The sequence below is a fragment of the Acartia tonsa genome, chromosome 13, assembly GCF_053477335.1.
Source record: "Acartia tonsa isolate MP-2025a chromosome 13, ASM5347733v1, whole genome shotgun sequence".
Taxonomy (NCBI): domain Eukaryota; kingdom Metazoa; phylum Arthropoda; class Copepoda; order Calanoida; family Acartiidae; genus Acartia; species Acartia tonsa.
Window position 1 is genome coordinate 46,626,589 of NC_137272.1, and position 247,759 is coordinate 46,874,347.

General features: G+C 32.7%; 4 protein-coding genes across 13 annotated transcripts; 3 read left to right on the forward strand and 1 right to left on the reverse strand.

Moving 5' to 3' along the window:
• Positions 1 to 11,189: 11,189 nt before the first annotated feature.
• LOC145304735 (MFS-type transporter SLC18B1-like) lies at positions 11,190 to 54,233 on the forward strand. Of its 8 annotated transcripts, none has more exons than XM_080146699.1 (24): positions 11,190 to 11,276; positions 18,785 to 18,966; positions 19,297 to 19,695; positions 21,100 to 21,183; positions 21,607 to 21,746; positions 22,380 to 22,446; positions 23,164 to 23,274; positions 23,922 to 24,032; positions 31,337 to 31,396; positions 32,234 to 32,324; positions 32,914 to 32,933; positions 33,198 to 33,269; positions 37,015 to 37,074; positions 38,111 to 38,203; positions 38,439 to 38,548; positions 38,838 to 38,880; positions 39,709 to 39,782; positions 42,135 to 42,223; positions 42,920 to 43,010; positions 45,158 to 45,209; positions 46,518 to 46,582; positions 47,242 to 47,399; positions 48,678 to 48,714; positions 52,241 to 54,233. In XM_080146699.1, the coding sequence occupies exons 3-24, from the start codon at positions 19,323 to 19,325 to the stop codon at positions 52,310 to 52,312; spliced, it is 2,073 nt and encodes a 690-aa protein (XP_080002825.1). In that variant the 5' UTR covers positions 11,190 to 11,276; positions 18,785 to 18,966; positions 19,297 to 19,322; the 3' UTR covers positions 52,313 to 54,233. The 8 variants fall into 8 exon arrangements, with proteins under 8 accessions (XP_080002825.1, XP_080002822.1, XP_080002821.1 ...); XM_080146696.1 differs by lacking the exons at positions 32,914 to 32,933; positions 33,198 to 33,269 and adding exons at positions 33,040 to 33,143; positions 43,193 to 43,244 and having other exon boundaries at positions 42,920 to 42,958; XM_080146695.1 differs by lacking the exons at positions 32,914 to 32,933; positions 33,198 to 33,269 and adding exons at positions 33,040 to 33,143; positions 43,429 to 43,480 and having other exon boundaries at positions 42,920 to 42,958.
• Positions 54,234 to 57,148: 2,915 nt separating this feature from the next.
• LOC145335349 (NACHT and WD repeat domain-containing protein 2) lies at positions 57,149 to 163,885 on the reverse strand. The gene is made up of 63 exons (XM_080181084.1): positions 163,790 to 163,885; positions 163,143 to 163,240; positions 139,580 to 139,636; positions 138,100 to 138,219; positions 136,944 to 136,988; positions 135,960 to 136,029; positions 135,181 to 135,258; positions 134,665 to 134,733; positions 131,732 to 131,799; positions 121,804 to 121,872; positions 120,284 to 120,391; positions 119,198 to 119,248; positions 117,564 to 117,674; positions 114,990 to 115,110; positions 114,393 to 114,425; positions 113,564 to 113,638; positions 113,087 to 113,161; positions 110,300 to 110,356; positions 108,860 to 108,902; positions 108,590 to 108,666; positions 108,014 to 108,112; positions 107,282 to 107,416; positions 106,740 to 106,816; positions 106,044 to 106,134; positions 104,881 to 104,982; positions 104,451 to 104,538; positions 103,848 to 103,929; positions 103,396 to 103,491; positions 102,795 to 102,854; positions 96,148 to 96,201; positions 94,459 to 94,552; positions 92,511 to 92,579; positions 91,142 to 91,186; positions 89,472 to 89,547; positions 88,888 to 88,990; positions 88,439 to 88,530; positions 87,875 to 88,002; positions 87,160 to 87,260; positions 86,434 to 86,524; positions 85,710 to 85,792; positions 84,091 to 84,105; positions 82,276 to 82,338; positions 81,453 to 81,560; positions 80,966 to 81,032; positions 80,683 to 80,721; positions 79,081 to 79,152; positions 76,696 to 76,803; positions 75,404 to 75,544; positions 74,900 to 75,023; positions 73,828 to 73,947; positions 73,365 to 73,411; positions 72,780 to 72,861; positions 72,274 to 72,359; positions 71,820 to 71,886; positions 70,461 to 70,543; positions 69,625 to 69,696; positions 67,180 to 67,231; positions 66,260 to 66,300; positions 65,227 to 65,315; positions 60,589 to 60,675; positions 59,486 to 59,619; positions 58,408 to 58,487; positions 57,149 to 57,774 (listed from the first exon to the last, which is right to left on the reverse strand). The coding sequence occupies exons 1-63, from the start codon at positions 163,862 to 163,864 to the stop codon at positions 57,700 to 57,702; spliced, it is 5,118 nt and encodes a 1,705-aa protein (XP_080037210.1). The 5' UTR covers positions 163,865 to 163,885; the 3' UTR covers positions 57,149 to 57,699.
• A 54,019-nt stretch (positions 163,886 to 217,904) lies between these two features.
• LOC145335350 (acetylcholine receptor subunit gamma-like) lies at positions 217,905 to 247,235 on the forward strand. The gene is made up of 5 exons (XM_080181085.1): positions 217,905 to 217,959; positions 222,471 to 222,553; positions 245,703 to 245,754; positions 246,104 to 246,168; positions 247,095 to 247,235. Exons 1-5 carry the CDS (start codon positions 217,923 to 217,925, stop codon positions 247,233 to 247,235), a joined length of 378 nt encoding a protein of 125 aa, XP_080037211.1. The 5' UTR covers positions 217,905 to 217,922.
• Positions 237,579 to 243,813, forward strand: LOC145304728 (uncharacterized). 3 transcript variants are annotated; one of them, XM_080146682.1, is made up of 3 exons: positions 237,579 to 240,013; positions 240,199 to 240,251; positions 240,418 to 243,813. In XM_080146682.1, exon 3 carries the CDS (start codon positions 241,038 to 241,040, stop codon positions 241,518 to 241,520), a length of 483 nt encoding a protein of 160 aa, XP_080002808.1. In that variant the 5' UTR covers positions 237,579 to 240,013; positions 240,199 to 240,251; positions 240,418 to 241,037; the 3' UTR covers positions 241,521 to 243,813. The 3 variants fall into 3 exon arrangements, with proteins under 3 accessions (XP_080002808.1, XP_080002810.1, XP_080002809.1); XM_080146684.1 differs by having other exon boundaries at positions 237,579 to 239,907; XM_080146683.1 differs by having other exon boundaries at positions 237,579 to 239,907; positions 240,199 to 243,813.
• Positions 247,236 to 247,759: the final 524 nt, after the last annotated feature.

The following is a 247,759-nucleotide window of genomic DNA, read 5'->3' on the forward strand; positions in this document are numbered from 1 at the left end:
GGCTGCTGGGAGGCCCTATTTCCTTTGGAACGTGAGTAACCGCAGGATCCAAATTTACCCAACTTTAACGCTATCCTTTGACACGAAGGCTCTTATTTGGACCACAGTTTAGCTGGAACGACGTTCTATACCTTTTTGGAAATGTCATGAAAATTCAGCTAGGGTTGTCAGCGCAATTCATAGTCTAAAATGGGTTTTTAAGTTCCATATGGGTCTCTAACGTCGAGAACCGAGAAATTTTCACGATTTCACACAATTTTTGACATCTTAAAATCTGCCACGTTTCACTTTGCTGGAGTATTTCAGCCAAGCCACTTTAGATAGAGAGCTCTAGTCTTTTCTAGTGTCTTATTTATGTATCTAACAGTATCCCCAGCAAGTTGCATAACTCTACCTCATCTACAGATGGGATGAGATCCGATTTAGTGGGCCCTAGTCGAGAATCCAGATTATTCCACCGGCGCATTTCGAATCTGCCTTATTGAACATAAGCGCGGCCAGCTCGGAGTAAGAGCCCATCTTCGTCCAAAGATTTTTTTGTGCTTAAAGGTAATTACCTAAGCTTTTTATAGTGGGGTCAAACGTCCTGATTAGTCAAGTAGTTTTGGCGCTATGGCCGTTTAAAGTTTGTCCGGTCTTATTTGCCCCACCCTGTATGTAATTCTCTTAAGTTTCCACAAGGATAAGGTCCCCCTTAGGAGATAGTGGCCTAGGGAATTCCAAGGGAACCACTTGAAATCCGCTGGATTAGAATTGGTTTTCAGCTATACTGAAAAATCATGAGCATCAGATTAACCCTTACAGATCGGGGGGGGGGGGGTCATATTGACCCCCCCCCTCTAGTTTTTTCAATGTCATTTTTTTTGTAGGTAAGATGGAGAGCTGTGACTTCATGACTTTTTAAGTTTAGTAATTATGCGTCGGCAGGAGTTGATCTTATTAAGATATCTGGTCTGTGTTGGTCGTGGTGTCCGGTCAAAGTCGGTTGGGTAGCACCAAAATTTAAAAAAAATTCTAAATAAATCTTAATTTCTACATTATGACTTTTGTGTATAAGGTAGAAACCTAAAATTTTTTTGGTGAATACTGAGATATCAATTGCCCAGTTCACAAACAACATTTAGAGGTCGACCGATTTATTCTGTAGGTCAACCTAAACAAGTAAAACTAACAAATGCCTTTATAAATTGGTCAACCTAAATCTTCTTTAGGTCGACCTAAAATTTCCAGAGGTCAACCTATGTCTTTTGTGAACTAGGCTAATGACCTTATGAGAAAAGTGGTGTTATGACCGTTTGACCGACTTTATGACCGATTTTTGTCCGGCTTTTACTACAGACATGAATATCGTGGCTTCTATTACAGCTAGAGACCTAAAATTTTTTTTGGTAAATTTTTGAGCAACAATAAACAGATAAAAATATTAATTGGCACCGCCAACTGCCGTTTTACCGCCGTAACCGCCGAAAATGGCGGTTTACGTTATTTGCCGTTTTTCGGCAATGATCAGAAAAAGTAATTTTTTTGTTATGAAAAATAAAAGTTCGTCCTAAAATCTGGTCATCCTAGCTGCAAAATTGGCCGCTCTACAGCTGTTTTAAAATTTGGCGGCTGGCCGCTAAAAAGCGGCTAAGGAGCGGCCTGGCCGCTATCACTAGAAAAAGTAATTTTCTCTAAAAATACACATGAACCACCAGAAAAAAATTTTACGTCTTTATCTGTAACAGAAGCCGAGATAGAGGGGGGGGTCAATATGACCCCCCCCCCGATCTATTAAGGTGGGAATTGGGGCCCGATTTGTAAGGGTTAAAGACAATTATCCACTGATAGTAAAATGAAAAATTATAAGATAAAAAATCCCGGTTTTACACCCCTGAGGACCCGAAGTCCTGGGCTAACAATGCTGGTATTAATTTTATAATTTTTATTTTAATATTACTGAAAAGTTGTCTTTACCACAAATATCAAAAAGTGTACAAATATTTGACAGTAACATTAGAACACTAATCAAATTTGGCTAAAAGTCTTAATTATTTCATTTATTTATATTTTTTTATATGGAAAAAACACAGTGCGATCCAGTGGGACAACCAAAAAATTTAAAATCGACTTTTATTTATACTAGGAATTAATAATTGTTGTAAGTAGACAGCTAGAAATTTTTTTTTTTTTAAATATTAATTTTTGGCGGATTTATGCCATTTTTAAAAAAGGTAGTGAAAAACTTTTTTCCAGTTTTGGTGATTTTCCAGATTTTTTTACCCAATTTTTTCAAAGCAACAAAAAATGCATTTAAGTGCAGCTTATGCAAATAATTTTTGATTGAGTTACTTTTCAGATACCTGTATTAATGTCTAATAAAGAAAATTAAAAAAAAAATACTTTTTGGGGGTGTAAAATTACATTTTGGGAGAAAATTTCACCAAAAATATTAAGATTTTTAACCCCAAAAAATCAGTTTTCTCTATTTTACCAAAAAAATGGCGAGGAGGCCTGGGTTTTGCAATAATAATATCAATATGCAACATGTATTGTGTATAAAACATTTTTCACAATCTGGGGCCTCCAAGCCGTTTTTGAGTAATTGAGCATTTTACATTGCATGGTTTGAACAATTTTGTTCTTGTTAATTTCAAAAGGAGTCATTTTAGAGCCCAAAGTCATCTTTGCAATGTTTTGAAACTTTTTGAACCGTTTCACATTTATTTGCCGCCGATGGCATGATTTTTAACGATTTTTGCCGTTCTTGCGGTTTTAATGGACATTTAAGGGTTAAAGGAGTCGTTAAATAAAGATAACTTATATTTACTTTTGTTTTAGCAATTAAATTTGCAAAATTTTATGTTATCTAAAAAAATCGTATTTCTAACTGGTTTTGTTCCAGCAGAAAATCAAATTTGGGTATTTTTATAATTTTTGCAAAAACCTTATATATATGTGAGAGAGAGAGAAAACAATATGCGTTTGAGAGAGAAAATAATATAAGTAATTATATTCTTATACAAACTTTAAATGAAGATAGCAGGACTTAGAGTATAGGTATGAACACAAAATCAAAAGTTTTAATAAAATTATGCTATTGTTGTTTATATCTGTAAAAAAATATTTCGAAACATGCCTTATAAGTGTCCTTTTTTACTTATACTGGACCTACCAAAAAATTCCGGGACTCGAACTGGGTGCACCTGACGCTATATTCTTGAACACAAACTTTGTTTGCATTGAAGAAATATTCACATAGATGTTTATTTTGCTAAAATATTATGTCTTAACCTCTTTTCGAGAAAGCTTTGTGTTTATCAAGATCTAAATTAATTTCCTTATTCCATAATTCCAGCCCAGAAAAAATGTCGTTTTTGTTTAACTTTCCTAAAGAGTCGCGGCATTTGAATATTGTTTATGTTTTGGTCTCTCCACGTTACTTCTGATTATATGTGTGTGGATAAAGACATTCGGAGAATTGAGTCGGGCCTATCATTGGTCTCAGAGTGCGTGAATAACCCTAGTATGCCAGGTGCTTAAACCATAAGAACTTCAGGTAGTTTTTTCTTCAATTTATATAAATTTATTAAGTTTTATGTCTTTATCTGTAACAGAAGCCGAGATAGAGGGGGGGGTCCCCCCGATCTATTAAGGTGGGAATTGGGGCCTGATCTGTAAGGGTTAAAGGTCAAAAACTAATTCATCAGTTTTTGTCTGCAAATCATTTCATGATTTGTCTATAAAATATGTTTTTTAGGGATCTAAAGGGATAAGAAAATGAATAAATTGATATACATTCCCAATTATGATACACAAAATTATCCCTTCTGTAGAGTGAAATAATTGGTTGAAACTTAAAATTATTAAACCAATAATTTAATAAACCAACCAATCACAATTCACTAAAGTTCCCAAATTTTTGTTAAGCCAACAATTAAGAAAACAAACAGCTCTTTTCCCCCTATATTTCTGTTTTTTTTGTATAAAATTTACATGGCGACGCTGTTATCAGTTGAAAATTCGTAGTAATAGTTCTCTCCCCTTCACTCTTTCTCTCTCCCTCATTCGCTCTCTCTCTCTCTCTCTCTCTCTCTCTCTCTCTCTCTCTTTTTCTCTATTCAACTTTAGGCATTGACTATTACTGCTAGAGTTAGTAGAGTCTGTACAATCATACAGACTTGTCAAACAAACGGCCATACACCGCACCTACCAAAAAGTGATTGTGTTTTTATTTCTTGCTAAGGTAACTTTTTGCGGATTTTCTTAGTTATTATTTGCATATTTTTTTGCTATGTGACTTTCTAAAATTAGAATATTCTAGATTAGTAAACTTTTTTTTGTTAAACCATATGTACTATTAGAAAACAAGGATGACAACATCCATAAATCTACAGAAGGGATTATTTTGTGCATGATCACTTGGGATGTACATCAATTTATAGGTCAATTGTCTTATCCCTTTACATCCTTGATTATCACCATTCTAACTTGAAATTACCCCTCCCCTCTATTTGTTTCGCTCACAGGGAGGGAGGGGACATTGGATAGTAAATATAATACATGATAATTCATATTGGTTAACTGAAAAACTTTGGGTGCTTAAATCTTGATTATCTAGTGAAGAATTTGTGTGTCAAAACATTTTCACCGGTGATTTTAATCTACAGAAGGGGTAATTATGATTATTATAATTGGAGGTGTTCACAAATTTATCGCCAAATGTCTTATCCCTCGTTGCTCATCCATTTTCCTCCTATCTTTTCAGGGATCTAAAGGGATAAGACAATGGCCCAAAAATGTATGTACATTCCCAATGATGATACACAAAATTACAACTTTATAGATTACAATTAGTGGTTGAAACGTTTAGACATTAAATTAAATAAACGAACCAATCAGAATTCAATAAATGTCCCCAAAATTGTTAAGCTAATGAAAAAGTAAACGTTATTATTAGGGTTGGGCCGGATATCCGGTGTGGCCGGATATCCGGCCATTTTCAATATCCGGCCGGATTCCGGATATTGAAACTATCCGGCCGGATATCCGGCTCTATAATTTTTTATACTTTACACCAAAAATCTCTGCTTTTTAAAATCTTAAATGGCTACAATTTTCTTATTATTGAAGCTAGAAGAACATTTTTTCTGAATAAGTTTAACTTTATGTAAATTTATATAAGATTTCTAAAGAAATTTTTTTTTTACTACTTTAATATCTGGTAATTTGGCCGGTTATCCGGCCAAATATCCGGTAATTTGGCCGGATAACCGGATATTTGCCGGATATCCGGCGTTGGCCGGATATCCGGCCGGTTACCGGATATCCGGCATTTGAAATCAGCCGGATATCCGGCCGGTTACCGGATATCCGGCATTTGAAATCAGCCGGATATCCGGTATCCGGCCAAAAAAGTATCCGGCCCAACCCTAGTATTATATAACTTTGGGGACTAGTGTAATAAGCAGCCCAATGACCACTCCCTCCCATTTATCACTAAAAAAGCTTCAAACTTCCAACAAAAAAAAATAAAAATTGAAAATTAAAGTTTTTAATAATTGGATTCATGGGTTAATGGATAGATAACTGTAGTTTATTATTAGTGCCGTTATTGCAAGAGAGAGAGAGAGAGGGGGGGGGGGACAATATGCTGTTTATTACACTAGTCCCCAAAGTTTTATAATAACCTATATCATCAATTATTAGCCTAACAACTTTGAGAATTATATTTAATTTTGGTTGGACCTTCTAATTTTAATCTACATAAGGGTTAATTTTGTGTATCATCATTGGGGATGTACATAAATATATTAGCCATTGTCCCTTTAGATCTCTGCGTTATTGTAATATGTACTAGTTGCTTCGCCGTTATCCTCTAGGAAAGGGCGGGGGAGGCCAGGAAAACAGCCTAGAACCAACCCCGCAGACATTTATAGAGCTTCCCGAACATTCTACACTCTCTGAAAATAGCCTTAAACCTAACCAGAACCAATATAAAGCTCCACTTTTAACTTTTATAAGTTTCTATATGTTTAATGGAGAATATACACACTAAAACTGCTCAAGCTACTTTTTTTCTCCTATACGGCTATACCTGCGATGCTTTAACCCAGCGGGGCTAGCCGCTACCCAGTACCCAATATAACCTAACCCAACCAGACTATTTTTAAAGGGGGATATATCAATTCTTGATAAAATACTTTTTTTATTAGTGTTCTTATCTTTTATTTCCATTAGATGAATGGTTTTCCGAATGACGTGTGTGGGTGTGTGTGTGTGTGTGCGTGTATGTGAGTGTTTTATGTGTTTGCGTGTGTGTGTGTATTTTTATGTGTAAATGTATGAGTATTTTTGTGTGTGTATTTTTAAGAGAAATTGTACTTTTGCGTGTTAATTAAAGAGAAAAAAGACGTTTTTCTAGTAGAATTATAAATGTAACTAATTTTATTACACTATAATCAAATAGCTGCTTCGCCCAGAGCCATAAGGGGAGGGCGGGTAGGGCTTCGAAGGTCATAAAAATGGTCTAAAACCACTTATTAATTAATCTTTCCTAAACAGTACAACTAATTAAAACCATTTAATTTTATACATATCTTTTTAATTGTTTTACATTAGAATTTAAAAAAATGTATTTTGATAATTTATTTGAGCTTCTTTTATTTTCAGGGATCTAAAGGGATAACACAATGGCCAATAAATTGATGTAAATGCTCCTTGATGACACACAAAATTACCCCTTTTATGTAGATTACAATTATTGGTTGAAACTAATTAAACCAACCAATAAAGATTTAAAAATGCTTAAATGTTGATAAGCCAATGCACAAGAAAGCGCTATTATAAGACTTTGGGAACTATTGTAATAAACAGCCCAATGTCTCCTCCCTCTCTAGATAGCATTAGTTACAAAAAGTTAAAGTATAAAATTTAAGTAAAAGCATATTTAATTGTTTTTGATTGGAATAAATAAAAAAGTCTTTTGATAATTTACTTAAGCTTTGATTTTCATTTCAAATCTAAACTCAAACATATCTACAATACAAAGTAGAACGATGTCTGTTTGTTTTTACTGAAGGATCTCACTAACTGAGCCGATCTGGTTTCTCATTAACTGGGTAGCTTCTTATTGGTCCCGGATAAGACTATAACTAATTTGGGGGAGGGTACCACAAGCCTCCCAGGAAATATCGCCTCTAGAAAAAAATTACTCCCCTAAATTTTTTTTAAAATCTAAATTAAAAAAAAATTGTTTTTGGGATTCAACTACCCCCTCCTCAAGTGCCCCTAAAGGCCTCTAGGGGCGAAGCCGCTAGTCTATAATACAAAGTAGCTTGATGTCTGTCCGTCTGTCCGTCTGTCTGTCTGTCCGTCTGTCCGTCTGTCTGTCCCTTAAGATCTCGGTAACCACTGAACCGATTGGATTCTACTCTTCAGGGTATATACCTATTGGTCCTGTGGTGGTTTTAAGCTATTTTCTTGGGGGGTGGTACACCCCCTACCCCCCCAAAAACAAAAAAAATCCCCCCCCCCCATTTTTTTTTTTTTTTTTTTTTTTTTTTTGTAGAAGAATTCTTTTGTAGAAATATTCTTTTGTAGAAGAATTCTTTTGTAGAAGATTTCTTTTGTAGAAAATTTCTTTTGTAGAAGATTTCTTTAGTTCTTCTTATATTTTTTTTGAATTTTTTTTGTTGTCATCTCTTGGGACAAAGCCCCTAGAGGCTAGGGGCGAAGCCGCTAGTGATAAAATAAAGTATGACTGAAATAAATTGTTTTGATATTTAGTAAAAAAAAAGAATAAAAGTAATAGAAATTTACACTTGTTATTTTGTTTAATTGGAATTTTAATATTTTAATAAGAGAATGGTAGGTATTATATAGGGGCAATTGATTTTGCATTTGCTTTTGGTTTTCTTAAACCTTGGATAATATAACGTTAAATATTTTTTTCTAGTAGACAATACGTAGAATTTTATACAGGCTGCTCTTTTGTATAGGGAATACTCACAAAAAGTTTCAGCCGTTTATCTTAAAAAGCAGCTGAGGTGTTCCCCCAATCTGTTTCTTACAGACAGACAAATATTTCGTATTTTAGAGTGGAATCACTACTAAACACGAAAATTAGTTAAAATTGGAATATTGCATTAGTATATACAGGGGACATTGGGCTGTTTATTACACTAGTCCCCAAAGTTTTATATTAATATTTTCTTATTGGTTGACTTAATAACTTTTAGGACTGAATATTGATTGGTTGGTTCAATTAGGTAGGTGTCCAATCGTTGCAACCATCAATTTATATCTACAGGAGGGTTAGTTTTTTGTATCATCATTGGGGATATGCATAAATTAATCGGCCACTGTCTTATCCCTTTAGATCCCTGATTTAAAATATACATAGAATAGGATTTCAATATCATATTTCTAATTCAACAAACAATTGTAATCTACAGAAGGGGTAGTTTTGTGTATCATCATTTGGGATATACATAAATTAATTGGCCACTGTCTTATCCCTTTAGATCCCTGATTTAAAATATACATAAAATAGGATTTCAATTTGATATTTCTAATTCAACAAACAATTGTAATCTACAGCAGGGGTAGTTTTGTGTATCATCATTGGGGATATACATCAATCAATTGGCCATTGTCTTATCCCTTTAGATACCTAATATACATAGAATAGGATTTCAATATCATGTTTCAAATTCATTATTTACGTACTACCTAATATGTCTGTTTTCATAAGCGAAGCTTTTCTATAATTAGGGTCGGTCATAACGTCATGAACAGTTAGCTTTTTTTGTAGAACGGTTAGCTCTTTTAGTTAACATAGGCATGTTAGAATTTTCCTATCGATTCCAAACTTTGCATGATGATTTTGGTAACGATTGTAGAATGGCTACTCCTTTCAAATCGTAACTCAATGTTATAGGAATCATCATGCAAAGTTTGAAATAGGTAGGACTTTTCGAACATGTCTAAATTAACTAACAGAGGTAACCGTTCCGGACGAACAGTCGTACGAACGGACCGACCCTAATTATAGAAAAGCTTCGCTTTTAAAAAGAAATTACCAATGTTTTTACCACAATCTAGCTATGTAACACATATTTTAATTAAAAATATTTACTATTATTGAAAAGATATAAATGAAATTTATTGATAACATTTTGACAATCAAGTTATATCTGGTTTTTAAAACAACAAGGATGACAACATCCATAAAAGCAAAGCACTTAAACGGTAGAACAAACGGACAGGAACACTTAAAAATCTCAGACCTGTAACTCTTTTTTTAGTTGAGTTCCTTTGTTGACTTTTAGTTTTGGTTTCAAAAAGTGTCACTTTCGCACCCCCCCCTTTGTTGAAAAATTGCTTTATACAGGATAATGTTTATGGACATACTTACATATTTAGGACTTGATTATAGAGTTGCTTCGCTTATAACATTATAATTTGTTGTCCCAGAAATCAATATACCAAAAATCAGATCAATCGGATGATTAGATCACATAAAAATTTGTTGTTCAGAAAGTAAAAAAATCAACATGTTTAAAATAGACGTACGGACATTTTGGTAATGATTATAGAGTTGCTACGCTTTCTAAATCGTACCTAACTACTAAAGGAATCACCATGCAAAATTTGAAATCGATAGGACAATTCTAACATGCCTAAATTAACGAAAAAAGCTATCCGTTACGGACGGACGGACGGACGGACCGACCCTAATTATAGAAAAGCTTCGCTTTTAAAAAGTGTATAGAATACAGGGATCTAAGGGGATAAGACAATAGCTGGTAAATTATTGTATAACCCCAATGATGACAAACAAATTTACACATATTAGTGGTTGAAACGTTTGGACACTCAACTTGATAAACCAACCAATCAAAATTCAATAGTCCCCAAAGTTGTAACTCCAACGATTAAGAAAACTTTATTATAAAACTTTGGGGACAAGTGAAATAAACAGCCCAATGTCCCCTCCCTTCCTGTTTTTTTTAAAGAAAAGTTTATAGAATACATGGATCTAAAGGGATAAGACAATGGCCGGTATTTTATGTACTTCCCCAATGATGACAAACAAATTTACACCTTACAATTATTGGTTTCAACGTTTGGACACTCAACTTGATTAACCAACCAATCAAAATTTAATAATACCAACGAATAAGAAAACGTTATTATAATACTTTTGGGACTAGTGAAATAAACAGCCCAAAGTCCCCTCCCTCCCTCTGTTTTTGAAAGAAAAGTTTATCAATAATACAAAGTAGAACGATGTCTGTCTGTTTGTTTGTAGCGAAGGATCTCGCTAACCGCTGAACCGATCTGCTTCTCCTTTACAGGGTAGCTTCTCATAGGTCCCGGGAAGGTTTGTAACTATTTTCTTAGGGGGTGGAACACCCCCCAACCCCCCTAAAAAATAAAAAATACCCCCCCCCCCAAAAAAAAAAAACCTAAAATTAAAATAGTGGGGTCGACTAGCCCCCCCCCCCCCCAAAAAAAAAAAAAATCCCCCTCTCCTAAAGAATTTTTACTTATATTTCATAGCAGGGGAATTTGCTTTTAGTTTTTCAAATTTTTTTAGTATTTGACATAGAATAATAGAACATAAAAATATTCTCTGTTTAATCTATCTTCTAATGGCTTCGCCACTAGGCGCCTCTAGGGGCAATTTTAGGAAAAGAACAACACAAAAAAATAAGTAAATGATGAAACATTCTAATTTGTTTATTTATTTTCAGATTTCCGATGGGAGCTTCCTAGCACCTTTATACATTTATACAGGAAACCTAAACCTTGAATAATTTCAACAACAATAAAGAGAAAGGGGACAAAATGACTCAAAAATCAGCCATGTGACGTCATAAAAATGAGGGATTATTCATCTATTTTTTATGGATTTTCTTTCCAACTTCTCCTCTCATCTCCTTCATCTTTATGACGTCACATGGATTGAACTATAAATACAAAAATTTTCTAAAAAGAATGAATAATTTATACCTCTGTTTTAATTCTCTAAAAGCTTTAACTTTCCATGAAATATTTAAGTACTGGTCTCTATGGAGTGTTGAGCGGATTACAAATGCAAAGCCCCTGACTTAATATATTTTGAGGTGGTATTTATGGAAACTAACAAACATTTTTTTAAGGATTGAACTGTAAATATAAATATTTAAGTATTGGTCTGTGTGTAGAGTGTTGACCGGATTACAAATGCACAGCCCCAACATTGCCATCACTATTCTTCTCTTTTGTTACGGAGTCGTCTGCTCTGTCAGGTTTGAGTCCCGGCCATCCATAACTAGTGAAAATAGCCTAAAACCGTCCCAACACATATAGAAAAACACTATATTAATATCTAAAACAGAACATTATAGTAGGCAATCTACTCTATATGTCCGTCAGAATAACGCATCGTATTATATACAGCTTTCCGCGGATATTTAAATGGCTGTATGGCTAAGAACAGGTTCTAATCTATTAATTAGTCCTCAAATATTGGTCAATATGTTCCAGAAAGGGAGGCGGCGTTTCGTTATATTGGCCAGCTAAGAAAAACATTTATTTTATCAGGGTATGAAAAAATCTTTTACAATATTCATATATTCTATATTTATTGTCAAAACCGTTTATGAAATAGGGAGAGTTAATTTTTCGCCTATAAAAGTTAGAAATCTTACATTTAAAAATTCTTTTTTTTGGGACGTTGTAGTTAGCACCCAATTAATTTTAAATAATTTGGACTTTATATGTGTTTTTATATACAGTGTTTTTTTTTATGAGAACTTTTTTGAAAGCAATTTTACCCCACTTATAGTTATCAGAATTTAATGATTAATTGCTTATTTTCTTCGTTTTTTAAGGCAATTAATAGAACAACAAAAAAAATATTTCAGTTTTTATTTAAAAAGTACAGTAAAATCTAAATTTCAAAACTTAGGTGTCAACATATAAAAATGGTTTTAGCGCATTTTTCTTTAAAAAAATGGATTTTCTGTAGTCGACTTTGAGGGGCCAGTACTCCCTCCCTGGTTGAGATATGACCTTCAAACTTTGATATGTTCTAGTACATGTCCCTAATAGTATCTGTATACATTTTTAGCTCTATATCTCAACTTTGAAGTGTTTAGCAGCCATTCTTGCAAAAGGTTGATTATTTGAGCATAAGAAAAATGCGCTAAAACCATTTTTAGATGTTGACACCTAAGTTTTGAATTTTAGATTTTACTGTACTTTTTAAATAAAAACTGAAATATTTTTTGTTGTTGTTCTATTAATTGCCTTAAAAAATGAAGAAAATAAGCCATTAATCATTAAATTCTGATAACTATAAGTGGGGTAAAATTGCTTTCAAAAAAGTTCTCATAAAAAAAAACACACTGTATTTATGAAAAATCATATGTTTTTTGTTTGTTTTACATTTAAAGATGCACGGAAAATTTTAAATTCATTTAATTTGTAGAAGCCGTTCTAAAAACGCAATTTGTTGTGAATAAATGTGCACGTGTGTTGCATTATCAAATCATCAGAACTTAACAATTTTTTTTATAAAAGTACCCCCCCCCCCTTTCCTTTGTATTATCTAAATTTATTATATATAACCGCTATACCGATTTTATCATAGACAGAGTTGGGATCCAACCCTTACATCCCTCTACAAGGTTTCCACTCCCTCTTTTTAGGCTTGGCACAACCCCTGGAAAAAACTCTGTGCCCATTTGATGTGATCTATTGCGGTGGGAATGGCACACCAATTTTTAGACCTCAGTAAACTAACAATGGATTTAGAATAAGTGGATATTGTGAGAGATTCTCGCATACCCTGATAAAATATAACTCCTAGCTGGATAATACAATTATAACCCCTCCTCCTTATGACTTTACCACATCTCCCCATCTTCTTACAATGGAGGAACGTTTTGACCAATGTCTGAGGACTTTGTTAGCAACCTAAGTTGACGATAAAAATTCCTCTGCCACAATATCCACGTATTCTATATCCATTAATTCCAGCCTTGTTTGGAAACAACTTAAATGAAAGATTTGTTTCACATTTGTCATTATCATAAGGAGGGATAGTTTATAGCAATGAAATTTATTTTAAACTTTTATAATTGTACAAAACGTTGAATACGCCATTTATAAATATTTTGACTGGCCAAAATGTTGGGGGGAAAAACATAGTATCCTTATAATAAAGTAACAGAATGTCTGTCTGTTTGTTTGTACCGAAGGATCTCTCTAACCGCTGAACCGATATGGTTCTCCTTTACAGTGTAGCTTCCCATAGCTTCTGGGAAGGTTTGTTACTATTTTGGGGTGTAAAAATCCTCCCCCCCTCCCCCAATTTTATTTAAAATCTGGAACAAAAAATTGAGTAATAGAATTTAACTCCCCCCTCTTCAAGTGCTCCTAGAGGCGTATCCGCTAGTGTTAAATACACTAAGACCAAGAAAATTAATTATAGCATAATAGTTTTTTTTCTGAAGAAATATCACTCTTTGGTGTATTTATCTTAATATTTCATTTAACACATTTATATTTTGATGATTTTAATCATGTGATTCTCAAATCTTTACATTTAATCACGAATTATTAGATAAATAAGTGCTTTTAAAGGTTTAAAGTTACTCTAACTTTATGACTAGAAAGATTGGGTATAGTCTCTAACGTGGCAACACCCCTTAAGGGGCGTTTCATTGTATTTTTACAGTGCTTTCCCCCTATTTCTAGCCTTTCAGGGCCAATAAACTAACCCTGTGGGGCAATCACCTAACCCAATTTAAACTAACTTAAAAAAAACCTATCAAAAGCTAATGTGAAAAGACGACAAAACGCCCCTTAAGAGGCGTTGTCACGAAAGGGACTATACCCGAAAGTTTTACTAAAGTAACAGGATGTCTTTGTGTCTATCTCATATCTGTACCGAAGGGTCTTGCTAACAGCTGAACTGATATGGTTTTCCGTTATAATAAAGCTTCTCAAGGTCCTGGAAAGGTTTATAACTATTTTGAGGAAGGGTATTACCATTCACCACCCCCAAAACAAAATTTTTTTTACATAAAACTTAAAGTTAAAGTGGGGGCGGGGCGACTTTCAAGTGCCCCCAGATGCCTTTAGGGGGCGTAGCAGATAAAATAATTCCTCGAATTAGGATTTTTATATAAAGTAAAGTATCTATGATATCTAATTTTCAAAACAAATATTTTTCTTTTTTCCCTGTAATATTTTGTATATTGATGTCAGTTTAACCAGGGATCTAAAGGGATAAGACAATGGCCGATAAATTGATATAAATCCCCAATGATAATACATTAAATTACATTCTTTAGATTACAATTTGTGGTTGAAATATTTGGACACTAAACTTAATAAACCAACTTATCAAAATTCAATTTCAGTCCTCAAAGTTTTTAAGCCAACGAATAAGAAAAGGGTATTATAAAACTTTGGGGACTAGTACAATAAACAGCCCATTGTCCCCTCCCTCCCTGAAGTGTCACAGTTAGGAAACATTTTAAGATCATGACCTACTACTCATGAACTTAAATGTACTATTTCACAAACAAATCAAAAATCTTTAATCCAAAATAGATAATAAAGCTAAGATCATATGTCATTAGAATTTCCCAAAACTGGGATTTTTTATCTGAACAAAAAGTTTATTGTCTCCTACTTTTTTTTTGCTAGTTTCTCTTAGGAAGGGGTGTGGTACACCCCCTCAAAATAGTTTTAAATCTACTCAGGACATATCAGAAGCTACACTGTAAACGAGAACCTTATCGGTTCAGCGGTTATTAAGATCCTTCGGTACATACAAACAGACAGGTATCCTATTACTGTAATAGCAGCTACGCCACTAGAGGTCTCTAGGGGTATTTGAAATGGTGGAGTCTAAATTTGATCCCTCACCCCCTCAAATTTTTATTTTATTTTCAAAAGAAAGTTTTAAAAAAAGCCTGATTAAAGAAATTTTCTTATTTATAGAACTAGAGATTATATGTCCCTCTCTCTCACTTCCCTTTCCTTCCATCTTTTTTAAATTTCATTATTTTTATTTAAAACCGTATTTATAATTTTGTCTCTCTTTCTTTAAAATATTTTAGGATCCTAGAATTTTTTTGTTTCAAATTATCATCCTCAAAGGGTTAAAATACTTAGTTAAATGTTAAATTTTAGCTTAATATCTGAACACATTACAGACGCAGCGCTAGTATCTAATTATTTTAAAACTAAGTTTTCTTTAATTTACTATTCTATAAATTTAAATTTTCTATTTTATGAATAGAAATTTAATACTTTAGTATAATTCAAATAGCAACATGAAATTTAAAAAAAGAATTTATTCTTTATAGAGTAAAATAATGGGTCTTAAATTCTGGTCAATGAGAGTTTATTATGGATTTTTGGAGAACTATGAGTATTAAACACTCTACTATTGGAAGACTCGAGCTCATATATAGACGTTTATTTCCTATATAGATCTGTCATAGATCTTGATGCAATAAAGCAAGCCGTTTTATAAAAAATCTGTCGAAAATAATTCATAAGGTAAAAAACAGAAAAAGTAATCGCTCATATAGGTATAGAATAAGGATTTTTACAGAAATTTTATAGCTTGAAAGAAAAAGAATAATCATGATGTTATATAATGAAAAATAGTTGAATAAGGAAATGCAAAAATTCTAAGAAACTGCTTTGGAAAAATATATTCTTTAAACTTGTTTAATTAAATCTTCAAAAATTGTTGCATCAGCTGTTTTATTTGCTTACTTTTCCTACTTTGGTGGCATTTCCCCTAAAAATGCCTTGTTCAGCACAGAAACCCCCTTTATCATTTTTGAAATGAAATAGAAATAAGGGTGAGGTAAGTGGTACACAGAGAGAGAGGAGACTATGGGTTGTTTATTACACTAGTCGCTAAAGTATTATAATAATGTTTTCTTATTCGTTGACTTAAAAACTTTGGGGTCTTTAGTGAATTTTGATTTTTTGTCGCATTAAGTTGAGTGTTTAAACGTTCCAACCACTGATTATAATCTACAGAAGGGGAAATTTTGTGTATTATCATTGGAGATGTACATCAATTTATTGGCTATTGTCTTATCCATTTAGATCCCTGAAATAGGTTGGGTTATTTTGGGTACTGGGTCCTTCCACAAGGATTGGGTACCACTATTATCCCTTGTTTTCAATTCATTTTATTAATAAGGGAGGGAGTTTTCTGTGCCCGACTGTCATTTATGGGGAAAGTACCGTTTATCTTTATCATACATAATAACTCCTATTATATAAAGTACTTTTTTGTCTGTTGCGAAGGCTCTCGCTAACCGCTGAACCGGTATGGTACAGTGAAGCTTCTTATAGGTCCGGGGAAGGGTTTTAACTATTTTAGGGGAGGGTATCTCCACCCACCCTCCTAAGTGCATAGCCCCCAGAAAATGTCTCGCCCCCCCAAAAAAAAACACCATAAAGAAATAAAGCTACATATATTTCCCCAACCCATCAATACCTCCATAGTGTCCCCAGAAGCCTCTAGGGGCGTAACCGCTAGTGCATCCTAAAGCATTAAAGACAATTTAAGGACAATTTTGATATCATATAGAAGTTCTTAACTTATGAAAAATAAGTAAATATAAGATTTAAAAATATTTCCTAACAAAGGGAGAGGTAGGTTTCTAGTAAAATCCGAAGAGGTGTGTGTTTTAAGGCATAAAAATAGTAGTAGAACGATAATATTCACTAAATATGTGTATTTCTTATTGGAAGGAACTATAGACTAAATTTTTTTTAAAAGTTAACTTAAATATTTATCGTTCTACTACTGTTTTTAACTTATAATACATAACCTTTACAGATTTTACCAGAAACCTACCTCTCCCTTGTTAAAAATTCTGCCTTTTTTAGCTTTAAAACATTATATGTGTAATATTGATAAAATGTAGTTTTTCAGTTATATTTTTTTAGGCTGGCGTCAACAAAAATCCGCAACTCTTAATTAAAAAATTGCGTAAAAAAACTGATTGTTGAAAGAATTATAACAATTTAATAAGCAATTTATTAGTATTTATTGACATATCACATGATGTTTGTTGTTTATTTTTACAAAATAAATAATAAAATGCGTTTTCAATATTATTATTGAAAAATTGCGTAATTTTGAAATAAAAATTTTACATTTTTATCAAAAAGAATTTAGAACTTAAATTTTTCCACTAAATAAAAAAAATTATTGAAAGTATTCTATTATCTAAACCATTTAAAGCTAGTTTTACAAATAGATTATTGTTGGTTATTCCTGTAAAAATTAGGTATAAACTGGAAAGAGATTTAACCTAATTTAGGTGTAGCTTCTTATTATTTGCTAAGCCCAAATCTAGTTCTAACCAGTTTTGTAAAGAAACTATTGGTTAATCACTAATAGTAATCTAAGAAGGGTTAATTTTGTGTATCATTATTAGGGATATACATCAATTTATCGGCCATTGTCTTATCCCTTTAGACCCCTGGGTTAATGAACCTAAACTTTGTAGAAATATAAAGAATTACATTTTCAGGATGTTATATACCATTCAAAACTAGATTCACAAATAGATTGTTGTAGATTATTCCTGTAAAAATTCGGTATAATCTAGATATGTAAAGAAACTATTGGTTAATGAACCAAAACTTTGTAGAAATATAAAGAATTACATTTACAGGATGTTACATACCATTTAAAACTAGATTCACAAATATATTGTTGTTGATTATTCCTGTAAAAATTCGGTATAATCTAGATATGTAAAGACACTATTGGTTAATGAAGCTAAACTTTGTAGAAATATAAAGAATTACATTTACAGGATGTTACATACCATTTAAAACTAGATTCAAAAATAGATTGTTGTTGATTATTCCTGTAAAAATTAGGTATAATCTGGAAAGAGATTTAACTTTATTTAGGTGTTATTAATTGTTAATGCTAAATCTAGTTCTAAGAAGGTGTGTAAAGAAACTATTGGTTAATCACTAATTGTAATCTAAGAAGGGTTAATTTTGTGTATCATTATTAGGGATATACATCAATTTATCGGCCATTGTCTTATCCCTTTAGACCCCTGGGTTAATGAACCTAACCTTTCTAGAATTATAAAGAATTACATTTCTCGTATTCATTCGAATCCGGTGGATAGGAACCGGTTCTCATCCATACGAAAAAACTATGTCTAGCATCGTATTATATCCAGCTTTCTACGAATATAGAAATTTACAATCATAAGATAAAAACTAGTTTTTTTAGTCCGTGCCTTCGGCATCTCGGGGCTAAAAAAACTAGTTTTAATCTTATATTGTACATTCTATATCCTCGGAAAGCGGTTTATAATACGATGAAAGAAATAACTATTACAGGTTGTTACATACCATTTAAAACTAGAATCACAAATAGAGTGTTGTTGATTATTCCTGTTAAAATTAGGTATAATCTGGAAAGAGATTTAACTTTATTTAGGTGTTATTAGTTGTTAATGCTAAATTTAGTTTTAAGCAGTTGTATAAAGAATCTATTGGAAAATAAACCTAAACTTTTTAGAAATACATACATACATTGTGTTAAATACCATTTAAAACTTTGTATTATTTGGGATTACTCAGAATTTTTTTTACAAATTAAGATCTTTACCACAATACAACAATCATATCTTGTACCTAACTATTATAGTATCATACTCGTGGATTTTTTTTCTTAAATTGTCCAATCTCTTGTAAAATGTTATGGATGGCCAAACTGTGAACCAAAATTTAGGAAACCCAAAAAATCTAAAATTTCAAGTAATCAGTTAGAGAGTGATTTAGTTTCTATTTGTAAACTTTAATTTGTGATTATTTTGTGACACCAGTGAAAAAAAACATTTATATTATTATAAATAATTATTATATCACACACCTAAATTATATCAACTGAGCAAGAAACCAATTTTTATAAAGGTAATTTTATCAACTTTTACATTAATATCTTTTTATGTCTGTCTCTAGCTTAAGATCTCAGAAACCGCTGAACCGATTGGGCTCTACTTTTCATTGAATATACCTACTGGTCCTGTAGTGATTTTAGGCTATTTTCTTAGGGGGATCGGACACCCCTACCCCCCCCAAAAAAAAAAGAAAGAAAATACCCCCACCAATTTTTTAAAACTAAAATGAAAAATGTATTTCAAAAACCCAATAACCTATACGCTCATTTAACAAAGCCAATTAAGAGATATTTTGCTAAGTTTATATAATTTTTAAAAAGTTGATAAAATGTTTTGTTAAAAGGTGGTGTAATCAGTGATAATACAATAATGGCTTCACAAAACAACAATAACATGAATTATATCAACATTGAAAATGGCGGAGATATTATTCCCAAAAATGGCGCCAATTTTATTAAAAATGGCGAAGATTATGTTCCTACAAGTACACAGCAACAAAATGGCGGACATTCTGTTCCCTCCTCAGCAGCAGTAACTGTACAGGAACAGTACATTATCAATTGTGCAGACCTGATAAGCCTGAATGAAGTGCTTACAACTATAGTCAGTGACAGTAAGGCTATACCAACAAACTGCACCACAGAGGTTGTGGAAAAGGTTGGAGTAAGTGATGTTGTTGGACAAGGGAGTGGCAAAGACTCTGGGTTCTCAATCTCCCCCGAAAGCGTTTCAGGTCTTCAAGGTACTGTATTCTATTTTTCTTCTTCCTTTTTCTCTATCTCTGTCTCCTTCTCCTTCTCCTCTCTCTCTCTCTCTCTCTCTCTCTCTCTATTTTTCTTTCTCCTCTCTTTCTCCTTCTCCTTTTCCTTCTCCTTCTTTTCTCTCTCTCTCTCGCTCTCTCTCTCTCTCTCTCTCTCTCTCTCACTCTCTCTCTCTCTCTTTCTCTCTCTCTCTCTCTCTCTCTCTCTCTCTCTCTCGCTCTCTCTGTCTTAATATTGGTTGATATAATGATTCATAATAAACAAGGAAAAGTTATAGAGAGACTTTCCACCTCTATCTATCAATCTATCTATTTATCTATGTATCTATCTATCCATCTATCTATTATAGTATTGGTTGATATAATGGTTCATAATGAGCAAGGCAAAGTGATTGAAAGACTCTCCACCTCTCTATCTATCTATCTATCTATCTATCTATCTATCTATCTATCTATCTATTTATCTATCCATCTATCTATTATAGTATTGGTTGATATAATGGTTCATAATGAGCAAGGGTAGGTTATAGAGAGACTCTCCACCTCTATATATCTATCTATCTATCTATCTATCTATCTATCTATCTATCTATCTATCTATCTATTTATCTATCTACTTATCTATCTATCTATTTTAGTATTGGTTGATATAATGGTTCATAATAAGCAAGGAAAATTATAGAGAGACTCTCCACCTCTTTTTATCTATCTTTATCTTTCTATATATCTATCTATTTTAGTATTGGTTGATATAATGGTTCATAATGAGCAAGGAAAAGTGATTGAACGACTCTCCACCTCTATCTATCTATCTATCTAACTATCTCTCTATCTATCTATTTATCTATCTATCTATCTATTTTAGTATTGGTTGATATAATGGTTCATAATGAGCAAGGCAAAGTGATTGAACGACTCTCCACCTCTATCTATCTATCTATCTAACTATATATCTATATATTTTAGTATTGGTTGATATAATGGTTCATAATGAGCAGGGTAAAGTTGTAGAAAGACTTTTCACCTCTATCTATCTATCTATCTATTTATTTATCTATTTTAGTATTGGTTGATATAATGGTTCATAATGAGCAAGGAAAAGTGATTGAACGACTCTCCACCTCTATCTATCTATCTATCTAACTATCTCTCTATCTATCTATTTATCTATCTATCTATCTATTTTAGTATTGGTTGATATAATGGTTCATAATGAGCAAGGCAAAGTGATTGAACGACTCTCCACCTCTATCTATCTATCTATCTAACTATATATCTATATATTTTAGTATTGGTTGATATAATGGTTCATAATGAGCAGGGTAAAGTTGTAGAAAGACTTTTCACCTCTATCTATCTATCTATCTATTTATTTATCTATTTTAGTATTGGTTGATATAATGGTTCATAATGAGCAAGGAAAAGTGATTGAACGGCTCTCCACCTCTAAGTCCAAACTCAGCCTTATATCAGGAATTCATATCTATATTCAGTTTTGTAAAAGGGTGGTTTTAACCTAGGGATCTAAAGGGATAAGACAATGGCTGATAAATAGATAAACACCCCCAATGATGATACATAAAATTACCCTTTCTGTAAATTACAATTATGGGTTGAAACGTTAAGACACTTAACTAAATGAACAAACCAATTAAAATTAAATGAAGTTCCCAAGGTTGTTAAGCCAACGAATAAGTTAACGTCCTTTGGGTACCAGTGTAAATTACAGTCCAATGTCCCCTTCTTTCACTGATAAATATGGTCATGGGTAGCAATTTCGTAGGGATAGAAATTTCGTGGGGATAGATTTTTCGTCAAAATCAATTCATATCAGTTTAACTATTATGCTACTCAAAATGATCAAAGATAAATATAAATGAATAATTATCTCTACAGAGAGTACAGCCTCCATAGTTCATTCCGAAGATTTTCTCAGCTCCGACAGTGACAACTCTTCTGATGATGATAGTGAAGATGAAAATGATCATGATCATATCAACAACTTCAGCAATGTTGTTGATCATAATGCTAACAGGGATGATGTAAAAAAGTTAAAAATCAACATGATTTAAATCAATATAGAGACATTTTGGTAACGATCACAGTTTTGCGACGCTTTCTAAGTCATATCTAACAGTTATAAATATCATCATGCAAAGTTTGAAATCGAAAGGACAATTCTATCATGTCTAAATAAACAAAAAGAGCTTACAGTTTTCTAACCGTTACGGAAAGAAAATGCTAAGAAATGATGTAAATCAGTTGATTATCATTGGGTTCATGGAAAGAAAATAAAGTAGCAGATTTCATCCTATTTTCACAGTAGCTTTTGATTTTAGGTTAGGTATATGTTAATGATTGCCCCACAGGAGAAAAGCTACGACAAATCCCGCTACTTCGTTTTCTTTCCATGATCCAATCATTCTAGTATGGCTTCGATTAACCGATTAATATCCGCTGGATTAGAACTATTTTCTAAACAATGCTGAAAAATCATGTATAGCATCATATTAAAGAAAACTTTCTAAGAATATTAAACTAAAATCTGAAAATAATAACCCTCTTAGCCAGCAAAACTAATTTTAAACTTCTAATTTCTCATTTTAATATCCGCGGAAAGCTGTATATAATTACTAAACCTGTAGAAATTTCTACATTAAATGACAAGGGATCATATTGGAGTGGCTTTTGAAGGAACTAAGGGTTCCCAACAATCAAACAAATTTAAGTCAGGTAGGGTTTGTTTTCAGATATCTAAAGGTATAAGACAATGGCTGATAAATTGATGTACTTTCCCAATGATGATACACAAAATTACCCCTTATCTTGATTTCAATTAAGTGGTTGAAATTTTTGGACACTTAACCTTATCCAACCAATCAAAATGTGATAAAAGTTCTCAAAACGAATAAGAAAACGTTTTTATAAAACTTTGGGGACTAGTGTAATTAACAATCCAATGTCTCCTCCCATCCTGCATTATTCTCAAATTTCAAGCAAGCAAGAATATACAAAGGTTTTAAATCATAGACTTGACTTATTCCGGAAATAGCTTGATATTTGTAAATTCTCTAAGATAAAGGTATAACTAATCTACAAATCTTTCTCCCCCCTCCCCTTCTGATATTTACAAGATACTAAAGGCTTCATTAATTTATTGTTTACTAGCGGCTACGCCCCTAGAGGACTCTACCTTTCCAAAACAGAACTCCTAGATGCTAGGAGTGCAGCCGCTAGTATTATACAACACATTATGTTCGTCAGTCTTTTATTTATACAGTTGGCTGCGCCCCTAGCAATTAGGGGCTTTAAGAGAGAAAAATAGCTTAAAACCTTACCCAGATACCCTAAAACAAAAAATATAAGAAGTTTCACTGGTTCAGTGGTTAGGAGATCCTTTGCTACAGACAAAAAAAGCTTACTACTTTATATAGTTTGTAATTTTTTCAGCAAAAATTTTCTTGGTTTTCCTGCTCGGGCTGTTGGAGTTCTTAAGTGGGTCGGCAATGTCCGTTTTGGCTCCATTCTATACCACAGAGGCGCAGGAACATGGACTTTCAGGTGAGATGGATGGATAGAAAGATAGATAAATAGATAAATCCTGTGCACACCCTTTTTATATTATAAGCAGCTTTCCACGGATATTAAAAAAATATATTTTATATTTTCAGTGAAGCTAAGCAGCGTGGTGTTTGCCTTGGTGTTTCTTATCCAAATCCTGTGCACACCTCAGTCTTTGGAGGATATATTATAGACAGCTTTCCGCGGATATAAAAATATATATGTTATATTTTCAGTGAAGCTGAGCAGTGTTGTGTTTGCCTCGGTGTTTCTTCTCCAAATCCTGTGCACACCCGTCTTTGGAGGATATATTACAGACAGCTTTCCGCGGATATTAAAATATATTTTATATTTTTCAGTGAAGCTAAGCAGTGTGGTGTTTGCCTCGGTTTTTCTGTTACAAATCCTGTGCACGCCCCAGTCTTTGGATGATATATTGTAGACAGATATCCGCGAATAATAATAGCCGGTGACTTCGTCACCTCGGGGCTAAAAAAACTAGTTTTAATCTTATGATTGTACATTTCTATATTCGTAGAAAGCTGGATATAATACGATGCTAGACATAGTTTTTTCGTATGGATGAGAACCGGTTCCTATCCACCGGATTCGAATGAATACGAGAAAATATATTTTAATGTTTTCAGTTAAGCTGAGCAGTGTGGTGTTTGCCTCGGTGTTTCTGCTCCAAATCCTGTGCACGCCCGTCTTTGGACGATACATTGCTACTTTAGGCTCCATCAGACTACTGTTTCTAGGTAAATAGTTATCATGTACCTAATTGTTATAGGAATCGTCAATCATGCAAAGTTTAAAATTGAAATGATAATTATAACATGTCTATTTTAATAATTATAAAATATAAAAAATTAGCATGTTTTAAATGGACGTACGGACGTTCTGGTAACAATTATAGAGTTGCTACGCTGTCTAACTGTTTAAGGAATTATCATGGACAGTTTGAATTATATAGGACAATTCTAACATACCTATATTAATAATATATAAATGATAATCATTTTCTAAATAATGTTCGATCTTTCTTGAAACCATTCACAGGTCTCCTTAACAAAACCTTGGATTAAAAAAAATCTCCAAAGAAACGGACAACAGGGCCTTCAAATAGGGTACAGCGGTGGTCAGAATCCGTTGGAGATTAAATCTTAGCTGCTCCTTCTTGCCAGATATTGCAATTTAAAGTTTTGTGGTAAAAATGCCTAAAATTACAAGAATTCCAAGGATATATGCATAAGTAAACACCTTAATTCATCAAATAAAAAGGGTGAGTTTAACATTTGAGGAGTTTATATATCCCTTCATATGTAAACTAAACACTATATCCACATTTAGAACAATTTTTACTACTATAAGTGATGTTTTTAACTTCAATAAGTGTAATAAATAAGGTACTATAAGAGGTTTGCACAATTTACAACATAATCCTAAAGGCTGTTACCCTGGAACCAGTAGAAAAAACATCAGTTCAAGTTTACATATGGCCCAAGTTACTTTTAGTAATTCTGCCCCCCTCCCCCCAATACTCTCACAACCTACAAACATTAGGGTGGAGGGGGGGGGGGAGCATAGTAATACTATTATGTGTTTCTAAAATACTAATGGAAGTAAGTAGGAAAAATTTTTCTATAAGGTTTTTAGGCAAAATTTTGTAGAAATTATGTTGACCTTCTTCTCTCCCCCTTGTCTTGACATAATTGGGGGGGGGGGGGGGTGGTGGCAGAAGATCATTCCAATGTGTTTTAAGAAACTATTAGAGATATATAAGCTTTTGGATTTGTATTGTTTTAAGACTCAAAGCACTTTTACATATATTGCTGACCTATTCCCCTCCCCTCATAAATCAAAAACATAACATTTTGTAAAGATAGAAAGAGGGGGGGGGGCATTGCAGTTGAAAGGGTACTACTATGGTGTGCTACTAAGAAACCACTAGAACTATAGCAGCAAAGCAAACCTTTGAGATATGCTTTGGTAGGTCAAAAGTAACTTTTATAAATTTTGCTGAAACCTCCCTCCAAGCCCCCTTTCCCTCCCTATTTCTTTACAATCTCCCCCCCCCCCCTCCCTCCAATTAAGTAATAGAAGGGAGTATAGCAATACCCTTGTGATTTACTTTGAGATTACTCAAGATATAGAGGGCTTTTAGATTTAAACTTTAGTAGGTCCATAATTACTTCATACTTGAACAAATATTGCTGACCTTTCCCCAACCTCAACCAACCCCATCCAGAAAAATTATATTGCTTGCTGCTCAATTTTCTCCACCCCCATAAAAAAGTATTAAAATATTGCTTGCCCTCCCCCTCCCTCTCAAGCTACCCTCCATACAATAAAGCTTTTAGATTTCTAAATTGCTTAGCCTTAATATGAATTACCTATTCAATGTTTCGGGATGGAGCAATGGGTTGACAATATTTCTTTTATTAGTCCAATAGGTTAGAGGAGATTATACAGCAAAATAATTGTACTAGATTGAGGGGTTGTAGTTGGAATACTAGATATTTATAAAAGTAAATATGGGCCTACATGAGATAAAATATTAACCCTGAATATCCCCACAGGTTTCTGAATAATATGAAATATTATTTACCTATGCCACTTGCCACTATTTCCAACAGATGGAGGGGGGGGGGGGGGGATCAGCAATATTTGTAAAAGTAACTAATATCCTAAAAAAGCTTAAATCCAAAGCTTGCTTAATATAATTCAGTTATTTCAAAGTAACACAAGGGTATTTTCCACATCCACTGCCCCCCTCCTAATAATTTGTGGTCTAAGAAGGGGGGAGGGGTTGGTTGCAGCAATATTTGTAAGAGATTTTGATGCCTACTAAAGTTAAAGTACTAAAGCTAAATAACTCTTCTGGATCTTAACCCCCTTCCAATTAGATTTCATTAGGAGGGGGGAAGGGGGGGGGGTAGTCAACAATATTTCCAGAAGCTTTGGGCCTAAGAATCTTATATATAATTTTTTCTTACAATACTTCAAATTGTTTTGAGTAAAACATAATACTATTTCTTGTATTCTTTCAAATCCAGTGGATAGGAACCGATTCTCATCCATACAAAAAAACTATATCCAGCTTTCTACAAATATAAAAATGTACAATCATAAGATTAAAACCAGTTTTTTTAGCCAGTGCCTTCGGCACCTAAGGGGTAACAAAATGGTTTCAATCTTATAATTGTACATTCTATATCTGCCAAAAGCTGTTTACAATATGATGCGAGAAATAACTATACTTTGCCCAACCCCTTCCCTATAAAATTTATGGGTAGCAAGGGAGGGTTGAAGGGGGGGGGGGGGGGTGAGAGTATTTTAAAAATTAATTTTAGCTATATGTAAACTTAAACTGAGGTATTCTCTACTGCTTACAGGGTAACAGTTTCTAGCTTAAAGTTGTAAAATTGACAATGTACCTTTTTCATTAAATAATTTCATTAAAGTATTAAAATTTTCTAAATGGGGAGGGACTGTGTAGCTTACATATGCAGAGACATATAAACTCCTCAAATGTTAAACTCACCCTTTTTATTTGATGAATTAAGGTGTTTACTTATGCATATATCCTTGGAATTCTTGTAATTTTAAGCATTTTTACCACTAAACTTCAAATTGCAATATCTAGCAAGAAGGAGCAGCTAAGATTTAATCTCCGACGGATTCTGACCACCACTGTACCCTATTTGAAGGCCCTGTTGTCCGTTTCTTTGGAGATTTTTTTAAATCTAAGGTTTTGTTAAGGAGACCTGATTATAGAGTTGCTACGCTGTCTAAATTGTACCTGACTGTTATAGGAATTATCATGCAAAATTTTAATTATATTATTTTAACATGCCTAAATTTTAAAATTTATAGTTATTTAAATACTAGCAAAGAGTTCAATTTTAAGTAATTTTTGTCCTTCAAGTTTTATATCCAAATCCTGTTTATCATTTTTTCTCTCAAATTTGGAAGCTTTTTAGATGTATATCTATTTCATTAGAAATCTTTAAAAATAGAAAAACCTTCAGAAACTCTTAATCAATTTATATAGGGATTCATTTAATGAGAAAACCTTTAGAGAAATAGAAAAAAAAAATATATCTTTTAGTTACAAAAAGACTGCTCAATATTATTTAAAGGAATTTATTACAGCTTGGATCTTACACCAGGTTATAATGTACTCTGAGAAAGTAAAATTGGCAGCTGGCCAAAATAATGATCCACCCCCCCCTCCTACTGTACGAACGACCTGACCAATAAGTGATGTCCATGTTAGCAACCTAAATTGACGATAATATTCACCAATATTCTATATCAATTTATCTTTAAATGACTTAGACATACATAACTTTTAAAAAGGGAAAAAATAGGACTTTTACAAGTAAAAACCGGTAAAAATTTGCAAAACTTATTTTTTTCTATTTTTACTTTATTTGTCATAAAACTTTTTAATGGAGGGGAATTTTGTGTCTGTATGCAGGGATCTAAAGGGATAAGACAATGGTCGATTTATGGATGCACATTTCAAATGATGATACACAAAGTTACACCTTCTTTATTATTATTAGTGGTTGAAATGTTTGGAAACTCAACTAAATAAACCAACCAATTAAAATTCAATAAAATTCCCCAAAGTTGTTAATGATTAAGAATTCGTTGTTTATAACACAATGGGGGACTAATGTGATAAATAACCTTATGTCCCTTACCTCCCTGGTCTGTATGTCTCTATAATTTTTGGATTATAAATAACCTAATTACTATAAATATCTTGATAATTCTAGTATAACCAGTTAAATACCGGTTGGGAGGGGACATTGGGCTGTTTATTACACTAGTCCCCAAAGTCTTCCTATGCGTTGGCTTAATCACTTGGGGGACTTAAATTTAATTTTGATTGTTTGGTTCATTAAGTTGAGTGTCCAAATTTTTCATTCTCTAATTGTAATCTACAAAATTGGTAATTTTGTGTATCATCATTGGGGGAGGTACATCAATTTATCAGCCATTTGTAACATTAAAAAGACCGACAACATCAATAAAAGCGAAGCTCTGAAATCAAACCAACATGAACACTTACAAACTTTTAGATTGTCAAAATTTAATAATCAGAATATGCATATAAGTATAATAAAAGTATAAGCATAATCCAAAGTCTTAAATTAATAAGACAATTATAACATGCCTCAATCAACGAAAAGAGCTATCTGTGGCGAAATGACAGACTTACTACATACTCTTATTTATAGAAAAGCTTCGCTTTTTACATTTTCTTATTCGTTTGCTTAACAACTTTGAGGACCTTTACTGACTTATCATTTGCTGGTTCATTAAGTTGAGTGCCAAACTTTTCAATCACTTATTATAATCTACGTAAGGGGTAATTTAGTGTATCATCTTTGGTGATGTACATAAATTTATCGGCCATTGTCTTATCCCTTTAGATTCCTGCTATAAAGATGTCAATATTTCAATCATAACTAGTTGAAAAGAAATTCTTTTGATTTGTGGATTAATTTAATCGATATAGTATTACTTGGATGTTGCATCAGATTTTCATGTACTCTGATAAAGTGACGCTCGCAGCTGGCTAAAATAAAGACATCCCCCATCCTCTCCTCCTACTGGTTTAAGGAACTGACTAATAAATGGAATGCATATTAGCTAGCTAAATAGATGAGAAATTTTACCCTGGCAATGCTATATTATAGATGTATATACAGATAATTGCCTTCCTCCCTTTTCCAATGACCTTTTTCGTCTGCTAGCAAATTGTTTTCTGCTACTTGGCTGTGTTAATATAACCGACACCATTGGTTGATTTCCAATTACCCAATTGAGAGTATGCACAAGGACAACACTGCAATGTCGAGATACAGTTATTTAACCCTTTCCCCCTCTAGTGTTTTACTCTAATAATATATCCATTTATATCATATATCCATTAATTAATTAATTGGATCACTAAAAAAATCATATGATTATATTATTATGAGTAATAGCTATCATAACAAATGTTAAAAATATGAAAAATAAAAACATATAGTACATTCGCAGGTATCTAAAGGGATAAGACATAGGCCGATAAATGGATATATGTTCCCAATGATGGTACACAAAATTACCTATTTTGTAGAGTAGTTGAAACTTTTGAACACTCAATTTAATTAAAGTCCTCAAAGGTGTTAAGACAACAAGGGAAAACGTTATTATAAAACTTTGGGGACTAGTGTAATAAACAGCCCATTGTCCTCTCTCTCTCTCTCTCTCTCTATTGTACATTCATGTGTTATAAAGCGAAGCTTCTCTACAACTTTATGTAGGTTATGTCTGTACGTCCCACCGTCAATATAACTCGATTGTAGCCTACAGTATATGCGCAGTTTCTTTTTACGGAGAGGGGGGACATTTGGCTGTTTGTTACACTAGTCCCCAAAGTCTAATAATGTTTCCTTATTTGTTGCCTTAACAACCTTAAGGACTTTAATTAAAATTTAATTGGTTGCTTCATTAGTTGAGTGTCCAAAGTTTCGACCGCTAACAATAATCTACAGAGGGGGTAATTTTGTTTATGATCATTTTGGATGTACATCAATTTTAGGCCATTGTCTTATCCCTTTATATCACTGTGTAAAAAGATACAATTTTTATTGAAAAGAAATTTTAGTTATTCAGAATAGTTATTTCTCGCATCGTATTATAGACCGCTTTCCGCGGATATAGAATGTATAAGATTAAAACCAGATTTTTTAGCCCCGAGGTGCCGAAGGCACGGGCTAAAAAAACTGGTTTTAATCTTATGATTGTACATTTTTATATTCGTAGAATGCGATCTATAATACAATGCAAGACATAGTTTTTTCGTATGGATGAGAACCGGTTCCTATCCACCGGATTCGAATGAATACGAGAAATTCTATTTATTTCTAAACTAGATCTCATAATTATCAAAAAAAATTTAAAATATCTTAGACAGATGAGAGTTTTGTAGTTTATTGTACGAAAGAGCAAAAAAATTATATAATTCTTAAACAAAACATTAGTTCCAAAATTCAGACGGTAGGACAAACGAACATTAACACACTTGTAGATTGTCAAAACTTAATAGCCAGACGGACGGACCGATTCTGATTATAGAAATTTTGCTTTTAATTACTAAAAAATCTACATTAAAAATTACTACGTATAAAAAAACAGATAAAATAATTTTTTTTTCTTGATAATTCTGTATAAAAATATCAAATTCATTTCCATTATCTGATTGTGTCTAAAATGCATTGAACTTATTTAAAAGGTTAGCTTTCATTAAAAAAAAAAAAACATTTTACCTAATGAGATACACTTTTATTTAGTAGCGAAGCTTTTTTTTGCTCGTCTGTCAGTCTAGCTGTAATGCCATAATTGGTTTAGTTTTTTACTTTAAGCAGCATAAAGTATTTCTGTTTGAAGGCTCGGGGTAAAGAACATTGGTCTGTTCATTACATTAGTCCACAAAGTTTTAAAATGACGTTTTGTTTACTCGTTGGCATTACAACTTTGGGGACTTTGATTGGTTGGTTCAAGAAGTTGAGTGTCCAAACGTTTCAACTACTAATTGTAATCTACATAAGGAGTAATTTTGTGTATCACCATTGGGGATTACATCAATTTATCGCCCATTGTATTATCCCTTTAGATACTTGGGTTACAAAAAACTCAAAAATATTCAACAAAGTGATCATAAACATATTAGAGTAAGAAAGTAAGGATCTAAAAGGATAAGACAAAATGGCAGAAAAATTAATGAATGGCTAAAAAGATGATAAACAAAATTACCCTTCTATAGACTACAATTATTTGTTTAAACATTTGGACACTCAACTTCATGAACTAACTAATCAAAACTCAATAAAAGTCACCAAAGTTGTTAAGCCAACGAATAAGAAACCCTTTTATAAAACTTTGTGGACTAGGTGTAATAAACAGCCCTATTCACCTCTACCTCCATGTCAAGAAAGGATTAGCTTTGTAGAATATGAGTTTGAATTAAAAATGTATTAACATATTATTACTTTTTTAGGATGTCTTTTGTCAGGACTGGCTAACATTGGATTTGGATTTGTTCAAAATATTAAAACAGGTTAAAAATTTTATAAAAATTTTATTTACCAGTAATTTAAACGTATTTCCCGAATCGCTTCGAAACAGATTAATATCCGCTGGATTGGAACCAGTTCTCAGCCATATGGCAAAATTATGTCTATCATCGTATTATACCCAGTTTTCTTCGGCATCTCAAGGCTAAAAAACTAGTTTCAATCTTATAATTGTACATTTTATATCCGCGGAAAGCTGTTTATAATACGATGCGAGATATAACCAACAATTTAAATGTAATTATAATATAATTACTTGGATGTTGCACTATATTTTCATGTACACTAATAAAATGATACTCGCAGTTGGCTGAAAAATGATACCCACCAACCACTTCCTTTACCCGATCCCCTCCACTTATATTAGATAAACGAACTTACCAATACATGAGGTCCCTATTAGCATCACTATATCCACATATTCTATATCCATTTCTAAGTCATATTTAAAATTAAATAAAAACATTAAACACCTGTCAATTTTTTGTTTTTTGCTTAATTATCATGGATCTAAAGGGAAAAGACAATGGCTGAATAATTGATGTACACTCCTAATGTTTTTACACAAAATCAAACCTTCTGTTGATGTCAATTAGTGGTTGAAACGTTTGGACACTTAACTTTGTCAACCATCCAAACAAAATTCGTTGAAAGTCTCCTAAGTTGATCAGTCAACGAATAAGAAAACGTTATTATATAACATTGGGGACTAGTGTAATAAATAGCCCATTGTCCCCTCTCTCTCTGTTTTTGATAACAAATTAAAATATTTCAAATATCGATACTTCTTTCGAAAACTAATATTATTTTTTTTATTTCAGTTGAGCTGTTTTTCATAGCCAGTATCGTAATGCGTTGTATAACAGCTGTCGGAGAGTCGGCTATGAATGTAGCTGTTTATCCGCTAGCCAGGTATAATAGATAGATAGATATATAGATAGATACATAGATAGATTCGTTTGTACATTTTTATATTCGTAGAAAACTGGATATATTACTATACGATACATGATTTTTCAGCGTGACTGAGAACAAGTTCTGAAGCCATACTGTATAAATATAAATATTTGGTACTTTTCCACAAAATTTCTGACGAGCACTAAACGTCCACCCCTCTCGCCTCCTTTACTTTAAAACAAATTGATAGGACAATTCTACTATGTCTATATTAACGAAAAGAGAAAACCGTTACACGAAAAAAAGCTAATGGTTACGGACGGACGGACCGATCCTAATTATAGAAATATTATGGGGATAACCTAATATAAAATTAAAATCTGACACGAATATTATTGCACTTAGCAATATGTTAAGGCGTCTGTCATTGGAGGATTACAGTCTGTCTGTCTATCCGTCTATCTATCTATCTATCTATTTAACACGAATATTATTGCACTTAGTAATATGTTAAGGCGTCTGTCTATCTGTCTGTCTATCTATCCGTCTATCTATCTATCTATCTATTTAACACGAATATTATTGCACTTAGCAATAAGTTAAGGCGTCTGTCGCTGGAGGAATATAGCCTGTCTATCTGTCTATCTGTCTGTCTATCTGTCTGTCTATCTGTCTGTCTATCCGTCTATCTATCTATCTATCTAACTAACACGAATATTATTGCACTTAGCAATATGTTAAGGCGTCTGTCGCTGGAGGAATATAGAACCACTGTGCTCAGTTGCATGGAGACTTCATTTGGGTTGGGTACCATGTCTGGGCCTTTCCTTGGAGGTAGTATATCTTAGATAGATAGATAGATAGATAGATAGATAGATAAATAGATAGATAGAACCACTGTGCTCAGTTGTATGGAGACTTCATTTGGTTTGGGTACCATGTCTGGGTCTTTCCTTGGAGGTAGTATATCTTGGATAGATAGATAGATAGATAGATAGATAGATAGATAGAACCACTGTGCTCAGTTGTATGGAGACTTCATTTGATTTGGGTACCATGTCTGGACCTTTCCTTGGAGGTAGTATACCTTGGATAGATAGCTAGATAGATAGATAGATAGATAGCACCACTGTCCTATCTTGTATGGAGACTTGATTTGGGTTGGGTACCATGTCTGGGCCTTTCCTTGGAGGTATAGTATACCTTAGATAGATAGGTAGATCAGAGAGAGAGAGGGAACCATGGGCTGTTTATTACACTAGTCCCCAATGTTTTATAAATAAATTGAGTGTTCAAAAGTTTCATCGACTAATTTTAATCTACAGAAAGGGTAATTTTGTGTATCATTATTAAGGTTATGCATCAATTTATCGGCCATTGTCTTATCCTTTTAGATCCCTTTAAAAAGAGAGATATATAGATAGATAGATACAATGATATTATTTCTATCATAAAGCTTTATCACTAAAAACCTATATCTTCATTGCTGTGTTGTTATCAGAGAGAGAGGGGACAATGGGCTGTTTATTACACTAGTCCCCAAAGTTATATTATTTTTCTTTTCGTTGGCAGATTAACTTGGGGACTTCAGTGAATTTTGATTGGTTAATTCATTAAGTTGAGTGTTTAAACGCTTCAACCACTAATTTTTATCAATGGGGATGTACATAAATTTCTCGGCCTTTGTCTTATCCCTTTAGATCCCTCCTTATTAAAAACATGACATTTGTCAAAAGTATTTTCTTAAAGTATAAAAATGTATTTTAAAAAGTGTATTTTTTTATTGCAATATAAATTGACCTTATGCATTTAAAAATATTATTACGTATAATGTAATATATTAATTTTCATTAAACAAGGATGGTAACATCCATAAAAAGGTTAAGCCCTAGAGAGAAAGAGGGAACAATGGGCTGTTTATTACACTATTCCCTAAATTTTACAATAACGTTTTTAATTTGTTGGATTAACAACTTTGGGAACTTTAGTGAATTATAATTAATTTGTTTATTAAGTTTCAACAACAAATTTTAATCCAAAGATGTGGTAATTTTGTGTATCATCATTAGGGATCTAGATCAATTTGTCAAGCATTGTCTTATTCCTTTAGATCCCTAGCTAGCCCAAGTAACTATACAAAAATATCTCAACCAACCTATTGCTAACTTAGGTCCAAAAACAAAACAAATATAGTGAATAAATCAATATGAACAGACAGACGGTTGTACGTACAAAGTAAATTATAGAATAGTTTCTCCTTCTGAACAAATTTAATGACAATTTTCCGACTTTGAAGTTTCGCTTATCTTTTTATTACATATTTATTAATATCTTTGTTCCGTAATTGTGCATTGAAATTTAATCCTTAGAAGCGAAGCTGCCTTATAAAAATAACGCGTTGGTATGTCGGACTCTTGTGTTGTAATACACTTCTTTATTTTTCAGGGAGGGAGGGTACATTTGGCTGTTTTTTACACTTTCCCCGAAAGTTTTATAATAACGTTTCTTTATTGTTGGCTTAATAACTTTGGGGACCTCAATTGAATTTTGATTGGTTGGTTTATTTAGCTGAATGTTCAAACATTTTAACCACTAATTGTAATCTACAGAAGAGTAGTGTTAATTTGATGTATTATGATTTTGATATACATCAATTTATCGGCCATTGTCTTATCCTTTTAGATCCCTGGGACATAAGACTGTTCATAACACTAGTTTTATTTTATAATAACATTTTTTTATTCGTTGGCTTAATAACTTTGGGGACTTATAAAATTTAAGGTTAATTAAGTTGAGTGTCTGTCTGTTCAACCACTAATTATAAGCTTAAGAAGGGGTGGTTTTTGTGTATCATAATGTGGGAAATGCATTAATTTATCGGTCATTGTCTTATCTCTTTAAATTCTATCTTTACATTTCTTTTAAAGCATTTCTGGGAAGATCTATTAATTCAAAGAACTTCGTTTCTAATGGATGATAGATTGATGTACATTCCCAATAATGACACACAAAATTACCCTTACTGTACATTATAATTAGTGGTTGAAATGTTTGGACACTCAACTTAATGAACCAACCAATCAAATACATTAAAACTCCCCTAAGTTGTTAAGCCAACGAATAAGAAAACCTCATTGTAAAACTATTGGGACTAGTGTAATAAACAGCCCATTGTCCCCCCTCTCTCTCTGGCTTGTTTCGCTATCTTTGAAATGTTATATGCTTGTTATATATATTGGCACGCAACAATTAAAAAAAGAAATTCTTATCACCACAAAAATAATAAATGCATACAAGATTGACATTCAATCAGGAAGGGAGGGGACATTCGGCTGTTTATTACACTAGTCCCAAAAGTTTTATGATAATGTTTTCTTATTCAGTAGCTTAATAACTTTGGGGACTTAAATTAATATGATTGGTTAGTTTATTAAGTTGAGTGACTAATTATAATTTTCAGAAGGTGTAATTTTGTGTATTATCATTGAGGATATACACCAATTTATCGGCTATTGTCTTATCCCTTTAGATCCATGCATTTAAACAAGGCAAAGTTTAGCTAAAGCAAATAATGTTTTTTGTTCATTTTTGTACTGAGATTATACAAAGTACTTTTCCAGAAAAGCTTCGAAATTAATAAATATCCGTATGATTAGAACCGGTATTCGGTCATACTAAAGAATTATTATAGCATCGTATTACAGACAATTTTCCACAAATATTACAATAAAAATCATAGAATTAATTCCAGTTTTGTTAGCCCGAGCCTTTGGCCCCTCTGTTTTAACAAAACTGGTTTTAAACTTATATTTTTTCATTTTAATATCCGTGGAAAGCTGTCTATAAAACGATGCAAAAAATAACTATTCTAAATTTTTAATTTAGTTTCAAATGATGGACGTATTAACGATGTAGATTTTATGCAAATTATCTCTTTCAAAGACATGTTCATTACATGTCAGCTATTATAACTTTTCAAAATTTCTTTCCTGTCAATTACCTCATACGGGCGCGGCGAAGCTTTTGTTCATGACACTCTTACGTTAGTTTCAACAACCAAGGATACTTAAGGGGCGATATATCTATTCTATTCTGTCCAAACAGTCAATAGAAAAACAATTCCTATCTGCACGACCTTTGTCTAAAAGTCCTAACTTTGCACGGCAATGAGTTGCGCCTGTATTGGGCCAAGACATTACCCCTACTAGAAGTATGAATGTCGCGCATCTGACAAAGAAGCAGTAGGAACCGTTTTTGACGTCTTAAGTTATGACTGAGTGTCGATACAAGTTTTAAACCCGCCACCTCCCCGACGACAAGCGGATGCGGGTTACTTCTTATAGTGTAAATTAAACCATTTTAACTCGAAACATGCTAGACTTTATATTAATTGATTTTGAATGACTAAGGGTTAATTTACGAGTATGGAGGATTTACCCTGCCTTTTTTTGTTACACTAGTCCCCAAAGTTTTATGATAACTTAGTTTATTCGTTGGCTTAACAAATTTGGGGACTTTTACTGAATTTTAGCTTCATTAAGTTGAGTTCCTATTTGTTTCAACCACTAATTGTAATCCATTAAAGGGATAATTTTGTGTACCATCATTGCGGTTTTACATCAATTTATCGCCCATTGGAATTGTATTGGGTTTAACTCGAATAGGCTTGAAATATAGTTGATATTAATTTATTTTAATAATTTAGGTTTGATGTACGAGTATGGAGGTTTCACCCTGCCTTTTCTGGTGTGTGGCATACTTTTGGGTAAGTTTGTGTGTGTGTGTTTGTGTGTGCGTGTGTGTGTTTGTGTGAGTGTGTGTATGTGTATGATTCACCCTGCCTTTTCTGGTGTGTGGCATAGTTTTGGGTAAGTTTGTGTGTATGTGTTTGTGTGTATGTGTGTGTGTGTATGTGTATGATTCACCCTGCCTTTTCTAGTATGTGGCATACTTTTGGGTAAGTTTGTGTGTGTGTGTGTGTATATGTGTATGATTCACCTTGCCTTTTCTAGTATGTGGCATACTTTTGGGTAAGTTTGTGTGTGTGGGTGTGTGGGTGTGTGTATGTGTATGAATCACCCTGCCTTTTCTAGTATGTGGCATACTTTTGGGTAAATTGTGTGTGTGTGTGTGTGTGTGTGTGTATGTGTATGTGAATGATTAACCCTGCCTTTTCTAGTATGTAGCATACTTTTAGGTAAATTTTTTTTTTGTGTGTGTGTGTATGATTCACCCTGCTTTTTCTGGTGTGTTGCATACTTTTGGGTAAGTTTGTGTGTGTGTGTGTGTATGTGTATGTGTATGATTCACCCTTCCTTTTCTTGTGTGTGGCATACTTTAGGGTAAGTTTGTGTGTGTGTGTGTATGTGTATTATTCACCCTGCCTTTTCTAGTATGTGGCATACTTTTGGGTAAGTTTGTGTGTGTATGTGTGTGTGCGTGTGTGTGTTTGTGTGTGTTTGTGTGTGTTTGTGTGTGTATGTGTATGATTCACCCTGCCTTTTCTGGTTTGTGGCATACTTTTGGGTAAGTTTGTGTGTGTGTGTGTGATTCACCCTGCCTTTTCTAGTATGTGGCATACTTTTGGGTAAGTTTTAAAAGGTGATTTGGACGTATACAAACCTATTACTATATAAAAAATACCACAAAGTGTTGTTTTGCCTTTAAAAAGACGTTTAAAATTAGTAAAATTAAATTCAAATACACCCAAAACTGGTGCAGACAAACAAACACATAGACAGACATTTGGTTACTTTTCAACATTTTCATTAAAATTTTCATGAATTTTGTTTTATTTGTAGGAGTAACGGGAACCCTAGCTTCAATATTGATTGTCCTATTAGACAAAGCAGAATTTGCTTCACTCGCCAGAGAACAAATAGCTGAAGACAACACCACAGGAATAGATATACAATCAATTTATCAACCATTGTCTTATCCCTCAACATTATCCAATTATACCCATTTTGCAGATTTTAAAAACTTTGCAGTGTTTGTGTGGTCACAATTTTTGTGTTACAGAAAATATATTTAGCATGGGTCATTTTTTTCATAATCAACCACATTTTGGCTGGGGGCAAAAATTTTATAAAAATTTTTCCAAGACTGGACAATTTAATATCCATATTGCTACAGGACCCCGAGTGGGGGGTGCAACCACTGGACAAAATGGACCCACTGAGAATGATGAACATGGTGATAATGATGTCCCTCAACTTAGACTCAGAAAAGTTTTACAGGTTTGCGCTTCAGGGATCTAAAGGGATAGGACAAATGGCCGATAAATTTATGTACATCACCAACAATGATACACAAAATTACAACTTCTCTAGATTACAATTAGTTGTTGAAACGTTTGGACACTCAATTAAATGAACCAACCAATCAAATTTAATAAAAGTCTTATAAGTTTCTGAGCCAAAGAATAAAAAAAATTTGCAGAGAAAGAGGGTACAATGAGCTGTTTATTACAGTCCCCAAAGTCTTATAATAACGTTTTCTTATTCGTTAAATATATCTATGTTTTAGGTTCCTGGTGTTTTAATGCCTTTGATGATTGTCGTCTTAACAGGTAATACTTTTAATATTTCATACTATTTTTGAAAGCGAAGCTTTTCTATAATTAAGATCGGTACGTCCGTCCGTCTAGAATAAATTGCTTTTTTCATTAATTTAGCATGTTAGAATTGTCATTTCGATTTCTAACTTTGCATGGTGATTCCTGTAGTAGTTAGGTACGATTTAGAAAGCATAGCAACTCTGTAATAAACATGTTCATTTTAATTTTTTTAACAACAAATTTTTATGTGACATAATAATCCGATTAATCTGATTTGGAATACTGATTCCTAGCCGCTAGGAAAATAAAGTTCTGGCATTTTACAAATATTGATGTTTGTTTGTTTCAGACCTTCGGTTTTATGGATGTTGTCTTCCTTGCTTGTAAAAATTTATTATGATACTTTTTCTAGCCTATCTTAGAAATTTTTGTTATTTAACTATCTATCTTTCTATCTTTTTTTCATTCCATCTTTCTAAAATTAATTATCATATAATACAATATTTCTATCTAACTACCTATATATATAAATATCTATCTATCTATCTATCTATCTATCTATCTATCTATCTATCTATCTATCTATCTAGGGATGTCTTGTCAATGGTATCAGCCTATACTAGAGCCCTATCTATCTATCTAACTAACCATATTGATATCTAAATATCTCTCTATCTAACTATCTAACTATCTATCTAGATATTTAATTATCTATCTATCTATCTAGGGATGTCTTGTCAATGGTATCAGCCTATACTAGAGCCCTATCTATCATCCAACTACAATAACTATCTATTTAGATATCTAGATATCTATCTATCTTTCTTTCTATCTATCTAGGGATGTCTTGTCAATGGTATCAGCCCATACTAGAGCCCTATCTATCATCCAACTACAATATATCTGGATTTAAGGTGATTATGGTTTTTAGTATTAGAGTAAAACACTAGAGGGGATAAATTATTAAAAAAAACTGTATTTCCCTATCGCAATGGCCTTATGCCGACTCTCAATTGGGTCTTTGAAAATCAACCATTGGTAAAGGGAAATTTAACACAGCTAAGTAGCAGAAAGCAGTTTGCTGGCAGACGAAAAAGGTCTTTGAAAAAGGGGCTGAGGTATTTATCTGTATATACATTTATACATTTATCTCTTATTTTTCGTAGCACAGCTATTCTATGAATAGGTTAGGTCTGTTCGTCTGTAAAGCAGATTATGTTGGCATATGTATGTAATCGATTTCTCAGGGATCTAAAGGGATAAGACAATGGCCAATACATTGATGTTCATCCCCAGTGATGATACACTAAATTATACCTTCTGTATAGTACAGTTAGTAGTTGAAATGTTTGGACACTCAATTTAATTAACTAACCAATCAAAATTCAATAAAAGTCCCCAAAGTTGATAAGCCAACAAAAAAGAAAATATTATTGTAAAACTCTGGGGACCAATTACATTTTTATTTAGGCGTCCCTTTTCCTAATTATTGACGGCGCAGTCTATGCTATTTTGTCCCCAATGATTCACCTCCCCCTTCCTCAAGTGCCCCTAGAGGCCTCTACGGGGGGGAAGGGGTAGATGCAGTGGTCTATAAATGATTATTTTTGTTCAGGCGTCCCTGTTCTTAATTATTGACGGCGCAGTCTACGCTATTTTGTCGCCCATGATTCACCTCCCCCCTCCTCAAGTGCCCCTAGAGGCCTCTAGAAGGGCGTAGATGAAGTGTTCTATAAATGATTATTTTTGTTCAGGCGTCCCTGTTTTTAATTATTGACGGCGCAGTCTACGCTATTTTGTCGCCCATGATTCACCCCCCCCCCCCTCCTCAAGTGCCCCTAGAGGCCTCTAGAAGGGCGTAGATGAAGTGTTCTATAAATGATTATTTTTTGTTCAGGCGTCCCTGTTCCTAATTATTGACGGCGCAGTCTATGCTATTTTGTCGCCCATGATTCACCTCCCCCCCCCCCTCCTCAAGTGCCCCTAGAGGCCTCTAGGGATCGTAGATGCAGTGTTCTATTATTTTTTGTTCAGGCGTCCCTGTTCCTAATTATTGACGGCGCAGTCTACGCTATTTTGTCTCCCATGCTCACCTCCCCCCTCCTTAAGTGCCCCTAGAGGCCTCTAGGGAGCGTAGATGCAGTGGTCTATAAATGATTATTTTTGTTCAGGCATCCCTGTTCCTAATTATTGACGGCGCAGTCTATTCTACTTTGTCTCCCATGACTCACCACCCCCCCCTCCTCAAGTGCCCCTAGAAGCCTCTAGATGCAGTGTTCTATAAATGATAATTTTTGTTCCGGCGTCCCTGTACCTAATTATTGACGGCGCAGATTATGCTATTTTGTCGCCCATGATTCACCTCCCCCCTCCTTAAGTGCCCCTAGAGGCCTCTAGGGAGCGTAGATGCAGTGTTCTATAAATGATTATTTTTGTTCAGGCGTCCCTGTTCCTAATTATTGACGGCGCAGTCTATGCTATTTTGTCGCCCATGACTCACCTCCCCCCTCCTCAAGTGCCCCTAGAGGCCTCTAGGGAGCGTAGATGCAGTTTTCTATAAATGATTATTTTTGTTCAGGCGTCCCTGTTCTTAATTATTGACGGCGCAGTATACGCTATTTTATCTCCCATGATTCACCTCCCCCCTCCTCAAGTGCCCCTAGAGGCCTCTAGATGCAGTGTTCTATAAATGATTATTTTTGTTCGGGCGTCCCTGTTCCTAATTATTGACGGCGCAGTCTACGCTATTTTGTCGCCCATGATTCACTTCCCCCCTCCTCAAGTGCCCCTAGAGGCCTCTAGGGAGCGTAGATGCTGTGTTTTATAAATGATTATTTTTGTTTAGGCGTCCCTGTTCCTAATTATTGACGGCGCAGTCTATGCTATTTTGTCTCCCATGATTCACCTCCCCCCTCCTCAAGTGCCCCTAGAGGCCTCTAGATGCAGTGTTTTACAAATGATTTTTTTTGTTCAGGCTTCCCTGTTCCTAATTATTGACGGCGGAGTCTATGCTATTTTGTCCCCCATGATTGGTCTATTCGTTCCCCCTCCTCAAGTACCCCTAGAGGCCTCTAGGGGGAGGGGGAGGGGGGTAGATGCAGTGTTATATAAATGATTATTTTTGTTCAGGCGTCCCTGTTCCTAATTATTGACGGCGCAGTCTATGCTATTTTGTCACCCATGATTCACCTCCCCCCTCCTCAAGTGCCCCTAGTGGCCTCTAGGAAGCGTAGATGCAGTGTTCTATAATGATTATTTTTGTTCAGGCGTCCCTGTTCCTAATTATTGACGGCGCGGTCTATGCTATTTTGTCGCCCATGATTGGTCTTTTCCTGGATAAAACTGTTAGCCCCAGGTAAAAGTTATTTAGACAGCTTTCCGCGGATATATGTAAAATGTACTATTAAAAGATTAAACCCATGTTTTAACCCGAGATGCCGAAGGCCTTGGTTAACAAAACTGGTATTTTATTTATGATTTTGTTTTTTTATTCGTGGTAATTTGCTTGTAATTATACATAATTTTTCAGTATGGCTGATAACTGGTTCGAATTCAGCAGATATTAATCGGTTTCGAAGCCATACTGAAAAATATATTAAGTTGAATCATGCTAATTTGATTGGCCTAGGTAAATTTATTAGGTTGAATGTAGATTCGTGCAGGAAGGGGGAGTTTACGGAGTGTATCAACCCCCCTGGATAAATTAAGGATGGTGGATACACCCCCTACAACCCTCTACACGGCGTTGCTACAAATGATTTAATTTACAAAAGATCTAATGCTACATATGGTCTAATATACAAAAGGTTTAATCCTACAAATGATCTAATGTTACAAAAGATCAAATCTACACTATAGTTCACTTTTTCTGACCGTCAGTATGTCATTTTTAACTAGGGGGTCTATATACACCCCCCAGATACATTTTCCTGAAACAGCTAAGGGGGGTTCCAAGGTTGAATATTGAAAAGTTGGAAAAGTTTAAGAATGTATACCTTGTTTTTCTCAAAAAGTCATAAGGCTAGCTTGAATTGATACTGTTTTGTTTTAGATTGTTTCTGATTTTTGGCTGCAGTACCATTTCTCTTGCCTTCTTTGTTCTGGGTCCATTTTACCTAGCTGGTACCCCTGACCTTATACAGGTAAATACTATAGTAGTACCATCTCTCTTATTTGTACTGGGACCTTTCTATCTAGCTGGTACCCCTGATCTTATACAGGTAAATACTATAGTAGTACCATCTCTCTTCTTTGTCCTGGGACCTTTCTATCTAGCTGGTACCCCTGACCTTATACAGGTAAATACTATAGTAGTACCATCTCTCTTCTTTGTACTGGGACCTTTCTATCTAGCTGGTACCCCTGACCTTATACAGGTAAATACTATAGTAGTACCATCTCTCTTCTTTGTACTGGGACCTTTCTATCTAGCTGGTACCCCTGACCTTATACAGGTAAATACTATAGTAGTACCATCTCTCTTCTTTGTCCTGGGTCCTTTCTATCTAGCTGGTACCCCTGATCTTATACAGGTAAATACTATAGAGTAATACCATCTCTCTTCTTTGTCCTGGGACCTTTCTATCTAGCTGGTACCCCTGATCTTATACAGGTAAATACTATAGAGTAATACCATCTCTCTTCTTTGTCCTGGGACCTTTCTATCTAGCTGGTACCCCTGATCTTATACAGGTAAATACTATAGAGTAATACCATCTCTCTTCTTTGTCCTGGGTCCTTTCTATCTAGCTGGTACCCCTGATCTTATACAGGTAAATACTATAGAGTAATACCATCTCTCTTCTTTGTCCTGGGACCTTTCTATCTAGCTTGTACCCCTGACCTTATACAGGTAAATACTATAGTAGTACCATCTCGCTTCTTTGTCCTGGGTCCTTTCTATCTAGCTGGTACCCCTGACCTTATACAGGTAAATACTATAGTAGTACCATCTCTCTTCTTTGTCCTGGGACCTTTCTATCTAGCTGGTACCCCTGACCTTATACAGGTAAATACTATAGTAGTACCATCTCTCTTCTTTGTCCTGGGACCTTTCTATCTAGCTTGTACCCCTGACCTTATACAGGTAAATACTATAGTAGTACCATCTCTCTTCTTTGTACTGGGTCCTTTCTATCTAGCTGGTGCCCCTGACCTTATACAGGCAAATACTATAGTAGTACCATCTCTCTTATTTGTACTGTGACCTTTCTATCTAGCTGGTACCCCTGATTTTATACAGGTAAATACTATAGTAGTACCATCTCTCTTATTTGTACTGTGACCTTTCTATCTAGCTGGTACCCCTGATTTTATACAGGTAAATACTATAGTAGTACCATCTCTCTTATTTGTACTGTGACCTTTCTATCTAGCTGGTACCCCTGACCTTATACAGGTAAATACTATAGAGTAATACCATCTCTCTTCTTTGTCCTGGGTCCTTTCTATCTAGCTGGTACCCCTGATCTTATACAGGTAAATACTATAGAGTAATACCATCTCTCTTCTTTGTCCTGGGACCTTTCTATCTAGCTTGTACCCCTGACCTTATACAGGTAAATACTATAGTAGTACCATCTCTCTTCTTTGTCCTGGGACCTTTCTATCTAGCTGGTACCCCTGACCTTATACAGGTAAATACTATAGTAGTACCATCTCTCTTCTTTGTCCTGGGACCTTTCTATCTAGCTTGTACCCCTGACCTTATACAGGTAAATACTATAGTAGTACCATCTCTCTTCTTTGTACTGGGTCCTTTCTATCTAGCTGGTGCCCCTGACCTTATACAGGCAAATACTATAGTAGTACCATCTCTCTTATTTGTACTGTGACCTTTCTATCTAGCTGGTACCCCTGATTTTATACAGGTAAATACTATAGTAGTACCATCTCTCTTATTTGTACTGTGACCTTTCTATCTAGCTGGTACCCCTGATTTTATACAGGTAAATACTATAGTAGTACCATCTCTCTTATTTGTACTGTGACCTTTCTATCTAGCTGGTACCCCTGACCTTATACAGGTAAAAGAATCGTTGTTTAACTTCTTTGTCGTTGTACTGAATTCAGTGGCCTTATGGCAGGGTTCGGCTCCTAATATTTGTTTTTACATGAAGGTTTTCAAATGTTTAAAGGGAAGTAATAATTTTTTTTCTTCATCCGGGTAAAATTAGGTATTATTGTTTGAGGGGGTGTACACCCCTTTACCCCCACCTTAGAGTATATAGGGAAGGGGGGAGTTAATAAGAGCTCGCTATTTCATAAGAAAATCCTATTTCTAATCTAGATTGGCATTGGCTTGGGCCTGCATGGAGTTGGTTTGTCTGCAAATTTCATAGGTAAATATTTACACTTTATCTCATTCGTTGGGTATAAACCTATTCTCGAACAGTATTGGGCCAAATCTCTAAAATTTCATGCTTAATTATATCTATGTAAGGCTAGCCTACGAAATTTTATAGGTTTTGACCTAATATTAATTTACAGAAGGGTTAACTTTGTTTGTATTAATTAGATAAACTTAAACACATAGAAACATCGTATAAATCCAATAAAAAATGACGTCATACAATACAAATCACCAATGATAGGCTAGTATACATAGTAATTGACCAATGGTAAATTGTATACTGGCCTATAATTGTTCATTTGTATTGTATGACGTCATTTTTATTTGACACTAAACGCTGTTTCATGCACACAAAGCTAATAACATATTGAATATCTATATAATTTTCGCCAAATAAAGAATATCATTTTTGAGTCGAAATGCAAAGAAAAATATTGACTTTTAAAGTACCTTATACTGATTTAGTGACTGACGCAGAGATATAGAGAAACCAGAGATCCAATTATAATACACAAAATTAGCCCTTCTACAGATTAGTATTAGATGTTGAAACGCTTGAACACTCCACTTAATGAACCAATTAATCCAAATTTAATACAAGTCTCCAAAGTTGTTAACCCAAAGCATAAGAATACGTTATTAAAACTTTGGGGACTAGTGTAATAAAACAGCTCCTAACCCCTCCCTCCTTCTAAAGTAGCTGTGCTAAAATTCTTTTTGATTAATTTAATTAAATTTTAGGCATTGTCATTGTTGACCCTTGAAATGGAGAAAATTAACATTGCATCTGTTGAAAAAGGGGATGTACATCAATTTATTGGCCATTGTCTTATCCCTTTAGATCCCTGATTTGCACAATTAATTTAATTATCTTCAGGCACCCTATCATTGTTGACCCTAGAAATGGAGAAAATTAACTGTGCATTTGTTGAAGAAGGGGATGTACATCAATTTATTGGCCATTGTCTTATCCCTTTAGATCCTTAAGTTACACAATTAATTTAATTTTTTTTCAGGCACCCTATCATTGTTGACCCTTGAAATGGAGAAAATTAACAGTGCATCTGCTGAAAGAGGGGATGTACATCAATTTATTGGCCATTGTCTTATCCCTTTAGATCCTTAAGTTACACAATTAATTTAATTTTTTTTCAGGCACCCTATCATTGTTGACCCTTGAAATGGAGAAAATTAACAGTGCATCTGCTGAAAGAGGGGATGTACATCAATTTATTGGCCATTGTCTTATCCCTTTAGATCCCTAAGTTACACAATTAATTTGATTTATTATATTCAGGCACCCTATCATTGTTGACCCTAGAAATGGAGAAAATTAACAGTGCATCTGTTGAAAAAGCAACCGTAAGTTTTTCTTTCTTTTTTTTAGCAGCGAAGCTTCTCTATGATTCACTTTGTCTGTCTGTCTGTCCGTCTGTAGGTCCGTAAGTGAGTCTAGAAATGGAGAAAATCTGTCGAAAAAGCAACCGTAAGTTTTTTTCTTTTTTTTTAGTAGCGAAGCTTCTCTATGATTCACTTTGTCTGTCTGTCCGTCCGTAGGTCCGTCTGTGAGTCTAGAAATGGAGAAAATTAGCAGTGCATCTGTGGAAAAAGCAACCGTAAGTTATTTCATTTTTTTGTCACTTTTTGGGGATAAAAATCAAATCTTAGGTGGGTGTTTACATACCTTTACACCCCCCTAATGCACGCCTAGGTTCTAAAGACTTAAAAAAAAAACTAACGGATTAGCTCATAGTACCTACGAGATTTCTATTGGAAGGGATAGAGAGGAATTAGAAAAATAGCTTTAAATCTTCCAATGCTTAAAATCTGAAAATAGAATAGCATAAAACCATTACTGGACCTATTTGAAGCTTAACTAAAATACGTAAATCCAATTGGCTCATTAGTTATTTAAAGCTTCAGACTAAAAACCTTTACTATTTTATTTATTGTATGATACTTTAGGCGGCGACATCAGCTTGCTAAAAGATAGATAAATTAAATGATTTAACTTACTTCAGGCCATGGCGACCTGTCTTTGGATGACCGCCGAATCAGTGGGAAGCTTTTTCGGCAGCTTAGCCGGCGGCAGCAGCTACGAAGTGTGGGGCTGGGACCTGAGCTGTCTGCTGAATGCTTCGCTGCAGTGTCTTGGTATCGTTCTTGTTATTTCTTACAGGTATGTTTTTGAATTTTTATTTATTTCTAACTTTACAAAGTGTCTCAAAAATCAGCCATGTGACGTCATAAAAATGAAGGAGATTAGAGTAGAAGTGGTAAAGAAAACCCTTAAACAAGAGATGGATAATCCCTCATTTGTATGACGTCACATGGCTGATTTTTGAGACAGTTCGTATAGTTACATTTATTTTAATTATAATTTGTGGTTTCCCCCTAAGGTGCCAAGTTGAGCATGTAAACCCCTATCTAGTTTGAATTAAATGAAGCTCTATATTATGCCCATAAAAATATGACGTCATTCAATACAAATGACCAATAATAGGCAAATAAATAGACTAAATTACCAATTGCATGCCAGCATACATTTTAATTGACCAATGGTAGACCAGTATGGGGTCATAGTTTTTGCTCTATAAAAAGCTTCAAATAAATTGAAAATGATAAATGGGGGGTATTTTGTTTGAAGGATCCGGCAGGGTTAGGTCCCCTGCAGGCCTTAGGCATAGGAGAAAAACTAAATCACTCCTCATATTTTTAATTTACTTTAAAAGTAAGGGGGGTTTCTATGCTCGATAGACACTTTACGGTAAAGCACCATAAATTATTATGAATGAAAATCGAGAAAATAAACAAAGATAAATATATTCAATAGTAGAGAAGGTTTTGAAGCAAACTAGATTTATACAGGGAAGGAGGGGACAATGGCTTGTTTATTACACTTGTCCCCAAAATTTACCAATAACGTTTTCTTATTCGTAGGCTCAACAACTTTGGGGACTATTATTAAATTTTGATTGGTTGTTCAAACGTTTCAAATTCTAATTACATACTGCAGAAGGGGAAATTTATCAATTATCATTGGGGATGTACATCAATTTATCGGCCATTGTCTTATCCCATAAAGATCCTTAAGATTTATATCACGTATACACTTTGAGCGCTATATATTGACCGATAGTCAAGACTGTAGAGTTGCTTTTCTACCGTAATAGTAATTTATAAATTAATTTTTTGTCTATTTCCAATTTTAAATATTTTATCGCTGTTTCGATCGTTCATAAGATTTTTATCAATTTATAATAAAGCTTTTTATAATGCATATATAAAATAACGTCATACAATACAAATGACCAATGATAGGCCAGTAAACATAGACTAAATTACCAATAGCAGGCCAGTAGGACATCATTTTATAGTTTTAATATTAAAAAAATCTATGAAAAAAGTGTTTATTTTTTATGAAATTAATTATTAAATATTATGCTTTTTAAAAAAGGCTTTGTGGATCTCTACGGAGCTCACCCTGCATGAAGGTTTGAAACCTAGCAGCCTACAAGGTTTTCATTCTTATTGGTTGAAAAATAAAGCATCAAACCCAAATATATAACAGAAAAATATATTTATAAGTACAGGTTTAGAAATTATTTTTACTAATTACCCAAAAAATCATAAGCAACTCATATTAAGTTATAGTTTGCTATTTTACAACAAAAAAAATAATGGTTACGAAACCATCTAATAATTTCTAGCCATAATGAAAAATTCGTGTAGCGTATAGTATTGTAGGCTATTTTCTACGAATAGTAAAATTAATAATCATAATATTTATACAACTTTTGTTCCGCGGAAATCTATAATACGATGCCATAAATATAACTATTTATTAAAAAAAATTAAAGTAATATGTTTTCATTATTAAACTATAACCTGTGCTTACTAAAATGATTCTGTTATTTCATAATTTTTTAAATCCCCCCCCCCTCCCCTCCAAAAAAATAGTCCTATTTCTTTTTAATTTGCTTTATTTTTTAATCTATGAGTGAAACCTTGAGGCCTAGAGTAACATTTAGCTTTTAGATGTAGTTTTTTCTTCCATTGTCTTGTCCATCTTCTAAAAATCTATCAATAAAACTCTTTGTAGTGCCTAGAAAAAAAGGATAAATTTAAAAAAAAACGTTGCAGCTATAAAATTGACGTCATACAATACAAACGATGGGCCAGTATATATTTTAGCATTGGTCAATACAAACATATACTGGCCTATTATTGGTCATTTATATTGTATAACGTCATTTTTATATAGGCATTTTATGCTGCTTCTTTTTAATTTATCCACTTTTTTTAAGGCACTTTATAGAGCTTCTCTATTCATGTGCTTAATTTTCTTTTTAGATGCATTAAATAGTTAGAAACATATAGACAATTGTTTCCAAAAATAGCGCAGCAAAGTTTTGTAACAAAGTTACCTATCATATTCGTTGGCTTAAAAACTTAGGGTACTCATATTGAATTTTTAGTAGTTGGTTGTTCAAAAATAGTAGTGACTAAACTTTTTGACCAATAATCTTTATTTCTATTTTATCATTAATATGGATGTAAATCAGTTAATAGTCCATTGTCTTATTCTTAAGTTCACTGACTAGTCTATCAAAATTGTAAGTTAATTTGTTGAAAAACTGCCTAAATACAGGATAATGTTTAAGGACATACTTACAGTTTTAGGACTTAATAATAGAGTTTCTTCGCTTATAACATTATAATTTAGCGTCTTAAGAATCAGTAATTCAAATATCAGATCAATCGGATTAATTTGTTTGTTTGTTAAAATAATTACTTAGGAATTATTGAGAGTATGTTATTATCTTGTTAAAGAGTAGCTGCGCTAATAATTATGACGTAAATAGTGGAACAATCAATTTAAATAGTTAAAATCACAAATATCTAACAAATAAACACATAATATTAAATACTTTAATCAATAAACATGATAAATATATGTATTATTTTTAGTTCAGCTAATATAGTTCTGTTATTTTAATGGTTACTTTTCTTAAACTTTCTGTTTTTTAATTTGATGTTCTTTTTTCTAACTTTCATTTTATTTTTGGATGCATTTTTCTTTAAAACACAGACACGATTAATTTTGTTAATGAAAACCTTTCTTTGCTTTTTTATTTTAATTTCTAATTGTTAAAGGGGGGGGGGGGGAGAAATGTGGTGACTCGTGTCACGACATACCAGCAATTTTATTTTGGGTGCTACTCCCTTAGTTTTAGAGATAATTGGGTGAAATCTTTTGGGCTGGGTCACTAATTACCCCAAGTTTTGGTATCTTTCAAAAAAACGGCGGCGGGTCTACCGCTCCCGCCGTTCGCCGCCATTTTCCGCCGCCGCCAAAAAAATTTTTTTTTTGCATTTCTCGCCGAATTAGGCAATTTGGAATCATTTGAGACCATGTTATTTTTTTCAAATTCTCGTTTTGGTATCTTTCAAAAAAAACAGCGGCGGGTCCCGCCGTCCACCGCCGTTTTCCGCCGCCGCCGCCAAAAATTTTTTTATTGCATTTCTCGCCGAATTAGGCAATTTGGAATCATTTGAGACCATTTTTATTGAAACAAAATCTTTTGAGGTAGATCAGTAAAAAAATATTTGAATAAAAAATGGCGGCGGTACCGCCGCTCCCGCCTTCCACCGCCATTTTCCGCCGCCGCCAAAAAATTTTTTTTTTGCATTTCTCGCCGAATTAGGCAATTTGGAATCATTTGAGACTATATTATTTTTTTCAAAAATTTTCCCCTTACAAGCCGTCCTCTGGGCGGCGGAAAATGGCGGTGGACGGCGGGAGCGGTGGTACCGCCGCCATTTTTTATTCAAATATTTTTTTGCTGATCTACCTCAAAAGATTTTGTTTCAATATCTTTAAAAGCACAGGAGAATCACTGAATTTAAGATATATTTTGATAAACGAGAATTTGAAAAAAGTCCCCCCGCAGGGTTGGTTATAAGGCGAAAAATTTTTGAAAAAAATAACATGGTCTCAAATGATTCCAAATTGCCTAATTCGGTGAGAAATGCAATAAAAAAAATTTTGGTGGCGGTGGTGGAAAACGGCGGTGGAAGGCGGGAGCAGCGGTACCGCCGCCATTTTTTATTCAAATATTTTTTTACTGATCTACCTCAAAAGATTTTGTTTCAATAAAAATGGTCTCAAATGATTCCAAATTGCCTAATTCGGCGAGAAATGCAATAAAAAATTTTTTGGCGGCGGCGGCGGAAAACGGCGGTGGACGGCGGGACCCGCCGCTGTTTTTTTTTAAAGATACCAAAACTTGGGGTAATTAGTGACCCAGCCCAAAAGATTTCACCCAATTATCTCTAAAACTAAGGGAGTAGCACCCAAAATAAAATTGCTGGTATGTCGTGGCACGAGTCACCACATTCCCCCCCCCCCCCTTTATATAAAATAATATATATGTAGTAGAAACACTAATTGCAAACATTTAACCATATTCTATGTTTTTATTTCTTAATTGAATTTCAATCCTTAGCTTTGGTAGTAAAGTAATGTTGTGGGGAGATTGGGGTTGGGTTGAGGACGTCCAAGCTTTTTTATTCAGGGGGCGGGGGTAGGTGGTAAAAAATTGAAAATGAAAAATTACAGGGAACAAATTCATTAAAGGGGTAATCTTTAAATCAAATAGCCTATTTATTTTGGATGGGTAAAATATTTTTTTTTTTTTTTTTTTGGGGGGGGGGTAAATCATCCCTTTACCCACCACCTGATGATCAGAATTTTTTAAATCTATCGTTCAAAACGAATCCCCTTTGTTAATCATACAGGGGGGGCCCGGGGGGGGGGGGGGGCTGGTGGCTGAGATATTAAACCCTAGGGGGAGATGGGGGTAGATTAGTAAAAAATCTATATTATTTATGTATATACAGATAACTACCTGCCCCCCATTCAAATGACCTTTTTCGTCTGCTAGCAAATTGTTTTCTGCTACTTACGACACCATTATGAAATGTTGTGCTATAAATAATCTACCAATTTTATTTCAGTATGGTTGTATATGCCGGACAGAAGACCCGGAAAATGGCGGGAGAGGGAGAGAGGAAACCGCTTCTCAGTAACAACAATAATACCACCACCTATCAATCAGTTTAAGCATTAAAAAAGAGACATTTTCCAGTATGGCGTCGAAACTGATTAATGCAAGCTGGATTAGAACCGGTTCTAGGAAAATGGCGGGAGAGGGAGAGCGGAAACCACTTCTCAGTAACAACAATAATACTGCCACCTATCAATCAGTTTAAGCATTGAAAAACAGACAATTTTCAGTATGGCTTCGAAACTGATTAATACACGATGGATTAGAACCGGTTCTAGGAAAATGGCGGGAGAGAGGGAGAGAGGAAACCACTTCTCAGTAACAACAATAATACCACCACCTATCAGTCAGTTTAAGCATTAAAAAAGAGACAATTTCGAGTATGGCGTCAAAACCGAATAATACACGCTGGATTAGAAGAGGTTCTAAGAAAATGGCGGGAGAAGGGGAGAGGAAACTACTTCTCAGTAACAACAATAATACCACCACCTATCAATCAGTTTAAGCATTAAAAAAGAGACAATTTACAGTATGGCGTCGAAACTGATTAATATCCGCTGGATTAGAACCGGTTTAAGCATTAAAAAAGAGACAATTTCCAGTATGGCTTCGAAACAGGTTAATATCCGCTGGATTAGAACCGGTTCTAAGAAAATGGCGGGAGAAGGGGAGATTAAACCACTTCTTAGTAACGACACTACTGTCACCTATCAATCAGTTTAAACATTAAAAAAAGAGACATTTTCCAGTATGGCGTCGAAACTGTTTAATATCCGCTAGATTAGAACAGGTTCTAAGAAAATGGCGGGAGAGGGAGAGAGGAAACCACTTCTCAATAACAACAACACTAACGCCACCTATCAATCAATTTAAGCATTAAAAAATAGACAATTTCCAGTATGGCTTCGAAACCGATTAATACAATCTGGATTAGAACCGGTTATAGAAATATGGCACAAGAGGGGGAGAGGAAACCACTTCTCCGTAATAACACTAACGCCACCTATCAATCAGTTTAGGCATTAAAAAAAGACATGCTTAAAACTTGTAAAAAAAAACACCTAAAAATGACAAAAACTAATGTAAAATAACTCAGGAAGGAAGAGACAATGGACTGTTTATTACACTAGTCTCCAAAGTTTATAATGACGTTTTCTTATTCGTTGGCTTTTCAACTTTGGGGACTTTAATGAATTTTAGTTGGTTGATTCAAGCGTGTCCAAACGTTTCAACCACCAATTGTAATCTACAGAAGGGATAATTTTGTGTATCATCATTGGATATGTACATCAATTCATCGGTCATTGTCTTATCCCTTTAACTTTCTGATTGAAAAGAGACATTTTCAAACTGTGAAAACCCACCCAAAAATTATGCCTAAAACTACTGTATAAAATAATTATAATACAACCATCTACCAATATATAATGTTGTCATTATTGTATTTTTGACTTTAACAAAGCCTTAGACGGATTTTTTTGCTTTTTGACTTTATTTGAGCCTAAAACGTTAAAACAGCGTATAATGTCCAATAAAAGATGACATCATACAATACAAATAACCAATGATAGGACAGTATACAATTTACCATTGGTCAATTACAATGTATACTGGGCTATCATTGGTCATTTGTAATGTATGGCGTCATTTTTTATTGGGCACTATACGCTGTTTCTAAAACGTATTCTTGCATTTTTAGAATATTTAAAATTGGCATTTCATTATATTATTAAGTGCAGCTTAGCATATTAAAAAGGCAAATTAAAGTATTTATTTATTAGCTTTTTTTTAAAAAGGGTGATTTTTTTGGGCATTATCCGTTAGTTTTTTGTTAGCGTATAGTCAAATGCGCTTATTAAGTCAAACTGTTCTTAATTATGAACATTTCATAAATATGAATTTGGTCAAAATTATTAATAGTTTGACTTAAAAAGCGCATTTGACACACAACTTTACGGAAAATGCGCCAAAAAATTCCCCCCTTTTTACTTAAGTTGTGATTATACTATTGTATTATTACTGATTATACCAATATTCATCATATTTCAAAATTTTTAAACTGTTGGACTTATACTGTGTGTTTTTTTTGTTTATTACAATATCCTATTATATTAAGTAGTAAGTTTTTTGTGTCTGAAGCATAAAATTTTAACAACAACCTTATTGATTGGGTATTTTTACTTTTTGGTCCCTAGATGGCTTTAGACTATTTCATTGTAAATAAGAAAATATTAGTTCCAAGGGCCTGAAATTGAAAAATGGCATTAATCAATCACATGTCTTAAATCTACAAATTAAATTGCTTAAGATCAACTCTTGACACATGTAAAGCTTTTCTTGAAGGTCAACTCAATCAATTATTTAAATATTGAAATCTTAAGCTTTTTAAAAAAAACTTACTACTTTATATAATAGGATAGGATTATTATAATACAGAGTGTTTATTTTATAAATTGTCCTAAATTATCTAAAACAATAAATCATTTGAACAATTTATGGCATAAAATCCTGGAAATCTAAATATGTAAAACTTAATGTAATATTTAATAAGTTTTAAAAAATGTCTAAAAAATCAGCCATGTGACATTATAAAAAAAACTAAAATAGAGATGGATAATACCTCATTTTTATGACGTCACATGGCTGATTTTTAGAGACACTTGTAGAGCTTCAATATTTAATCTATCATGACGTATTTGTGTATCTGTGATTTTGTACATATGGATTAATAAAAACTTTGAAAAAGATTTTTAATTTTATTATTTACAAGTGCCTATGCCCCTAGAGGCCTCTAGAAGAACTTGAGGGGTGATATCTTTGAGGGGTAAAGGAAAAATAGTTACAAACCTTACCAGAACCTATGAGAAGCTACATTGTAAAGGAAAACCATATCGGTTAATCATGATTCTTTGTACAGACATATAGAAATCCTGTTTTTATGTTGTTTTTTTATTATTTACTAGCGGCTATGCTCCTAGAGGCAAAGGGGGAGATCCTTATTTTTTTAGGGGGGGGGGGGGTGAGTTATCTCTTAGATGGTGGTACCCTACTCCAAAATAGTTATAAACCTTCCTAGAACCTATGGATGAAAGCTACTTGAGAGCCCTATCAGTCCAGCGGCTAGAGTGATCCTTTGGTATAGACAGACATCCTGTTACTTTTGTATAAGTTTTGTACATATAAATTAATAAAAACATTTAAAAAAGATATATATTTATTTAATTATTTATAGAGGGTATATAATTTTATATTTGATTGTATATATTTGATTAAAATAGAGTACTGTTGACAATTAGAATAGAATAGTTACATTTAGAGAACAATGAAAATTTGTATTATGGATGGATAATACATTTTTATTACGAAGCTATTTATAGTGCCAAGACAAAAAATGACGTCATACAATACAAATGACCAATGATAGTCCAATACATGGACTAAATTACCAATGACAGACCAGTATACATTTTAATTGAACAATGGTATGCCAGTTTGACGTCATTTTTATTGGCAATATAAAAAGCTTCTTTTATAAAAGATTGATTAAAAATAACAATGAAATTAATTTTGAAAAAAAATGGTTATTTAACAAATCTATTTACAAGATATGTACGTTCGTATGTCTGTCCTTTACTCTTCTTACAAAATGGTCTTTATTTATAATTTTTTATAGAACTAAAAATAAAAATATAATCTATGAGCATTTCAAGTTATATGAGCAAAAATATTTCATGGTAGCTAAGTTTAAAAAGTGAGATACACAAAAACAAGGATGACAACATCCATAAAAGCGAAGCGCTGAAACGGTAGGACAAACGGACGCTTGTATAGTGTCAGAACTTAATAATCAGAATATAAATGTATAAGAGTCGATGCAAAATTGTAAGTAAATTTGTTGAAAAACTGCTTGATTCATAATAATTTTTAAGGACATACTTAAATTTTTAGGACTTAAATATAGTGTTGCTTCGCTTATAATATTGTACTTTGTTGTCCCAAAAATCAGTATACACAAAATCAGATCAATCGGATGATTAGATCATATAAAAATTTGTTGTTAAAAAAGTAAAAAAAAATCAAAATGTTTAAAATGGACGTACGGACATTTTGGTAATGATGTAATGATTATAGAGTTGCTACGCTTTACAAATCGTACCTAGCTACTTAAGGAATCACCATGCAAAGTTTGAAATCGATAGGACAATTCTAACATGCCTAAATTAATGAAAAAAGCTATCCGTTACGGACGGACGTACGGACGGACCGACCCTAATTATAGAAAGCTTTGCTTTTAAAAAGTGAGATACACAAAAACAATTAAGTGTTTTTAGAGGTTTGGCAGCCGCGCATAAGTCGCCAACTTAGATTTAATGAATAATTTTCTGTTCATATTATATTATTGAACATTGGGATATTTATTAGAATGATCCCCAAAATTTTATATAAAAAACGTTTTCTTATTCGTTGGCTTAACACCTTTGATGACTTTCATAGGTTGATTTATTAGTTGAGTATCAAACGTTTCAACAACTAATTGTAATCTAGAGAAAGGGTAATTTTATGTATCATCATTGGTGAGGTATATAAATTTATCAGCTATTGTCACATACCTTTAGATCCCTCTATTAAGTTATTCAGCTGATTTTTAAAGTTTGGCCTATGCACGGTAGTCGAACTAACATTTTTTTCATTCTATATTTTTTTTCTAAGAATATTTTTTTTCTATAATAAACATTATTATGATATAGAATTTAAAACGTCCCGCCCTGGCAAAATTTTGTTAAAATTTTTACCCCCAGCCAAAATGTGGTTGATTTATGCAAATAAATGACCCACAAGCACTTCAAAGTTTTTAAAATCTGCAAAAAGACCTGCTTTTAAAGCTTTTGTGTGATCTCAATTTTAAAAATTTTTACAAAATTTCAATTCTAGTGTGTCGAAACCTGAAATTTACCAAAACAAATGGGGGCCGTCCCAATTTTAACACACGAGTGTAGCAAGTAATCTTCCAAAGTCAAAATTGTCAAAATTGCATACATATATGTAATAGTGTTGGGCCGAATACTTTTATGGCTGGATACCAGATATCTGGCTGATTTATAATGCCAGTATTCAGCTAAATTACTGAAATTACTGGATATCCGGTCGAATATCAGGATATTTGCCGGATACTGGATTTCCGGCATTATTAATCAGCCGGATATCTAGTATCCCTTCAAAAAAGTATTCGGCTCAACCCTATTATATATGTATGCAATTTTGACAGTTTCGATTCTGAATTGGAAGGTTAAATTTTTTTTTGCATGAATTAACCATATTTTGGGTGGGGGCAAAAATTTTTACAAAATTTTGCCAGGGCCGGACGATTTCATAGAGATATGTAAATATGATTATAAGATTATAGTAAGATTATTGTTTATCTGGGAGATGTTTATCTAAGGCACTATATTCAGATGAGGGCGGTGGAATACACTGCTGTAATGCCTGAAATAAAATAATCAATTATTATTTACAAAATTAAAGGTAAAAAAGTTTTCTTAACTTGGTAACTTTACAAAGAGTCTTAAAAATTAGCCATGTGACGTCATAAGAATAAAGGATTATCCATGGCTGAATTTTGAGACACTTTGTAAAGTTACCTTTAATGCTATGATTGAGTTATGTTATAGCTTTTATTGGCTTTAAAAATATATTTTGCAATGAGTAAGTTAATCCCTTAAAAAAAGTTATTTTTTCTAAACTGAATTCCTAAAGCTACTTTTTAAAGAACTGTTTCTGTTTAAATTTTTCTTGAATAACTTTGTTGTTTGGGGACGGTGTGTATTTCTTTATTTTTCTTTCATTTTCTTTATTTACGTTTTAAGCAAAGCTTTTTAATAGATAGGTCTATCCGTCTTTGACTTCATAACAGACGTTGTATTTGTTTTCTTAATATTAAACTTGGTATAATTTAGAAATGTAGAAACTCTATAATCATTACCATAAAATCAGTAGATCCATTTATAATGAGTTGATTTTAAATCATATTAATACATTTTTTTGTAGTAATGATTTCTAGGACAAACTGGCACTATGTTCCAAGCAAAGATCTCTGGAAAATTATTATTAAATATTTACCTTTAAATAATCAGTATAGATAGAATAATCATATGGGGAGGGGTACTCTACCCCATTCTGTAGATAAGATCCATCTTTACCTAAATATAATTATAATTCATATTTTAGCTTTTTTTTGGTACTTTTCTGCTTGTCAGAATAGGATGACATAACAGAATAATTATAAGTGGAGGGGAACTCTACCCCATTCTGTAGATAAGATCCATCTTTACCTAAATATAATTATAATTCATATTTTAGCATTTTTCTAGCTACTTTTCTGTCTGTCAGAATAGGATGATCTAATAGAATAATCATAAGAGGAAGGATACTCTACACCATTCTGTAAATAGGAATCATCTTTACCTAAATATAATCATAATTCATATTTTAGCATTTTTCTTGGTACTTTTCTGTCTGTCAGAATAGTATAAACTAATAGAATAATCATAGTGGGAGGGATACTCTACACCATTCTGTAGATAAGATCCATCTTTACATAAATATAATTATAATTCATATTTTAGCATTGTTCTAGCTACTTTTCTGCCTGTTAGAATAGTATAATCTAATAGAATAATTATAAGGGGAGGGGTATTCAACTCCATTCTGTAGATAAGATCCATCTTTACCTAAATATAATTATAATTCATATTTTAGCATTTTTCTAGGTACTTTTCTGCTTGTCAGAATAGGATAATCTAATAGAATAATCATAAGGGGAGGGGTATTTAACTCCATTCTGTAGATAAGATCCATCTTTACCTATGAATTAATTATGTGTATATTAGGATAATTTAAAGTCAGTAGAACACTCCAGGTAGTTCTGGTGCTAGGTATACCTGTCAAAGGTCTTTCTGAGGTCAAACATTGACTTTAGTTAGCTTAATATAAATGTCACTTTGTGTTTGGAGCACATTTAAAAATATGGATTTTGGGTGGTCACCGTGAATAAGGGATCAAAAACATATATGGATATTTGTGCCATTTGAAAAGTCAGAAACTAAAATAAGAGGCAAAAAACTGGTGGGGGGCTTTTAACTTAACCTTCACCCCCCCCCCCCCCCACCAAAGTAGGGTTAATAAATAAATATCTTACCGCCTCCATTAGCGCCTGCGCCCTCTGGATTTCTTGAGGGCAGGGACTTGAGATAATCTCGTATCCCCTCTTTTTCGGGGTCAGCTATGGTTAGCGTTGTCATACTTCCATCTCCCATACCAAGTACTACAGACCTAAAATTATGAGACAGCGTAAAATGACCAATAAGAGGCCAGTATAGATTTTACTATTGGTCAATTACAATGTATACTGGCCTATCATTGGTCATTTTATTGTATGTTGTCATTTTGTTTTTGGAGGCAGTGTTTCTAGAATAATGGATAAAGAATAGGTGGATATTGTGACATGGGGGTTTTTGTCGTCAATTTAGATTGCTAATATAGCTTTGATAAGTAATAAGAGGGGATGGGGTGTATCGTAATTTTAGCCAGCTGGGGAAAACAATTTATCAGGGTTTGTGATAATCTCTCAAAATATCCACCACGTATTTAATATCTATTCACCTAATACTCTTATTATATTGACATAAGACTACTCATTTTTTGTATCTATTTTGATTAGAGGATCTTAGGTTTGGTTCATGTTCGAGAATAGAAACATGATCCTAAACTATGATATTCATGATAATTAGACTTTACCATCAGGGATAAGACAATGGCCGATAAATTAATGTACATCCCCAATGATAATAAACAAAATTACCCCTTCTGTGGATAAAATTAGTGGTTGATTTGTTTGAACACTCCCTAAAATCTCTGAAGTTGTTGAGCCAACCAATAAGTAAAGGTTATAGTAAAACTGTGGGGACTAGTGTAATAAACAGCCCATTATCCCATCCCTACCGGACTGTTGTAGTTTCCATGCCTTTTAGATACGTTTCATTTTTCCATTCTTTGAATGTCCAAATGTTTCAACCACTTATTGAAATCTACAGAGGGTAATTGTCTTATCCCTTTTAATCCATGATTTTTAAGACATTACCTTCCATCTGTTGTAGTTTCCATACCCTTAAGATCCGCCTGTACACGGAAATTTGCAAGCGTTTTTCCATTCTTTGAATGTCCAAATGTTTCAACCACTTATTGTAATCTACAGAGGGTAATTGTCTTATCCCTTTTAACCCATGATTTTTAAGACATTACCTTCCATCTGTTGTAGTTTCCATGCCCTTGAGATCTGCCTGTACACGGAAATTTGCAATCATTTCTCCATTCTTGCGTCTGAAGGCCCTGCAAAAAATTAAATATTAAATAAAAAATCACAAAACCTCTAATAAAAATATTAAATAAAAAATCACGAAAACTTTTATTTTTTTAATGAAAATTCTGCTTTTAAAGCTTTTTTTTGCGAAGGATCTATATGGCTCTACTTTACAGAGAAGCTTTTTATATGTCTTAGGAAAGTTTATAACTATTTTGAAGGAAGGCATCTCCACCCTCCCAATAGAAATCCCCCCCAAACCTTTAGTGGCTTGTAGGCTGCTAGTTCATAATACAAATTAGAACGATGTCTGTCAGTCAAAAGCTTAATATCTCGGTAACCGTTTATTGCACTCTTTCCAAAGTTTTACAATAAAGTTTCCTTAACTTTGGGGACTTTTGTTAGATTTTAATTGGTTGGTTTATTAAGTTAAGTGTTCAAATGTTTCAACCCCTTATTGTTACCTATAGAAGGGGTAATTTTGGGTGTCATCATTGGGGATGTACATCAATTTAACGGCCATTGTCTTATCCCTTTAGATCCCTGAATAATCTCCAACCTTATAGTTTTCTTTCCGCTGTGATAGTAGAGAACATATTCCTTTGTAGCATCATTAAGTTGAGTGTCCAAACGTTTCAACCACTAATTTTTACCTTATAGTTTTCTTTCCGCTATGATAATAGAGAACATACTCATTTGTAGCATCATTAAGTTGAGTGTCCAAACGTTTCAACCACTAATTTTTACCTTATAGTTTTCTTTCCACTGTGATAATAGAGAACATACTCATTTGTAGCATCATTAAGTTGAGTGTCCAAACGTTTCAACCACTAATTTTTACCTTATAGTTTTCTTTCCGCTATGATAATAGCACTGTGGGCTACAATTGAATCAAGACAAAAGTAAGTGCCAAGCCCTGGGACCTATGTAGGGTGAAAATATACATAAATCCTTGATGATTCCATGTGGAGACAAAATATTTTAGCGGGGTCTTTTGGTTTTTTTTCAATTTAAAGTTCTGAAAAAAAATTGAAAAAAATATGAAAATCTTTAATAAAAAACAAACAAAAAATAATTTTTAATATTTTTTTTTATTTAAAGATACAAACAACTTATATAAATACTATAAGCTTTAAAAAAATCACAATTTTCAAATTTAGACTTTCAATATAAAGATTTGTAGAAAAAACCTAACAACAAATTCTAACATATTTCTGATCAACATAGCAATAAAACGTCTTTTGCAAAATCTTTATCATCAAAAATAAATAGCACTTACTAAAGACTTTTTTTCATTTAAACTTATACTTTTCACATTATTTAACTTTAAAGATTGATTTTTTTTAAAAGAAAGGTTGCGTGATTTTTTATTCATAATTAATTGCCTAATTTTGAGATTCAGATAAAAAACTTTACTACTTTATATTAATGGATAATCTTCTAGCAGCGGCTACGCCTCTAGAGGCATATAGGGACCCTTAGGTTGGGGGGGAAGTCGAACCCCCCTTACAATTACAGTTTTTTTTAATGAATAAGTCAAAAACATTTATTTTGGAGAGTTAATTCTCTTGGGATAGTGATGGTACCCTTCCCCAAAATAGTAATAAACCTTACCATGACATATAAGAAGCTACCATGTAAAGGAGAACCATATTGGTTCAGTGGTTAGTGAGATCCCTTGGTGCACAAAGACTCACATAGAACGTGTTACTTTATTATAAAGATACATATACACACAGAAACTCTACAATCAGAGTATGTCTGTTTGTTCATCCGTCTGTATAAAAACATTACAGAATATATTTATTTTGCTATAGCGGCTACACCCTTAGAGGCCTTTATTGGCACTTAAGAGGTGAAGAAGGGGTTGAATTCAACAACTATATTTTTATTTTAAGCTTAAAAAGAAAAAGTTTTTTTTGTGTGTTGTGGTCCTTTTTTAAGGGGCGATTTCTCTTCTCTTTCTCAAAAAAAGTTATAAACCTTCCAAGGACCAATGAGAAGCTACATAGTAAAGTAAAAAAAGAACCATATCAGTTCTTAAGCATCAGAAAGATGGACAAACAGACATCAATCTATTTTGTATCATAAATAGTGCTTTAAAGCAGGGAGAGAAATATCATCTGGAAAAAAAAAATTTTTCCTATCGTTTAAAAGTTATATCCCTGTATAAAAAAGATAGGATGTCCGTGTGTTTTTTCTGTCTGTGCCTGAAGTTCTTGCTAACCGCTGGACCAATTTGGTTCTTCTTTATTGACCTATCTTTTAGACTGATATAGGATCAACATATTAAGGAGTAGTTTAGTGTCTATTAATCCTTATATAAAAGTAACAGTTTCTGTGTCTGTCTGTTTGTGTGTGTGTGTGTGTGTGTGTGAGGGTGTCTGTCAGTACCGAAGATTCTTTGTAATCGCTTAACTGATTTTGAGTTTAGAAAAAATTAGTTCCTACCCAACATTTAAAAAAAAAACTTTTTCTTTTACATACTAAAACTAAAAGTAGGGGAGGGGACGGGGTCAACTTCCCCCCACTTATCAAGGGCCCCTAGATGCCTCTAGGGGCAAAACCGCTAGTGATAAAATAATTCTTATCTTGAATTATGATTAAATTGTTCTTTTTCCATTTAATAAAATATAATTGTAATTATCAACCTCAAAGATTATACGGAATTAGGTAATTGGATTTTTGCCCCCCCCTAAAGCAAAGTGCCCCGTTAACAAGGGAAAAAGACAACATCCATAATTAGTGAAGCTCTTAGGTTTAAAAGAATACAAATAAAGAAAATAGCAAGTGTAACATACAGATACAAAAATATATTAATCAGAGCGAGATGGGACAATGAGCTGTTTATTAGACTAGTCCCCATAGTTTAATATAGGAATTTGTTATTCGTTGGCTTAACTACTTAGGGGACCTGTTGCGATTTTTGTTTGGTTGGATTATTAAATTAAGTGCCCAACATTTCAACCATTAACTGAAACATACAGAAGGGTTATCCATGTATCATATTATGGAATGTAAATCAATTTAGCGGTCATTGTCTTATCCGTTTAGTTCCCTGAATAGTAATTAACAATGATCAATTGGTTCTTTTTTTTCTATGTAGCTTCTCATTGGTTCTTGGAAGGTTTATAACTTATTTTGGGAGGGTACCTCCACCATCCTAGGAGAAATCAACCCCTAAAAAAGGACCCCATTTCACACACAAAAAATAACTTTTTCTTTTTAAGTCTAAAATAAAAATCTAGTTGTAGAATTCAACCACTTCTTCCCCTCTCAAGTGCCCCTAAAGGCCTCTAGGGGCGTAGCCGCTAGTACCAAATAAATATATTCTGTTATGTTTTTATACAGACGGATGAACAAACAGACATACTCTGATTGTAGAGTTTCTGTGTATATAAAAATCTAGTTGTAGAATTCAACCACTTCTTCCCCTCTCAAGTGCCCCTAAAGGCCTCTAGGGGCGTAGCCGCTAGTACCAAATAAATATATTCTGTAATGTTTTTATACAGACGGATGAACAAACAGACATACTCTGATTGTAGAGTTTCTGTGTATATATGTATCTTTATAATAAAGTAACACGTTCTATGTGAGTCTTTGTGCACCAAGGGATCTCACTAACTTCTAAACCAATATGGTTCTCCTTTACATGGTAGCTTCTTATATGTCCTGGTAAGGTTTATTACTATTTTGGGGAAGGGTACCATCACTATCCCAAGAGAATCAACTCTCCAAAATAAATGTTTTTAACTTTTTCATTAAAAAAAACTGTAATTGGAGGGAGGGGTTCGTCTTCCCCCCCCACCTAAGGGTCCCTATATGCCTCTAGTGGCGTAGCCGCTGCTAGTAGAGTATCCAATGATATAAAGCAGTAAGGTTTTTTATCTGAATCTCAAAATTAGGCAATTAATTATGAATAAAAAATCACGCAACCTTTCTTTTTAAAAAAATCAATCTTTAAAGTTAATTAATGTGAAAAGTTTAAGTTTAAATGAAAAAAGTCTTTAGTAAGTGCTATTTATTTTTGATGATAAAGATTTTGCAAAAGACGTTTTATTGCTATGTTGATCAGAAATATGTTAGAATTTGTTGTTAGGTTTTTTCTACAAATCTTTATATTGAAAGTCTAAATTTGAAAATTGTGATTTTTTTAAAGCTTATAGTATTTATATAAGTTGTTTGTATCTTTAAATAAAAAAAATATTAAAAATTATTTTTTGTTTGTTTTTTATTAAAGATTTTCATATTTTTTTCAATTTTTTTTCAGAACTTTAAATTGAAAAAAAACCAAAAGACCCCGCTAAAATATTTTGTCTCCACCTGGAATCATCAAGGATTTATGTATATTTTCACCCTACATAGGTCCCAGGGCTCGGCACTTACTTTTGTCTTGATTCAATTGTAGCCCACAGTGAATAGAGAACATACTCATTTGTAGCATCATTAAGTTGAGTGTCCAAACGTTTCAACCACTAATTTTTACCTTATAGTTTTCTTTCCACTGTGATAATAGAGAACATACTCATTTGTAGCATCATTAAGTTGAGTGTCCAAACGTTTCAACCACTAATTTTTACCTTATAGTTTTCTTTCCGCTGTGATAATAGAGAACATACTCATTTGTAGCATTGAACACGGCCACAACATCAAATATACCCTCAGCCACCTGAAATATGTTTATCCTTGTATAAAAGAAACAGGAACTCTGTCTGTCTGTCTATACTTCTAACCGCTGAACCGATATGGTTATTCTTTAATTGAACACGGCCACAACATCAAATATACCCTCAGCCACCTGAAATATGTTTATCCTTGTATAAAAGAAACAGGAACTCTGTCTGTCTGTCTATACTTCTAACCGCTGAACCGATATGGTTATTCTTTAATTGAACACGGCCACAACATCAAATATACCCTCGGCCACCTAAAATATGTTTATCCTTGTATAAAAGTAACATGAACTCTGTCTGTCTGTCTGTACTTCTAACCGCTGAACCGATATGGTTATTCTTTAATTGAACACGGCTAGAACATCAAATATACCCTCAGCCACCTATAATATTTTTTATCCTTGTATAAAAGTAACAGGGTATCTGTCAATCTGTCTGTACTTCTAACCGCTGAACCGATATGGTTATTCTTTAATTGAACACGGGCACAACATCAAATATACCCTCAGCCACCTAAAATATATTTATTCTTGTATAAAAGTAACAGGAACTCTGTCTATCAGTCTATACTTCTAACCGCTGAACCGATATGGTTCTCCTTTACAGGGTAGCTTCTCTTAGGTCCTGATAAGTTTTGCTTTTTCTTAAAATCTAAAATTAAATATTGGGTTGTCGAATTCAACACCACCTCTCAATAAGTTCTATAATATAAAACAGTAAGGTTTTTTTGTCTGTAGCTTAAGATCTCAATCACTACTGAACTGATTAGGTTCTCTATTTTTTAAATAAGCTTCACATAGGTCCTGTGATGGTTCTAGGCTACTTTATTTTTTGTTCCAAGTTGTTTTTGTGTTCTTCCCTATACCTTTAGTCTATCTCAGAACCGGTTCTAATTCAGCGGATATTAATATTTGTTTCGAAATAAATTAAAATAACTTGCCTTTGGAATCAGAGTCTTACATACTTTTCCAGTTCTAAGATCTAAAAAAAAAGATTAATATATAAATTACAATCATTCTGTTCGTCAAAATTTCATATACCCCACATTCGTTAGATAAAAAATCAGGGAAATCTAATGAATATTGATTGGGTTACACAAACTAAAGGGTGTGGAAAAAAAATGTGGACATTTTAAAAATTGAAATTGCGCGGCTTGTGTTAATGACAGAAAAATGTTACACATACCGTTACAACCGCTATGAACTGTATTTTTTTTTGGAAATACGAGAACGGTTCCTGTGCTACAAATAATCTAGGAGCTAGGTGGTAAAATGTCCCAAAATTTACTCGCAAGTCAAGTTTTAAGTCAGTTGGGACATATTAACACGTAGCTCTCTAAATATAAGAAGCACAGAAATCGTTCTTATATTTCCAAAAACTAGACTTCTTTTTCTTCTATTAACACAAGCCACACAATTTCAATTTTAAAAATGTCCGCATTTTTTTGCACACCCTTTAGCTTAAAGGCTAAATTAATTTATACCACTTTTCTTACTATTTCACTTATAAAACCTAACATATCCATACCACCAGTAGCTGGCGCATACAGACCATATTTATAAATATTTACCTAACATATCCATACCACTAGTAGCTGGCGCATACAGACCATATTTATAAATATTTACCTAACATATCCATACCACCAGTATCTGGCGCATACATACCATATTTATAAATATTTACCTAACATATCCATACCACCAGTATCTGGCGCATACATACCATATTTATAAATATTTACCTAACATATCCATACCACCAGTAGCTGGCGCATACAGACCATAATTATAAATATTTACCTAACATATCCATACCACCAGTAGCCTGCGCATACAAACCATATTTATAAATATTTACCTAACATATCCATACCACCAGTAGCTGGCGCATACAAGCCATATTTGCCATCCTAGAAAGAAATAAAGATAAAATATATCAATAGTCTGGTTTTTTTTCGAAGCTTAATCCGTAACGGTCGGAGGGTGCATGCCAACCTCCCCCCCCCCCCCATCTGTTTTGTTCTATTAATGTAATATTTTGATGTTATATAGTACATAATTTAGCCGCTAGATATCCTTATCTTTTATTTACTTTTGTCATTATTATCAGTTAATATTTTTTTATAAGTTTTTTAATTGTTTCTGCTAAAAGTGAACAAAGTTTGCATATTATATTAAGTAAAAACTAAAATATTGGGCATTCAAAATTTAAAAAAAGAAAAGTATTCTTATATATATTGTAAACTCGATTATCTAACAATTCTATTATGACAGTCAGGCATTTTCATCTCACATTCATAATTTTGTTGGATGCTAGACATCATATTACTTTTTGTCTGTAGCTTAAGATTTGGTTACTATTGAAGCGATTCATTTCTTCCTTTCGGGTAACTTCACATAGGTCCCAGATAGTTTAAGGCTATTTTATCTACAGATTTATGTCTAAGCATGGTTTTAGACTATTTTATTACTCTTCTATCACATCTATAAAAGGACCTAAAATCCAAAAATTTTATATGAAAAACTGTTAAAAGAAGAAAAATATGACTCTAAATATGTCACAATCAGAAATTTTTATCAATAAAATATTTTCATGTTATGTAGTACAGAATTTAGCCGCTAGATATCCTTATCTTTTATTTACTTTTGTCATTATTATCAGTTAATTTTTTATTATTAGTTATTTAATTGTTTCTGCTAAAAGTCAACAAAGGTTGCATATCATTTTAATTATAAAAACTAATTTATTGGGCATTCAAAATTTAAAAAAAGAAAAGTATTATTATACATATTGTAAACTCGATTATCTAACCATTCTAATTATTACAGTCAGACATTTTCATATCACATTCAACATTTTGTCGGATGCCAACCATCTTATTATTGTTTATCTGTTGCTTAAGATTTGGTTACTATTGAAGCGATTTATTTTCCCCTTTTGAGGAAGCTTCATTAAAGGTCCTGGGATTGTTTTAGACTATTTTCCTTCCATTCCTTATCCCCTCTACTATAGATGGCTCCTAGATGCAAGGGACGCAATCCCTAAATTAAATTTCAAAAGAAATTGCAGTCGTAAAATGATCTAAAATCCCAAAATTTAATAAGAAAAAGTGTTCAAGGAATCTAAATGTGATTCTAAATTTTTAAAAGTTGACATACTTTCATGTTATTTAGTACAGAATTTCCCCGTTAAGTGTGCTTATTTTTTATTTACTTTTGTCATTATTATCATTTCATTTTTTAAATGAGTTATATTTATGTTTTTGCTAAAAGACAGCAAAGTTGCATAGTATTTTAGTTATAAAAGCCAACATTCTAAGTAAGTATTTAAATACAAGAGAGAAAAATTTACTATATTTTAAATATGATTTTTGATTATCTCCAATCATTGAAATTAGAAAAAGGCCATAGTTCAATAAACATTTTGTCGGATGCTAGACATCTCTATCAGAGAGATAGAGGGGGTTTTCTTATATGCTGGCTTAACAACTTTGGTTAATTTTGATTGATTCATGATTGCTCAATTAAGCTTCTACAGAAATTGTAATTTTGTGTATCATCAGTAGGAATGTTCATGATTTTCGGTTAATAAATGATTTGATCAATTTATAGGCCATTGTCTAATCTCTTTAGAAGCTTATCTATTAACCTTCATATTATGTAGTACATAATTTAACCGCTATGTGTCCTTATCTTTTATTTACTTTTATCATTATTATCATTTCAATTTTGTGACATGTTATATATTTGTTTTTTTACAAAAAGACAACAAAATTTGCATAATATTCTAACTAAAATATTAAAAAATTTAAGTATAAAGTTTAATAAAAGAAAAATACTATTTTATATATTTTAAAATAGATTAATTGAATTCTAACTGTTGCAGTCAGGCAAAAACATTGTACATTCTACTATCAACTTTTTGTCAGATGTTAGACATCTCTATCCTAAAACTTAAGATAACTGGTTCTAATCCTTTTATTATTACTTGGATGTTGCACCAGACTTTCAAGTAATCTGTTAAAGTGATGCTCGCAGCTGGCTAAAATAACAATAACCCTCCATCCACTGTTCACGTTACCTTTGTACAAGTTCCGTCCCAGAATGGAATACTTTTCAAAATCTCTTCTGTATTATGTCAATCAGATTTTAGCTAAGTGTCCAAACATTTCAACCACTAATTGTAAGTTACCTTTGTACAAGTTCCATCCCAGAATGGAATACTTTTCAAAATCTCTTCTGTATTATGTCAATCAGATTTTAGCTAAGTGTCCAAACATTTCAACCACTAATTGTAAGTTACCTTTGTACAAGTTCCATCCCAGAATGGAATACTTTTCAAAAATCTCTTCTGTATTATGTCAATCAGATTTCCCTAAAACAAGAATGTATAACATTTTGTTACTGCACTACTACCCAGGGAGGAAGGCCAGGGTACATTGGGCTGTTTATTATACAGATTTGGGGACTTTTATCATATTTTGATTTGTTTGTTCATAAACTTGGACGTAAACTTTTAAACCACTTATTGTAATCTACAGAAGGGGTAATTTTGTGTATCATTATTGGGGATGTACATTGTACGTCAATTAATCAACCATTGTCTTATCCCTTTAGGTCCCTACAACAACCCCCTCAAAATTTAAAGTTTGTAGGCCTTCCTTCCCCTTTTTCTGAATGTACATGAATCGGCCATTGTCATATTCTTTTAAATCCTTGACTGATACCTAAAGTGCTAAAAACAGTTTATCTTATTCGTTGGCTCAATACTTTGGATTCAAAACTTGAAATATTTTCAACCATTGACTTTTGTGTTCAAAGAAAAAATATATTTGTTTATCATCATTTGGAATGTGTATCAATTTATCCTACATTGTCTTATTCCTTAAGATCCCTGAGAAAAACCAATAGTTTCTTTTCGTTTAAAAAGAAATGTATTTTTCAAAAACAGAATGTCAGTATGTCTGAAGCAAAATATCTCTAAATCTGCTAGACCTACAAATACTAAAACCTACCTTCTCAACATCAATAAGAGCAATGACACTTGGTTTATCTGGTAAAGCAACCATCTTAGTTACATCCTGTTCAGCATTTGTACCCAAATTAATACTGGTACCCAAAATAAATGCTAAAGCATACCTTTTCAACATCAATAAGAGCAATAACACTTGGTTTATCCGGTAGAGCAACCATTTTGGTTACATCCTGTAGATTATTTAATTCTATCATTATTTAATACCTATATTTGCGACACTTTTTTTTACACAGAAACTTGCAATTTTCACCATTTACAAATGCGCTTAGTATATTACATAAAGATCTATGACAGATCTATATAGGAAATACATGTTTATGGTTAAGCTCGAGTTATCCAATTAAAATATAAATATATGGCTACTCTAAAATGCACTTTGTATGTCTGTTTGTACGTCAGCCTGTAATGCAATTGGGGGGGGGGGGGAGGGGGGGGGTGTATTAGGTAGGGCAACCATCCTAGTTACAGCCTGTGCAGTACATTTAATTTTACCCTTTTTTAAATACCTATATTTGCGACAACTTTTTGTTACACAGAAACTTATAATTTTTAACGTCTGTGGTTGAGCTCGAGTTCTCCAATTAAACTATATATATAAGGCTACTCTAAAATTTACTTTGTCTGTCCGTACGTATGTCTGTTCGTAATGCTATGGGGGAAATGTGATTTAACAGGTAAAGCAACCATCTTGGTTACGTCCTGTTTAATAGATTAAGTTTTACCATTATCCTTATATAAAAGTTAAAGGATCTCTGTCTGTCTGTTTATTGTGTGTACCGTAGGATTTTGCTTACAACCTTACAGGGTATATTCTCATTGGTCCTGGGAAAGTTCATAACTATTTTGCATTTTCAGAGATATCGCAACTAGAAAAAATTCTCCCCCCCCCCCCCAAAAAAAAAATGTTCTGGACAACTTTTCTATTGCTTTCCTATTTTATACTTATTTAAATGATAAATGTTCCTTGAAAGCAGGATATTTGACCAGGATCTTGTGTAGAAATTCTCCATTCTTTGCTGCGTGCACATAGATGTGATTCTACAAGTTTTATCAAGTCTCAATAAGATATCAAGGCATCTACTTTAAGTAAGTCTGAACATAGCAAAAATGATAACGTGCCTGCTTGCTGTTTGGGGTCTAGGGTTCATGTATGGTCTACACCCCATCATACAAGAGACTACTGTTATATTAATATCTAGAGTAGCTTTGTTCACCCTTCTAAATTTGTATTAAAGACTAAATCAAGAACAAAAATAATGCTTTTCCAAAACCTTATTAGATATATTATGTTTTCATACAATCAAATATTTTAGACAGGCTATGATCATGATTTATAATATTTAATCATTTTAAATTTTTATCATTGTTAAATGTTAGTACAGAAAAGCTAATGTTTGTCTTCAAAAAACTACAATATTTTTAATGATGCCATGCTAAGAGTTTTTAAATTCAATTTTATTGACTTGATTCCTTGAGTTTTTCATACCCATAGCAGATAACATAACATTCATCAGGAGACATCACTATATTCTAAAAAAACACATTATAATATTTAAAACAATAATCTATTTATTTTTATTTCATAAATCCAATGGAACAATACACAGTGCTAGTGTTTAAAAGAAGCAATATGTTTAAATGAGACTATCCAAGAAAAAACTTCTAAAATGTAGGAATATGTTTCTATCAGTTACATATAACTAATGTCACCCTTCTATCCCAGGACATCCAAGAGGGTATAAAGGTGTGTTATAGCCCCTCCCAGTTTAAAAGTGTCATAACGTTGGAAATATAAACACAGCTGAGTCCCAATAAAAGAGCGCAAAGAAAATGCCAACAGAGGAAAAAGGATTCCACTGGATGGGCCAGGTAGTTGTCTGGATTATACATCTATACCTTTATATCTACTGTATTTACCTTGAATTCTGTGAAAGGATATTCAAACTCCCATTGTTTAACGCCTTCAGGTACACTTCGTGACATACAGATTCCCATGAAATTTCCTGCGGTTAAAAAAATAGTTATTTATGGCATTGTATTATTGACAGCCTTCTGCAGATATTAAAAGGAATACTTCAAAGATTAAAACCAGGCTCTGGCTAACAAAACTAGTATTAACTTATGATTTTTATTTTCATATTCCTGGAAAATGTCTGTAATACATTACTGTACATGATATTTCAGTATAGCTGAGAACCGGTTTTAATCAAGCTAATATTAATCAGTTTGAAGTCATACTGATAGAAAGAGGGTTAGACAGGATGACAAATTTAAACTATTCTGCATATCTTAGGTAGAAATCAAATGCTAGTTTTCATATAGGTATCATGCCAAAAAATAATACCTTCACATCCAATGTTGGTATTTCGTTCCTATACATGAGAACAAAAAGTCAAAGTCAACACTAAAAAATGTGATTTTACCTCTCTCTCCCTTCTTAGAAACTACAACACATCTGGTTTCATTTTTGTAGTAAAATATCTGCTGAATATTCTCTTGTTTCTCCTAAAATTGGATAATAGTTGTTTATTGCATCGTATTAAAGTTTGGAAGCCGTAAATGAATAAAATATTGTATTTTTATTTATTAATTTTTTTTAAAGTTTAATTAAATTTTAGGATTATGAATTTTACCTCCTCAAATGGACGTTTTTTTTATTTATTATACATTAGATAATGTAAAATATCTAAGCTTATAAACAGGGGTAACTCATGTAAAGACTTTGATGATATAATTTCATACTAGACAGACAATCAGACTTTATGATAGATTCAACTTCAAAATATACAAGAAGGAATTTCTAGCAGACGAAGCGTTTTTTCTAGGGTAGATATCTTTTGAAAGGATGCTGGTGAATCCCCCAAAATAGTAGTTATAAACCTTTCCAGGACATATGAAAAGCTAAATAGCTACATTGCAAAGGTATAAACATATTGGTTCAGCAGTTACCAAGATCCTTTGGAACAAACACAGATAGACATCCAGTTACTTTTATTTAAGGAACATACCTGGAAAATCACTTTCTTAGTTTCCAACTCCCAGTACAACACATCACCTGATAATGGATATATTAAAACACATGGATATTGTGACAGTGGAATATTAGTTGCTAATTTAGTTCTCAGATATTGGTTAATACATGCCACCATGGTTGGTCAGGGAAGGGGATGGGTTAAAGGTATAAGATGGAGTGTAATGATATATTAGCCAGCTGGGAGACACATGTTATGCAAAAATGATGAAAACACCATCAAGAATGATTGTTCATAAATCAAGGTTATATTTATTACATAAAAGTTATGAAACTTTTCACAAATTAAAATTACCTACAAAACATATTTAATGGATGCTCATTGGTATAGGAAATATTTACAATCTACAGAAGGGGTAATTTTGTGTATTATCATTGTTGATGTTCATCAATTTATCGGCCATTGTCTTAGTCCCTTTAGATCACTGAGTTAACGTTACCTGACTCTGAAGCGACAATATAAGTTCCATCACTATTAACAAGAGCATGTGTTACAATAGCACCCAGCGCAGCATTGGCAAGCTTAAACTTCTGCTTCCCAGTCATAAAGTCCCATACACCTAAAATAATTATATTTTTTAGATATTGTAATTCTAAAATTTTAAGTTGGACGTTGGTATATGAAATTATATGATAATAGCAACTTTGCTTCTTGAGGCCTCTAAAGGCCAATTTTCTAGGGGGTTGAAAGTATCTTCTCCCAAAATTTGAACGACCTAAAACTATAAGAAGCTACATTGTAAAGTGGAGCCATATTGATTCATCTCCTGGCTAGATCCTTACATAGAGAAAAAAAAACATAAACAAAGAGATAGACAAACATATATCCAGTTACTTTTAGGATATATTGGGTACTGAGGATCCCCGCAGGGTTTAGGCATAAAAAACTACCTAATTTTGAAAAATATACCTTGAGGGTAGTCACCAGAAGTTTTACAAATAAAATATTACACAAGCAACTTATTGTAACTAAGACAGCTATACCAGCTTGGGTAATCTAGATTGGTCCTAAAATGCTACCTTGAGGCACACCACTACCCACTCATAGAAAAAAATGGCAGATGAAATACAAAAGATTACCTATACAACTTCTTGTAACCACTACAGCTATGCCAGCTTTACTAGAGATACTAAGTGAATTACGCTTGGTCCTAAAATGCTACCTTGAGGCACACCACTATCCACTCATAGAAAGAAATGGCAGTAAGCAAAACTAAATATTACCTATACAACTTCTTGTAACAACCACAGCTATACCAGCTTGAGTAGTAAAACTCATGTAATTAAGATTGGTTTTAAAAAGCTACCTTGATGCACATCACTATTCATTTATAAAAAGAAATGGCAGTAAGCAAAACTAAAGATTACCTATGTAACTTCTTGTAACAACCACAGCTATACAGGCTTGAGTAGTAAAACTCATGTAATTAAGATTGGTTCTAAAATGCTACCTTGAGGCACACCACTATCCACTCATAGAAAAAAATGGCAGTATGAAATACAAAAGATTACCTATACAACTTCTTGTAACCACAACAGCTATACCAGCTTGTGTAGAAATACTCAGGGAATCAATGGTCAGCTCGTGTTTATCTATATGATGCTCTTTCTCAAATATATAGTTGAGATTCCATACCTATAATAGCAATAAAAAAGCAAAAATATTGTTTCCTAACATCATGACTATTAATAATTGTATTTAAACAATAACTTTATATTGTTGGGGTATTCTAAATTATTTGAGATATTAATATAAAAAATGTAAAACCATTTAATGATAATAATGATAAAAAACCTTGTTACTCAATTTCATGGTGTTGAAATAGATCAATATTCCAACAAACAGCAAAGATAATATCCTATATGTAAGTGAAGCAATATTTTAGTTAAACATCAAAATAATTTTAAAAACTGTTTATATATAGGTAGAACCATTTAGATGCACAAATAATCGAAAAAACTGACATACAAATGTAGTTACCCTAGTTAAAGAGTAGCTGCGCAACTTTACATTACCTTTATACTCCTATCAATAGATGATGTGAGAACAGAATTTTCAGATCCAACAACCAGACTTTTAATTTCCACAATGCGCTGGAAATGCGCGTTCAGCCGTTTGACAAGCACACCAGAACTCATACTCCATACTAATAGTTCCTACAATGGATATAGAAAGTTTGACAAGCACACCAGAACTCATACTCCATACTAATAGTTCCTACAATGGATATAGAAAGTTTGACAAGCACACCAGAACTCATACTCCATACCAATAGTTCCTGATTACAAGGAGAAAATAATTTTCAGTATAGTTTCGATAACGATTAATATCCGCTGGATTAGAACTGATTTCCAGCCATACTGAAAAATCATGTATAGCATCATATTACGGACAATTTTTCATGAATATTAAACTAAAAATTGTAAAATTAATGGCAGTCTTGTTAGACCAGAGGTGGATTCTTAAAAAAAATTTGCCCAACTAATCGATTAGTGGGGCAAAATTGTATCCGTGAAAAATCCTCCAAAATCACATAAAAAAATCTACAAAAATTAAATAAAATCTTATGTTCATAACCCTTCTATGATTTTGTTTAATTTTTGTAGATTTGTAATGCGATTTTGGTGGATTTTTCACAAAAACAATTTTGCCCCATTAAGCGATTAGTGGGGCAAATGTTTTTTAAGAATCCACCTCAGTATTCGGTCCCCTCTGGGTTAATAAAACTTAAATAAATTTTATAATTTTTCAATTTAATATTCGCAAAAAGCTCCCTATAATACGATAGGATAAATAACTATTATAGAGTTGCTACACTCTTGTTTCTTGACTTCCTACAATAATGGATATAGAATAATTGGACATTTTGGCAGGGGAAAATTTATATTAAGGTTGCTAATTAGGACATCATTTATTGGCCAGTTTGTTTATCTAATAAGAGGGGAGGGGGTTAATCTTTATTTTATCCAGCTGGTAGTATGACTCTATTAGAGTACTTGAAAATCTGGTGCAACATCCAGGTAATCATGCCAGTGCCCTATGAGAAGCTATACTGTAAAGGAAAATCGGTTAACAAGATCCTTCAGTACACACAGACAGACATACTGTTTCTTTTATATAAGGAGCTATATATAAGTATTATATAAGGAATCACCACATGTAACCAAATTATACTGGTACCCAAAGTTTCATACCTGTCTAATTCCAGCAACTGCCAGCCTGTCTCCAGATGAGAGTATCAGGTTGTTGGATTCATTACTTTGTCAACACAGGTATCCAAATTATACTAGTACCCAAAGTTTCATACCTGTCTAATTCCAGCCACTGCCAGCCTGTCTCCAGATGAGAGTATCAGATTGTTGGATTCATTAAATTTCTTGCTGATGTTGCGTACTCCATTGGGTAGCAATAGCTCCTGAAATATATTGTTTATGCATAATTTTATTTATATAGCTCATTAAGCATATTAAATGTGTACATATTTGTACATGAAACAATATGATATGCCAAAAAAATCATATTTAACAATTTGTGAGTTAGAAATTAAATTAAATATATCTATTAATTTTTTTTAAAAATCAGTTACAATAATTTTTATGATAACCATGTACTTCAGCAGTAAGTGAGCCCTTCGCTACAGAACACCCTGTTACTTTTATAAAATGATATTGCAGTTTTATGACAATTAAATAGGATAAATATGGATCAATAGAAAAAATGTGACATAGAAAAGACTAGAAATATAAACGTTATGAAACACTGATGATCTGCCAAAATGACATACAAACCAAAAATTATCAAAAAATTAATGGGGCTGTATATTGCACTGGTATTCACCCAAGCTTACAACCACGTTACTTTATTGCTTTTAACGTCCATTAAACTAAATTACACTGATACCCAAAGTTTTATACCTGATGTTCTTCTGATTCCACATTCCAAAGTTTAAACTCTGTCTACACAGGTACCCAAATTGCACTGGTACCCAAGGTTTTATACCTGATGTTCTTCCGATTCTATGTTCCAAAATTTAAAATCCGTCAGCACAGGTACCCAAATTACACTAGTACCCAAAGTTTTATAACTAATATTCTTCTGATTCCACATTCCATAGATTAAATCCTGTCAGCACAGGTATCCAAACTACACTGGTAGCCAAAGTTTCCTACCTGATGTTCTTCTGATTCCATATTCCAAAGTTTAAAACCCGTAAGCACAGGTACCCAAATTACACTGGTGCCCAAAGTTTAATACCTGATGTTCTTCTGATTCCATATTCCAAAGTTTAAATCCTGTTAACACAGATACCCAAATTTCTTTGGTACCCAAAGTTTTATACCTGATATACATCTGATTCCATGTTCCAAAGTTTAAATCCTGTCAACACAGGTACCCAAACTACACTGGTACCCAAAGTTTTATACCTGATGTTCTTCTGATTCCACATTCCAAAGTTTAAATCCTGTCAACACATGTACCCAAATTACACTGGGACCCAAAGTTTCATAACTGATGTTCTTATAATTCCACGTTCCAAAGTTTAGATCCTGTTAACATAAGTACCCAAATTGCACCGGTAACCAAAGTTTTATACCTGATGTTCTTCTGATTCCACATTCCAAAGTTTAAATCCTGTCAACACAGGTACCCAAATTATACTAGTACCCAAAGTTTTATACCTGATGTTCTTCTGATTCCACATTCCAAAGTTTAAATCCTGTCAACACAGGTACGCAAACTGCACTGGTACCCAAAGTTTCTTACCTGATGTACATCTAATTCCACATTCCATAAACATAAACATAAAGTTTGAATCCAATTGAATATCACTGGTACCCAAAGCTTCATACCTGATGCTCTTCTGATTCCACATTCCAAAGTTTAAACCCTGTCAAAACAGGTCCTTAAATTACACTTGTACCCAAAGTTCTATACCTGATGTACATCTGATTCGAAATTCCATAGTTTAAATCCTGCCAACACAGGTACTCAAATTACACTGGTACCCAAAGTATCATAACTAATGTACATATATCTGATTCAACGTTCCAAAGTTTAAATCCTGTCAAAACATACATAAATTACACCGGTACCCAAAGTTTTATACCTGATGTTCTTCTGATTCCACATTCCAAAGTTTAAAACTCGTCAGCAAAGGTACCCAAATTAGACAGGTACCCAAAGTATCATAACTAATGTATATCTGATTCCATGTTCCAAATACCTGATGTTCTTCTGATTCCACATTCCAAAGTTTAAAACCCGTCAGCCCAGGTACCCAAATTACACTGGTACCCAAAGTTTTATACCTGATGAACATCTGATTCCATGTTCCAAATACCTGATGTTCTTCTGATTCCACATTCCAAAGTTTAAAACCCGTCAGCACAGGTACACAAATTAGACAGGTACCCAAAGTTTTATACCTGGTGAACATCTGATTCCATGTTCCAAATACCTGATGTTCTTCTGATTCCACATTCCAAAGTTTAAAACCCGTCAGCACAGGTACACAAATTAGACAGGTACCCAAAGTTTTATACCTGGTGAACATCTGATTCCATGTTCCAAATACCTGATGTTCTTCTGATTCCACATTCCAAAGTTTAAATCCCGTCAGCACAGGTACACAAATTAGACAGGTACCCAAAGTTTTATACCTGGTGAACATCTGATTCCATGTTCCAAATACCTGATGTTCTTCTGATTCCACATTCCAAAGTTTAAATCCCGTCAAGACAGTAGCGTAGCACCAGTTCTCATTCTAAATATTACATGCATTTATACATCCTTGTTTATCACATGATATAAAGCAGTAAGATTTATTGTCCATAGCTAAATATTTCGTTAACTACCAAGCAGATCAAGTTCTCCCGTTTGCATTCCTTCAAATACATAGCTTCTAGATGCTAGGAGCGCAGCCGCTAGTTTAGTATAAAAATTATTAAGTATTGAAACACTAAAAATAATAGATGGAAATTGATTTTAAGAGCAGATGTTTAGTGGATAAAGATTTTAATGATTTTTAGAAAAATCATGAATTCTTTACTTAGTTTCCCTACAAAGTTGAACACATACACAAACAGACAGATTTAAAACTTCTTTTTCATTGACGCATATCTTTAAGCAATAGAATTATGAGATAAAGAAGACTAATGTATAGTAAAGAAATTGGTCATAATGAAAAAGGAACTATTAGATGGTTTCTTAATTACGAAATTGTAACAGTTCAAACCTCATTAGACTCAGCTAAAATCTTTCTGTTAGAAAAGAATAAAAAAACAAATAAGGTAGTAGTATCTTAAATGGTTTTAAAAATTAAAATTTTTTTAAGTTTTAAATGCCGCACGTTTATTCAGAACCAAAACTAGTTTAATAGATTTTTTTAGTTATTAAAGCATTTTATAAACATTACAAATAATATTGCACATAACAATTTATTTTTTTGTACTCTGCATATGAGAAAATTATTTTAGATTCTAACATTATCTTTTAAAAATAGTAATCAAATATTTGTTTAATAAGAACTTACATGTAATATTTTAATAAGTATACGCTAACCAGATTCTTTAATTAAAAGAAGATATTAAAGAAAATTAAATAGGTTTGTGCATGGTATGTCTTTTAAGATCTTGTCAACATATAGAATAATAATTTATGATCAATTTTCAGGATGTGTTAATATCGGCTTGAAGTTTTTTTCATATTGGAAGATATCAGTGCGTAAATATACAATAAACTGACAAAAGAAAAAAGAAAAGAAAAAACACCTAATTATCATATGCCATATTTTTTCAATCTTTCATATTAGGGTTACTTTCATCCACCTTTTTAGCGAATCCTCTAAAAACTTGGACTAAAGTTATTAGCTTTTAAAAAATGCATTGTGACAATAAATTTCAAAATTAAAATTGCACTTATAAAAAATGGAAAGGGATTAGACTTGTTTTTTATATTTTAAGTTTGATGGCTTTTTCCCAATTTTTTTCTATTTCATATAAAAATCTATAAAAAACTAAGAAGTAGTATTACTAACATCAATCGCTCACTAAATTTGAAAACTATTGATACAAATTGATCTATGGGTTTTAATTAAGAAATTAGATCGTTTATAGCCGACTTTTTTATTGGGAAGAAATAAAAAGAATAAGGCCTTTCATACCAAAATGTGTACAGTTTCTACCCAATAGCAGGTCTGCCTAGTTCTCACAGGGAATTTCTATTGGCGGAGCCTGATTACCTCTCTTTCTTTGTACCATTATTCTTTAAGCTTGATAGAAGCAATAATATTTACCTTTGACATATTCAACATCAATATAGGCTCTTTGTTTTCCTAAATAAAAAATATCATTTAAATTTCATTTGTGGTAAAGAAAAAAATTAATATGTCTAACACATAGATGGAAAAAAGCAAATTTATTATTTTGGGATTAATAATTTTCTATTAAAATCATATCTTTCCATTATAGCCTCGAATCAGATTGGAACCGTACTAAAATTAATCTTTAATTTTTTTTTATATATTATCCACGAAAAACTGTTTATAATCCAATATGATTAATTGTTTATCAACTTACCGCTAATTCTCTTTTCTTTTTCCAGGCCCCATCTTTCAAATCATATTCTGCTACTGTATATGTGTTCCTAACATAAATTATCATATTAAAAATATTGGTGCTTTCCCTCAAAGTGCCTGTCAAGCACTGTACCCCCCGTTTTTTAAATTAAGAATAAGAGGGAGTATTTTTATGTCCTATACCTAACTTTAAAGGGCTCTTTTTTCAGAAACAAGGATGATAAACTTTTTTTAATGTTGAGGGGGGGGGGGGGTTGTGTGAAACATCTCACTAGAAGGGAATTAATTCATTTTAAAAGAGAAAGGCGATGTAGTGTTTTCAAATATATTAAGGAATATGATTGATTTCTATGTAATTAGAATTTAGATTACAAATTTAAATATATCTTTTTTTTTGCAAATTACCTTTCCTTAAATTTTTATTTAATCTGAGAAACAGAAAAAATGAGCTATAAAACCTGGTTAAAAATCTAATTTGAAAAACTTACATTGCCTCACAAATAAAGCATTTGGTTTGTTTCTTATTGACAGCAATTCCGGTCCAGGCTATTAGAAAATCTGCTTCTTTCTTATTCTTTACTGTTTGTAAACAAATCCTTAATGTAAAAATATTTATTAATATTTCTGTCCAGGCTATTAGAAAATCTGCTTCTTTCTTATTCTTTACTGTTTGTAAACAAATCCTTAATGTAAAAATATTTATTGATATTTCTGTACAGGCTATTAAAAAATCCAGATTATATAAATAAAATGGAGTTGATCCTGAAAAGAGCAGAAAGTGCCTTTAAAGTAAGGAACAAAATTATCAAAATTTTTATCAGATAAGTAAAAATGGACAAAACTAACATTTTTTCGCTTACTTTACTGAGAAAGGGACATAAATCATCTTTAACCTCACAAATTCTTCCTTCTAGCTTATCGTCACAAAATCTAGCTTATCTTCACAAATTCTTCCTAATTCTAACAAAATCTAGCTAAAACCAATTTTTTTTCCCTACTTTACTGAGAAGGAGGACATAAATCACCTTCTTTAACCTCACAAAATCTTCTATATCCTCACAAAGTATCCCTTATCCTAACAAAATCTAGCTTATACTCACAAAATCTATCTTTTCCTAACAAATTCCTAATAATTCTAACAAAATCTAGCTTAAACTCACAAAATCTAGCTTATTCTCCAAAATTCTATCTTGAAAGTGCACCTAGAATCTACTTAACAGTGTAAGACATGTGTATGGAGAAATGCATGTTCAAACAAAAGTACAGACATAACCTGATTATAAAACAGCTCTGCTTAAAAAAAATTAATACTTAGGATTTGTTTTTTGTCCTGTCCATGAAGTTATAGAGTAACTGTCCAGGGTGTCCAACATTCTAAATAATTTTTCATACAAATAATCATAAAATGACACTTCTTTAGGTAGAAAAAAAACTAAGAAAGGTATTTTGTTGGTAACCTAATAACTGAAAGCTTAATGGCTGGTGTACTTAATTATGCTTTTAAAATTCATTTAAAGGCTAGTTTTATCCTGTTGTGTGCTATCTATGAATGAATGGAAATTATGTATCACAGATTTTTATAGAATAGGTTGTGCTCTTTCTAATATTGATTGCTCACAGCCAACCATTTAGCTTCAGTTAAAGTTACAAAAACTAACTACTCAAAGAATATCAACTTAATCTAAATATTTTACTTTGTTAACAAGAGACACTCTTTAATTTCTAAACATGTTTATATTAACTTATTTTTCTTGCACACAAATAGAAGTTTCCTAAAACTCTATTTTACTTCTACATACATGCATATTGATGTTTTGTAATTGTAATCAAAGCTTCATCACAGCAGCCATTTCATTTTTTTCAGAATAGATTAAAATTATCAGTCATGCAATCATGGGCAGTCCATCCATCTGACAAAGTTAACAAACATTTAATTTCTCATTTGCTATAAACGATAGTTTTCAGGTTTTTCTTATTTAGATTCCTTTGTCTTTAAGACATGTTTAATTATTCAAAACAGGCTGCTCTATGACTACTTATATTTGTAAACTTACATAAAAGAAAGCATCCTTTTTATTGTAAGTTCTCTATATTTCACTTTCATCACTGTACTACTTATGGGCATTTTTTACATTATATTAATCATGCTTACCATTTAAAACATACATTGAAAATTACTATACTTTACTAAAACAATGTTAAAATCAAAGAGTGTACCTTGAACAGAGTTGATATTTAATTGGGTGTAAATAACAATGTTAACAACATTATGACACTTTTTGCATAATAGATTTAATTTTCAAAAAGACAGTATTATGAAAAACAGTTGTAGTTCATTCTAAGAGACAAATAATTTGAAATTAAGTCATTTCAAGTTAGCAGTAATAATGATGTCTCATCAAATGTTCTTTTTAAAAACTGAACAATAATTAAATATTTAGCATAACAGGACAAGTAACAATGTGTAAATACAGTGTGTATATTTTTAATGGAACAAAAATAATGCTTTGTTTTATCCACTTACGGTTGTCAGAATTTAATTATTAGTATCTAATTTTATTTGTATCAGAAAAAAAACAGCAAAATTGCTAAACATTTTTTTCTGATACAAATTACCCCAAACCAATGTGGAAAATCAGGCATTTATTTTTTATTTCTGTCAATCCCAAGGTGGTTAAATCAATCAATATTTTTGTTTTATTAAAAAAAAACACTGTATAACTAGCTATCTAAGTGTGTCCATTTATATTCTATTCTTACCAGGGCTCGTCAACCCCACGTCAGCCATGACTAAGCCTCAAATCGAAACCTGTTTGAATGCTTTGAAAATTGACTTCAAAAGACTTATTAACATATTTGGGTCATGTTTAAACTTCCAGCTGATTTTTAAATGGTGGTCAGTTTTTGTGTATTATCTGTAAAGTTTAGAGTAGACTTTTATTCAAATGCTCTTGACTTAATAAGCGCATTTGACTATAAGGTTACAAGCAACTTTATGGAAAACACGCGAAAAAATGAGCCCCATTGTATAAGTTTGATTTTCCCTATGAGGCTATCATGCAGCTGATGAGCTGCTGCCAAACCCTGATTCCAACTTGTTATTGATGATCATATGTGATAACCCACCTGAGATCCAAGGTTCTAAATCAAAGATAACTTAACATTGTTAGGTTTTTAGATATTAGCTTAGACTTTATAGGATTGTACCTACTTTTCTTATTTTATATATAGGCTACAGAATCAATTTCTTACAGTTATTCTATAAACAACTTGGATGGGACAATGAACCAACCAAATTAAACTTGTTTTCAATTCTATTGTTTGCTAGTACTTTTGTCTGCTAGGAGAAATAATTCTTTTAATGGTATTCTATATGCTATTCCCAAAATTTTCAACAATTAGCCATTTTAATTAAAATTGCATTAGTTCAAGTCCAAAACAGCCAAAATACGGTATTTTAGATCAATTGCCCAATCCCTAGATCACTCCATAAAAGTTGTTAGTAAAATTGTAGAATTATTATTGAAGGATTTAACATTTTAACCCTATATCTGGAATTTTTTTTTGTAAAATACTAAAGACACAACAATGTAAAGTTATCTCATTTATAAAAATAGCAAATTTATATGTTCAAAAATAGTTGATACAAACAAAAACTTTTTTATTTATAAATTTACAACACATGCTAAATGAAATTGTTTTGACCTGTAGGTCCTTACACAAAACTTGATGAATAATGAATTAATAAATAAGAGAAGGAAAGAACTTTGAAAGAATATTTGTAATTAGAAAATAAAAAAATATGTAATAAATAAGAAAGGAATAAGAAGGAGGAAAATATATTTCTCGTATTCATTAGAATCCGGTGGATAGGAACCGGTTCTCATCCATACGAAAAAACTAGCATCGTATTATATCCAGTTTTCTACGAATATAGAAATGTACAATCATAAGATTACAACTAGTTTTTTAGCCGGTGCCTTCGGCACCACGGGGCTAAAAAAACTAGTTTTATCTTATAATTGTACATTCTATATCCGCGGAAAGCCGTTTATAATACGATACGAGAAATAACTATTATCGTATTATATTATAGACAGACTGAATAAGTAATTTGAAATATTTGAAGATAAATTCCATTTTATTTTTAACCTAAGCCAACAAGATTAGTAGATATTTTAAAATTCTAATTTTATTATTTGCGAAAAATTGTCTACATTACGATACGATACATTATTTTTTAGTATGGCCCAGAACGTCGTTTATTAATCGGTTTTGAAGCTGTACTGTAAAAATAATTTAAAAAGTTAAAAAAAAGGGAAGAAGAAAGGTAAAAAGCTAAACTGGAACAGAATAAAAAGTCTAAAAACCGAGTACTTGACATATCAACACAGTAGAGTAGTTTTGCTACTAAAAGAAAGCTAGTTTATGATAATAATCAAAACTATATGAACACAAGACTGGTATGTATCAAAAGTTTTAAAAAGCACCATGATATGTGTCAAAAGGCGACAAAACAGAAAACTAAATGAATATAGAATACATGTGGATATTGTGTAACTTGAAAATATAGTCCTCAGATATTGGTCAGTACGTTCTTTGTCAGGTGAAGGGATGGGGGGGGGGGGGGAGGAGTGCTATTGTAATATTAGCCAGCTGGGAGAAACATTTAATCAGGGTATGCAAGAATCTCTCATAATATCCATATATTCTATATCCACGAATAAAATAATTGAAAAAGTTACTTTAGGTTGAGAATTTCTCCTTCCACATCAAGCTTGTGGGTATCCAGAGGTTTTCCTTTCAAGTCAAACACACACCATGTATGCTAAATATAAAGAATTAATTAGAACTGGTTCTCAGCCATACTGAAAAATCATGTATTGTATAATATATATTCAACATCAAGCTTGTGAGTATCCAGAGGTTTATACTTTCAAGTCAAACACACACCATGTATGCTTGAAACAAAATATGGTTAAATACGTTTTCCAGAATTGCTTAAAATCAACTAATATCTAGATACTAGATTAGAACCGTTTCTAAGCTAGACTGAGAAATCATGTATCGTATCATAATATATCTATATCTTTCGTAAACTAAGAAAAACCGTATCGGTCAAGCAGTTACAGATATTATTTAGACATTGTAAACAGAGGTAGACATCCTGTTACTTTTGAATAAAGTTTTTACCTGGCCATAAATAACCAGATGTGTATCAAGAAGAACCAATCCCAGCTCTGTTTCCCCCTGTCCAAGTTGATTGTTAATCACTCCCCTCAAGTGCCCCTAGAGGCCTCTAGGGGGCACTTATACGGTAATAGTGTTTACCTGTCCATAAATAACCAGATGTGTATCAAGAAGAACCAAACCCAGCACTGTTTCCCCCTCTCCAAGTGGATTGTCAATCACCCCCCTCAAGTGCCCCTAGGGGCCTCTAGGGGGCATATATAAGGTAATAGTGTTTACCTGTCCGTAAATAACCAGATGTGTATCAAGAAGAACCAATCCCAACACTGTTTCCCCCTCTCCAAGTGGATTGTCAATGATAAAGAACTCACTAAAAATAATATTTTTTTGTGTTGGAAGTTTCATAAGACGACATTTACAAGATTTTCTCTAGCAATACTTCCAAGATAGTTAGGTAGAACATTTTTAATGAAAAATAAAATTAAACATTATAATTAGGAGTAGGAACTCACTAAACTTTCAGGCGCATTGATGACCTCTATACAGTGAAAAATGGATATTTTTGAGGCGTAGTGTTGGCTTGAAACTTTGTATCTGAAGGGAAATATGAAATAGGAAGGAGAGAGAAATATGAAAAGCTTACATAAAAGGATAATTATGTAGTTTTAGCGGTTAGTAAAATCTTTTGCTACACATAGACACTCATCCTTTTACTTTTATCTAAAGATTAAAAAATAATAGTTATTTATCACATCGTATTATAAACAGCTTTTCGCAGATATAAAAATGTACAATTTTAAGATTAGAACCAATTTGCCAGCCCTAAGATCCCAAAGGCAGGGGGTAATAAAACTGGTTTTAATGTTATGATTGTACATTTTTTATATTCGTAGAAAACTGGATACAATACAATACGATACATGATTTTTCAGTGTGGCTGAGAACTGGTTTTTTCCATCGGATATTAATTAGTTTCAAAGCCATATTGGAAAACTAATATCTAACCTGATTAAAGTGTTAAGAAGAATAGTTTGATTGTTATTGGTATAAGCAGCAGCAAATTTGTTATCAGGAGATAACTCCAACCCAATCATCAGTCCTTCAACCTAATAATATAAATAATAATTTATTTTATTTATTTATAAATATTAAATAAAAGTCCCTAAAGTTGTTAACACAACACATAAGTAAGAAAACAGTCCAATGTCTCCTCTCTCCTGTTTTTTATATAGCAAACCTTTCTATAAGTAGGGTCGTTCTGTAAAGGCTAGCTCTTACGTATGTTAGAATTGTCCTATTCATTGAAATCTTTGCATTATGATTTCTGTAGGAGTTACGTACAATTTAGAAAACGTAGCAACTGTATAATCATAACTAAAAAGTATGTAATTACACTTTAAACACATAACATAATCATTTTTTTCAATTATTTTACATATAGATTTGAAGGGCCATTAGTTAGATAAAGGAAGCATCTTTATCATCAATTGATCATATAAATGTAAGTAAAAGCTTTACATGGTGCCTATAAAAAATGGCGCCATTCTGGCCTTTCATTAGTCAATTAAAATATATACTGGTAACTTAGTATGTGTATTGGCCTATCATTGGTCATTTTTTATAGGCATAAAAAACAGTTTCATGAAGTATATCATACTCTTGAAAAGCTTTATAGAGCAGCTTTAGTTCAAATAAAATATTGATTGGAAAACAATTTTACCTTTGGATAAACCTGTCTAGCCAGATCTGAGGTGACCACATCAAAAGTCAAGAATTTGTTGGACACAGAAATGATGTATCTGTTGTCTGAAGTCAGCTTCATGGCAAAGATAGCAAACTGATGGCCCTCTAGAAAATCAACAAGTTAAGCTAATTTTAAAAAAAAGTTTATAGGTATGTTTCTTTATTAATATATAAATTATGAATATTGAATTCTTAACAGCACTTTTTTTGATGCAATGAAAATAATCAAATATTACCTAGAGAATATTTCAAAGGACCACCCGGGGTATGCATACAGTGGTATGTTGACATACTTACCTATGGAATATTTCAATGGACCACCAGGGGCATGCATATAATGGTATGTTTGCATACTTACCTAGGGAATATTTCAATGGACCACCCGGGGTATGCAAACAGTGGTATGTTGGCATACTTACCTAGGGAATATTTCAATGGACCACTCTGGGAATGCATACAGTGGTATATTGGTATAGTTACCTAGGGAATATTTCAATGGACCACCAGGGGCATGCATACAGTGGTATGTTGGTATACTTACCTAAGGAATATTTTAATGGACCACCCGGGGTATGCATGCAATGGTAAGTTGGCACCAGGGCATTCTGCTTGATTCCCTCCTCATCACATTGTCTAAGCAAAAATAATTTGGTTTATAATTATTGTATATTTGACTTTAACAAGGTATTTAATAATTCAATGTTTTGTTTTATTTGATTATTAGGTAAAGTAACACCATTGAGACAACCAACCCTTAGATTGCACAACCTTTGTCTAGAAGTATGACTGCAATGTGGTGACTTGCGGAGTGTTATTAGCCAAGGCGTTCAAGATACTCTTACTGAAAATGTCTTGCACATTTCACAGCAATAGGATGTTTCAATGTATAGTTAACTAGATAAATAAGTAACTTTTGGTTAATGTCCATAATTTTATGGTTTTATGTCTTACTTTTTCAATTTAAATTATGAAGAAAATTTTTTTATTCACCTGAGCAAATTTCTAATGTTATCACTGGTTTCAATTTCTGGTAGCAGACGTCCCACCAACTGGGCTGACAACATGCCAGGGTAATACTTCAGGATAGCACCACCTAGGTGTTAAATAATGAACTAATGTATTAATATGAAGTCCCAACAACTGGGCTGACAACAAACCGGGGTAATACTTCAGTATAGCACCACCTAGGTGTTAAATAATGAACTAATGTATTAATATGAAGTCCCACCAACTGGGCTGACAACATATATTAGGATAATACTTCAGTATAGCACCACCTAGGTGTTAAATAATAAACTAATATAATAATATGAAGGTCCAACAACGGTGCTAATAACATACCAGGATAGCACCACCTTGGGGTTAAATAATGAACTAATATAATAATAAGTTCAACCAACTAGGAAGACAGCATTCCAGGATAATACTTCAGAATAGCACCACCTCTTCATTAATCATAACTTTTTTAAAGGGTTGAAGCCACAATACAAAAACAGGCACAACATTTAAAGACTTGGGAGAAGGAGGATTGTTAGAGTAACAGACATAATTTACAATTTAAAAAAAAAACTCACCAAGCCTGAGAGAATCAGCCACCAAACTTATTTCCTTGTGAATAGTATCTGTCTTGTGGGGATCAATTCTAATATTCTAAAAAGATTAAACTTAACAACAAATTAGATTTAATAATACAAATATATATTTTTTCCAGTACAACTTTCAAACAGATTAATATCCGCTGGATTAGAACCAGTTCAGACAAGTTTCCACATACATTGAAATCAAAATCATGAAATTAATACCAATTATGTTAGTCCTGGCCTTCATCCCCTCGAAGCTTACAAAATTGGTTTTATTGTTTTAATCTAAGATTTCAATATCCGCAGAAAGCTGTCTAAAATACAATATGTTAAATAACTATAATACATATAGAGCCAGTTTTTGGACTTAAAGTGGTGAAAAAATCTTAATTACAATAACATTAATTTGAGTTGTGATATTAATGGCAATATACAAAAGAATCTTGTAATAAACAATTGAAAAAGACGAGTTTTTGAAAACTTTTTTAAAGGACAAAAACATTAATAAAAATCTAAAAATCTTTAGGTCTTAAATTACTACAATAATCAACTCTCAACTGACAACTATGATATAATAATGAGAGTTTGTCTTTAAAAAAAAAAAACTCTTAAGAGTCCTTTTAAGGCTAACAATACATTATTAAAGTATAATCTAAATTACATTATAAATATAAATCTACATGATAACTTTTAAATACATACTCATAATAATGATATAAAAATGTACAAAAGTCTGGAGTGATCTAGAAACAACCACAATTAATAAGCACACAAAGTCCTAGTGCTGTGTGTAGGGATTTTTCTAGTATGGCTTTGAAACCGATTAATATCCGGTGGATTAGAACCGGTTCTCAGCCATACTGAAAAATCATGTATCATATTGTATTATAGACATATCATAGACAAGCTGCCTATGATACAATGGGATAAATAACTTTTCTACACACTATGACAAACTGTGGAAATAGTAAAAGATAAATATTTTAGAATTAACAAAATTACTTTGTAGTTTGAAAAATTATGAGACATTATCCTTTTTAATATTGATTTTATTCTCACTTTGAAGTTGCAGAAGAAAAGGCATTAAATCAAAATAAACTTAAAAAAAGAAAATTAAATATTCCAATTGATATTTGTTTACTTAGATATTTTTTTGTCATTTCAGGTGGCTAATATGGACCTCATTTTTTTGGTTAGTTCATCCCTTCTGTAGGAAGGAAGTGATTGGGTAAAAGGAGCAGTTGGTGGGTATCATTATTTTAGCCAGCTGGAAGTATTACTTTATTAGAGTACATAAAAATCTGGTGCCACATCTAAGTAATCATATACAGAATATTATTTCTGAAAGAATTACATCCCAATTTTTTCTCAATAACAAAGTTCTTGTCAATGGAAATAATGGATATAGAATACATGGATATTGTGAGAGATTCTTGCATACCCTTATAAAAAGTTTGTCCCAGCTGGCTAATAAATTATACCCTCAATCCTCCACTCATTATGGCTTTACCCTATCCCCTTCCCTGACCATTAGCATATTAGCAACCTAAATTGACCATAAAAATTTCCCTGTCACAATATCCAGTTATTCTATATCAATTATTATAATCTATAAACCTTTTACTTAGTCCACATATTTGGTATCGTGTATGTCCTAACCTAACCTTAGAGGAAACAATAGGAATCTTGTGACGGTCTAAGCGAATATTCTGAAAATTATTAAAAATCAAAAGCCAGCGGTCCATAAAATTAAAATAGCTTAAAACTATATTTATACATGTTTTTTTTCTAAATATGTTTTTAGGGTATTATATTAAGCATTATAATGTTTTTTTTGTTATATATGTGTAGCTTGTTGTTTATATATTTTTTTCTCAAAAAACCACTATATTTTTACAAATTATGTACTACTTAATAATTTTTAAAGATATTTTTACAATCTTGTTGTTTTTTTATCATGTTTTTACTTTTGATTACAAATCCATGTTTTCAAAATAATGCATTAAATATTATGCAAGCAATTTAACAGTTATCAGTATGGCTTTGAAACTGAATAATATCCCTGGATTAGAACCAGTTCTCAGCGCACCACATTGAAAATCATGCATAGGATCGTATTACAAACAAATTTCCACAAATATTTAAATAAAAATCATAAAATTAAAACCAGCACCGGCCTTTGGCTTCACGGGTCTAACAAAATTGGTTTTAATATTACAATTTTTCATTTTAATATCTGCGGAAAACTGTTTATCATACTAGGCAATAAATAACTATTACAGCAACTTTATCATTAACTAGCGGCTACGTCCCTAGCATATAGAGACTCTGTTTTTAAAGGGGTATAAGGCAAACAATTTCCAAAAACATCCCAGGGGTTAATTCTAAATATAAAATAGTCTGAATTTATTCCAGGTCCTTTATCAGAGGTGAATTCTTAAAAAACTTTTGCCTCACTAAAATCAGTGAGGCAAACTAAAAATTTAGAGTGGATAATTTTGCCCCACTAAAATTTTATTGGGGCAAAAGATTTTTTTAAGAATTCACCTCAGTTTAGTAGTTATTGAAATCTTAAGCTTCAGACAAAAAACTTACTACTCGTTTATTATTTTGTTTTTAAAAACATTCCTCCCAAAAGCATGCAAATTTGTTTATAAAGGCTTGTTTCTTAGCAAAAAAAACTAAAGAGATTTTACATTTTCTTGGCATTTTGTTTATTGGAAAAAGTGTACATTTTATCTTAGATATATTTTATTCAAGAAAAGTGTTCTAAAATCATAGAAAGGTTATTAATATAAGATTTTATTTAATTTTGTAGTTTTTTATATGATTTTGGAGGATTTTTTACAAAAACAATTTTCATGACCTGGCTACCATAGCCAATTCAGTGATTTTCTTTAAGAATCAACCTGGTTTCAATTTAAATTTAGGAAATTTTTTTTGTTTTTATAGTGTAGCAAAATATTATTTTAACATGAGTTAACTAAAATTGTTATAAATATTACTAAAATTCATGCATCAAAAAAAGATTACCTTTATTGCATCCTCAAAATCACAGAGTACCTCTGGGAGGGGTAATGCACACATTTTATTGTACAGCCACTGCAAAAAAAATATTTATTTTACAAAAAAAATTTATCATCATTTTTCCCATATCGCTTTGAATCCGATTAATATCCGGTGGATTAGAACCAGTTCTCAGCCATACAGAAAAAATAATGTCTAGCATTGTATTATACCTAGTTTTCTATGAATATAAAAATGTTTTTTTTAGCCCATGCCGTTGGCATCTCTAGGTGTGCATTTTATATCTGCAGAAAGCTGTTTATAATACGATGTAAGAAATAACTATTAAGGTATTATGTTGATCTGAGATCTAAAGGGATAAGACAATGGAGGATAAATTGATGTAAATCTCTATGGATGAAACATAAAATTATCTCTTCTGTAAATTACAATGAGTGGTTGTAATGTTTGTACACTTAACTTAATGAAACAACCAATTAAAAGTCAATAAATGTCCCCTCCCTCCCTGAGTTGAACTAACTTCAGACAACTTAAAGATCCTGGAACCAATAAAAACTATCAAAAACAAAGTCTGGTTTCCTAGTATAGCTTTCAAATCTAGATCAATGGCATTTTTTTTTTTTAGAAAATAATTAAGGTGTATATCAATTTAGGATGGGAACATTGGGCTGTTTATTACATTTGTCCCTAAAATTTTAAGATAAAGTTTTCTTATCTACTGGCCCAACAAATTTTATTGAATTTTGATAGGTTGGTTCATTAAGTTGAATGTCAAAACATTTTAAACACTAGATGTTATCTACAGAAGTGGTAATTTTGTTTATCATCATTCAGGATGTGCATCAATTTATGGCAATTGTCTTATCTATTTAAATTCTTACTTTTGAGTACACCATGATATATAGATCCTTTGGTTATAAATTTTGTTTGTGATTTATGAAAATTGATAACAAAATAGATTTTCTTTATATTAACTATTCCTTCCAAAGCAGAAACATTGTTGCTACTATGGTTGCTATGTAGGGATCTAAAGGGATAAGGCAATGGCCTGTTAAAATGATGTACATCCCCAATAATTAAACACAAAATTACCCCTTTCATAAATTACAATTAGTAGTTGATACGTTTGGACCTTCAACTTAATGACCAATCAAAATTCAATAAAATCACCTGAAAATATTATTATAATTAAATACATCCTTAATAATGTTTCACAAAATTACACCTTCTGTAGATTACAAGTGTTTTAAACATTTGGACAATTAAAGCAATGTACCAACCAATCAAAATTCCATAAAAGCCCCTAAAAATGTTATTATAAAACTTTGGGGACTAGTGTAATAAACAGCCCAATGTCCCCCTCTCCCCTCCCTGCTTATTGTTGCTAGGTCTAAAGCAAAAAAACAATTACATCACTTGCAATTTTTCTAAGAATACAAAATTGGCACATTTTTGTTTGCGTGCAAATTGCAAAATTTTGTTTATTCATTGCAATCAGTTTTAGCAAAATGTATTTTTTGTTCATAAATTATGATTTTAAGAAATAAATAGAAAATGATGTATTGCATTATGATTTATATAAAATTAGTGGCCTAGGGGCACTTAATGGAGGGGGGAGGGGGCGATTTCTCTTGGAAGTGAAGGTTAGGTAAGGTTAAACAAATGCAAGTGACTGTATAGAACTGGAATGTGACTATTGATTCATTTTCATATTTTATGTATAACTATAATACAATTTAATACTGTCTAAACTTAGATTTTATAAAGCCAAATATTGTGTAGAATTTTCAATGAAAATTATAAAATTAAGCCCAGTTTTGTTGGCATAAGCATTTGTGAAGCTTTTGTCACTCGGGCCTAACAAAACTGGAAATATTATGACATTTTATCTAACCAACCAATAGAAAGCTTTAGGATGCGGTTTCTTTACATTTCAGTATAGTCATATTTTTACCTGGTAATTGAAGAGAACATTGTCATAGAGATCTTTGTATCTGAAACATCTGACAAGCTGGAAGGGAAGCTCTGTAAACTTTCTCAGATTATACCTTTATCATAATGGAATAGTTTAATAGAAAAAAGAAAGATAAATAAGGTTTTGTTGGTGCGAAGAAGATAAAGAGTAAGATAAAAAAAATAGACTAGGAAGTTATTTTATATGAAAAATCTAAACATTGTAATAAGCAAAAAAGCATTACAATATTTTTTCTATCCCCTGAGGGGAACTCTTACCCTGCGAAACCATAACCCTACATGCAGGACTGTCCTTACTTAACCTAACCTAATAGAACCAAAATAGAAGAATAGAAAATTAAAGTCGAATAAAAAGATATACAGGGTGGGGCAAATAAGACCGGACAAATTCTAACTTCTAAACAAATTAACATAAAATCGTCAATTTTAAAGATTTTATTGAATTTTAAAAGCTGGCAAGCAAAATAGGTATATGCTTAGGAACGTGAGTAACCGCAGGATCCAAATTCACCCATCTTTAACGCTACCCTTTGATACGGAGGCTCTCATTTGGACCACAGTTGAGCTGGAACGACGTTCTATACCTTGTTGGAAATGGCATGAAGATTCAGCTAGGGTTGTCAGCGCAATTTATAGTCTAAAATGAGTTTTTAAGTTCCATATGGGTCTCTAACGTCAAGAACCGAGAAATTTTCGATTTCACACAATTTTTGACATCTTTAAATCTGCCACGTTTCACTTTGCCGGAGTACTACAGCCAAGCCACTTTAGATAGAGAGCTCTAGTCTTTTCTAGTGTCTTACTTATGTATCTAACAGTATACCCAGCAAGTTGCATAACTCTACCTCATCTACAGATGGGCTGAGATCTGATTTAGTGGGCCCTAGTTGAGAATCCAGATTATTCCACCGGCGCATTTCGAATCTGCCTTGTTGAACATAAGCGCGGCCAGCTCGGAGTACTAGCCCATCTTCGTCCAAAGATTTTTTTGTGCTAAAAGGTAATTACCTAAGCTTTTTATAGTGGGGTAAAACGTCTTGATCGGTCAAGTAGTTTTGGCGCTATGGCCGTTTAAAGTTTGTCCGGTCTTATTTGCCCCACCCTGTAGTTAGTAGGAAGAAAAAAAAGAATAAGAAAAAGAAAATTAGGTAGATAGATAGATAAAAAGATATATATCAGTTTTTAAAAACAAAGATTGTATTATAGAAAAGCAAGAAAGTATATATTTAACTAAAGACAGACAAAATAAAATCAAATCAAATTTCACTTTAGCCACCTCTCAAATCCCTAAAACTACTTAAAAAAATTTCTAGGCCCTGTTGGGCCTTACCCCTTTGGATTTTTAGCTATGCTGGGTTTTCCTTACCTTTACTTAAACTGTTTTTAAAGGAAAGAAGACACATTTCATAATGTAACAAAATGGTCTTAATAAATATAAGAAGTTAAAATTAAAAAATTTATTAAAAATTAATGTGGGCTATTCTTCTCATTTTTAACTCTGCAGTATAATTCTACAGGTGTCAGTATATTTTTGATATGCCTTTCAAAAATAGGTTAAAAACAGTTTAACCTAACGAAACCTAAAATAAGTATCAAAAGTTTTTTTTTATCAAGATTTTGTTTGAGCAGATGCAACATGAGAGAAACAGCCTAGTTTTAAATTTGTTACCTGGTTAGTTTCCCTTGTCTATTGTAGTAGGCGAGAGGCATAGCTGGCACTTGTCTACAAATAAAAAAATTCAATGAGGTAAGGTATTCTAAACTGTGAGTAAAAAATTGTTTTTTTTCGATTTTCTGACACAACCAGAAGAGAGAGTGAAAAAAACACAATTATAAGTTGTCGCTCATTGCAAAATATACATTAAATTTATAACAATTATTTCCATATCTCTCAAAATGGGAATGCATTGATCAAACAATTATCTTTTTGAAAAATGTAATGTAAGAATAATGAAAGACAAACTTTCATTTTTTATTTTAAATCTAAAAATACCAATATTCTATTTTAAAAAGATTCAAGAAAAGTACTTTTGTGAGTTTTAAAGGTTCCCCTAAATCAACCTTTGTGTTAGGTTAAAGAGGGTCAGAAAAGCCGTAGAGGGTTGATTCTTTTTCAACTTTTTTATTATAAAGTTGGGCAAGCAGTATTTTAGTAGTCTATACAGGGAAGAAGGGGACATTGGGTTGTTTATTACACTAGTACCTAAAGTTTTATAATACAATTTTCTTAATCGTTGCCTGATAACTTTACAGACTTTTATTGAATTTTGATTGGTTGGCTTATTAAGTTGAGTGTCCAAACTTTTAAACTATTTATTGTAATCTACAGAAGTTATAATTTTGTGTATCATCATTGGGGATGCCATTGTCTGTAATTCCCTGAGTTCCTCATTAATTTCGTCATTATTCTAAAAGAATAAAAAAGACAGTTAAGCGATGTAATTATCCTAATACTTTTTCAATTAAAAAAACAAGAATGACAACATTTCTAAGTAGCAAAGGACCAAAAATTCTTGGATTGACAAATGGAAAAAGCAATCAAGCAAATGTTTAGTGGTTATAAGAAAGGAAGAAAAGAAAACAGAAAGAAGGAAAATAAAAAATAATATATTAAGAATGATGAATAAATTACCAAAACTTTATCAAAATATTCATGTGTTTTGGCAGACAAAGTATGTTGTATACTGGATGCTCTTTTGAAAATGAAATCCCACAAAAAATGAGCTGAATATCTTGAAACTAGCTGAGAAAAATATCCTAATATACTGACTGACAAACGGACAAAGTGAATAATAAAATAGCTTTTCCTCTAAAAAAACAAATTGAATAAATTGAATTATTGGAAAACTATAAAAATATAACAATTTAAAAGAAACAAGACCTGAAATAGTCTTAACATGCATAAATGAATTTATTATCAACTAGAAGATTTTTAATTATTAATCAAATAGCTTTTAACAGACCGGCTTTAAAGCAGTCGGAGTGCTATGGATTTTAAATGTTAAAATATGCCTTATAATGACCCCCCCCCATCTAGTTTTTTCAATGTCATTTTTTTTGTAGGTAAGATAGAGAGTTTTGACTTTATGACTTTTTAAGTTTAGTAATTATACGTCGGCAAGAGTTGATCTTATAAGGATATCTGGTCTGTGTCGGTCGTGGCGTCCGGTCAAAGTCGGTTAGGTGGCACCAAATTTAGAAAAAAATCTAAATAAATCTTAATTTCTACATTATGACTTTTATGTACAAGGTAGAAACCTAAATTTTTTTTGGTGAATACTTAGATATCAATGACCTTCTGAGAAAAGTGGTGTTATGACCGTTTGACCGCTCCCTGACCGACTTTCTGACCGATTTTTGTCCGGCTTTTACTACAGACATATCGTGGCTTCTATTACAGCTAGAGACCTATAAATTTTTTTGGTAAATCCTTGAGCAACAGTAAATAGATAAAAATATTAATTGGCGCCGCCAACCGCCGTTTTACCGCCGTAACCGCCGAAAATGGCGGTTTCCGTTATTTACCGTTTTTTGGCGATGATCAGAATAGTAATTTTTTTGTTATGAAAAATAAAAGTTCGTCCTAAAATTTGGTCATCCTAGCTGCAAAATTAGCCGCTCTACAGCTGTTTTAATATTTAGCTAAAAAGCGGCTAAGGAGCGGTCTGACCGCTATGACTAGAAAAAGTAATTTTCTCTAAAAATACACATGAACCACCAGAAAAAAATTTATGTCTCTAACTGTAACAGGAGCCGAGATAGAGGGGGGGGGTAAATATGATATATTGACCCCCCCCCCCCCGATCTATTAAGGTGGGAGTTGGGGCCCGAGCTGTAAGGGTTAACAAAAAATAAGGCCTCTAAGGTGTGAAAATCACATTTTATCCATAGCTTTATGGACTGCTGGACATACAAACAAAATAAATTATAGAATAGCTTTGCTACTTATAAAGATGTCTTAATCTATTTGAAGACAGCTGTGTATTGGTTTATCCATATATAATTATCTTTCATAACCCTTTAAAGTACTTTCCTATTATAAACAACTTTTAATTGGAATTCAGTCAAGCACTATATTTTATGCACGTAACAGTTTTTCAATATTAACATGTATGATAAGTAGCTAAAAATATAAAATAAAGGCAGCTGTGAAAATATCCATAATCCTAACTAATAGTATAAGAGATGAACAGACAGACTAAACAAGCTGTTAATAGTGACAGTTAAAAGTGGACAAATATTATTATTAACAGCTTTTAGATGTAATAAGAGATAACATTAATTACAAAGTACATTGCCTACAAAAACATATTCTTCTATTCTTTTAGATTGTCTTAATAATGGCAAAAATCGTGAGAAGAGCATTACTGTTAGTTTCAATTGTCATGTTTTCATGGCAGATGTTTAGCTCCTTGGATAAGCTTATAGAAAAGCCTAAGGTTTGTGTTTTAAAACCCATTTGGATGTTTAACAACTTTTTTTAAAAAAGGGATTGTCATAATTTTGTCAGGTTTAGACTTCCAGCTGATTTTTTTTGAATAAAAAAGATTGATTTCCCTGTGGCTTATGGATGGCTAACACGCGGCTGCTGAGCCAAAATATGTTCAGCCAGCCACACAAAGATGCCACTGGTTACAGTTTTAACATGGGTGGCTTAGCTATACATGGGGGCTTTGTTAGAATGTGCAGGTAAAGGTTCAGCTACTGCTGAGGTTTAGGCTTATTGGGTGGAGAGTGAGTGTCTAACAGAGAATTTAAAAAAACTATAATCATAACTGGAAGTCGACTTCCCACCACCCCCACCCCACACACACATCTATAGTGTCTCTAGATACCTCTAGGGGCGTTGGCGCAAGTACCTAATATCGATGTTAGATCTATGATAATTTGTGTTAAATCTTTCTAGGTAGACTCAACAGAATGGCTGGATATAACAAAAGTAGAACTACCTCTCATAACAATTTGTTCATCTGACCAATACAACCTTACAAAGTATTTTTTTTAATCATCCTTATGTAAAAGTAAAAATATTTCTGTCTGTTTGTACAAAAAGATCTCACTATTCTCTAAAACGATATGGTTTTACTTTACAATTAAGCTTCCCATAGATCCTGAAAAGGTTTATAACTAGTTTGGGATAAGGTACCACCACCCTTTTAAAAATCACCCCACAAAAAAAAACTTTTTAAAAACTGTATTTAACGAGGATGTTGGTTAAATTCACCGTCTATGGCCTCTATAATATAATAAGGTTTTTCTGTATTTGTTGCTACGTTATTTAGAACAAGAAGGTTTAAATCCTGTGTTCAATAGGCATTTATTTTTCCTGATGACTCAAAGACAGAATCTCTACCGTATTAACTTTTATTGTAGTATCTATGCCCCTAGACAACCCTTCTTACTTTCAATGTTAGATTTTAAAAAAAATTTTTAAACTGGTGGTGACCCTTGTAAAAAAGTTGGTCATACTCTCCCCTAAAATAATAATACATCTTCCCAGGACCTAGGAAAACCTACTCTGCAAAGGAAAACCATATTGGTTTAGCAGTTGGCAAATGCCTTTGATACACACAGGTAGACATCCGGTCATTTTTATATAATGATATCTAATAATCATTTTAGGATGAGAGAATATTGGTATGAGGAGACCCTGTTTTTTACTGGATTCAACATTTACAAAGGAGCTTCTTTAGCTTGGGGTGCCCAAGCCAACCTAACCTATCCTGAACTTCTGAATAAAATCCTACAAGATCCTTTATATCCCGATAATCTGTTTGTTCAGCAAAATAATAATGCACGACTAAATCATGAAACAATTCTGCTAGCTAAATTTGGACATTGCTATGAGATAAAAACCTACGACCCTCTGCAGCCAATCTTATTTCCCCTATACGGCTTACAAAAATCAGTCCTTATTTTTGTGACCGATGCTAGGCTTCAAACCTACTACAGCAGGGCTTTCGCGTCACAAGTTGGTGCAAGAATCTACATTGAACTGAAACAATTCTACTCATATCAACTGGATATAGAACTGAAGTCTGGGGATGCTATTGTATCTCTGGATGATGAATGTGTGAAAAAATCTACAAAAGCTTATGAGAACTGTGTGCAGGTTGGATTTAAGTATTATATTTAACAACGATGACACCATCTATAAAAGTAAAGCTCTGAATTTAACAAATAAACATTTTCACTTGTACAGCAGAATTATAAGAATATAAATGTAAGTCTAAACAGGATACTGTTCAAGGATTCTTAATTTTTTCTCCAATTAGTTTCTATTCTTAATTTTACAAATACTCTTTAAATCTCCTTGTCCATATTCCCATCCATGAGTTTTGTGCTTTGCTATTTATAGATGTTGTCATCCTTGTAATGTTAATTACCACCTTAAGCATTTGAATTTGTAAACTTAAAACTTTAAATTTCAGGATTACATAGAGAAAGATGTTGTACCCAAACTTACCTGTGTCCCCCCATGGTTATCTAACAATACCAAAACCTGTACAGGCAATGGATATATTATATCTGGATATTATGACAGGGGAAATTTTGTAATTAATTAGGCTTGCTAATATAGAGTTCATTTATTGTTCAATTTGTTCATCCATTAGATGGGGAGGGGATGGGAAAAAAAGAAGTTATTTTAGCCAGCTGCAAACATCACTTTTTCATGAAAATCTGGTGCATCATCCACTAATTATATATCCATTATACAGGTGTTATCATTAACAGTACAATCTTCAATTATATGTTCCAAGAATTCAAGTATAGTTATGTAGAGCCTCTACGGATGTATTCATCTAATGTTGCTGAAGAATCCTGTGCTAAACCTTGCCTGCTCACACAAATATCTACCCGGTTAATTGGACAGGATCCACAGGCAAGGCATTCACAGGTATAGTAATTTATCACATCAGATTATAGACAGCTTTCCATGGATATTAAAATAAAAAAATAAAAGATAAAACCAGTTTTGTTAGACCCAAGGTTTTAAAGACCATGGGTTAACAAAACTAGTATTGATTTTATGATTTTTATTCTAATATTTATGGAAAATTATCTGTAATGATATTAATCGATTTTGAAGCCATGATTCTTTTTCACCCCCTTGGGACTAACAAAATTGGTTTTTATCTTTATTTTTGTAACTAAGGAAAACTGTCTTTAATATGGTGCAATAAATAACTATGTCAGGTCCAATTGAAATTCAACAAAGAAGTGAAGTTTATCAAGAAAGTAGAATACTACAGTTTCCTTCAGTTTCTAGTTGATGTTGGCAGCAGCCTAGGCCTATGGCTGGGCCTTAGCATTATAGGCCTTACTGACCTTGGCATACAATTAGCTGATAAGACTTTAGTTCTATGCAAAAGTCTATTACGCTCATGAATACTCCCTGCAAAACTGTTAAGGATATATAAAATCACATGGATATTTCACCAGATTTTTGCTTACTCTAGTAAAATAATGCTTACAGCTGGCTAATATAACAACTTTTCCCATCCCCTCACACCCCCTTTATGGCTTTACCCTTTCCTGGAGCCTGAATTTATATACCTATATTAGACCAAAATTTACTTTTAAAATTCCATTGTTCCAATATCCGTGTATTCTATATCCATTCTTACTGCAGTGTGTCTATGACTGCTCAAAATAAAACAGGTGAACAAGGACTATAGGGAAGGAACAATAGATTTAAATATATTCTTTTGCTTCTTGAACTTTGGGTACTAGAATTAATGCTTCTTAAATTATTTTGGCTATTTTTAAAGACTTTGAGTACTATCACAGAAAGCAGCAGAATTTTTTAGTTGGTTTACATAAGCTGATAATATATTATTTGTATAAGATTGTAATTTTTGATCATTTGGACAATGCAAACAAATGTTTATTTATAATATGTATGTTTTAAAATTATAAAATTTAGCAAAGTCTTTTTGCGTGGAAAATTGGTGTACTTTTTGATCTATTTTTGTAATGCCACTCTCAGCTTACCTCTACCTCCAAATGTTGAAAAATGCCATCCATGAGCACTTTCATTAGTAATGGGGAATTTGGCAAAATGTTCTAAATGCCCCTTACCCATAGACAAAGTGCTTTGTATATAAATTTTTTTATGACAAAGAACATATGCTCTAAAACTCACTTTATCTGTGATTACCTCTTCTAACTTCTGATGCTAAGGTCATATGATAAGTATTGCATTGGTATTGAACTTAAAAACTCAATTTCAATTGAAAAATAATGCATTAATCACCTACAATAAGAATTGCAAAGTAGCTTGGTTTGAAACTGTAGTAAAAAAAAATTATCTACCTGTCTTTGCTGTCATCTTTGCTCTTGAGTCCGAATGTATGCTTTTGAATCTCAGTGTACCTGGAAATATAAAGTAGGGATTTTTAGGTTTGTTCTTTCAGATCTTTTGATTAGATTTATTCAGTACTACATCATATTTAGGGTTGCATGATATAGTTTCTAAGCAGATTCTATGCTTTGATCTATGTTTTTTTTTTCTCCCAGGACTCAGAAGACTTTTTGTGCATCTGCTAGTGATTTTTATAAAAAGTTACTCAAAAAGAACTCCATCTGTATCAAAACAGTAATCAGATGCAAGAATCAATATACAAATAAATTTTAAAAATAATAGAGTAGATGTGCCACAAAATGAATACCTACCTAAAAGGTTTAAGAATTTCACCTCCATACATACCGAAAAAATTATCTGACATATCAGAATGGAAGTAAAAGTAATACTACAAAATAAATTTGGACCTAAAAGGTTTATGAATTCCACCTACACAGGTACCAAGGAAATAATAATGGAAATGAAAAAAATGAATACCTACCTAAATGGTTTAAGAATTCCACCTCCATAGGTACCCAGAAAATAATCTGACATATAGGAATTAATACCCACCTAAAAGGTTTAAGAATTCCACCTCCATAGGTACCGAGAAAATAATCTGACATATAGGAATGGAAGTAAAGGTAATCTGTATCATCCAAGAAATACCTGAAAAAAATGTAATATAAATAAATTCAACAAAAATAAGTTATTCTTCTAACTTTATAATGCTTTATGATCAAAAGTAGAAACATAAAATATAAATAATAATAAAATATATAAAAAATAATCTTTTAAATTATTATTTGTAAAATAGTTATTCACTACAGATGCTATGCTAAGGGATAAGAAAATAAATTAATCCCCAATGATAACAAACAAACAAAAAAACAGTTTGTAGTTTAAAATTATTATTTGAAAATACAATTGAAATTTAAACATACCAATAAGATAACATGGCCATAAAACTTTTAATACCAATAATTTACTAGCTAATGTAACCCTATCCCTGAAAAAAGTTTTACCTCTTTTTGGCTGCATGTTTAAACTGTTTATGGTAGTAGTTGATAACACAGACACCATCAGCCTCAGAATCAGCAAGATAACCTTAACAAAATGTGATTTGAAAGAAGAGAAAATCTCATCTCTCAGCAATGACTCTAGTCATGCCTGTGCTACATATAGTTTTGGAGCTAAGTGGTAAAATGTTCTAACATACTTAAAACTTAAAACTTTTTCTCACATTTTTCAACATAGCTTGTAAACAACAAATAGCACAAAAATGGTGCTCATATTTCAAACAATTTATGAAGGTTCTAGTGGTATGTATAACATTTTTCTACTATTATAACAAGCTGCTCATTTTGAATTTTAAAAATAAGGCATAATTCATTAACAACCATGAAATGTTTTTTTCTGATACAAAACCCCCCACATGATGAGATATTGATTATTAATTTCTGTCAATGATAAGTGGGTTATATTAAGAAATACTTTTGTTTCATTAAAAAATCACCCTGTTTAGCTGTTTAATGTTAAAATCCATGACGAAGAAAAAATAAAAAAACTAAGAAGCTATGGCTAGTCACTCAATTAATACTATCAATCAATCAATAAAGCTATTGTACCTGGAAGATCACTTCTGACCCTGGTCCAGAGAAGTGGAGGAATTCTTCTGGTGGGTGGTAAATGGTACTGGTAGATATCATCCAATACCTAATTTATAAAACTACATTACAAACCTGCTTCTTTGGTCATAGCCTCTAGGGGCTTAACCCCCAAGCCCCTGCACCAAACCTAATAATATCCTTCAGAAAAGTCTGTTACAAAAAAAGTATTTCAAAGAGTCTCTCATAGAGTTGATAACATTAATTATTATTAGTTTTTAAAAATCTTTTAACGAATAAAGAAAAGATGTAAATTTATAACAATTATTTATTATTTTAACAATAACCTTTAACAGTTAAAAAAATATAAATTTTTAATTATTAACATGCTGTGTTAAGTTTAGGTTAGACATTTTTATAATAATTAATACTGCAGGAGGAAAAATTATACCTTATCGTCAAGAGAGATAAAATCCTCAATTTCTGGTTCTGAAACTCCATTCTTGGAGGCTGTGACATAGGCTAGAGCATGGGATACCAACATCCATCCGTGCTAGATTTATAGATATATAAAACTTTGTAGATGGAAAATAAATGAATGGCAGATGGATTAAGAAATAGATTGATAGAATAAATAGATGTTTATGTATTTTTAGATTTAACAGAGTAATAGGGTGTTTGTCTGTTTGTACCAAAGCTTCTCGCTAACCACTGAACTGATCGAGTTCTCCTTTTAAGGGTAGCTTTATAAGGTTTATAAATATTTTGGTGGAGGGTACCGCTACCCATAGAAATCGCCCCTAGAAAAAAATTAACTCAACTCCCCCTAATTTAAAAATAAATCTAAGATAAATAAAATTTGGTAGCCGCTAGTTTTTAGATAAAGCAATGGATGCATCAATAAATGATTTGACCCTCCCATACTTTCAATTTCAGTTTTTTTTAAGTTTTTAAAAATAGGTGGGGGAAGTAATTTGTTTTCTTGTATTCATTCGAATCCGGTGGATAGGAACCGGTTCTCATCCATACGAAAAAACTATGTCTAGCATCGTATTATATCCAGCTTTCTACGAATATAAAAATATACAATCATAAGATTAAAACCAGTTTTTTTAGCCCGTGCCTACGGCACCTAGGGGCTAAAAAACTGGTTTTAATCTTATAATTGTGCATTCTATATCCGCGGAAAGCCGTTTATAATACGATGCGAGAAATAACTATTCTCGTATTCATTCGAATCCGGTGGATAGGAACATATAAAAAAACTATGTCTAGCATCGTATTATATCCAGCTTTCTACGAATATAAAAATGTACAATCAAAAGATTAAAACCAGTTTTTTTAGCCGGTGCCTTCGGGCTAAAAAACTAGTTTTAACCTTTTAATTGTACATTCTATATCCGCGGAAAGCCATTTATAATACGATGCGAGAAATAACTATTCTAGGTGCGATTTCTCTTTGGAAACAATATAGTACCCTCCCCCAAAATAGTTATCAACTTTCCCAGGACCTATGAGAACCTAGACTGTAACTAGACCAGTTCAGTGGTTAACAAACAGACAGACAGACTCGTAGATATCATATTAATTTTAGGGATCAAAAGAAATTTCTACCTTATTTTCAACCCTCTGAAATAATTGGAAAACACTGTCCTGTACATTTGTCATTAAAACTGTCTTTTCTGGCTCAAAGTAACTTTTCCATCTAAACATATAAAAATGGATATATTATTAATACTAGGATCTTGCGATATATGGAACCCAGAATACACAAAATACCCATTCTGTAAATTACAAATAGTGGTTGAAACACTTAATGAACCTACCAATAAAGTTCAATAATTGAATCCAAAGTTATCAAGCCAACTAATAAAAAAATTATTATTTAACTTTGGGGACTAGTGTAAAAACAGCCCATTTTCCTCTCCCTCCCTGTATGGAACAATACTGGGACAAGGGATGACCATGTTTTGTTCATCATATACATAGTTATGTCTTTCACAGATTAATACGTATAATGTTAAATGAGACAGCAAGTAATTAGTATTTACCTACAAACTTCTTGAAGAACAAGTTTACAGAAGATAGGAAGTGTACAGTTATCCAAAGCATAGCAACTTTATAATAGGGTGGGGCCAGATAGTATGATACCTGGCTAACGATTGATATCCAGCAAATTACTGGATATCTGGTTGTATAACTGAATATCCGGCATTAGAAATCAGCTGGATATTCGGTATCTGGATAGTTTAAATATCTGGCCAGACCGGATATCGGGCCTAACCCTACTCTATAATATCAAGTAATTACCTACAAACTTCTTGTAGAACAAGTTTACAGAATATGGGAAGAGTACAATTATCCAAGGCATTTGCTACAACTCTCCACTAAAAAAGAATCTTAGTTAATACTTACTCAAAATTGTTTGCAACAGTAAAAGTTTTTAGTATTGAAGCTATTCTATAATTAACTAAAACTGTCAGTATGTAATCTCTCCCCCTGCATAAAGCATAAAGATTCTTCATTGAAAAGTAAATATTTTTTGCATCAATTTATCATTGTTGACTTGATAATTATTTAAAGTTCTGCTGGCACTTTACATATAGAGTTTCATGACCCTGGAAGACCCTGCCAGGAATGCTGGCATCCTGTGGCCAGTTCTGCCGGCACTTTGTGTCCAAAGTTTCATGACCCTCAATGATCTGTATCTGGATGACCCTGTCAGGTTGCTGGCATCCTGTGCCTGCCAGGATGGATATATTCAAAAAAATTCCAACTCTCAGTTATGTGTAAAATCCATCTTTCACACACAATAAAAGAGGTAGAAAAAAACCGGAGGGGTGAATGTTAACCTGATAATTATTTAGAGTTCTGCCGGCACTTTGCATCCAGAGTTTCATGACCCTCCAGGCCAGCTTGGAGCCCAAAGCTGTCACCTCCAGAAATTGTTTGTCGTCTTCAATCATGGCCCTCAGAAACTTCAGATCCTGGGTATTTATTTTGAATAAAAAATTTGTATCAGTATTACTTTTAAATATATATGTAATAACATATAACCAGCTTTTTTCAACTCGGTTCAGAATTGGTTTTGAATCCAGTGATTTGGATTTTCTTTTAGCCCATTAGACACTGGAAAGGCATGCCTTTCCCCTTTTCAATCCCCCAAGGATCACACAATCTATGCAAAATCCTAATTTTAGTTGAAAATATATAGTAATTGATATAAAATTTGTGGATATTATGACAGGAAAGTTTTTGTTGTCAATTTAATAATTTGTATAATTTGTTGCTAATATAGTCGTAAGATATTGATCATTACGTTCCTCCATGGTCATTGGAAGGGATGAGGTCATAAAGAGGGAGATATCATCATATTAGCCAGCTTAGAGAAACATTAAGTTATGCAAGAATCTCTTACAATATCCAGATATGGTATATCCATTAACAAGAACACGAAGACTTGCATTAGAGCGACGTTCCCCTCCTCATATGTACAAGACACGACAATCTTACAATTTTCTGGAATTTTCAGTGGCAACCAAGACATCTTGTTTTCATTTTACTATTCGCGGAAATAACTATACCTGCATTAGAGCGGCGTTTCCTTCCTCATAGGTACAAGACACGACAATCTTACAATTTTCAGGAATTTTCAGCGGCAACCATGACATTTTGTTTGCATCCTAAACATGTGCAAATGTTGAAACTGGTTTCAATAATTGCATTTGAAAAAAATTCGAACTAAACAAGAATGACAACATCCATAAAATCGAAGCTCTGGAACTCTAGGACAAAATTAACACTTGTAGAGTGTCAGAACTTAATAAGCATTATTTTGAATTCTTAAAAAAATAATACAGGAATTTGTAAAAAAATTTTCAAATTAATGGTAACTCTAAAAGGATAAATCTTCATTTTTGGGCTTTTATTATAGAGACGGACAGAGGGAACGAACCTAATTATAGAAAAGCGTTGCTTTTAATAATAGTAAGAGGGAATTTTTAGATAGAGGTTTGGATTACACTTTCCAAAATTTAAGAAGCTATACTGTTCATTCCAGTAAAGGGAAGGGGGAAGGTTTGAATTTTTGTGGGTTGGCTAATTGTCTATAGGAGCACAGCTGATTTGTGACTAGTTATTTATAAAAATAAAAACTCCACCTGAGATCCTGTCAATTCATCTACAGAATCCAAGAATATCAATAAGGGTCTCTCTCTTGTAGCTAGCTTCAACAATTCTAAGATAGATAGATAGATATATAGATGTATAGATAGATGTATAGATAGATAGATAGATAGATATATAGATAGATAGATAGATAGATAGATAGATAGATAGATAGATAGATAGATAGATAGAAAAATAGATAGATAGATAGATAGATAGATAGATAGATAGATAGATAGATAGATAGATAGATAGAAGTTTACCTTTGAGAAAAGCTGTGACTGGCACTGTGTCATCTGGGATGTCCTAAAACAAAATACATTGGGTATTGGGTACATATTGGGTAGCCCAAGGGGGGTAGAGGCCCTGCAGTAACTTTAAGGGAAAGCACCAAATTGTTTTTACTAGATTACCCATGTCCCTCAATCAAAAAATTTTCATTATACGTCAAACTCTTTGGTTTTTACAAATCAGGTAAAATTTTTTACATTATCACCAAAAATGTGAGTTTTAACATTTCCCATCCCCCTCCCCCTCAATATAAAAGCTTACACGTCCTTGCGAGAGATACTCACATACCCTGATAAAATGTTTCTCCCAGCTGGCTGATATAATGATACCCCACCCCCCTAAGACTTTATCTCAATCTCATCCCCTGACTAATATCAGATGACTATATTAGCAACCTAAATTGACGACAAAACTACCACATTATTCACGTATTATATATCCATTAATAAAAGTGTAATTTACCTCAAATGGAAGCATGTAAATATGTGTAGGAAATGTGTTGACAAATAGAAAGACAGACAAACAGACAGACATCCTGTTACTTTACTATAAGAATAGATGTAATTTACCTCAAATGGAAGCATGTATATGTAGGAAATTTGTTGATAAATAGACAGACAGACAAACAGACAGACAAACAGACGGACAAACAGACAGACAAACAGACAGACATCCTGTTACTTTACTATAAGAATAAATGTAATTTACCTCAAATGGAAGCATGTATGTGTAGGAGCTTTGTTGAAAAATAGAAAGACAGACAAACAGACAGACATCATGTTACTTTATTATAAGAATAAATGTAATTTACCTCAAATGGAAGCATGTATATGTAGGAAATTTGTTGATAAATAGACAGACAGACAAACAGACAGACAAACAAACAGACAGACAGACAAACAGACAGACATCCTGTTACTTTATTATAAGAATAAATGTAATTCACCTCAAATGGAAGCATGTATGTGTAGGAAATGTGTTGGCAAATAGACAGACAGACAGACAGACAAACAGACAGACAGACAGACAAATAGACAGATGACAAACAGACAGACATCCTGTTACTTTACTATAAGAATAAATTTAATTTACCCCAAATGGAAGCATGTATGTGTAGGAAATTTGTTGATAAATAGACAGACAGACAAACAGACATACAAACAGACAGACATCCTGTTACTTTATTATAAGAACAAATGTAATTTACCTCAAATGGAAGCATGTATGTGTAGGAGATTTGTAGACAAATGGACAGACAGACAAACAAACAGACATCCTGTTACTTTATTATAAGAATAAATGTAATTTACCTCAAATGGAAGCATATATGTGTAGGAAATGACAAATAGACAGACAGTCAGACAAACAGACAGACATCATGTTACTTTATTATAAGAATAAATGTAATTTACCTCAAATGGAAGCATATATGTGTAGGAAATTTGTTGACAAATTGACTTCAATAGAGGTCCTGTGGATTAATAACATTTTATATAACAAATCATTACTGTTTTATATAACAAAGCTTTTCTATTAGGGTCGATCTATCCGTCCATCCGTAACGGTTAGCTTTTTACGTTAATTTGAACAGGTTAGAATCATCCTATCAATTTTAAACTTTGTATGGTGATTCTGTAGTAGTTAGGTATGATTAACCTGGCAACTCTATAATCGTTACCAGAATGACAGTCCATTTCAAACTTTTTTAACAACAAATTCAAGAAAATTTTACATAACATATCATTACTTCTTTATAGCAAAGCTTTTCTTAGGGATCTAAAGGGATAGGACAATGGTCATTACATTGATGTACCACTTCAATGATGATAAACAAAATTAACCTTTCTGTAGATTACAATTAATGGTTAAAATATTTGGCCAATCTAGTTAATGATCTAACCAACAAAAGTCCCCAAAGTTGTTAATCCATCGATAAGAAAACATTGTTATAAAACTTTGGGTACTGGTGTCCAAATAGACTTTAATAGAGGTCCTGGGTAGTAATAACATTTTATCTAACAAAAGCAAAGCTTTTCAATATATAGGGTCTTTTCGTACATCCGTCCAACCGGAAATTGATAGCCTTTTTTGTTAATTAAGGCATGTTAGAGTTCAAACTTTGCATGTTGATTAGTAGTTAGGTATTTAGAAAGCGTAGTAACTCTATAATCGTTAACAGAATGTCCGTACATTTATTTTAAACATGCTGATTTTTTACTTTTTAAACAACAAATCTCATAACATTTTACTTTTTTTTATAGCATAGCTTTTCTGTAAAAATGGGATGTACGTCAGTGTTAGTATCTACTAAGGCAGAGATCCACGAGGATAAGACAATAGCCATTACATTTATGTACCATTCAAGAATGATAAACAAGAATACCCTTTCTGTAGAATATAATTGAGTGTTGAAACATTTAGACGCTCTAATTAATGAACCAATTTTCAAATTCAATTAGTTGAAAAGCCAACAAATAAGAAAACGTTATTATGAAACTTTGTGGACTATTTTAAAAAACAGCCCATTATTCCTTCTTTGTCTCTGAACGATTGCCCCTTAGCATCTAGGAGCTCTATTCTCGAAGTGTAGGAAAAGCATAAAAGTAGCCTAAAACCATCCTAAGGCATAAATATTAAAATTAAATAGCCTAAAATTACCTTTCGACCTTTGTCAAGTTCCCATAAAATATAGAACTAAATCAGTTCAGTAGTTATCAAATTTTTAAGCTACAAAACCTTACTACTTTATATTATAGGATTCAATTCGAATGAGTGTTTTGTATATGGATGTTGTCATCCTTGTTGTCTATGCACATTGGTTACTGGTTGCAGTAAAGATGATAAGTACTGCTTCATATAACACTAGCGGCTTCGCCCTTAGCCTCTAGGGGCTTTGCCCCAAGGGGTGATAAAGAAATTAAGGCGAAACTCGTAAAAGGACCAGGAAAATGTTCTGCCAAAAAAAAAGACCAAGGAAATGTTCTGCAAAAAAAAGGACCAAGGAAATGTTCTGCAAAAAAAAGGACCAAGGAAATGTTCTGCAAAAAAATAGTAGGGGGGATTTTTATTGTTTTTTGGGGGGTTGGGGGTGTCCCACACCTCAAGAAAATAGCCTAAAATTACCACAGGACCAGTAGGAATATTCCCTGAAGAGAATCCAATCGGTTCAGTGGTTACTGAGATCTTAAGCTTCAGATGGACGGACGGACAGACAGACATCAAGCTACTTTGTATTATAGATGAAAAATATCATTAATTTTTTGTTGCATTACATATTTTAAATCTTTTTATCATGTTTTCCTTCGAATATTAGTTATACATTTTATTGGTAAATATTGTACTGAATGTTATAAAAGATGAACGATTTGAATTCATTGAAGTAACCAAAGTTGTTAAGCCAATGAATAGGATAACGTTATTATAAAACTTTGAGGCCTAGTATAATAAACACCCTATGTCCCCTTCCTCCCAATAAATTGATGGTGCTTAATATACCACCAACTGTAGAAATTGAAAAGTGTATAAACACTAAAACCAATGAGTGCACTTAACCATAATTTGGAATTATTTTTCCATAAAAATATATTTATTTAAAACACTATTTTAAAAGCTTAAACCAAAATGATATAATTAATCTAAAGGTGAATGTTAATTTTAATTGCATAATATCTATGCATTACTATAAACTATTTTAAAAATGTATTGAAATGAGACTCCTAGCGTCTAAAAAATATACTTTATATAATACAAGTTTTCATAAGTTTTCTTTTTAAAAATAAAATTGTGGGGGAGTTGCACTGCCTCCCCCCTTCATGCTTGTCCTATTATGTAAAATAAAAGGTTTTTTTTTCTGTCTGTAACAAAAGATCTTTCTAACTGCCAGTGAAGATTTATGAATATTTTGGGGGAAGGTACCACCATCTCAAGAGAAATCAAGAATGAAGCTAGCTAGCCCAGGAGTGGCCAGATTTATGAAATTTCTTAGAAATTTTTTACAGGATTTGGCGCGCGATAATAAACTTTATTCATAAAAGTAGGACTTAAAATCAGAGACTGTAACTTTTGTACAATTACAAATTTGGGTAATACAACTTCAAATCGGTGCAACAACGTCATACGTATAATAAGAAGTATAAGTATAACTGAACAATTTTCAGAAATATCTAATAGGAAATTATGAACTAACAAAATTGTTATTTTCCTAAAGCCGTAGAATTTGGAGTAGTACCACAGAATCTGCACATTAATAAGGGTACAGCTGGAGCCAACCATTCCTAAATCAAAAGAAAAATGTCAGAGCTCTGCAGCCGCCTGTAATCCTAAAGGAAATAAACCTTTTACATCATCAGATACATGGCCCAAATATGGAAATTTCTCTTTTCAAAAAAGTTTTCAAAGGACCCAAACAGGTTAAAACTTAAGGCTTCGGCGCGGCTGCCGAGCTCTGATAAATGTTTGGGATTACATGCATGATTAATACCTCTATGTCTGAAACTGTGTGTGTGGTAATGAGTTGCGCCAAGACAATCCCCCTAATCCTACTATTAATGTCGCACATATGACAAAGCAGCAGTAATGTCTTTAGTTATCACGTGGTTTGACTATTCAAATTATCTCTGGGGTTTCTGTGCTCGGTGAGCACTTTAAGGAAAACATCCAAATAAATATTAATTTACCTTTAAAGATTGAGAAGCAGTTTTACTGAGCAGAGCGGATTTACCCGAGCCACCAGCACCATACAGTACAAAAGGCTAAAATAATGTCGTATTATAGACAGCTTTCCATGGATAGTAAAATAAAAAGAGGGAAAAATTTACCAAAGCCACCAGCACTATACAATACAAAACGCTAAAATAATATCGTATGATGGACAGGTATCTGAGGATAATAAAATAAAAAGAGCAGATTTTCCAAAGCCACTAAAACAATACAGTACAAAAGGCTAAAATAAACAAGAATTGCAACATCCATAAGTGGCTAAAGCACCAAAAATCATTAAATGGATAAATGGATAAAGTGAGTTATAGGGCAGATATTCAATTGTAATAACAAATAAAAGAAATCAAGAGAAAGCAATATGCAAAAATCACAACACCTATAAAAATATGGGTTATGTAATTTTAAAGCATGACCGTCAGACAAAAGGACAATACAATCTTTCAGAACACACTTAACCCTGTGCCCGCCAGGATGGAAATATTAAAAAAATTCCAACTCTCAGTTATGTGTCATACCCATACTAAAAAAGTCACGCAGTTTGGGCTCTTTATCTTTCACACACAGAAAATGAGATAGAAAAAACCGGAGGGTTATTGGTTCCAACAATATTTGCAAATTTTTTTCAAACAGCTTCGCTACTATTGGACCTAATTGTCCTTGCTACAACTTTTTCTGTATTAAAAAAATGATTTTACAATTCAGTTCTTCAAATGTAAACAAAATACAAAAAGTATACTTGCTTTATATGCATTAAATCTTAAAACTGATTTAAAAAATTGCACTTACTTTAGTAGAAGGTCCAGTAATATAATCTTTCATCTGAAACAAAAATTGTTCTTTAAAATAAAGTTTATATAATATTTTCAATATTTCCCTTTATAATTATGTATAAAAGCAAAATAATGAATAGAAAAAAATAGCAAATAAATAGGAATATCCTTTATTTATGACAATTACAGAATTAAAAACAAACACCATAATCGAAAGGGAGTTTACCTACAGGTCCTGTGATGATTTTAAGCTATTTTCTTGGGGGGTTGGGACACCCTCAATTCCCCAAAAATTGAAAAATACCCCCCCCCACAAAAACAAAATTTCTTTTTAAAACTTAAATTAAAAAAGGGGGGTTGACTACGCCCCCCCCCAAAAAAAAATCCCCTCACCCGCCAAATTTTATTTATTTATATTTTTAAGTTTAAATAACACAAAAATAGGTTGATCAAACCTCTTGGGGCAAAGCCCCTAGAGGCTAGGGGCGAAGCCGCTAGTATTAATTAAAGCAAGATACTTTATCCATATGCTGTGTCCGTTCATCTGTCCTTCTGTCTGTCCTTCTGTCTGTCCTTCTGTCTGTCCTTCTGTCTGTATAGCTCTGTAACTTACCAAATCTAACTCTTCCTCTCTGCCATAGAAAACATCACAATTGTTCTTACATTGATGTAAATGTTGCAGCAATTCTGTAACTATTTTTCCTTGGGGGCTATTATCCTCTTTTCTCATTGCTCTATGATAAATATAATATATAAATGTTGTAGTAATTTTGTAACTATTTTTCCCTGGGGGCTATTATCCTCTTTTTTCATTGCTCTATGATAAATATAATATATAAATGTTGCAGCAACTCTGTAACTATTTTTCCCTGGGGGCTGTTATTCTCTTTTCTCATTGCTCTATGAAAAATATAATATATAAATGTTGTAGCAACTCTGTAACTATTTTTCCCTGGGGGCTGTTATCCTCCTTTCTCATTGCTCTATGAAAAAAAAAATATTATGTAAAATGTTGCTTATTCTGTAACTACTTTTCCCTAGGTTCTTTTCTTATTGCTCTATGATAAATATAATATATAAATGTTGTAGTAATTCTGTAACTATTTTTCCCTGGGGGCTGTTATCCTCTTTTCTTATTGCTCTATGATAAACATAAAATATAAATGTTGCAGCAATTCTGTAACTATTTTTCCCAGGGGGCTATTATCCTCTTTTCTCATTGTTCTATGATAAATATAATATATAAATATTGTAGAAACTCTGTAACTATTTTTCCCTAGGGTACTGTTAATAGTTATCCTCTTTTCTCATTGCTCTATGATAAATATAATATGTAAATGTTGTAGTAACTCTGTAACTATTTTCTCCTGGGGGCTGTTATCCTCTTTTCTCATGGCTCTATGATAAATATAATATATAAATATTATAGAAACTCTGTAACTATTTTTCCCTGGGGGCTATTATCCTCTTTTCTCATTGCTCTATGATAAATATAATATGTAAATGTTGTAGTAATTCTGTAACTATTTTTCCCTGGGGGCTGTTATCCTCTTTTCTCATTGCTCTATGAAAAATATAATATATAAATGTTGTAGCAATTCTGTAACTATTTTTCCTGGGGACTGTTATCCTCTTTTCTCATTGCTCTATGATAAATATAATATATAAATGTTGTAGCAATTCTGTAACTATTTTTCCCTGGGAGCTATTATCCTCTTTTCTCATTACTCTATGATAAATATAATATATAAATATTGCAGCAACTCTGTAACTATTTTTCTCTGGGGGCTGTTATCCTCTTTTCTCATTGCTCTATGATAAATATGATATATAAATGTTGCAGCAATTCTGTAGCTATTTTTCCTTGGGGATTGTTATCCTCTTTTCTCATTGCTCTATGATAAATATATGTAAATGTTTTAGAAACTCTGCAACTATTTTTCCCTGGGGGCTGTTATCCTCTTTTCTCATTGCTCTATGATAAATATAATATATAAATGTTGTAGCAATTCTGTAACTATTTTTCCCTGGAGGCTATTATCCTCTTTTCTCATTGCTCTATGATAAATATAACATATAAATGTTGCAGCAATTCTGTAACTATTTTTCCCTGGGGGCTATTATCCTCTTTTCTCATTGCTCTATGATAAATATAATATATAAATATTGCAGTAACTCTGTAAATATTTTTCCCTGGGGGCTAGTAACCTCTTTTCTTAATGTTCTATGATAAATATAATATATAAATATTATAGCAACTCTGTAACTATTTTTCCCTAGGGGCTAATATCCTCTTTTCTCATTGCTCTATGATAAATATACAATATAAAAATGTTGTAGTAATTCTGTAACTATTTTTCCCTGGGGGCTGTTATCCTCTTTTCTCATACTCTATGATAAATATAATATATAAATGTTGTAGTTATTCTGTAACTATTTTCCCAGGGGGCTGTTATCCTCTTTTCTCATTGCTCTATGATAAATATAATATGTAAATGTTGTAGCAACTCTGTAACTATTTTTCCCTGGGGACTGTTATCCTCTTTTCTCATTGCTCTATGATAAATATAATACATAAATGTTGCAGCAGCTTTGTAACTATTTTCCCAGGGGGCTGTTATCCTCTTTTCTCATTGCTTTATGATAAATATAATATCCAAATTCAGTTATTTTATGAATTCAAGGAATTTTTGGGACTTTTGAGAGGTTGGGTGAATATCTAGGAGAGTGTATCCGCCCCCCACCCTCCAGCTCCTGACACTAAAAATATCTTCATTTTGTTTTAAGGGGGGTGTCAAAAAAATTTAAGACAAAGGCATTCTTATGGCAGCTGCGACTTTGCTTTAGCCGTTGACACAAAGCTGTTTAAATTATCCCACCTTCGCATGACCTGAATTTTAAGTAAACAAAAGATATTATCTCCTACTCTAACTCTTGATTTAACAAATCAAGCATGAACCCTTGGACGTCCAAGCTTTTTTTTATCTGAGGGGGGTAAAATTAGAGGTTTCAAAGATTTAGTGGGGGTAATAAAATGTATTTTTCCAACTTTTTTGAATGGTAAACAAAAGGTTTGAATGTTTAAGGTGATAAACAACCCTCCACCCCTCCCCGTCAGCAAACGTTTATCATTTCAAAATTCAAAATTTATGCTTTGTTTGAATAAAATTAATATTAGCAATATTACCTGTCAATTAGTTTAAGCACATTTTTGTAGAAATGGTTGATAAACTCTTTCAAATAAGCATCATGCGTCTCGGGGGCCAAGCCCTCTCTTCCAATCCACTCTATCTCATACCTGGATTTTAAAAATCGTCCAAATAATAAAAATCGCGCAATCTCACCTGTCAATCAATTTTAGAACATTTTTGTAGAAATGGTTAATGAAGTCTTTGAGATATGAGTCGTGGGTTTCGGGGGCGAGGCCTTCGCGCCCTATCCACTCGATTTCGTACCTAGGGGAGCAGTAGTACAATAATTAAAAGCGTGGGTCTCGTTTTTAACCTTTGTTCTTATAATAATATCAAGAAAAGGGGATGTTAATTAGAGATCTAAAGGGATAAGACAATGGCGAAATAAATTATGCATATCCCCAATGATGATTCACAAAATTACATCTTCTGTAAGATTACAATTTGTGGTTGAAACGTTTGGAAACTCAACTAAATGAACCAACCAGCAAAAGTCGGTTAAAGGTTGTTTAGCCAGCAATTAAGAAAACGTTATTATAAAACTTTGGGGACTAGTGTAATAAACAGCCCAATGTCCCCTCCCTCCCTGGATGTTAATAGAATTGGATATAGAATATGTGGATATTGTGACAGGGGAATTTTTATAACCAATTGGTAATATAGTCCGCAAATATTGGTCAATATGTTCCTCCATGGTCAATTGAAGGAAAAAGATATGAGTGGGGGGATGGGGGGGGGGTTATATTAGCCAGCTCGGAGAAACATTTTATCAAGGCATCTACAATCTCTAATAATATCCACAGGTATTCTATATCCAATTTAATTACAAATATCAAATTGTTCTATTTGAGATTTGAACTTTTTAAAAGCGAAGCTTTTCTATAATTAGGGTCGGTCGGTACGTCCGTCCGTCCAAGATAGTTAGCTTTTATTCGTTAATTTAGGCATGTTAGTATTGTCCTATCGATTTCAAACTTTGCATGGTGATTCCTGTAGTAGTTAGGTACGATTTAGAAAGCGTAGCAACTCTATAATCGTTACCAGACACTCAACAAAAGTTAATGTTCGTCTGTCATATCGTTTCAGAGCTACGCTTTTATGGAAGTTGTCATCCTTGTTACATTAGGGATTAATTCATCCTACACTAACACACCCTGACACATCTAAAATGAAAATGAGATATGATGAGCTTGAGTCTTATATCAAGTTTAGTAACTTAAAAATATGGCTTTTTCGCCTAATAAGAGAATGTTTTTGGTTAATTTATAAAAAAAAACATCAAAAAATAGATAAAAAAATGGTTTTGAATTATCAAATTATTATTTTTAACAAAAGCAAAAATTTTCTTTTTTCCAGTATGGCTTCAAAACCGATTATTATGCGCTGATTATAACAGGTTCTGAGCCACACAAAAAGATCATCACATATTGTATTGTACTATAAACAATTTTCTACGAATAATAAAATCAAAAAATCATTGTATATAAACCAGTTTCGTTAGCCCTTGACTTCGGTCCCCCAGGGTTAATTAAACTGGAAATTAATCATATAATTTTTCAATTCACTATCCGCGATAAGCTGTCTATAATACGATACTTCTTATTATTATACTGATAAAAAATAATCTTACCTCTTATAAATTCCTTTGTTCTTCAACATTTTGTTTTTTGCCAGCACATCTCTGAATTAGAATAAATGACTTTCAATTGGGTCTTTGAATATCAGCCAACTGCATTGGAAAGAGAATCACAGCTATAATAGAGCGAGAAGCAATTTGCTAGCAGAAGAAAAAGGTCCCCACCACTTGGGCCAGGTAGTTGTCTGGGTTATACACTTATACATCTATTACCTATAGTAAGTTAGGAAATCTTGAGCCTCTTGATCCATGTGTCTGTCTGCTATGTCAATAAAAGTCCCCACCACTTGGGCCAGGTAGTTGTCTGGGTTATACATCTATACTTATACTTCTATTACCTGTAGTAAGTCAAGAAATCTTGAGCTTCTTGGTCCATGTGTCTGTCTGCTATGTCAATAAAGGCAGAAGCTTGCTTCAAATCTAGCTTTTCTGTCCTTCACATATTAAAATCTAGCTAAATCTAGCTTTTCTGTCCTACAGTTTTGTATACTTATACATCTATTACCTGTAGTATGTTAAGAAATCTTGAACTTCTTGGTCCACGTGCCTGTCTGCTATGTCAATAAAGGCAGAGGCTCGCTTCAAGTCTTGCTAAATCTAGCTTTTCTGTCCTTCACATAGCAAATTCTAGCTTTTCTGTCCTTCACATAGCAAAATCTAGCTTTTCTGTCCTTCACATAGCAAAATCTAGCTTATTTGTCCTTCACATAGCAAAATCTAGCTTTTCTGTCCTACAGTTTTGTATACATCTATACTTATACTTCTATTACCTATAGTATGTTAAGAAATCTTGAGCTTCTTGATCCACATGTCTGTCTGCTATGTCAATAAAGGTCTCCACTACTTGGGCCAGGTAGTAGTGTGGGTTATACATCTATACTTATACATCTATTACCTGTAGTAAGTTAGGAAATCTTGAGCTTCTTGATCCACATGTCTGTCCGCTGTGTCAATAAAGGCAGAGGCTCGCTTCAAGTCTTGCTAAATCTAGCTTTTCTGTCCTTCACGTAGCAAAATCTAGCTAAATCTAGCTTTCCTGTCCTACAGTTTTATATACATCTATACTTATGCATCTATTACCTATAGTATGTTAAGAAATCTTGAGCTTCTTGATCCACGTGCCTGTCTGCTATGTCAATAAAGGCAGAGGCTCGCTTCAAATTTTGTAGATTAATGTTTCGTAGAATTCTGAAAAGAAATTCAATCATTTTATTAAAATTATTCAAAATTGAGAAAGATTAAGTCAAATAACAATATTTTGTTTAAAAATATAATAGAAAATAAACAACGGTTTTCCTCAAAGTGCATAGTCAAGCAGAGAAACCTCACTAACTGTTTGAAATAAATTTAAAATGAAGGAAGAGGTTAAGCAAAAAAAACTACCTCCCCTCCCCCCCTCCCATATTACAATTAAATTCAAAGTACGGGGTTTCTATGCTCGCTAGGCAATTTGATGGAAAGCACTAAACATAACAGAAGATAATATTCTAAGCATTCTAAAAGACGGAAAATCATATTTAAATATCAAAAGCTTTACTTAAGTCTACAAGATGATAATTAAATGATAAAAAATGGTATTCTCAAATTAAGTTAGCAAAAGTTGTTTCATCTTATAAATATTCTCAAAACAGACAGATAAATCTATTTATAGAGTAGCTTTGTTACAATGGATAACAATAGAATATGTAGTTGCTAATGGAGTACTGTAACTTTACAAAGTGTCTTAAAAATCAGCCATTTGACGTCATAAAAATGAGGGAGATATGAGGAGAAGTGGGAAAGAAAACCCTTTAAAAAGAGAAGGATAATCCCTCATTTTTATGACGTCACATGGCTAATTGTTTTGACACTTTGTAAAGTTACATAGAGTCCTTAGATATTGTTCAATGCATTCGTCCATGGTCAGAGGAGGGGATGGGTAAAGTCATAAAAGGTGGGGGTAACCTTTATCAGGGTATGCAAAAATATCCCACAATATCCAAGTTTTCTATATCCATTATTTAAAACATAACTGGACAAAGTGTCTCAAAAAACAGCCATGTGACGTCATAAAAATGAGTGATTATCCATCTCTTTTTTTAGGGGTTTTCTTTCCCACAACTCCTCTCATCCCCCTCATTTTTATGACGCCACATGGCTAATTTTTGAGACAATTTGTCCAGTTACTTTAAATAACAAAATTACCTAGCATAGATAATAATGTGATCTTTGACATAGTCGTCTGGCATTCCGATACATTCATTTCTGACTGTCTGTTTGTCTGTCTGTCTATCTGTCTGTCTGTCTGTCTGTCTGTCTGTATGTCTGTATGTCTGTTTGTCTTTCTGTCTGTCTGTCTGTCTGTCTGTCTGTCCTTCTGTCCGTTTGTCTGTTAAATAAAAATAAATTTACCTTGTATAAATAATAACATGATCTTTGACATAGTCGTCTGGCATTCCGATACATCCATTTCTGTCTGTCTGTCTGTCTGTTTGTCTATTTGTCCGTTTGTCTGTCTGTTTGTCTGTCTGTCTGTCTGTCTTTTTGTCTGTATTTTTGTCTGTCTGTCTATCTGTCTGTCTGTCCTTCTGTCCGTTTCTCTGTAATAAAAATAAATTTACCTTGTATAAATAATAACGTGATCTTTGACATAGTCGTCTGGCATTCCGATACATCCATTTCTTACCTCTCTAAATATAAAAAAGTTATTTATCGAATCATATTATAGACATCTTTCCGCGGATATTAAAAATATTTGTGGAAAAATGTCTGTAATACGATGACATACATGATTTGTCAGTATAGCTGAGAAACGTTTTTAATCCAGCGATTATTAATCTATTTCGAAAAAGGATTATTACATCAATACATAAACATCAAAATCTTTCGTTGCATGAACGACAGACTATCATACAAAGTATATTATATTCTAGAAGCTTATTGTCATAAAGAATTTTCAAAACTAATTTTAAACGTCTGTCTCAAATAGGAGCAGAGAAAATCAATTTTTTCCTGTACCGAATAATGGAGTAGGCCCCTACTAAAAATAGTTTTTATTCTTACAATTAACCGAAAACAGTTTTTAAAAGCAAAGATTTTCTACAGTATTAGAATTGGCCCGTTCTTTTATTGAAATATAGATAAATATGTACCAAAAAATGATCTGCTATTAAGTTATGACACTCTTCAAGTGGTAATGTTCGTTTATCCTGCCGTCTGATTTTAGGGATGTTGTCATCCTTGTTTGGGTTATAAAGAAGTGTTTTATTGTAACTAATAAATTAGTTAGGAATAGTTATGTGATTACAGGGATCTAAAATTGATGTACATCCCCAACAATGATACACAAAATTACCCGTTATGGTTGAAATGTTTGATTGCTCAACTAAATGAACTAACCATTCAGAAAGTTCCTAAAGTGGTTCATCCAATTACTTAGAAAACTTTGAGGACTAGTATAATAATAAACAGCCAAATGTCCCCTCCCTCCCTGATTTGATTAGCTGTTCATCAGGGACAAGGGAAGGCTATTCTGGCAAACAATGCTTTAGAGCTGATTTCATAGATTTCCAGTTAAAACTAGATGATGAGATTATGCAACTTTTGGCAGAATTTGATAAGAATCTCAAGCATTATTTTATTAGTTTTTGCTCACTTTACTACAAGCCATGCAAAAATGATAGTCAGAGATTAGTTCCATGTTCAGTTTTGAGATGAACGAGTTGAATAATGCTTATTACATATTTTATATATTTTATCTAAATCATAGACTACTCGTAAATTATATGTTTAATAGTGAATAAAATTTATTGAAAATCCCAAAGAGTGGATAGCTGTAATATTTTCAAAAATATTTAAGATTGTTTAGATATTTATCTCATCAAAAAATTTTACATAAAAAAAATTTTTACGACACCTATCAATAACATTCTGAACTACATAACTATTCTTTTCCAAATCCTAAATTTTATAATATATGTTGTGGTTTAATTTGGTATTTCTTGACAACATCTTGCCTCTAATTGCGAAACAAGTTGGAGGGAAGTGTCGAAATAGGAAATGTAAATAAGGAGCTTTCCTGAAATCATAAAATGATTTATCATGTCCTGCAATATTGAACATAAAAACAACTAATCTTCTCAAATATTAACAATTTACAAACTTATTACAGAATTTAAAAATGGGTAATTTCTCCCAAAGTGCCTTGTAGAGCACAGAATCCCCCCTTTCCCCACCATTAACTTAAAACAAATTGTAAACGATCAAAGGGGCGGGGGTCCTTTTGGTATAGCATTAAGGAAACCAAAAGATATAATCTTAATAAGGAGGGGGATCAGTGCTTAATAGGCAACTTTGTGGTAAGGCACCAATATATATACTTTTTATGCTTATTTGTTATTAAGGTGTTCGTCAAATAGAATTTAGTATTTTATGTTTATTTATTTTTTAAAAGCGAAGCTTTTCTATAATTATGGTCGGTCCGTAAGTCCATATGTCTTTCCATTACAGTTAGCTGTTTCCGTTAATTTAAAAAGGTTAGAATTGTCCTATCAATTCAAACTTTACATGCTAATTCCTATAGCTGTTAGGTACCACTTAGAAAGCGCAGCAACTCTATAATCGTTACCAGAAAGTTCATTCGTTCATTTAAAACAGGCTTATTTTTTACTTTTTTTACAACAAATTTTTGTATGTTAAAATTATCCTAGTCATTAGATTTTTTGAATACTGATTCCTATTACAACAAGGTAAAGTGTTATAAGCGAAGCATCTCTATAATAAAGTCCTAAAAACGTCATTATGTCCTTAAACAGTAACATGTATTTAATCAGTTTTGCAACAAATTTACTCACAATTTTGTAGACATATGCATTAATATTCAGTTTATTCAGTTCTGACACTCTACTAGAGTTAATGTATGTTTGTCCTTCAATTTCAGCGCTTCGCTTATGAATGTTGTCATCCTTGTTTTAATAAGTAATGAACAATGAATTTTATTTTTGAGCTTTAAAGTAAGATGTATTTTAATCATTGAATCAATATGAAACTTTTGTCTTAACTTGCTTTAAAGGGTTAATAAAAGTGTTTGAAAATGCATCAAAGTAAAAATTTATTAAAATATTTTGTTTTTTTTGTCTTTAATCAGTTACAAATATTATGGAAAAGAAAAAAAATTAAAGATTTAAATTTTACGAAGTGATTAAAAATATTTTTTTAATCTCCCTACTTTTGAATTGTTTGGTAAGAATTCTTTTGTTTGTTTTGAAAAACGGTCTGCTAATTTCTTATCTAATAGTGAGGTTTAGTGATGAGATTTAGCGAATTTAAACCCTTATCTACTTTACTATAAACCCTTTTTTATAATAGTTGAATCATCCCAAACATTCAAAACTTTTAAAGGTTTCGTGAATAAGTTGCGTGATTTTAATAGAATTGTTGATCAGAAAGAACTTCCCTTGTCCCTGCTGTTCATGTACACAATTCGCAGTATGACACTAACTTTTTTCAAATGCAAAGTTTTTCTACATTAAAGGAGTTTAACTATACTAAAATACTTTTGACAACAAATTTTTGTATGTTATAATCATCATATTCATCTGATTTTTGGAATACTGATTCCTATTACCACATGGTACAATGTTGTAAGCGAAGCATCTCGATAATCAAGTCCTAAAAATGTAAGTATGTCCTGAAACAGAAACTTGTATTTTTGAAGTTTTGCAATAGATTTACCTACAATTTTTTTTCGACTTTCATACATTCATATTCTTATTATTTAGTTCTGACACTCTACAGTTAATGTTAATGTAATGTTCATTTCAGTGCTTCGCTTTTATGGATGATGTCATCCTTGTTTTATAAGAAAGCTATAAAATGAAGCTATAAGAAAATGAGTTACTTAGATTGGAAAATAAATATAATTAATTAGAACCCAGAGGTGATTTTCCTGAAACTGACTAGCGAACCACCTAGGGCCCCCTCCCTCATACCTTCACCTAACCCCTGCTTGAGGCCAAAATACTACCCCACCTCTCTATTTTCAACCAGCGGCTAGGCCCCTAGTGGCCTCTAGAGGAACTTTAAATGTTTTTTTTAAATATCTATATTAATAAATGATTTTTCTATGTTAAGATCAGCTCGGAGTATTTATGTTGAGAGGGTGGTATTACCCCCCTCAAAATATTTATAAAGCTACTCTGTAAAGGAAAACCATATCGGTTAGCGAGATCCTTTTGTAAAAATAGACTTAATGTTACTTTATTTAAGGATTTATCTATAATACAAAGTAGCTTGATGTCTGTCTGTCCGTCCGTCCGTCCGTCTGAAGCTTAAGATCTCGGTAACCACTGAACCGATCGGATTCTACTCAAAGGGAATATACCTACTGGTCCTTTGGTGGTTTAGGCTATTTACGTGGGGGGTGTGACACCACAAACACCCCAAAAAACAAAAAATCCCCCCCCCATTTTTTTTGCAGAACATTTCCTTGGTCCTTTTTTTTGCTAAAGATTTTCCTGGTCCTTTTACGAATTTCGCCTTATTTTTTTTGTATCACCTCTTGGCGCAAAGCCCCTAGAGGCTAGGGGCGAAGCCGCTAGTGTTAAATAAGGTAGGTGGGTTTCTGTACTCTGCTAGGTACTTTGAGAGATACCACCGAACCCCCATAATCATATTATTTACAACTACATAATGTGCTGTAGTAAGTAACATATCAGGATTCTAAAGGAATAAGACAATGGCCAATTAATTGAATTACATCCAAAATGATGATTCACAAAATTATCTATTATGTAGAATAATATTAGTAGTTGAAACGTTTGAACACTTAACTTAATAATCAATCGAAATTAACTAAGTCTCCAAAGTTTTAAAGCCAACGAATAAGAATATGTTATTATAAAACTTTGGGTACTAGTGTAGTAAACAGCGCATTGTCCCCTCTCTCTCTCTCTGGGAACTTCTTAAACAATATTTAACCTAATAAATTACGCATTTTTTTTTGTTAAAAACAATATCTTTTTTATTTATTTCAAAAATGAATAATATTTTTTGTATTTTGATAATTTCGGAAATAAAGGGTTATTTTTTTAGAATTTTAGTTAATCTTTTTAATAATAGGGAAAGTGTTTTTTTTACGTAATTTGATATAAACATTTAGTTATACATTAATTTTTGTAACACTTAACATCTTCAATTTAAAAACAATTTTAAGTCTCGTAGAAATCTTTACCTAAAATTGCCTTTTTAAGAAAAATTAGGACAAAACAAAATGTTTAGGTTTAAAATGAAGAATATATATATTTTATCACTGCAATTGTTTTAAGATCAGCCATAAAAGTCCATCTGTTTAACAGAATTTTTATTATTTGTAGAGTTATAACTCGCTAAATTTGTAAAATACTATAATATGTAATTATTTTTATTGAATTTGAAAAGTAAAGCTTTTCTATAGTCATCGTAAGTCTATCCGTCTGGAACGGAGAGCTTTTCTCATTAATTTAGGCATGTTAAAATTGTCTTATCGATATCAAACTTTGCATGGTGATTCCCGTAGTTAATCTAATTGTATACTGATTCCTAGGACAACAAAGTAAAATATTATAAGCAAAGCAAATTATGATCAAGTCCTAAAAATATAAATATGTCCTTAAACATTATCCTGTATTTCAACAAATTTACTTTCAATTCTGTTTTAACTTTTTTTACATTTATATTCTGATTATTCAGTTCTGACACTCTACAAGTGTTTATGTTTGTTTGTCCTACCGTTTCAGAACTTTGCTTTTATGAATGTCGTCATCCTTGTTTCTAATTATTTCCAAGACTTTTATCGAATTACTTGTGTCTTGTGCGACCCAATTAAAATTCTATAAAAGTCCCCCAAAGTTTTTAAAGCAACGAGTGGGGGATGTTTTGAAAATTCTTTCATATATATAGTTTACTATCCCTCCCACAATGTCATAGGGACTAAAAGTTTTATAATAATGTTTTCTTATTCGTTGGCTTACCAACTTTGGCGACTTCAGTGAATTTTTATTGGTTGGTTCTTTCAGTTGTGTTTTCAAACGTTTCAACCAGAAAATTGTAATCCACAGAAGGGATGATTTTGTGTTTCATCATTGGGAATGTACATCAATTTATCGGCAATTGTCTTATTTCTTTAGATTTCTGGAAAATGTATACTTTAAAAACCTTTAGAACAAAATCAATACAAATGATTTTGTTTGTATTTGGTAAACTTTAAAACAATTCGGCTGACGCAAAACTGTGCATAGTATTTAAACAATACTGAGAAAAAAGGTTTAAGAGTATTTTATTTTATCAAAACTTTTTATAATATAATATTTTCCTAACCTTGCTTTTTATGTGCATCAAAAACAATGTCTACTATAATTATCTATGATAAAAATCCGCCAAAATCAGGCTGCTTTTTAACTGTATATTATTTTATTGTTTAGTTATTGTGTTGCTTTTGATTAATAAACTTGTACATAAACCAAACCTAGTGTGCTTTGGTCTATTTTATTAAGTACAAGTGACGCTGTTCTATTATTACACTCGTTCTGCCATCTGTTTTGCCGCAGAATTCACAGCACTCTATATGATGCAATGACAAGTAACAAAATTCGCTGCTTTATTTACTACTAGCGGCTACGCCCCTTTAGGCCTCTTGGGGGCACTTGAGGAGGGAAGAGTCGAATTTGTTAACCCAATATATAATTTTAAATATCGAAGAAAAAGTAAAAAAAGTTGGGGGGGTAAATTTTTTTTCTTTTGGGGGGGGGTGCCTTCCCCCCATTTTTAATTTTAGTTAAGAAAATTAAAAAAAAAAATTTTTTAGGGGGGTAATTTTTTCTAGGGGCGATTTCTCTTGGGAGGGTGGTGAAGCCCTTCCCCAAAATAATTATAAACCTTCCCAGGACCTATTAGAAGCTACCCTGTAAAGGAGAACCCGATCGGTTCAGCGGTTAGCGAGATCCTTCGGTACAAACACACAGACACAGACACACAAACACACAAAGAGACAAACAGACATCCTGTTACTTTAGTATAAGGATTTATTGGCTACATTGTTGCAATATAAATGAAGAGGCCTACAAGTAAATGCAGGCATTGATATTTATTCCAGGGAGAGAGGAGACAATGGGCTGTTTATTACACTAGTCCCAAAAGTTTTATAATAACGTTTTTTTTTATTTTTTGGTTTACCATCGTTGGGCACTTTTATTGATTTTTAATTGGTTGGGTCATTAAATTGAGTATCAAAACCAGTAATTGTGATTTACAAAAGTGCTAATCATTGGAGGTCTGTATCAATTTATCGGCCATTGTCTTATCCCTGAATATTAATGAAGAGGCCTATGCAGGGATTCATAATCCTGTCCAATGGATATTCAATAAATGGATACATGGACAGTGGAAAATTTGTCGTCAAAAAGGTTGCTAATATGGACCTCATTTATTGGTCAGTTCGTTCGTCCAGTAGGAGGGACGGGTATGGGGTTAAAAGGTGGATATTTTAGCCAGCTGTAAGTATCAATTTATTGGAGTACATGAAAATTTAGTGCAACATACAAATATTTATATATATATGATATATATTGATTTTTCTATTGTTGTTCTTTTCAGTTTCAGAGATAAAAAGAAGGTTAACATAATAAATATTTTCATTTTATTATAAGAAAAGAGGCAGGAGGAAATGCAGGGATTCAAAATGATATGCAACTTTTCTTTTCTTGTTCAGGGATAAATGGAAGGTTAAAAATGTTTATTTTAACAAACATAATCTTTATATGAAAGTAATAGGATGTCTATCTGCCTGTTTGTCTGTGTGTACCGAAGTATCTCAATAATTGATGAACCGTTTAGTTCCTCTTTTATACAACTCTGGGGACTATTAACGAATTTTGATTGGTTGGTTCATTTAGTGTCCAAACTTTTCAAACACTAATGATAATCTACAATAGGTATAATTTTGTGTATTATCATTGGGGATTTACATAAATTTATCGGCTATTGTCCTATCCCTTTAGGTCCCTTCCTAACAGCACAGAGACTCGGACAAACAATAATGGTAATCTACAAAAGGGACAATTTTGTATATTATAATTGGGGAAGTACATACTACATACATTTATCGGCCATTGTCTTATCCCTTTAGATCTCTGCCTAACAACACAGAAGAGACTTGGACAACTTTAATGCAACTTATGTTTATACAAAATAAATAAAAATTATTATAAATCATTTTAATTTTTTTTAAATTTTCGGATGTTTTTAGCGAAAAGTTTATAATTTATAACCAACAAGCAGATGTGCCCCTAGAATCTATTTTTTTTATATTCTGAAGGTTAAGAAGGGTTCAAATAATAGTATAAAATCACCCCAAGATTTTATCTAAAAATAAAATTTCTTAAAACCATCACAGAAGCTGTGTTAAGCTGTCCTAAAATGGAGAACTCAATCGGTTCTGTAATTAAGGTTATCATAGGCTGCATATAAAAAAAAACTTGCTTCTTTATATAGTAGGATACTGCCGTCAATGTCTAAAAAAATGAGTTAAGGCCAACTAAAAATAATACAAGAATTGTGGATGGACTGACTGACGATATATGGTTAATTTTATTAAGTAAAGGTTTCTTTGGCAAATGACCGCCGTCCATTTGTATGTCCATTCTAAAATTAATATTATTGGTTTATGTGAAAGAAATGTGATATTTCTGAGCTTTCTATTCGCTAATTATAATTGTTGTTTTGACTAATCACCAACCAAGTTTGCTTGGTCATACTATCAACAATTTATTTTCTCGGGGAAAATTACTGCATACAATAACCTTTTTTAATCCTCAATATTCTTTTTAGAATATAATCCATACCAGCGTCTACACCCATAGATGCCTCTAGAGGCACTTATGGAGAGGGGAGAAACATTCGATCTCATCTCCCATAAAATCTTTCAAAGGTTCAAGGGTAATGTTTAATGTTCATTAGACTATAAAAGTTTTAAAGATTTTTAATCAATATAATAGATTTGAAATCTGCATAAAATTTTAAGGATTTTTTATAAAATTCGTTTTTTATATAATTCTTTATTTAAAGGCGCAAATACGATTTAAGTTAATAAATTTTGACCAATAGGATAGCTGGATTGGAAACTACCTACGCTCTAATTGGTTGAATGATGTACGTCACTTAAGCTTCTCCAATCAGAGCGCAGATAGTTTTCAATCCACCAATCACAGATCTCAAAATTATTTAACTTAATTTGTATTTGCGCCTTTAAATAAAGAATTATATAAAAAACTAATTTTAAAAAAAATCCTTAAAATTTTATGCAGATTTCAAATCTATTATATTGATTAAAAATCTTTAAAACTTTTATACTCTAATGTTCATTTCACCTCTAAGAGTATAGCCCCTAGAGGGTTTGGGCGAAGTTACCAGTTTTGCTTGTATTGCATTTAAAAGTTTTACCATAAGAACTTTAGAGACATTACTTTGTTTTTTCATGTTTTTTGTGCACTTATCATAACTTTTTTTGATAATTTCTTAGTTCGAAATATAGAAAAAACGAATAAATATTTTTTTGGAGGGACAATATCTCTTGGTAGGGTGGTAGTATCCTCCCCAAAATAGTTATAAACCATCCCCGGTTTTATAAGAAGCTACTCTGTAAAGGGGAAACATATCGGTTTAAGCGGTTAGCGAGATTCTTCTTTACACACAGACATACTGTTACTATATATACAAATCTCGCTAACTGTTTAACTAATATAGTTTTCCTTTACAGTGAAGCTTCTTAAAGGTCTAAGGAAGATTTATAACTATTTTGAGAGATGGTTCCTTCGCCCTTAGGCCTCTAGAGGCGTATCCGCTAGTTATAAAGAGAGTAAAATACTGAAAGCTTTTAAGAATTGCAATGCCAAGTACACATTCAAAGAATACATTTGAGGTTAAGAGAAATCAAATTCGGATTTATTTTATGTACAAATAAACGGTTCTTTCCTTAAAGGAGCTTACGACTTCATACTTTTATAGTAGCTCAAAACCACCACAGGTATATACCCTGAAGAGTAAAATTCGATCGGTTCAGTGGTTACCGAGATCTTAAGCTTCAGATGGACGGACGGACGGTCGGACGGACAGACGAACGGACTGACAGACGAACAGACATCAAGCTACTTTGTATTATATTCGCCCCTAGCCTCTAGGGGCTTTGCCCCATGAGGTAGTTTAAAAAAAAAAAATATAAAAATTTCGGGTGCTGCAAACCATACTATCCCCACCCAATTTTTTTTTTGAGAGAGGGGAAATTTCATTTCTTGGGGGTTGGAAGAAAATAGCTTAAAACCACCACAGGACCAATAGGTATATACGCTGAAGAGTAGAATACGATCAGTTCCATGGTTACCGAGATCTTAAGCTTCAGATGGACGGACGGACGGACAGACGGACAGACATCAAGCTACTTTGTATTATATCTATCTATCTATCTGTCTACTTATCTACTATCTATCTAACTATCTATCTACTTATCTATCTATGTACCTTTCAGTTACAGCCATCCTGTAGTTATGCATTTGTTCTTCTGTAAACTTGTCATTCTGATACAAGGCCTGAAAACAAAGTTGGATTCTTCAAAACTAATCTTATCATTCTGATACAAGGCCTGAAAACAAAGTTGGATTCTTAAAAACTAAACTTGTCATTCTGATACAAAGCCTGAAAACAAAAGTTGGATTCTTAAAAACTAAACTTATCATTCTGATACAAGGCCTGAAAACAAAGTTGGATACTTAAAACTGTCTCAATAATCCAGAGTGGAAGAGGACATTGGGCTGTTTTTACACTCCCCAAAGTTTTATAATAACGTATATTTATTCGTTGGCTCAACAACTTTAGGAACTTCGTTAAATTTTGATTGGTTGGTTCATTAACTTGAGTGTTTAAATGTTTCAACCAATAATTGTAATATACAGAAGAGTTAATTTTGTGAATCATCATTTGGGATGTATAATAATCTATCGACAATTGTCTTATTCCTTTAGATCCCTGCAATAATCCAATGTTGTACTATAGGTATTTGGATATCTATTTTGTTTTTGTACATCTCCCCTCCTTATTTTTGAAATAATGGGGGGGGGGAATATATTTTTTTCCTCTACCTAGCCTTGCCCACTGCCCAGTCTATACATGCGTGCGGGGCTACCCAGTACTCTTTATAAGGTAACCTAGCCTGACCTAAAGAAATAAACTAACAAACGAACCCCCCGCCCCCCGACATTTAAAAAAAGGTAAGAGGGGTGGGGGGTTCTGAGCTCAATAGGGCAATTTTAAGGAAAAACGTCTGAAATTCTTCTGTCGATTTATCTTTTTATTGATTAAAGTAGTAATAAGAATTAATTCTAAAATTATCTGAAATAGTTTGGTTTTTCAATGGAGGAGGGAGTGAAGAAGTCCTAAAGAATGTGTCTTAACTTTTGTGATTTTTTTTAAATAGCTAGTCGGTGTTTTTAGTTAGTATTAGATGTAGAATGGTCCATAGAATATAGATATGCAATCGTTTTTTTTTGTAGACCTCTTATGGAAAATGCCATTATGAACAAAAAGAATAACATCTTTAATCTGACACCTTACTTTTTTAATTCTGTTGAGTAATTATTTTGTTAAAACCCGGCGAATCAAAACTTTGAACTTTAGGAGCTCGTCACGAATGGGTTAAAGAAAAATCACAAAAGTTAGGACACGTTCTTTACAATAAAGTTATGTACAGTTTGCTAATAGAGTGAAATTATATAAGGTATAAAAGTGTTTCTTAGAGATAAAAATAATTTTGTAAAATTATAAATTTCTTTATTGTATCACCTGCATAACCCCCTCTCTACTTATCTTTTCTATATATAAAGTAGTAAGGTTTTTTGTTGTCTGTAACTTTAGATTTCGATAACATCTGAACTGTTTCAATTCTTTATTATAGAAAAGCTTCAAATATATTCCTAAATGATTTATGCTATTTTATTTTCATAAACGTGAATGGGTTTTGACTATTTCTACACTAGAACGATGCTAGGGGCGCAGTCGCTAGTATTTTTTAAAAAGATCCAGAAGATCCCCCAAAGGTTCCTAGAGGGGAGTTAGAACAAATGAAGTCGGGGTTTATTAATGTTTCATTATTAAAATATGAGATTTTTATATCAAAAATAAATTTTTCTCTACTTTCAACAAAATCCTCTAGAATCATTTTAAAACATAATTTGTCTCTATAACAAGGATGACACAAAAATACGTTATATCAGGTATCTAAAGGGATAAGATTATAGCCGATAAATCGATGTACATACCCAAAGATGATACACAAAATTACCCCTTCTGTAGAATAAAAAAAGTAGTTGAAACGTTAGGACACGCAACTTAATGAACCAACCAATCAAAATCACTAAAGTCCCCAAAGATGTTAAGCCAACTAATAAGAGAACTGGATGACAACATCCATAAACACGAAGCATTATAGCCTAGGAATTACCATTCAAAGTTTGAAATCAATAGGATAATTATATTATATTTAACTTAACGTACAGAGCTGACCGTTTTTTTTATCAAAACTGTGAAATTATATAAAAAGTAACATGATTTCTCTCTGTCTATTTGTCTGTACCAAAGAATCTCGCTAACTGCTGAACCAATATGGTTCTCCAATACTGTGGGTAGGTTTATAAATATTTTGGGGTAGGTTACCACCACCCACCCAAAAGAAATCGTCCCTAGAAAAAAAATCACTCCTTCCCGAAATTTTTAAATTGTTTTCTTTTTAAAACAAAAATAAAAAAGGAGGGAGGATCGACTCCCACCCCGTCAAAAAAAAGTCCCCCCTACTTTTCTTTACTTTTTCTTTTTCAATCTAAATTAAGAAAATTTTATTATAAATCCTTATAATACAGTAACAGATTATGTGTGTGTCTTTGTGTACCAAAGTAACTCACAAACCACTGAACCGATATGGTTCTCCTTTACATGGTAGCTTCACAAAGGTTCTGGTAAGGTTTATAACTATTTTAGGGGGGGGGGGGGTTGTTACCACCACCATCCTAAAGAGAAATCATCCTTAGAAAAGAATGCCTTCCCCAAACATTAAAATAATACTTTTTCTTTTAAAAACTGTAATTAAAAGGGTGGGGGTCGACTTTCCCCCCAACCCAAGGGCCCCGAGATGCCTCTAGGGGCGTAACCACTGCTAGTACAAATATAAATTAAAACAGATTGGTAAACTATAAACTAATTAAGTTCGGAAATTGAGGAAAGGTGTTGGGTTGGTTCTTGGCTATTTTACTGCCACCAACCTCAACTGGTAGGCCAATACGACGTCGGTTTTTAAAGCACTACAATAAACTTCTTTAATCCTAATCAGTATCATAATATCATTATAGATTAATTAATCACACACACACAGACATCTAGTAGAACAAAATTGAACTAAAATTTACCTTCGCAGCTTTTCTCAGCATAAGCTGTAGTTTACCCAGTGTGGCCCACCATATACCAGCATCTCTAGCCTGTATTGATAGATAGATAGATATATAGATAGATAGATAGATATATAGATAGATAGCTATAAATATAGATAGATAGATAGATATAAAGATAGATAGATAGATATAAAGAAAGATAGATATATATATAGAGGTAGATAGATACATAAATAGATAGATATTTTTACTTTCATCTTGAATCCTGATAAAATTCTTTTGTCTATCTTTTTGTCCTAGTTATGAATTGTATCATATTATATACAGCTTTCCGTGGATATTAAAATAAAAAATAAGATTGAAATCCCGTGGGGCCGAAGGACTAGGCTAACAAAACTGATGTTAATTTTTAGATTTTTATTTTAATATTCTTGGAAAATTGTCTGTAATTCGATGCTATAGATGATTTTTGAGTTTGGCTGAAAACTGGTTTTAATCCAGCGGTTTACGAAGCCATTCTGGAAAATATTTTACCTGCAATTTTGGCTGTCTCTTATTCAAAAAATGGAAAAGATGAGTGGAAATTGGTAGCAAAATTGATTCTGGTGGCACCTGTAAAAAAGTGTTTTTAATTAATACCTATATTTTCGACAACTTTTACTGCACAGAAACTCCAAATTTTGAACAACAACAAATCTTTGCCCCTCTCGGAGAGCCTCGAACCCGGTCCCGTAACGTATGGATTAGGAATCATATAATTGAGCTATACTGGAGACCAGTTGTTTATAAAATACTTGCGGCTACGCCCAAAAAAACTCTAGGAGCCATTAAAAAAGAGAGAGGGGTGGGGGGGTCGACCCATGCCACTAAAAAAATTTCAATTTTAAGTTTTTAAAAATAAAAAGTAAAAAAAAAAATTGATCCTCCACTAAAATAAACCTTTAATGGATCTGTAAAAAGCTCCAGACAAAAAAGATTCCTTCTTTATATCATAGGATGATCATTTGATTGAAGAAAAGATTCAAAAAGTTATTTATGTTACCTTAAATTTCAACTCTCTGTTATGTTTCATACCCATATTTTAAAAGTTGAGTGTCCAAACGTTTCTTCCACCATTTTTAATCTACAGAATGGGTAATTTTGTGTATCATCATAGGGGATGTACATCAATTTTATTAGCCATTGTCTTATCCCTTTAGATCCCTTTTCTATACCATTTATCTAACAGAGACACAACATTGCCAATAGACACAAGTGATAGATAGATAGATAGATAGATGTATAGATAGATAGATAGATAGATAGATACTGACCTTGTTGCTATCTTTTCTGTACCATTTATCTAACAGAGACACATCATTACCCATAGACACAAGTGCATCCCTACATAAACAAGGATGACAACATCCATAAAAGCGAAGCTCTGAAACGGAAGGACAAACGAACATTAACACTTGTATAGTGTCAGAACTAAATAATCAGAATATGAATGTATATGAGTCTATATTAATTGTAAGTAAATTTGTTGAAAAATTGCTTGATGCAGGATAATGATTAAGGACATACTTACATTTTTAGGACTTGATTATAGAGTTGCTTTGCTTATAATATTGTACTTTGTTGTCCCAGGAATCAGTATACCAAAAATAAGATCAATCGGATAATTAGATCATATATAAATTTGTTGTTAAAAAAGTGAAAAAATCAACATGTTGAAAATGGACGTACAAACATTCTGGTAACGATTATAGAGTTGCTACGCTTTCTAAATCATACCTAACTACTACAGGAATCACCATGCAAAGTTTGAAATTGATAGGACAATTCTAACATGCCTAAATTAACGAATAAAAGCTAACTATCTCGGACGGACGGACCGACCCTAATTATAGAAAAGCTTCGCTTTTAAAAATTATTATTTTATGAAAGTAACATTGTGTCTGTCTGTATGAAGTAACAGGATGATTGACTGTCTGACTGTCTGTAGCTAAAGATCTTGCTAACAACTGGACTGATGTGATTCTTCTTTTAAGTAAAGCTTTTTATAGGTAATAAATACCTACCTACCCTCCAAAAAAAAGCCTTTGGAAAAATATAAACCCTGTAAATAGATTAATATTTCTTGTTGAATCTAATATTTGAAGTGGAGGATCGACTTCATAGACGTCCAAGGATGGTGGGTTAAAGGGTTGTTTACCCCCCTCAAACTTTGAACCCCCCCCCCAAAAAAAAAAGCTTGGACGTCCTTTGTCAACATAGCTCTCCGACAAAATTTAAAATTAGGATAATTTCTTTACCTCAATAATTCTAATTCTGCAGTGTCAATTTCTGATGGAATAGGCCTAAAATAATGAAACTTGTATACAAATAATAATTTTATATTTGTGGAAAAATATTTGATATATGATGCTATACATGATTTCTAAGCAAGGCTGAGAACCAGTTCTATACTAATCCAGCAGATATAAATTGGTTTTGAAGCCACACTGTAATGACAATTTCTAGAAGCAAAGCTACTCTATCAATGTTAGTGTCTCTGTTTGTAATGACCAATTATAGTTTTGTCTAGTTTTTATGCAATTAAAAGTACAAGGTATAATTGTAATTCACTAAAATTGTATTTCTTAAAACCTACAAAAAAATTAAATCTGAAAGAAAAATTGTACTTCTAGTATAAAAATAATACAAAATTAAAAGTTTTTAAGAACCTATGAACAAAGGTTTCTAAATGAATGGGGGGGGGGGGGGAAACCACACAGTCATATTTAAGGCTATAGTTAAAATAAGAGATTTAGGGTGGAAGGGGGGTGTTCCCCTAACCCTTCCTAAGGTCTAAGGCTGAATTTTTATAATAACCTATAACCATGTTTCTGAGCCCCAAAGTAGATGAAATTAGGACCCATACTGTATTTCTGACACCCTCTCAACTCATTATATACAGAGTATAATTATATATGGTCATGGTCATGGGTAGAAGTTTCGTAGGGATAGAAATTTCGTGAAGATAGATTATTCGTCAAAATCAATTCATATTAGTTCCAATAATATGCTACTCAACCTCTCAACTCGTTCATACAGATTAAAATTATATATTACCTATAACCATATTTCTGGGCCCCAAAGTAGATGAAATTAGGTCCCATACTGTATTTCTGACACCCTCTCAACTCATTATATACAGAGTATAATTATATAAATATATATATTACCTATAACCATATTTCTGGGCCCCAAAGTAGATAAAATTAGGACCCATACTGTATTTCTGACACCCTCTCAACTCATTATATACAGAGTATAATTATATATGGTCATGGTCATGGGTAGAAGTTTCGTAGGGATAGAAATTTCGTGAAGATAGATTATTCGTCAAAATCAATTCATATTAGTTCCAATAATATGCTACTCATCCTCTCAGCTCGTTCATATAGATTAAAATTATATATATATTACCTATAACCATATTTCTGGGCCCCAAAGTAGATGAAATTTGGCCCCATACTGTATTTCTGACACCCTCTCAACTCATTCATACAGAGGGCAGTGGTCATGTGCTCGTCAGTCATCTCATCTCTGCTCACACACCCAGTGTTTATAGAATAAATTGTATTAAGTTATTCTTTTTTGGAAAGAAAAAACTAAATGAAGCCAATTTACAAAAAAAAAAAAACAAGGGTGACAACATCCATAAAAGCAAAGCCCTGAAACGGACAAACGGACATTAACACTTGTATAGTGTTAAAACCGAAAAATCAGAATATAAATGAAGCAAAATTGTGAGTAAATTTGTTGAAAAACTTTTGATACAGGATGATGTTTATGGATATACTTACATTTTTAGGACTTGATTATAGAGTTGCTTTGCTTATAATATTGCACTTTGTTGTACTAGGAATCAGTATATCAAAAATCAGAACAATCGGATAATTAGATCACATAAAAATTAGTTGTTAAAAATGTAAAAAATCAACATGTTTAAAATGAACGTACGAACATTCTGGTAATGATTATAGAGTTGCTACGCTTTCTTAATTACCTAACTACTACAGGAATCTCCATGCAAAATGAAATCGATAGGACAATTCTAACATGCCTAAATTAATTTTTAAAAAAGCTATTCATCTTAGCCGTACCGACGGAGGGATCGACCCTAATTATAGAAAAGCTTCGCTTTTAAAAATGCTAAGGTAATTTATTATTTATAGTTTTTTTAAGCTGTACATTGAGAAAGATTTTGTCCGTGATGGTCTATAGGTATTTTACTAGGGTTCTGAAGGGATTAGACCATCAACAATGAATTGATTTACATAATTGATGATAAACAAAATCATTTAAATTAAACCTATTGGTTGAAAAGTTTGGACACTGTCAATATTAATAAACCAATAAATTTTTTGAAACAGAAAACAAGAATAGTTATTTCTCGCATCGTATTATAATCAGCTTTCCGCGGATATAGAATGTACAATCATAAGATTAAAACCGGTTTTTTAGCCCCGAGGTGCCGAAGGCGCGGGATAAAATAACTGGTTTTAATCTTATGATTGTACATTTTCATATTCGTAGAAAGCTGGATATATTACGATACTAGACATAGTTTTTCGTATGGATGAGAACTGGTTCCTATCCACCGGATTCGAATGAATACGAGAAAGCATGTTTTCTAAACTTTGTGTAATTTACAGTACAATGTCCACTCCCTCCATGAATTTAACCCTCTAGCTACTGCGCCTCTAGCAATTAGGAAAAGAGGGAGAGAAATTTTCTTAAATAATCTCGAGCCCTTTAATTAAAAATCATAGAGCTTTAGAACTTAATGAAATAAGTCTATATTAAGACCTGACGGACAGATAAAAGTAATGATTCTTCTAGTTCTTGGATAACATTATCGTGAATCAGTGGAAAGACTACTTTACAATTATATGCCATAAACACTTTCCTGACACCCCATCTCATGTCCACAACCTGGTACTCTAGGCCATGCTTCTCTCTAGATAGATAGATACATATATGAATAGATAGATAGATACATACATCCCATCTCATGTCCACAACCTGATACTCTGTGTGTGCGAATGGGGCGTTTGTCCATATTTAGGTATGGAGACCGCTCTTCTATGAGTACTACTAAAACCTAATTGTAATGCAATACACATAGACATTCTCATCGTCGGTTCGTTTGTTTAGAATGCTTAACCCTCTATTCCCACAAGTATAATACGAATTTGGTTGAGCTGGTGGAAGCTCAACAAAAGACCCACGCGAAGTATTATGTTGCTTTAACCTAAGAATAAATGGTTGGTTTTGATATTCGATCAGAATTATATAAGTATATTAAGTATTAAGGAAGGAAAATGTTTTTATAAAGTGTATTTATATTACAAGTGCATAAGTTAAGTATGAAAATATTTACAGGATAAGTGTTAAAATTATAAGTAGAGTAGGACAGAAATGTGCCCTAAGTCCCAAGCAGTGAATTGTGCTAAGTGTTAGAGTTCTAACATAAGGCCTGAGCTCAATTCATGCTAAGTACTAAGGGGCCTAAATTTAAACTACAATGCATGCCAAACAACTAAGTCATTACCTTTTAAAGCCAGAAAGAGAAGTTGATGGTAGGAGAGTTAATAAATAACTGAATAAATTCAAGAGGTACATGCTATAACATTAGCTCTGGACCAGGATTTTAGTGTTTGTCTGTGCAATTAAATATCTGTGTGTTAATATATGACGTAAATCAGGCATGGTTGTAGGCATACATATTTGAACTGGTTGTTTATATGATTACATTAACTATAAACATAATATCTTTAATAAACATATACTATTAGCAAATCACATACAGATTACCATGAATAGGCTAGCGTTACCCATATATGGTGTCATATAGGTAAAGATAGGCCTATGAATGCATAAATTGATACAAATAATGCCTTGGGCCTAGCTAAAGTAATTGTGTCTTGCCCCTGAGTGCTACTAGATAATTGCAGGGCACGTGTCAATCAAAGGTTCATAATATGATCTATAAAGTGTTGACTTTATATCAAGCATAGATAGATAGTTGTGGATGCGAAGCATTTCTGTAAAAGTATCATATGTACGTTCAAAGAATTTGAAAATTGAGGATCGCATCTCCAATGGGGGTAAGTTGTTAAAAAGAAAAAAGAGAAAAAGAAAAAGTTTAGTAGTCCCAGTATATAGGCATATATAATAAACTATAAATGTATTCCAAGCTAAGTTAAATACGCTTTCCATTAAGAAAGTATGCTTTGCGTATTTTCATAGCTGGGTATACAAGATGATAAACCTCCCAAATAGAATACATTCTTTTCTTGAGGGGTTTAGCTCTATCTAACATTGTCACATCAATGAATGTTTTTGCGTTGGTTGTTCTGGATAATTCAGCTTCTTCTGATGATGAACTAGGTGGTGAAGTGTTCTCGTTCGAAGTGTAGGTTGAGGTTGGGGGTGAGGTAGATATGTAGCCAAGGGCGTCCACTTGTGCTACCTCGTTTCCATTCTCGTCCAAGGTGATTGAGTGATTTTCCAGGTCATAGTAGAGTTGGTTGAGGTCATTTGTAGAGAGGGATAGTGTGCTGCTGGAGCTGATGTCACTATCGGTCTCCACTCTACTATCTTCTGTGGTATTCAGGGCTGTATTTAACAAGAAATTCCTGATGGTGATGGACAGGTTCTCTGAGAATCCATTGTACTCTGGTGTGGTGATAATGTTGTTGTTCTCGTCTATAGTGTCAAGGTGTTGACAGGAACACAACCGCAATCCGTCCAAGGTAGGGTGGTGGTAGGGCTCCAATACTCCATGCTCATCTAGGTTATCTCCAGGCTGGTCCATGGTAGATCCTAAAAAGAGTTAGTGCGCGTGCTCCAACCGGTTCCTTGGGGTATCCTGGCTATGGTAATCTAAACAAAAGAAGTTTTAATAATCTTTTATTAATCCTTTTATCCCTGGGATATTCTAGAAATTCTTTTCGTTACAGATAGACCTATAATGGATTGGTTAGTTATCTCTATTTCCGTTAAATATAACTGTTTCCTGAATTTAAACAATATTTTATATAAAAATGTATAAGTACAATTAGTATTTACATATCGTATTAATTTCTTTGGTTACATTACTCGTATGTATGTAAAAATATAAGATTTTACTAACAATAGTTGGTAACCCTTGTTTGTATATTTTGTATATGTACATATGGTTTATACCATTGTTGGCATTAGCTGTATTTATGTTATTGTTAACATGAATAAATTTTAATCATTTTAAAGACTAATATCTTACATTACGTCGCTGTCAAGTGTACTTTTTAGACTTAATATCTACAAAATATATCGTTCGACGTCCGTAATTAAATTTTACATAACAATAAGTTGTCAACCCTTTGTTTATGTTTGGGCGGTCAAAAGTGATAGGGGTTGGATTTGAACGAGGTTATAAAAAGCTGGCGGCCCAGTAATTATGCTCATTTTATTAATAATTGTCTTTGCGAGCGGAGCTTGCGTTCGAGTGTTTAATTTTACCGCTAAATTCCAAGAGAATTTATATAAAAGTGATAAAATATAGTAACCCGTTTGTTTTATATGAATGTTTTTATGTTATAGATTGTTGATATGCCCATTATTGCATTCGTTAGCCTCTATTTAAGACTCAAGAAGCTTATTTTCTTCGTCGATAAGGTCTTTATCACTATATTTTTGATCGAAAGTGGGTTAGAAGCAATATGGGTATATCTTCAATCTATGACAATTTTGTTGTATATAATATTTGTAGTTTTGATAGGACATATCTGAGTCATCAGGTAAATTGACGTACCTTGTTTTGTTTACGTTTTCCGTCTGCAAAAGTTAAATTCGTTCATCGTAAGCAAAACTTATATTGACACAGATATGTTCCATCATTCTATTCGTTTTAACTTTTGATTACAGCATCCCCTTTTATAATCAAAATTTATTGAGTCCTGATTCAAATCTTCTAAAACAATTTTACTATAGGTTTTAAAATAAGATTTTCTTTTTACTTAATTCAATTATAATGACGCTAATTGATAGGTTATTTACGTTACGAGTAACTCAACCATATTTATTTTAAAATGGTCGCTTACAAAAATTATATTTAGCTAGCTTTATCGAAAGTGCTTTTAAAACGTCATTGAAAATATTCAGATTTAGCTAGTACATAAGTTTTTAATTGCTTGATACATCATAATGAATATGTTTTTGATAGCTCAGCGATAGCTATTTTTAAGCGTTGAATCATGTAAAATTAATTACATATTCTTTAACTTAATTGAATCTAATAAAACAAAGTTTTAATGTTTGAATAGCTTAACGATAGCTATTTTTAAGCGTTGAATCATGTAAGATTAATTACATATTCTTTAACTTAAAGAATTTTACTTTTAGATGATAAATCAAAGTTTTAATGGTTAGGAGGCTCAACCATAGTTGCTTAGAATACAAAAAAAAAATATTCGTGTGTACAGTCTTTTTCATAAAATTAACTTTACTATATTGCCTTTCAGAATCACTAGTCCTCTATTTTAAATTTACATTCGCTCATAATGTATATACCTGACAGCCTGGACGCGCATCAGAATATTAAGGAAAGATTCGAGGAATCAATGAGAGCGGCTGCGGCCACTCTTGCCAATTCCTCGTTTCTTGAAAACTCCTTAGACGACTCGAGTTCAGTGTACAGTGACACGTCTGGGATGCCAAGCCTTGCTGATGTCGATGACTATGGGAGTACAAGTACTTTTGATTCTGTAGAGTCCGAAAGGGATCAAGGGGAGATGTTTGGCAACGAGCATCTCTCACTGATGCTTAGTAGAACGATACAAATCATCTGGTCTCTCCTCAATTCGGTGATGCAGAACTCCTGCGGTGACATTGGTGACGATGTTGCCGGAGGTGATTCTGGGTCTGCCGAGTCGAGGAGAGACCAGAAGACGAGTCTGGACACATTCAACATGGATGGCTTAATTAACATGTTGTTGGGTTTAGGCTTGTTTTCATGTGCTCTCATAGTGGTCTTCTTCGGTGCTGTAGGGCTTGAGACTCTAACACGTTTAGACAACACCTCAGACAGGTCGCTGGCTCGCTGGATAAGAGATGTATGTACGCGCCTCCGAAACATAGGCGTCAGGACCATTGAGCTTCTTCACTGCGGTAACAGGACCAACAGGACTAGATCTGGGGTTACGTCGCCAACTGTGGAGCCGTCGGGTACCATGTATGAAGCCGCATCCTCTGTGATGGATGATATTCTGTCAGATACACAGGTGAGTTTTCTTCTGTTGTATATTTCTTTTCTGTTTTGTATATTTTTTTTTTCTAGCCACCCGTTTTGTCTAATAAAGCATCATGTTGTTGCAGGGTTGTTCTGTCCTATTCTCACTTCCTCAACGTTGACTTTCGGCTCTTCCATATATATCGCTCACCGTTTGTCGTCGTTTTATGTCGCCAGAGAAATCCGCTCGGTTACCGCAATTAAATTGAGATACCAGTTAACATTTACTAAAATCTTAAGTAGCAACCTAATATTATTTCCCTCTGGGAAGGTTAAGAGTTTGCTCGTGCCGCACGTTTCTCATTGGGGGTTTAAATGTTAGATCAAGACTTAATGTTTTCTTTTTGTTTTAGGCTCCCTCTGCTAGTCCATCGACTCCAGCCGAAGTGAGATCCAGAGTTGGGCTGTTTGCCGTACACCGTCTGTCTGCCACTGAGGATCGAGTTACTGGAAGTAATGTGCCTGCGGGATTGGACACCTCGTCGGGAAGTCCTGGCTTCCGTCCGTTGATCTTTGATCAAACAGAGCGTTTACATGTAAGTATCCATGCTTTAGTTTTTCTATTAATTTTCAGAAAGAGGCTGTACATTTGTACACGTATCTAGAGGTATTTGCAACTAAAATTCTTTTATTGGTAGAATATTAATCTTAAAATGTATGGTCGCATAAGCATTTTTGAACCGATCTAAGATTTTAATTCTAGTATAAAGTGGGTTGAATTGCTACCTAATCATATAGCTTTACAGGATTTTAGGCATTCTCATTTCCTGATTTTCCTAGATTCTTTGTTGGCGTTGCGATTAAACTAATAAGATCTATTATATTTTAGGCGACCAACTCAATCCCCCTGACGCAGTTCTACACCAATATGGGGAGGTGTAATCGGGTCAGTTCTGAGAGGACAGCTGAGGGATCCAGCGACAGCTCTTCCTTGAGCTCTATTATGTGCCTTAGTCGCATTGAGTCTCCATCTGCAGCTGATTTGTCTGTGGTAAGTTTGATAAGCTCTTATAATATTTCTTCGTTGCAAAAATTACGTAGCTTAGACTAGGCTGTTTAGCTCAGATAGCTATGCTTTTAGACAATAACTTTAACTATGGTGTAATTCCTTCCTAATAGTTAATATCAAGATTCTGGATAAAGTATTAGTGATGTATAAAAATTGACTCACAAATATATATGGATAAGCGTTGATACATTTTCTTGTGAACATTTATTAAAATGATTGTCTAATAATGTCCCTTTTCTTAATTTTAGGATGCGGCCAGTTTAGTCCCACTGGTTGACGATATCGAGGACGCCGATCTCCCGCCCATTAGATTTAATGCGGTGAGTGATGAGATCGAGTATCCCACTCCACTGCGAGTCCTCAGTTTAGAACGTCTGCGCCGCTCCATGCGTACTCCAACTCCTGCCATCTTGGAAGAGATAACATCAGCGGAGAGTAGCTTCAATTCAGCTACGCGTTCCTCAGATAATAATAGAACAGAGGATTCTGGCGTTGAGGGAGTCCCTCGACGTCGGGGTCCCACGTTCCCTAAACGTACGCCGTAAAGTGGCGCTGTTAGCTTGGTTGAACTATGACATACAAATTTTAAGACAATGACCAGTTTTAGACAATATGTGACTAAATTTACAGATTTTCTAATTTTTTGTTTATGTAACTAGTCAAAATAGTAATCACTATGAAGTAAAGACTTTTGTTATTAGACATTATGACTTTTTATACTGTACAAAGCCAAACATTAATTTACACTTCTGCCATTATGTTATGTATATACATGTTTAGTCTGTAAGGATATTTAGTATGTAAGGAAATGATTATAAGGTTGTATTTTCTTTATGCCCATAATTTAAAACTTCATTCAATTCTTAATTACTTTCTTCGTAAGCGAACTAATCCTTTTCTTTTCTCAATAGTATATTAACAACTGTAATTACAGCCTTATGTCGCAGTTTATTCATTCTTGTTAGCTTGTAAGGGTCATGTATATATAGATATTTAATCGAACTCGCACCTCAGTACCTTTTCTCTAAATTTCATTTATATCCATCCCTGTGCATTATTCGTGAATTTTAATTGTGCTGTGATATAGAGAGGACTTGTAGATAGCATATATATATTTTTTTTGTAACCAATATCTAAGTAGACCGAAAGACTGACGTTAGATAAAGTTATTTACATACGCTTATTCAAGTATTTTTAAGAAAGCTCATGTAAAGACTGTTTGTGATTCAAGTAATTAAAGTAATATCATTGATTGGATGATCTCATTAAGGAAGCTTTATTTAATTAGTAAGGCTTAGAATAAATAGCGTTTCCCTTTTAAATTTCAATACAATAGTCATAAAGTTTAAAGTCTCAAGGTAAAATGTTCTTATGTCCCTTTAGATTTAAAACTAAGTCTTATTTCCAACAAGTAGAGTTAAATTGTTGGCTCCCGTTGGCTTGTTATTAGGCTATGTGCTTTTTATATGTACAAATTCAACATTTAGCGTTCAATTAATCGTATTAGCAATCTCGAAGTTTTATTATGTGCCAATATACAGCTTATGTCCAAATTATATTAACTAAGATGTTAAATTGTCAGAAAACTTCTTACTATCATAATGTTTTTCAAATACTGTAAAAATAAAAGTTTATGTTCTGTTTTCAAAATTGATTTAATTTTAAGTTTTCACCAAAGAAAAGTATTTGTCAAAAAAAAATTTTATACCTTTTCTAAAGATTATTTACTTTTGTTAAAATAAATATAGCGATTTTAAGTAGCATATACACTGTTATTTACTGATTTAGTATTTGTTGTGTACAACTCCCGTTTACGTAGCTACTCTATAAGTATTATTGTCTGTTCCTTAATTTAGTTTGATACGTAATTAAAGTGTTTGATACGTAATTAAAGTTTAATTTTATACAAGGTGCTTAGTCTAGCTTACATTCACTTGGTTTATGATAACTTTTATAAATAACAAAATTCTTTGCTATGTTCTTTTTGATATCTCAACTATGATTTATGCGATTAATTTCCTATCGTTTTCAATAATTACATAGAGATATATGAGAATATAAGTATTTTACATCAATACACATATGTACAAGAGGTTTTATCATATGCAAAACTTTTATATCGTTAGGATACGTCCGTACGTCATTGTTTAGAAGTCAGATTATAAGAATCAGTTTTAATCTAGTTTACTCTTCGTGGATAGTGGGGAGAGTACAATGTCCAGAAATGAGGAGGACTGTGTCTCTCAGATTCTCTATTTGGCGTGCTACTGCCCGTAATTCGTCTGTTATAGTCTGTCGGCTTCTATACTCTTGCTGTCTATACCGTATAACCAAACGGTTGTATGCGTCTCTATAAGTGTTTCTAAGTATACGACAATGCAAGTATCGTACAATACGACTAGGTTGGCTGATTCCACAACTAATTTTAAACGATAACATTTCTTTAATCATCGTAAGCAAGTTATAACAATATTCTACTAGGTTCGCGAAGGTCTCATGTAGAATTCGTTGTGATCTAGGCATAGGCTTTCGGAATCTAGTTTGCATTTTATAACTTTTGTAAAATATTCTGTTAAGACTTACGTGTTATGTGATAACTGTAGTAATTCACAAGGTTGGTGATTTCCTCACTTGTGGATATGTTATAGTAAACTAACTCAATTTCAGGATAAAATTTAAGTTATCGTTATTGTTCACTACTACTAAAATTCTGAGTGGGCATTTCCTGTCCGAAGTTATAATTAAAGTTTTTGACATATTTTTTTTGTATGTAGAGTGGTTATAGTTTCTAATAACTAATCAACTCATCACAATTCAAGGCGTATATATATAGGTTGCCTAATAGTACTGCTATGTTTGTATACCTTATACAATTTGTATTAAATGTTTTTAAATAGTTTTTGTGTATATGTCAGGGTGCGTATTTAACATTCGTAATATTCGTATATTTGTACAATCTGTATTAATCGTTTGACTCTGTTTGCCTATACAGAATCAAAACTTTCTATATGCAATTTTTTTTTAAGTGTTTTTGAAAGGATCGACTTTTTAATCGACGTATATTGCATATAGTTGGTCTCCCCTGCTGAAGAGAAAAGATGTATATTTTACTACTGGATATATAACCTTGAGTGGGAAAATTTACATGAATATGATAACTTAGTTATCAGATTAGAATAACATATTATCATATTGTTCACAAGTTTACAGGGTAAATGGAAATGTAAATTATGGTTGTGAACTTGTGCCATTCCGAAATCTGACATGTCTATCATTTATTTTCCTAAGTCGTCGACCTCCGGTAATAAATACGGAATCGAGTGTCATGTCCTCATCGGCACTTGAGTCCTCTATGTCCGAATCAGAGTCTAATGGTTTCTTATTTTGTGACGCTTGTTTTCGTGTTTCTAAGGGTGAGTGTGCGCGTATTCCTGGTTGTGGATCCTTTGAATTAACCGGGAATATAAGCGGAAGTGTGTCATTTTTAACTAATGTGGCTATCTCTTGATTTGTGAGTTTATTATAAGGCTTTGTAATAATTTCCCTTATTTCCTCTGGGAGGGTGTCAAAATGTTCGTCCATAGGCTTGAACTTTTTGATTTCGTTGAAAGAGTATTTAAATATTTCAGTTCTTTTGTCTGAAATTCTTTCAAGCTTGCAACTGTTAGGGCTTACATCCAAAACTCTATAGGGTGAAATATGATATATAGGAGTAAGGTTGGGGTTAACACCAGGTGTAATAGTGTGATTTCTAACCAAGACAAGATCTCCTATATCAAATTGTTTGTGTATGCGGGTTTTGTTAATATACTTTAGTCTTGCCTCCCTTCCCTTTTCAATAGCTTTTGCTGAAATGTCCAAGTTTTCTTGTATACCGTCCGAGAGGTCTTGCACATAGGCTTCTGTGCGAGCTATTTCAGGGTGATATTCATCCGGTTTTATTGCTCCAAAGAACAATTTAGACAGGGAGCTACGTGTCCCGAATAATAATTCCATGGGTGAGAATCCAGTTTTTGGTATTTTAGTGCAATTATATTGTCGGACTATTAACAGTAGTAGATATACCCATGAGGTCTTTGAGTCTTGCGCCAAAATTTTAATGATCGGCCATTTTATTACTTTGTTGCTAGCTTCCACCAATCCTTTAGAGGGTGAAAAGTACGCAGTAGAATACAAAACTCGGATGCCAATAGAAGCAAAGAATATCAAATTTTGCTTTTCTAAAAATGATTTTGCATTGTCGCACAATATTTGTCTGGGGGAGAAATTAGGATAGAAATAAAACATGAATTTGTTTATAAATTCACGGGATGTGAGTGATTTCATGGGATATGCAAGAATCATTCCTGTTAGTTGGCAGACTATAGTGAGGATATGATTATAACTACGATATGGGGGCAAGGATTGTATGTAGTCAATACTTACACATTCAAAAGGTCTTGAAATTGTACTATAAGTTCCTACTTGTTCTAGTTTGTAGATGAATTTTGAAGTTGACAATTTAAACAAGATCTAGTGTAATTTCTAACATATTTCTTAAGGTTAGGGTGGAAAAAATTTTGCATATTCAAAAGCATTTTAATTTCTCCACTATGTACTAACAAAAGATGAGTATAGCATACTAATACTGGTAATAGTTTGGTTGGGAGATAAACCTTTAAATCTCCTTTTATTTTTGTAAACAGAATCGTGTCTTTAAGTTCGTAGTTCTGTCTTTTATAAGTGTAGGTGTTTGATTTAGAGGTTAGACAACGTGTGTAAATGTTAGAGTATTCCTCTTTTTGGTTTGCAATTATATTTTCTATGCTAATCCTTTCTTTTAGGATTTCTAAAGGTCTTAGTACTTTGCCTATAACTCTATGTTCTGCGGCAAGTGAATTTATGGTGATTTTGGGTTTTTGTTGCTTTGGCTGTGGGGGTTGTTCATCATAACCCAAATAGTCGGGGTTATCCACAATGAACTGTGTCCATTCTTCAATAGTCCAAACTTTATATTGGGGTAAGTTATCTTCAAAACCAGATTTAACAAATTTAGGTAGGGCTACCTTTTTAATGCTTGGTAAAGTAGCCTTATATGCCCTTGTTAAGAAGTCTGCCAAATTGTCTTCTCCTCTCAAGAAAGACATTGTTAGCTTCGGTATTAGAGTTAACAAGGTGGTATTCCACCTCTTCAATTTATTAACGGCTGTTAATGCTTTAGGATTGAAGAGATAATAAGCACATTTTGCGTCTGTTAACAAGGTACATTCACAGCTTGGACCTATTAGAGTTCTAAACGAGTTTGCTGCATAAATAATTCCTAGGATTTCAATGTCTATGATATGTAATCTTGACTCAGCAACGGTAATTTTCTTTGAGGTGTATGCGATAATTTCAAACATAGACGCTAAAGATTTTAAATTAAAGCTATTGGTTGATGAAACCATTGCGGGTCTTACTATGTGTTGCTCTTTGTGTCCATATAGTAAAAATACAAAAGGGGGTTTTGTTTTGTCTGAACAGTGTTGAGTGACAGGTTTGGCACCCTCTATATTTGTGATAACTATCACAGGACGGTACATAGCTACACTAAGAGCTTCAAATATGAGTTGTTGCGGATCTAGATATACATATCCATGCTCTAGTTTGCGAATAAATTCTAAGAATTTATCCCTATCATTATTAAATACAAATTGAATATACTTTTGTCTCAACATCGTAGAACGTATAATTTTTGATGCTCTTTGCAGGATGGTGGTCAAAGGTGTTTGAACTTTATTTAGTTCTAAAAGCAATTGTAAAGATATCCCAAGACTATTGTGTACAGTGTCTTCATGATAGCCCAAAGTTTTACTAGCCAAATATTCAAACTCGGGTGGTCCATCTTCAGACATACGCTTAGCATAATCCTTAATGTTTTCGCCTTCATTCTGCAAAGGTAGGGGTAAAATTGGTAACCTATTATCATAAATAACATGGTGTACAGGATCATCGAAGTTTAGCCCAGGGGGTAGGGTTTTAGCCTGTAATTCTGGTGTCACTATTTGCGCTAAGACTGCTGAATATGAGCCAGTTGAGGTGCCGGCTGCATCTGATAAGATAATCTTAGGTGCCGATAAGTTAACTAATTTGCTAAAAATTGGTCCTGAAGCTAAAGCTTTCTTAATGTCTTCGAATGCTTGTCTTTGTTCTGGAGTTGGGACAAAAGTTTTACCTAATCTAGTAGATGTAAGTGAAGTTAGAATATGTGTAGGAGCCATAATATCAAATCTTAAATGTTTATGCATACTTTGTAGTACTCCCATAAAAGATCTCATTATAGTAATATCAGTAGGCATGGGAATATTTAGAAGTTTTTGTACTCGCCTTTGATCTACACAGCAATAATTATGTGAAATGAAGAACCCAAAGAAATTTACCCTACTTTTAAAAAGTTGTGATTTCTTTAAACTAATCTTTCCTTTATGCGTGTGTATTCTCCCCATAACTTTCTTCAAAATCTTAAAATGTATATTCAATGATTCTGATCTAGTTTTAGCTAGTTCAGTTGAGACAATGAAATCATCATAAATGTGTTGGACTTCTGGGATAGGTGAGTATACCATTTTGGCTAAATCACCGTCCATTACAACATTACCATTATCATCATAAACCAATTCCCAGTGTAATATCTTTTCCATAAAGCGTGATAGACTTTCAGGTGAAGTCTTAATGCCAGTGGGTAAGGATGCGTGTCTAAAAGCTCCTAATGGGGTTGCAAACAATGTTAGGTCTCTGCAAGAAGGTTCTAGCGTTATACTATGAAAAGCGTTAGCCATGTCACTACTACTATGCACAAATTTATCCCTTAGTGACTGAATCAAATTTTCTGCTGTGGGTAGCAGTGCAGGTTCAGACTGCAGACAAGGATTCAATTGTTGAAAATTTACAATTAAACGAGGACAGCTCCCCTGATCCGACTTTGGAATCAGATAAGCTGGGCTTGCATAGTTGTTATAGGAATCCCCATCCAAATTAGCTCTTTCAATGGTGCCGTTCTTTAACAAAAACTCTAAGATAGATTGCATTTGCATTTTCTCTACGGGTGATAAATAATATAATTTCTTATGGTGGGGTAAAGTTTGACCAGGTTTTAGTCTAATTGTATAATTGCCCAGATATTTACTCATGTTACCTCTATCAGTAGAATGTGTAGATATGATATCGGGGTAAGATTTTAGGAATATGTCTTCTATATAATGTCTTACCTCTGGTGGATAGTCTGACAGCACCACAAGATCCTCTGGTTTAACAAACTGGTCCTTTGGCACACTATAGCCAGTAGGTTCTGTTACATAGTCCATGAGGTTATCAGATTCAGCTATATGTTTTAAGCCAAGTTCAATAACGTCATCACTATTCTCAAAGAGTTTATTCTTTTCAGGATCTGGTGTAGTTAGAATTTCATCAATATTAGAACGGTAGTCAGATAAGGCTACTCCTGGTACTGGAGTGTCATTGTTTATAGCTGTAGGATTCGGTATATATCCATCAGCTAAAGGAAAAGATCGTTCTACCAGATTGATGGCGCTGTATTTTGGTAGCTATAAGAGTTGAACTGAGTGGTTTCTGGTGTCTAGTGAGATCTGATTGATGGCTGGAGCCGTAGCTTTTTCTGCGTGTCGCTCCAGGGCTTGTACAATCTCATCTAGCTCAGTTGTCACAGATACATTGTGTAGGAATGATTGCGTAAAATCAAAGTCTGTGGTGATCTCCTTGACTACAAATTGGTTGCTTGGTTCCAAGTATCCGGTGATAACAGTGTTAGTGATTGCATGTTCAGTGACATTTGTTATCATTGCTCTTCCACTAAGTTGTCCTCGGTTGTTGACAGTCAGTTGCGTTTGTCCAGGTTGAATTTTAATTCCTCCATTTCTATCATTGGCAATGTGGTCATCGCTGAGAATGACTTTTGTTCCAGGAGCTAAGTTGAAGAAATGGTTGATGTTCATTTCTATAGTCTGAGTTTCATTAGGGTCAATTTTGTCTATTGTCCCTGTGCAGAGTTGTAACTCATAATCAGAACAGAACAGGCTATCTAGTACTCTCCCAGGATGGAACATAGAGTATAGATATGGTGCTGGCGGGTGGTTGTCCGCAACGAAAGTCAACCCTAATTGGAGATCTCTAATGCCATTCATTCCGATGATCATAGGTGTGACATTCTTGTGTTCCTCAGGTACAATCATAAATGGTACTGGTCTATAGATGCCTGAGAATTGTGTGAGACGAATCATGAGAGTTATTTCTCCAGCTACTGGGATTTTGTGTCCAGAATAGCTGACAAGAACCATGTCACTCTTTTCCAGATGGTTCTTAACCTCATTTTGTTGTACTCCAAATAACATACCAAAATAGCTGGTTGACATGATATTTCTGTCTGCTGCTGAGTCAAACAAAGCTGTCATGTATACATCGTAGTTTCCATTTGACATACAGCCGGAGCAGTTCAGGTACATTTTCCTATTTTCATCCATGATAGCTGCAGAACTATCTACCGCTAAAATCTTGGGGTCATTAGGATCCATTTGAACGGTGATAGCGTTAACCCTACTTGTTCTGCCACGCTCTTTGGATTGTCCATTGGCTTTGGCCTCAACCCATTCTTCATATGCCTGTTTAAACACACCACCAGGTCTTACTTTACCACTATGGTACAGTTCCATCATTGCTGGTCGTCCAGGGCATAGGTGTTGAGCGTGGTATAGGTCTTTGCCATACTTCTTGTAACAGCTTGGGCAGTATCCGGATGTTAGTGCTGTTTGATATTGTCGTCCTTGGTCATCGCACAGTAGTCTGCATCCATCTGATATTTTGTGTGAATTTTGACCACATGCACCGCAGTAGCGCTTATTGGATGTTCCATAGGAGATATGATAATCTTGTTTGGTGTTCTTTTGTGGTTGTCTATCTCTATTATCCCTGTTTTCTCTGTTGTAGGTTTTAGGATAGGCTGGTTTAGCAGTAACTTCTCTAACTGTTGGCCTTTTATAATAGCTCGACGTAGCGGCAACTTTAGCAGGCTGTTTGTCTCTATTCATTCTTGTATCCCTGTCATGTGAGTAGTTGGTGTTGTTTGTCTTTTTATGAAGCGACAAATCTCCATTGTAACTGGCTGATACACCATTCTGCTGTAGGTCCAGATCTAGGTCTTCAGTTCTAGGATACATGGAAGCGGTCAACTCATGATATGTAGGGGATCTTCCAAGATCATGTGTGAGATTGTGATGGTTCTCAGATGCTATATTGCGGCTATTTGTTGGTAAGCTACGTTTGAGTGCCTCCACTGCAGTTATGTTGAATACATTCTGTCTTTCCTTCTTGTCTGTATAATGAACAGCGGCTCTGCTGGCAAGATTCTGAATTGTACTGACAAGCTTAGGGAATGACATGGCTTTGGTTCCCTTAAAGGCTATCAGCTTAGCTTGAGCTTCCTGTGGGCTGATGAGTATATCATACTGTAGCAGTAAGCTATTGTAGACACTTTCAATAGATAGTCCAAGATTGAAACTCTGCTGGATAGTAGTATATGCTTCGCCAGTTGTGGTTCTAAGCATAAAGGTTTCAAATTCTGATCTTGAGAGGTTACATAACTCCTGAGCAGTGTTCATCTCTGATAGGTAATCAGTAATGTAGGGTGGTTTGCCGTCTCCTTTGAAGCAATGCTTGAGAGGGAAGGTTCCATTGGCTAACTTAAGCTTTTGATCGTTGCTTAGGGTGCTCTTGCTTGCATAGCTGCTTGGTGGTTTAATTCCAGTTTGGTTGGTGAAGTTACTGAAGTGTCGTTGAGTGCGTTTGTCATTCTCCTCCTGTACAATACGCTGGGCTTCTAACTCAACTTCACGTCTTTGTTCCTCTTTGTATTCCCTCATACTCTGTGTGTAGTTGGTACAGAAGTTCCTCATCATTTCTGAGTCCACACGTAGGTTGGGGTTACAAAGTCTTATTGTATCCAGGAATTGTGGGAACAGGAAATTTCCCAGAGGATCTGATAGTGTTGCTCTAACATATCGATCTCTGATCAGTGCATCTGGTGAGTCCTCGCGCATGGGTATGGATCTTACTGATTCCGTGTCTGGTTCTGGCGTCTTGGTTCTCTCACCATTCTGTTCTGGTTCCTCCTGGTTGGGCATTGGTTCCTCTCTTCGTGTATCATCTCCTGCAGAAGCTGCATCAGCTGACGGAGTTCTTCTTCCAGGCGTCGTCGAGCGTCCTCGACGTGGAGTGTTCGCCTTTTCAGCGTTGTCATCTTTCTTACTTTTATTAAATAATGGCATTACAGCTAGCTTAAAGCTTTTAAACTTTCTATGAGTTCTTTAAAAAAGCTTATGAGATGTTGTACTATTTTAGGATTTAAATAGCAGAGGTACAAGAAGAAACTGACTAATGCGCCTAACGTTAAAACAATCAAGAATTGTTTACAATAACAAATTTTTCTTTTAAAATTGTTAAATATAGATGAGTATGTATTGTCTACTCCACCTACAGTTGTTTCTACGTCGTGAATGCTTGCGTGTGAGCTTTGAATCTTACTCTGGAGTGTGCGCTAATGCACTCTTATCCTTAATTAAGCTCAACTGTAGAAACACTTCTACTTAGATTTATTCTATATTTGCCTATAAAGCTAATGTGGGTTGGTTAGCTGTACAAATTAGCTATAAAGTTAAATAGAATGTTAAGGTTTGCAGCGAAGTTAATTTGGGTATGCTAATATACTATCACAAATTAACTGTTATTTGCTTAGGCGTCGACTTTTCCTAGCAAATGTTATTGTTGAGAAAAACAGCAATTTATAATCCTTGTTGAATTCTTACTCCACTCTAAGGATATGTAGCTTACAATCTGCTTATTCCTGTAAGGCTTTATGAATATAACTTACTAAGGTTCACTCCCAAAGGATCGTCTATATTCTAATAGTATTGTAACGGTTTTGCCTGAATATCAAAGATCTCGCACCCAATACTTATAGTTGTATTAGGGTATGCCTACCAATCCTACTAAGTATTATTCGCGAATTATTATGGGGCTTCACTTGTGATTTCAATCCTTATAACTATACTATTGAGACTCAATTTAGATTGTCATATATATATATGAATATAATCAGTTTGTTTTCAAGGTTATTATAGACCGGATGTGCTCCACTTAATTAGTGAGAACACAATATTCTATGTGTCTTACTGAAGTGTGATATCCTACGCAAGGTGATCAATCTATACGCTGGAAGTTGTCAATCAAACTCTTTAAAGTAGACTACAAGGTTGGTGTTATTGCTTGGTCAAATATTATTGAAAATCAAATTAGCTGAATTAGTGCACTTTTTTTTCTAAAAAGGTAACAATTTTAGATTATAAAGATTATGAACTATATGTACACACTTTATTTTACTTGGTTATAGACTTTATGCTAATAATCCTAAGTAAAATTAAATTTTCTCAATGGTATAAAAGAAAATGTTCTTTCTTTGTTTTAATCCGGATTTTATAAAGACAGTAGAGTACTTCCAATATTACTTGCTACTTCTTTTAGAGACGTCCCAAGACTCCCAAGATAGGCTGCTGCAACCTTTTGCTGCGTTTGGTTACTAGAACTTTGTCTCTTATAAGTGTGCTTTTAAATTACATATAGGGCTTAGGTTGTTGACTATACTTTTAAATCACTAATATTCACTATCACTAATGATTGATGGTTTATAACTCTTCTCAAGTTGTCTGTTGAATTCTGGCGGCACATGAAATAGAAATTTTAGCATTAGCAAAGCAAGTAAAAATTTAGTTTTCATGTCCTACTTATTGTTGAGTGAACTGTTTATTGTGTTTATGTTTATGTTTGTAAGGAACATACAAACAAAAGAAAATTTTCTAAGTTAAGATTGAATTAAAAATTTTCTAAGTCAAAATAAAATAGAATCACTCTAAGTCCAAAGTTGGAAAATTTTGACTAAGTCCGAAAAGTTTCTAATGAAATTATTCTAAGTACAAAATCAATAAATTTTGGCTTAGGAAAAAAAATTCTGAAAATATCTTAAGTACAAAATTAACAAATTTTGACTAAGTCAAAAAAAATTTCTTATTGAAATTATCCTAAGTACAAAGTTAGTGAGTTTTGACTGAGTCAAAAAAAAATTCTTTTCAATGAAATTATACTAAGTACAAAATTAGTGAATTTTGACTAAGTCCAAAACTTTTCAATGAAATTATGCTAAGTACAAAATTAGTGAATTTATCTTGAGACAAAAGAAATAGAATTACTCTAAGTCCAGACGTGGAATATTTTGTCCGAGAAGAAATTTCCTAACAGTTCATTCACAAAGCTACTTTAGAGATTGCCTATAAGTCAAAAGAAATAGAATCACTCTAAGTCCACTGTTGGAGTATTTTGACTAAACGCAAATCTTGCTAAGTTAAGGATTTTAAAATTATAAAGTATTAGAGTGTTAGAATTATCCTTCACCAAAAGAAATAGAATCTCTCTAAGTCCATAATTGGAATATTTTGGCTAAGACAGAAATACTCTAAGACAAAATTTTCTTTTAAGTGTGGAAAATGAAATTTGTTAATCTAGTTGGAAAAATCGTAATTATTACAAGTCCGAATTTTGGTAAATTTCCAACCAAGTTCACAATTTCATAAAAATTACTATAAGTCCAGAAATTCGAGATTCTCTCTGTAACAAAAGAAATAGAAACGGTGCTAAGTCCAAAAGTGGAATATTTTGCTCAGAGTCTCAGGAAGTCTCTGGAGTTATTTCTGATTGCATACAGCAATTTGTCTACACTTATATCATTCCAACCGATCGATGTTGAGAATATCTTTGAGACTTTGAAATATTTTGTTTAACTCAAAATTTTGGAGGCAATAGTTATTTTGATACATCCGCATATAAATCAGAATTGCATTAAGAATATAAGTCCTGGGCATGTATAAGTAAGTGCAAATCTCAGAAAATCGGTTCTAACGGCACCAAAGTATTAGTACAGTTTAACTTGAGTATAAATGCTACAAGTTTGTAATAATCTTTTGGCCCTTTACTACGACTCAAGAGTACTAACTGCTTTCGGCATATTGTTTCAGAAACATGGCTCCAAAGACAATATGTATCCCAACTAACAGCGTTTCCCGTGTTCTATAGGATTTGCTCCTAAGTTTTCATTTAATAAGACAGTTCAAAATGGTCCTTTACAAATAGTATTTTGATAGCTTATAAATGAAAAGTTACTCCATGCTTGATTCTTAATAAGTTCTGGTTTAAGTATCAAAGATTCAAGTATTTCAACACTTAGAGAATTTCCGAATAAGTAAAAATCATACTAAGTCCGAAGATTTATATATATACTCCGCCACCTAGCACAACTCCTAAATTTCAAAATTCTGACTAAGTCCAAAAATCAAAATTTTGCACATAGCTCAATCATAGATTGTTCCAACCCAAGTGTTTTACTAAAGAGAGGCGGACATGGAGGTGCCGGTGTGCTGGTATTCTCTAGGGCCTCTAGAGTGTCAACCAGTGCGAGTGTCCTTATAGGGCGGCGACCAATGGCCACAAATATGCTAGCATTCTCTAGGGCCTCTAGAGTGTCAGCTAGTGCAACTGCTCGTACACGAGGCTCTCAATTGCATTTGTGTCGTGCCTTTCAGTCCCTATCTCTTCAAACGCCTCATAGTCCTAACCTTGCTCTCAAATAGTTTCACAGGTTTTGGTAAATCCGATTTTGCCATAACTACAATTATTCGATTTTGGTAAAAATACCTGCCTTAGGCGGTTCGGGTACGGTAAGGAAAAAAGAAAAAAAATTTATGAAGTAAAATTTTTCCAAGATACAACCGGTAAGTTGCACCATTGTGTGTGCGAATGGGGCGTTTGTCCATATTTAGGTATGGAGACCGCTCTTCTATGAGTACTACTAAAACCTAATTGTAATGCAATACACATAGACATTCTCATCGTCGGTTCGTTTGTTTAGAATGCTTAACCCTCTATTCCCACAAGTATAATACGAATTTGGTTGAGCTGGTGGAAGCTCAACAAAAGACCCACGCGAAGTATTATGTTGCTTTAACCTAAGAATAAATGGTTGGTTTTGATATTCGATCAGAATTATATAAGTATATTAAGTATTAAGGAAGGAAAATGTTTTTATAAAGTGTATTTATATTACAAGTGCATAAGTTAAGTATGAAAATATTTACAGGATAAGTGTTAAAATTATAAGTAGAGTAGGACAGAAATGTGCCCTAAGTCCCAAGCAGTGAATTGTGCTAAGTGTTAGAGTTCTAACATAAGGCCTGAGCTCAATTCATGCTAAGTACTAAGGGGCCTAAATTTAAACTACAATGCATGCCAAACAACTAAGTCATTACCTTTTAAAGCCAGAAAGAGAAGTTGATGGTAGGAGAGTTAATAAATAACTGAATAAATTCAAGAGGTACATGCTATAACATTAGCTCTGGACCAGGATTTTAGTGTTTGTCTGTGCAATTAAATATCTGTGTGTTAATATGTGACGTAAATCAGGCATGGTTGTAGGCATACATATTTGAACTGGTTGTTTATATGATTACATTAACTATAAACATAATATCTTTAATAAACATATACTATTAGCAAATCACATACAGATTACCATGAATAGGCTAGCGTTACCCATATATGGTGTCATATAGGTAAAGATAGGCCTATGAATGCATAAATTGATACAAATAATGCCTTGGGCCTAGCTAAAGTAATTGTGTCTTGCCCCTGAGTGCTACTAGATAATTGCAGGGCACGTGTCAATCAAAGGTTCATAATATGATCTATAAAGTGTTGACTTTATATCAAGGATAGATAGATAGTTGTGGATGCGAAGCATTTCTGTAAAAGTATCATATGTACGTTCAAAGAATTTGAAAATTGAGGATCGCATCTCCAACTCTAGCCCATGCTTCTCTCTAGATAGATAGATAGATAGATACATAGATAGATAGATAGATAGATAGTTAGATAGATAGATAGATAGATAGATAGATAGATAGATAGATAGATAGATAGATAGATAGATAGATAGATAGATAGATAGATAGATGGATAGATAGATAGATAGATAGATAGATAGATAGATAGATAGATAGATAGATAGATAGATAGATAGATAGAAAGATAGATAGATACACCCCATCTCATGTCCACAACCTGGTACTCTAGGCCATGCTTCTCTCTAGATAGAGAGATAGATAGATAGATACATACATAGATAGATAGAAAGATAGATAGATACACCCCATCTCATGTCCACAACCTGGTACTCTAGGCCATGCTTCTCTCTAGATAGATAGATACATAGAAAGATAGGATAAGTAATAGATAATAGATAGATGGTAATATAATAGTGCAAACAATGGTATATATAAATATATTTTAGAGTTTGACGTATCAAATTATAATTAAGAGAAAAAGTACTTTTATTACAAATATCATATTTAGAGTCAAAGCTGTTCTAAAAATTTTACGTATGTACGTCAGTCATGCGAAAGTCAATTTTTAGCGCAGCCTCTTTACAACTATATAGTTTTATTGCGTCCGTCTATCCATGGAAATTACTTAGATAAGTGGTGTCTAAGTGGTGGAGAGATAAATAGTTTTTTTAACCCTCTCCAAAAGAAAGCTTGGACGTCCTCGGTTAAAAGTATGTTAAAAAAATGTGATTGTTACCCAAACACATTGTGTATTTGCTTTTACTGTGTAACAATATGCTGTTCTATTTTTCTTTAAAAATATGGAAAATGGTGTTTTTTATTATTGCTATGCTACTTATGGATATATTCGTTCTGTTATTATAACTTTGAAACACAAGAAAAACTATTTAGGGGAATATATTCTCTGTTGCAGTAATAATAATGGATATAGAATACGTGGATATTGTGACAGGGGATATTTTATGTTGCTAATACAGTCCTCAATTATTGGTCAATACGTTCCTCCATGGTGAGGCACAGGGGATGGGGTAATGTCAAATTGGGGGTATTGCCAGCTGGGAAAACATTTGTATCAAGGTATGCGAGAATCTCACACAATATCCACGTTTTATATATCCATTGAAATATTATATACACTAAATAGTCATTAAAATTAGATTAATGATATTTATATTTCCAATTAAAAGTTATGTATAGTGTCAGGGATTTAAAAGGATAAGACAATGGTCGTTAAATTTATGTACATCCCCAATGATAATACAAAAAATAAGCCTTCTTTAGACTACAATTAGTGGTTATGACACTCAACTTAAAGAACCAACCAATCACAATTCACATAAAGTCCCCAAAGTCACCGAATAAGAAAATTTTATTATAAAACTTTGGGACTAGTGTAATAAACAGCCCAATGTCCTCTCCCTCCCTGGGTTAGTATACAGTACACTTTTTCAAACTATTCTCTATAATTATGTCCGTATGTAAAAATATTTTTTTATTTTTTTTATTTCAGTCAACATATGTATATTGTTTATTTAGTTTTATTTTGTTTATTTTAATACATAAGAAATATCAAATATGTTGCCTAGTGGCAGGACCTAATGCAAACACAATGGGGAAATTTTTTAGCATAAAGTGGATTATTAAGCAATAACATTATGATCATGCGGTAAAATAATGTATCTGGTGCTTTTGTATTTAGGTTAAGTTAGTTAAACAACATATCAAAAGAGTCCCGTTGTTTAGTATCCCGTTGGGGTAAGGCTCCGCAGGGTTATAGCCCTAGAAGCTATTACTTAATATTTAAAAAAAGCATTAAGGTTTTTTTGTGTTGATTTTGGTGAATATTATTATCTTTTTAACAAAAAATAATAATCTTTTCATTACTCGGCTACTTTTTAACATAACTATTCTTGTTAGTTTATAAGTTTATTCATTATAAGGGAATTATATGTATTATGTACTTTTATTGTCAATTATATTAGCAAATTTTAAAAACAAATATTTTTGTAATATGAAGAATTGGAATTAAGTTACTGCCCAGTTCACAAACTACTTGAAGAGGTCGACCTTTTTATTCTGTAGGTCAACTTAAACAAGTACAACTAAAACATGCCTTTATAAAATTGGTCAACCTAAAACTTCTTTAGGTCGACTTAAAATTTCCAAAGGTTGACCTATGTCTTTTGTGAACTAGGCTGTGAACACCTTTATAATTAGAGGTTTTGAGAAAGTGTGATATAGTAAAGTTGTTCAATATGGCTATATTTCCCTCATATACCTCTTATTTTTTTAATATTATATCTTAATGTTTCATTTTAAATGAATACAGTTACTTATATCTTATAAAAAATAGCCTAAAACCCTACGAAGCACAACAGTTTAGTAGTTGAACATCAGACAGACGAACAACCTTCTTTAACTTTTACCTGCAATATTCTTTAATTTTAGGGTACACATATTCCATAAGCGTGTTTCTCTCCATCAACATTGTCGGTCCAGTGGTTACCGAGATCTTAAGCTTCAGACAAACAAAAACTTGAGTGTCTAAACGTTTCAACAACTAATTACAATCAACAGAAGGGGTAATTTTGTGCGTCATCAATGGGGATGAACATCAATTTGTCTGTCATTGTTTCGTTCCCTTTGGATCCTTGAATAGTTCCTGATATTTACATTTGCAAAATATGTTCAATAGAGCTGTACTTTCCCTACTTAAATATCTATGTTTTAAAACCAACACATGCCAAGAATTTGTATATACCCTGATAAGCACCGAGATCTTAAAATACAGACAGACAAACGGACAGACTTCCTTCACCTTACCTGCAATACTCTTTAATTTTCGGGTACACATATTCCATAAGTGTGTTTCTCTCCATCAACATGTCTATAGAGGTGGTTACCGAGATCTTAAACATCAGACAAAAAAACTTGGATGTCTAAACCACTAATTCTAATCAACAGAAGGGGTAATTTTGTGCGTCATCATTAGAGATGTACATCAATTTATCGGTCATTGCTTTTTTCACTTTAGATCCTTAAATGGTTCCTAATATTTTTATTCAGACAAACAGACTTGTTTTCCCTGCAATATTCTTTAATTTTTAGGTATACATACTCAATAAGTGTGTTTCTCTCTATCAACATGTCTATAGAGGTGGTTACCGAGATCTTAAACATCAGACAGACAAACGGACAGACTTCCCCTCACCTGCAATATTCCTTAATTTTTGGGTACACATACTCCATAAGTGTGTTTCTCTCCATCAACATGTCTGTAAAGGTCGAGCTCGTGAAGATTCTCACAACCTAGATAGATAGACAGATAGACAGATAGATAGATAGATAGATAGATATGTAGATAGCAAGTATTTCTCTCCATCAACATGTCTGTAAAGGTGGAACTGGTGAAGATTCTCTCAACCTAGATAGATAGATAGATAGATAGATAGATAGATAGATAGATAGATAGATAGATAGATAGATAGATAGATAGATAGATAGATAGATAGATAGATAGATAGATAGATAGATAGATAGATAGATAGATAGATAGATAGATAGATAGATAGATAGATAGATAGATAGATAGATAGATAGATAGATAGATAGATAGATAGATAGATAGATAGATAGATAGATAGATAGATAGATAGATAGATAGATAGATAGATAGATAGATAGATAGATAGATAGAAAGATAGAAAGATAGATAGATAGATAGATAGATAGATAGATAGATACCTTGGAGCTTAATGTTGAAGGCCATCCAGGTTTCCAGCAAAGATTCTGTAGACTGTTGATAGATAGATGGATAGATTGACAGACAGATAGATAGAGAGATAGATAGATAGATACCTTGGAGCTCAAAGGTGGAAGGCCATCCAGGTTTCCAGCAAAGATCCTGTCGACTGTTGCTTCGTCACGAGGCATTATCAAGTTTTTTCAGTTCCTATATCAGTAATCTTGATAAGATCTTGAACATGTCATCTGTGACGTCATAAAAATACGTCTAAAAAAGAGGGATGAGAGGAGAAGTGGGAAGGAGACACCTACAAACGATATGCATTTAGATATATTTTTTTGACATCACATATGATACTTTACAGTGCTAGAAACTTTGTCTCTAGTATCAAAGCTGATAAACAGCTGATTTTTTTGTTAATATTCATGTACTGATGAGCATCAAGATTATGATAATCTTAGTCCGTCGGCTTGTCGGTCATGTTTCTCTCAAGGTTTTGTTAACTTTATGATGTATACGAATTATCTTTTAATACAATTAAACTAAACTTTTCCGTTAAACCCTCTATGATTTATATTTGCTTCGCGTTTTTGTATATTGTCATCCTTTTCTTTTTTAGAACACAAATAACGACTATGATTTTAGTATTTTTCTGTCCGTGGAAAAGTGTCTTTATTACTATAAGATAATTAAATAATTTTAAATGAACAAAAAATTACCTGTTTTTATTTAAAAATTCAAAACTGATTTAAAACATATTTTTCAATAGTGAGCATTTCTTTCTGAAATAAAAAAAAGTGAATTAATAGCAATGCTTTTCCTGTATGGCTTCGAAACCGATTAATATCCTCTGGATTAGAACCGGTTATAAGCCATACAAATATCCGCGCTGAAAGCTGTCTATAATACGGTGCGATAAATAACTATTAACATTTAATGACGGACGAAAGAAAGTCTTATATGAAATTGCTATGTCATAAAAAATGTTGTTTTTAAAAAAATAAAAGTGTTCTTTTAATAGTTTAATTTCAAGTTTTTGTTATTTTTAAAATGGTTCAAAAACTGTACACAATAGGCCAATACCAATATCCGCGCTGAAAGCTGTCTATAATACGGTGCGATAAATAACTATAAATATTTGATATCGGACGAATGAAAGTCTTATATGAAATTGCTATGTCATTAAAAATGTTGTTTTTTTAAAAATAAAAGTGTACTTTTAATAGTTTAATTTCAAGTTTTTGTTATTTTCAAAATGGTTCAAAAACTGTACACAATAGGCCAAGGTTCTGTAGACGCGTTTTTTAATATTGCTGAACAAAATTATATTTTGGGTGCAGAAAAGGTCACTTTTTCTTCATCTGTTTGTTAATTTTAAAATCTAGCCGCAGCTAGGCGACTCTAAATCATATAAATCCTATTATAAAAGTAAGGTTTTTTTAAAGATTTCTTTAACGCCTTTTCATTTTAGGAAACCTTCGGTAATATCCAGGGGTGTTTTTTTTACAGAATTAAGCTTTTTAATGGTTTTGTGCTATTTTTCTACTCTTCCCTACCCTTCAAATACAGAGCTTCTACATGCTAGGGTTGCAACCACTAGTATATTAACAAAGCTACTTCGTTCCCGAGCCCAAAGTTAAATTGGTCATTACTTTGTGCGGGTTTAACATAAGCAGGTTTTTTCTAGGGAAGGATTGTTAGCCCCACCCAAACCCCCTGGACTGGGGGAAGTGACCAGAATTCAGTCTGGCATCTACCCTGGGACCTTTCCAACACAGTAGGACTCTTTTGGTGTAGCTCACAGGGTCATTGATGCACGGTGCAGGATGGACGGCGTGCACGTACCTGGTCCCATCCCATATTAACAAAGCAGTAACAGTAAAAAAATAACAAGTCGTTGATTTTCAAAACTTAAACCTAAAGGCTATAAAACTCAAATCTTTTTACTTAATCCTTATAATAGTAATAGGATGCCTATTTGTTTCTTAGTTTGTTTGTACTGAAAGATCTCGCTAACGGCTAAACCAAGGTTAATATATTTTAGAGGAGGGTATTACCCCCCTTCCCCAAAAAAATATTTTTCTTATTCTTTTCAAAACTTATCTGAAAATTAGGGGGGAGATCGCCTCTCCCTCCTTCATCTTATTTGCCCCTAGAGACTTTATGGGGTGTAGCCGCAGGTTTAACATAAAATGGGGGTTCAATAAACAAAATGTAGATTATCTGGACAAAAATAATCTTCTTATTTTATTTTTGTTGTTTTGGTTTATGAGACTGTTTTAACTAGAGATGTTTTTAATTTCAAAAAGAACTGTCAATTTAATGTTTTTGAATGATATGAAAAAGGAAATGGGACTTAAATCAAAATAGGTAAATCAATCCATTAATTATTAAAGTTAATAAACAACAGTAAATTGCAATACAACAGAAAAATAATAGATTTTCAACCTGACTGAAACAGACTGGTTGAACCATATTTAATGTAAGATTAGCCAAGGAGGGAGGGGCCATTGGGCTGTTTATTACACTAGTCCACAAAGTTTCATAATCGTTGGCTTAACAACATTAGGGTCTTTTGTTGAACTTTGATTGGTTGGTTCAGTTGAGTGTGCTAACGTTTCAACCACTAATTGTTCTCGGGGTATTTTTTGAAATGTAGATCAATTAAACGGCTATTGTCTTATCTCTTTAGATCACTGAAGAAAGGGCTCTAAAAAGTTATTAAGTGTAAAATGTTCTAACGAATTTTAAACTTTTTCTGTTCAGATTTTAGAAAAAAATATATATGACAACACTCCTTTTATAAAGATGATTGTGCACATTTTAGCGGGATCATTTGAGAATTAAAAATAATACAAAAAGCTCTTTTATGTTTTTAATATATCACAAAACGCTATTTTAAATTGGCAATGTTGATCATACAAAGAAACTTGGTATGGTAAGGTCAAGCCTTTTACAAATATTCGGTTGAAAACATCAAAGATAGATCTCTATCTTAACTGTTATTGTCAGGGAGATAGGGGAAATTTTGTTGTTCATGAAACTAGTCCCCAAACTTTTATAATAACGTTGGGTCATGAAAATGAAAGTTGGTTTTGTCATATTCTATTTTCAAAGTAGCTTTTCTCCTATTTCTAAACCCTGCGGGGTCCATTGCCTTACCCTGCGGGGCAATCACCTAACCTAACCTAAAATAACCTTTGAAAAGCTACTGTAAAACCTTCAACAAAACCCTCAACTTCGTTTCTTTTACATGACCTATAACTTTTTCTTATTTGTTTGACAACTTTGAGGACTTTTATTGAATTGTGATTGGTTGGTTCTAGACTTTAAGTATCTAAACTTTTTAACCGGTTTGGCCGGATATCCGGCCATTTTCAATATCCGGCCTGATACCGGATATTAAAACTATCCGGTTACAGGATATCCGGCTGATTTTTGACGCCGGATATCCGGAAATTTGCCGGATATCGAACGTTGGCCAGATATCCGTCCGGATAGCCGGCATTAGAAATCAGCCGGATATCCGGTATCCGGCCCAACCCTATTTTATTTATCATCATTGGGGTTTTACATCAAGTTTCCGTCTATTGTCTTATCCCTTAAGATCCCTGACTGAAAGGGAATATATTCTTAAAATAAATTATAATGATTCATCTCAATTTCCCAAAATTTTTATTAGGTTTCAATAATAACATGGTTTCTAACATACAGGGAGGGAGGGGACATTGGGCTATTTATTACACTAGTCCCCAAATTTTCTAATTTTTATTAGGTTTCAATAATAACATTGTTTCTTACATACAGGGAGGGAGGGGACAATGGGCTGTTTATTACACTAGTCCCCAAAGTTTTATAATAATGTATTTTTATTCTTTAGCTTAACAACTTTTGGGACTTTCTTTGAATTTTGATTGGTTGGGTCATTAAGTTGAGTGTCTAAACATTTCAACCACTCATAATTTTGTGTATAATCATTGGGGATGTATATCAATGTATCGGCCATTGTCTTATCCCTTTAGATCCCTGGTTTCTTACATATCAGATATTCTAATTAAAAATGTTTTAATGTTTAAACCTCCAGTGATCTAAAGGGATAAGACAATGGATGATAGATTGATGTACATACATCCCCATTGATGATAAACAAAGTTGGATTACAACTATTGGTTAACACGTTTAGACACTTAACTTTATGAACCAACCAATTAGAAATTTAAAAGTCCCCAAAGTCTTTTAAAAAACGTGATTAGAAAACTTTAGGTACTAGTGTAATTAACAGGCCCATGTCCACTCCCTCCCTGTCTAAACCTGGTAGGACGATTATTCCCAACGTTTGGAATTAAGTTTCTCGTATTCATTCGAATCCGGTGGATAGGAACCGGTTCTCATTCATACGAAAAAACTATGTCTAGCATCGTATTATATTCAGCTTTCTACGAATATAAAAATGTACAATCATAAGATTAAAACCAGTTTTCTTATCCCGTGCCTTCGGCACCTCGGGTCTAAAAAAACTGGTTTTAATATCATAATTGTACATTCTATATCCGCGGAAAGCCGTTTATAATGCGAGAAATAATTAATGTCAATGATGAAAAACGAAATTACTTTGTTAAATTGTACTTTGAAAGTTTAAAGCCTTTCAGAGGACTATAATAATATAGAAGTATGTTTTTTTGTCATTTCTTTTTAAATCTAAGCCTTGGGATAGTTTTAAGCTATTTTTCTGCCTATGCCTTCCTTTTCTAATAATTTAAGCCTAGATGCTAGAGGCGCCCTTAGCTGCTAGTGATTATTTTAAGAATAATTGCTCAACTTTTGAACGTAAATGTTCTTGTTAATATTCAAAATATTCATAACAAAACAAGGATGACAACATCCATAAAAGCGAAGCACTGAAACGGTAGGACAAACGGACATGAACACAATCGGAATATAAATGTATAAGAGTTGAAGCAAAATTGTAAGTAAATTTGTTGAAAAATTGCTTTATACATTAAACTTTGTTGTCCCAGGAATCAATATACCAAAAATCAGATCAATCGGATGATTAGATCAGATAAAAATTTGTTGTTAAAAAAGTAAAAAAATCAACATGTTTAAAATGGACGTACGGACATTTTGGTAATAATTATAGAGTTGCTACGCTTTCTAAATCGTACCTAACTACTAAAGGAATCACCATGCAAAATTTGAAATCGATAGGACAATTCTAACATGCCTAAATTAACGAAAAAAGCTATCCGTTACGGACGGACGGACGTACGGACGGACCGACCCTAATTATAGAAAAGCTTCGCTTTTAAAAATATAAAATTCACGTTTTGTTGCGGGGTTTAAGGAAAACCTATTTGTATTAATTTATACTTGATTGATATGATGTTTAGTGGAGTTGCATCTCTACAAATATGCCGATCAATTGATGTATACCCCCAATGATGATAAAAAAAATACCCCTTCTGTCCATTTATATTCGAGGTTAAAACGTTTTTGGACAGTCAACCTGATGAACAAAACTACCAATATTCAATAAAAGTCGCCAAAGTTTAACGAAAAAGAAAGTGTTATTATAAAACTTTGGGGACTAGCGTAATAAAGTACCCAATGTCTCCACACTCCCTTAGTTTCATTTAAACTCTGTTTATATCTGTGTCTGTCTGTCTGTCCCAAAGGATCTCGCTAACCGCTGAACCGATATTATTCTTCTTTACAATATAGCTTCTTATTATAGGTCCTTGGAACAACTTGTATTTTGGAGGAGAGTCCCTAAACAAACGCCCCTAACAAAAAGTCCCTCCCCCCCCCCGAAAAAATAAAGGCTTCTAGGGGCGTAGTCACAAGTGAAGTATATAGTTACCATAAAAAAAGAGTTTCATTAATTTTTAAAAAATTTCAGGAAAATTTGTTAAACTACGAACATCATTATTCTTGTTTCTGGAAGAAATTTATTTTTTTCCCATCTTGGGATGAATTTATAGGAAATATTCAATTGAATAAATGCTTTTAATAGCAAAAAGTAATGTTTATGCGAAATAAATACACTTTTTAACCACTTAGCAGCGATCTAAAGGGATAAGACAATGGCCAATAAATTGATGTACATCCAATAATAATACACAAAGTTAAACGTTTGAACACTCAACTAAACGAACCAGCTAATCCAAATTGTTGTTAATAAAACGAAGGAGAAAACGTTATTGTAAAACTTTGGGGACTAGTGTAATAAAAAGTCCATTGTATCCTCTCTCTCTCTGACAACTTAGCTACTCTATAACTAAAGTAGGTACGTTTATCAGTCCGATTGTACACGTTTGTTAATATTTTTTATCTCGTCGTATTATAGACAGCTTTCCGGGGATATTAAAATAAAGATTGACAAAACTGGTATTGTTTTTTTTATGATTTTTAATTCAATATTCGTGGAAAATAGTCTGTAATGCGATGAAAAACATGATATGGCTGAGAACCGGTTCAAATCCAGTGGATATTAATCAGTTAGGGAGTTGAATCAGCAGAAATATATTCTATGATTACGGTTTTGACCCTCTAAAAAACGTAATCTACCATTTCACTTTCCACTCTCTTAGTGATGATATCATCAACGCCGATACGATTTTAAAAAAGTACCATTCCACATTCAATAGAGGCGAAACTGGAATGGTACATTTATGTTTACATATCAGCGTATTCATAAACATTGATTTCCTTATTTAAATCGACATATTATACTTATGAAATATCAACAAAAATATAAATATAACATGTTAGTATAAAATATAATTTGTATTCCCTGTAATAATGCAACAATTAAACTAACCATAATATTTTAAGGGATTATTTTATGCCTACCTACATTTTCAGGACTTAATTATAGAGATGTCTCGACTATGACATTTTACTTTGTCGTCCTAGGAATCATTATTCCAAAAATCAGATGAATAAAGAAAATGTTGTCCAAAAAATCATCCTACAATGTTTGAAATCAATAGGACATTTCCAACACGATAAGAGCTATCCGTTACGGACAGACAGACAGACGGACAAACGGATGGACGGAAAAACTTTTCACTTTTAAGAAACATGTTTTACATAATTCAAATTCCCTTTAATAGTGCAACAATTAAACTAACCATAATATTTTAAGGGATTATTTTATGCCCACCTACATTTTTAGAACCTAATTATAGAGATGCTCCACCTATGATATTGTACCTTATCGTCCTAGGATCATTATTCTAAAAATCAGACGAATAAGATAATTATGTCATATGAAAAATTTTGTCAAAAATAAAACACTGTTTTAAAGATGCTGCGCTTTCTAAATAATACCTAACTCTTACAGGAATCATCATGCAACGGACAGACAGACAGACGGAAAAGTTTCACTTTAAAATAACATATAAATATAACAAGGATGACAACATCCATAAGTAGCGAAGCACAAAAAATCGTGGATGAAAATACGTGAAAGTAGATTTAAAGTGTACTTATTAAAATCAAGAATAGATTTATAGGAGAAAATAACCTTGTTTTATTTTAAATGATGACGACGGTCAAAGTAGATTACATAAAAGATTCTCATAACAATAAGAAAAATTATTTTGATACTGATATCCCAAAAAAGATCGAAAATTGGACCAAAAACACCAAATATATGGGGAAATATGTAAAACATATAAAAATAGCCAAAAACCTGATAAAAGGCAGTCTGATCGCCACGGTTGTTTTCTATTGATATTGTTGATATCTATAACTGAAAAATTTTTGAAAATCGGACCATAAACACTGAAGATATGGAGAATAATGTGAAAAATATAAAAATAGCATAAAACCTGCAAAAAGGCAGTCTGGCCGTCAGGGTTGTTTTCTTTAAACGACGGGAAATTAAATTCTTATATCTATAACTGAAAAAATTTTGAAAATCGGACCATAAACACTGAAGATATGGAGAAAAATGTGAAAAATACAAAAATAGCCTAAAACCTGCTAAAAAGCGGTCCGACCGCCCTTGATGTTTTATAGTTAATTGTGCTCCTAAATAATGGGAATGTTGTCAAAAAATTTCAGCTGTCTATCTTGAATAGGAGCCGAGAAAATCACGTTTCCCCCAATTCATTAATTACGGACGGACGGACGGACGGACGGACGGACGGACAGACGGACGGACAGACGGACGGACAGACGGACAGACGGACGGACGGACATTGTGAATTATAGAGTAGCTTCGCTACTAAAAATGGTATTATATAATTTGTATTCCCTAGTAATGCAACAATTAAACTAACCATAATATTCTGAGGGATTATTTCATGCCTACCAAAGTATCTCAGGGAGGGAGGGAGGGGACACTGGGCTGTTTATTATACTAGTCCCCAAAGTTTTATATTGGTTGGCTTGATAACTTAGGGGACTGTTATTAAATTTTGATTGGTTGTTTTATTAAGTTGAGTGTGTAAATATTTAGACCACTAATTATAGTTTATAGAAGGGGTAATTTTGTGTTTCATCATTGGGGATTTATATAAATTTATTGGCTATTGTCTTATCCCTTTAGATCCCTGACCAAGTACCTTTACACCAAGTTTATGCTTCTCTCTCTTTTTTCCTCTCTCTCTCTCTCTCTCTCTCTGTTTTTCTTTACATAAACCAAAACCTATTCTTTTATAATTCACATTGTTTTCTTTTACGAAGAAAGTTAACACAACAACAGAAATGTCTTATTTCATTCAATGTAAACAATTCTATTACATGACCCAAGAACGCTTTACTTCATTAAAATAACTAAGCTATTAGTTAAAGTCAGCGAGGGAGGGGACATTGGACTGTAAATTACACTGGTACCCATTGTTTTATAAATACCTTATCTTATTCATTAGCCTAAAACTTTGGATTATTTCATTTGATTGTTTATTGGTTGATTTCAAACAACCAATCAAAGATCTCTCCTTATACTGAGGGGGGGGGATATTTTGTTTTTTATTAAACCACTCCCCAAAGTTTTATAAGAACCTTTTCTTATTTGTTAACAACTTTGAGGACTTTTATTGAATTTTGATTGGCTGGTTCATCAAGATGAATGTCTTTTCAACCAATGATTTATACCAACAGAAGGGATAATCTTATAATCTCCATTGGGGATGTACATCAATTTATCGTTCATTGACTTATCCCTTAAGATCCCTGAGTTGAAATGCAAACAAATTAAAGTCATAGTGAATTAATTGCTAGAAATCATGGTAATTTATTTCCAGTATGGCTTTAAATTTAATATCCGCTTGATTAAAACCAGTTTTCAAAATCATCTATAGCATCACAATTTTACACGAATAGTAAAATAAAAATCTTAAGATTTGGCCCTTGGTTTGTAGGTCCTTTAACACTGCATGATAATTCCGGTACCATGAACTTTGCTGGGCCAAAATCATAGTGTAAAAATCCAGGTATGCTGCGGGGTTGGGAGGAGGGGGGGTAAACACCCAGCAATTAAAAATATCAAAACAGCAAAAAAAATGAACATAGCAAAAGTATCAATGCAGGACCTTTTCTCAACCAGGTCTTTTGTCCTTTGGATCTTATGACCATTAGATCTTATGTTCATTAGATCTTATGACTATAGATCTTATGACCATTAGATCTTTTGACCATTAGATCTTATGTCCAATAGATCTTATGACCATATGATCTTATGACCATTATATCATATGACCATTAGATCTTATGTCCTTTAGATCTTATGACCATTAGATCTTATGTCCATTAGATCTCTTGTCCTTTAGATCTGATGACCATTAGATCTTATGTCCATTAGGTATTATGTCCATTAGGTATTATGTCCATTAGGTATTATGTCCATTAGGTATTATGTTCATTTGGTCTTAAGTCAATTAGGTATTATGACTCTAGATCTTATGACCATTAGATCTTATGACCATTAGATCTTATGACCATTAGATCTTATGACCATTAGATCTTATGTCTAATAGATCTTATGTCCATTAGATCTTATGACCATTAGATCTTATGTCCATTAGAACTTATTGTCCATTAGGAATTATGTCCATTAAATATTATGTCCATTAGATATTATGTCCATTAGGTATTATGTCCATTAGGTATTATGTCCATTAGGTATTATGTCCATTAGGTATTATGTCTATTGGGTATTATGTCCATTAGGTATTATGCCCATTAGGTATTATGTCCATTAGGTATTATGTCCATTAGGTATTATGTCCATTAGGTATTATGTCCATTAGATTTGATGTCCGTTAGGTCTTTTGTCTATTGTTTCCTATATCTTTAGGTTTTATGTCCCAACGCCTACTTGTAGAAGATATGTGTTGTACTTTCCCATTTAATTTGAATCTGCAAAAGTCATAATGTAATATTAGATGTTTTTTAAAAACGCCCACAAGCAATTGCTTCATAAATCCAAGTCATATTACGAAAAAGGCAGCGAGAGGGAGTGGGCTTTGGCGATTAAAATATTCTATAACCCTAGCCCCCACCCCCCTCCCCCCTCCAAGAATTTTTACCCGCTATCAAGACATAATATCGTTCATAATTTGGGAAAATTAATTTATTGTTCATTGTATATTCTTGAAAAAGGTTCCAGGGGGGAAAATAAAAGTAAAAAAAAGAGAAGGTATTGTAAACAAAAAAGTTTTGGGGGGTGGGGGAATCATGAAAAGTTTGGCGGGTGTTTATTTGAAACCGTCAAAATTAATCAAATATCTAATTAAATGTCACAAACTTACTGTAGTCAAAAATATCGGTCCCTCGGGGCTGACAAAACTGGTTTTGATCTTATAATTAGTCATTTTAAAATTCGCGGAAACCTGTCGATACCATACGATGCGAAAAATATCTATTCCCCTTCTCTTGCTTTAAGCGAATGGCGCTTAAGTCTAAAATTAACAATTAATTTTTAAAAGCGAAGCTTTTCTATAATTAGGGTCGGTACGTCCGTACGTCCGTCCGTCCGTAACGGATAGCTTTCTCGTTAATTTAGGCATGTTAGAATTGTCCTATCGATTTCAAACTTTGCATGGTGATTCCTGTAGAAGTTAGGTACGAGTAAGAAAGCGTAGCAACTCTATAATCATTACCAGAATGTCCGTAGGTCCATTTTAAACATGTTGATTTTTTTTACATTTTTTACAACAGTATGTGACCTAATTATCCGATTGGTCTGATTTTTGGTATACTGATTCCTGGGACAACAAAGTTCAATACTATAAGCGAAGCAACTCTATAATCAAGTCCTAAAAATGTAATTATGTCCATAAACATTATCCTGTATCAAGCAGTTTTTCAACAAATTTACTTACAATTTTGCTTTGACCCTTATACATTTACATTCTGATTATTCAGTTCTGACATTATACAAGTGTTAATGTCCGTTTGTCCTACAGTTTCAGAGCTTCGCTTTTATGGATGTTGTCATCCTTGTTTATTATACCACGTCTTCTTTGTTCGTCCCTTCAAAACAGGTGTATTTGCAGAGATAGAGAGAGGGGGGACAATGGGCTATTTTATGCACTAGTCCCCAAAGTTTTTAATAATGTTTTCTTATTCGTTGGCTTTGGGGGACTTAAGTTGATTTTGATTGGTTGATTCATTGTTCAGTGTTCAAACGTTTCAACCCTTAACTTTGATTTACAGAAGGTAGATATTATGTGTATTATAATTGGAGATGTGCATCAATTTATCGGCTATTGTCTTATCTCTATAGATCCCTGGTTTATTTGCTTTATTGTGTAAACATAAATTTTGATGTGGGGGGGAACTTTTAATCCTAGAAAAACTGTTGCAGTGCAACTAAAAGAGGCCCAGTCTTTGCACTACAGAAAAAAATATATGAAATTTTGGAAGTTAAAAAAAACTATAAAACAGTAACTATAAATATACAGTATTAAGTTTTTTTTTGTCTTAAGCTTAAGGGCTTTAGGCTATTTTTCTAACAAAACCGACTTCTAGGGTCAGGCTAGGGGCGAAGCAACTAGTTAAAAATATCATACTAACAGCCGTCGTTATTACCGACATATTTAAAGACACGGCTGCATTTTGAAACTGTATTAGTTATTTCTCGCATCGTAGAAAGCTGGATATAATACGATGCTAGACATATTTTTTTTGTATGGATGAAAACCGGTTCATATCCACCGGATTCGAATGAATAAGAGAAAAACAATTAGATTGTAGGCAACACTTAATATGCACCATAACAAAGATGAAATCATCCATAAAAGCGAAGCTCTAAAACAGTTGGACAGGTAGTGTTGTTTAAAAAGTTAAAAATTTAACATGTTACGGACATTCTGGTAACGATTATAGAGTTGCTCCGCTTTCTAACCACTACATGAATCATCAAGCAAAGTTTGAAATCAATAGGACGATTCTAACATGGCTAAATTATCTAAAAAAGCTATCAGTCACGGACGGAAGGACCTACTCTAATTATAGAAAGCTTCGTTTTTTAAAATGAATAAATTTGTTAACATCCATGGAATACAATAGTACCTAATTATCTAGATGGGGATACAATATTTATAACCTTTCAAAATTCCTATTGTTCTACGAACGGACAGACAGACAGATAAAATATGTTCGATGCTGAGATTATCTTGTCTGTAGCTTAAGATCTGAAAGTATTCTCCGTCTTAGGAAGGCGTCTCTTGGGGCGGTTTTCTAAGCCCTCCCAGACTACAGACCCCTTAGATGCTCTGGGTGCAGCCACTATTTTGAATTCTATTATAATTATAAAGAAGTAAGGTTATTTTCTCGTATTCATTCGAATCCGGTGGATAGGAACCGGTTCTCATCCATACGAAAAAACTATGTCTAGCTTCGTTTTATACCCAGCTTTCTACGAATATAAAAATGTACAATCATAAGATTAAAACCAGTTTTTTTATGACCCGAGGTGCCGAAGGCACGGTCTAAATGGTTTTAATATATGAGTGTCCAAACGTTTTAACCACTAATTACCATCCACAGAAGGAACAAATTTGTGTATAATCATTGGGGATGTAAATCAATTTATCTGCCATTGTCTTATCTCTTTAGATCCCTGGCTTTCTAAATCCTTTAAATTTTCCTTCTGACTCTCTTAATGTCAAATATAATTGTCAAATTGAAAGGTTCATATTGAGCAAAGATTACAAAGAAAGTAAGAGGGATAATTAATCTGAAGACTGGAACGATTAGGTCCAATTGATAGAGAGAGAGAGAGAGAAAGAGAGAGAGAGAGAGAGATATAGATAGATAGATAGTTAGATAGATAGATAGATAGATAGATAGATAGATAGATATATAGATAGATAGATAGATAGATAGATAGATAGATAGATAGATAGATAGATAGATAGATAGATAGATAGATAGATAGATAGATAGATAGATAGATAGATAGATAGATAGATAGATAGATGGATAGATAGATAGATAGATAGATAAATAGATAGATATATAGATAAATAGATAGATAGATAGATAGATAGATAGATACCTTGGAGCTCAAGGGTGGAAGGCCATCCAAGTTTCCAGCAAAGATCCTGTCGACTGTTGCTTCGTCACGAGGCATTTTCAAGTTTTGTTAGTTCCTAGGGGCATGGTTATGAGTTGCGCCTGTTTTAGGCCGAGGCAATCCCTCTACTCTAACTGACATGGTAGCAGTAGGAACCATTTTGCACGATTTTAGTTATGAGGCAAGCCGAGATTCGAACCTACCCCCTCCCCGACGACGAGTGGATACGCTATGTGTTGAACCACGGTCACGGGTTTCAAAATAAAGATAGATAATAAAGAGATATAGATAGATAGAGAGAGAAACCTACATTGCCTAAATCTACATATAAACAACCTAATAACACCTTCTTTCAGAAAAGAAAATAACATTTTTACCAGTGGAAAAGGTACTTTCAATATTGTTGTTCTTCAGATGAATTATCCCTCCCCCTAATTCCTATCACAGAGAAAATTTGGTAGGAAAAATTGAATGAATCCAGGAATCTAATGGGATAAGACAATGGACAATTAATTGATGTACATCCTCTATAGAGTAAAACAACTGCTAGTTTGAACCCATTAATTGAGAGAACCTGTGTATAAAACTTTGGGTACCGTGATAATTTACAGTCCAATGTCCCTACTATTCCTGAATATATTCAGCTTAATCAAAACCTATTTAACATTTATTGTCAAAGATTAATTAGTTATATCCCTTTGAACATAAGTAAAATTGTGTAAAGTAAACAATAATAAACAAGGATGACAACATCTATAAAAGCGAAGCACTGAAACGGTAGGACTAGCGGACATTAACACTTGTAGATTGTCAGAACTGAATTAGCAGAATATTAATTCATAAGTACAAACAATATTTTAAGAAAATTTGTTGCAAAACTGCATAAATAGATGATACTGTTTAAGGACATACTTATATTTTTTGGACTTGTTTATAGAGATGCTTCGCTTATAACATTGTACCTTGTTGTAATAGGAATCAGTTTTCAAAAAATAAGAAGAATCGGATAATTTTAACATACAAAAATTTGTTGTCAAAAAAGTTAAAAATCGACATGTTTAAAGTGGACGTACGGACATTTCGGTAATGATTATAGAGTTGCTACGCTTTCTAAATTGTACTACTAAAGGAATCACCATGCAAAATTTAAAATCGATAGGACAATTCTAACCTGTTTAAATTAACGAAAAGAGCTAACTCGCTGTGACGGACGGACGGACGGACCGACCATAATTATAGAAAAGCTTCGCTTTTAAAAAAGCTATATCAATTTAATTATATTTACAATTTATTCTAATTAAGTTTCTATCAAGAGATCTAAAGGGATAAGACAATGGCCAATACATTTATGTACAACCCAAATAATGATACACAAAATTACCCCTTCTGTAGATTAGAATTAGTGGTTAAAACGTTTGATCACTCAACTTAATAAACCAACCTATAAAAATTCAAAAGTCCCAAAAGTTGCTAAGCCAACGAATAAGAAAACATTATAATAAAACTTTGGGGACTTGTGTGATAAACAGACCATTGTCCTATCTATCTATTTAACTACTAGTCTTTAGAGACCTCTAGGGGCGTTTGTGTAAAAGGGGTGAAGTTTTGAGTTAAAGTTTCAAAAATGAAAATAAAATTGTAAACTAGTTATAAACCTTCCCTGGACCTATAATAAGCTTCACTTTTAAGGAGAACCATATCTGTCCAGCAGTTATCGAGATTCTTTGGTACAGACATAAACACAGATAGACATCCTTTTACTTTTATCTATAATACAAAGTAGCTTGATGTCTGTCTGTCTGTCTGTCCGTCCGTCCATCTGAAGCTTAAGATCTCGGTAACCACTGAACCGATCGGATTCTACTCTTCAGGGCATATACCTATTGGTCCTGCGGTGGTTTTAAGCTATTTTCTTGGGGGGGTGGGACACCCTCAACCCCCCCAAAAACAAAAAAATCCACCCCCACTTTTTTTTTTTACGAATTATGCGAATTCGTTAGGTATTTAATCGCTATTTCTTTTTACGAATTTTGCGAATTCGTTATTTAATCGGGAAAATGTTTTCCTGCTGGGTAGGTGCGAAAATTTGTGATCCGTTCTGCTGGGTAAGTAATAGAAGATGTAATTATACCTCTTGGGGCAAAGCCCCTAGAGGCTAGGGGCGAAGCCGCTAGTTTATTATAAACAGTTGAATAAAACAAATAGAATATTGAAAGGCAGGGGGGGAATAAAATAATAATCGATGTATAATTACTTGGATGTTACACCATACTTTGGCCTACTCTAATAAATGGTCCTTCGAGCTGGCTAATATAATAATACCCCATTTAGATAGATAGATAGATAGATAGATAGATAGATAGATAGATAGATAGATAGATAGATAGATAGATAGATAGATAGATAGATAGATAGATAGATAGATAGATAGATAGATAGATAGATAGATAGATAGATAGATAGATAGATAGATAGATAGATAGATAGATAGATAGATAGATAGATAGATAGATAGATAGATAGATAGATAGATAGATAGATAGATAGATAGATAGATAGATAGATAGATAGATAGATAGATAGATAGATAGATAGATAGATAGATAGATAGATAGATAGATAGATAGATAGATAGATAGATAGATAGATAGATAGATAGATAGATAGATAGATAGATAGATAGATAGATAGATAGATAGATAGATAGATAGATAGATAGATAAATAGATAGATAGATAGATAGATAGATAGAGAGATAAAGGAGGACTAAAATAGCAACCTATATGGATGAAAAATATTACCCTGTCATAATATCCACGTATATTATATCCATTGATAAAATGGTAATAAAATATTTATTTATAAAATCCTTGACAATGAACCCTGGCCAAGATAATTTCATATCTTTTTAACGTTCCAATAAAACAGTGAAGTATTATACAGCAAGAAAATGTTTGAAAGGTATATCTATGCCAAAAAGACTGAGATACTTTTATAGCTTTGAAGTATTTAAACTCAGAGAGAGAGAGGGGGCATTGGGATGTTTATTACACTAGTCCCCAAAGTCTTATAATAACGTTTTCTTATTCGTTGGCTTATCAACTTACGGGACTTCAGTGAATTTTGATTGGTTGTTTTCTTAAGATGAGTGTTTAATCGTTTCAACGAATAATTTTAATCACTAATTGTTTGTATCATCATTGGGGATGTACATCAATTTTTCGGCCATGGTCTTATCCCTTAAGATCCCAGAATTCTATGAAAAAACTTAGCTGAATTGTCGGACAAACAACGAATGTCCATGAATGATTGCATTATTGATATTGGAATAAAATTTCTCCTTGAAACAAACTTTGAGAAGCTACCCTGTAAAGGAGAACCATATCGGTTCAGCGGTTAGCGAGATCCTTTGGAACAGTAAGACAGACAAACATCCTGTTACATTATTATAGAGGCTAGTTGGCTCTGATAAAACTTTGCTCAATTGTTAGACAAACAACGAATGTCCAAGAATGATTGTATTATAAAATTTCTCCTTGAAACAAACTTTGAAAAGCTACCCTGTAAAGAAGAACCATATCGGTTCAGTGGTTAGCGAGATCCTTTGGAACAGATAGACAGACTAACATCCTGTTACTTTATTATAAGAATTAGTTGGCTATGAAAAAATTTTGCTGAATTGTTAGACAAACAATTCATATTGTCCATGAATGATTGCATTATCGATATTGGACTTGAATAAAATTTCTCCTTGACTTACAGACGGAAAAAAAAACAAATTTCCAATAAATAACAGTGGGAAAAAGTATTAAATTTTCTGATTTCAATTTGGAGTCCAAATTATCAGGTATCTAAAGGGATAAATTGATGTACTTCCCTAATGATGATACACAAAATTACCCTTACTGTAGACTACAATTACTGTTTGAAACGTTTGTACACTTAACATAATGAACCAATCAATCTAAATTCAGTAAAAGTCCCCAAGGTCGTTAGGCCAACAAATAAGAAAACGTTTTTAAAAGACTTTGGGGACAAGTGTAATAAACAACCCAATGTCTCTTCCCACCACACTGGTGTAAATCATACTGGTACCCAAAGTTTTATTATCACGTTCTTTCATTTGTTGGCTCAGTAACTTTGGGTACTTTTATTGAATTTTAATTGACTGGTTCAATAAGGAGAAGTTTTATTAATCATCATTGGGGATGTATAAATATATCAATTGATCGACCATTGTCTTATCCCTTAAGATCCCAGCCTATTATTAATATTTAGCAACAGATATAATGTCTTTTGATGCTGCGCAAAATGGTACAAAAAAAAATGACGTCATACTATAAAGTTGTCCAATGAGAGGCCAGTATACATTGTAATTGACCAATGGTAAAATATATACTCGCCTCTCATTGGTTATTTTATCATATGACGTCAATTTTTTGTACCATTTTGCGCAGCCTCATGTCTTTGATATGATGTGGTTCTATCCTTTACCAGAGAGAGAGAGAGAGAGAGAGAGAGAGAGAGAGAGAGAGAGAGAGAGAGAGAGAGAGAGAGAGAGAGAGAGAGAGAGAGAGAGAGAGAGAGAGAGAGAGAGAGAGAGAGAGAGAGAGAGAGAGAGAGAGAGAGAGAGAGAGAGAGAGAGAGAAAGACAAAGACAAAGAGAGAGAGAGAGAGAGAGAGAAAGAGAGAGAGAGAGAGAGAGACCGAGAGAGAGAGAGAGAGAGAGAGAGAGAGAGAGAGAGAGAAAGAGAGAGAGAGAGAGAGAGAGAGAGAGAGAGAGAGAGAGAGAGAGAGAGAGAGAGAAAGAGAGATAGAGAGAGAGAGAAAGAGAGGAGAGAGAGAGAGAGAGAGAGAGAGAGAGAGAGAAAGAGAGATAGAGAAGAGAGAGAGAGAAAGAAAGAAAGAAAGAAAGAAAGAAAGAGATAGAGAGAGAGAGAGAGAGAGAGAGAGAGAGAGAGAGAGAGAGAGAGAGAAAGACAAAGACAAAGAGAGAGAGAGAGAGAGAGATTGAGAGAGAGAAAGAGAGGGGACATTAGGCTGTTTATTACACTAGTCCCAAAAGTTTCTTAATAACATTTTCTTATTTGTTGACTGAACAACTTTGGGAACTTTATTGAATTTTGATTTTATTGTTTATATGGTTGAGTGTCCAAACGTTTCAACCACTAATTTTAATCTTCAGAAGGCGTAATTTTTCGTATCATAATTGGAGATGTACATAAATTTTTCTGCCATTGCATTGCCTTATCCCTTTAGATCCATGGGTTCTATCCTTTATCCCTGGACAAAAGTACAGTTTTGCAACCAATAAGAATCTTCATTGAAATATTTGGCAAACTTGTTTAAAGATCCAAATTACTTTTATTCCAAAGGTGTTTTATGGCTCCAATTTACATGCGGATGTTACCCCAGGGCTCGGTAGCCTTAGCTTTCCGCGGATATTTAATGAAAAATTATAAAATTAAAACCAGTTTTGTTATCCTCGAGTGGCCGAAAGCCTGTGCTAAAAAAACTTAGTTTTCCGATTTTTATTTTAATTTCCATAGAAATACGATGCTATATATGATTTTTCAGTATGGCATAGAACCGGTTCTTATCCAGCAGATATGAAACGGTTTCGAAGCAATACTGGAAATGTTTTTGTTGGATTATGGATGAGTTCCGTGATTTTTCTATTTCTTATTTTTATGCAAATAAAGTTTTTACATTGAAAGTGTCACAAATTGTAAAACAAAATGTTAACTTAAATTATTTTTTCTTCTATAAGTTTCTATAAAAATTATAATTGTCAAAAGACAAAAAATAACAATTTAGCATATTACAAAAGACGAAAAACACATAATTCTTATACCTTTCAGAACGATTCCCATGACATATTGGGCCGAAGCCCCTAGAGGCTATGGGTAAAGCCACTAGTAAAAGTAACAGGATCTGTGTCTGTGTATCTACTATCTGTACAGAAGAATCTCGTTAACCAATGAACAGATTTGTTTCTTCTTTACATTGTAGCTTCTAATAGGTCCTGGAAAGACAATGTTCGATAAATTGATGTACATCCCAAATAAAGAAGCACTAAATTACCAGTTCTGCACATTTAAATTAGTGGTGTGAACGTGTCATGACTAAACTTAATAAACAAACCAATCAAAATTCATTAAAGTCCCCAAAGTTGTTAAGCTAACGAATAAAAAAACATTTTTACAAAACTAGTGTAATAAACAGCCAATCATAGAAAAGCTTCGCTTTAAAAAAAAGTTAATTTTATCTTTCTTCCTAGTTGCACAAAATTTGATTAAACGGCATAAAAATTATAACAAGGATAGAAAAATTGCACATATATCCAGAGAAAGAGAGCGGACAATGGGCTGTTTATTAATCTAGTCCCCAAAATCCTATAATAACGTTTTCTTATACTTCGGCCTAGCAACTTTAGATACTTTGATTGGTTGGTTTATTAAGGTAAGTGTTCAAACGTTTCAACCACTAATTTTTTTTTATAAAAGTGGTAATTTTGTGTATTATCATTGGGAATGTACATCAATTTATCGGCCATTATCTTATATCTTTAGATCTCTGCCTCTAGGGGTAACCTCAATTTTTATAAATGTGCAGACATCGTGCTACTTTTCAACTGACATACATAGAACAATTTCATAGAAGATTTATGTTAGAAAAAAGTGGACTAAATGTTGATTTTATTGGATGCATCATAATGGCGCAACATGGAATAATAAAAGCAAGGCTTTTCTATAAATAGAATAGGTCCGTCCGTCCGTAACGGTTAGCTTTTTTGTGTTACGATTTCCATCGGTTCATGTTGGGTTAGAAAGCGTAGCAACTCTATAAGCGTTACCAGAAAGTCCGTACGTTTATTTAAAACATGCTTATTGTTAAACTTTTTTGACAACATTTTTTATTATTCGATTCATCTGATTTTGAAAAAAATGAATCTTAAGACAACAAGGTATAATAATATAAGCAAGGCATCTCTATATTTAAATCCTAAAAAGGAAAGTACGTCCATTTACTGTATTCTGTAGTTAAGCAATTTTACAACAAATTAATGTACAATTTCATGTTGACTTAGAAATTATTATTCGGCTTATTATGTTCTGACACTTTACAAGAGTTATTGTTCGTTTGTCCTTCCTTTAGATTTTATTGGATAATAATGGCGCAACGCGGAATATCAAATTATCATTTTGGAAGGAATATTTATACTAAAAAAAAACTAGACCAATTTAATTTTAACAAATAAGAAAAAGAAATGGAATCATCCTTATAGCGGCTACGCCCCTAGATGCCTCTAGGGATACGTGAAATTGTTCCTTTTCAATCTATGTTAAAATTAGCTATTTACCTAAAATATTTTTTATTTGTATTTGTTACGGTTATAGTTAATTGCCAAAGTGGTCCGATCCCCCAAAATAGTTATAAACCTTTCCAGAACCTATGAGAAGCTATCCTGTAAAGGGAAAGAGATAAGGAAGGGGGAAAGAAACCCTCTAGAAAAGATATGGGTTATAGGGTATTTCCTGACGTCAATAGAATAAGGTAGGTCAAAAGCAGTTACATATATCCCCATTTTGCTCGGGCACTATAGCCAGCTACGTAATATTCACAAAAATGTTCAGCCGTCTATCTTGAAAAGCAGTCGAGAAAATTCCGTGTCACCCTGAACATAGCTGACAGAGAGACAGACGGACTGACAGATATTTCGAATTATTAAGCAGCTTCGCTACTTAAAAAACTTTCATAAAATTGGGGAAAACGCTAGAAACAAACAAAGTAAGTTAAAGAAGCGGGCACCCAGGGATCTGAAGGGATAAGACAATGGCCAAAAAAATATGCACATCCCAAATGATGATACACAAAATTACAATTAGTGATTGGACACTCAGCTTAATGAACCAACCAATCAAAGTTCAATGAATGTTAACAAAGTTTATAAGCTAACTAATAAGAAAACTTTGGGGACTAGTGTAATAAACAGCTCAATGTCCCCTCCCTCCCTGATAAGCGCTTTTTAAATTGTAACACATCATCGGACCAATTGAACAAAAAATGCAGTACATTTTTACAAGTTAAAAAGGCTCATAGCAAAATATGGGGGAAGGGGAGAGAGATAGATAGATAGATAGATAGATAGATAGAGAGAGAGAGAGAGAGAGAGAGAGATAGAAAGATAAATGCAGGGATCTAAAGGGATAAGACAATGAATGATAAACCGATGTACATCTCCAATGATGATAAACAAAATTATCCCAACTGTAGATTGGAATCATTGGTTGAAAAGTTTGTGCATCAATTCTAATACTTTGGAGAAGAATCCAAAGTTTTTAAAAGTAGATATCAAAACACTTTGGGTACCAGTATAATTTACAGTCCAAATGTCCCCTCCCTCCCTGGATAAAAATGAGTATATGTATTACTGAGAAAAAATCAACACACTCAATTAAGAATAAGGGAAGGGGGAGGAGGGATGCTAGAGCGAGAGAGAGAGAGAGAGTGTGTGAGAGAGATGGTGTGGGCGGAGAGAGAAAGAGAGCGAGAAATTTGGGAGTTGGACCAGATCTGTAACTTTAGTTTTCTTTAAGCTTTTAAAACATTGACATCTGAAAAGGAAAAAGAAAAAGTGATAATAGTTATTTCTTGCATCGTATTATAAACAGCTTTCCGCGGATTTAAAATGTTTTAATCTTATGACTATGTACATTAAAGTATAAGACAATGGCCGATAAATTGATGTAAATACCTAACGATGATTACCCCTTCTTTAGATTACAATTAGTGGTTAAACTGTTTGGACACTCAACTTAATGAACTAACCAATGAAAATGCAAATTCGCCAAAGTTGTTGAGCCAACGAATAAGAATAAGATCTGTAACTTTAGTTTTCTTTAAGCTTTTGAAACATTGACATCTGAAATATAAAAAGTCATAATAGTTATTTCTCGCATCGTATTATAAACAGCTTTCCGCGGATTTAAAATGTTTAAATCTTATGATTATACATTAAAGGAATAGAACAATGACTGATAAATTGATGTACATCCTAAATGATGATACCAAAATACCTTCGGTAAATTAAGATTAGTGGTTGAAACGTTTAGACATTCAACTTAATGAACTAACTACTCAAAATTAAAAGTTCCCAAAGTTGTTAAACCAACGAATAAGAATAAGATCTGTAACTTTAGTTTTCTTTAAGCTTTTTAATCATTGACATCTGAAATATAAAAAGTGATTATAAACAGCTTTCCGCGGATTTAAAATGCTTTAATCTTATTATTGTACATTAAAGGTATAAGACAATGGCTGATAAATTGATGTACAATGTACATCCCAATGATGATAAACTACCCCTTCTGTAGATTAAATTAGTGGTTGAAACCTTTAGACATTCAACCATATTAACCAACCAAAATTCAATTAAAGTCCCCAAAGTTGTTAAGCCAACGAATAAGAATAAGATCGGTAACTTTAGTTTTCTTTAAGCTTTTAAAACATTGACATCTGAAAATAAAAAAAGTAAAAAGTGATAACAGTTATTCTTGCATCGAATTATAAACAGCTTTCCGCGGATTTAAAATGTTTTAATCTTATGATTATGTACATTAAAGTATAAGACAATGGCCGATAAATTGATGTAAATACCTAACGATGATTACCCCTTCTTTTGATTACAATTAGTGGTTGAAACGTTTGGACACTCAACTTAATGAACTAACCAATCAAAATCACCCAAAGTTGTTAAGCCAATGAATAAAAGTAAAATCTATAACTTTAGTTTTCTTTAAGTATTTTAAAGTTATTTCTCGCATCGTATTATAAACAGCTTTTCGCGGATTTAAAATACTTTAATCTTATGATTCTACATTAACGGTATAAGACAATGACCAATAAATTCATTTACATCCTCTATGATGATATACAAAATTACACCTTCGTTGATTAAAGTTAGTAGTTGAAACCTTTGGACACTCAACTTAATGAATTAACCACTCAAAATTCAAAGTCTCCAAAGTTGTTAAGCCAACGAATAAAAATAAGATATGTAACTTTAGTTTTCTTTAAACTTTTTAATCATTGACATCTGAAAAATAAAAAGAAAAAGTGATAATAGTTATTTCTCGCATCGTATTATAAACAGCTTTCCGCGGATTTAAAATGCTTTAATCTTATGATTATGTACATTTAAGTATAAGACCAATGACCGATAAATTGATGTACATCCTAAATGATGATACACAAAATTACCCCTTCTGTAAATTAAGGTTAGTGGTTGAAACGTTTAGAGACATTCAACTTAATGAACTAACCAATGAAAATTAAAAGTTCCCAAAGTTGTTAAGCCAACTAATAAGAATAAGATCTGTAACTTTAGTTTTCTTTAAGCTTTTTAATCATTGACATCTGAAATATAAAAAGTGATTATAAACAGCTTTCCGCGGATTTAAAATGCTTTAATCTTATTATTGTACATTAAAGGTATAAGACAATGGCTGATAAATTGATGTACAATGTACATCCCAATGATGATAAACTACCCCTTCTGTAGATTAAATTAGTGGTTAAACCTTTAGACATTCAACTATATTAACCAACCAAAATTCAATTAAAGTCCCCAAAGTTGTTAAGCGAACGAATAAGAATAAGATCTGTAACTTCAGTTTTCTTTAATCTTGTTAAACATTGACATATAAAATTTATAGTGAAAATCATTTTTGTAGTGTAGAATGGCCGATAAATTAATGTGCATTCCAATTGTAACACAACAAATTACCCCATCTGTAAATTTGAATTATTGGTTGAATCGTTTGAACACTTAACTTAATGATCTAACCAATCAAAAGTCTCCAAAGTTGTTAGGCCAACCATTAAGAAGACGTTATTAAAAAACTTCGGGGACATATGAAAATATAGTAGTAAGGTTAATTGAAATGCTTTAGATCAAAATCAGATCAAATTCTTAACATACTAAATTAAGTTTTTCAGACAAAGGACATTTAGTGCATAACAAATAATTCTTTTATTTTTATGTTGAATTAGTTTATTATAAACTAGCGGCTTCGCTCCTAACCTCTAGGGGCTTTGCCCCAAAAGTTGATAAAAAAAAAATAATTTTGGCAAAATATACATAAAAGGACCAAGGAAATCCCCTACAAAAAATGGGGGGGGGGAGGATTTTTTGTTTTTTTGGGGGGGGGTTAGGGGTGTCCCACCCCCCAAGAAAATAGCCTAAAACCACCACAGGACCAGTAGGTATATTCCCTGAAGAGTAGAATCAGATCGGTTCAGTGGTTACCGAGATCTTAAGGGACGGACGGGCGGACGGACAGACAGACAGACAGACGGACGGACGGACAGACAGACAGACATCGTTCTACTTTGTATTATAGATATACAAGTCCCCAAAGTTATTTTATAATGTTTTCCTATTTGTTGGCTCAACACCTTAAGGAACTTTTATTGAATTTTGATTGGTTGGTTCATTAAGTTGAGTGTCCTAATATTATACCACTTCAATTATTATCTGCAGAAAGTGTAATTTTGTGAATCATCATCGGGGATACTCATCAGTTTATCGGCCATTGTCTTATCACTTAAGATCACTGATAATTTCCCACTCTTAAAATTTTATAAATCAGGTTCAGGACCACTATGAACTATTACAGAGAGGGAGGGGACATTTACCTGTTTATTATACTAGTCCCAAAATTTTTATTATAATGTTTTCTCATTTTTAAGCTCAACAACTTTAGGAACTTTCATTGAATTTTGATTAGTTGGTCCATTGAATTGAGTGTCCAAACGTTTCAACCACTTCAATTATAATCTGTACAAGGGGTAATTTTATTTATCATAATTGGGGATGCTCATCAAATTATCAGCCATTGTCTTATCCCTTTAGATCACTGATGATTTCCCACTCTTTAAATCAGGTTCAGGACCACTATAAACTTTTACAGGGAGGGAAAGGACATTGGGCTGTTTATTACACTAGTCCCCAAAGTTTTATTATAATGTTTTCTTATTTTTAAGCTCAACAACTTTAGAAACTTTTATTGAATTTTGATGGGTTGGTTTATTAAGTTGAGTGTTCAAACTTTTCAACCACTTCAATTATAATCTGCAGAAGGGGTAATTTTGTGTATCATCATTGGAGATACATAATTAATCGGCCATTGTCTTATCCCGTTAAATTTTCTAAATCAGGTTCAGGGCCACATTGAACTTTTACAGGGAGGAAAGGGACATTGGGCTGTTTATTACACTAGTCCCCAAAGTTTCATAATAACGTTTTCTTATTTTGTAAGCTCAACAACTTTAGGAACTTTTATTGAATTTTGATTAGTTGGTCCATTGAATTGAGTGTCCAAAAGTTTCAACCACTTCAATTATAATCTGTACAAGGGGTAATTTTATTTATCATAATTGGGGATGCTCATCAAATTATCAGCCATTGTCTTATCCCTTTAGATCACTGATGATTTCCCACTCTTTAAATCAGGTTCAGGACCACTATAAACTTTTACAGGGAGGGAAGGGACATTGGGCTATTTATTACACTAGTTTCTAAAGTTTTATAATAACGTTTTCTTATCTTTTAAGCTCAACAACTTTAGAAACTTTTATTGAATTTTGATTGGTTGGTTCATTAAGTTGTGTGTCCAAACGTTTCAACCACTTCAATTATAATCTGTACAAGGGGTAATTTTGTGTATCATCATTGGAGATGCACAATTTTTTGGCCATTGTGCTATCCCTATCTGCCTGTAGCATTTAGCACCTAATTTGAAACGCCTCTTAGTAGATGTGCTGAAAATGGATTGCCTGTTTCCTCCCTAATTTCCAAAGTTGTACAGCAGATAACCCAATTATTGCAAACACTATTTTCAGCTACTCCGGTTAAAGGGAAAAGCGATATAATGTATAAACGATTTATACATTATACATTTTCAGCTAGTAGTAAATATTGAGATAGGACGCGGATGCCAGGTACACTTTCGGAAACTAAAATTCAGTACATCTTTTAGCATCGTGAAAATAATTTCCAGTGTTTTTCTTTCTCAGGGAAAAAGGTATAAGTGTAGAAGTTTTAAAATATAAATTAGTTTGTTTTATTTTCCCTTAAGTAATCACCAACAAATAGCTTAAAACCTTATGTATTTTCATGTCCTCTGATAAAGTGTTACGCGCAGCTGACTAACATAATGATACCTCCCACCCCCTCGCTCCCACTGATTGAACGAACTGACAAATATGTACATGAGGTCCAAATTAGCAAGCTAAATTGACCACTAAAACTTTCCCCTATCAATATATCCACGTACATAATATATAATTTCTAAATAAAAATATTCTATGATCATAACAGGTTTACTCACAAACAAAATATGAATTTTGCATATTTATTCAGACATTTACATATAAAAAAAATGGGTGGAAAAGAATTTCTTTTTTGGGGGGGAGGGAGGAGGGTGTCCCACCCCTCAAGAAAATAGCTTAAAACCATCCCAGGACCAGTAGGTATATTTCTTGAGAGTAGAGCAAAATCGGTTCAGTGGTTACAGAGATCTTTAGCTTCAGACAAACATGAAATCATGAAAACGTACATATCTAGGAATCGATCTAGCACCACACATAACAGACAGACGGACAAAATGACATATATAGTAGATGAGCAAATATGATGGGAATCTTCACTAAAAATTTCAGCTGTCTATCTTGAATAGGAGCCGAGAAAATCCATAGCGTTAAGGCCTGATGTACAGACCTAGTGAATTATAGAGTATCCTCGCTACTAATAAGTCTGTAGTGTATCACAGACATCCATAAAAATGCGCATAATTGGGTGTAACATCATAACCGTTTACAGTCAGATATTTCCCAAATACGCACTCGCGTTTTAAATTAATAACAGCGTAGGGTTATTTATCTTATTTTTTTTTCAAATTAGTAGACTATATTTTAAGGCTCTGACTATATGAAAAGTATTTTGAATAATAAAAAAAGAAAAATATATCAGTAATAATCAATAAAATAGTTAAAAAAAAACAAAAAAAAAGAATTTGATCAATTAAGATTAAGTATGAATTGTAGTTTATTAAAAAAAATTTGAGTCATCTACCGGGAAAAATATGTACTAGATATAATAGAAATTTAGGGGCAAATCCTAAACTGTTCTAAAAAATTAACCGGATATTGTGAAGCCCTTTTTATCGTGAAAATATCCTTATAATAAAGTAATAGGATGTTTGTCTGTTTGTCTGTCTGTTTGTTTGTACCAAAGGATCTCGCAAACCGCTGAACCGATCCGGTTCTCCTTACCAGGGTAGCTTCTCATAGATCACAAGAAGGTTTTGGGGGAATGTTCCACCACCCTCCCAAGAGAAACCATTCTAAAAATATTTACGCCCCCTCCCATTTTTTTATATTATTTTTTAACTAAAATTAAAAATGGGGGGCACCCCCCCAAAAAAAATTTTGTTTTTACTTTTTCTTCTAGAATCTAAAATAATAGATTTGGTTATCAAATTCGACTCTCCCCTCTTTAAGTACCCCTAGTAGCCTCTAGGGGCGTAGCCGCTAGTCTATGATAAAGTATTGTATGTATTTTTTCCAGGGAGGGAGGGGACATAGGACTGTTTATTTCACTAGTCCCCAAAGTTTTATAATAACATTTCCTAACAACTTTGGGGACTTTATTGAATTTTTATTCGTAGTTTCATTAAGTTTGGTGTGCAAAGGTTTCAACCACGTATTGTAACATAAAGAGGGAGTTATTTGGTGTATCATAATTGGGGATGTAAATCAATTTAGCGCCCGTTGGCTTATCCCTTTAGATCCCTGGATAAAATAAACCAAATTTGACCATCCATTTTGTCCTTGTTTTTTTCTTCATTTCATTCTCCCAAAGTTAAACTTTGGGTACTTATATTAGGTTTGAATGGTTGGTTCATTAAGTTAACCATCCATTTAATCCGGGATAGAAATTAGAGCTATCCCCCTCTGTCTGGGCTTAAAGTGGTCATTCTTTCATTTCATGCCTCCAAAGTTAAACTTTGGGTACTTATATTAAGTTTTGAATGGTTGGTTCATTAAGTTGATTGACCAAATTTGACAATTCCTTTAATCCATGATATAAATTAGAGCTATCCCTCTGTCTGGGCTGAAAGTGGTCATTCTAGTTTTTTCTTCTTCATTTCATTCGCCCAGGGGTAGAGAGAGTTGCCAACTGAAGATAAATTTACCTTACATTTTAAACTTAACAATCCTATATATCCTACAGTATAAAGTAGTAAGGTTTTTTGTCTTTAGCTTAAGATTTTTATGATTACTGAACCGATTAGGTTATCTATTTTAGGGGAGTTTTACATAGGTATTGGTTGGGTTTTAGGCTATTTTTGTGGTCATTTTAGTTTTGTTTTCTTCATTTTATTTCCCCCAGGCATAAAGGGAGTTGACAACTGAATATAAATTTACCTTAATTTTTAAGCTTTTCAATCCTATATTCAATAATATAAAGTAGTAAGGTTTTTGTCTGTAGCTTAATATTTGTAAGATTACTGAACCGATTGGGTTTTCTATTTTAGGGAAGCTTGACTAATATGGTCTTCGGATGGTTTTAGGCTATTTTTCTACCCAAGTGGTCATTCTAGTTTTTTTTCTCCATTTTATTCTCCCCCAAGGGTAAAGGGAGTTGACAACTGAAGATAAATTTATCTTGGCCTGTTCATTTTAAAAACTTGACATTCCTTACATTAAAGTAACAGGATGACTGTTTGTCTGTGTGTTTGTACCGAAGTATCTTGGTACTAAATATCCATTTATGCTAAATTCTTGACAATCCTTACATTTAAGAAACAGGATGACTGTCTGTCTTTCTGTTTGTACCGAAGTATCTCACTAACCACTGAACCTATATGGTTCTCCTTTATAGTTTAGCTTCTCATAGGTCCTGGGAAGGTTTTTAACTATTTTGGGGGGAGGGTACAATCAAGCTCCCAAGAGAAATCGCCAAAAATAAAACAGATATGATAATATATACAGATAGACAGACAGAGATCCTATTACTTTTATATAAGGATTTTTCTCAAATTCTATATCCCTATATCTTTTCAATTTTCTTTTTCTTTCTTTTTTCCCATACCCTTGGTTTCATAATTACTCAAATGTATATTAATTTTTGAACACGTTGATTTTGGTTCTGATTGATTATTCATTATCCCATATTTTTTATTGGTGTTTACTGGGCTGTATCTAATGGTGGGTGGGGGGGGGGGGTGATACCCTCCCCAAAATAGTTATAAACCTTCCAAGGACCTGTAGGAAGCTACACTTTAAAGGAGAACCATATCAGTGAAGCTATTAGTGAGATCCTTCGGTACAGACAGACAGAAACACACATGTCCTATTACTTTTATTTTATCCTTTTAATTTTCTCCCATTCCCTTAGTTTCATAATCACTAAACTGTATATTAATTTTTCTTCGAAACGCTGATTTTGGTTCTGATTGATTATTTCTAATGCCATATTTGTTTTTGTAAAATTGTTGTTGTTTTTTGGCCACTGACCTTTTTCCAGGGATCTAAAGGGATAAGACAATGGCCGATAAAATGATGTATATTCCCATAAATGATGCACAAAATTACCCTGTAGATTAGACGTTTAGACACTCAACTTAATAAACCAACCAATCAAAAAAGTCCCCAAAGTTGTTGAGCCAACAAATAAGAAAACGGCAATTTAAAACTTTGGGGACCAGTGTAATAAACAGTCCATTGTCCCCTCTCTCTCTGTGTATTTATCGACATTTGTTCATTATAACCTCAAACGTATTTTTAATCTTTAAAAAAATCTTTCAAAACCTGTTGACGCGACGTTTAAAAGAAAATTAACAAATCAAAAAATCAGGAAGAACGGGAAACAGAAATTGAACATTTTGCCTTTTTTATCATATCCTATTTTATAAAGTAGTTAGCTTTTTTTGTCTGTAGCAAAGGATCTCACCAACCGCTGATCAAATATGGTTCTTTTTTTACAGTAAAGCTTCTTTTAGGTCTAAGGAAGGTTTTTAACTATTTTGGGGGCAGGTATCTCCACCCTCTCAATAACCCCCCCCCCAAAAAAAAAACAATCTTAAAATGAAAAGGGGGGGGGTCGACTTCTCCCTATCCCCCACCCACCTTACTTGCCCCTAGAGTCTTCTAGGGGCGTATTCGCTAAATAAAATAGTTGCGTTTTTAATATTATTAAATTTATTTAATTAGGCGATTAAATGAAAATTTAAAAATGAACATACAGACTTTCTGGTAATGATTATAGAATTGCTACGCTTTCACAATCGTACCTTACAGTTTCAGGAATCAGCTAACCAAGTTTGAAATCGATAGCACAATTCTGACATGCCTGAATTAACGATAAAAGCTTTCCGTAAGAACGGTCTAACGTATAGACCGAATTTAATTATAGAAAAGCTACGCTTTTTTAAAAGTGAAAATAGATCTTAATATAATCTTAATCGCAGCGTATTTAAAAATGTTTAAGGCCAAACACCTGTTTTTAAACTAAAGTAAAAGTTAAAACAAAACTGCCTTAAATAGCCTCTAGCTAAAATGCCTTATACAAGGTGGATTCAAACCAATTCATATCCACTGGATTAGAACCGGTTCTCAGCCGTAATGAAACAATCATGTATAGCATCGTATTATAGACAGATTTCTGCGGATATCAAAATTAAAAATTATAAGATTAAAACCAGTTTTATCAGCCCCCGAGGTGCCGAAGGTCGATAAATGAATATTAAAATTGAAAAACATTTAATATGAAGGAAAACTACTCTATAACTATGTTCCTGCTAGTTTGAAGTAACTACCCTATATACAGACATAAGCAGGGATATAAAGGGATAAGACAATGGCCAATAAATTGATATTCATACCCAATGATGATACACAAATTTTCCCCTTCTGTAGATTTCAACTAGTGGTCACAAAGGTTGGACATTTAACCTTATGAACCAATTTAAATTCAATAAAAGTCCCCAAAGTTACTAAGCAAACGAATAATAAAACGTTATTATTAAACTTTGGGGCCCAGGGCCCAATGTTTCCTTTCTTTCTGGACATAAAAGTCCTTGCTAAAAAAATATCTAAATGTTAATTAAAAGCGAAGCTTTTCTATAATTAGGGTCGGTCCGTCCGTACGTCCGTAACGTATAGCTTTTTTCGTTATCGACTTCAAACTTTGTATGGTGATTCCTGCAGTAATTAGGTACGATTCAGAAAGCGTTGCAACTCTATAATCATTACCAAAATGTCCGTACGTCCATTTTAAACATGTTGATTTTTTAACTTTTTTAACATCAAATTTTTATATGATCTAATTATCATATTGATCTGATTTTTTGTATGCTGATTCCTGGGACAACAAAGTACATTATAATGAGCGAAGCAACTCTATAATTAAGTCCTAAAAATGTAAGTATGTCCATAAACAGTATTCTATATCAAGCAGTTTTTCAATAAATTTACTTACAATTTTGCATCGACTCTCAAACAAATTTATATTCTGATTATTCAGTTCTGACACTATACAAGTATAAATGTCCGTTTGTCCTACCGTTTCAGCGCTTCGCTTTTATGGATGTTGTCATCCTTGTTTAAACTACATAGACTTGTGGGCAAATAAAACAAGTATAACAACATCCAGAACAAAATAAAAAACTAATTGAATAGGCAAACGGACAAAGTAAGTTATAGAGTAGATGTTTGATTATTATTACGAAGAAAAGAAAGAAAACTGTAAGTATATCACGAAACCTTTAAAGAATGAGGTTAATTATGTCTTTTAAAGCATGACCAACAGACAGAAATAAAAAAAACAATGTTTATATAAACATATGAATTAATGACGGACTAACAGACAGACGGAAATACATATTTTAGAGTAGCTTCGCTACTAAAATCAATTCAATTAATGAATTACCAAGTTGCATAAATTCTAATTATGTAATTAAGTCTTAGAAATAAATTATGACAATATAAAAAAAAAAAAACATTATGTATTTATGGTTATTTATCGCATCTTATTATAGACAGCTTCCGCAGATATAAAAATGAAAAACTAAAAGATTAAAACCAGTTTTGTTAGCCCGGACAGTTTGGAAGTTTTGTTTTCATTTTATTATGTATGAAAAATTGTCTTCAATATGATGCTATACATGATTTTTCATTATTGCTGTGAACCGGTTCTAATCAAGCGGATTTTAATCGGTTTCGAAATTGGAAAAGCTACTTCTTTGATTTTAAAAAATTTCTATAAACTTTCAAGAAATAACTGATTACAATATTTAGTTAATTAAATTAAATTGTTAAAAATTGATTATTTTTACATAGTAGCTGTGACTGCTAAAACATGAAAAATAAAAAAAAATAACAAGAATGACAACATCCATAAGTAGCAAAGCACAAAATATTAAGATTAGACAAACATATAGTTATACAGCAGAGAGAGAAGGGACAATGCGCTGTTTATTACACTAGTCCCTAAAGTCTTATATTAATGTTTTCTTATTTGTTGGCTAAACAACTTTGTGGAAGTTTAGTCAATTTTTATTGGTTTGCTTATAAGTTGAGTGTCCAAACGTTTCAACCACTAATTGTAATCTACAGAAGGGATAATTTTGTGTTTTATAATTGAGGATGTCATCAAATTATATGCCATTGTCTTATCCTATAAGATCCCTAATCTTTGACTGCTAAAACACGAAAAATCAAAGATTAACAAGGATGACAACATCCATAAGTAGCAAAGAAAAAAATATCATGTTTAGACATACATACATATACTTATAAGGCAGAAAGAGGGGACAATGAGCTGTTTATTACACTAGTCCCAAAAGTCTTAAATCAATGTTTTCTTATTTGTTGGCTAACAACTTTGGGAACTTTTAGCCAATTTTGATTGGTTGGTTAAGGTGGATTGCAAACGTTTCAACCACAAAGTATAATCTACAGCAGGGATATTTTTGTGTATCATAATTGGGGATGTACATCAATTAATCGGCCATTGTCCTATCAGAATTTTGGAGCAGATATTCAGTGTAATAAAAAGCTACATAGAATGGAGACAATCACGAAACCTTTTCATGCAAAATATGGGTTTTGCAACGCCTCTTAAGGGGCGTTTCGTCATATTTCAACAGGAACTTTTCCCATCTTTCTAGCCCCTGCGGAGGTCTCTAACACTGCGGGGCAATCACAGAACCCAACTTAACCTAACCAAACCTAAAATAATCTATCAAAAGCTACTGTGAAAATACGTCGAAACGCCCCTTAAGAGGTGTTGCCACGAAAGGGACTATACCCCAAAATATGTATAGGTCTTTTGTAACATGAGGAACAGACCGACGGACTAAGTATTAAATAAAGCATAATTTAAACTGACAATAAATGTCTAATTATAGAGTAGCTTCGCTGCTAATAAGATTAACTATCAATTATTTAAAATATACACATTGTTTTTTATATTTTAAATAAGTTGTATAGGTATTTTGTAACATGAGCAACAGACCGATGTACCAAGTAGATTATATACAGGTTGCTTGTTGGTGCAGAGAATTTTAGAACAGTTTGTAACAGACTGACAGGCGGACATTTCAAATTATAGAGTAGCTTCGCTGCTAATAAGATTAACTATCAATTATTTAAAATAAACATATTGAATTTGACAGCAATGCAATTACAATGGATATATATTATTACATGGATGTTGCACCAGATTTTCATGTAATCTGATAAAGTGATGCTCGCAGCTGGCTAAAATAATAATAACCTCCATCCCCTCCTCTTCTACTGGACAAACAAACTGACCAATAAATGAGGCTAAATTGACGATAAATTTTCCACTGTCAATATATCCACGTATATTCTATATCCATTGCAATTACAAAACATGTTAATATGAACTAATTTTACTGTAATATTTTTTTAATGCAAATTTAACTGTGTCCGAATTAATGTTTATGAGAAGATTTTGAAATAGATTTAGATGAAAAAAATCAGCCGTCTATCTTAAAAAGATGCTGAGAAAATTACGTTCATATAGATGACAGACGGACTGTCGTACAGAAAGATACATTTAATTATTTTGTAGCTTTGCTACTAGAAAAGAAAGGAAAAAATGTACAGAGTTAATTGAAACAAAACGCTTGATTATAAAATTCGGTAATTGAAGGTTAGAAAATAAACCTCATGAATTTACAGATATTTGGTTTACTCTTTTAATGCGTTGTTATTTTAAGTTTGTCAGTGATCTTTTTTTCTGTCTGATTAGATGAGCTTCGCTTATATGGATGTTTTCATGCTCGTTTACTTTGGGGAAGGGGTTAAACAATTGTTTCTCCCCATCGCTATGACCTTGTGCCAACTCTCAATTGGGTCATTTGAAAATCAACCAATAATATTAACACAGTCAAGTAGCAGTAAACAATTTCGATTGGTTAGTTTATTAAGTTGATTGTTCAAACGTTTCAACCACTACTTTTAATCTACAGAATTAATTTGTGTATTATTTTTGGGGATGTACATCAATTTATCGGCCATTGTCTTATCCCTTTAGATCCCTGGATACTAATAGCCTAAATTGCTAGGAAGAAAAAAAAATATTCTTGAATGACATCAAAACTGTTATTTTTGTATCAAATTTGTTCCAACTTATACTTTTTTGTTATGCCTTTAGAGTACATATTATTTATGAGAGTGAGGCTTTAAAATTGCTTTCTGACTATTAGAGTGGATATTTTAAATTGTCTAAGAAAAGCGCTGAAAAAAAAAAATATCTTAAAAGTGCTCGAAAAGTAAACCTATTATATAAAGGGGTGTTTTTTGTTTGTTTGTAGCTGTAAAAGATTTTGATTGTATGTTTGAACTAATTGAGTTCTCCATATAAGGAAAGCTTCATATTGTTCCAAGATTGTTTTAGGCTATTTTATTTTTAGATTTCTTAAACAGACTGCTCTAATCCATTAAAATCAATTTATGACCCTAACTGTATCATTAATGTAAAATGATTTAAATGAAAATTTCATAATGTTTCTAAATAGACGTACAGACTTTCTGGTGATGATTATATAGTTTTTTTTTCTAAATTGTACCTTATTGTTGCAGGAATCATCATGCACAGTTTTAAATTGATAAGACAATTCTAACATACTTAAATTAACAATGATAATTACATAAGGGGTAACTTTGTGAACCATCTTTTTTCTTGGCCATTGTCTTATCCCTTTAGATACCAGATTAGACTGCTCAAAATCACTAAAATCAATTTATGTTCCTAACTGTATTATTAGTGTAAAATGATTCAAATGAAAATTACATAATGCGGATGTGCAAAGAGTTTTATTCATACTGAAAAATCATTTATAGCATATTGTATTACAGACAGCTTTCCGCGGATATTAAAATAGAAATCATAACTCATAAGACCCAATATGACATAAGACCTACACCTAAAATTAGGAAATGTGGATGTGCTAAGAGTTTTATTCATACTGAAAAATAATGTATAGCATATCGTGTTACAGACAGCTTTCCGCGGATATTAAAATAGAAATCATAAAAGTTGCAGATGTGCTAAGAGTTCTATTCATACTTAAATAATAATCAAAATATATTTTTTTTCTGGTTTTTGATATTAAAAACGTTGTGCGAAACATAAGTTCGGCTGTTAAAATAGTTTATTTATCGCATCGTATTATAGACAACTCTCCGTGGAAGGCCCGATGTAACAAAACTGGTATTCAAATTGGGATTTTTATTTTAATATTCGTGGAATCTTTTTTGTAATTCAATGCCATACTTAATTTTTCAGTATGACTGAAAACTTGTTCTAATTAATCGGGTTCGAAGTCATACTGGAATAGTTATTTCTCGCATCGTATTATAACAGGCTTTCCGCGGATATAGAATGTATAATTATAAGATTAAAACTAGTTTTTTTAGCCCCGAGGTGCCGAAGGCGCCGGCTAAATAGACTGGTTTTAATCCTATGATTGTACATTTTTATATTCGTAGAAAGCTGGATATAATACGATGCTAGACATAGTTTTTTCGTATGGATGAGAACCTATAAGTGGCGAATCTCTTAGACATTAATCAGTTTTAAAAGTAAGAAAAATTTAGGAAATCTAAAGGGATTAGAAAATACCCAATGATGATACACAAGATTTCCCCAATAAGCCCCCAAAGCAATTAAGCCTTGGAATAAAAACAAACCTTATTATAAAACTTTGAGGACTAGTGTAATAAACAGCCCAATGTCCTCTCTGTCCCTGAAAAATTGTGGTTTTGTATAAACACTGAAGAATGATCTAAATTATACATGCATATCACACATTCAAAATTTTCAGAGAGAGAGAGAGGGGACAATGGCCTGTTTATTACACTAGTCCCCAAAGTTTTATAATAACGTTTTCTTAATTGTTGGCATAACAACTTTGGGGACTATAGTTAATTTTGATTGGTTGGTTCATTAAGTTGAGTGCTCAAACGTTTCAACCACTAATTTTGATCTTAAGAAAGGGTGGTTTTGTTTATCATCATTGAGATGTGCATCAATTTATCGGCCGTTGTCTTATCCCTTTAGATCCATGCAAAATGTTACATTTTTAAACAACAATTAGAATGGATATATAATACGTATATATTATGACAGGGGAAATTTTAGACTGCTACTATGGTCCTCAATTATTGGTCCGTTCGTTCCTCCAATAAAAGGGATGGGGCAAAGGGGATGGATTGTGGATATCGTTATATTAGCCAGCTAGAAGAAACATTTTATTAGAGTATGCGAGAATCTCTCACAATATTTACGTATTCTATAAATCCATTACAATTGCAATTTCATTTAAACCCAAAATGCACCAAAAAATAACCTTTTTTTTTAAATAAGTTATATTTAGGGTAGGTTAAACAAGGGTCAAGTATATAATTCCGCAGGGTTTAGAATCACGTTTTTAAATTGAAAATAAAAAGTGGGGGGGGGGGGAGAGGGCGGTTAGTCCATTTATAAGTTCGTGGATTTATTCCCTACAATGTTTAATCAAATCAAATATAAAGACTTTAACTGGAACGTTTTCCTTATACAGTCCTTAGAATTCAGGGATCTAAAGGGGTAAGACAATGGTCGATAAATTGATGTACATACGCATCATATTACCCCTTTTAAAGATTTACAATTGGTGGTTGAAACTTTGAACTCTGAATCAACCAATTAAATTAAAATTAAAGTCCCAAAAAATATGAATGAGAAAACATTATTAATAAACTTTGGGTACTAGTGTATTAAACATCTAAATTACCCTCCCTCCCTGGATAAAATAACAAAATAGGAATACTCAAACTTTATAAAATATATGACTTGCTTATTATTTTGTCTTTGTCTATTTTTTAATGACAATTAAGGGGTTAAAATAAATGATAAATAAAAAGATGTTTTTGGCCTATAATTTTGTTAATTGAAAAAGTGCTTTTCTCTTTTGAAATTTTTAACTGAAATAACTAAAATCGCATTGTATAATAGACAGCTTAATAAAATGCAAAACTTTTATGATTTTTATTTTAATAAACGTGGAAAATTCTTATCATTTTAATTCTAAAAAGGGCACAACTTTTTTTGACGAAAAACCACAGATATTATGGGCGAATAACCGACAAACCACCGTACAACCCTAGTTATAGAGTAGCTGTGCTTCTTTTTTTTAAATGCATTTAATGTCCAATAACAAGTGGTAGAAAAAAAGTGCAATAAAATCTTTGAGATCAAGTCAATAATACAAAGAAAACTCCCACAATACAAAAAATACTCATAGGATAGCGGCTTACACAGCCTAACATCTGTACTCAAAAATACCTAACCTAACCTGATCTAAAGTAAAAAAAAACTAACACAAAAAAAAATAAAAATTCCTTATTTTTCTTTCTTATCTAAAAAGTTTTTGTTTTAGCCCTTGACAAAGGTTATCGGCGCTTTCACACAAAAGTACTTTGTTGAGCACTGATTATCCCCCACCTCCCAGCGAAACTTGTTTTTAAAAAAGGTAGCATGCTACGTTGTTCGATATCGTTGGCGATAAACGTTGGAAAATCGGCCTTTCAAGAAAAAGTAGCATGCGAGTTCGCCATTCACTAAATTTTCATTTGTTGGTTTATTAAGTTGTGTGTTCTAACGTTTAAACCAATAATCTATAATACAAAGTAGCTTGATGTCTGTCCGTCTGACCGTCTGTCCGTCTGTCTGTCTGTCTGTCTGTCTGTCCCTTAAGATCTCGGTAACCCCTGAACCGATCGGATTCTACTCTTCAGGGAATATACCTACTGGTCCTGTGGTGGTTTTAGGCTATTTTCTTGGGGGGTGGGACACCCCCAACCCCCCCAAAAATAAAAAAAATCCAACCCCCAAAATTTTTTTTTTACATTTTTTGTAAAATCCCAGTAACTGCTGATCAAATTGGGCTCTACCCTTCTGGGAATATACCTACTGGTCCTCTGGTGGTTTTAAGCTATTTTCTTGGGGGGTGGGACACCGCAAACCCCCCAAAAATAAAAAAATCCCCACTTGTAAAATTTTTTTTAAAATTTTTTTAAAACAAAAACCAGTAATTGGGGTGGGGGAACCCCACTGCAACATGGGGCGAAGCCCCTATGAATGCCCCCCCCCCAAAAAAAAAAAATCTAAATATTTTTTTTAATTTTAATTTTTGTGTATGCGAACAACCTAGGTCTAATTTTTACGAATTGAAAATTTTGTGTATACGGCAAACAACCTGGGTTTAATTTGTACAAATTAAAATTTTTGTGCATAAAGCCCACAACCTGGGTTTAATTTTACCACAGAGTAATTAAACAAAGGATAATTTTTTGAATATTTCTGTTAAGGAGGGTTGACTTCCCAAAACTATATAGGGCGAAGCCCCTAGAGGCTAGGGGCGAAGCCGCTAGTTGTAATCTAAAGAAGAGGTAAATTTTGTATATCATTATTGTGGATGTAATATACATCCATTTATTGGCCATTGTCTTATCCCTTTAGATCCCTGGATCCCTCGTATATATCCACCTTGATCCAAGTTTTGAACTCGTTGCTTGTGATGTAAATAACATCAAATTATGGTTTAATGTGCAGGGATCTAAAGGAATAAGACAATGGCCGATGAATTGAAATACATCTCTACTGGGGATTATAATTAGTGGTTTTAACGTTTGGACATTTAACTTAATGAACTAACTATTCAAAATTCAATAAGTACCCAAAGTTGTTAACCTAACAAAGAAGAAAATGTTATTATAAAACTTTTGGGACTAGCGTAATAAACAGCCTATTGTCCCAGGGATCTAAAGGGATAAGACAATGGCCGATTAAATGACATACATCCCTTATAATGATACACAATATTACCCCTTCTGTAGATTACAATTAGTGGTTGAAACGTTTGGAAATTTAACTTAATGAATCAACTATTCGATATTCAATAAAAGTCCCCAAAGTTGTTAACCTAACAAAGAAGAAAATGTTATTATAAAACTTTTGGGACTAGTGTAATAAACAGCCTATTGTCCCAGGGATCTAAAGGGATAAGACAATGACCGATAAATGACATACATCCCTTATAATGATACACAATATTACCCCTTCTGTATATTACAATTAGTGGTTGAAACGTTTAGACATTTACTTGAACCACCATTCAAAATTCAATAAAAGTCTCCAAAGTTGTTAAGCCAACGAAAAGGAAATCACCATCGTAAATTTATAGGGACTAGTGTAATAAACAGTCCAATGTTCCCTCTCTTTCTCTTTCTGCAAATTTATTAGTGGTTGAAACTTAATGAACCAACCTCTCAAAATTCAATAGACCCCAAAGTTGTTAAGCCAACAAAAACTTAGGTAACTAGTGTAATAAACTAGCCTGATGTCCCCTCCCTCCCTGTGTGTGTGGGTGTGTGTGTTTGTGAGTGTGTGTGTATGTGTGTGTGTGTATGTGTTTAATATCGTAATACCATAGCTTTTAATGCTTTTAATTGTCCATTCCCGTCGTGTTTAAGGAAAAATGTAACATTAAATATTTTTTTTTTATTAGCGGAGCTACTCTATAATTTAGTCTGTCTCTACGTCTTGATATTGTCATCCTTGTTCACCCCTCTGACAAAATAAAGGGGGGTGAATATACTCAACTAGGAGTCTACACATTTATACAACCCCCTAACGCAGCTAAGAGGCAAAAGCCTTAATTTTTTTCATAAATTGTAAATTTTAAAACAGGTTCTTTTTTTTTATAAATCGCGGCTTTATTTTTTACGTTTGTACCTTGTGTGTAGATTAAATTTTAAAAACTGGAATAATCACACCTTTTGTATGCTAATTTAGTTACATTAATAAATTAATTTACAAAGAAAATTGCATTAAGCAAGGGGTAATCAAAGGTAAGTTAGACTTTAAATCAGCAAGGATGACAACCTCCATAAAAACGAAGCTTACCATATCAAATAAACATACAAACGAACAAAGTCGGAACAATTGTTTTGCATCAATATGTCTAAAATTTTGTAAATACAGGATGTTTAATATGGACAGGCTTACATTTTAAGACTTGATTATAGAGTTGCTTTGTTAATACATTGTACCCCCCCCCCCCCCAATTCCTTGAGGTTTACAGACAGACGGACATATCCTATTTTTATACATATTAGCTGCACTACAAATGAAGTTATTAAAAAACAAGGATGACAATTTACATAAAAGCAAAGCTCTGAAATGGTAGGACAAACGAACATTTACTCTTGTAGAACGTCAGAACTGGATAATCAGAAACAAAATTGTTAGTAGATTTGTTGCAAAACTGCTTAAATACAGGATAATGTTTAAGAGCCTTCAGATATTTATATCACATAAAGATTTGTTGTTTAAAAAGTTTTAAAATCTACATATTTAAAATGGACGTACAGACATTGTACGTAGCAAAGATTATAGAGTTGCTACACTTTCTAAATCGTACCTTTCTACCAAAGGAATCACCAGGCAAAGTTTGAAATCAATAGAAAAGCTATCCATACCAGATGTACGGATGGACGGACCGACACTAAAAAATAAAAGCTTCGCTTTGAAAAAAACAATTATATTTCTGTTTCTAATGATCTCACCAAAAATAGTGCAAAAATTTTATTTCAGGCAAACGTAAAGGAAAGGTATTTACAATATAAAAAGCAGTTTTTTCTTTAGTAATTTCAAGTAGCTAAACTCAGAGAGAGTGGGGATCATGGGCTTTTTATTACACAAGTCCCCAAAGTGTCATAATAACGTTTCCTTATTCGTTGGCTTCACAACTTTGAGGAATTTTAATGAATTTTGATTAGTTGGTTTATTAAATTGAACGTGTACATACGTTATAACCACTGCACTGATTGTAATCTACAGAAGGGATAATTTTGTGTACTAACATTGTGGATGTACATCAATTAGTCGGTCATTGTCTTATCCCTTTACATCCCTGCATTTTTGTTCTGTGCCCCCTTGATATTCCTGGTAAATTTTACCTGATTATTGATTTAAACTTGAGCTCACTTTATATTCTCGCTAAGTTAGGGGTTGGAAAGACTTATTGTCCATATATTTGATTAATTAACGTTAAGATGTGATTTTTATAGCTGCCATTAAAGATTGACTGCTAATATTTTTTGAATACATATAACACTTATAAAATACAAAATTTACTTGGTCTGTCAGTCTGTGGGCCATGCTACAAAAGACAAATATATTATTTTTCTGAAAAAAAATTGCACTTTTAATTGAAGAAGCGGTAATTTTGTTTATTATCTTTATTACGGATTAATTTATCTTCAATTATCTTATCCCCTAGCCCAAAATGTAAGTTATATATCAGTTGACCCTAAAATAGTAAATATTGTCTAATGTTTTTTTTACACTAGTCCCCAAAGTTTTATAATAAATGTTTTCTTATACATTGGCTTAACAACTTTGGAGACTAAGAATGTTAATTTGTCAGTTCATTAAGTTGAGGGTTCAAAAATTTCAACCACCAATTGTAATCTAATCTACAGAAGGTGTTATTTTGTGTATCATGATTGGGGATGTACAACAATTTATCTGCCATTTTCTTATCCCTTTAGATCCCTGCAAAATTAGGAGTGGATACAAAATTAAAAATCCCAACTATAATTTGTTGCAAAAATGCATATTCTGTATTTTGTTATCAGTTGTTAGGTGGTTGATGGTGGTTCAAGTGAAGGATATTAGTTATTTATCACATCGTATTATAGACAGCTCTCTGTGGATAGTAAAATGTTTTGTTAGTCCTGAGGGTCAAAAGAGCCTGAGGTAACAAAACATGTTTTTTTTTTTTTTTTAATATCAAAGGAAATTTGTCTGAAATACTATACTATATATATCTTTTTTCAGTATAGCAAGAATAGTTATTTATTGCATAGTCTTATAGACAGCTTTCCGTGGATATTAAAATGAAAATATAAGATTAAAACCAGTTTTGTTAGCCACAAGGTGATGAATGCTCTAGCTAATTTTAAGGTTTTTTTTAAATTTTAATATTCATGGAAAATTATCTGTAATTCAAAACAGATTCTACCTAAAGATTATAATTTTTTTAATGACAAAATGTTTTTATTCATATTTTTCATTTTGTCTAAAAATTGATTATTTTTCAGCTATCCTTAAAGTATTTATGAATGTCAAAACGTTTTAGTTTTTTGTTATTTCTTATTTGTACTTTATTTTTTTCTAAATATGTGAATGAACTGTCCAACCGATTTTTACCAGATAAGAAAACAAAATGTAAAACATAAAAATGGGAATATGATTGAATTTCTGTTTACTTATGTAGTCATTATAGTATTATCTTTTAGCAATTTATTTTAAGTGTCTAATAATTGGGCTTCAGTAGATGTATTATTGGTACACTAGCGTCCGGGGGGAGGAGGGAATGAATTTCTGTGTGACATTTGGGGTAGAGGTTTATCAGGACACCTGCCATAATCAGGGTTTAGTAACAATAAGTATGCATCAGTAAGGAATGTATATCTCATATCTATACATGTACCATTGTAGAACTAATACATCAAAACTTTTTTTTTATTATTAACCAAACTCATTCACAAAACAATTATTTTAAATATTTTTTAATGTTTCTTTATGAATTTAAGAAGTGTGGAGTTTACAATAGAGGCATCTATGGTAAGAATAAAGAAGGCCGGTGTTATAATAACCATATGAAATGTTTTACAAAAACGTTAAGACATATAATAGTAATACAATAGCTTCGCTGAAAATTATGGCATCAACCGCTTTAGTTCACTGTAGTAAACTCAAAATCCTCACTACAAAAACTAAAATCTACAACGGAAGTTGTAATAAAGATAATGAATATATATTCATCTGCAGGGAACTACAGGGATAAGACAATGGCCGATAAATTTATGTACAACCCCAAAAAATTACCCCTTCTGCAAATCATAATTAGTGGTTGAAACGTTTGAACACTCTACCAATCACAATTAAATATTGTTTCCAAAGGTGTTAAAATGAGGAATAAGAAAACTTTACTATAAAACTTTTGGTACTAGTGTAATAAACAGCCTAATGTCCCCCTATCTCCCTGATTCATCTGTCTATTTTCACAATATTGCTATAAAATGAAATTATCAACTGTGCCCCTAGAGGCATCTCAGGACACCCATAAGTAAGGGGTGGGTTGGAGTTTCATTACAGCCGTTTAAGAGATCTAATGCCGATAGAAATGTATCTTTTATGTATATGCTAATTATGTAAAAATTCTACTTTACAATATAAACAGAAACACCGATTCATTACACTGAAATAGAAATTCAGTAATAGGACAAAGAAAGATAATTTAATCTATTGACCCTCCATCTCTTGGCCCCCAACTACGAAATTATGTCTTTTGTAGGTTTTTTTTTATGAAAATAGCTTGAATAGAAATGAATAGGCGGTAAGAAAAATGATTATTTCCTGGTAACTTTACAAAAAAATCTTAAAAATCAGCCATGTGACGTCATAAAAATGAGGGATTCTCTATGTCATTTTTTAGAGATTCTCTTTCCCACCTTTCCTCTCATCTTCCTCATTTTTATGACGTCACATGGCTGAATTTTGAGATACTTTGTGAAGTTACTTTTCCTTGGGATTTTTATATTTAGATGGGGTTGAATTACCCCTTACGCCAAAAATCTTTATTTCAAGATTAAAAACTACGATTGGAACAATTGTTCCAGCCGTTTACGAGCTCATACTTGACATAAAAAAATATAAACAATCAAAAATATAAAAGTACAAGCAAAAAACCTGCTCGTGCTTTCAATAGACCATTTGATATGATGCTACGCTCTAATTAATTTTATTTTTTTTCCTTGCAAAGCTATTCTGAAAGTTTATCGTGTCTGTCTGTTTTGACGGCCTATCCGCCGTATTATAACCGGTTCTGAGTGATTCATATGAAAATTTAGGTATCATATTGATTTATAAAGAATTTCACACAAAAAAATAATATCACTGTTTTGTTGTTCCTTGAGTTCGATGGAACTGGAATTATTTTTACAATTTTTGAAATTCTATACTATCCGCGGAAAAGTATCTATATACATTTGAAAAATAATTACATATTGTCTTACTATGATTTTTAGATGAAACTATACTAAAGTGCAGGGATCTAAAGGGATAAGACTATGGCCGTTAAATTTATGTACATCCTCTATTATGATACACAAAATTACCTCTTCTGTTGATTACAATTAGTGGCTGAAACGTTAGGACACTCAAATGAATGAACCAACCAGTCAAAGTTCAATAAAAGTCCACAAAAATGGTGAGTCTACAAAACTTTTGTGACTAGTATCATAAACATCCCAATGTCCCCTCCCTACCTGCGGCATTTTCAATTGTTCATCATTACATCATTAGTAGACAAATAAATAATAGAACAATCAAGTACCCAAAGTTTTATAACCACCTTTCTTACTCATTGGCTTAAAAACATCGGGTACTTTTACAGAATTTTGATTAATTTGTGCCAGTGTCCGAACTTTTCAACTAATAATTTATTCTACAGGATCTATTTTGATTAACATCCTTTGGGGACTGCATGAGTTTAGTGTCCATTGTCATATCCTTGGGTATGAAAGTTGGAAAAGATTGGACATGGTAGTTTGTTCAACCCTAGATACAAATTTAATAAAATTACTAAAAGTTTTAAATTCAGGGATCATAAGGGATAAGACAATGGGCAATACTTTTATGTACAATAAACAAAAAACAATAAGATAAACAAAATTACCCCTTTTGTAGTTTAATATTTTAGGTGGTAGTTTTTTCAACCCTATCAAAAGTTTAAAAAATTCCAAAGATTCCAAAGGGATAAGACAACAAATTAATGTAAACCTTCAATTATGAAAACAAAATTACATATTCTCTAGATTAGAATTACTGGTGAAACGAACATATCCTTATAATAGAACAGCTGTGCTACTTCTAATTTGACAAAAAACTACTTCATAGAAATACATGAAAATCCGAAATAATAATAGCTTTTTTTCTTTTTCTATTGCAAATAAACAGGGACGGAGGGGAAAATGGGCTGTTTATTGCACTAGTCCCCAAAGTTCTATAATAACATTTTCTTATTTGTTAGCATAACAACTTTGGGGACTTCTAGTGAATGTTGATTTGTTTGTTTTTTAAGGTGAGTGTTCAAACGTTTCAATCAATTATTCTGTGTTTCATCATTGGGGATGTACATCAATTTTTGGCCGTTGTCTTATCCCTTTAGATCCCTGGTAAATCATAAACAAGTTTCCTTTAGAAGCGAAGCTACTCTATAAGATAAAATATATTTGTCCGTCTGTAATGTATTAATCTCTCTTTTATAATGTTGGCTCTTTTGTTTTTTCCTAAATATCGCTTATATTCTTTCCTTCTCTTATTGCTTAACTGTCTCTCTCTCTTTCTCTTTTACCTCTATCTATCTATCTAACTCTATATCTTTCTCTCTCTCTCTCTCTCTCTCTCTATTTCTCTCTCTCTTTATCTTTTACCTCTATCTATCTATCTAACTCTATATCTTTCTTTCTTAATCTCTCTCTCTCTCTCTTTCTTTCTCTTTCTCTATCTCTCTTTCTTTCTCTGTATCTATCTATCTGTCTCTCTCTTTCTCTCTCTCGCGCCAAAAATCTTAAGACAATGGTCTTAATCGATCTCGTTTGTTTTGTTGTTTGCAGAAAATGACTTATTTATTTCAGGAAATATGAAAATTGCAAATGTTTTTTGCATCGTATTATAAACAGCTTTCCGAAATGAGAACTGGTTCTAATACAGCGGATATTACACGGTTTCGAAGCCATACTTGAAAATGACTTATTTATTTCTGGAAATATGAAAATTGCAGTTGCAATTTGTTATCATTATTTTGCGAATAGTTATTTATCGCATAGTGTTATAGACAGCTTTCCGCGGATATTAAAATGTAAAATTATAAAATTAAAACCAGTTTTGTTATCCTTGAGGGGGCCAAAGGCCTGAGTTAACAAAACTGGTATTAATCAAATGAGTATTATTTTAATTTTTGGGAAAATTTACATTTATACGATGCAATACATGATTCTTCAGTATGGCTGAGAACCTGTTCTAATCCAGCGGATATTAATCGGTTTCGAAGTCATACTGGAAAATGACGTATTTATTGCAGTTGCAATTTGTTATTGTTTTGCAATAATTAACAGCTACGTTTTTGTAGGGGCGTAGCTACTCGAAACTAATTAGAACTAATTTGCCAGGAAGGTACATTCGGCTTTTATTACACCAGTCCCCAAAGTTTTACAACAAGATTTTCTTATTCGTTGGCTTAAGAACTGTGGGGACTTTTATTGAATTTTGATTGGTTGAGTGCTAAACATCTTTAAAAATCTCGGCCCAAAATACGTTATAACTAACGACGTTAAAAGTGGTACCTACTACTGCTTTGTCAGATGCGCGACCTTAATAAAAAAGGTGAAAGGGGAATACCTTGGCCCAAAACAGAAACAACTCGTTACCTTGCACAGACAGGACTTCTAAACAAAAGTCGTGCGATAGCCGGGACGTTAGTACCTTGGGACCTACAATAACCTTCCCAAAAGGTATTAATCAGACGTATAAGGGGATAATATGTCTTGGATGTTTTGTTTTTTGACGCATCAAACACAAAATAACTAACAATTTAGTTTTCTTGGAAGAGAAAAGACAGTAGCGTTTAAAAACAGTCTTTTAATATTTATATAATTTTTAGAAACAATGTATATAAATTATTAGTTTGCTTGTCATGTGAAAATAAAATGGTTACTTAGAGAAAAACAGAATATATATACACATTAGGAATAATCAATTTAAGAATTAATACAGCTTTCTGCGGATAGTAAAATGAAAAATAATATTAGTTTGCTTGTCCTGTGAAATAAAATGGCTACTTAGAAAAACAGAATATAATCATACAGTAGGAATAATCAATTTAAGATTTGTTATTTATCGCATTACAGTATTATAGACAGCTTTTCGCGGATAGTAAAATAATGAATAATAAGATTAAAACCAGTTTTGTTAAGCCCGAGGAACCGAAGGCACGGGATAATTAAGTTGTCATTAATCTTATTATATTTCATTTTATTATTCGTAGAACATTGTCTATAATACGATACAATACACGATTTTTCATTATGGCCAAGAACTGATTTCAAACCAATATTTATCCAAAAACTTATAATCATCATGTTTAAAGTGGACATACAGAATTTCTGGATATGATTATTAAGTTGCTACACTTACCCAACTGTTAAAAAAAATAAAAAAAAACTTAAATTGATTAAACAACTCAGGAGAGTTTAAAGATGGTTATATTAACTTTGTTACCGGTATGTATTCTAGGTAGGTTTCTCTTTATTATTGTCTTTGGTATGACTGCGTTCAAATCATACTCAGGGATCTAAAGGGCTAGAATAATGACCGATAAATTAATGAAATCCCACATGATGACACACAAAATTGACCCTTTGTTAACAGTATGGATTCTAGGTAGGTTTCTGTTTTATTGTCTTTGTTTTGACTGTGTTCTTACTATACTCAGGGATCTAAAGGGATAAGACAATGACCGATAAATTGATGAACATCCCCAATGATGATACACAAAATAAACCCCTTGTTAACAGTATGAATTTTAGGTAGGTTTTTTTTATTGTCTTTGTTATGACTGCGTTCAAATCATACTCAGAGGGATCTAAAGGGATAAGACAATGACCTTTAAATTGATGAACATATCCAATGATGATACACAAAATTAACTCTTTGTTAGCGGTATGTATCCTAGGTAGGTATTTTTTATTATTGTCTTTGGTATGACTGTGTTCAAAATATACTCAGAGGGATCTAAAGGGATAAGACAATGGCCGATAAATTGATGAACATCCCCAATGATGATACACAAAATTAACCCTTTGTTAACAGTATGGATTTTAGGTAGGTTTCTTTTTAATTTCTTTTGTATGACTGTGTTCAAAACATACCAATGGATATTATGTTAGATAATATCCAACAGACAACCAACTCTTTAATTACATGATCTTACTTTATATATTACTACTATTACTACGCCCCTAGTGTCCCACCCCTGAAGAAAATAGCTTAAATCCATCACAGGACAAGTAGGTATATTCCCTGAAGAGTAGAGCCCAATCGGTTCAGTGGTTACTGAGATCTTAAGCTTCAGACGGACAGACGGACATCGTTCTACTTTGTATTATAGATAAATACCTTACCATAGAGTGATTAACACAGTTTAATTAAACATGTTATTTATATTTGATAAGTCCAATACACAGTGTTTCATGTTAACAAACAATCTTCAGTTGGTTTATAAATAAAAAGACAAATATAGGTTAACTCACAAACAAAATATGAATTATACATTGAGTTTATTGAGACATTACTAGTTGTTTTGTGCATGTTTGCATTCTTCAGATGTCAATGTAAATATCCTAATATATAAAGTAAAAAGATCTTTTTGTCTGTAGCTAAGTATCTCGCTAACCACTGAACTGATATTGTCCTCCTTTACATTGAAGCTACTTATAGGTCTCGGGATGGTTTTAGGCTATTTTATTTTTATAAAAAGTCTGGGTAGGTATAGTTTTAGTCTATTTTTCTGCCCTTTCATATTCTTTAAAGCCCCTAGATGCTAGGGACGCAGTCGCTAGTATATATATATATATTAGGAACTATCAGATGAATAAAGACCTAATACAAAGTTTAATTAAAAATTTCTTTAATCATATTGATATTGAAGTGTGCTAACTTTTATGAAACCAGCGGACATGCCCCTAGAGGTCTCTAGGGGGACTTGAGGACAGGGGGGGGGGAATGGGTTTTAATTCGATAACCCAATTTTTGAAGAACAATATCGGTTCAGCAGTTAGCGAGAACCTTCGGTACAAACAAATAGACAGACAGACATCATGTTACTTTATTATAAGTAATTTTAATGGCGTGACCAGCCGTTTCTCATATGTACGAGAGTATTGTCAGGATTCTTACTTTCATACCAATTAGTAGACCCACATTACATTGAAATGTGTTGGGGTGCCTTAAAAATATCAGTTTACTTTATTTTATGTCTCTTATTGAAATACACATTTAGTAAGCTTCAGACCTTGTTCATGTTATATTATAAAACGCAGACATGAGAAATTAGGTTTTTAGACAAAACACATAATATGCTTTCAGTTTACAGAGTTAATTAAAAAATAATTATAATCCTTCGTATTAAAATGAATTTTTATTTTACAATATAATAAATATAATCCTTTGTATTAAAATAAATTTTTATTTTACAAAAGATGATAAATGATTTAAAATACACCTCGCGGATAAAAATTGAACTAAAATATCTTACACATTTAAGATTATTTAGAAAGTTAAAATACTTGGCAAAGGGCCAACTATACTTTCCTGTAGTAGCTGGCAAAAGACAGGGATATAGGGAAAGGACAATAGATCTAAAATCATTCTTTTTTTGCTGTCTTGGATTTTAGGTACAGAAACTAATGCAACTTTTCTTGATAAATTCACTGCAGTAATAAAGTCTTTTTCTTCATTTGTTCATTTGAAATACATTTCGGTATTATGCAGTTTAGCTCTTGGGACTTTAGGGACCAGCACACATATTGCTGCCAGCAGACCAACCCAAGGAAAATAACCGATTTATGCACAAGCAGAAAATTGGACAATTTTTTTCTTCTCATAGACGTCTAATAAATAATCTATGAAACCCTCATGATTCAAAATCCAAAACTTGTTTGGTGTTAGTTTATTATAGGTAACAAGTTCCATGGGGGATTTTACTAGTGATTAATTACAGAATGTTTGGGGTATTCTGATATATATGGTTACATGATTTTTAAATAATTATTTTTTTCGTAGATCCTGTACTTATATATTTCAAGATAATATTTTCTCCATTTTTTTTATTTTCTTGATAAATCTAATTAAAACGACTTTTCATCTAGAATTTTAAAATTTAAATTAATTGCCCATTGTCTTATCACTGTATCTGTGGGTACAAGTTACAATCTATCTAAGAAGAAAGCTTGTATATATATGAGTGTTTATCTATCTATCTATAATCTATCTATCTTTCTATCTATCTATCTTTCTATCTATCTATCTTTCTATCTATCTATCTTTCTATCTATCTATCTATATATCTATCTATCTATCTATCTCTCTCTCTCTCTCTCTCTATCTATCTATCTCTCTCTCTCTCTCTCTCTCTATCTATCTATCTATCTATCTATCTATCTATCTATATCTCTCTCTCTCTCTATCTCTCTCTCTCTCTCTTTAAAATTTAGTATGAAAGTACACTCTAAATGCAGTAATACAAATACTCTGTATATTTAGCAGGGAGGGATTGGACATAGGGCTGTTTATTACACTTGTCCCCAAAGTTTTAAGATAAAATTTTCTTATTCCTAACAACTTTGGGGTATTTTATCAAATTTCGATTGATTCATTAAATCGAGTGTCCTAACATTTTAACCACTAATTGTAATCTACAGAAGAGTTTACCATTATTTGGGATGTACATCAATTGATCGGCCATTGTCCTATCCCTTTTAATACCTGATATATAGGTAGGTAGTATTTTAAGAAATTAAAGTTTATAAAATTTTATTTCTAATTCTAATGAAATTGGAAATATAAGGGGATAATACAATGGCCGATAAATTGATTTAAATCCCCAATGGTGATACAATGATTACTCCATCTGTAGATTAAAATTAGTGGTTGAAACGTTTGAACACTCTACTTAATTAACCAACCAATCAAAATTCACTAACGTCCCCAAAGTTGTTAAGCCAACGAATAAGAAGCCGTTATTATACAACTTTGAGGACTAGTGTAATATAAAGCCCATTGTCCCTTCTCTCTCTGGGAAATAAATATATACGCGTTAACGGCCATAAAATACAGCAGGCTCATTTTAATGAAGTAATTCTATCTAATTCTATGTATCTATCTATCTATCTATCTATCTATCTATCTATTTATCTATCTATCTATCTATCTATCTATCTATCTATCTATCTATCTATCTATCTATCTATCTATCTATCTATCTATCTATCTATCTATCTATCAATCTATCTATCTATCTATCTATCTATCTATCTATCTATTTATCTATCTATCTATCTATCTATCTATCTATCTATCTATCTATCTATCTATCTATCTATCTATCTAGTTGGTGTGGTGAGTGGCACGCCCCCCCATGGGGAGGAAGAGCCCCACATGTTCAAGACCCCCATCAACACAGCAGATTACCAGGTGGGTGGGCAAGATCAATTCACTGTTCCAGTCATAGACGTCCAAGAGGAGGGGGGGGGGGGTAATGGGTTGTTTACCCCCTCCTCAACTTTGAAAACCCTTATTTTACCCCCCCCCCCCTGAATTAAAAAAAAAACATATATAGATTACCCTCCTCAAACCTTTGAACTTTCATTTTGCCCCCCTCAAGATTGCTTGTACGTCCTTGATTCCAGTAATACCAAAAATTTGCAACAAACATGGTTTTTGTATTTTATTTGTATTTTTTTATATTGGCTGTACTTAAAGCTTTACTTTTTGCACTGAAATCACATAAAAGATTTTTAATATCAGGGAGGGAGGGGACATTGGACTGTAAATTGACTGGTACCCAAAGTTTTATCTGAAAACTTCGATTCTTTGGTTCGAACTCACAATGACTAAACTTTTCAACCAATATGTATGTACATCAATTTATCTAATGTAAGCTACTCTATAAGGGATCATATGTATGTCCGTCTGTAACGAATTAATCTTTCTAATTTTTTTTTACTTAGCTCTTTAGTTATCACGATATATCGCTCTTTCTCTTATTTCTTAACTATACTGTCTCTCTCTCTTTCTCTCTCTCTCTCTCTCTCTCTCTCTCTCTCTCTCTCTCTCTCTCTCTCTCTCTCTCTCTCTCTCTCTCTCTCTCTCTCTCTCTTTCTCTCCCTCTTTCTTTCTCTCTCATTCTCTATAAATTTCTTTCTCTTTCTCCTAATGTATTACCTCACATACCTTATCGTTTCAAAAATCTTCATAAAACAATGGTCTTAATCATTCTTGTTTGTTTTGTTGTTTGCAGAAAATGATTTTTTTATATCTAGAAATATGGAAATTGCAGTTGTAATTTGTTATTGTTTTGCAATAATAAACAGCTACGTTTTTTTCAGGGTCGTTGCTACTCTAAACAAATTTTTCGGTCAGTAATTTATTATTATTAATGCATCCATTTTATATCAGTTGAATATATTAGTGGTTGAAACGTTTGAATACTTAATAATCCAACCAATCAAAATTCAGTATAAGTCCCCAAAGTTGTTAAGCCAACAAACAAGGAAAGTTATTGGAAAGCTTTCGGGACTAAAAAAAGAACTTTAAAAAAGAACCATATATCTTCTTATTTTAAAAGTCCAGGATGGCTTCTGTGCTCGATAGACACTTTTAGGGAAAGCGCCTAATGTTTTAATTTGTATTTTATTTTCAGAAACAATGATATATATAAATTATTAGTTTGCTTGTCATGTGAAAATAAAATGGTTACTTGAAGAAAAACAGAATATATACACATTAGGAATAATCAATTTAAGATTTGTTGTTTATCGCATAAAGTATTATTGACAGCTTTTCGCGTATAGTAAAATAATGAATAATAAGATTAAAACCAGTTTTGTTAAGCCCGAGGAACCGAAGGCCCGGGATAATTAAGTTGTCATTAATCTTATTTTTTTTTCTTCATTTTATTATTCGTAGAACATTGTCTATAATACAATACAAAACACGATTTTTCAGTATGGCCAAGAACTGATTTCCAACCCATATTTATCCAAAAACTTATAATCATCATGTTTAAAGTGGACATACAGACTTTCTGGATATGATTATAGAGTTGCTACACTTACCTAACTGTTGCAGAAATCATCATGCAAAGTTTAAAATCAATAGGACAATTCTGACATGCCTAATTAAAAAAACTTAAATTGATTAAACAACTCAGGAGAGTTTAAAGATGGTTATATTAACTTTGTTACCGGTATGGATTCTAGGTAGGTTTTTCTTTTTATTGTCTTTGGTATGACTGTGTTCAAAATGTACTTAGAGGGATCTAAAGGGATAAGACAATGACCAATAATTTGTTAAACAATAAACATCCCCAATGATGTTACGCAAAATTAACCCTTTGTTACCAGTATGTATTCTAGGTAGGTTTCTTTTTATTGTCTTTGTTTTAACTGTGTTCAAATCATACCCATGGATATTATGTTAAGTAATACCCGAAAGACAACCAACTCTTTAATTGCACGTCCTTTGTCTGAGAAGTCCTAACTGCACATGATAATCCAGAGGTATAAAGGGATAAGACAATGACCTATAAATTGATGAAAAGATAACTGTTTGTTACCGGTATGTATTCTAGGTAGGTTTTTTTATTGTCTTTGTTATGACTGCGTTCAAATCATACTCAGGGAACTAAAGAGATAAGACAATGGCCAATAAATTGATGAACATCCCCAATGATGATACACAAAATTAACCCTTTGTTATATTACTACTTTATATAAAAGGACTAGCGGCTTCGCCCCTAGTGTCCCACCCCTGAAGAAAATAGCTTAAAACCATCACATGACCAGTAGGTATATATTGCCTGAAGAGTAGAGCCCAATCGGTTCAGTGGTTACTGAGACCTTAAGCTTCAGACGGACAGACGGACATCGTTCTACTTTGTATTATAGATAGATACCTTACCATAGAGTGATTAACACAGTTTAATTAAACATGTTAATTATATTTTATAAGTCCAATACACAGTGTTTCATGTTAACAAACAATCTTCAGTTGGTTTATAAATAAAAAGACAATATAGGTTAACTCACAAACAAAATATGAATTATACATTGAGTTTATTGAGACATTACCAGTTGTTTTGTGCATGTTTGCATTCTTCAGATGTCAAATATCCTAATATATAAAGTAAAAAGCTCTTTTTGTCTCTAGACAAGGATCTCGCTAACCACTGAACCGATATTGTCCTCCTTTACATTGAAGCTACTTATAGGTCTCGGGATGGTTTTAGGCTATTTTATTTTTATAAAGAGTCTGGGTAGGTATGGTTTAAGTCTATTTTTCATATTCTTTAAAGCCCCTAGATGCTAGGGACGCAGTCGCTAGTATATATATATATATATATATATATTAGGAACTATCAGATGATGAAAGACCTAATGCAAAGTTTAATTGAAAATTTCTTTAATCATATTGATATTGAAGTGTGGAAACTTTTATGAAACCAGCGGATATGCCTCTAGAAGTCTCTAGGGGGACCTGAGGACGGGGGAGGGGGGGAAGTGGTTTACATTTGATAACCCAATTTTTGAAGAACAATATCAGTTCAGCAGTTAGCAAGAACCTTCGGTACAAACAAATAGACAGACAGACATCATGTTACTTTATTATAAGGAATTTTAATGGCGTGACCAGCCGTTTCTCATATGTATGAGAGAATTGTCATGATTCTTATACTTTCATACCAATAAGTAGACCCACATTACATTGAAATGTGTTGGGGTGCCTTAAAAATATCAGTTTACTTTATTTTATGTCTCTTATTGAAAGACACATTTAGTAAGCTTCAGACCTTGTTCATTTAAAATGCAAACATGAGAAATTAGGCTTTTGGACAAAACACATAATAAGCTTCCAGTTTACAGAGTTAATTAAATAATAAATATAATCCTTCGTATTAAAATAAATTTTATTTTACAATAAAATAAATAAAATCCTTCGTATTAAAATAAATTTTTATTTTACAAAAGATGATAAATGATTTAAAATATAGTGCAATGACACCTCGCGGATAAAAATTGAACTAAATATCTTACACATTTAAGATTATTTAGAAAGTTAAAATATTTGGCAAAGGGCCAACTATACTTTCCTCTAGTAGCTGGCAAAAGACAGGGATATAGGGAAAGGACAATGGATCTAAAATTATTCTATTTTTGCTGTCTTGGACTTTAGGTACAGAAACTAATGCAACTTTTCTTGACAAATTCACTGCAGTGATAAAGTCTTTTCTCGTATTCATTCGAATCCGATGGATAGGAACCGGTTCTCATCCATACGAAAAAACTATGTCTATTACCGAACCCAAGGAAAATAACCGATTTAAGCACAAGCAGAAAATTGGACAATATTTTTCTTCTCATAGACGTCTAATAAATAATCTATGAAACCCTCATGATTCAAAATCCAAAACTTGTTTGGTGTTAGTTTATTATAGGTAACAAGTTCCATGGGGGATTTTACTAGTGATTAATTACAGAATTTTTGGTGTATTCTGATATGTATGGTTACATGATTATAAATAATTATTTTTTTCGTAGATCCTGTACTTATATAATTCAAGATAATATTTGCTGCCCCCATTTTTTTAGTAGCGAAGCTATTTTATAATTCACAATGTCCGTCTGTCCGTCCGTCTGTCCGTAATTAATGAATTAGGGGAAATGTGATTTTCTCGGCTCCTATAAAAGGTAGAAAGCTGAAACTTTTTGACAACATTCTTATCATTAAGGAGCACAATTAACTATAAAACATCAATGGCGGTCGGACTGCTTTTTAGCAGGTTTTAGGCTATTTTTATATTTTCCAAATTTTCCCCATATATTTGGTGTTTATGGTCCGATTTTCAAAATTTTTTCAGTCAAAGATATCAAAATTAAATTTCCTATCGTTTAAAGAAAACAACAATGGCGGCCAGACTGCCTTTTAACAGGTTTTTGGCTATTTTTATATGTTTTACATATTTCCCCATATCTTTGGTATTTTTGGTCTAATTTTAAAACTTTTTTTGCATTAACAGTTTCAAAATATTTATTCCCATTGTTATGTGCATCTAGTATGTAATTTACTTTAACCGCCTTCATCAAACAAAATAAAACAAGGTTTTGTGTTTATTTTCTCCAATAAATCTATTCTTGATTTAATAAATACACTTTAAATCTACTTGTACGTATTCCCATCCACAATTTTTTGTGCTTCGCTACTTATGGATGTTGTCATCCTTGTTTTAAAATTATCTTGATAAATCTAATTAAAACGACTTTTCATCTAGAATTTTAAATTTGAATTAATTGCCCATTGTCTCATCACTGTATCCGTGGGTATAAGTTACAATCTATCTAAGAAAAAATCTCTCTCTCTCCCTCTCTCTCTATCTATCTATCTATCTATCTATCTATCTATCTATCTATCTCTCTCTCTCTCTCTCTCTCTCTCTCTCTCTCTCTCTCTCTCTCTCTCTCTCTCTCTCTCTCTCTCTCTCTCTCTCTCTCTCTCTCTCTCTAAAATTTAGTATGAAAGTACTCTCTAAATGCAGTAATACAAATACTCTGTATATTTAGCAGGGAGGGAGGGGACATTGGGCTGTTTATTGCACTGGTTCCCAAAATTTTAAGATAACATTTTCTTATTCTTATTAACTTTGGAGACTTTTATTGAGTTTTGATTAGTTGGTTCATTAAATTGAGTGCCTAAACATATAATCGACAGAAGGGGTAATTTATGTATCATCATTGGTGTTGTACATCAATTAATCGGCCATTGTCTTATCCCTTTAGATCCCTGATATATAAGTAGTATTTTAAGAAATTAAAGTTTATAAAACTTACTTCTAATTCTAATGAAATTGGAAATATAAGGGGATAATACAATGGCCGATAAATTGATATAAATCTCCAATGATGATACACAAAATTTTTCCATCTGTAGATTAAAATTAGTGTTTGAAACGTTTAAACACTCAACTTAATTAACCAACCAATCAAAATTCACTAACGTCCCCAAAGTTGTTAAGCCTAAGAATAAGAAGACGTTATTGTACAACTTTTGGGACTAGTGTAATATACAGCCCATTGTCCCTTCTCTCTCTGGAAATAAATATCTACGCGTTAACGGCCATAAAATACAGCAGGCTCATTTTAATCAAGTAATTCTATCTATTTATCTATCTATCTAAAAATCTATTCATACCTATTTAACATCTACTAGCGGTTGCGCCCCTAGAGGCCACTAGTGGTACTTGAAATAGGGGAAAGAAGTCGCAACTCTCCCATACTTTCAACTTTTTTCTAGAGGCCATTTCTTTTTGGAGGGTAGTGGTACCCTCCCACAATCTATCTATCTATTCATCTACTAATGTATATCTCTATCCATTTATTTATCTATCCATCTAACTATCTGTTAATCTATTTATCTACTAATCTACATCTCTATCTACTTATATTTCTATCTATATATATATTTACTTATCTATTTATCTAATGTCTTACCATATATCAATTTATCTATCTATCTACCTATCTATCTATCTATCTATATATCTATCTATCTATCTATCTATCTATATATCTATATATATATCTATCTATCTATCTATCTATCTATCTATCTATATATCTATCTATCTACCTATCTATCTATCTATCTATCTATCTATCTATCTATCTATCTATCTATCTATCTATCTATCTATCTATCTATCTATCTATCTATCTAGTTGGTGTGGTGAGTGGAACGCCCCCCCATGGGGAGGAAGAACCCCACATGTTCAAGACCCCCATCAACACAGCAGATTACCAGGTGGGTGGGCAAGATCAATTTACTGTTCCATTCATAGATGTCCCAGAGGAGGGGGGGGGGGGGTAATTGGTTGTTTACACCCCCTCAACCCCTCATTTTACCCCCCTGAATTTAAAAATAAATATATAGATTATCCCCCTCAAACCTTTGAACTCTTATTTTCAAAAAAGCTTAGACGTCCTTGATTCCAGTGATACTAAACTTTTTCAAACAGACATGGCTTTTGTATTTTAAAACATTTTTAATAATATTGGCTGTACTTAAAGCTTATTTTTTGAACTAGTATCTCATTAAATACTAACCAAAATTTGATTATATCAGGGAGGGAGGGGACATTGGACTGTAAATTGTACTGTACCCAAAGTTTTATAAAAAAAGCTGACTGAAAACTTTTATTCTTTGGTTCGCACTCACAATGACTAAACTTTTCAACCAATAATTTTGTATGTACATCAATTCATCATCCATTGTCTTATTCCCTTAAAGGTCCCCAATGATATTAACCCATTAGTGCCGAGCGCCACTTTTATGGGCCGATCGAGCTGTAAGTTTCAGGGAAGCTTTATAATGGTCAAAACGGAATTCGTATTTTTTTGTTTTGCTCTAGTGGCGTGCACAGGAAAGTTGCAAAAAAACCCGGTTCGGCTTGGCCATAAATACCAACCAGGCATTAACACCCGTTTTTGGTGCTTTCCCCCAGTTTTAAAACCCGGTTGACCTGTATAAACCCGGTTATTTTGACCAAAAATCGAAAAATGTAATTTTTGAACGCCAAAAGTGAGATGAACACTTTTTAGAACTTTGATACGATCCGTAATTGAAAACTACACAACCTCATGTAATCTAAAGAGCTACAAGTATAATACGAAGCGATTTATTTCAAATTTAGTGTTTCGGCTATAGGTGCCGCCGTTTTCGGGTAAAAAAACCCGTTGCTCGAAGTTTTAAAAGACACACACTACAAAAAAAGAACATATAAAATTTGGGTGTTACATATCAGAAAACGAGCATAAAACTATTGGGTGACACCTATAGAGATTACTAGGGTTATTATGGTGGCTCAAACCCTTACTAATGACGTAAACTGTTATTTTTATAGGTTGAAAAGTTAAAACCGGGTAATAAAAACCGAAACCGAGCCGGGTTTTAAAATTTTCGGGTATTTATGGCCAAGCCGAACCGGGTCATAATAGGGCGTAAAAAAACGATAAAAAAATCATATAAAAAATTATAATTTGAATAAAACGAATTCACAAATAGATGTACTTGTCAATAAACATTAGATTTCACAAAAAAAATCAGCGACTTTACTATAAAAACAAAAAAGTTAGAAGGGGTATTTTGAATTTTCATGATTTTCAAATTTTGTTGAGCTATACCAGCAAACGGAAGTAAGCTAAACTGCCTGCTCCAGGGGGAAATGAAAGTCAGGGTAGTAGAGGGGGGATTCATTCTGAGAATGATGCAATTATGAAGCCGGAAACCGGTTTTTTTTCCATTTTTCGGAACCGGGTTTTGATGCCCGGTTCGGCACTAATGGGTTAAACAAAAAAATAATTCTAAACTACTAAAATTAGCATCCTATAAACCCAACTATATCTGATTTCCTAATATAAAAGGGAGGGAGGGGACATTGGACTGTAAATTATACTGGTACCCAAAGTTTTATAAAAACGGTGGCTGGAAACTTTGATTCTTTGGTTCAAACTTCCAATGCATAAACTTTTCAACCAATACTTTTGTATGTACATCAATTTATCGTCCATTGTCTTAATTCCAACTAATTAACTAATTCCAAATTACTAAACATTAGCATCCTATAAACCCAACTATATCTGATTTCCTAATATAAAAGGGAGGGAGGGGACATTGGACTGTAAATTGTACTGGTATTAAAAGTTTTATAAAAAAAAACGTTGGCTGTGATCATTGATTCCTTGATTCAAACTTCCAAGACTAAACTTTTCAACCAATACTTTGGTATGTACATCAATTTATCGTCCATTGTCTTATGCCTTAAGATCACCAATGAAAATAAACAAAATTAATTCTAAATTACTAAAATTAGCATCCTATAAACCCAACCACATCTGCAGATACTAAGGTACTATTAGCTGGGTCACCTTGGATAGGTCAATGCAAAATAAACCCATCACTAACCAGGGAGAGGGGACAATGGGCTGTTTATTACACTAGTCCCCAATGTTTATAATAAAGTTTTCTCTTATTCGTTGGCTTAACAACTATTAGAACTTTAGTGGATTTTGATTGGTTGATTTATTAAGTTGAATTTTCAAACATTTAAACAACTAATTGTAATCTACAGAAAGGGTAATTTTGTGTATCATCATCGGGGATGTACGTCAATAATAGGCCAGTGTCTTATCCCTTTAAATCCATGATTTATTTTTCATTGACTTATCCCTGACATTTAAATGTTGTAAATGGATGTAATTCTAATAATTTTGACCCCTTCATAAATGTTGTTATTTTTGTCTCAACAAGGATGACATTATCTATAAAAGCGAGGCTCTAAAACGGTAGGACAGACGAACATTAATTCTTGTATAGTGTCAGAGCTGAATAGGCAAAATATTGATATAAGTTTTGACAAAATTATACGTATATTTATTGCAAAACTTCTCAAATACACAATACTCTTTAAGGACATACTTACATTTTTATATTTTGATTATAGAGATGCTTCGCTTGTAATACTGTACCTTGTTGTATTAGGTATCAGTAATCCAAAAATCAAATCAATCGGATTAATATATCACATAAAAATTAGTTGTTAAAAAAGTTAAAAATCAACATGTTTAAAATGGACGTATGGACATTTTGGTAATGATTATAGAGTTGCTACGCTTTCCAAGTCGTACCTAACTACTACAGGATTTATCATGAAAAGTTTGAATCGATAGGACAATTCTAACATGCCTAAATTAACGAAAAAAGGACGGACGGACTGACCCTAATTATAGAAAAGCTTCGTTTTTACAAATTTTGTTTTATTGAATTTTAATTGTTAGGTTCATTTAGTTTGGTATCCAAACGTTTCAACCACTTATTGTACTCTACAAAAGTTTAATTTAGTTTATCATCATTGGAGATGTGCATCAATTTAGATCCCTGGATGAGACAATGGACGATAAATTGATGTGAATCTCCAATGATGATAAACAAAAAAAGTCCCTAAATTTTTGTCGATTTTGAAGGTAGTATAATTATTTTTTGGAGACCTATGATAAATTTAAATCAAAGAAAAATATTCAAAGGTTTATCAAATAACCGAGTTTGATGAATTTCTTAAAATTTAATGTTAAGTATTACAAAGATTGAAAAATAAATGGTAATATGTTAAAAATGATATAGATCAATAATTTTTTTAAATAAAAAAATAAATAAAAAAAATTGGGATCTACTGCAGTTCACGGTAAAATATTGCTGGTAAGCTACAGGGTCATTCAAGAGAAATGATTTTTTTTAAAACTTAATTATGCATAGAGAATAAAACAATTATGTAAAATGCTTTTTATATTTGGAAAACCTATTATGAGACATTTATGTTACAAATATTTAAAAATTATTATTTCAACAAATTATGCCCAAAAAACCGGTTTTTCCAAAGACCTTTTTTCGAAGATTTATGGATTTAAAGGGTGTGCAAAAAATACACACATTTTTAAATTTCAAATTGCGTGACTTATGTTAATAGTAGAAAAATGTTGCGCATACCGTTGGAATCGTCATAAGCTCTAGTTTTTGAAAATTTAAGACCCGTTTTTGTGCTATTTGTAGTTTAGGAGCTACAATGAAAAATGTGAGAAAAAGGTTGAAAAATTTTAAGTAATTGTAACATTTTACCTCGTAGCTCTTATACTGTACGTAGCACAGGAATGGTTCTTATATATTAAAAAACTAGAGATTATGACGATTCTAACGATATGCATAACATTTTTCTACTATTAATACAAGCTGCGCAATTAAAATTTCAAAAAGGTGCACATTTTTTTACTACTCTAAAATCAATAAATCTTCGAAAAAAAGGCCTTTGGAAAAACCGGTTTTTAGGGCATAATTTATTGAAATAATTATTTTCAAATATTTGAAACATAAATGTCTCATAATATGTTTTCCAAATATCTAAAGGATTTTACATTATTTTTTTATTTTCTATGCATAATTAAGATGGTACACACCCCAAAAATAGTTAAAAACCTTCCCATGACCTCTGAGAAGCTGTAGTCTTCGTCTTTTTCAAAACTAGAATTTAAAGTGTAGGGTCGATCTTTCTATTCCTTCCCTAAAGTCAGACAATTATGACAAAAAAGACTATGGGCCATTTCCTAAGTCTTACGTACCAGTTTTGTTAGGCCAGGTTTTCAGTCCCTCGGGGCAAACAAAACTGTTTTTAATCTTATAATTTTTTATTTTAATATCCACGGAAAGCTGCCTGTAATACGATGCGATAAATAACTATTGCAATTATCTATCCTTGTATCTTAAATGTGTGTAGGTATTTATTTTTTCACATTTTAATCAAAAACCAATAAATCCAACAAATTTTATCAAAAAATCCTCTTGATTTTGTTTGGACTTTTAGAAAACACCTTCTAGCATTTCTAAAGTTACTAAAAAAACAAGGATGACAAAAGTCATTGGTGAAAATTGGGACAAAGTGATTTAAAGAGCAGTTGTTCAGTGTTTATTAATCAAGAATAAAAGTAGTAAGGTTTTTTTTGTCTTAAGCTTAAGATCTCAACAGCTACTGAACTGATTCTCTATTTTAGTTAAGCTTTACATAGGTCCCGTGATGGTTTTAGGCTATCTCATTTTCAGTTTTAAGTCTTTCAGATTGGTTTTTAACTTTTTTCTATCCCCTTTAAATACAAAACCCCTAGATGCTAGGGGCGAACTCGCTAGTTATTTCTTTAAAATGTTATTTCTCATACAGTCAAAAATTCTATATGTGGTATATAAAAAAAAAACTTTGGTGGGGATGGGGTGGGGGGGAAAGGGGAGAAAAGGATTCGAAAATGTATGGGAAATTGATGAATAATGTGTAAATATATACAAAAGAAATGAAGTTTATGGCCGTTTTATTATCATAACTAGTTTTAATTTTATTATTTTGGCTTCCGATAAAATATTCTTGGGGCTATTTTAATTATATTTTTTTTTTAGTTGATTTCCCATGTATTGCTAGAATTTATGTCATACTTTTTGCTGTTATTTAACAACAAAAATTAAATTTTTAATAGGTTAATTTAACAGATCTATATATTATAGATGTATATACAGACAACTACCTCCCGTCATTTTTCAATGACCTTTTTCGTCTGCTTCTAAATTATTTTCTGCAACATGGCGGTGTTAATATAAGCGACACTATTGCTTGATTTTCAGTGACTTAATAGAAAGGTTTCACAAGGCAGTTGCGATGGGGAGATACAGTTATTTAACCCTTTCTCCCTCTAGCGTTTTACTCTAATGTTAAATTTGGAAATTTCATGATAACAAATCATTTGAGCGAAGATTTGATAAAAAATATAATGAGTAGGGGGGCTAGGGGGTTTTCTCTCGTAAGGATGGAGATACAGTCCCCTAAAATAACTATAAACCTTCCCTGGAACTAAAATAAGTTTTACTGTAAAGGAGAAACATATCGGTTCAGCGATACTTGGCAAATTACAGGGATCGGGAGTCAGCCTTTTACAATGCTAAAAATCAGCTGCTGGAAGTCTAAACCTGACCTAAATATGTTTAAAATGGACGTACGGACATTTTGGTAATGATTATAGAGTTGCTACACTTTCTAAATCGTACCTTACTACTACAGGAATCACCATACAATGTTTGAAATCGATAGAACAATTCTAACATTCCTAAATTAACGAAAAATGCTATCCATCTGTGACGGACGGACGTACGGACCGACCCTAATTATAGAAAAGCTTCGCTTTTAAAAATTTCAAATTACCCAAATTTGAGGCTGCGGCTGCCGAGCCCTGGCTAAATTATCTCATTTTTAGTGAATTTATCTCTATACAAAGTTAACATAACTTAGATTAAGGAAAATACATAATATAATATGTTCAGGGATCTAAAGGGATAAGACAATGGCAGATAAATTGATGTTCATCCCCTATGATAATACAACGTACGCCCTTTAGATTAAAGTTTGTGATTAAAACGTTTGGAATCTCAACTTAATGAACCAACCAATCAAAATAAGATTAAGGAAAATACAGAATATAATAAAAGGGAGGGAGTTTATCATACTAGTCGCCAAAGTTTTATAATAACGTTTTCTTATTCGTTGTTTTAACAACTTTGGGGACTTTTATTGAACTTTGATTAATTGGTTCCAAATTAGAAGTGTTCCAAATTTTTCTACCACTAATCGTAATCTACAGAAGATGTAATTCTGTGAATCATAATTAGGGATGTACACGTACATCAATTTATTGGCCATTGTCTTATCCCTTTAGATCCCTGAAGGAAAATACATAATATAATAATCAATGTTACAAAACTTTTGTCAAAAAAATGCAAATTTGACAAGAACAAATTTATTCAAATTTATTTAAAATCTGTAAATATTTATCTTGTTATGACTTTAGTAATTTTTATTCTGTATATGAGTTTTCATTATTACCCGCTATAATACGACGAATAAATATTCCTTTAAATTTAACAAAAAAAGTTAAATCATTAATTTCATTTTAAAAATATTTAATCTTAGTTTAATCTATCCTATTATATAAAGTAGTAAGCGTTTTTGTCTGTCCTTAAGGATCTCGCTAACCGCTGAACCGATATTGTTCTCCTTCACAGTGAAGCTTCTTTTAGGTACTCGGAAGGTTTTTAACTATTTTTGGGGAGGGTGTCTTCCCCCCTCCCACCTAAAAATATTTTTTTACTCTTTTGAAACTCAAATTTAAAATGGGATGAGGTCGACTTTTCCCCCTCCTACCTTAAGTGCCCCTAGAGGCTTCTAGGGGGCGTGGCTACTAGTTAAATATAAACTTCATGTCAGAGATTAAAGCGAAAGGGCATGGCTGTATAGGGTTGGTTCATTAAGTTAAATGTCCAAACGTTTCAAACACAAATTGTAATCTACAGAAGGGGTAACTTTGTGAATCATCATTGGTGATGTATATCAATTCATCGGTCACTGTCTTTTAGATCCTTGAACAAGTCAAAATTACCAGGCACGCAAAATTGGTATCAATTACATGATTTTTATTTTAATATTCGCCAAAAAATTGTCTGTAATATGATGCTATACATGGTTTTTTAGTAAGACTAAACACCGATTCTAATCCAGCCGATAATAAGAGGTTTTGAACCCAAAATGTAAAAACTTTAGTTTAACCTATTAACTTTAAACTTCACGGCATATTAAATAGAGAATGGATAGGGCAACCTCAATAAAAATACAATTTGCCAAGAAACAGTATTTATATTTATACTAATAATTGGTAAAAAAGTTGTAGGCAAAATTATTTTTTTTATCTTAATTGCCATATCTCTCTCTGACTGGCCGAATTGCATGCTTTTTAAAATCATCTTTAAAGGATTTTTTATTTGTTGAAACACTTTAACAAGGATGACAACATCCATAAGAAGCGAAGCACAATAATCATTGCATTGAAGTGAGTTTTATAGCAAATGTTCATTTATGCAAAACTCAGAGAAAACCACGAAACCTTAAGGTTTATGTCGTTTTAAGCATTTCGACAGACAGACGGACAAAACAATGTATAGACTATATACGCATATGTCATAGAATGCTTCAGTGAAAATTTCAGCAATTAGAAACCGAGAAAATAAAATTTCCTCTATAGCGTTACTGACTGACGGACAGACAAAGTTAATTATAGAGTAGCTTCACTACTAACATTGATAACATCGGTCACCATAAATATGTTATTATTTTTTATAAGATTCTCCTTGCTTATAAAATATACGATATAATAATTTTGTATTTTAGTTAATCTATAACATTTAATAGCATTTTTAAAGTCTTAATTAAAGATAATTACCAATTGTTGTCCTAAGAATCAGTATTCCAAAAATTAGATGAGAATTATATCATATAATAAATTGTCAAAAACGTTAAAAGAAATAATCATGTTTAAATGGACGTACAGACTTTCTAGTAACGATTAAAGAGTTGCTACTCTTACTAAATCGTAATGTTATATGAAACAACATTTAAAGTTTGAAATTGATAGAACAATTCTAACATGTCTAAATTAACCAAAAGAGCTAACCGTTATACGAAAAAATATATATGGACGGACTTCCAACACTAAATATTGAAAATTTTTGCTTTTTAAAAAAGGACACTTGAAATAATTTGGAACGCATTATTCGGCTATTTCTTGAAATTCATGTATTTTCGTGCATATCATAATTTCTATGTATAACTTTGTCCAGGGATCTTAAGGTATAAGACAATGGACGATAAATTAATGTACATCCTCAATAATGATACACAAATTCACTCTTCTATACAATTAGTGGTTGAAACGTTTGAACATACAACTAAAAGAACAAACCAAACCAAATTCACTATAGTCCCCAAGGTTGTTAATCAAACGAATAAGAAAACGTTATTATAAGACTTTGGGGACTAATGTAATAATCATCCCAATGTCCCCTCTCTCTCTCTTTTGTTAACAAAGTTACCCCTTCCGTAGATTACAATTAGTTTAATGATTGTTAGTTTTGAACAAACGAATCAAGCTTTACTATAAATACCCAAAGTTTTAAAACTAGCACTTTTATAAAACTTTGGGTACCAGTGAATTTTCAATCCAATACCCCTACCCTCCCTGATCAATGTCGCATTGCTGTATATATATGTATGTAGGCAGGAGTTAAGGGGTAGGACAATGGTTGATAAAAAAGGTTTAAAGGTCCCAGGAAAAAACCTTTTCATTTTATCTAAATAGAATAATCAGCTCTTTATGTATTAACACTATTTGTTAGGCCCCTAGAGCTCCTTTGAGGGGGGGGGGGAGTTGACCCCTACCCCATCTATTGTTAAAATAATTTTGAAAAGAAAAAGCAAAATTTAGTTTGGAGGTAATTTTTTCTAAGGCCGATCTCTCTTGAGAGGGTGGTGGTACCCTTTCCTAAAATAGTTATAAATTTATGTGAGAAGCTACCCTGTAAAGGAGAACCAAATCGGTTGAGCAGTTAGTGAGATTCTTTGGTACAAACAAACAGACAGACAGCAGGCATCCTGTTATTATCACTTTATTATAAGAATACATATTGATAATTGACAATTCATATGGCCGCTCTTTCACAAAAAGTACCTTGTTGACCACTGAAAGCATCAACCCTCTAAATTTGAAAATTAATTGAAATTAAATATGTAGAGGAGGGAGGTTAATTGATATTATCCATTGTATTATCCCTTAAACCCTGGTAGTTATTGTATCTTGATATTGATATGTAATTTTAAATATATGTTAGTTCATTGGGATAGAGATATTCACTTATTTTAATCAATTCTAATCATGTATAATATATTTCGGAGCCTGCATATGGGGGTGTATCATTCATTGTCTTATCCCTTAATACCTGCTTGATATTGTATCTTAATATTGTTATGTAATTTTGAATATATGTTAGTTCATGAGGATATAGATATTCACTTATTTTAATCAATTCTAATCATGTATAATATATTTAGAAGCCTGCATATGGGGGTGTATCATTCATTATCTTATCCCTTAATCCCTGGTTGTTGATATTGTATCTTAATATTGTTATGTAGTTTTGAATGTATGTTAGTTCATGAGGATATAGATATTCACTTATTTTAATCAATTCTAATCATGTATCATATATTTAGAAGCATGAAAATGGGGGTGTATCATTTATTGAATATATGTTAGTCTATTGGTAGAGATATTAACTTATTTAAATCAATTCTAATCATGTATTATATTTAGAAGAGTGTATATGTGGTTGTATTATCCATTGTCTTATCCCTTAATCCCTGTTTGATAATGTATCTTGATATAGTTATGTAATTTTAAATATATGTTAGTTCATGGGGATATAGATATTCACTTATTTTAATCAATTCTAATCATGTATAATATATCCAGAAGCGTGCTTATGGGGGTGTATCATCCATTGTCTTATCCCTTAATCCCTGGTTGTTGATATTGTATCTTGATATAGTTAAACAATTTTGAATATATGTTAGTTCATTAGGGTAGAGATATTCACTTATTTTAATCAATTCTAATCATGTATGTTATATTTAGAAGTGTGCAGATAGGGGTGTATCATCCATTGTCTTATCCCTTAATTCCTACTTTATATTGTATCTTGATATTGTTATGCAATTTTGAATATATGTTAGTTCATTGGGATAGATATATTCACTTATTTTAATCAATTCTAATCATGTATTATATATTTAGAAACGTACAAATTGGGGTTGTATCAACCATTGTCTTATCCCTTATTCCCGGTTTGATATTGTATCTTGAAATTGTTATACAATTTTGAATATATGTTAGTTCATTGGTATAGAGATATTCACTTATTTTAATCAATTCTAATCATGTATTATATATTTAGAAGGGTGAATATTTGGGTGTATCATCCATTGTCTTATCCCTTAATCCCTGCTTTATATTGGATCTTGATATTGTTATACAATTTTGAATATATGTTAGTTCATTGGAGTAGATATTCACTAATTTAAATCAATTTTAATCATGTATAATTCTCAGAAGCGTGCATATGGGGGTGTATCATCCATTATCTTATCCCTTAGTTCTCTGCTTGATATTGTTATGTAATTTTGAATATACGTTAATTCATCGGGGTAGAGATATTCACTTATTTTAATCAATTCTAATCATGTATTATATATTTAGAAACGTACAAATGGGGGATGTATCATCTATTGTCTTACCCCTTAATCCCTAGTAGTTATTGTATCTTGATATTTTTATGTAATTTTGAATATATGTTAGTTCATTGGGATATAGATATTCACTTATTTTAATCAATTCTAATCATGTATAATATATCCAGAAGCATTGATATTGCTTTATATTATATCTTGATATTTTTATGTAATTTTGAATATATGTTCATTCATTGGGTAGAGATATTCACTTATTTTAATCAATTCTAATCATGTATTATATATTCAGAAGCGTGTAGATTGAGGTGTATCATCCATTGTCTAATCCCTTAATCCCTGTTTGATATTGTATCTTGATATTGTTATATAATTTTGAATATATGTTAGTTCATTGGGGTAGAGATATTAGCTTATTTTAATCAATTTTAATCATGTATTATATATTCAGAAGCGTGTAGATTGAGGTGTATCATCCATTGTCTTATACCTTAATCCCTGCTTGATATTATATCTTGATATTGTTATACAATTTTGAATATATGTTAGTTCATAGGGATAGATATGTGATGTATAGTCCCTTTCTTCCTGACTTGAGAGCAATGTATGTATTTTGTATATTAGCTTTTAGTTCTTGTGTCAACGGTTTCGGAGCAAGACATTGCTCTGCAACACGACACGAACATAAAAGTGAACAGTTGTCTTAATATTAATGTTATTATTGTATGTTAACCTTGTATTGAATTAATACACTTTATAAGAATATTTAGCTGTTTGTTCTTGCTATTACTATACGTCATTTTGGCGCAGTAGTGTAGTACGAATCTATAGCTCAGATTTTCTTTTAATTGTATTATTTCTTTGCTTTTGGTTTTTGTTCAGGATGTTTGCAGTGACCAGGATGGACATTGCTGAGTGGAGGAAGATGTCTCAGGAGGAGAAGGATGTGTATATGGTTCATGCGATTAATGCTCTTAGGACTAAAATTGATAATGTGGCGGTGGAGCCCCTGGAGACTAGCATTCAAGAGTTGACGGATAATGTTACTACTAGTGCTGCGGTTACTGGACTGGCTACTCGTATGGACGATTTAGAAGATCGCCTTAATAAGGTGGTGGTGCCTAGTGTTGATAATGATATCAAAACCGAGAATGTGACGGTTGTTGATGAGTTTATGACTGGCCAGCAGCGAATTTTGGATAGAATTGCCCAGCAGAATAGTTTGAATACCCAGCAGAATAGTTTGAATAACTCTATGCCTTGGCAGAGGACGGCTGGAGGATCTGTACCAGAGGAGAAGCCTAAATTGTTTGCTAGTTGTTCTCGAACTATTTTTGGTGGAATGCAAGATCATGAAGATAAGATCGAAGCTCGAACTGCTAATGAAAATTTTTGTTTCCTTGAACAAGAAAGTTTGGTGGTGTTGCCAACACTTTCTATGGACAATTTCAAAGCTCCAACTGCTAATGAAAAATTTTGTTTCCTTAAACAAGAAAGTTTGGTGGTGTTGCCATCACTTTCTATGGACGATTTCAAAGCTCCAATTGCTAATGAAAAATTTTGTTTCCTTGAACAAGAAAGTTTGGTGGTGTTGCCAAACAGGTTAGGGGGGGGAGAGTGTATAGGTGGAGAGGACCAGGTAACAGTCAAGGAGATGGTGAACCAGGTCGAACCTCTGGAGGAGGAGAGACATGTGATGCTGGACCAGGTCGAACCTCTGGAGGAGGAGAGACATGTGATGCTGGACCAGGTCGAACCTCTGGAGGAGGAGAGACATGTGATGCTGGACCAGGTCGAATTCCTGGACCAGTTATGCTTAAAGAATGGAGAGAGGGTGAACCAGGTCGAACCCCTGGTGAAAGAGAGATATGTGATGGTTAAGAACACCATGTCACCATTCTGTCCATTGAAGGACACCACGACACCATCCTGTCTAGTGAAGGACAACATGTGGGTGGAGGACACCAACATAGTGTCCAGGGAAAGATATGTGCCGCCCTGGACATGTACTATGTTGGTGGAGGACACCATGAAAGGGGAAAAGGTGCCGCCCTGGACATTGCAGGACAACATGTGGGTGGAGGACACCAACATAATGTCCAGGGAAAGATATGTGCCGTCCTGGACATGTACTATGTTGGTGGAGGACACCATGAAAGGGGAAAAGGTGCCGCCCTGGACATGTATCAGCAGGGAGAGAAGGATAGACATGTGTTGTTAAAAAATTATCCTTTTATAGTTTGTTTCTACAGGGAGACAGTTGAGTATTGTTAAAAATTGTTAAAAATGTATTCTCTCTATCCTTTTATAGTTTGTTTCTACAGGGAGACAGTTGAGTATTGTTAAAAATTGTTAAAAATGTATTCTCTCTATCCTTTTATAGTTTGTTTCTACAGGGAGACAGTTGAGTATTGTTAAAAATTGTTAAAAATGTATTCTCTCTACAGTTTATTCCTTTCTACAATTTGCAGGGAAGCAAGGATTACATGTATTTCTTTCTATAGCTTATTCAGGACAGACGTGTATTGATTAAACGAGTATTTCTTTCTACAATTTGCAGGGAAGAAGGATTTTCTCTACAGTTTTGGATTGTATCAACAGGATATACATGTACTACGGCCTACGGCGATTTGACGGCGGTGTGGCGGCGATCGATTTTTGTAGTTTTGCAATTAAGATATCTATAATTGAATAAGTATTGTATCTGATAGATTTGACGGCTTATAAAAATGTATAGAAGTTGTGCTTCTGGAAGTATTTCTATTTAGGAAATAAAACTCGCAGATGTTATGTTGACATACAAATCATAGATTATTTGTGGAGCAACTTTTTCTAGAATGAACGAAAATTTATCTGCTATTGTTATATCCCTGTATATTACTGATCTTACTCGATTTTTTGGGAATGAACGTCAATTTATTTTCCATTGTTGTATCCATTGCTAATAAATGTAGATCTCTGATATTATTCGAATTAGTGGGATAAATGTTAATTTATCTGCCATTGTGGTGTCCATGCATAAGGTTAGAATGTATAACATATAATTTGGAAAGCGCTGACATTGTTTAAATAATAAGAAGAGAAACGAAGCAACTCTATAAAGTTGTGATGGAAAATAATTTGATTTATGGTAATTATTTGAATTCTGGAAATATAACATTTTGTTAACTATTGAATACGAGTTTATGAGATTATGTTATTATGAAAATCAAAATATATGCATTTATTTTTTTTTTGTGTTTTGTTACACTGGAATTGGATATATTTATTTTTGTTTCAGACTATTGTGGTGTCTAACAGAGATAAGAAAAAAAAAAATGGAAGATGGATTAATTTCAACGAAAATAGGAATACAATTTTGTAAAATTGTTAATGGAAGAAAATTGATTTTATTAAATGTTAATATCGTGATTTTATGAAAATTGGATAAAAATTTGAAATTAGATACTTTAAAAAGTATTAGAATTTTGATGAAAGGCTGTAAATTGTTTTAAAAGTTGAGTCAGTTATTATGGTTCTAAGTATTTAATTTTAAAACAATTATATTGCGGTTTATGTATAAATAAGAGTAAAGCTACTCTTAAGCTTATATGAATGGAAACAAAATATTTTGAATATGGTTAAAATGTGCTATGAATAATAACGATTGTACTTGCGTGAAGATAGATATGTGATCTTTGATCTGTGATATATTATTCATAGTACGAAATTTCTATTATAGATAGAACAGAAATTTTGTTTGTTTTGTTTTGAATTTACGTTGATTTGGATTGATACATACTTGTCATCATGATCAGTAGAATGTGATATTTGATATTTGATATTTGATTAATGGGCGGAATTTTTGTGGATTTAACTAGATTTATTTTAAACAATTAAATGGCGATTTAAGATTGGAATGCATAACTCAGCAAAAAATTTTTAATGAAGCAAAAATTGTTATTCAGTATTTGATTATGATGTGAGATAGAGAGAGAGAGAGAGAGAGAGAGAGAGAAAGAGAGAGAGAGAGTGAGAGAGAGATATGTGTGTGGAATTGGATTGTACAATGGACATATTATATGTGGATTAATTATGATATGTGTACAAAATTGAAATGTATAATGGACATATTATATATATATGAATGAATTATCGGAAATATTTGTATAGTAGGAAATGAATGATTATTGGAAATATTTGTATGGAGAGAAGAGAAAACTTGTTGATGTGTGTACAATGGATATATTATTTATGGATGTTTGTTGAAAATAAATCGGAAATATTTGTATAGTAGGAAATGAATGTTATTGGAAATATTTGTATGGAGAGAAGAGAACACTTGTTGATGTGTGTACAATGGATATATTATTTATGGATGTTTGTTGAAAATAAAACTTTGTGCAAGTTTTGACAATAGATCTAGTATATATAGGATTGTGTAGGGAAGAGATGTCTATTGTGTATATCTATATCCAATGATGGGTGATGCAATATAGATTAATACTAAATGTGTTGTTTAGACTTGGTGGTTAAATGTTGCAAGTTTAGTTTGACCTATATATGACTTCTATTGAAACGTTTTCGAATATGATGTATAAACCAAGGATATTAATATTCATAAAAATGGAGCATTAACACTCGTATAGTAAATGTTGATATATGATTTATATGATATATGATTTTATTGTAATGAGGATATGATGTATAAAAACAAAGATGACAGCATCCGTAAAAACGAAGCAATGGAATGGCAGGACAAACGGACATCAACACTTGTATAGTGTCAAAATTAAATAATCAGAATATACATATAAGATTCAATGCAAAAATTGTAAGCAAATTTGTTTGTAATAAACAAGGAAGACAACATTAATAAAAGCGAAGTATTGAATGGTAGGACAAACGAACATCAACACTTGCATAGTGTCAGAACTGAATAATCTTTGTAAAAACAAGGAAGACAACATTAACAAAAGCGAAGCATTGAATGGTAGGACAAACGAACATCAACACTTGTATAGTGTCAAAACTGAAAAAATAAGTGCATAAGAGTCGATGTAAAATTGTAAGTAAATGTGTTAAAAAAGAACTGATTGAAACAGATTGATGTTTTACTTACATTTTATGAACTTGCTTATAGAGTGGCTTCGCTTATAAACCGCTTAACACGTAGCACATCTACTTGTTGTTGGGTAGGTGATAGGTTTGAATCTCGGTCTGACACTGAGTCATAACTAACAAAGTTAAAAATGGTTCCTACTGCTACTATGTGAGATGTGTGACGTTAAAGTTAGAGTGGGGAAATGTTTTCTTGAAAAAGGTTGTGCATCTCAGAGTGTTGGTTGTCTGAAGGGTGATTGGATGCTTGACACTGTAATCATAAAGTATTGTACTTTGTTGTCCCAGGAATCAATATACATCAAATCAATCGGATAATTAGATCATATGAAATTATTGACATCGCAATCATAAAGTATTGTGCTTTATTGTCCCAGGAATCAATATACATCGAATCAATCGGATAATTAGATCATATAAAATTATTGGATAATTAGATATTTTAACTGCTTCGATTATAATGTTGAATTTTGTTGTTCCCGGAATTAGTATACAATCGGATAATTAGATCATATAGAAATTTGTGGTCAAATCAACATGTTTACAAATGGAAGTACGGACGTCATAGAAATGATTATAGTGTTGCTACGTTTTTTAAATTGTACCTACCTGCTGCAGAAATCACCATGAAAAGTTCGAAATACAAAAAGTAGATAGATGTAAAGTATGGATGGGCGGACCGAATCTAATTATAAAAAAAAACAAATATATCAATAACACAGGGTGGTGAATCAAAATGGTCGTATGGATGGGCGGACCAAACCTAATTATAGGAGAAGAATTATATAAATAACACAGGGTGGTGAATCAAATTGCACTCAAACTTGAAATTGAAACATTATGTGTTGCTCAATTTTGGATGAATCAAATTAACGTGAATAGATGTGGGCGGATTTCAATCTATTTAAAAACTTGGAATATAATGAACGTATTGCGAAAGTTTTGGTGGATCAGAATAAAATGGAAAATATTGAGGGGTGGATTGAAATCTACTAAAACTTGGAATTATAATGGATGTGTTAAGTTTTTGTTTAAGCTTAAATTTTATTAAGGACACTCGATATAGAATAGTATATATTGCGATTTAGTGATGTTGATTCAGCAAAATTATTTATGAAGCTTAGAATTTCATGAAGCAAAATTGTTATAATGCATTAGATACTTGAGTGGAGCTGTCTCTCTTCATGGAGAAGGGGGGTGGGCAATAATTTGGCAAGGAAAGTTTGCACTGTCTCTCGAAGTTGGTATGCGCAAGGTGGGGTGGTGCAGAGAGGTAGCAGCAATGATGAGCAGGAGTTGGGCGTTGTATGCGCAAAAGTTGAGCTGCGCAAGAAAGTGCTCTCAGGTATAGAGAAAAATAGTTAGTTGTGCTTCAACTTTCAAGATTCTAATACATAAAAATAGTTGTGGATGATATAAGTTATTATTCAGATATTTCATTGAATAATTAGGTAAATTTTTTACTGTATTAGACTAATATATTGTATTAAGGATTATTTTTATGTTGCTCGATTATTGACAAACATTTGATTAATATTATATTTCTTAATACATTTTTAAGAAGACATGTTGAAATTTTATTTGTTAAGTAATAACATTTAAGTATGGCATCTAAAATAATTGTATTATGTTTTAGATTGGTCGAAAAGAGGAGTAGTTGTGGTGGTTGAGATACAGTATTACCTGTTGGTGAGTTTTAGTTTGTTAAGATTTTAATGATGTTCAATATTGATATACATTTGATTAATGTTATATATACTAATACATGTTAAAGAAATTATTTTATTTTGTTGAGTGAAAATAAAATATGTATTAAATAAGTTTTGGCATCTAAAATGATTGTATTTTGTTTTAGATCGGCCGCAAGAGAAGTAGTTGGTGGTGACTGAAATTTAGTTTTGAATTTGGCCATTGTTTTGTGTTGACATTGATATTATTTGAGAGTGGAGGCTGGTACATGATACAATTTGATCTGACCGATTACATGTTGAATTAAATGTTGGTGGAGAGAGAGTGGAGGCACATGATACACTTTGCTCTGACCGATTATATGTTGAATTGCTGCTGGAGAATCTGTTTATAAATTAGATGTGAAGTCTGTTGAAGTTCAGAATGCTAAACAGGAAGCTAAACAGGAAGCTAAACAGGATTGTTTAGTGATTGGGTCAGTAATATTGTGAAACATGCTATTGCTGCTGGAGAATCTGTTTATAGATTAGATGTGAAGTCTGTTGAAGTTCAGAATGCTAAACAGGAAGCTAAACAGGAAGCTAAACAGGATGCTAAAACTGTTCTCAATAATGCGGTCAAGAAGCTTGGAGTATCACCAGGAAGGTAGATATCAAGTTCAAGGTTCCTGTATTCTCTGGCAACTATAAGGAGATTTAGTGATCATGAAAAGTACCTGAAGCTAACAACTGAGTGCTTGCACAAACCTCCAAAGGAAGCCTGTGCTGGATTGACAACATATTTGGAATGTATGGAGCTGCTGTTTATGGATTTACTAATATTCTGTCTATTGTGCAACAAAATATGTTTCCTCATGATGTACTAGAGCTGATGATGTTACAGATTAAATACTTGCAAACAATGATTGATGAAGCTATCTTTGAGCTTGAATATGATATCTTGCAAACAATGATTGATGAAGCTATCTTTGAGCTTGAATATGATATCTCTATATATGGGAAGACTATTACTGATCTTGGCAAGAAGAGTCTTAAATCAACCAGTAGTGGCAAATCATATGCAACTAATGATAGTACTGGTGATAGTGATGATCATAATCCTACTGAAGCAAGTCAATCTGTTGGTACTGGTGATAGTGATAATCATATTCCTACTGAAGCAAGTCAATCTGTTGATACTGTTGTTGCAACCCTTTCTCAACCTGTTATAAGTACTCCAATCAACAGTCCAACTGCTGCCAAGGAGAAGAAAAGTAATTTAGATTTATAGATTGCTAGATTTATAATAACTGTTGAAAAGTTTTGAAGACTTGGAGGTGTTAAATTTAAGCATTTAAGCAACAGTTGTGGATAATAAGACGTCGGAGAGTAGTTTTGAAGCTTAATTTGAAAATTGAGGATTCGTATGTCAAGGATAATGAAATAACATTGAGTTAAATGAAATATGTTGATATTGTAACATTTTGAACAGATGTGCACAGTGTGCCAGATTAACGTAAATAAATGCACAGTGAGTCAGGTAGATACAAAGAGTTAAACGAATTATGTTGATATTTATTTTGAACAGATGTGCACAGTGTGTCAGGATGATGCAAATAAATGCACAGTGTGTCAGGATGATGCAAATAAATGCACAGTGAGTCAGGTAGCTACAAAGAGATGTATTTACAGTTGTCAAAATGAGAAGTATTTAGTTGATAGATAATGATATACAGAGATATACACCATGGGCTAGAAGCTATTGTGAAGTTGTGCAGAATTTTAAAATAGCATGCATTGTATCTTAAATATATTTATGACTGATAAAACGGATATTTGTAAGTTGTTAATACAGTGGGCAGTCAAAGTATAATGCTGGTTAGTGAAATTTTAGCTGTTCTAAAGAAGGCGGGGCTTAAAGTTGATGTGGCTGTTGTAGATTTGACTGCCAGGTTGGATATCTTACTTGTCAATAGCTGGTGTGTTTGTCGATAGTTAGTATTGAAAAACAAAATGGATCAGATTTCGAATCAATCTATGGCGAAGGTTTTGGTTGCTTTTGTTCGGCTGCAGTTTTCTCTGTGTTTGTTGTTTCTGTTCATTGTTTTCAACGTTATCATTGGTTGGAGTGTCGACAGTAGCATCATTGTTATAACGAAAATCATTGGCAGTTTCTGTATTTTGAATGACATGTCGATTTTTGGAATCTAACAGAGATGTTAATAGCAGTTATTGTGGTTGTCATTATTAGGCTTAAGTCATGCCTGACTATGCAATAGATATAATCTCCTGGATGATAAATGTGAACAGCAGCTCTGATTTTTGATCTGAGACCTCAAACATTTGGCAGGTTTGGTTACTAGAATGGTTGAGTTAGATGCTCGGTTGGCTAACCTGCAGGATCAGCAACGTATTTTGAATCAGGAAAGGGTGAATTTTGGGAAGTAGTTAGAGTCGATGCTAGAAAGGATTTGATCCCAATTTTTTGAAGAGATTGGAGGCTTCTTGTGGTGGAGGTGAATGGCTGTTGTGTTGTTTGAGAAAATCACAGTTGCTAAGTGGAAACCAGTTTATAACTAAGTTTATAACTAAGCTAAGGTCAACTGGTATAGTTATATCGTCTGTGGTGTTGTAGCATTGGTATGGTTATGTCATTTGTGAGATGTTGATGGATTGATGGATAATGATGGATTGATGGATATGAATGATACTACTATTATCAAGAAAAATCTGGCAAAAGAAAATGAATATTATGATCAAGAATAATTATAGTTTTACTGTGTATTAATTCATATTTTATTTTATTTTTATGTATTAATGTTTAAGTATTTGTTGAGGCAGTAGTAGTCTCGAAAGGTTTAATATTAATGCTTTTATAACAATGCATCTCTAATGACATGTTTTTAAATCAATGCATTCTGATGGTTATATGTTAATCAGTGTTTTTATTTATCATGCATTTATAATAACTATGTTAATCAATGCATTTCCAATGTTTATGTGTTAATCAATGCATTATATGTTAATCAATGCATTTTTCAATGATTATATGTTAATCAATGTTTTTTTAAAAAAAAAAAAAGAGAAAAAAAAACACATAAAAAAAAAAAAAGGAACATATAAAAAACATAAAAGAGTTCTAAGGAACCAAAACAAAAAGAAAAAAAAATGTATATGAAATGTTTAAAGATCTGGAAATAAAATAAAAAAAAAAAAAAAAAATTATGGCAGGTGTCATACCAGATCAATTATTATCTATTTAATAAGCATTCAATGCTACTTATAATATATATATGATAATTAACATGTAATAAACATATTGTTATATTCAATCTGAAATATTACAGTTTTGAAATCCATGTTCCTGTTAAAGCCAGGGAGAAATGTGATGTATAGTCCCTTTCTTCCTGACTTGAGAGCAATGTATGTATTTTGTATATTAGCTTTTAGTTCTTGTGTCAACGGTTTCGGAGCAAGACATTGCTCTGCAACACGACACGAACATAAAAGTGAACAGTTGTCTTAATATTAATGTTATTATTGTATGTTAACCTTGTATTGAATTAATACACTTTATAAGAATATTTAGCTGTTTGTTCTTGCTATTACTATACGTCAGATATTCACTTATTTTAATCAATTCTAATCATGTATTATATATCCAGAAGCGTGCTTATGGGGGGTGTATCATCCACTGTCCTATCCCTTAACTCCTGGTTGTTAATGTATCTTCATATTGTTATTCAATTTTGAATATATGTTAGTTCATTGGAGTAGATATTCACTAATTTTAATCAATTCTAATCATGTGTAATATATTCAGAAGCATACACATGTGGGTGTAGCATCCATTGTATTATCCCTTAATCCATGGTAGTTATTGTATCTTGATATTGTTATGTAATTTTAATATACGTTAATTCATCGGGGTAGAGATATTCACTTATTTTAATCAATTCTAATCATGTATTGCATTTAGAATCGTGTAGATGGGGGTGTATCATCCATTGTCTTATCCCTTAATACCTGCTTAATATTGTATCTTGATATTGTTATGTAATTTTGAATATATGTTAGTTCATTGGGATAGAGATATTCACTTATTTTAATCAATTCTAATCATGTATAATATTTAGAAGGGTGAATATTTGGGTGTATCGTACATTGTCTTATCCCTTAATTCCTGCTTGATATTGTATCTTGATATTGTTATGTAATTTTGAATATATGTTAGTTCATTGGGATATAGATATTCACTTATTTTAATCAATTCTAATCATGTATAATATATTTAGAAGGGTGCATATGGGGGTGTATCATCCATTGTCTTATCCCTTAATCCTTGGTTCAAAATTGTATGTTGATATTGTTATGTAATTTGAATATATGTTCGTTCATTGGGATAGATATTCACTTATTTTAATCAATTCTAATCATGTATTGTATTTAGAAGGGTGAATATTTGGATGTATCATCCATTGTCTTATCCCTATATCCCTGCTTCATATTGTATTTTGATATTGTTATGTAATTTTGAATATATGTTATTTTATCAGGGTAGATAAATTCACTTATTTTAATCAATTCTAATCATATATAATATATTTAGAAGCGTGAATATGGGGGTGTATCATCCATTGCCTTAATCCATGTTTGATATATGTATCTTGATATTGTTATGCAATTTTTAATATATGTTATTTTATCAGGGTAAATAAATTCACTTATTTTAATCAATTCTAATCATGTATTGTATTTAGTAGCGTGTAGATATGGGTGTATCCCACATTGTCTTATCCCTTAATCCCTGGCTGTTGATATTGTATCTTGATATTGTTATACAATTTTGAATATATGTTAGTTCATTGGTATAGAGATATTCACTTATTTTAATCAATTCTAATCATGTATAATATATTTATAAGGGTGCATATGGGGGTGTATCATCCATTGTCTTATCCCTTAATCCCTGCTTGTTGATATTATATCTTGATATTGTTATGTAATTTTGAATATATGTTAGTTCATTGGGATAGAGATATTCACTTATTTTAATCAATTTTAATTAGAAGTGTGCAGATGGTGGGTGTGTTCACCTCCCAGGCAAAATTTAGGGGGTGGATACACCCCTCTAGGTTTTCACCCGCCTACACCCCCTGATATACCGCTGCAAACAGAGAAAGTTAAAAAAAAGTCACCATTGCTTTTGATTTAAGGGGGGATTAAAAAAAAACATAAGTGAGGTGTCAAAACTTTTCAGTTTTTGTTTACATACACCTCTGTAAAAAACCTGTGCATGCCACTGATTATATTATAAGTGTAAATCTAATAAGAAGCTTCACTTTAAAGCTGTATCTTTCGGTACAGATACACGCCCTTAAAAACCAACCATCCTTTCTAGATATCTAGATTATATGTTTCATGATCCTTAATAAATTCTTTAAATTCTTTATAATCTATTTTATTATTTTAGTTGTCAATGGACCTGCTGCAAAATTATCCAGCTGGCTACAATGTTATGCCAGGTAAAATTGTTAGCGCAGTTATTCTATAATTAGGTCAGGGTCCGAACTTCAGTATGTTTGTATGGAAAAATACATTGTCTTACAAGTAGTAAGGTTTATTGTTTGAACACATTTTCAGGGAAGTTTCACATAGGAATTTGGATGATTTAGGATAATCTATTTTTAGATTACATCCTTTGGATGGTTCTAAGATATTTTTGTGCTTTCTTTAAAAACAAAGCACCTAGATGCTAAATTATCATTTCAGAGCTTTTCTCATTTCAATGTCCTCATCCTTGTTTTTTTTAAAAAAAAGGCATCTTTGTAAAAATAATACTAACTAATCTTTGATACTTTTTTATTGTTTTAGTTGCCAATCCACACGATGTTTTGAATGTTAGTCTGCAGTTAGCTCTTTATCATATTGTAGATATGGTAAGTTTTATATAAATCTATCTATCTATGAAATCTATCTATTTATCTATCTATATAATATTAGTTACCAGTTTGGTCTATATCATACTGTAGATTTTATATATTTTATAAATATCTTTGATCATTTTGCATAGAAAATATTATTAGAACTAATATGAATTGATCATGACGAATATCCCCACGAATATTCTATCCCTACGAAAATTCTACCCATGACCTCATATATGCTCTATATCCTATTGTAGATATAGTAAGTTTTATATCTTGTATAAATATCTTTGATCATTTTGCGTAGAATATATTATTAGAACTAATATGAATTGATCATGACGAAAAATCTATCCCCACAAATATTCTATCCCTACGAAAATTCTACCCATGACCTCATATATCTAATATTGATCTACAGTTAGCTCTATATCATATCTATAATACAAAGTAGAATGATGTCCTTTTACAGGGTAGCTTCTCATAGGTCCCAGGAAGGTTTATAACTATTTTCTTGGGTGGCGGGACACCCCCAACTCCCAAAAAAAATTAAAACTCCCCCCCCAAAAAAAAAAAATTTTTCTTCTTAAAACTAAAATTAAAATAGTGGGGTCGACTAACCCCCCCCCCATGAAAAAAAATTCCTCCTCCCCCAAAAAAAAATTTTTTTTTTAGATTTAATTTAAAAATCTAAATTACGAAAAATTGGTTTGATCAAACCTCTAGAGGCAAAGCACCTATAGGCTAGGGGAGAAGCCGCTAGTTGTAGATATAATAAGTTTTATATCTTGTATAAATATCGTTGATCAAGTTGCGTAGCATATTATTAGAACTAATATGAATTGATCATGGCAAAATCTATCCCCACGAATTTTCTATCCCTACAAAGTTTTTATTTTTTCTATTTATCTATCTATCTATCCATCTATCTATTGTAGAATGAGAGAGCCCAAACTCTAACAACTAACTGTGAAGTGATAACCCAATGGCATGATGTCTTCCTTATGTGGGACCCCGCAGGAAATTTATACATCAATTTACATCTACCTAACCTAATTCAAAAGTGGCTATTTTTTTAGCAGGGTTCTAAAGGGATAAGATAATGGCCAATGAAGATACACAAAATTACCCCTTCTGTACATTATCATTAGTTGTTGAAACGTTTGAACACCCAACTTAATAAAACAACCAATAACAAGTTGTTAAGCCTACTAATAAGAAAACGTTATTACAAAACTTTGAGGACTAATGTAATAAACAACAGCCCATTGTCCCCTCTCTCTCTCTCTGAGTTTTAGGCTATTTTTTCGCAGTCCTTAATAGAAACAATCTCAAAAATACAAAGGTGCCCAATTTTCATAATAAAATTATTTATGTATGATCTTGAGGAATTAAACAACGGATGATTTATTTTTCCTCAATTGTGATAAACAAAATTTAACCCCTTGTAGATTAAAACTGTATGATTTAATCAAGATTCATTATCACCAAAATATTTTTTGCAAAAATGGGGAGGTGGGGGGGAGTGTTTCCATTTCATAAAAACTTAAAGACTGGTACCCAAAGTTTTACAAACATGTTAACTTGTTCTTTGGCTCAATAA

Bases quoted from the DNA above. Each gene is read 5' to 3' on its own strand.
- LOC145304735 (XM_080146691.1), top strand. From the start codon at position 19,323: ATGGCTTCACAAAACAACAATAACATGAATTATATCAACATTGAAAAT. The intron at 39,783-42,134 runs GTGATTATGGTT...ATTTTTGTTCAG, and splicing joins ACAATATATCTGGATTTAAG to GCGTCCCTGTTCCTAATTAT. The intron at 46,583-47,241 runs GTAAGTTTTTCT...AACTTACTTCAG, and splicing joins CATCTGTTGAAAAAGCAACC to GCCATGGCGACCTGTCTTTG.
- LOC145335349 (XM_080181084.1), bottom strand. From the start codon at position 163,864: ATGCCTCGTGACGAAGCAACAGTCGACAGGATCTTTGCTGGAAACCTG. The intron at 136,989-138,099 runs GTAATATATATA...TCATTATTTTAG, and splicing joins GCCCAGAAATATGGTTATAG to GCCTATTCCATCAGAAATTG. The intron at 88,003-88,438 runs GTAAGTATACCA...TTGATTTTCTAG, and splicing joins TCCATTAAAATATTCCTTAG to AGGGCCATCAGTTTGCTATC.
- LOC145335350 (XM_080181085.1), top strand. From the start codon at position 217,923: ATGGTTATATTAACTTTGTTACCGGTATGGATTCTAG. The intron at 217,960-222,470 runs GTAGGTTTTTCT...CTATCTATCTAG, and splicing joins GTTACCGGTATGGATTCTAG to TTGGTGTGGTGAGTGGAACG. The intron at 222,554-245,702 runs GTGGGTGGGCAA...TTATTATTTTAG, and splicing joins TCAACACAGCAGATTACCAG to TTGTCAATGGACCTGCTGCA.
- LOC145304728 (XM_080146682.1), top strand. From the start codon at position 241,038: ATGTATGGAGCTGCTGTTTATGGATTTACTAATATTCTGTCTATTGTG.